Source organism: Acinonyx jubatus, chromosome A2, assembly GCF_027475565.1.
Source record: "Acinonyx jubatus isolate Ajub_Pintada_27869175 chromosome A2, VMU_Ajub_asm_v1.0, whole genome shotgun sequence".
NCBI classification, from domain to species: Eukaryota; Metazoa; Chordata; class Mammalia; order Carnivora; family Felidae; genus Acinonyx; species Acinonyx jubatus.
In genome coordinates, this window is record NC_069383.1 from 158,283,160 (window position 1) to 158,510,824 (window position 227,665).

At 46.0% G+C, this 227,665-nt stretch overlaps 4 protein-coding genes and 4 long non-coding RNA genes across 25 annotated transcripts; 4 read left to right on the forward strand and 4 right to left on the reverse strand.

Moving 5' to 3' along the window:
- The first annotated feature begins 1,212 nt into the window (after positions 1-1,212).
- Positions 1,213-60,695, forward strand: OLFM2 (olfactomedin 2). Of its 4 annotated transcripts, XM_053219928.1 has the most exons (7): positions 32,700-33,558; positions 35,041-35,193; positions 55,840-55,989; positions 57,312-57,458; positions 57,911-58,130; positions 58,463-58,569; positions 59,547-60,695. In XM_053219928.1, the coding sequence occupies exons 2-7, from the start codon at positions 35,170-35,172 to the stop codon at positions 60,222-60,224; spliced, it is 1,326 nt and encodes a 441-aa protein (XP_053075903.1). In that variant the 5' UTR covers positions 32,700-33,558; positions 35,041-35,169; the 3' UTR covers positions 60,225-60,695. The 4 variants fall into 4 exon arrangements, with proteins under 4 accessions (XP_026906031.1, XP_026906030.1, XP_053075903.1 ...); XM_027050230.2 differs by lacking the exons at positions 32,700-33,558; positions 35,041-35,193 and adding an exon at positions 1,213-1,396; XM_027050229.2 differs by lacking the exons at positions 32,700-33,558; positions 35,041-35,193 and adding an exon at positions 17,387-17,628.
- Positions 60,696-64,309: 3,614 nt separating this feature from the next.
- PIN1 (peptidylprolyl cis/trans isomerase, NIMA-interacting 1) lies at positions 64,310-76,784 on the reverse strand. Its single transcript, XM_027050233.2, has 4 exons — positions 76,634-76,784; positions 74,383-74,595; positions 65,823-65,933; positions 64,310-64,932 (listed from the first exon to the last, which is right to left on the reverse strand). Exons 1-4 carry the CDS (start codon positions 76,689-76,691, stop codon positions 64,823-64,825), a joined length of 492 nt encoding a protein of 163 aa, XP_026906034.1. The 5' UTR covers positions 76,692-76,784; the 3' UTR covers positions 64,310-64,822.
- A 6,637-nt stretch (positions 76,785-83,421) lies between these two features.
- On the reverse strand, positions 83,422-85,014 carry UBL5 (ubiquitin like 5). Of its 3 annotated transcripts, none has more exons than XM_015087800.3 (5): positions 84,922-85,014; positions 84,578-84,644; positions 84,320-84,403; positions 84,123-84,160; positions 83,422-83,588 (listed from the first exon to the last, which is right to left on the reverse strand). In XM_015087800.3, the coding sequence occupies exons 2-5, from the start codon at positions 84,631-84,633 to the stop codon at positions 83,545-83,547; spliced, it is 222 nt and encodes a 73-aa protein (XP_014943286.1). In that variant the 5' UTR covers positions 84,634-84,644; positions 84,922-85,014; the 3' UTR covers positions 83,422-83,544. The 3 variants fall into 3 exon arrangements, with proteins under 3 accessions (XP_014943286.1, XP_014943287.1, XP_014943288.1); XM_015087801.3 differs by having other exon boundaries at positions 84,910-84,993; XM_015087802.3 differs by having other exon boundaries at positions 84,902-84,981.
- A 4,644-nt stretch (positions 85,015-89,658) lies between these two features.
- Positions 89,659-95,386, forward strand: FBXL12 (F-box and leucine rich repeat protein 12). The gene is made up of 3 exons (XM_027050232.2): positions 89,659-91,393; positions 91,511-91,583; positions 93,965-95,386. Exons 1-3 carry the CDS (start codon positions 91,308-91,310, stop codon positions 94,784-94,786), a joined length of 981 nt encoding a protein of 326 aa, XP_026906033.2. The 5' UTR covers positions 89,659-91,307; the 3' UTR covers positions 94,787-95,386.
- A 9,659-nt stretch (positions 95,387-105,045) lies between these two features.
- LOC106979033 (uncharacterized) lies at positions 105,046-157,238 on the forward strand. Of its 3 annotated transcripts, XR_008297300.1 has the most exons (6): positions 105,046-105,249; positions 124,559-124,709; positions 125,754-125,832; positions 153,264-153,478; positions 154,206-155,033; positions 157,225-157,238. It is a non-coding gene; the product is annotated as an uncharacterized LOC106979033 (long non-coding RNA). The 3 variants fall into 3 exon arrangements; XR_008297299.1 differs by lacking the exon at positions 105,046-105,249 and having other exon boundaries at positions 122,164-124,709; XR_008297298.1 differs by lacking the exons at positions 105,046-105,249; positions 124,559-124,709; positions 125,754-125,832 and adding an exon at positions 150,181-151,014.
- Positions 115,475-117,430, reverse strand: LOC128314956 (uncharacterized). The gene is made up of 3 exons (XR_008297303.1): positions 116,554-117,430; positions 116,089-116,152; positions 115,475-115,946 (listed from the first exon to the last, which is right to left on the reverse strand). It is a non-coding gene; the product is annotated as an uncharacterized LOC128314956 (long non-coding RNA).
- Positions 157,239-162,455: 5,217 nt separating the features above from the next.
- Positions 162,456-202,247, forward strand: LOC128314957 (uncharacterized). The gene is made up of 2 exons (XR_008297304.1): positions 162,456-162,605; positions 201,586-202,247. It is a non-coding gene; the product is annotated as an uncharacterized LOC128314957 (long non-coding RNA).
- LOC106979035 (uncharacterized) lies at positions 173,555-216,337 on the reverse strand. 11 transcript variants are annotated; one of them, XR_008297290.1, is made up of 6 exons: positions 216,076-216,335; positions 215,911-215,990; positions 204,796-206,264; positions 203,911-204,069; positions 200,626-200,678; positions 188,008-188,299 (listed from the first exon to the last, which is right to left on the reverse strand). It is a non-coding gene; the product is annotated as an uncharacterized LOC106979035 (long non-coding RNA). The 11 variants fall into 11 exon arrangements; XR_008297293.1 differs by having other exon boundaries at positions 204,796-204,974; positions 205,069-206,264; positions 215,911-216,335; XR_003417318.2 differs by having other exon boundaries at positions 204,796-205,250; positions 206,108-206,264; positions 215,911-216,332.
- Positions 216,338-227,665: the final 11,328 nt, after the last annotated feature.

The following is a 227,665-nucleotide window of genomic DNA, read 5'->3' on the forward strand; positions in this document are numbered from 1 at the left end:
GCTTCACTGTGGTAACGTTCTCAGGGGATTGAGCACCGGTTGGGGGCTCTATCTTAAGGGTCACAGATGTCTCCCTACAACTCCATGAGGAAACAGGTCTCCTGAGAGAAGGAAAGCTCTTTGCCTAAGGTCACATGGCCAAGACGTGACAGGACCAGGGTCAAACCCCTGTCCATTGGGCACCATCCTCTTTCTTGCTTTGACAAAAGCACCCATAGCGTGTTATCTGCCTGGCATACGCTAGGGTCAGAGAAGTGCCAGGCCTCCCCACCCCTCTGTTATAGCTGATTCCTCTGTAACCTGACGGGCTTGCTCCCCAACCCCCCCCCCACCCCCACCAAAAAAGCCTCTGACAAGGAAGGGAAGGAAGACGATTGCGATTGCGACTGTGACTGTGGAGAAGAGGGGGGAGAGGCAGAGAAAGGCTGGAGCCTGGACCAGGACGCCCTTCATATGCAAATGGCTTCTCGTTGGAGGCGCGTGAATATTTTGATCCTCTGGGGATCTGGGGATGTGGTCTCCCATCTTGGGCCATGGAAAGGGGGTGACAAACTCTCAGGTGTGGCGGGGGAGGGGGACTTTGACGAAGAGGGGCCTGGAAAATGGGTGGGAGGGGGAGAGTGAAAACAAGGTACCCCGCTTTGGGGGCCAGCCCCCCCCCCCTTGGCCGTGCCCAGCGACCGCCGGTCTAACGGTCCCCCTGTTTTTGTCTCTCACTCCTCCTCCCCTCTCCGTTCCACCTCCCTTGTCCCGGCAGTGACCCCCGTCCCTCGACGTCCCATTTCACAGGCTCTGCCTCAGTTTCTCTGTTGATTCTTGAGTTCTTTAAGGAGGGGGCCTCTCACGTTGTCTTCTTGGTTGCCAGGCCTTCCTCTTACTCCCCCCGCCCCTTGACCCCCATCCCACCCCTATTTTCAACGTGGGAAATGTCCTGGGAGGGTGAAATTTACAAACACGTGACGGAGCCCCCTCCCCCATCCCCGTGACCCTCCCCCATCGGGCCTAGGGGACTGCGGGGCCTGGTCCCCAGCTCTCCTCCCCAGTGCCAGCTCCTCCCCCTTCCCCGCCCCCAGACCCACGCTGGGTCCGCGCCCGCAGACGAGCTGGGGGCGGGGCGGGGGGCGGAGCCCGCAACAAAGACTCGGAGCGCGCGAGGGGGGGGCGGGGGTGGGGCGGAATCCCGGCCGCCGGCGAGGCGGGGGAGGCGGCGGCGAGGGTCGCCCCGGCCGGGCGGGCGGGGTCGTGCGAGGTGGCGGTCCCCGCGCCCAGGCGCCGCTAGGGCGGGCGGGGGGACGGGACGCCGGGCCGGGGGCGCGTCATGTGGCCGCTCACGGTCCCGCCGCCGCCGCCGCCGCCGCTGCTGCTGCTGTTGCTGTGCTCAGGCCTCGCCGGACAGGTAGGGGCCTGGCGGGCAGGTGCAGGCGCGAGGGGCTCCAGGAGGGGAGAGGGTCCGAGCGGGTCCCGGCAGAAACGCGATTTGGGGGCTCCATAAGCCCCCCCGGGGCTGAGAGGGGCGGGGGTCGCAGCGGGGGAGGGGCTGGACGTGCGCCCCGGCTTGGGGGGGAAGAGGGGCTTCACATCCAGCCTCAGGCTGAGATGCCTTGGGGAACAGTGTGACCCCATCTTCAGGGCTCTCAACCTCTCATTGCCCCGGAGCCCACACCCGCCATCTCACTGGGGCTGAGTGGGGTTGCAAGGGCGACTTCAGGGGGCCTTGGGGTGGTGCTTACCCCACGCTTCCCCCGTTACGGCAGGAGGTGCCCGAATTCTGCAGCCGCCCCCCCCCCCCACTCCTCACCTGAACCCCCAGTGTGGGGAAGGGGGCGGGACTCACGTGTGAGTGACTGACGGGAACGTGTGTGAGGTGTTGGGGGGGGCTGCTGGGTAAACGTGTGTGTCTGTGTCACGGCTGGGTGTGACTGAGAGTTTGTGGGTTGGGCTGTGCGCGAGTTGGGGGTGTGATGGGAGAGGGTGTTTGTACGTGACGGGGGGTCTGTGTGTGACAGCGGGAGGCTGTGGCCGGAGGGTTGATGTGACCGTGGGAGGCTTGGGAGCCTGTCACCTGGAGTTGTGTGTCCGTGTGACTGGTGTATGGGAGCGAGCGAGGACTGTGTTCATCCCGGCGGTATTTGGGCAACTGAGCTGTGTGTGAAGGTCTGTGTGTGTCCCCACGATTCCGTCCATCTGCCTGGGGGTCGTACAAAATGTGCGTGAGCAGGTGTGTGGCCGTGGAAGAGTCTGGGGTGACCGTGTGCTATTCTGCGCCTTTGAGTGAATCACTGTAAAAGGGGAGCGAAGGGGCGCCTGGGGGGTTCGGTCGGTTGAGCGTCCGGCTTCGGCTCAGGTGATGATCTCGCAGTTGGTGAGTTCGAGCCCCGCGTCGGGCTCTGCGCTGACGGCTCGGAGCCTGGAACCTGCTTCGGATTCTGTGTCTCCCTCTCTCTCTGCCCCTCCCCCGCTCGTGCTCTGTCTCTCAAAAATAAAAAAAAAACATTAAATTTTTTAAAGGGGAGTGAAGAGCAGGGGCTGCGTGTGCAAACGTGTGCATCCATGCGTGTGTGCGTGTGCGCGCGCGCTGGTGCCTTGTGCACTCCATTCATGCTTTCACAGAAAGAAGCAAGCCTTCCTCTCCATAGTACCCCCATCTCTCCGGCAGGCTTGAGGGGCCTTGCAAAATGTGGGGGGGGGGGTGTCCCGGTTTTCTTCGGCTATCGGGAAACCTCGTTCCTCCTCCATCTTGGAGGTGGGAGCCCCTCAGGTTCTCAGATCTGTAGGAGCTCAGAGGGAAGCCAGAGTCTAAAATAACAATGATAATACAGCTAACGTTTATTGAGTGTTTATTATGTGCCGGGCGCTGTTTCAAGCACACAACCGGAGCGAAGGCGTTGAACCCTCCTGGCACCTCCTAGAGCACGTTAGTACTGCCTTCGTTTTACAGATGGGGAAACTGAGGCACAGAAGAGTGAAGTCATTATGTCGAGCTCAGATAGCTAGGAGTGGCAGAGCCAGGATTGAGCCAAGGCAGTCCGGTTCCTGAGCCCACACATTTACCTTCTTGTTAAATAATTCACTCCATGGGTGTAGACAGCGGCTATGTCGAAACTAGAAGAGTTTTTTTTTAGGTAGAAGCTCCGAGGAAAAATAGTGCTGTACCTTCTCTTTCCTGGTCAAGAGAAGAAGGGACTCAGACCCTTATCCCCACCCCAGGGGGCGTTGTGAGGGGTGGAGGCCGGACTCTAAATAGGATCTTCAGACAACTAGGAGAGGTTGTGGGGTCCCAGGGACCCACATCCTGGCTGGGTACGGAAGCGTGCTCAGTGCCTGGCTTCAGTCGCACACGGTAGATAATTGATATGTCAGCCAGAGAGAAGTAGAGAGAGACCAAAAGAGGCATAAGGGTGAGAGAATGCTGGTTAAAAATACACCAGGAGTGAAGGTGAATTTGGCTTCCAAGAAGGATCCTGGGGAACCACCACCTCGGGATTCTCCCGCACCCCTGCTAGCCCCTGGGGAACTTTAGATTTCTTGACCTGTCGCCAAGGTCGGCTAAGGGCGCAGGAGAGTGCAGTGAAAGGTGCTGGGGCGGGGGGGGGGGGGGGGGGGGGGGGGGGTTAAGTTTACAGACCCCAGAATGGGGAGGAACTAACATGGGGATTCTTGGAGGCGGGGCCAAAGGGGGCTGCGTGGGGGCGGGACCAGACTGGGTTAGGAAGGCGGGGCTAAACAGTGGGTGGAGCGGAGCTAGACTGAGGTTATCGGTTGGGGCGGGGGGGGGGGGGGGGGGGGGGTCCTGCAGCTGGTTGCAGTGCCTCCAGGCGGCCACCATGGGCACTACAAAGTCATATACTGGTCTCTGCCCCTCGCTGCCCACCCAGCCTGGCGCCCCAGAGAAGGAAGGGCCCTGAAGAATGAATGCTCTGTCCCCTCTCCACCTCCCCCACCATTTCTCCCCATAGCCCCCTTCTCAGTCCCTGATGGGCCCTGGGCTCCATGAATCCAGGCTAGAAATCCTTCATGTGTCCATGAACAAATATATAATACAGCGTCAACAATAAAATGAATATGGAAAATGCAACTGGCATGAAGAATAATGCATCGGATGAAGGGGATGAAAGAGTGATGGTGTGGGTGGCTATCTGAGCAGGTGTGGTCCAAGATAGTGTCTCTAAGGAGGCGGTACTTGAGGTGACCCCTGAGGGAGGTGAGAGAGGATGCCTTCTGAGTGCCCAGGGGAACAGCATTCAAGGCAGACGGAACAGCAAGTATGAAGGCCCTGATGGGAGAACACCCTGGGATGTTTGAGGAGCAGCAAGGAGGCTGGTGTGTCTGGAGAGGAGTGAGTGGAGGGGAAGGGGCAGGGGGAGGTGGTGGTGGTGGTGATGAGGCCAGGGAAGCCAGGAGGGGGCAGACCAAGTGGGAACTTGTGGGCGGTAGACAGGAGTTAAGATTTGCCTGTGAGAACAGGAGAATGGCCCCTGTCAGAGGAGCCATCCATCCATCCATCCAGGGTCTGTTCACGTGTTCTGGGTCCAGCCTGTGAATGCTCTGGAGACTACCAGATAGGTTTCTCTGTGAGAAAGAGGCCCACTTCCTAACACCTGGGAAGTCCTCCCTAAGATCTAGCTATATTCTTGGCCACTGTCTGGGTTTGAAGTCATTTCTTCCCGGGGGTCCCCATAGGATGGGAGGTGGGGAGTAGTTCAGTTTGTACTGCAGACCTCAGGGCCTTCGCACTTGCCATTTCCTCTGCCTGGGACGCCGTTCCCTCCCTCTCCTTCTGTTTAAATGACACCTCCTCCGAGAGGCCCACCCTGACCAACCATCTAAAATGACCTTCCCGTGGCCCCTCTCTGAGCTGTTACTCCTCTTTTTCTTCATAGCCTGTCACTACCTCTCCACTCATTGTCTGTCTCCCCCTCGAGCGGCAGCTCATCAGGGGCCAGTGGGCTTTGTTGCATCTCCAGTGCCTACAACAGAGCCTGGCACACAGTAGGTGCTCAACAAATATCTGTTAAAGTAGAAACTTGAGTGACTGGATGGATGAATGTCCCTCCTTCTCCCACAGGATCTCTTTCTTTCGGAAACAGTGGGACTCTTGTACCAAAGGAGGGGTGAGGGAACAACTATCCCCTCGGGCCATCCTGTACCCGTTTCAAGTCAACCACTGCTCTTGGATCGGAGGCATCAGGAAAACCCATCTTCTTTATCTGTGCCTCAAATTCCACCATTATAGGGCACCACTGTTTGGGGTTAACACGCTCTTCTCCAGGGCTCCTTTAGCAAATGGAAATGTCCGGTGCTCGCTTAGGCAGCACATATACTAGAAAATGTAAATGTCCCAGGTAGAAGGCAGCAAAAGGAGGTCTTGAGGACTCTCAGAAAGTAAGTGAATTGGACATTTTCTTCCTAGGGAAGAGTGGGGTCAAGCCTGGGCCCAAGATGAAAGAGCCGGGCTGCCACCTAGTGGTGAAATGAGGTTTGTGCAGAGATTCTGTGTCCCCGTGGCCATGGTGAAGGTGTGCAGGCAGATGTCCCGGTGTGTGTAACTGCCCTGGCCAACTGAGGTGTCAGTGCAACTGAGGCACTAGTCTTAGGTGCAGAACTGTAGGGGGTGCCCCCCAAGAAGTCAGAAACCAAGATAAATAATATCTTAAGAAAATCAAAATTGATGTAAAAAAAAAATCTGTGATACAAAAATGTCAAAGTTGTAAATAAACGTGGGAACTAACCCTGCACTTGAAGGACTCACATCTCACTTGCCTCACTCTGCCCCTGGCTCCGTAGGAGTTCATCTGGTGTGTGTGTGTCTGTTTCAGAACCACGTCCTTGGCATTGACCAAGCTGGGCATAGGGACATGCGTGTGCCATAATCACATCCGTGGGTATGTGTTCACAGTGACTCTTTTCATATGGGCTGACCATGTGCACGTGTATGGATTTCTCACGAGCCTGGCATCAGGTGTGGGCCGTGGCTTTGTGTCCCTGCAATTCAGTGTCAGGGCCTTGGAGGCAGTCACTTGCTGTTTTCACGTATTCGTGCACTCACGTGTTCGTTTAGAAAGCGTTCATTTGGAGTCTTCTGTATTTTGAGCCTCCCACTGGACACCAAGGTCTGGATGATGGTTTGAGCTCTCACGGGGTGGGATGTGGAAGATTTAGCTTCTCTGAAGCTGAGTCTAGCTGTGCTGGGGAGAAGGGAGTTATGACAGGAGCAGGAGAACTCGTTCCCGTGTTTCGGGAACTCTTGTCCGAGAACACGGATATGTCTTTGTGCTGAGTGGGAGGCTGGCGTATCGCACAAGTTCATCCATCCACAGCTCAGCTGCAAACCAACGAGAAGCCAGGAAGAACAGAGACGAGTGAGAACAGATTCCATGGAGTCTGTGTGCAGAAGCTTATTTGTGTTGCTTCTGGGAGCCCCCGGAGGCTCTCGGTGCCTGTTGACTCCTACTTTACACATAGTTCTAGCAACCCCGGCCAGCTCGCATCGAAGCCCTGCTTAGCAGACGAGGAGACAGGGAGTCACAGCGTGAGAAGAAAGAAACCAAAAGGCAAAGACAGTTGAAGCCATTGAAAGAAATGGCAAATAGCCCCTCGCCTTTTGGGCCCTGAAAAAGTTCTGGTTGTTCCCAAGAAAAATACATGATAAACCTGATTCTTTCTCTTCCTAATTTCTATATTAATTCCTGTGTGAAAGACACCAGGCGAGCCACTGGGCATGTGGAAGGGTGTGACACAGCCCATTGTGGGGTAGTTTTCGGATTAAGGAAGTGTGTGTGTGTGTGTGTGTGTGTGTGTGTGTGTGTGTGTGTCTTTCGTTTTTTTTTTTAATTATGGCAAAATACACAGAACATAAAATTTACTGTCTGAGCCATTTTTATGTTACTTAAAAAAATTTTTTTTAGCTTATTTATTTTGAGAGAGAGAGAGAGCATGAGTGGGGAAGGGGCAGAGAGAGAGGGAGAGAACGAATCCCAAGCAGGCTCCACGCTGTCAGTGCAAGGCCTGCTGTGGGCCTCGATTTCATGAACCCACGATCCATGACTCAAGCCAAAAATCAAGAGCCGGATGGATGCCTGAGCGACTGAGCCACCCAGGCGCCCCTCCGCCATTTTTAAATGTGCAGTCCCCTAGTGTTAGGTCCGCTCACATGGTTGTGCGACCGTCCCCACCATCTGTCTCCAGAACTCTTTTCATGTCGCAAGACTGAAATTCTCCATCTTAAACAACTCCTCATTCCCCTCTCCCCCAGCCCCTGTGAACCCCCTTCTGCTTCCCGTCTCTATGAATTGGATGACTCTAGGTACTTCATGTAAGTGGAACCAGGAGATATTTGTCTTTATGTGAATGGCTTCTTTCCTCGTGTCAGACCTCCCTCCTTTTCTAAGGCTGAATGCTGTTCCACTGCATGCATCTATCACATTTGGTCTTTCCGATTGTGCTTCGATAGACATTTGGATTGCTGTTGTGCATAGTGCTGCTGTGACGTCGGGTGCAAATATTTCTTCGAGACCTTGCTTCTAACTCTCGGGTGTGTACCCAGAGGTGGGATTGCTGGCTCATATGATAATAACATGTTTACTTTTCTGAGGGGCGAAAAGTGTCCCACAGCGGCTGCGCCATTTTAAATACCCACCAACAGTGCACGAGGGTTCCGGTCTGTCCACTTCCTTGCCAGCGTTGTTGTCCCCACTTGACTTTTTGACTTCAGCCCATCCTGATGGGCTGTGATGTGACCTCTCATTTTGGCTTTGATTTCCATTTCGTGAAGAGTTAGTGGGGCGCCTGGGTGGCTCAGTTGGTTGACGGTCCATCTTCGGCTCAGGTCATGATCCCATGGTTCGTGGGTTCGAGCCCCGCGTCGGGCTCTGTGCTGACAGCTCAGAGCCTGGAGCCTGCTTCGGATTCTGTGTCTCCCTTTCTCTCTCTCCGTCCCTCCCCTGCTCACGATCTGTCTCTACCTCTCAAATATAAAATGAACATTAAAAAAATTTTTTTTTAAGAGTTAGTGATGTTGGGCTTTTTCTTACGTGTTTATTTTTGTTTGTATAGCTTCCATTTGTCCATTTTTTATTAAAAACTTTTTTTTATACTTGGGAGAGAGAGCAGGGGTGGGGCAGAGAAAGAGAGAGGGAGACAGAGGGTCTGAAGCAGGCTCTGGGCTGAGAGCAGAGAGCCCGATGCCGGGATCGAACTCAGGAACTTTGAGATCATGACCCGAGCCGAAGTCGGATGCTCAACTGCTCCACCGACTGAGTCACCCAGGGACCCCTCCTTTGCCCATTTTTGAAACCAGGTTGTTTGTTTTTCTTTTGGTTCAGTAAGAGGTTTTAAAGCCAGGAATGAGACGGGGCTGGATTTGTGTGAGGGCCAGAGCCTGTGGCTATAACGCGGAAGACACTGGAGCGGGAGAGTAAAGGCATGAAGGCAGGATCACCTCAGGAGCCGACAGGGCCTGAAGCCCACTGGTGGCAGCCGGAGGCCGAGCGGAACCAACACTTGGGGAATGTTGTGCCTCTCGCTGTCTGGGGTCTGAGGTCCTTGACAGGGACAGACGTCTCCTTCCCAGCCACCTCCTGGAGAATTCTGAGCCAGGCGGGAAAGCAGAGATGACGGGAAGGGTGTGGGGCTCTGAGTCTTCCAAGGAGAAGGGGAGACATGTTTCAACACCATTTCCAAACACTTGTCACCGGACCCAACGCTGAAGGCTGGCACAGGCTAGAAGATGAACACCGTTTGTGTTCTGAGGCACGCAAAGCCGTGTATGTGTGGACGTGAATCCGTGCCTTTCTCAAGGGTGCCTGAGTACCGTGGGGGCCAGGGTGGCCTCGACAGAGGGCACGTGGCTGACTGCAAAGGACGCTTAGTTTTGCTTGGTTTGTGTTATTTGCTCTTTTGCCGGAACGTTCTATTATGTTTACCTGCTGCACCTCAAACAGGGATGGAACTTATGTTTTCATACTTGATACCTGAATTCATATATTTGAGTACGTTTTCTTTTCTTTTTTTTTTTTTAAGTTTATTTATTTTGAGAGAGACAGAGGCAGCGTGAGTGGGGGAGGGGGAGAGGGCGGGAGAGAGAGAGAATCCCAAGCAGGCTCCACGCTGCCAGCACTGAGCCTGATGTGGGGCTCGAATTCAGGAAACCGCAAGATCGTGACCTCAGCCAAAACCAAGAGTCAGACGCTGAACCGACTGAGCCACCCAGGCGCCCCTGAGTAAATTTTCTTCTTGACGGAAATCCTATCTACAGAGCAATACACAAATCACAAAGGTGCAGCTTGATAAACTGTCTTCAAGCGACATGGTGCTAACCGGCACCAGGTAAAGAAATAGAACTTTTCAAGTATCCAGAAGTCCCTTCGTGCTCCTTCTGGCTGCCACCTGTTCCCCAAGAGTTACTGCTAAGCTAACATCTCTCACAATTGCACGGGTTTGGCTAGCTTTATAACCTTTTTTTTTTTTTAATGTTATTTTATTTTTGAGAGAGAGAGAACGAGAGAGAGAGCGAGAGAGAGAGAGCGCGCACACGAGTGTGAGAGGGGACAGAGAATCCCAAGCAGGCTCCGTGCTAACAGCACAGAGTCCAGATGCGGGGCTCGAACTCACGAACCATGAGACCATGATGTGAGCTGAAGCTGGTCGCTTCACCTACTGAGCCACCCAGGCGCCCCGGCCAGCTTTATAACTTGAAGGCATGAAATATGTAGTTTTGGGGGCCCAGCTTCTTTTGCTTAACATTATGTTTGTAAGATTCCACATATTACTGTTTTGTTTTCGATGCCTATTTTCATCACTTGATGACATTCTATTATGTGACCCTCCCATGATAGATTCGTTGTACTGTTTCTGGGCATTTGGGCTGGCGAAGTTTCTGGCTGACAGGAAAGGTGTGGCTATAAATATTCTGACGCTGTCTTTGGTGAATGCTCATTCGCATTTCCATTGGGTATTAGTAAATACTGATTGACGCATTGAGTCGTTGCAGGGCTGGGTGTCTCTGAGCCTGTGGTCACACTTTTGTTGACCGAACAAGATGCCGCCTAGTTTTATGTATGTTTCTGTTTAAAAAACACCTTCTTTTTTTTTAATTTTTTTCAACGTTTTTTATTTATTTTTAAGACAGAAAGAGACAGAGAATGAAGGGGGAGGGGCAGAGAGAGAGGGAGACACAGAATCCGAAGCAGGCTCCAGGCTCTGAGCCATCAGCCCAGAGCCCGACGCGGGGCTCGAACTCACGGACTGCGAGATCGTGACCTGAGCTGAAGTGGGACGCCCAACTGACTGAGCCACCCAGGCGCCCCACACCTTGTTTCTTATATATTGTTGATTCATTACGTCTGACTTAGGCTCCCGTCACGGGAGCCTCCGGTCACGGTTCGTGAGTTTGGGCCCCGCATCAGGCTCTGCGCTCAGAGTGCAGAACCTGCTTGGGATTTTCTCTCCCTCTCTCTCTCTCTGCCCCTCCCTGCTTGTGTGCATTCTCTCTCTCAAAAATAAATATATACACTTTTTTTTTTTTTAAAACAGAGCTAAAACAAGAAGGCAGAGTATGGTCGTATTGGACTTCATTTGGGAACCTGTGTGTTGCTGACTCCATTTTTGCCGCTGTGGGCATGTCCATGAATGACCACCAAAGCCCCAGGAGTATCAATGTGGGGGTTACAAATAAGTTGTCATGAGTTGGTGAGTTTGCCAATATGGAATCTGCAAACGATGAGTCTCAACTGTATACACTGAGGAGAAGAATTGCTGAGTTGTAGGAATGTGTGTGTGTGTGTCCAGATTTTGTATCCGTGTCTGTATCTATCTATCCATATCTTATATAAATTAAAATTAAGATATGAGTGGGGTGCCTGGCTGGCTCAGTCAATAGAGCATGTGACTCTTGATCTTGGGGTTGTGGGTTTGAGCCCATGTTGGGTGTACAGATTACTTTAAAAACTCTTTAGAAGAATGGGGCACCTGGGTGGCTCAGTGGGTTAAGCATCTGACTCTTGGTTTCAGCTCAGGTCCTGATCTCATGGTTCATGGGTTTGAGCCCCACGTCGGGCTCTGTGCTGACAGCTCAGAGCCTGGAGCCTGCTTTGGATTCTGGTGTCCCTCTCTCTCTGCCCCTCTCTGCCCCTCCCCCACTCATGCTCTTGTCACTCTTTCAAAAATGAATAAAGATTCAAAAAATCTTTAAAAAAATTGAGTTTTCTGTTGTATATAAGGATTGCAAATATCTTCTCCTACTCTGTGGCTTGTTTTTTCATTCTCTTAATGGAGTTTTGATCAATGGGCTTTCTCAATTTTTAATGTTATTTTATTTTAGAGAGAGAGAGAGAGAGAGAGAGAGAGGGAGAGAACGTGCGAGTGGGGGAGGGACAGAGGGAGAGAATCCCAAGCAGGCTCCACGTTCAATGCCAACCAGATATGGGGCAATCCCATGACCCTGGGATCATGACTCAAGCCAAAATCAAGAATTGGACGCCACCCAGGTGCCCCAGAATTTCTTAATTCTAATGTAGTTCAAATAATATTTCCCCCCTTTAAAGTTAGTGCTTGCTAGTGTCCTGTTTTAGAAATCTTTGCCTACCCTCAGAGTAATGAAGATATTCTTCTACATTTTCTTCTAAAAGATTTTGTGTTTACCTTTCACATTTAGATGTACAATCTATACGGAATTGAGTTTTGCACAGGATGTGAGGTAGGGATCAGCATGTATTCTTTCCCCTGTGAATAGACCCAGTTGACCGTGCACCATGTAAACTCTGGAGCTTGACTGTCTGGTATAGTATCCTGGGGGCCTTTGGGAAATATCTTAGCATCTCAGTGCCTCTGTTTCCTCATTTTAAAAACGGGAATTATAATCCTATCTAGTCTTGTAATCCTGTCTACTTCTACTCAGTGATAGTCTGAGGGCTAAGTGAGTTATTACATGTAAATTCCTGCAAATGATACCTAGTACACGATAAGTACTCAACAAGCCTTAGCAACTACTGTTAGTGTTTCTGACCGTTGTGAACTCTTCCCCTCCTGAGAATCTTTAGGTGAAGGGAAAAAACATTTCTTTCTGTAGCTCCTGGTCCTGGTGCACTCAACTTGCTCTAATGGAATACCATGGACTGAGAGTCCTATAAACCACAGACATTTATTTCTCACAGTTCTGAAGGCTGGAAGTTCAAGACCAAAGTGCTGGCAGATTTGATGTCTTCTCGTTCTGTCCTTACACGGTGGGAGGGAGAGAGAGTTCTCCGAGTCTCTTCTATAAGGACACCAATCCATTCATGGGGGCCCCACCTCATGACCTAATCAGCTCCCAAAGGCCCCTCTCCAAATACCGTCACATTGGGCGTTAGGTTTCAACATAGGACTTTGGGGCGGGGGACATAACTATTCAACCTGTAGCACTCTCCAACACAGTGCTTAGAGTGAGAATGATGATGGAGAAGAAGGGATACTTTCTGGAGATATTTCTGCATCAAGATCAGGGGGTATTGGTGCTGGTTTGGATGGAGCAGGGAAGGAGAAGGAAGGGTAATGGGGGCACAGACTATACTTTTGGGTTGTTTTAATATTTATTTAATTTTTTTAATGTTTATTTGTTTTTGAAGGAAAAAGAGACAGAGTGTGAGTGGGGGAGGGGCAGAGAGAGACAGAGACAGAGAATCCGAAGCAGGCTCCAGGCTCCGAGCTGTCAGCACGGGGTCCGGTGCAGGGCTTGAACCCACAAACTGTGAGATCATGACCTGAGCCGAAGTCGGACGCTTAACCAACTGAGCCACTCAGGCGCCTCAATAGTTTCTAACTGTGGATGTATTTGGGCCAGGACCAGGGTGAGGCAAGCAAGGAAACTGGGGCACAAAATTTAAGGACTCATTCTGCCATCAGCACAACTGTAGGGCACCTCAGGGAGAGGGCTTGCAGGGGAAATTTAAGAATGCCCTCTTAACAGTTTACATGCCATGAAATCTACCTGTTTCAGTGTGCAATTCAGCGACTTTTTAGTAAATGTGTGGAGTTGTGCAAACGTCACCCCAAGCCAGTTTTAGGACATTTCCGTCACCCCAAAAAGATCCCTCATGCCCATTTGCAGTCCATCCCCCCTCCCACCCCCAGTACCAGACAGTCACTAATCTAATTTCTGCCTCTGTTGATTCGCCTTTTCTGGACGGTGTGTGTAGAGGGAACCATAGAAAACATGGCTTTTTGTATCTGGTTTCTTTCACTTAGCAATATTTTCTTTTTAATTTATTTTAATTAATTTTTTTAGAGAGAGAGAGAGAGAGAGAGTGCTTGCACTCATGAGCAGGGAGGGACAGAGGGAGAGAGAGAATCTCAAGCAGGCTTCACGCTCAGCACAGTGCCTCATGGAGGGAGGGAGCTCGTTCTCACAACCGTGAGATCATGACCTGAACTGAAATCAAGATTGGATGCTTAGCTGGCTGAGCCACGCAGGTGCCCCAGCAAAATATTTTTGAGGCTCATCCACGCTGTAGCGTGTATCTGTAGTTTGTTCCTTTTTATTGCTGAATAACATTCCCTTGTATGGGCGTACCACAATTTTTTAATCCATTCGCTAGTTGATGGGCATTTGGATAGCTTCATTCACGATGGAAGATACTCGCACGAATATTCACATACAAGTCTTTCCATGGACGTATGCCCTTATTTCTCTCGGGCAGATGGAATTGTTGGGTCTTATGGTAAGCTTCTGTTTAATGTGTTAAGAAACTGCTAAATCGTTTCTCAAAGTGGTCGTAACATTTTATATTCCCACTAGCAATAGGTTCCCATTTCTCCACATCGTCACCAGCACTGCCTGTCTTTCTGATTGAGTTTTTGCTGGTGGGTGTCATGTGCTGTTAGTTCTGTGAGAGACAAATGGAAATGCCCACGAAGCTGATGGGCAGAGGGGTCTGAACTCCAGTTAGAGGGCTGGGCTGTAGATATACCTTTGGGAGCCTCAGCCATGGGTTCATTTAGTCAGTCAGTCAACAACATTTTTTTGAGCACCTGCTATACACGTGCCAAGCACTATTCTAAGCCCTGGGATTTCGTTGTGAAAAATACAGGCACGTAGGTGCCCTTGTGAAGTTGAAAGTCTTATGGACAAGACAGATCATAACAAATAAAAGTAACGTCCCACGGTGATCAATGCTGTTCAAGAAAATAGAGCAGAGTAAGGGACAGAGAGTGGTGTGGACTCATATCATCAATGAGGTGGCCAGGGACAGTCTTTTCAGAGTGGCCGTGTCACTCAGAGTTCAGTGAGGGTAACGAAGCACTCTAGGTGTTTTCAAAAGAGGAAATTCAATACAGGGAATTGGTTAAGTGTAAGATGGGATGATCAGGGAATCCAGCAATAAGCCACAGCACAAGGCTGCGTAAGGGACCCGATAAATGGGTGTTGTGGTGAGGAAGGAGCTCTTGTGTGGCTGTGGGACCATGGAGGGGGTGTGGCCACTGCAAGAACACACCACAACCCCAAGCAGAAAGAGAGGGGAGAAATACCTTGGCTTCTCCCCCCCTCCCTCCCCTCCAGTCTCCTTTCAGTGCCTCCCTTTGGATGAACCTAACAGGAAACCAGTGTGCAAGGGAACCTGGGAAATGTAGTTTTCTGGAGAAAGGTAGGGCATGGCTCTGACCCACAGAATAATAAAGCAGAGATATAAATGAAGTGAAGAGGCAGCTATATGCGTATCTGTGGTAATAACGTTCTGGGTAAAGTAGATAGCAAGCAGGGCACAGCAGGTACAAAGGTCCTGAGGTGGGAGTATGCCAGATAGAACCAAGACTTTGCGAGTGGGGGTGATGATCCAGGCCCAGTATACAGAATGAGAGGAGTGGGGACCCAGGACAAGACCCCGTGAGTTGCAGACATTTAGGGAGAAGGCAGGAGACAGAGAGGTGGGGGCACAACTAGGAAATAATAAAGTGTCTCCGAAATCAAAAGAGAAACTACTTTTAAGAAAGAGGGAATGATCCGTGAAGACTAACCTGTGAGACTAAATGAGGCTGTGGGACTGGCAGATCGGAAGGCCGCCGCTGCCTTCAGTGAAAGGAGTTTGGAAACATTCAGGAGGTAGGAGGTGAGGGAGTGGAGGCAGCAGATGCAGATGGGAGTGTAGACCACTCCCTGGAGAAGCTTGACAGGAAGGAGCTAGGGTAGTTTCCCACAGTACCCATGGTGAGAGAGTGAGAGGGTATCAGTGGGTTCCAAATCCTCTAAGCTGGGAGACCTTGGAGCCCAGTGGTTTTGGAGTCTGAAATCAGACAGACCTGGGCTCAAACTCTGGGCCCCCTATTTACCTGCTGGGTCACCTTGAGCTGGTCCCCTCTCCTCTCTGAGCCCAGTTTCCTCACCTGCAAATAGGGAGGTTGCAGCCGGTGCTCAGCCAGCACATTTGCAAAGCGTTCAGCACTTTGTTCAGCGTTGAGCTGTGTTACAAGGAGGCAAGGACACATCTCATTTTTTAGAGCTTATCATCAGTCGCAAATAATAACAATGGCAGCGACTGCTTATGAAACACCATGTCCCAGACACCCTGCAAAGTACTTTACAAGCCCGTCTTCCCCCTCCGGACCCCACTTTCCTGCAGCTGGCTCTCCTCCAACCACACTGGCCTGTTCCTTGAGTACTTGTGTTCCTGCCCCGGGGCCTTTGCACTTGCTGTTCTTGTCTGGCACTCTTCCCTCCCTCACCTTCTTCAAGTCTCTGCCCAAGTGTCACTCCCCAACCCTCCTGGCTAAAGTTTACTCTCCTATTTGGTCTGGATGCCCCTTCCTCCCCATAGCCTATATGTTTTACTTTCCCCTCTCCTATCTCTTGTCAGTCTCACCCCATGTAAAGTTCAGCAGCTCCACAAAGACGGGCATTTTTTATCTGTTGTTCACAGTGCCTTGCACATAGTAGATGTTCAATAAATCTTTCACTTGACTCTCAGGACACCCTAGCCCTTTACCACCACCCACATTGCAGGTGAGGAAACTGAGGCGGAGAGGTCTTTGCTGGAGGTCACAGAGGGTCAGCACCGGCCTCTCCGTGTTAAGCTCAGAAAGAAGGGCAGTTCAAGCCCCCTACCCCCTTGCTCAGCGCTTGTCCCTCGGCGAGCCCTCGGCGAGCGGCCACGGCCGGGAAAGGCCTGAGTCATCGCCGCCTCCAGACGGCGGCGGCCGCGGGCTGCGGGCGACGGCGGCGGTGGCGGTGGCGGCGGCCGGGGCGGCGGCGCGAGGTGATGCGGGGACGCCGGGAGGGGGCGTGAGCGCAGGGAAAACAGAGGAAATTAAAACCCGCCGGGCGCTCCTCGCGGCCGCCTCGCCACCCCCGCGGCGGGCTGGTGCGTGGGCGGGTGGGGGCGGCTCTGCACGCCCCCACCGCGGAGGGGGCGCACCCCCGAGCCCCGGGGCCGCGAGGCAGGTGCGAAGTCTCAGTTCCCCGCCCCCACCCGAGTTCAAGTTGCGAGCGGAGACCCGCCGGGGACTTGCCTGCACGGGGCCGGCTCCTCGCTCTCAGCGGTGCCCCGGGTTACGATGCCGCCCCTCGGTGCGGGGGGGGGGGGGGAAATCCTCCCGCTGCCGGGGTGACCCCCACCCCCGCCACCACTGCCGCACCTCCATCCCGGCATTCGCGTCTACCGGCTCCGGACCCGCCACTCTGGGCTTCCCTGGTCCCGAAAGCCCCGAGGGGTCCCCAGAGTGGTACCGGGGGAGCCCCTTCCCCTGGAGCGAGGAGACCCTGGGCTGCCCGTTCACGGGCGCGCCCTAGTCTCGCCCCCAGGGGCCCCCGACGCCTGCACTCCCGGGTCCCAGCGAGCCGGGGTCGGCGTCCTCACCGTAGGAGGGTGGGGACTTGGGACTCCGGCCCCCTGCCAGCCTCTGGGGGGGGGGGGGGCCGCTGGTGGGGCCGCGCGCTGAGCCCCGGAGGGGTGCGTGGGGGCCAGGGGCTCGGAAAGGGGCGGTGCGCCGAGGGTGGCCCCGGAGTGCCTCGGGGGGCGGCTGGGGGGGGGGGGGGCAGCGGGGGGCGGGAACACCGCTGGGGGGCGGGGCTGGGAATGCCGCGGCGGTGGGGGTGGGGCAGGTGGGGAACGCCGCCGCGGGGGGCCCCCTCCCGCTGCCGGGCGGGAAGGGGGGGCGGGGGCGGTCCCGGCGGGGCGGCGGCGCGGCCTGGGGAGGGCGGGGGGTGGGGGGGGAAGTCTGGGCGCCCCCCGCCCCCGCCGGGCTCCGGGCAGGAGCCGTGTGACGTCACGGCGGCTGGAAGTGCCCGGCGCGGAGGCGCGGGAGGGGGTGGGGGGGGGGGGGTGGCCGAGCCGGCGCTTTATAAGCGGAGCCCGCCAGGCGCGCGGAGCCGCAGCCCGCGTCCCCGAGCCCCCCGGCCGGCCCCGGCCCCGGCCCCCCAGCTCGCGCTCGCGCCTCCGGGGCGGCTGGGCGGCGAGGGACGGAGCGCCAGACGGCGGGCCGGAGAAGGGACGCGCGGCGGGCGGCCGCGGGGCATGAGGCGGGGGCGCGATGTCGGTGCCGCTGCTCAAGATCGGGGCCGTGCTGAGCACCATGGCCATGGTCACCAACTGGATGTCGCAGACGCTGCCCTCGCTCGTGGGGCTCAACGGCACCGTGTCCCGCGCGGGCGCCTCCGAGAAAATCGTGAGTGGCCGCCGCGCGGGGGGCGCTCCCGGGGGGGGCGTGGTGCCCGCGCCGCCGCCGCCGCCGCCGCTGCCGCCGCCGCAGCCCCCGGGGGCCCCCGCCCCCCCCCCCACCCCCAGCTTCCCTGCGCGCCCGGCCAGGGGCGCCCTCCCGGGGGGGCTGGGGGCGGGACGCGGAGAAGCCCCGGGACCCCCAGCCGCCTCCGCGCCGCTTAGTCTTGTTATTATTATGACCGCTTCCCATTAGCAGTGAGCAGTGTCCGAGCGCCAACGGTGTACCGGGCTCGCTCGGCCCGGGGCGGAGGCGGCGAGGGCTGCGGAACCGAGCCCGGTCCGGCTGAGTGGGGCGGAGCGGGAGCGGAGGTTCCGGGGGCCCGGGAGGGACCTTGCCTCCGAATGCGGGAGCCGCGGGCTCTCCGGGTGTCTCCACCTTCCGGATCTCTGCCTGTCTGTGCATCTCTGAGTCGTCCCGTCTCCCTCTCTGTCTTTTTCTGTCTCTCTCCGTCCATTCTTTTGCCTCTGGTTTGCCTCCTCTGTCTCTCCCTGTCTGTGTCTGTCTCTGTTGCGCTGTCTCTGACTTTGTATCTATCTCTGTTTTTTTCTTTTTCTCTCCCCCGCACCCCCCCCCCCCACCCCGCATCTCCTTTCTGGTTACCTGCTTCACCATGTGCTGAATATTTATCCCCAGAACCCGCACTCTCCAGGAGGCAGACGGGTCTCAGACTTGGGGGGGCCGGAGCGAAGGCTGACAGTGCCCCCAGAAGCACGGGACTGCCCTTTCCCTCATCCCCTTCATCCTCCAGCTTCCCTGGCCACAGAGCTTTGGGGAGGGGTGGGTGGCAGGGGGACTCCATCGTGATCACTCCCGGTGTTCCTGGTGACCTGGGGAGAGGGGTCAGCCTCCACTACAAACTTCCCTCAGTCTCGTCCAGACTTGGTCCTCCCCTCCCATCTCTTCCCCTCTTCAGTCTGTTTGCGAGACCCCTCCCAGCAGGTGGGACTGGGATGCATGGAGCTCCCTCTCCTGCTCACTGGTTCCTTAACTTCGCCAGCTCCCCCGTTCAGCCCCCAGTGGCCTCCACACCACGTCCTTCTTTCCCCTTGCGGAAAAGAAAAGTCTTTGCTCCCAAGGGCTGAAGGCAAGTGGAGATGGGGGTGCCGTGCCCTATGCCCAGGCTGTGCCCGGCTCCTGGGGGGGGGGGGGAGGGTGCAGTGGCACCCGGCTGGGCACCGGTGAGGGCTTTCAGTCCAAATCCTCGGAACTGAAGCCAGCGTGTGAAAGTGTCTTTCTGCGTGTGTCTCACATCGAGGGATATTATGTGAGTGTGTCCTGGAGCGTCTTATCCAGGCCTGAGTTTTGGTGTGTGAACAGTGCTGTGTGCGAATTGAGGGAAGAAGTTTATGAGCTTTGCCAGCGTGAAGGTCCACGTGGATCTTCCTGTGTGTGTGGAGGTGTGTCCCAGAATGCGTGTGAGTGTGTCCCTGAGTGAGTGCGTCTGGGTGTGGATGTGCCTAAGTGTGTGTCTGCAGTCTGTGTCCCAGACTCTGGGTTGCGTGTGCCCATGCGACTTTGGACACGTGAGTCTGTGACAGCTTTCTTGCTCTTGCCTTCTGAGGGGGAAGAGAGGTGGTGTCTCATTGAAATCAGAAGCCAGATTCCCGTCCTCCACCCTCAGAGAACATGAGTCTGTGTGAACGTGTGCGTGTAACATGGGCAGCATCCGGTGTGTGGGGAATGTATGCGTAAGTGTGGAAGACTATGTCTCTAAGTTACGATTTTGTGTATTGCATGTGTCTGTGCACCTGTAAGTGTAGACATGTGTGTCTTTAGAAGTGTGTGCACATATGTGGAAGCGTGTACCTATGAACGGTGTTCGTGCCTGCCTTGTATGCCTGTGGGTGGATTCCTGTGTGAACCGTGTGTTTTCTGTAAGTGTGTGTGTGTGTGTGCACACGTGTACCCAAACAGACCTGGTCTCCATTCTGGCCCGTCTATAGCTAATGGGACCACAATCCACTGCTTCCATGAAATCACCCGCTGAAAGGTAGTGTTTCCTCCCTCCACGATCCCCTCGCATCATCCCTCAGTCTCACTAAGCCTCGCCGCAAGCACTCTGTGGAGTGAAATGCCAGGGGACTTAGGGGAGGACCGGGGAGGGCACGGTCACCCGAGAGCACTCTGGAAAGCATCCTGGGAGTCTGGTAGACTAAGGTTGGAATCCGCTCTCAGCCTTCTTGCTCTATGACTTGCTCGTGACTCTGGGCGCCCGTGACTTCACCAGTCAGAGCTGCGGTATCCCAGATACAAAATGGGAATGATGATTCCTACCTGACAGGACTATTGACAGATCTACAGTCCGGCTGTCCACCCATCCATCCCTCCATCTCTCTATCCGTGTTCCACTCATCCCTCTATCCGTCCATTATCTGTCATCCAACCATCTCTTCATCTGTCCTCTATATAGCCATCCTGCCATCCATTTTGTTTATTCAGCAAAACTGTTGATGGCCTCCTCTATGTCAAGCATGTTTATGCCTAAAAGCCCCAGGTCAGTGGCTGACATAGTAGATAATCAGTTGGTGATAGGACTCTAAGGCAAACACATCTGGGTTCGAATTCTGGCCCTGGGCTTTACTACCAGTATGCCCTTGGGGGAAATTACTTAATCTCTCTAATCTTCAATATCCTCATTAGTCAAGGAGAATCTTAGAGTCCCCATTAGACCCTAGGATCCATGAGGACCCACAGACGACATCATTAGTGAACCCTAAGGCCCGATGCGTAGTAGGCCTGCGATAAGTATTTGTCAAGTGACTGAACCAACAATCACATCTTCATTAGGATTCGTGGATTCCACCTTCAAATGGACACAAATGGCTGGGTGCATAGTAGGTGTTCAGTAAGGAGGAGTTGCTTGTCGTTGTAGCCAAGCACGTAGGAGGCACAGAATAAATATTTGTCAGGTGTCTAGATCAAGAATCCACCCTCCTAAGGATTGAGGGGAACATTTGAGATGCTCCATAAGAAGGAGTTGTAGAAAAGTGTAGACCACCAACATGGTTTAACTGAACCCAGGTAGCGAAATCCCCAGTCGTAAGGCAGAAGATTGGATGCTGATTTTGACTTAATAAAGGGCCTCAGTGGTGAGGTGGGGGTGAGCCCAGACCCTCTGGCCATTCTCATCTCGGGCTCTCCCTCCCCGATTCGTTCTGGAGAGGCAGCTTAGCATTCTTTTTAAGAATTCTAAGGGTGCTGTTCCAGGCCATTTCTGGAAGGATGCAGGGAGGAAGCCGCCGCCACCACTAGTCCCTTTGGCCATCTCTCAGCCATAAGCCATCCCCGTGGGATGGGAGCCTTCAGCGGAATGACTTCTGACCTGGGGGTTGTAAATCCAGAACCAGACTAAGAACTGTCAGCCCCTTGCCAGTGGCTGCTGTCATTACAGCACCCAAAGACAGTTACCTGGATCTTCTGTGTTATGTCCTTGCCCATCCACTCACCCCTCTTTAAGGGCTGGAAAAAGGAAGGGGCGAGAAGAGTTGTTCTGTGTGGGGAAGACCCTTTTCCCCATGGGAGGAATGGGGAGGGTCTAAGCAGCCATCCACAAGAGGCTCTTTGAGGACTTCCTGGGAAGAACCAAAGCTGGGAGTCCATGTCTTTCCTTGACAGTTTCCCCCTGGGGGTGGGGAGTGGGGGAAGGCCCCAGATACTTTGTATCAGTCAGGACAGATCAAGTTACACTGTGGTAACAAGCAGATGCAGTTCTCAGTGGTTTGATACAACATAGATGTATTTCTCCCTGGTACTATGTATCCATGGTTGGCTGGAGAACTTTGTCCATAGTAGTCATTCAGGGACCAGGGATGTTGGAGGCTCTGTGGCGACATGATCATTGAAACAGGAAAAGGTAGGCGCAGCAAGCCCCCGTAAGGTCTTCAAGCTCTACCCTGGAATGTTACTTTTGCTCACATTTCCTTGGTCAACACAGGTGACATGCCTAACTTCAAAGAGGGTGGGAAGTGTGGTCCTACCATGACCAGAACAGAGAGGAGTAGGCAGATATTTGTGAACAGCCATAGATAGTACCCCAGCCTGCTCATCCTTCCCTCCTCTTATCCTAAGTAACAAGAATTCTTAGAGGGTATCTCCATTGGTTCATTCGCCCATTTATTTAACAAATACTTACTGAGCACGTACAATGTGCTAGGCACTACTCTAGGTGCCTGGGATATAACAATGAACAAAACAGACAGATATCCTTGTCCTCAGGGCACTGGCATTCTAGAGCAGGGACAGGGAGAAATAAATAAGTATATAGAAAAATCTTTATTTTAGATGGTGATACACGTACTATGAAGAAGCATAGAGCAGTATAGGGGGAGTGGAGTGTGATTGGGGATTATTGTAGATGGAGTGACCTTTCTGAGCGGGTGGCAGTTGAGCAAAGATCTGAAGATATTGCGAGAGGGCTTGTATCCAAAGAAAGAGAGTTACAAGTAGAGGGAAGAGCAAGTGCAAAGGCCCTGGGGTGGGCATATGCCTGAAATGTTGGAGAAACTGAGGAAACCAGTGGCTGAAGCAGAGTGAGCGAAAGGGGAGATGAGGGCAGGGAGGTGGGGAGATGGAGGCGGTGTAGGGTGGGGAGGGCAGGGAAGTGGGGGAGCCTTGTAGGGATTTTACATTTCACTTGTAACTCCTCGTGCTTTCCTCTCCTCTGTTGTGCTTTTAAGTTTCTAATATACTCCACATACTTGACTTTTTTATCTTGTTGTCTGGCTCATTGCCCCCCCCCCCCCACATAATGTCAGCTCCCCAAGGGCAGGGATTTTTTTAATTAATTTTAAAAAAATTTTTATTAACTGTTGAGGCGACTGGGAGGCTCAGTTGGCTAAGCATCTGACTTCGACTCAGGTCATGATCTCACAGTTCGTGAGTTCGAGCTTCACCTCCAGTGCTGGCAGCTTAGATCCTGGAGGCTGCTTCGGATTCTCTCTCTCTCTCTCTCTCTCTCTCTTAAAAATAAATAAACATTAAAACAATTTTTAATTTTTGTTAACTGTCGTAGCCCTGGTGCCTTGCATAGAGTCTAACAGCAGTAGATATTCAATAAATGGGATCCCAGGGAGAGTTCTGAGCAGAAGAGGGACAGGCCTTGGCTCAGGTGTTCAGTTTCCCTGTGGCCCCTGGGAAGAGGGCAGACTACGGGGGATGAAGGCAGGAGCCAGAAGACTGGGGAGCAGGCCACTGTACTGGTCCAGGTGAGTGATGATGGGGACTGGACCAGGATAGGGGCCAGTGGGGTGGAGAAAAGTAGGCATATTGTGGATTTGGCCCCCACCTACCATATTTACCTTCTCCTAAACTGTGGACTTCCAATTTCTGCTCAAACACTTCAGAGTGTGAGGGAACATTTATTGAGCTCCTACTTTGCGCTGGGAAGGGTCCCAGACTATGGGATGTAGAGATGAATAACATCTCTGGCTTCAATCAGTTTGCAGCCTCCTCAGTACTTGTGACACAACATGGTCTGTGTGGTGAGAAGACTATTTCTGGAATGTTATGGGGGTTGCAGAGGAGGGCACTGAAACCAGCCAGGGTGTGCAATGGAGCTATTCTGGAGGTGGTGATACTCAAATCGAGTCTTACAGTTGAGAAGGAATTGGCCAGGTGAAGACAGAGCGAGAAGGAACAGCATGAACAAAGTCTTAGAGGTCATGGGCATCCTGGTGAGCAGGGAGAGACCAAGGAGTTCAGAGTTCCTGGAGACGAATGTGCCAGGTTGGGAGGAGTGTGGCCAGAAGGGTCCATGTCACAAAGGGATTTGGCCTGAGGCACCTTTACTTCCTTCTGAGTGTCAAAGGAAGGGATATCTGGAGGGGGTTAGAGCAGAAAAGGTGTATGAAGTTGCCTGTTTCACTTCTAAAAAGACCCGTAATCATTAGAAAATCCTTCTAGATTGTGTGTGTGAAATTTGCCTCCTCTGAACTTTTGCCCACCTCACTGGAATCAAATCTAAACCGCTTCCCCTGGTCGAACTTATTAAGCCTCAGTTTCTTCATCCATAAAATGGGGATAATGGTGGAATGTTCCATATAACGCTGTGCTCAGCAGGGTACCTGACATATGGAAGGTGCCTATAAAGGTTGGTTATTGTGATTATTATTGCTAGTATTACAAGACCACACCTTCCTGAGTCAGGTCTTGGACCACTCCTCCATCCCTCTTGTGTTCCTGCCTCTGGAACTTTGCATTTGCTGTGCCACCCTCCGGGAACCTCCTCTAGCCTGCTCAGGTCCTGGCTCAAATGTCACCTCCTCAGAGAGACCTCCTTTGACCACCCCAGCTAAAATGTCCCCACACTGCTATTTGGACCTGTTCTATTTTCTGCCCAGCACTCATAATTATCTGAAATCATCTTGGTAATTGTTTGCCACCAACAGAATAGAAGTGCCATGCAAGCACTTTGTTCCTTTTGTTTATCACTGGGATCTTCTCATTTAGGGCAGTAGGTACTTCCTGAATGGTCTCCGTTCTTTCTGCCCCCGAGGGACAGCCCCCCTTTCTGCCCCCTTCTTCCTCCTGATGACACCTCTGAACTTTGATGACTATTTCTGTGATTCCTGAGTCTTTTCCAGTGGATCGGAAGCATCTGTTTCTTAAAGCTTCTTTTCATGTGTCCTTGTTTCTCAATCCTTCTCTGTTTGGATGGATGTCCAATGAATGTGCACTTTGCCAACTTCCCACATAAAGATATGGGGTAGTCTTGCCACCAGAGAGCACAGTCATTCCCAACCAGCAATCACTGAGTCCCTCTCTATGCCAAGTCCTGTGCGGGGGTGGGGGGGGGGCTGGGAATAGAGCAGTGAACAAGGGAGACTGTCGCTTCCCTCTTAAAACTTCATAGGGAGACATCGTGAATGTGGAATTGGTGCAAATGGCTGTGTAATCACAGTTTGTTATGGGTCATGAAGGAGAAGATATGGAGCTATGAAGGCATGTAATTGGGAAGGGGTGGTCAGGGAAGGCTTCTCTGAAGAGGTGACATTTGCCCTGAGACATGAAGGATGAGTAAGAGTTGGGCAGAGACAAAGCTGGTAAGGTGGAGAGAGAGAGGCCAAGAGAACAGGGTGTGTGAAGGTGTCGGGGTGGGGACGGTAAGTGGTGTGTCTGAGGATCTGGTGACATAGGTAGAAGCCTTAGCCCACTGGGTGTTCCTGACCACCGCCCTAGACCCGGTCTACCTGGGTCTGAGGCCAACGTAAGAAATGGTTTGAGGTGCAGCCTTTGCCTATCCCGTCAGCACCATGGACAGCCACTAAGGGAGGGTGGTCTAGGCCTTGGGGCCACTTGAGTGTGGCTAAAATAGTCTTCTTCTTCCAGAGGGATGCTCTGGTTTCTGCCTCTTGGTGTCTTTCGTGCCCGCAGCATCATTCTCCCCTCTGACTCTGGGCAGCTGACGCCTTTGTGAAGCAACAGTGGGGAGCAGTCCCAAGGCTGGGCAAGAAAGTAAAGCAGCCATCTGGGGAGGCCCGGGCGCTTTAAGAGAGTTTGATGTGGGGTTGGGTCTGTCTGTGTGTGGGAGTAAAGATGCTACCACCTATGGGGGCAGGCTGGTTACCGATCTTGTTTTTTTTTTTTTTTAATTTTTTTAAACTCATTTTTAGTTTATTTATTTATTCTGAGAGAGAGAGCAAGAGCCAGGGAGAGGCAGAGAGAGAGCGCGAGAGAGGATCCCGAGCTGTCAGCATGGAGCCTGATGCAGGGCTTGATCTCACGAAGCATGAGATCGTGACCTGAGCCGAAACCAAGAGTCGGACGCTTGACCAACTGAGCCACCCAGGCACCTCTGATGCTTCATTGCTGTTAAATTCTGTCTTTTGAGTCTCTGCTTCTGCATTCTCTTTCTTGTGTCTTTGTCTTATTAACTGTATTCCCCTCTCTCTGTCTTAACTGTGTATTTACAACACATGGTTGCCATTCAGGAAATGTTTGTTGAGTGGACGTTGGCGATTACCTCTGTCTGCCTGTGTCTCTTTGTCATACTCTGTCTTCTCTCTATGTTTCTGCCGGTCTCTCAGTTCTCTCTGTGTGTCTCTGTCTTTGTCTCTGTGTGTTTCTTTGGTCTCTGATTCTGCCATCTCTGCCTCTTGGCGTCTCTGTCTCTATATCTCTTTCATCCCCATGTCTAGGTCTGTATCTCTCTGTCTGCCTCTGTTTCTCTCTCTCTGGAATCCCATTTCTATATCACCATAGTTGCTGTATCACAATCCAGGACTCTGACAGGGGGTGGGGAAGAGACCAGGATTCTCAGACCTGAGAAGGTTATTGAGACAGGACAGAACCAGAACGAGTGTTGGGTGTGTTCAGGATTCAGTGAGTGGGACAGGATGAGCCAGACCAGCACGAGCCCTTGAAGGCCCCAGAGGGGGCCCGGGGTGTCTGGACCCCTGGGGGTGGTGGTGGGGATTGGAGCCAAGCTTCAATGGGAGTCCAGGGTGGGCTGTGGGTGGGTGCCCAAGCTCCAGGTGAACCCCTTTCCTCCGCCTCCTATTCGTACTCCCCCGCTGCCACCCAGGAGGGCCTCCCTCTAGGACCCAGCCATCAGGCCCCAGCGCTGGCTCCAAGATGGAACAGCTGTCTGGGCTGCAGCTGCGGAAGCTCGTTTTGAACAAGGGAGATGATTGCAGGGGTGATTGGGGGAGGGAGAGAGAAGGGGAGGGTAGCAAGGGCCAAAGAGGAATCAGGCTTGATTGTTGCTGCTGCTGCAGCGGGTACTTTGCCCAAGAGATGGGCAGACCAGGCACGGCAGGAAAAGGCAGAGGGAGGTCTGTCTGCCCAGCCACGGTCCATCTGTCCCCACTTCTGGTCTCCCTGTCGTGAAGTTTCTCCGTCTTCCTGCATTTCAGAGCCTGCCACCCGGCCCTGAGGGTGTTGTTCAATCTCCCTTTTGCCTGTTGCCCTACCTCCTGCCTCGTGTTTCAGTTTTCTCATCTCTCTCCGCCCGTATCTCCCTGTCTCTCCGCCTGGATCTCTGTGTCTCTCTCCGAGCCTCCCCGCCCGTCCCTTGGTGCAGCTGTCATTGTCAGAAGCACGACTAGGGTTCAAGCAGCCCTGTGGATTGCTCTTTCTTTTCTTGTCGTTTCTGCAATACTCAGGGGCTGGAGACGAATAGAGACGGAAAATTCCCAGGAAATGATGGGATCGTGTCCTTCAATAAAGGGATATTTACAAAGATATCTCAATTAGGACTAATTAATTAAATGAGCCACTTCCCCTGCCCTCTCCCCCACCCTGTGGTCCCGAAGCCTCCTGGGAGAGAACCAGCCAATGACTAGATGGCAGCTTCTGGTGCTCAGGCGGTGTCTCAATGTTTAATTTATAACAGTCTTCTCCCCGCCGCCCCATCAATCCATCCGGAAGGGCAAGGTGGCCACGAATGTGTAGACTCAGGGGCAGAGGCTGGAGACCTGCCAGCTTCCCTGGAGCCTGCTGGGGCGTGTGCCTGTCAGTTGGAGACCCACATGTCGTGTGTGGCACAGTATGTTCGAACGTGACAGGGCATGTCTTCATGGCAGGTATGCCCCTTTGTATAAGGACAATCGGATGGCCGCTGGTTTTGTCTGAGCCCATGGGGCATGCTGGAGCAGGTCAGAATGTGTCTCTCACATGGGACTGTCCGAGCATAGCGCGTCTGAGCGTGTCGGGGTGCAACAGGGGCGTGTGGAGCACAACAGAGGATGTGGCCCATGACAGGACCTGCCATAACATGGCTCATGTCCTGTGCTATGAAGGTCTGCACTTACAGGTTAGACATCTATCCCCAAGGGCATGGCAAGATACATCTTGTAGGCCTCCCTGGCAGGAATAGCAGAGCAATGACAATATCTATAGCTTCCAGGAGGAGCTAGTCAGGGACCCCTTCAGCTACACACTCTGAATCTCCCCAGCCCCTTCAGCACTGGTGGATCAGAAGGGTTGAGTTCCAACTCTTATTATTATTATTTTAATGTTTATTTGTTTTTGAGAGAGAGAGAAAGAGAAGGAGGGGGAGGGGCGCACACACACACACACACACACACACACACACACACGAAATTCTAAGCAGGCTGCAGGCTCTGAGCTGTCAGCACAGAGCCTGACACGGGGCTCAAACCCACGAACCGCGAGACCATGACCTGAGCCGAAGTCAGATGCTTAACCGACCGAGCCACCCACGTGCCCCAATTTTCCCCAACTCTTGATGTACTATTTGCTCCTCTGTGGCTACCCTTCCCCAGTGCATAGCTTCAGAGTCCCCAGTTCCCCCCATTGCTGTAGTCCTACAGTTCCCTTCGGATTACTTCTCAGCCTCGCCTCCGCCTGCCCCTTCTCACCCCACACAGAGGAGTTATCAATGCGGAAGGAAAATGTCGCTTCTCAAGTTTTACTTTCTAGTTACAAAGCCCTCAGTATAATGCTCAGCCTGGGATTGGGGTCCTCAGTGTTATGACTAAAAGGATGATTGCATCTTCACATAAAGACAGGTTGGATGATGCAACCCTCAGTGTGATGCCCAACAGGGTAATGCAGCCTTCAGTGTAATGACAAGTCTGTTGATGCAGCCCTCAGTGTAGTACCCTGATGAGTGATGCGGCCTTCAGTACAATGACAGATCTGGAGATGCGGTCTTCTGTGTGAGTGATGCCAGGGTAGTGTAGGGACCATAAACATAGCTCGACAGGCGCTGGCTGGGACACTCGGTGCAGTGAGAAGGAAGAGGAGTTTGCTCATTATAGTGAGTGCATTCTCTGGCTATTCCAGGAGGCCAGGATTCCCCAAAGCTGCTGGCTGTGGCTGGCTCCATTAGCCCTTGTAAGTGGCATGTGACCTCAGCAGGACACCAGGTTTATTAGTAAAGCATAAATTCTGCAGGAATATTTCAGGACTGACTGCAATGCTAATGAGTTAGTCAGGGAGACCTAAGAGTGCAGCTGACAGAATATACACAGATGTCAGTTCCTACTGAGAGAATGTTGATGGATACAGGTAGACACAAACGGACATAGGGAATTAGGAAGAGTGTGAGTATTCTTTTAAAAAAAATTTTTCAGGGACGCCTGGGTGGCTCAGTCGGTTAAGTGTCCGACTTCGGCTGAGGTCATGATCTCGTGGTTTGTGAGTTCGAACCCCGCGTCGGGCTCTGTGCTGACAGCTCAGAACCTGGAACCTGTTTCAGATTCTGTGTCTCCCCTCTCTCTCTGCCCCTCCCCCACTCCTGCTTTGTCTTTCTCTCTCAAAAATAAATAAACATTAAAAAATTTTTTTTTAAATTTAAAGTTAATTTATTTTGAGACAGAGTGGGAGAGGGGCAGAGAGAGAATCCTTTAAAATCTTTTTAAAGTTTATTTAATTTAAAGAGAGAGAGAGACAGAGCATGAGCCGGGGAGGGGCAGAGAGAGAGGGAGACACAGAAGCTCCAAACTTTGAGCTGTCAGCATAGAGCCCAACACAAGGCTCGAACCCACAGGCTGAGAAATCATGACCTGAACCAAAGTTGGACACTGAGCCACCCAGGCACCCCTAGAATCCTTTTTTTAAAGTTTATTTATTTATTTTGAGAGAGAGAGAGTGAGAGAAAATCCCAAGCAGGCTCTGCACTCTCAACACAGAGCCCGACATGGGGCTCGAACTCACCACAAACCATGAGATCATGACCTGAGCTGAAATCAAGAGTCCAGTGCTTAACCAACTGAGCCACCCAGGCACCCCGGGAAAGAGAGAATCCTAAGCAGGCTCTGTGATGTCAGTGCGGAGCCCTACGCGGGGCTCGATCTCACGAACCATGAGATCATGACCTGAGCCGAAACCCACGATCAGGCGCTTAGCTGACTGAGCCACCCAGGTACCCCTGGTATCCTTGAATAGACACAGATGTGTAAGGTGTGTGGCTTCTGGGTTGACCTGCACATGGGGTCACACAGAAGGTCATGGGTATTTATAGGGAGGTGTTCACCTGGGTGATTTCACACGGTGGCAGAGCTGTTTGTGGGTATAAGCGATATACATTTACATATACGTCTGTAGAGCCACACGTGGCCATGAATGCTCGAGGAAAAAGCAAATAGACACAAGTATACCCGGGGTACACGTAAAAAGAGCAGCTATGCAGATTGACTTGTGGGCTCATGACTTGTTCACAGAACATATGGGAGTAGAACACTTAGGAACGTGTCAGAGTGAAGGGACTGTCCATGGCCATGGGCGACAGTTGCTGATGCACATACACTTGCACTTGTTCACTGCCGCGCACCAGCATTTGCCTGGATTTACGCTGCCGTGCACTCTGTTATGACTAGTCACAGGTGTGTCCAGATGTTCCATGTATGCCCAGAACATAGATGCTCGCAGGTGCCTGTAGACACACACAGATGCCCACACAGTCAGAGAACTCCTGTGTATCCTAATACCCACATGCTACTATTTAGGGAAGTGAAGGACCAATTCTGTCCTCCCCCTGCCAGTTCCCTGGACTCCTGGCAAAGTGAGATCTCAAAGCCAAGAGGACTGGCCTTGGAACTGCCCCCAGGCCCTTTTCGGAAGAACAAGGAGGGGAAATCCAGACAGTCACATGGGCACCAGGGTGACCCGGCAATGCCGTCCAGGACTAGAGTGCCCTGAGCCCAGCCTCACTCACCAGACGTCTCAACTGAGATTCTCCCCTGCCATCAGAGATAATTATGGAGGCCGGTGCTGACAAAGGGCTTAGAATGCCTGGGACAAGGAAGAGCTCAGTGAATGTTAGGGACCATCATTATCATTGGATAGAACCGTTATTACCATTACGAATATTCGCCTTAAAATGCAAAGAGATCCTGGTTCTTTGTGTCCAGTTCTCCAGCCTTTTTTGTCATCCCCCTGCCTGTCCTGTCCTGTCCCAGCACCCACAGCAGTGTCCCTCCGGCCTTCCAGCTTCACCTGTTTCTCTCCTGCTCTCGCTTGAGAGAGTCAGTCTTTGAAATCCATGGTTTCCTTTCTCATTGGTTGGCTCTTCCCTGACATCCTGTTTATTCTCATTTGCCTCTAAGCACCATGGTTTGATCTGTCTGCCTGGGGGTGGGTGAGTGTCAGAGAGTGTGTTTGGAATAGAAAGCCCCTTAAAATGGCCTCATTTAAGAGGACCTTTAGGTAGGGAATGCAGGGAACCTCACACAACCCACTATCTGGGGCTCCAGGGCCTTGGAAAGCCATCACTCCCTCACTCACTTATCACTTCAGTCAGCAAATATTTACTGTGCACCTACTATGTGCCGGGTAGATAAGACGGGACACTTGCTCTCATGGAGCTGGCATTTTAGTGACGAGACCAGAAGCAAGAAATTGTTATCCTGTAATCGCACTGTGCAGAGAGTTAAAACAGGACAAAGGATAGTGGCAGAAGTAGGGTTACTTTGGACTCAGGAGAGAGTCCCCACTCTCCTGTCCCCCTCCACTCTGGGACCCCCTCGCTCCAGCTCTGGGTTTCTGTAGCCCCTGATCCCCCGGGCACGTTCAGCTCCGGGCTCCACAGCATGCATGCATGCATTTATTTATTTATTTATTTATTTATTTATTTATTTATTTACCTATTTATTATTTTCATGTTTATTTTTGACAAACACAGAGCACTAGTGGGGGAGGGGCAGAGAGAGCGAGCCAGAGAGAATCCCAAGCAAGTTCCACGCTCAGTGTGGAGCCCATCCTAGAGCTCAATCCCACAACCATGAGATCATGACCTAAGCCAAAATCGAGAGTTGAACACTCACCTGACTGAGCCATCCAGGCGCCCCAGCTCCACACCTTTTGATTGCCTTGACCTCCGTGTTCCAATTCCATCTCCCTCAACTGGAGAACTTGCCTCTTTCAATGTGTATCAGGAATCTACTTGTCCAGTTGGCTGAGACTGGACGCCTCGGGCACCTGGGAACATGTGGTTGTGGCGGTGTCTTTCTCAGTAGGGATTTACAGGTAGGAGCCTTCTTTTGGAAAGAGTACTGGGAGGGGAGGCCACGATAGACACCATCACCTACGCATTCATTCATTCACTGGACAAACTGAGTGAGTGCCTGGAGTCCCGGGCACTGTTGTAGGTGCCGAGACACAGCTGTGAACAGGATAGATCTGTTTCAGTCTTGTCATGTGTATTTTCTACTGGACACACAACAAACACGTAAGCAAACAAATAAACAAGTTCGCGTTGGATAGGCAAGCGCTGTAAAGAAAACGATGAGGAGACGTGAAAGGAAGTAACCAGGGAGCCTCATTTTGTCAGGACGTCTCGGTAGGCTCTCTGGGGAGGTGACATTTTTTTCCATCTTTAATGAGATATAATTGGCACATAACATTGTGTAAGTTTAAGGTATACAACAATGTGATTTTATAGACGTGTATATTGTGAAACGATCACCACAGTAGGGTTATAATTACCTTTGTGTATGTTCGCACATGTGTGTGTGTGTGTGTGTGTGTGTGTGTGTGTGTGTGTGTGTGTTTGGTGACACTTCAAGATCTCTCTTAGCAACTTTTAAGTATATAACACATCATCATTAACTGTATTCACCATGCTGTACATTAGATCCCCAGAAGTTATTCGTATTATCACTGGAATTTGGGGGAGGTGACCTTTGAGCAGAGACTTGACGGATGAGAGGGAGTTCGGTCATGGAAAGTGTGCGAGAAGAGCGTCCTGGGAGCATGAGCTAACAAGTGCAAATGCCCTGACATGGGAACAGGTTTGGTGCCTTTCTGGAAAGACAGGGCCTGGGTGGCTTGAGAGAAGGAGGGGATGGGGTTGTACAGGTCAGCAGGGTCCCCTGCAGACAGGGCCTCACAGGCCAAAGAGAGTTATCAGTTTTTATTCTAAATGCAACGTGAAACTGTTGGACAGTGGCAGAGGGGAAGAGTGCCATCATCTGACTCATGTTGTTTAAAGATCCCTCTAACTTCCTTGTTAGGGAATGGGTTTCAGGGAGTGAGGGTGGGAGTGGGGAGATCAGGGAGGAGGTAACTGCAATAGTCCAAGCAAAAGCCAGTGGTGGCTGGGCCAGAATAGAAGCATCCAGAATGGTGAGCAGTGGGCAGATTTGGCATATGTCTTAAGTAGAGCCACCAGGATTGCTGATGGATGATATGTGAGGGATGAGAAAAAGGAACATAGGAAGGGGATGGTAGCTGGAGGGAAACATGAATCCTAAGGAGAATTTCTAAAAGAAGAAGGGACCAGATGTCCTCTGGGTCACCCTGCCCCTTAATAGCCAGGAAAAGATAATGGTCTGCACCCCGTTTTGTGCTCTATGGAAAGCCCGTGTCTTCCCAAGATTCCCTCCATCCAGGGGGGACCTGTATTCTCTTGGTCATCCCTTATCTTTGACTTCCTGCTTCTGCTGAATTATTATTCTCCATTTGGCATCTTGTGCCCTTTGGTGTCTGCTCTGACCTTTACATAGACTGAGAGTTCAGTCCTCAAGGTGATGGAGAGCCTCAAATGCCAGGGCAAGATAAGCTTGATCCTGAAAGCAGTTGGGGCCATTTTTCTATCCATGTATTTATTCAACAAGTACTTCTGAGGACCTAATATATACATCACAGGAGAGAAGATGGTGAGCCAAGCAGACAGAGTACATGGGGCTTCCTTCAAAATAAGAAGACAGGTAATGATCCAATATTCATGAATAAATATAAATGGTGGCTGTGATAGCAGCTATGAGGAAAAGATCCCTGGTGTTATAGGAGCTTCTAATAAGGGGATCTGATCTAATTTGAAAGGTTGGAGGAAGCAAGAGCTGGGATCCGAATCTGAGAGCAAGGGTGCTCTGGGCAGCGGGAACTGCTTATGCAAAGGCCCTGGGGTGAGAGAAAGTATGACAGACTAAAGAAGACCTTGGAGGGGAGAGACTGTGTGGGATGAAAGAAGAGGTAAGTAAAGAGTAGACCCACAAGGCTTCATTAGTATGTTAAGGAGTTTTGTCTGTATCCTAAGAATAAAGGGAATATACCGATGAGGTTTGGGTTGGGAGGATGTTATGATCAGATGTGCATTGTGAGAGTTCCCTGAGGTTCTCGTGTGTAGAGTGGACTTTCAAGGGAAAGGGTCCATCAAGGTAGACCAGATAAACTTTCTGAAGTGTGAGGGTGGACCATTTGGACTCAGCTGGACTATTGAGTGATAGACAATCATTCAGTCCATAAAGATGAACAACCATGCATGAACACAAAGTATTGAGGAGTTAAAGTCAACTAGACTTGGTGAGGGAATAAAAATAGGGGTGAGGCTAATGCCTGGGCATCTGACTTGGAAGCAGTGGGAGGGGGGATGCTGTGAGGATGATGAGAGTTAAGCTCAGGAGAGGAGATCTTGCATTTCATTTGAGTGTATTGGGATTGAGATGCTTTCGAGACCTCTGAGGGGGTGGGGCAGGTCAAAGAGTCAGAGGTATAAATGGGTTTGGAGTTCTGAGGACATTTATGCATGCAGGTGGTGATGGAAGCTTGGCAACGGGAAGTGGCTCTCAACTAGGAGGCAATTTCACACTCAGGAGACATTTGGCAATGTCTGGAGATGTTTCATTGTCACAACTAGGAGGAGGTACTAATGGTGTCTAGTGGGTGGAAGCTGTTAAACATCCTACAGGGCACAGAATTGTTATCCAGCCAAAATATCAACAGTGCTGAGGTTGAGAATCCCTGGTCTAGAGTAACACTCAACGGCTAGGTGGAGGAAGATAAAAAGGAGGTGCATTGAGGTAGGAAGGAACCATGTAAGCATGTGTCATGGCATCCAAGGGAAGGAAATGTATCAAGAAAGAGAGAGAAGGCAACAGAGTGAAATCCTGTGGAGAGGTCAAGAAAGATGGCGGGCTGAAAAGCATCCATTGGATTTAGAAACATGGGGGCCATTGGTGGACTTTGCAAGAGTTGTGTTGGCGGTATGATGGGGTCAGAAACGAGATAGGAATGGTGGAGGAGGGAGTTCAGAGAGGGAGGAAATAGAGGCAGTTAGTGTAGGCAACTGGGAAGAGGAGAGAAGTGGGAGACAGATGGAAGGAGGAATCGAGTGAGGCATTTTAGTTTTTTAATAAGGGAGGCTTGAGTTTATTTAAAAACTAATGAGAAAGTTCTGCCTGGGAGGGAGAAGTTGAATATGCAAGGCAAAGACAGGATATTGATTGTATAAGACTCCCAAGACAGAAGAAAAGGGCCAAAACAAGATTAGCTGCATGAACCTTACGATGAAGGACAGCTCCTCCTCTGTTACAGGAGGTAAGGACCAGGAGGGGGAAGAAGTTTGCAAATGATGGCAGGAGAAGAGGGATTCCATGTCATGGCTCTTACTTTCCCTGGGAAACCAGGGAAGGTTGGAGGAGAATAGAGAATGTGTAGTCTTTCTGCTTCACTCAGGTTGCCCTGTGATGGTGTGCCGGCCTTCCCCATGGTACACAACCATGAGGAAAGCCTTCTTCAAAGTCCCCTCTTGAACTCCTGGCCTGAGGTGTGACCTCTGAGCCTAGCGAGAGCTCATCTGGGGGAATGTCCAAGTCCAGGATTTATGAGGTAAGACTTGTGATGGGTTGTCATAAAGTCCCCCATTCTTGAAGATTAATGCTGTTTATAATAGTCCATCAAGAAAGCCTTGTAATAATCCTTGAAGAATACCCATAAAATCCACTTTGATGAATTTTAGATAATGGTTTCAGAAAAATCAAGTCCCCCTACCCTCATTGATCCTGGAGCATGACAATCAGTTGCAGTGGACATCCATCCCAGAGACCTGAGCTCCAGGGCGGGCAGCGCTCCGTGAGTGGGGAGATGCTGAGAAGAGGAACCTTCAGCTAGTAGATTTCTCACCCAATTGTGAAGGTCGAGCTCAGGCAAGGTGGACCCATATACTGAGATAGATGCGGGGGAAACTGAGTTCTGAGATAGACCAGGCTCAACTTGGGTTCCAAGACTGGGGATTAATTCAAGTCCTGGGACAGAACAGGGAGACACCCCTGAGGTCTTAAGATACTCCATGGTTGACTCTGAGACCGATGAGGGTCAGGCCCAAACCCTGGGTAGACAAAGGCTGAACTTGGGTCCAGGGATAGACCAAAGATAAACCTGGTCCCAGGAAACCAGGAACAAATGCAAGTCCTGGGTGAACCAGGGCTACAGTGGAAGCTTGAGCTAGACAAAGCCAAACCCAGGTCCTGGGATAGAGCAGAGCACAGCTAATGACAACAGAAACGGAAAATAGGCTTATCTTGGGGGAGTTGAATTACACACTCACATCAGGTTTGCCCTGTGGGGATCTCTCTAGTTGTTGAGACACTTCCCTGAAACTGTTGGGTCCCTCTGTGATTAATGCCCATTGCAAATGACACGGTGTGTCCCAGGACTAATAAGTGGAAGTGAATTATTTTCCAGTGTAAGGTCATCCTAGGACCCGAGTTTGAGCCAGTGCAGGCGCCTGAGCCCGGAAACACGCTCAGTAGAGCCGACAGCTTGGGAATGCCCAGGGTGGCCGTCCCTGCCTCCATGTTGATGGTGGCCACTCTGATGCAGACTAGAACAATACCTGCATTCCACACAGGCACGTAACACACAGGGGCTCACACATTCACACTGCGGTAGACACATACACACACACACACACAGCACCAAACCCACGCCTGTGCCTCAAACACACAGCCACATGCCTTGCACGGACATGGACAGTGACACAGCAGCCACACACAGATCCTCGGGCACACATACACGCTCTCAGCCAACCTAGGCAGCACGCTCAGACGCAGCCTCCCACAAGATGACATTTTCACATCCGGGAAGCGGCAGGATTCTAGAGGGAGTGTTGTGCTCTGAGAACAGCGCCCCCTGGAGGGTGTGTCGTTCAGTGCCTCGCCTTCCACGTTCACATTCCCCACCCCACCCCCCCCAGGTGCAGTCGAGCACACTCTGACTCATCCCTGCTTTATACACGCATTTGTGTAAGTGCATACACTTGCTCGTGCTCACACACTCAGGCTTATAAAGGGCTATGCACAGCTGTGTGTTCTTGGCCACATAGACACAGACGTGCCCCACGTCCATCACACTCATCAAATGAGCTCGTGCTGCAGGCAGTTGACGGGGGCGGGGGGGGGGGGCGTCTCTGCCTCGTGTGGTCATCTGGGGACCCCAGCTGACAGAGGCTTTTCATCAACACGCACTTCCAGGTCACGCACTGGCTCTTAACGCTGTCACCGGGAAGTCACTAACACTCACACGGCGTTGGCTAAAGGGAGTCACGGGGCCACACCGGGGAAGCACGGTTCTATCTGGGCCCGAGAGAGAAGAGGCGGGAAAGTTGTGAACAGTTGTATTGACTGCCCCAGTTTCTAACACGTCTAGAGAGTTACACACTCACATACGCACGCTTGATCTCCTCCCGTATGGACCAGTCTTTATGACCCGCCCCTCTCCTTGGGACCAGGCAGGGGGCCACACATGCCCTCCCCGTGGTTTGCCTGCAGAGCTCCCTTACCTCCTGGCACATCTGAGGGGCCTGCCCCTCCCTCCTGAGCTGGGGGTCCCAGGGTAATGAGTTTCCAAGCCAGAGCTGAGAAAACAGCGCAGACACCTTCTCTGCCCCCGGAGTGGGCGGTATTTTTCCACAGACACTGGGAAAGAATAATAATAGGCATTGGGAGATCTCTGTATTGGCTGAGAACCTTCCCCGTCTTGCCAGCTGCAGCTTGGAAGGGGAGCCCGGAGGGGAGAAGGCAAATCCAGAGAGACCCCCGTTCTCCCCACCCGCGTGTCCTCCCAATGCCACGGGAGACCCTCTCCTTCCCCTCATGGTCCACCCACTCCTCCTTTCGACTACTTAAATATTCCGAGGCAGGAAGCTCATGAATATTTATAGGGGCCTGGCAGTGAGAGAGATAAAAAAAAAAAACATTCGGAATTTATGAACCAAGATCCGTCTATAAATAACAGGCCTGTGGCTGATGGGGTTCTTCCCTCACCCACCAATTTCCTTTAAGTTCAGTTCCAACCCCAGCCAAGCCTCCCAGAGCTACCCCTCCACACACGCACGCACACCGCCTGGCTATGGGTGCACAAATCTCCATCCTCCAGGACATCCTCCAGGACACTGTCACACACACATACTCACACAGCAAGGACGCAGACGCACGTTTGCACCTGCCTGTGGTCTGGCCCACTGCCCCCCTTCCACACACAGACACTCACATGCAAAATCTGCTTGAACATGTCCGGGGCAGCCTCCTGTGTTCACATTCAGGCAGATACAGCCCCTCGGGCTCAGACCAGCACACACAGTCGCACACACCATAGAAACGCCCACGCTCCCAGCTCCTGGGCCTTCCCATGGCTTCCCTCTGGGCCTTGGTTTCCTCGTCTGCGTAAGGGGAACACTGAGAGTCACTGCCTCCTAGGGTGGCCGTGTGGAATTTAAAAAACTCACAAGCCAAATACCAAGTACCTGTTGTGTGTAAGGTGCTATTGTAGGTGCGGGCGACACAGCAGTGAACAAAAACAGATCAAAATCATCCCTGCCTGGCATTCTGGAGGGAAGAACGATGGCACACGAAATCAGCGCACAGATGAGGTAGTGTGTCAGAAGTTGGTAAGGTAGAGAGGGGGGTGGGTAATGCTGAGACACTTATAGTTTTGACTGGTGGGGGAGCCGTCCGGGAAGGGCTCTGGAAACAATGACATTTGAGTAAAGATTTGGAGGAGGCGGAAGGACATTCCAAAGGAATAGCCAGTCTTGGGACTTGAGATAGAAGAAGCGGGCTTGAGGTGTCGCAGGAACAGGGAGGAGACTCCTGTGACTGGAGCAGAGGGAGGGAGGGGGAGAGAGGGGTATGGGGACAGGGCAGGGAGGGGACGGGCCCTGTGGGCAGTGGTGAGGATTTGGGCTTTTACTCAGGGGAGGTGGGAGCCATGGAGGGTTCTGAACAGAGGAAGCATATGGCCTGACTCAGCTGCTCACAGACACCCTCTGGCTGCTGTGGAGCGAGGGGGGCTGCAGGGGGACCAAGGCAGAGGCGACTGCCCTGGGGAGATGAGATGGGGAGAAGAGAGAAGGGAGTAGATTCTGACTGTAAAGCTGTAAGAGAAAGAGGTAATTCAAGCTGTCTCTAAGTGAATGCATTCAATAATTTGTTCTTTAATTCCAGAAATGTTTATTGGGCACGTACTATGTCCCAGGCACTGTTCTGGTTGGAGAACACAGCGATAAACATCCCTGCCCTTGGGGAACTGACGGTATCATGGGGGAGACACGAAAGAAACAAGATACATTTTAATGTAGGATCAAGGGGTAGTACATTTTATGTGCAGATTGTAGCAGAGCGAGCCTTGCAGAGCGATGGGGGCTGCCCGTGGAGATTGGCTGTACTGGGCAGGATCCGGGATGCATTTCGAAGCGAGAGCCGCTCTCAGGATTGGCAGGCGGATTGCATGTGTAGGTGGCAATGACAGAACTTAGTGCCTGGGTGTGAATATGAGCTTGCAAGGGACACCCACGTAAATGCCCTCTTACGTTGAATGTTCATTGTTTGCCCCGTCTTAGGTTGGGTTCCTGAGAAGCAGAACCTGAGACGGGAGTTTGGAGCATATGATTAATTGTGAGTGGAGGGTGAGGAAAGCAGGAGCGGGCAGGGGATGGGGGTCTCAGGTACCTTCCAGGCTCGGCCTGCTCCATGGGGGTGGAGGTCCCTCTGGAATATAAATTGGACCACTGTAGCAATGGTATCCGTTCCGTTTTGGCTGCTCCTGGGGGTAGGGAACCCCTCCCGTGCCTCTCCAGGGTGTGGTGACTCCCAAAAGCCAAGGGCAGGTCTCCAGAAAAGGTCACAGGTGCTAGCTGGGAGCTCCCACTCAGCATATGCAGGGTGGGTGTGCCCAGTGAGGAGATCGGGGCAGAGGCCCAAGAACATCTCCTGTACCCCCAAGGCTCCAACGAACAGGGTCACAGGAGCACCAGCCATTTATGCCAATCATAGTGCGGATGTCTGTTCTCAGCTCTCTCAGGATGAAAATCAGGCCAACTTGGCACTGGGGCTCCCCTGATACAGCTGAGATCCTTTCTGGATTCATGAACTGCTGGAGACTCAGCCTTCTGCTTCCTGGACTTGCCTGGGAATTGCAGAAAGGAACTGAGAAGAAGAGGCACTGCCCCGAAACAGGTCGGAATAGCTCGTTTAATTCCCCCACAGTCCTCTCGAAAGACGCTGCTATTGTACTCACTTTGCAGATGTGGAAGCGGATGCACAGAGAAGTTAAGTCACTTGCCCAAGGCCACACAGCTAGCAAGCGGAGGAGCCAGGATTTGAACTCAGGCTTTTAGGCTCTGAGGTATGTGTGCTTCCAAGCTACACTCAACTGCCTTAGGCCCCGTGACTCCTTCAAAACCCAGAGCCCTCGTATCCATCCTGGGAAGGAAGGAGGAGAAGGGAGGTGAGCCCGAGAGAATGGAATAGAAGGTGTGAGCGGAGTGGAGGAGAAAGAGGTCCCATGGGAGACTTGGAGTGTGCAGGAGGCATTTGTTCGTCCGTTCGTTCATTCATTCATTCATTCACGTCCTGATGAGGCCTGCCTACTCTGTCCAGCTTGTGCTGGTATTGGGCCCACAGCAGGAAAGTAGACCAGCCCTGCCCTTACGGAGCGCACCGCCTAATAGGACACAGACACACCCACCCGGGCAAGGAAAGGTATAAAGTATAAGAACCTTGTGAGAGGGAAGGGGTAGGGAACGATGGAGGCACATACAGGAGGGGTCCCTGATCTGTCTTCAGGGACAGAGAAGCTTCCCGGAGGTGGCGATGTTTGCTCTCAGCCTTGAAAGATGCACAGAGTTGGGAGAGTCGTAGGGTCACCTGTTGGAGAGTAACAGAGTAGAAACACCAGCATCTGTATAACCCCACAGACCTGGGTTTGTGGTTCTAGCTCCACCACCTAATACATAAAGAAGCAGCATTGTCAAAAACAAAAGAAATTGTAGAAATATTTATTGAGCACTTACTCTGTGCCAAGTGCTGTTCTAGGCACTGGGGACATGGTAGTGACCAAGATACGAGGTGTTTGTGCTTGTATGTTTGCTTCCTCGTGGAAAGGAGCCATACCAGCCAACAAATTATATATAGCATGGTGTCTGCCATGAGAAGTGCCAGACAGGGAGATGAGGACCGAAAAGGGCTTCTTTAAGGAGGTAATCAGGGAGTGCTTCCCTGAGGTGGTGACTTTTAAACTTAGCTCTTAACTATGGACAAGGAGGATTCAGCATTATCACTGTTCCTTCAGACTTACTGTGGGGCATGAAATGGGACAGTTGACTTAGGCAAGTGCTCTGTAAGTTTGTAGCTTGGTAGTTAAGACAACTTTAGGGAGAGGCAGCATGGGGCCATAGTCCTGTGGGCTTGTTATTTACCTGGTGTCCCTTGGATCTGCTCCTTGCCCTTCCTTTGTTCTCTGTATTGCGGGACAGTTGACCCCTGAAAACTACATCTCCCAAGTTCCCTTGCTGACTGGCTTCCTGTTGGGTTCAGCCAATGGGAGGCTGTGGTGGCAGTTGGAGGTGGGAGGAAGAGAGAAGCCAGAGGATTTCTCCCCCTGTTTCTTTGCTTCAGGCGGTGGCTTTGTCTCGTCCCTGGGTCCAGCTCCCGGCTGCCATCCACTCAGGCAACCACAATTCCTGCTTGGTGGTCCCTGCTCCTGGGCTCTGGTAACACCCCTCCTCCTTTTGCCCCTGCTAACCCTGAAGTTTCTTGCATTTACTCTTTTTTATATTATTTCGCTTTCCCCACTTCCTCTTTCAGCCTTTCTGGCTCCTCTGTATCACACTTGCCCTATCGTATTCCCTCCGTGGAACCATCTAGCGTGGCCTCTGTTCCCCCTCTGTTCCACAGCAGTCTCTGCCACTTGACTCTTCCTCCCCAACCTTCAGTTTATAACAGCCTGACACCACACGGCTGTTGTGAGATGAATGGGGACAATACTCTCAGTAGCTGAGCCTACACGGTCCCCACTGTGTAGGGTTTGAAGCTGTGCACACGGGCACTCATTTACGTCAAAAATCCGACGAGGTGGGTGCTACTGTTAGCCCTGTTTTACAGATGGGGAAACTGAGGCACAGTGAGGTTCAAGTCACTTGCTCAGGGTCACATGGCTAGGAAGTGGCATGAGGGGGGGTTCCTCATGCAAGCATTATGCATGTAGAGTGCTTGGCACACAGGCAGTGCCTGGCAAGGCTGATGACAATAATAATCATTACATGTGGAGCTGGTCTCTGGTTAGTACCGAGGCTGGAGGTGATGCTGGAATGCTGGGATGGACACCACAATGCATGCTGATTGAAGGCTCTTCTGGGACTGGCCACCTGGCAGAACGATCTTCAAGATCCTGCTGGCTCTCATCCCAGACCTGGAAGAGAAGGGGCAAAGGGCCTCTCTCCGGCAGCTTTGGCTGGGAGCAGCTGCTCGACACTTAGCTGGGATCGATTTCCCTTCAAGTGGCCCATTCTCGCTAACAAAGGGCTCCGGTGACCCCGGTGGCTGTCACTGCCCCCTCCCCTCTGAGAGGGGGACGTGTCTCCCGGCTAGAGCTGTTTTCTGTCTTTGAGATTCATTTCTTTGAAAGCCCTGGAAAACTCACAACGATGGGCCAAATCAGCCTTCCGATGCGCTCATCTGGTGGATTTCTCTGCCTCTCTGTCTTGCTCTGGCCAGTCCATCCTCCATGATGTTCCTGACCAGATCCTTTCCCTACTCACACATGGTTATGGGCTGAACCGTGTTCCTCCCCCCAGACTCTCTCTCCTCTGCCCCCCTGTCTCCTGTGGCTGCCGTCATTGGCCAGGCTCCATTGAATGCTGGAGGGCAGGGGATTCTGGGAGGTGAGGGCTGGAGAGGTTAGCCTCCCAGAGCACAGAGAGGAAGGAGGAGTGGGGCGAGAGGATCCGGAGAGACCAGCAGAACACCCAGCTCACCTCCCGCCTCCCAACTTGAGCTTCGGCCCCTCATTGAACAAGTTTCAAGTGTGCCACGCGTCTTCCTACCAGAGTGGAACTGACACGAGGGTGGGGATCTTTGTCCCATTTGCTGCTGTGTCTCCAGTGCCTACAGCGTGCCCAGCACATAGCAGGTGCTCAGTAAATACTGGTGGGATGCACAGTTGCTCTCTCCCCTCCGGGTCTTTGCCCACACTGTTCCCTCTGCCTGGAACCCCCTCACTCACCCTGCGGAATCCTGCCCATTCATACTATTTAGCTTTGGCTTCTTCCAGAAGGCTGTCCCTGAACTCTCAAAACCGGGCTCCATAGCCAACCAGCCTCTGCTTACAGCACCCTGTACTGCCCCCAGCATGGCACTCGCCAAACTGTTTTATAATCGCCCCTTCACTTGTCTCTCAAATATTTTAGCTCACTTACCCCTCAAAACACCAACATTGTCATCACCTCCCTCCCCTTTGAGAGGTAGACAGACTGAGGCTCAGAGAGGGTAAGTAACTTGCCCAAGGTAACACAGGGCCAGGATTTAAATGCAGACTGTCTGGTCCCCAGATACTGAGCTGCCTTTTTGTGTTCCCTGTCAGCACCTATTCGCTTATTTTTATTCTCTGATCAATTTTATTGCACTCGTGTATTACATTGCCTGTGCTAAGCCATTCAAATATATTAACAACAATCTCAATAACATCACTACCATTCTTTTCTTTTAAGTTTATTTTGAGAGAGAGAGAGAGAAAGAGCAGGCAGGGGCGGGGCAGAGAGAGAGGGAGAGAATCCCAAGCAGGCTCCACACTGCCAGCACAGAGCCTGATGAGGGGCTGGAACTCACGAGCCGTGAGATCATGACCTGAGCCCAAACCAAGAGTCAGATGCTTAACCGACTGAGACGCCCAGGCGCCCACATCACTGCTATTCTTAACCCCATATTACAGATGGGGAAATGGGAGCTCGGGGTGGTTGAGTCACGTGCCCAAGGTCACGCAACAAAGCTGGAACTTCTACTCAAGTGACCGGCTCCAGAGTCAGAGCCTTCAACGACTATGTTCTGTGGCCTCACTTTGGCTGGAGGAATCGAATGCCTTTGCGACTCACTTCTTTGAAACCCCGGAATGTGTGTCAGAGATGCAACCAAATGACAAAGGGTCTGAACCCCGCATTAACTTGCCGCCTGCAGGGACATACACGGAGCCCGTGGAACTGGGTTTTCAGGCATTCCCGGCACCTGGCTGCCCCTGTGAGTTATTAGCTGGCAGGTTGGTCCCTTGTCACCTCCCGGCCACGCTCTCCAGCCTTCAAGGTTTCCTCCCTCCAGCCCCCACCTGGGAGCCTCACAGCAAACACCTCCATTTTGTGCAGGGGCGTCCCTGGCGGTGGCACGAAATGTCTCAGCCAGCCACGGAAGATAAATTTCCCCCACGACGACCTTTTCCACGCGCCGACGGATTGATTTCAGAAATCCATCCCCGGCCAATATGCCGAGCCCCAGCCCCCGCCGCGGGCGCTGATGGCTGCAAATTTATGCCCAGTCCAGAAATTGAATTCCTGTAAGTCGAGGGAAGTGTCGGAAAAGCTCACCCAGGCTCATTTTTACTTCTGACAAACTTCAGGCGAGAAGATTAAACCCCAGCCAGTGTCTTCCAGCAGCAGGGGCTGTGGTGGTGGGGAAATGACCTCGATGGGGGCATTCTTCTCCCATCCCTGCTTCCAGCTTGGCCTGCCAGGGCTGAGGAATAAAAAGCAGTCAGACCCCCAGGCCTGGGCGGTTAAAGGGAATTCCCATCTCTGCCCTGCTAATGTTAGAAGAGGGGCATGCTCTGTGTACCCAAAGGCAGGCCCCTGGGTCCCCATGGCAAATATTGAACCGTTCAGAGGGATGGGAAAGAAAGCTTCTAATTCGTCTCCATCACCAGCCAGCCTCCCGCACCAGCTCCTGAGGCTGGCTCAGTCTCGGCAACTTTGTGAGCTGTTTTTTTTTTTTTTTTTTTTTTTAATGTTTCTCCATTTACTTTTGAGAGAGAGAGACAGAGCGTGAGAGGGGGAGGGATACAGAGAGAAAGGAAGACACAGAATCTGAAGCAGGCTCCAGGCTCCGAACTGTCAGCACAGAGCCCAACGTAAAGCTCGAACTCACGGAACCGTGAGATCGTGATCTGAGCCGAAGTCAGCCGCTTAACTGACTGAGCCACCTAGCCACCTGTGAGATTCTAATTAAGCTTCCTGGGTCTGGGACCGAGAGGACATCAAAGTGTGGATGATTCGCCCCAACCCCCCACCCTGCCCCTGCCAGAGGCCCAAAAGCTGGGGAGGGAGAAGCAGAGAAATCGAGTGACAGATCTGGGAAGGAAGAAACCCATCCTGCTGTAAAGATCTCTCTCACTTGCCTTGAAAAACGAGACATCTGATGCAAATGTAGCCGCTTCTATTTGGTACAAAACCCCCTAAATATTAAAGAAATAGATCCTTGATGTCTACAAAGAAAGGATCAAAAAGGAACCCTTCTGAAGAGAGAAGAGCTTTTATTTCGCTCTGAACTTTTCTACATCTAGCCTCTGGCAGGGATGCCTACAGAACATGGGGTGTGGGAGAATAAAGAAATGATTGCCATTCATGTATTCATTCATTTAGGAAGTGTCTGTGAAGCAGCTACTGTGTGCCAGGCATCGGGCAGTGTGCCAGGAAACCACAGGGAGAAATCAGGACCCGGTTTCTGCCCTTCAAAGCACAGGGGCATGTGCAAAGTCCTTGACCACTAGTCCTCAAAACTGGCAAGGTCCTGAGAAACAGGGAAAGACCGAGAAACTATCACAGAACGGAGGAGATGAAGGAGCTGTGATAACTAAATACAACGTGAGACTCTGGGCCAGAAAAAGGACAGGAATGGAAAAACTAGGGAAATCCGATAAAGCCTGGAGTTTAGTTGTAGTGACGCACCAGGGTTGTTTCCTTCGTTGTGACAGGTGTACCGTGGGTATGTAAAAGGTTAGCATTGGGGGGAATTGGGTGGGTGGCGGGCATATGGAAGCTGTCTGTCCTATGTTCACAACTTTGCTGTCAATCTAACATTATTCCAAACTAAAAAAAAATTAAAAATAAGTCAGCAGGGGACATGGAACTATTCTAGAACATTGCTGGTTCTGTGGGTTGATATAAAAGGTCCTACCGAGTGGGCACACACTATACGCCAGGCACTGTGGTTGACTCTTGACATGTACTAACTCCTTGTCCTGATGACAACTGTGTGAGGCCTGGCTTTTATGATCACAGTGTTTAGATGAGAAAGCAGAGAGGTTAAGGAAGGCACAGAAGGATTGGGCTACTTGCCCCAAGCCACACAAAAAGGAACAGATCAGAATTTGGACTGAAGCAGCCTGTGTTGTAAAACTCTATGGCTGCCTGTATTAACATGTACTAACTGTATTACATGTATTAACTGAGCAGCTATTATTCTCTTCAGGGTCTGACTGAAGAAACAAATCTTTGAGGGATTTTATGGATTTTAATATGGGGAATTGTTTACAAACATGGTGCAAGAGATACGAAACTAAACAAGGGATGGAGATGAAACCCAGAGATTAACAACAGCAGACAGCCTCTATCCCCCAGGACTTGACGTCAAGTAGAAAAGGTGATACAAACAGAGCTTGGGAGTGGAACTGTTGGTGGAAGCTTAAGCCACAGAGGAGATGTAGCTATGGCTATAACACAGGAGGCAGCAAGGGGGAAAATACCCCTGCTTATCCCTTTGTCCCGCCCTCAGATCATCCATGAATTCCTTCCATTGGCTGCATCTTCCTGGAAGCCAGAGGGCAAGGCAGTGTGGGAAATGTAGTTCCCAACCATACAGAGCAGGGGCAGTCATCAAGCAGCTTACGCTTAAGTGTGTTTGTGTGTGTGTGTGTGTGTGTGTGTGCGCACATGCATGCACTCAAGGGTCAGAGGACATTTTTAATCTCCATTTTACAAATGACAGAGGCCAAGTGATCTGCTTAAGAACTCACAAAAACTCAGGGGAGGCTGAGAATTCATCCAGGCTTGACGGGGCAGGACTAGTGACTAGCTTTATATGGAGGGCACCTGGAGCTATGCAGGGTTCAATGTGGAGGTGACCTGTTGAAAGCCAGCTCTGGCTTCTCTGGGGAGAATGGATCAGAGGTATAAGTCTTGAGGCCAAGCTTCTATGGAGGGAGAGACTTTTCTTCCCTGAGCATAGTGACTAAGCAAGTATTTGAGAGTCTGAGAGGCCAGCATCCAGATGCGAGCTTGGATACTTACCAGCCCTGTGAGTTTGGACATCTGACTTTCCTCTCTGTGCCTCAGTTGTTCCATCTGTAAAATGGATCTGGTGTTGGTGCCCACCTCATTGCATGAGGGGAGGCTATAAGGACTTCATTTTTGTAAAGCAGCTTAGACGAATGTCTTAGTCTGTCCAGGCTGTATAACACAGGTAGTATAGATGCGGGGCTTAAGCAACGAACAGTTACTTGTCCCAGTTCTGGAGGCTGGGAAGTCCATCAAGGTGCCGGCGGATTCAGTGTCTAATGAGAGCCAGATTCCTGGCTCATAGACAGCATCTTCACGTAGTGGGAGGGATAAGGGAACTCTCTGGGGTCTCTTATCAGGGTACCAATCTCCCTCCCATAGGGCTCACCTTCCAATACCTTCACACTGGGGGTTAGGTTTCAACATATGAATTTTAGGGAGACAGAGAGACGTTCAGCCCATAGCAAAGGGCACGCTCTACAAGAGTTAAATAAACTATGAAACCTCAGTGGCTGCTCCTCTCCTTCATCCATTCCACGATATAAATCCCGTCTCTCTACAGCCAGCATCCAAATGCACATCTCAGACCAGACTCTTGATTGCCACCCCCCATCTGCCCCTCCCCCTGCCACAGACCCCCTTCTCCAGCCTTCTCCATCTCAGTAAATGACACCCCCACCACCCACCCTGTTGTTCGGCTCCCCATTTTCCTTCCACCCTCAGCAAATCCTGTGAGCTGTGACTTGTCTGTCCCCATGACATCTACCCTGGGGAAAGCTCTCATCATGGCTCACCTGAACAACTGTGCAGTGGGCAGCAAGTTCAAAGGCCCTGGGGTGATAAAGACTCAGGAGTCATTGAGGATCTGAAAGGAGGCCTGTGAAACTCAGCAGGCTTAGGAGGGAGTTGGTTCCCTCCCAGAAAGCTCTCTTCAACTACGGTGTTCTTGAGTGTTGGGGGCGGGGTGGAAGGGACTTACAGTTTCTCAAAGCAAGCTTCTCTGATGACTGGCATGACCCTTGTATGAGAATTTGTAGCCTTGATGCAAACCTCTGTCCATAAGCCCTACTTTTAGGACTGTCTGCAGGGATTCATGGTGGTTCTGGCACAGTCTGGGCCACACTCGGAGGGAAGGGGCTGAGTTTGTAAATACTTGCACAATGCAAGCCTTCCTTGGACTTGAGTGGGGGAGGTCAGTCGAACGGAGAGACCTGTGTCTCTTCCTGTATTTCCCAAGAAAGTCTATGTCATTGATCATTGGTCCACACTGGCACTATGATGGCCGAGCCCAAGACGTCCTGGAACATAAGTCCTGGCTTGACAGGGGCTCCAGGGGTGCTGAGGGCCTCCTGCCAAGGCTTGGGGGCCTTCCGAGGGTAAGAGGTTGTGCTGTGCTGCCGGCTTGGATAGCCTCTCAGGACAAGGCGGGTTAACTGCATTGAGAATGAGTGAATGAATGAATGAGCTCATAGTCACCACCAGCCACAGGCTGTCACCGGCAAAGCCCCAGCTGCTTAGGCTGCGGAGACCCAGTTGGCATAGGTGAGCTGATAATGTCCTTAACACCTGTCACGCTTATCACTCGGGGGGGCATTTGCCCAATACCTCGGGGTCTGACAGGAGCAGTCTGCTATTATCTCAAGCCCTCCAAAGGGACGTGGCCCCTGTCATGGCTCAGACGTGGCAGACAGGCATGTCCCTGATTATTCATCACGGCCCTTCTGCCATCGCGGCCGTCAGGGAGAAGCCATGCCTGCTTCTGAGCCTGCCCGGTGTCTCTCTCCAGCCTGACATCACAAGACCCCTGATCCCTCCCTAGGACAGACGGAAGCTAGTTTGGTGGCAGAAGGGGGAATGGATGGTGGACCTATCAAGAAGTTTGCTCTCTGTCCCGCTGGCCAACCACTATCCGACTATCCAACGAACATTCAGTGTGGCAGGCCCGGGGGATGCAGTTGATGACAAAGCAGACAGAATTCCCCACCCCCATGCTGGTTCCCGTGCAGGGGCAGAGGCAGGCTTTGGGTTAGTGGTCACGCCCGTGAGGTCCTAATGGCCATCGGGCTCAGGTTCTGAAGGAGGACTGAGAAGGTGCGACGTGGAGGTGTAGACCGTGGAGTCAGATGGCCTGCGTTTGAAGCCCAGGACGGTACAAGAGACTGTGATGCTCTGGGGAAGAGATTTGAACCCTCTGCCCCAGTTTCTTCCCCTTACCAAAGGCAGAGAACGGCAGTGCCTGCTGGTCACCTACTTACAAAGTCCCTAGAACGATCTTGACATAGAGTAAGAAGCAGAAATGTTAGGGAAAGCCAGCCCAGGATGCCTTGAGAGGTCGGTGACATGGGGCAGGGACAGCGAGACTGCTTTTGGAAGAGACATTTATGCAACAGTCCCAGGAACAGGAAGAGTTAGCCCGGCTGTGAGATGGGGCAAGAGTGTTGATGGCAGAGGGTCCCGCCAGGGCGAAGGCCTGGAGGCGGGAAAAGCAGGGTGTTCGGGCAAGACCAGAGGACGGGCCAGAGACAACGGCCGTGTCACCTTGTTGCTTGCTGGCGTAGGAGATGCTCCAGGACAGGGGGCCGACTGAGCCACATGGGGACGAGGACGGGGCAAGTGTCTCTGCCCATCTTCCATGAGGCTCACTCCTCTCCAACATCGGCCTTTCAACTCTTCATCATCCTGCAGCCTCCGCCCCAGCTCCACGGGACTCTCCCGAGTTCTTCCGGATCATCTCGGTTCAGTGCCTGCATCAAGGTCAGACCATTTTGACTTCAGGAAGCTAGCAAATTGGCTTTAGAGTCATGAGGGTAATAATAATAAGGGCAAACACATAGCACTTACTACGTGCCGATGACTGTTACCAGTTGCTCGCACAAAAAGCATTAATTCATTCTTGCTTCCCACGAGCCCTATGAGGTAGGTACAATTACCGTGTCCATTTTCCAGATGAGGAAACAGAGGCTGTGCATTTAACAGAGGTTAAATGACTTGCCCAGGCCAGACAACAAGCGAGTGGCCGAGTCAGGACATAGACCCAGGCAGCCTGACCCCCGGACTCTGCGGTCAACCACCGGGCTCTTCTCTACCACCCGAGTGGGAGTAAGAAACAGCCAAAGGAAATGAGCTGTTTCTGGATAAGTTTTGTTTTCTTTTGTTCTTTTTTAAGATTTTATATTTTTTTAAGTAATCTCTACACCCAACACGGGGCTCGAACTCACAACCCCGAGATCAAAAGTTGCATGCTCCATGGACTGAGCCAGCCGGGCGCCCCTGTCGTGAGGTTTTTTAACTGGAAAAATATGCAATGTGATATTAGTTTCAGGTGTGCAACAAAGCGATCTGATGATTCTATACATTATGCAGTGCTCACCCCGAGAAGTGTAGTCCCCATCTGTCCCCGTCCAACGTTGTTCCAATATATTGACTACATTCCCTGTGCTGTACTTTTCATCCCTGTGACTTATTTATTTTAAAACGGCAAGTTTGTGCCTCTTAATCCCTTCACCTATTTTGCCCCCCCCCCCCCCCGCTCCTCCCCAGTGTAAGAATGTTGTCTGGAAAGATCCTGGTGCCATCACAGGGACTCCTTTTTGGGAGGATCGTGGGAGAGATCCTTGCCTGTTCTTGAGACCGAAAATAGTTAAGCTCGCTGCTAAGCAGCTGGTGTGCTTTTGTTTCAGGACACTGGGAACCGCATAAATGACCAGCTTTCCCTTTTTGATCTGGCTGCTAAGGAACCTAGAGCCAAATTTATGGCTTGACCATATGCTGGCTGTTCGGGTTTTAAAGGGATGAGTTTTTCTTAGCCTAATTTTTGGCTCTGTCTACCTCCCCACTTTTCTCTTTCCTCCTCGTCTCCGTTGCAAAAAAAAAAGAAAAGGGGGGGTGGGGGGGAGGAGGTTGAAAAATCTTTCCAAGACCAATATGTGCTCACTGTAGGAAACTTAGAAGATAAAATCAATCTGAAGATGACGATAAAAATCCCCGCTGATCTCCTATTTTCACGGCTGCATAGTATTCCCTCCTGCGCATACACCTTACGTTTTGAAATCAAGCCCCCTGCCGTCAAAGAGCTGCAGGGAGAAGATTCTAGGTGTCCAATTTTAAACAGCGCTTTAATGAGCATCGTTGCAGCAGTCATGTGCTTGTCCACACGGTTTCCCTGGGCCACATTCTTAGACTCGGATTGGCTGGGTTACATACACAAGGAGAAACCTGGAGGCTGTCGCTCTGGATTGGCAGACGGCCCTCCAGAAACATCTAATTCCTACTCTCCTAATTGGAGCTATCGTGTGGTGGTTTACATACCCTCGTAAACCACTTGCAGCCCTCTCTGGAACAAGGCAGGGTACAAATAAATATATATGCCCCAAGCCACTTCTGCCTCCTGATTAAATTACCCAGCCTCAAATGCAATAATATCCTTGTCTTATTAAGAGGCAGCCGCTAGCTCTGTTCCTGTTGGGTAAACCCCGGTAGCCAGTGCTCCACGGATGGCTGGCCCGGGATCCTGTAAGCGATCCTTCTGCCCCTGGAAGAGCCAGGAATTGTTTTTGAACCAAGATGTAAGTGGCAGAGCCGTAGGCCGCGATGATGAGCCAGGGTGTGACAGCGAGAGGAATTTTTCCTGCGTGTCAATCCTGGACCTGTCACGGGGGACTCCTGCTTTAATTGGGGCGCAGCATCCTTGGTGAAAGTATTTGAAAAAATCGCAGCCAGAAAAGACGATTTGAGAAGCGGCTACTTGAGCGCATAGCTTACCCGCTTAGAGCCCATTAGCAGGAATATTAAACTCAGTACCAGCAGCTCGGCCAAGAGAGCAGCTGGCTTCTCCAGTACATTTGCCCCCGCAGTGGTGAGACAGGCCGCCTGACTGGAGGTTTCTGTACCTGGACGGTTCCTGGGCTCACACACCTGCTGTTATAAGCATTTTTCTTAGGGCAGGCCCTTCTCTACCCCTACGACGGTGCCCTCCACAAGTTCATGACCGAGGTTCTGAGCTAAACCCAGTCTGAGAGAGCTGGCATGCGGACTCTCAAACAAGGAGCCTTCCAGGACTCCAGTGGGTCCCGGGGACATGAACTTGACTGCGTATTTGAACTTGAACCCGCCAGGCAAAAGTCCGGGTCTCTGCTCTGCAGAGATTTGGCAGCCGAGCCTCAGGCATTTAATTACATTGCTGCAGAGAACATTTCAGCGAGGTGCGTCCAGCGCAGACAATTATTTTAGGAAAGCCGTGGAGGCCTTCCCTCCTTGCCACTTAAATCTTGCTTCTCTTTTAGAATTCAGTATTTCATATGTTGAGAGAAAATGGCTTGTTTGCTTCAAAGGACACACTAGGAATTGCAGAAAGGAGATGTTAATTATGTTGAACCGGCTGCTTTGTCTCTGCACAAATGAGAATCTTAGGAGGGGGGTGTTGTCCAAATGGCTTGGGGATCAGAGCCAGGGGAACATGGATGGGGGTGCTTAGTCTCAAGTCCGTCCTTCCTTCCTTCCTTCCTTCCTTCCTTCCTTTTCTTGTTTCATTGTAAAGAACTAGACTTGTCATGAAAGGAGACAAGGCTAGTTTCACATTCTCCTGGAACCAAGGGACAAGGTGTTCTTGGACCGCCCTTCCGGTCCTAGGTCAGGCTCCCTGCAGAAGCAGAGCTGGTGGGGAGGAGTTGAGCGTTAAGTATCCACCTGGGGGGTGATACCGGGAGGAACCAGTAGAAGTGAGCCGGGAAGTGAAGGACTCCCATGCAGGGTGAGCTAAGGAACAGGGTGTCCCCGTGGGCACCTGGGACACAGCCCTGGAAAGTTGCCTGCGGCATGCATCTCAGAGCTCTCCTACGGGACAGGCCAGAGGGCTACTGGTCTCTATCACTGGCTCCTATGTGTGGACTCGTTGGGGACTGCTGGGTGGGAGGGGCTTGCCCAGTACAAAGGCAGAGCAGGCTGGGACTTACATACAGAGGAAGCCTTTGCAGTGGGGGATTCTGGTGTTTCTGTAGTTAAGGCCTGGGAGGCTTGAGTGTTGGCTTCCCGCCCCCCCCCCCCAATCATACCTGCATGCAAGGAAGGCTGGGTGACTTCACTGCTCCATGGGGGAGGCGTGGACTGTTAAAAAGGGGGATTCCCCCCAGGGGCGCCTGGGTGGCTCAGTCGCTTAAGCATCTGACTTTGGCTCAGGTCATGATCTCGTGGTTCGTGGGTTTGAGCCCCGCATCGGGCTCTGTGCTGACAGCTCAGAGCCTGGAGCCCGCTTCGGATTCTGTGTCTCCCTCTCTCTCTGCCCCTCCCCTGCCTGCTCTCTGTCTCTCTCTTAAAAAATAAATTAACATTTAAAAAATTTTAAACTAAATAAACATTCAAAAAGGGGGACCCCCCCAACTTCAAAAAGCGTGTACATAAATAAGGCACAAAGAATATCTAATTACAATCATTTCAGATGGTGTTTATGAATGGCTTACTTTTCTTGTAAATTAGTGGGGGAGTCAGGCTCATCTGTACAATTACATCAGTCGCTCACTTTACAATAAGCTTTAAAAAAAAAAAAAAGACTTCACTGAGTGGGAGAGAAAAAGGTGGGCTATTAGCTGGTGTCTCCAAGATTGCTCGTAACTCACGGTCTGGCTTATCTCTGCTACGGCTCGTGGGAACAGCTTCTGTGGGGCGATCAGTTAACCGCTGTCCAAATGAACAATTATTGTGAGGCTTTGTTTCTCTGTAAAACACTGGGGTTTTATGAGGACTTTTTCCGGGTATGTAGGAACGCATCCTGGATAGGACCACAGTCTTTCATTTCCCACCTCTACGGCTACCACCCATCCTTGTTCGCCGGGACCGATGCAGTGTCATTTGCCCTGGTCTTCTGCCCTGGCCCCCCTGTCTGTCCCCAGCAACCAGCCCCCCCCCCCCAACCACCCGTGAACACCTGAGTCAGGTGACATCCCTCCTCGTTCAGAACCCTCTGTGGCTCCCACCTCACTCAGAGGAAAAACCAAAGTCTTCCCCACCAACCCACAGGTCCTGAAGATGCGGTCCTGCCCCCTCCCTGCTCTCACCCCCCTACTCACCACCTTTCGCACTCTGCTTCAGCCACGCCAGCCTTTTCCGTGTGCCCCGAACCTACCAGGCATGGCCGTGCCTCAGGGCCTTTGCACTTGTTCTGATCTCTGCCTGGAACCTCCTTCCTGAGATATCTGCATGGCTCATCCCTCACCGGCTTCAGGTCTTGACTCAAATGACACGTTGTTGGAGCCACCCTGACATTGCAGATTCCCTGTATGGCACTCGTCACCCTTTAAATATTTGGCATTTACTTGCCTATTTCTGTCTTTGTCTAATGTAAGCTCCTAGAAGAGCTTTTGTGTTTGGGCATTTTGTTTACTGCTGTGTTTTCAGTATCCAGAATGGAGCCTGACACACAGTAAGAGCTTAACAAGTGTTTGGTCGAACAAAGGAGACCGTACTTCCCTGATGAAAACAAAAAGATTGGGGCTTGTGACTAAGTCTGGTATGTTCTGGTGAAACTCCAGGGGGCCTGATCTGGGAGCCACCATGTTCCATCCTGTGATCACTCACTTCTTTTCGAACGCTGTTGCTCAAACACGTCCGGATATTGATTTGAATTTGTGGTGTCAAAAGTGTCCCCTGTCCTTTCGTTTTCCCCTGGCTCACTCTGAATGTCCCTTCTCTGAGGTACCTCCTCTGAAATCCCAGCCTGACAAAGACCCCCGTTACTCCCTGCACTTTCTTTGGAGCATTGACTGCAGTGAATGGTTCCAGAAGTATCCGTGGATTTTCATGTTTGATGTCTGTTTCCTCCATCCATGGACAACGGGCCAGATATGTTTTCTTTACCCCTCTTTTCCTAGCCCTATCCCAGACCCTATGCCAGGCATAAAATAGGCACTCACTAGGTATTTTCTAATAAGTGTAGAAAATTTTGTAGTTCCCTGAAGCACATTAGCATTTCAAAGGCTCTGATAAGTCCTGCACCAAAGGAACACCTTTCACGGAGCAACGCACAGATTTATTTGATCACTGAGCACGCCTGGAAAGATTGCTAGTGTTCTGAAGGAGCATGGCTCAGGAAACACAGCCGTGCCTGATCCCTGAATTATATGAGCATCATAAATTGACCTGAAATTCATTTTTTATTTTTTTTCCGTTTTTTAAAAAAATTTTTTGAACGTTTTTTTATTTTGTTTTTGAGACACAGAGAGAGAGAGAGAGACAGAGCAGGAGCGGGGGAGGGGCAAGAGAGAGAGGGAACACCAAATCCGAAGCAGGCTCCAGGCTCTGAGCAGTCAGCACAGAGCCCGACGCAGGGCTCGAACTCATGGACCGCGAGATCATGACCTGAGTGAAGTCGGACGCTTAGCCGACTGAGCCACCCAGGCGCCCCGACCTGAAGTTTAATTTAGGAGTCTGAAGTGATGCCTTCTATTCAAGGGCTTGGAAGTCTTTGTGAGGATTCTGTCACCCTCTCGCTATTACCTTATCTGGGCTTCTCAGGAGCAGGGGTGGAGGGTGGGGATGACAACAGTATATCCAGAGTCCGTGTGTCACAGTGGGCTGGGAAAGCAGAGAGGGAGCTCCAGGTTTGGGGATCAGTACAAGTGGGTCTGCGTCCCACTGACGGTTATGGAGGCAGTGCTGTGTGTATGCGAACACGTGTGCGAGGATGAATTCCTGTCTTGTGGAAGGGCTCGAATCCCACAACTCCTTGCCGCGTTCCTGAACCGCCCCCGCCCCCCCCCCATACCTGTCTCATCATCTGGCAAATGGGTTTCCTTGAGGAGGGATTGAGATCACATGCACCAGGCACTCAGCACGTGGTCCAGCACATTCCAGGGCATCTGTCGTTTCCCTGGGTCCCCTTTCTCCCCCAGCATGGGCCGGGGGAATCCCCTATCGGGCTCCTGCTCTCTGACCCCCCGACTTCCCTGCAGACCCTCTTCCAGAGCCCCGAGGAGGGCTGGCAGCTCTACACCTCGGCCCAGGCGCCCGACGGGAAATGCATCTGCACGGCTGTGATCCCCGCGCAGAGCACCTGCTCCCGCGATGGCCGGAGCCGGGAGCTGCGGCAGCTGATGGGGAAGGTAAGAGCAGACCGTGAAAAGCGCTCGGGTCCCACCCTGCCCTCGGCCCCCGTCCAGGTCAGCCGGGGCCAGATCCAGCCATCCAGATTGTTCAGAGCTGGTGGATAACCTGGCTGCCCTCCAGGTGGATATTTTCTTCTTTGGAGGCGAAGCTGAGCGTTGTGTGGGGAGGCAGCATCCGAGTCACCAGACTCGCCTGCTAAAAAGTGTCTTGTGTGTCCCTTGGGGAGGGGTCTCACCCTCCAACCCCAAGAGGTTTATGTAAGATTCCATCCCCTTGTGATTGGGGCTGATATAAAACAGTCCCCATTCAACCTCCCCCGCCCCCAGGATGCTCTGATGCCCTTTAGGGACTGACTGCTGTCCCTTGATAGTATCCAGCTGAACTGCTCACTAGTCAGCTCCGATGTCAGTGTTGAAAGGGACCAGCTACCTCTCGTCATCACCCTATAGACGAGGAAGCTGAGGGTTTCGTAGAGAACGGAAGAGACCCTGGTCAGCCCTGGAGTCTCCCGGCCACTAACCCTGCAGGATCCTGGCCCTGCCCGCGACACCGGAACTGCCCTCCCAGCCAGTTTGGGACATCCGTGTGGCATCCCCTGATTGTTGACGATGGCTCTAAAAACGTTCTGTGGCGTCGGGGTGGGCGTCAGGCCGTTAGGTTTCTGAGACCTTCCAAGTGTCATGTGAACAAGGGGTTCAGGATAGTGTGTGTTGTGACAAGCAGCCAGGATCATCTCTGAGTTCACCTTAGGCAGGGAGAAGTGGGAGCTGGGGGTCCTCACTCTGGGTTAGGAGAGGCTGGGGCAAGGGAAGCTGGAAAGTACTTGCTGAGCGTCTAGTTTAGGCCAGCACCGGGCCCCGCTGATTTAGCTGTGGACAAGCTAGACGCGGGGCCTGCCTGTGAGGACCCCACCTGAAGGAGGCAGAGGACTGGAGCTGGAGTCTGTGAGAGGAAAGGGGGCTGGTGGCCGCAGTGGGAGGACATGAAGAGGAGGCAGGTGAGGAGGGGGGACCAGCCCGCAGGGCCTGCAGGGGAGGGTGATCCCGTGTTCCTTTCGCAAAGCTCCCTCTGGCTGCCGTGTGAAGAACTGACTGCTGGGGGCCACAGTGCAAGCAGGGAGACCGGGAGGCAGGGAGGCAGGGGAGAGAGGTGGGAGCTGACAGATCGCCTGGGTGTGTCATTGGGAGGTTGCCGGTAAGAGCAGGGGAGGCGGTTGGCTGGGTGTTTGGCCTCTGGCTCCATCAGGCCCGGTCTGTGGCATCTCAGGGGGGCGGGGAGGGCAGGAGTCTGGCTCTCCCTAACCCTCCCAAGCTCCTAGGTCCAGAACGTCTCCCAGTCCATGGAGGTCCTTGAGCTGCGGACGTACCGTGACCTCCAGTACGTGCGCAGCATGGAGACCCTCATGCGAAGCCTGGACGCACGACTCCGGGCGGCCGATGGGTCCCTCTCGGCCAAGAGCTTCCAGGTGGGTCCTTCTGGGTCAGCTCAGGAGCCGAGGAAAGAATTGGGATCAGTGCCCATTACTTCTGAGAGTAGTCATGTCTGAGGAGGACCAAGGGTAGGCTGGGATCTAGGGTCTAGTAGGGACCAAATGTCAAGAGCCAGGGGTGCATCAAAGATAAGGGGTGAGGGGGCGCCTGGGTGGCTCATTTGGTTAAGTGTCCGACTCTCGGCTCAGGACATGATCTCGTTTTGTGAGTTCGAGCCCCGCATCGGGCTCTGTGCTGATGGCGTGGAGCCTTCTTGGGATTCTCTCTCTTTTCCTCTCTGTCGCTCCCCTGCTCATGCATGTGAGCTCTCTCTCTCTCTCTCAAAAAAAAAATAAATAAGGCGTGAAGCTATGGGTCAAAGGTTGGGGTCAGGCCTGGGTCAAAGGTCAGGGGCTAGGATCAGTGAGGGTTCCGTGTTGGCGGGCAGGAACTGAAGGACAGGATGTCGGAGCTGCTGCCCTTGAGCTCAGTCCTGGAGCAGTACAAGGCGGACACGCGGACCATCGTGCGCCTGCGGGAGGAAGTGCGGAATCTCTCCAGCAGCCTTGCTGCCATCCAGGAGGAGATGGGCGCCTACGGCTACGAGGACTTGCAGCGGCGGGTGATGGCCCTGGAGGCCAGGCTCCATGCCTGCGCCCAGAAGCTGGGTATGCCTTGACCCTTGACTTTGACCCCTGACTTGCACGCCCAACCCTAATGCCACCCGTGTGCCCAGAAGCTGGACACGGTTTTGACCTCCAACTTCTGAACTTTGACCTTTGACTTCCCTACCCAAGGCCCAAAATAGACCCAGAAACTGGAAATGGCCCTGACTCTTGACTTCCAGTCTCTTACCCTCAACCTGACTCCATCTTGGGACCAGATTTCTGGATCCTCCCTCAGCCCTGGTCCCAGCTCTTCCCGGTTTGATCGAACCGCACCGTCCTTGCCCTGCCTCTTCCCATTCTCCACCCTCATCGGCCCTGTTCCTGCCTCCCAGGCTGTGGGAAGCTGACTGGGGTCAGTAACCCTATCACCGTTCGGGCCATGGGATCCCGCTTCGGCTCCTGGATGACCGACACGATGGCCCCCAGTGCGGACAGCCGGGTGAGTGACTGTGCCCACCCCAGGGGTCAGAGCCTGGGGAGACAGCCTGTGACCATCCACAGGTGCCCAGCAATTCCACACCAATTCTTCTCTTGTAGCCTCAAGTGTCATAAGATCTCTGGGGCCCTTGACCCTCCCCTTGACGGTCTCGTAACCACCAGGTGACCAAGGGCCTTCCAGCCCTGAAAGTCGCCAAGTCTGTTGACCTTTGGACTTCTGGTGGCCCCCGTGGTCACGACTGCCCATCACCTCTGACCCATTAACCGGAACCATCCATTAACTGCCCTAGTGACTGATACTGGTCACGAGGTGGCCACTGAGTGTCCCGGATGAGAGGTGGTGAACAGCCAGTGCCTCACGATGATCACTGGCCTCCCAGGGATTATGAGGTCCAACCAAGGGGTTAGGAGGTTGGGATGGGGAATCACACTTGGATGTGCATCCCGCTGCCACTAATTCTTAGAGAGCCTTGGGCAGGTTCCTTAAGGTCTCTGAGCCTCGATTTCCTTATCTTCAAAATGGTCGTGATGCCGTTGGCATTAAGGGTTTTAAAGTGCTTATTAGCCCAGCAGTCTGCCCCAGGGAGGGCCATCTCATGGCTACAGGGGTTGCCCACCGGCAGTGAGCGCAACTGACCTCATCACCCGAGGGCTGTCTGGTAACCGCTCACCGTCCCGTCTCCGATGACCGGTGAATTCCTGGGCCCCGAGTGTCACCAGGGGCTGCAACTTCCCCTGATCCTTAGGTAGCAAACACCATCCACTCGGTGTCTGTCTTAAGACCGGTGGCGGGTCCCGACCGAACGATCCCGCTACTAGGGCTCTGAGGGGTCATGAAGGGTCACCGGACATCCCACGGCTGACTGATGGCCACTCGGCGACTGCTGATCCCTAATGACTGTGGGTGGTTCCCGTGTGGTTGCTGGGGCCTTCGGGTCCCTGGCGGTGGTCCCGCAGCGACCAGCGGCTCTCTCGTAGGTCTGGTACATGGATGGCTACTACAAGGGCCGGCGGGTCCTGGAGTTCCGCACTCTGGGAGACTTCATCAAAGGCCAGAACTTTATCCAGCACCTGCTGCCCCAGCCGTGGGCGGGCACGGGCCACGTGGTATACAACGGCTCCCTGTTCTACAACAAGTACCAGAGCAACGTGGTGGTCAAGTACCACTTCCGCTCGCGCTCCGTGCTGGTGCAGAGGAGCCTCCCGGGGGCCGGCTACAACAACACCTTCCCCTACTCCTGGGGCGGCTTCTCGGACATGGACTTCATGGTGGACGAGAGCGGGCTCTGGGCCGTCTACACCACCAACCAGAACGCGGGCAACATCGTGGTCAGCCGGCTGGACCCGCACACCCTCGAGGTCGTGCGGTCCTGGGACACCGGCTACCCCAAGCGCAGCGCTGGCGAGGCCTTCATGATCTGTGGCGTGCTCTACGTGACCAACTCCCACCTGGCCGGGGCCAAGGTCTACTTCGCCTACTTCACCAACACGTCCAGTTACGAGTACACGGACGTGCCCTTCCACAACCAGTACTCCCACATCTCCATGCTGGATTACAACCCCCGGGAGCGGGCCCTCTACACCTGGAACAACGGCCACCAGGTGCTCTACAACGTCACCCTCTTCCACGTCATCAGCACCGCCGGGGACCCCTAGGGGCCAGGGCGGCTCAGGCTGCCACACGAGGGCCGGGGCCCTTCTACCCCACCCGTGTCCCTTACTCTTTGTCTCCGTCCTGCCCTCGCTCTCCCCTGTCCCGTACGTTTTTTTCCTCTCCCTCCCGTTTGGCCGGGCTTTCGTTCTCTGCCTCCCCATTTCTCTTAGTGCATTCTGTCTGTGTCTTTTCTCCTTTGTTGGTCTCGAATTTTGATCCTTCACTCTTTCTGCCTTTTTATTAGTGTCCGTCTCTTTTCATTGATCTGACTCTCCGGTTCTTTCCCTGTCTGCCTCTCTGTCTCTCTCTTCCTTCTTCCCCTCCCTCCTTGTTTCCCACTCCTTCCCCACTCCCTCACTCCATGCCCCGCCTCCCTGCCCCCCACTAAGAGTTGAGTGCATGGATCCGTTTCTTTTTTTATTTACACTCGTTCTTTCCGGGTTGCTGGAATAAACGGGACCTTTGACATTTGATGCTTTCGTTGCTCTGTGTGTCCAGACGGGGCAGAGGAGGCCAGGTGGAGGGAGGCTCAGCCCGAGCCTGGAGACCCATCCCAGCTGGGCCCCCCTGTGTCCCATGCCACAAGCTGTCCCAAGCCCAGCCTCGGGGTGCGGCAGGACGGGGGCACGGCTGGGCGAGCCCTTTGGGAAGACGAGCGAAGAGACCCCCATCCAAAGTTGCTTTGTTCAAAAACAATTTGTTTCAAAGCAATTTGATTCAAACAACCGAGAATTCTATCACAAAGATGAAAACAGGCCTCAGATGAATATTCTCCATCACTGGTTTTGTATCACTGAGCCATCTGGCAACTTTTTAAGTGTGTGTGTGTGTGTGTGTGAGAGAGAGAGAGAGAGAGAGAGGGAGAGAGATTTTTTTTTTTTAACAATTTGGCTGCTTTTAAGAATTTGGGTATGAGAGAGTGGGACACAATAGTATTTTTCCTTTTCTCTTTTTGCTTTGTGATTTCAAAATCATTTTACATGAGTTGCACCTGTTCCTAGTTCACTGAAAAAAAGAAACAGCCTGAAGGCGCACTGGGTACCTTCAGCCGACACACCCACACCCTACATCTGGAGCCCATTTACCTGGAGGGGGCTGGGGTAGCGATGGGCCTAGAGCTCCTGGAGGGAAGGATGGGAAAAGCTAGGAAGTATGGGAGGCAGGAAGGGGCATGAGAGGGAGTTGAAGAGGTCGGAGAAGCAGAGGCCCATTCCTTAGGAGCCTTGGTAATGTGACTAAGGCGGGGGGGGTGCTGGGGGGGGGTGTTGGGGGGTGGCGTGCACAGAAGGGAAAGAACAGATGAGGGCTTTATTTTAGCCAGATCCCTGGTGGCCGAGGTGAAACAGACTGCAGGAGAGGGTAGAGTCACCTCTGGGGCGGGTGATAGGGGAACAAAGGTCGTGCTGACCACCACCCCACGTTCGCCCCACCACACGACCCCCACTGAAGCCAGGGAGGAATATTACGCAAAGAGCCCCCAAGGGCCTAGATCCCAGCCCACCGGGACCACGGAGGAGGCGAAACCGCTCTTCTGGGAGCTACCCCCCACCCCCATCTCTAATTAATGACCTCTGATTAAATCATCTCCGCTCCATGCTGCCATCTCCGGGAACTCGGGACACAGGGCCATGCTGCGAATGAAACCAATGAATAATAAATGGGACTGCCTAATGCACTCATTTAAAACCAATTTTTAAAGAAATCTTCAAGAAAAGCAATTAATTTCCATTTAAATTGACAAGTTTGACATTGAAAAAGAACTGATTCCCAGATAAGCCCATGGAGAGGCGCTTTGTACCTGCTTAAAAAAAAAAAAACAAAAAACAAAAACACAGGGCTGGGACACTTAGGTCCCCTGAGCCCCCGCCCCCATACATTGATTTGGAGGCAAATCCCCCAGATAGCTCACAGTGGGGGCGGGCAGAAGTTCATTGGTCTCTCCAACTCCCAAAGTAAGGTTGGGATTGAGGGCTGCTGAGTCTCTGTCCCAAACACACACAAACCTGGAACCGGGCACAGAGTACCGGGCGGGCCGTGGGTGTCCATCCCGTCGGTATGCCTGTCCTCCGAGTGATGCCCAGAGCGCCTGGCGCCCTAAGCGCCCTCTCCCCCCGTCACACACAGAGGCAGGCCCCAGCACTCCTGACGCTTGTTTGTAGCTTTTGTGCCGACCAAGGTAGGGCAGGAGAGGAATACCCCTCCTCCCCAGACCAGGCCAGGATCTGCGTGCCTTAGGCTGCTGCTGCCAACTCTGGCTTTCCCCCTCCGGACGTGTGCCTGGCCACCCTGGAGAAGCTTCGCAGCCCATCTCGTGGCAGAGCCCGCGTCACCCCGAGTTGAGGTGACCTACTCCGGCCCTGCCGCGTGGCCACAGAAGCCCGAGCTGGTGCCTGTGGCAGGAGAGTGGAAACCACCCCCGTCCCCAGGGCATTTGGGGCGGGGAAATGCCCGACTACAGGGCCAGGAGGGACGAATGCACCTTCGTAGTCCCCAGAAGGCCTGGGATTTACAGCCCCACCTCCAGGCAGGAGGCAGCGGGTGGGAATGTGCAGCAGGTGAGGGGAGCCACAGCCTGACACTGAGCCGACTCCGGGCACGTTTACTTAACAGCCATATTCTTTTGTTTGGACAAAGGGAGGAGGAGGTCCACGGAGGGGAGTGGTCACATCCAGTCAGGGGGACTCCCAGTGTCACCCAGGACACACACCTAGGGATAACTAGAGTCACATGGCCACACACACACACACACACACACACACACGCCCAAAGTGACAGAGAATGCCACAAAGACCATTTCCCTGCCAACCCCACCCAGGGAAACACAGCACACTCCCCAGCGGTGTCTCAACCCCCTCTCCACACCCTCCCCCCCGCCCCGCCCTCTTTCCTGCCCCTTCCCAGAGGCTCTGCTGTCTCAGTGGGGTGGGGGTGGGGGGGGGTGAGCCCTCCGGGACCCCACAGAATTGTTGGTGCAAACGAGGGACGGGCTGCTGCCTGCCTCGTGGCCCCCGCAGGCGATGTTAAGATTCTGCTTGGAGGTGCAGCCAGCCCGCCGGCTCCCCCCACAGCCTGCCAGAGCTGAGAGGAAACCCATTAAACCTTCCTAATGACACTCTGGCAGGCAGTGAGCAGAGAGCGATCGCTCCAGAAACCAGCCAGATGGGAGTTGGCCCAGGTGACTGTTTATGAGACACAGTCTCGGGGGCCTCCCTTGGGGTCAGTAGGGCTGGGCAGGCCTTTATTTTGCTCAGGTCCCCGAGCCCTGCTAGCCTGCCATCCCCCACCCCCCCGATCCGGAATGGTTCCCATTAACTGAGGGGGCAGAGTGGGTGAAACCCACAAACCCCCTGAATGAACTGGGCCCCCAGCCTAGGCCCTGGCACAGGGGCAGCTGTGAGGTGACGGAAACCAGGGGGGCCACACCCGCAGGCCACCAGGCAGGTGCGTCCACCTGATGTGCCACAGGGATCCCCTCTGCCCCCAAGACAGCCTTTTACCCAGGGTCCAGTCCAGGGACGCCCTCCTCCAGAGGGCCGGGCGGGATGCCCGCTCTCAGAGGTGCCTGGCAGTGGCCCTTCTCCCTTCCCGCCGGTTCCGTGTTGCTAAGGTAACAACATCTGAGGAGGAGGCAGGACCCAGGAACAACCTGCCAGAAGCATTTGTGGTAACAGGGAAGCAGGCATCAGGGTGCTGGATGTAATCTGTTCTATTTAGGAGCGGCCTGTGGAGGGTATGGGGGTGTGTGTGTGTGTGTGGAGGGCACCCGGCGCAGTGGGGGCGGGAGGCTTCAGTCTGGCTCTCCAAGGATCCCCTGCAGATCCCCAGCTCCACCTGGGTCTGCCGCATGCAGAGATGTGGGGCCAGTGCACTGCTCTTGCCTTCTAGAACATTCTTGAACACCCGAGTTCGAGGACCACTGGCGCTGACTGGTGTCTTCCCTGCTAGGAGCCCCCGGGGCCCAGGATGAAGAGGAGCTTCTCAGGGAGGAAATGCAGCTTGGACACTAGGGACGGCGGAACAGGACTGCCACTCCGACAGCTGCCCCCTCGCCTCAGTGGGGACGGAACGAGACACAAGACAGCAGAGCAGTGGTTCCAAGTTTAATGGAGGGCAAGGGGGGTGCTGCACTGATGCTCAGCGAGGCCCCAAGGCGGCTGGGCGGCCCGGGCCCCAAGTGGAGCATGTGCTTTTTGCAATTGAATAGAGGAACATAGCATAACCAGAAACAACCGGGGGCCTCCTGCCCCCATCCTGGACTTGGGTCGGGGGACGCAGGGGGCAGCTCAGCTGACTAGGCCTTCTCTTTGGGACGGGTCACCCCCACCCCTTCTGTCTGGGAGCCTCCCCATGCAGCCGCCCTTCTGAAGTCAATTCCTAAAGGGGAGAGGAGTCTGGCAGGGACAGCCCCAACTGGGGGCAGAGAGGGAGCCCCCAGTGGTGAAGAGCTCCCCCACCCCCGACCACTTTGGGAACAATAAATACTGTGACATTAGCAGGGAGGGGCACCTGGTGGCCAGCAGGGAGCAGCAGGGTCCGTGGGCCCAGCCACCCGTCTAGCCCCGCCCTACCCTGCAGGCCGGGCCTGGGCCACCCACACCCCTCACTCCGTGCGCAGGATGATGTGGATGCCGGAATCCGTGAACACGGGCCCGCTCATCTCCCCCGTCCGCAGTGCAAAGGAGGCGTCTTCAAATGGCTTCTGCATCTGACCTGGGGAAGCATGAGGGATGGGGCGTGGGGGTCAAGACACGGCCGCGGGCCACGACCGGGCAGGGCGGGCAGATGGGGCTCCCACCTGCGCAGAGCCTCCTGCTCATCCATCACGCAGTTTACGGCCCTGTCACTGTGGGGCGGCAGGGCCATTAAGAAGCCCCAGGAAGCCTGAGGACAGCATGAAGGATGGCAGGCAGAGGTGCTGCTGTGCACTTAGAGACCCATTTCAGTGATGAACTCACCTCCCTGGGCCCCCCGATCCCAGCCCCCGCCACATCATCTGTCCTGCCTGCCTCGGCTCACAGCCCCTTGCCGACACCGCCCCCCTCCCACCTCACCCCATCTCTGGCCGGGCCCTGATGCTCTGCAGACCCCAGTATGGAGGGGGAGAGGAGGAACAGGAGGGGATGGTGGCTGATCTCTCCTCTGTTCCTCCCGTTGCACTGCCTGAGCCAGACAGGCCTAAAGCCAGGGCTGCTACCCTCCCCTCACCCTCCTCCCTTCTCTCCTGCTGTCCCCACTCCTGAAAGTGGTGTTGGGAGGGGCATTCTAGGGGACAGGCCCTGGGGCGCTCAGGGGACTCAGCCTTATACCCCCAACAGGAGGAGAGTACCTACCTTACTGGGTCCCTGATGGGGACAACTGCACAGAGACACGCAGACCGACCCCCCCACCCCAGGACTGAAGGACACCAGGCAGGAGGCTCTGTGGCCCAGCCACCCCCAAGCAGGGCAACCACTGAAGCTTGAGGGATTGTGCTGCCACCTGGTGGAGCCTCAAGGCTTCTGCAGCAGGGACCGCCCCACCCAACCTCTACCTGGCTAGGGGACCCCCACTGATGGGACAGAAGCCCCCCCAGAGCTCGGCAGTGCCCATTCCTTGCGCACCTCTGCTGAAGGCACCCAGGTCTCCCCTGGCCTTGGCCGAGCTGCAGTCGCTGAACTGTGAGGCCAGAGATTCAAAGTCTTCCTCTCCTGACTTGATCTTCTGGATGTAGCCTGTAGACGTACACGAAACGGGGACACACAGGGAGACGGCGCATCAAAGGCAGGCCGGGACGAGGTGGAGGGCTCCAGATGGAGGGCGGCATGCAACCCCTGCCCTACCTTGCACACACGCACATGTGAACACTGGCCTCACACAAATCCACGAACGCCTCCCCACCCCCGACGTGTGTGCAGTCACACTGTCCAAGAAACGGTGCCTTCCACATGTGTGCACACCCTGGCCCCGCAGTGGCCTCGACAGCCATGCTGGGCTCGCCCCCATTCTTCCACCCCCGCTGTCACTTCCACCGCCTCCCCCCACAAATGGGACATGAACACAGCATGACCTCTTCCTACCCTGCACACATACATCGGGGAGGACAGCAGAAGGCTGGGCTGACATTGAAGAGAGATGCCGGGACCCAGGCTCCCCCTCCCACCCAGCCCAAGATCCCCCGGGGGCAGTGATGGGGAAACTTTCTAGAGACTTTTAGGAGAAAGGGAGGAGCCCGGGGGACCAGGCCAGCTCTGCCACAGGAGCCGGCTAACTCCTCAGCCCCTGGGCCTCAGTTGTCCAATGTATAGAAAGCGGGATGAAGGTCCAGGCTGCTCACTGGCGCATTGTGAAGAGACCACAAGGCAGCTTAGGTGAGACACGTGTTGTTCACGTCGACTATGGCCCCAGAGGTGGCTGACACAGTTCCCCCAGCTGCCCCTAAAGGACGTGTTGGTACCAGGCATTGGATTCACCCTCTATGGGGTGCGAACTGTCCCCACTGGGCGCCGATTCTCTCTGCGGGGAGAGGGAGGCCGGGGGCAGCACAGCGCACCTGGGTGACTCACGCGTGGGGCGCAGAGCGCGCGGGAGGACTGTGTGTGCACTGTGGGGAGGAGCCCCAGTCGCTCTGGAGTCCAGGCAGGAGCTCCTGCAGCCAGAAGCCATCCCTTCCTCCCCTAAATGCCTCCCTCCTGCTCCAACCAGCTGGCCTGGCACATGAGTGAGTGTTCCTGCTAGTCTTGTCCCTGCATCACCACCACCCCCCACCCCACCGCGGGTGCAGCCACTGGGCGGGGCCCCCAGGACATCCAGCCCCAGACCACCAGAATGGCCCTTCACCTTGAGCTGCTCCCACGTGGCTTCCCTGACAGCTACTCTCCTGGGGACATTCCACACACCCACCCAGCCCACACCGCAGGTGAGGATCACCCTGTCCTACCTGCCAGTGGGTTTCTGAACACCACCGTGACCCTCCCTCCACTGATCCTGTCTGAGCGCCAGAGACACTGCTGATTAATCTCTCTCTCGTGCACTGAAGCCCAGAGACCCAGGCAGGGCCATCTGCCTGACGCTGAGCTAGCGCAGACTTTGCGAGGACCACGACCAAAACACACAGCCACGACCACACACGTATCATTCCATCTTGCTGCACGTCAAGGCAGCAACCGATGTCCTGGAACCTGATCTGCCTGGCTGCTTCCACGGCTGTCCCCACCACCCTGCCTGTCCCGTGTTCCTGTCACTCTTGTCATGTCCTGACCATCCCTTTGCCTCTGAACCATTAGCCACTTTCCAGCAGGCCACAGCGACACACAGCACGGTGCCCGGCACGGAGACCTTGACAAATGTCACTTGCTGTCACAATTCTCCCTTCTGTGAGGGCTGTGCATCCCAGTGAGAACGCTACCCCTATTTCTGTCCGATCTGCCCATCCCTGGTCTCCCTCGCCCGCACGTCTCAGTCTGGTCCGGCCGTCAGTGTGGTACGCTGCCTGGTCAGAAAGGCTCGCCGATGTCACACAAGCCCCACCCCCTGTAGGCTGTGGTGGCCTCTGCCTGTACCGCCCTGGTGTGGTCGAACACGTCCCTGGGGCGGCTAGGGGGCCCCCCTGTGCCAGCTGCGTCCATCCGTGATCCAAGCTGAACCGGACATCACGAACACAGGCCTCCTTTTCCATTCCCTGGACTTCTGCTTATCGTTCCTTGCCTCACCTGGGCAGCCTCAAGATTCTGCCTCCTTTCCTTTCTGTGTGGACCCCAATACGCTGGCCGGAGAATCCTGAGCGCGGTGCTCCCCGCTGTACCTGCCTGCCTCCGGGAAGCATAACTGTCCGCACAGGCCCCGCACCTGCAGGGCCAGGCCCAGCCCCCCAGCCCAGGGCGAGCCCCTCCTTGCCACATCCTCCAGCAGCTGGGGCCGTGAGTCAGCAGGGCTCCCTGAGACTAGACGGCCTGGCCAAGGTACACATACACTGAAAGCAGCCTAAAAAGCTAATAAAAGCCAAGCTTTTACCCGCCACCATTCACAGCACCCAAATCTTTCCCTGGCCAGCCAACTCTCAGAAAACATTCTGCTTGGACAGGAGCCTTAAGTGACTTAAAAACAAAACAAAACAAAACAAAACAAAACAGGGGCGCCTGGGAGGCTCTGTCGGTTAAGTGTCCGACTTCAGCTCAGGTCATGATCTCATGGTCCGTGAGTTCGAGCCCCGCGTCGGGCTCTGTGCTGACAGCTCGGAGCCTGGTGCCTGCTTCGGATTCTGTGTCTCCCTCTCTGTCTCTGCTCCTCCCCTGCTCGTGCTCTGTCTTTCAACAATAAGTAAATGTTAAACAAAAAAATCAAAAACAAAACACTCCTTTCCAATCTCCCCTTTCTAGAAGTTGACCTTCAGGAGTCTGGCCCACAAGCCAAGATGCGAGGGAACCCTCAGAACCCTGTGCACCCCCTCAGCTCAGTATTACCCCATCCCCCATGACGCCCCTCCCAGTCCTGCCCTGCCCCAGCACCTCAAGGCCTTTGCTTAATGGTCTCCTCCTGTCTGCTGTCCTCTGGCCTCACTGAGGAGCCTTTCCTAAGACCCCCACTGCATGAGGAAGCCTCCGTGCATTTACCAATGTCCTGTCTGTGGTCTGTCAGTCACCTCATACTGAGAGGGCAGGGCTGGGTTGGCCTTGCTCACTGCTGGGTTCCCAGTTCCCAGCTCTGTGCACAGAACAGGTGCTAATGCTGAAGAAATTCATGAATAAATGAGACGGAAACAGGCCACGGGGAAGGAGGGAGAGGGATCCCCCTCAGCTCTTCAGGCAGAAATGCTGGAACCTCATGTCTTTTTTTGTGCATCTCAGATCCAAATGCTCAAGAGAGGGTGAAAAGGAAACCCTCCCCTGCCCGCCTGGCAATGCCCTGGCCTAACCTGCCCACATCAACACCCCTCACCAAGACAGCACCCATCCAAAGGGGCTCCAGTTGAGAGCGAGGCAGACCCAGGGGCAGCCTCTCAAGGACCTCCCAGTCTGGAGTGGGGAACTTCCACCTGCTTCAGGAAGGGCAGATCAGGAGCCCCGGAAACTGTGTGCACGACAGCAGGGCACCTGTCGCTGCTGACAGATCACGGGCTGGCCGGCTCAGTGCGTCTCCGAGGCTAAGGAGGGTAAACTCTGGACCCCAACTGTTGCATTCAGACCTCAGCTCTTCCCATCCTGAGCTCTATGACCCTCTGTGGGGGTGACTGCCTCTCGAAGCCTTACTTGCCTGGCCTGTAAAATGGGCTGATTATAGCAGCTCCCACCAGAAGGGCTACCAGGAGGGGTAGTTACTGCTGGAACAGTGGCTGGGGTGAAACAAGCCTGACAGTTACTACTTGTCAGTCCATATGTCAGGGACTGAATTGTGTCCCCCCAAATTCATATGTTGAAGCTTCAACCCCCAATGTGACTGTATTTGGAGATGGGCCTTCATGCAAGTAATTAAGGTTAAATGAAGTCACAGGGGAGGCCCCTGATCCCATAGGATTAGTATCCTTATAAGAAGAGACACCAGAGAGCTCCGTCTCTCTCTCCACATGTGCACACACCAAGGAAAGGCCACATGAGCACGCGGCGAGAAGGCAGTTGTCTCCAAGCCAGGAAGAGTCTTTGCCATAAACTGGATTGGTCAGAACCTTCATCTCAGGGGTGCCTGGGCGGCTCAGTCAGTTGAGTGTCTGATTTCAGCTCAGGTCATGATCTCACAGTTTGTGGGTTCAAGCCCCGCATTGGGCTCTGTGCTGACAGCTTAGAGCCCGGAGCCTGCTTCAAATTCTGTGTCTCCCTCTCTCTCTGCTAACGCTCTTTCTCAAAAATAAACAAACATTGGGGCACCTGGGTGGCTCAGTCGGTTGGGCGTCCGACTTCGGCTCAGGTCATGATCTCGCAGTCCGTGAGTTTGAGCCCCGCGTCGGGCTCTGTGCTGACAGCTCAGAGCCTGGAGCCTGTTTTGGATTCTGTGTCTCCCTCTCTCTCTGACCTTCCCCCGTTCATGCTCTCTGTCTCAAAAATGAATAAATGTTAAAAAAAATTTTTAACTAAAAAAAATAAACAAACATTAAAAAAAAAAAGAAAAAGAAAGAACCTTCGTCCCAGACTTCCAGCCCCAGAACTATGGCAAATAAATACCTAGTCTGTGGTATTCTGTTACAACACCCCGAGCTAATACACTATAATCATTTAGGTGAAAGTGAGTGAATAATGGGGTGGACTCTGACTCTAAAAAGGTTCAGGGACAAACTAGGGAAGGGGCCTGGACAGAGAAAAAGGTGACAGGATTAGGTCTGCTGTCCCAAAAGACCCAAGATCCAGGAGGAGCCCAGAGAGGCCAGAGATCCAGCCTGAAGCCAGCACCCACCTCACACCTAACTAATCCATTACCCACTCCTCCTGATTCTGCCTTCTCAACTCTCCAGAATCTGCTCCCCTTACCCCTCCCTGGCCCGTGAGGTCACACTGCTCGGAGCTGCAGGGCCCCCAGGCCATCCATGCAGGTACATGCAGCCAGCCCCTGCTAATACTCCTGAGTCACTGACCTTGTGTGGGGACACTAGGTCAAAGGTGCTCACTGACCCTCAGACCCCGGGTGTGAGTATGTTTGAGGGGACTGCTGCTCACACCGGGGCCTCCCTGGGACCCTCAGGGACGGGGAGCAGGTGGAGAGGGCTTCTCCACAGCCCGGCCTCCTTACACAAGGACACTGGCAATGACAGGCAGCTGGTCCTCAGATCCCTGACAGGGCCTGGCCGTAGCCCAGCAGCTGCAGTGGAGCCGACACTGGGAAAAGGTGCCTCAGCAGAAAATGCGGACACTGGTTTTATTGCGGGCAGCCCGTCCCCTCGGGGCAGTGGGGGAGCGCTGGATCTAAATGGGTACTGATGAGAGTCAACCCCAAATCCTGATCTCCTGATCACCTGGACCGAGCCCAGGACGCAGGGAACATCCACCTTCACGAAGAGAAAACCGGGCCCCGACACCCCAAACTTGCTGGCACGGCACACCCGAGCGTCTGGTTACGAAGCGCACCGCGGCCTGGGCCATCTCACTGCGCTCTCCTAACGACCCCCCGGGAGCCTGTCCCAGCCCTGCTCCAAGACGCCGAGTCAGCAGGCCAGGGTCACCGGAGGGTCTGCACGCTGAGCGCACCAGGCTCCCAAGCCCCTGCCTAGACCTCCGCGCCCGGCCACGCGTGCCCGAGTGATGGGGGTCGTGTGGGGACAGCAAGTGCCAGGCACTGAGCCCAGTGCTCTGCTGGGCAGTCAGCTGCCGGCCCCTGGATCTCAGGCCATCCTGTCTCCATTCTACAGATGATGCAGCTGAGGCTCAGAGAATAAAGACACTTGCTCAAGGCCTCACAGCTGGCACCAGGCTCCATCTCCGTGTGACTCCGGGACGGGCCACACTGCTTCTGACCTTACCCTACTCCCACCCAACTAATCCGTTACCCAGTCCTCCTGATTCTGCCTTCTCAACTCTCCAGAATCTGCTCCTCTCACCGCTCCCTGGCCCAGCAGGTCACACTGCTTGGAGCTGCAGGGCCCCCAGGCCATCCGCGCAGGTACGTGCAGCCAGCCCCTGCTAACACCCCCGAGTCTGCGCCAACTTAAGGTTAGGCCCCAGAGCCCGGCTACTTCCTGGGAGCACCTCCCAGTTACCCCTTCGCCAAGGCCTAAGCTGACCTCAGCACTCCGCGCCCCCCCACCCGCCCCCCCCCGCTCCCACCACAGTATCAGCCCACCAGGCACACACTCGTCCCTCCTGGAGATGGGGAGGCACCCTCACCTGCCCCTCCCAGGCAGTCCCCAGGGTGTGACAGCCTTCCTTCCAAGCTGCACTCAGATCTCCCGTGCCCACCTGCCTCAGCCTCCTGCCATCTCTCACCAGGATCGTCCCAAGGGTCTCCTTCTCTGGCCTGGGTGCTCTGCTGAACCTGGACCCTCTTGCAGTTGCCCCCAACAGCTCTTCCTCGGGCTCCTCAGATTTCAGGAGTCCCTCCCCGGACTGCGCCCCTTCCCGAGTCCCCTCCGCCAGTGGTGGCACCTCCTGTCACTCGATCTCCAAATGCCTATTACCTCCTGCCCACTCTCGTGGCTCCAAAAGCCTCAGGACAGGGACCATTTGAGCTGGGAGGACTCGAGAAGTCCCCTCGTGATTCTCTGGGCTTTCCCCACCTACCTCCTCTGCTTCCCCTGAGGTGGGCAGACCCCCCCTCGTCGCTCACTGCTAGACCCAACCAGCTGGGCTCCGGGCACCCCCGGCCTCCCCGGCCCTTCACCCTCCAGCCACACAGCTCTCTCCTGAAAGCAAAGCGTCACAGGCCCAGCCCCCAGGCACATGGAGCCGTGTGTTTCCTGCCGTCTCCAGAAAGGACCCAAACTCTTCAACTCATTCAGAGCCCTCCTCAACCTGGCTGGGACATGCCCTTGAAGGGTCTTTCCCCAGAGTCCTGGCTACAGCCTTGCCCTAGGCCTTTACTTCTGCCATTTCCTCTGCTAGGAATCCTTCTCGCTTCCCGCTGCTTCCTGAAACAATGCTATGAGCAGGGACTCTAGGCCAGGCTGTGTGTTGAACGCTGGGAATATGGTGGGAAGAAAGCCAGTCCCTGCCTTCACGGAGCTCAGTCCAGATTCTGTGCATGAACTCTGCTCCTCTCTATAATGCTGAGGTAGGAGGCTCACAGGGGCCATGCATGGATCGTGCTAGACACCGTGGGGGGGGGGGTGGTGCGTGGGTTTGGGTAAGTAATATCCTATAGGCCAAATACTGGGATGGGATAGTAAAACAGCCAATACTGACCAAGTGTGCACTTGGCCAGGCCTGGGCTAATAACAACCACCCTAATGACCGCCAGCAACTAGAGAACATTTCCTGGACACCAGGAACTGTTATTCAGGCTTTACTGCATTAGGTCAGAGTGCTTACAACTACCCTAGGAGATAGGTTCAATGGTCAAAATACTCATTTTACAAGTCAAAAGACAGGTTCAGAGATGTTAAGTAACTTTCTCAAAGTCACAGAGCCAGGGCTGGGGCAGAGCCAGATGGGAACCCGGGCTGTCTGGGTCTGGGTAAGGCACTGGTTATATGGGGTAAGAGCAGCCCAGGAGGGGTCTGGGGTCTGCGGTGGCAGAGCCTGGATGGATGATAAAACCACACGCGAGATCCAGACCGGCACCACCCAAAAGAACTTGCCATAAGGATAGAAATGTTTTCTATCTGCGCTAAGATGGCAGCCGCTGGCCACATGTGGCTACTGAACACCTGAAGTACAGCCAGTATGAGGAATAGACTCTAATATTAGTTTTAATTAATTTAAGTGAAAACAGCCTTGTGTGGGGAGTGGCGGCCATACCCAGCAGCTCTACACCAGGGTTTACAACTTATGGCCCCTAATGAGCTAAGTTCTGCTTTTGTAAATAAAGTTTTATTGGCACATACACAGCCGTTTGTTTACATATTATCTCAAGCTGCTATCAGTTACAAAGCAGAGCCGTATGCCTATAAAACCTAAACTATTTATTACCTGACCTTTTAAGAGAAAGTCTGTCTGCTCACTACTGCTTAGACCATGGAGGAACCGTGGAACAGAGACAGGAACAGCCTCTTCTCTCAGGGCAGAATTAATTAACCGAAGTCTGCTAGCAAGTTCTAAGCTGCTACCTTTCCAACCTCTCTCCTGACCCACCCACATATGTGCCCCAGAACCCTGATCGATGACATTACCAGCAACAATAACTCCCACTGGCCAAGGGCCCACCGTGCACCAAACACTCTCACCTCACTGAATCCTCACCATGGGCCTCAGAGGCAGGTGTGTGACGGTGCCCATTTTACAGAGGTGAAAACTGAGTCTCAAAGGAGGTTGCACAAGTACCCCAAGGTCACAGAGCTTATGGGGCATGGCTACCATCTGAACCTGGGTCTGCCAGCCCCCAAGGCTGGGCCCTCCCTTCCTAACCTGGCTCACCCTCCCAATGCCAGAGAGAAAGAAAAAGGAGAGACAGATGGGTGGGCGAGGCTCAGGTCGGGTACAGGCACTTCTGTGTCAGCCAACGCTGACGGCTGAATTAGCTGGGGTGATTTCCACAAGGCCAGCTCTGGCCCCCAAGGAGCGGAGACCCCTCCACAGCCCCCCCCAACCCGTTTCCAGCCCTGCTCACCATTAATCAGCTCCAGGGCCTCCTCCTTGGTCCTGGTGATCTTCTCCTGCCGCCAGGACGAGGGCCGCCGTGACTGGCTGTGCTTGACGAGCAGGTGTGAGCATCGGACCCTGGTGGGCTCGCCCTGTCCATTTTTGCCGCCGCTGCTGCTGTTGCCACTCGGCCGCTCCCACTGGCTGGCATTAGTGATGTGATTAAAGTAGTACACCCTGCCTGGAGGGGGGGGGGGGCGGGGAGGAGGAATTCAGCTGGGACCTGCTCACAGGACGCCACCCTGAGGCCAAGATAAGGGACTGGCCGATGGGATGCCTTCATGCAGCAAATCCACTGTGTCCTACACCACGTGCCACTGGCCCCTCAGGGAGCTAACATTCTAGGTGGGGGCAGAGAGGCACCAGACAAGCAAATAAGACAACATCACAACTTTAGTTATTGGTAACTTCAAGGAGGAAAATAACCCAGGGTGACAGAAGAGAGGAAGCCAGGGGGACACGGAGCGGATCAGAGCACGTACTCGGCAGCCAGACTGCCTGTCCAAATCTGGCTCTGTCACTCGCTGGATGAACTCCCCTCCCCGGGCCTCCACGTTCTCAACGCATAAAATGGAGACACCGGTACCCGCCTGTCGGGCTGTTCGAAGGGAATGAGTTCGCATCTGTAACATGCTCAGGATAGTGGCCGGTACACCTGAAGAGTGTGATAGCTATAACCTCCATTTTAGAGACGACAAAAACGAGGCCTCCCTTTCCCCATCTTTGGTAATGCTTCCTGAGTATAAACTCTGCTCCAGGAACACCGGGTTGGAGGCAGGAATTACACCCAGGGTGTCAAACACAAAAGCTCTCTTCTTAATCCGTACTTGGTGCACAGTGCTGCACAACTAGGGACCAGCACGGCTGGGGGCCAGACATTACCCAGGGCCTGAGGAGCATGAAGGAGTGAAGGCTGCAAAGAAGACTGAAGTAGGACCCAGTAGAGCCCAGGCACCATTCCGGGGGCTGACATTTTGCCTGGGCTGCGTGGACAACTTGCACCCTGCACCATGAAGAGCTGAATGTCACCCCTGAGGAAGACCATCAGGGAGGGAGGGGGCAGGCAGAAAAGGCAAGAGAGGGGGCCCAGAACTCGGCCGAGCATCAGATTCATCACGAGGTTGCAGCCACAGAGCGGGGCTGGAGCAGGCTGGGTGAGAGCGGAGCCACTGACCGACTCTAAAACCTTGGCAACGGCCGTTATCCCCCCGAACCTTGGTTTTCTCATCTGAAAAGAGGGAGTGAAGCGAAAGAATAAGGACATAACTTCATGGGGTTAATGTGGAGAACAGTGATGATACACGTGAAGCGGTCACCAGAGTGCCTGGCATTCAATTAACAGAAATAACTGTGACTGCAATTTTTATGGGTTATGGAGGCGGTGCAGTGAAATGCTGGGCCTGATCCTCAGGAGTTTGCGGTGACAAGGGCAGGGGGCTCTGCAGTCAGACTGACTGGGTTCTAATCTAGCCCCTGCCCCCCTGGAATGAATGACCTTGGGTGAGTTCCTTAAGTTCCCGACCTCAGTTTCCTCACCTGCAAAATGGGGATAGTAACTACCTACCTCCTACAATTGTGGTCATTCAGAGAGCGAGAGAGAGAACACACTTAAAACACCTGGCACAATGCTGGACGGTGAGATGAACGCGCCCTGTTATTGATATTATTATTGTGGATAAGCCTGAAATCGAGCTCCCAGCACAGGGACCATCCTGAGGCAGAACACCACCGAGAGGATATCGCAGACTCAGCATTAGGTGGGGATGGCAGGAATAGGCTGTGCACCCGAGGCCGAGCACCACCCTGGAGCCACGCCCTGAGCATGGGGTTGGGGTGTCCTTCCCCAGGAGTGTCCCCCGGGCCCAGCGGAGTGCACAGGCGTTCCCCGGGGACGTCAGGTGCATTAGGCCAAAAGGTGTCAGCCGGATGGGCAGGGCTAGGGCCATCACCCGGGGGACTGCTGCGGAATCACGGGCCCTTTACCCCCATGGCAGCGCGCAGGGTCTCTCCGGGCCCGCCCCTTGCCTCAGTTTGCTCCGGCATCCCCGCTCCAGAGGTTCGCAGCCCCCACGGGGCGGGCCCGGGCCGTTACCCTGGGAAGACGCGGAGAAGCCAAGACCCCACGGGAATCGGGCGGCGGCGCTGCGCCCGAGGGGCGAGCTCGAGCCCTGCTTCCGCGGGCCCGCGCGGCCCCGCCCCAGCCCCGACCCCCGCGGCACCTGAGCTGCGGCTCATGCGCTTCTCCCAGCCGGGCGGCAGCTTCTCTTCGTCCGCCATCTTCCCTCCTGCCGCAGCGCCCGCTCCGCCTCCGCCGCACCGCCTATGCCGCCCGCGCCCACCCACCGCCGCCGCCGATTGGCTTGGAGCTCCTCGCATCGGGGCCTGGCGACGATGCTCATTGGGCACCCCAACAGTCCGGAGAGGTGTTCTGGCCTCCTATTGGGTAGCACCAAGACTGGGCGAATCCTCCCCTCATTTTACCTGGGTCCCGCCCCCGTACGGCCTCACCCCGGTCCCGCCCCCTTCCTCACTCGGCCCCTAACTGGTAGAGAAGGGAAAGGAGCCCGTCCTTCTCAACGCCCTTTGGAGAGCTACAAAGAAGTCCCGACCCCATCTTTTGCGTCCTTCGCCACAGGCCCCATCCGATTGGTCCCTGCGTCAGTATCGCGCCTTCCGAAACCGTTCCCGCAACCCCCCATGCGGAAGTGCCTGGGTGGTTTGGGGGTGACGGCAGCCCACGAGGTATTTGAAAGAGTTGGTGCTGCCTTAGTTGTTGCCATAGCGACGTAGTCGCCTTGGTGATGAGCCGCGAAGAGCCCAGAAGCCTAAATTTGGCTCCTCCATCCTCCCTCTACCCACCTGCTTTCTCCAGATGTCCAAAGCTATCTTCCCACCTCTCTCTCTCTCTCTCTTTTTTTTTTTTGGGCAAGGCTAACCCTGTCCGATGCCACTGACCCAAACATCTTCTACTTCCTTTGGAACCTACTTTACTTAGGTCCTTGCCTCTCAGTCTGGCTCTTGCCTCTGTCCTGGGTGACTGGTGGGTGTTGGCATTACCACTTAGCTAGGGACACAAGAGGACCCGCCGATAGGAGGATGGTGAGCTCGGTTTGAATCCATTTAAAGTTGAGTGTGCACCTGTGGGACACTGAGGAGGTGCCTGAGGACGGGCTGGAGACAGATATGAGAGGCACAGACACCAACAGGGAAGAGTACGATGATAGTTCATCTGGAACTAGACCCATGTGACCATTAAAAAGAATGGGGCGCAGTGATATGAAATACAGGGAAATATGTCTACAAGGAATCTGAGACAGGATGTAGTAGGTTAAGAGCATTAAGGAGCTAGATTACTTTGGTTCAAAGCCCAGCCCTCCATTTGCTATGACCTTGAACAAATTACTTAACCTCTATGCTTCAGCTTCTCCATATCAAATGAGGATAAGAAATAATATTTATCAGGGGTGCCTGGGCGGTTCAGTCGGTTAAGCATCCAACTTGATTTTGGCTCAGGTCATGATCTCATGGCTCATGGAATTGAACCCCACGTCTGGCTCTACAATGAGCATGGAGTCTACCTAAAAATCTGTCTCTCTCAAAAAAAGAGATGATTCTCAACTTAGTGCAGAGTTGCAAAAATAGTGTAGATTTTTCATATACTCTTTACCCAGCCATCTCTTATATTAACATCTTACATAATAATACAACAGAGGTAGGGCACCTGACTGGCTTAGTCGATGGAGCATGTGACTCTTGCTCTTGGGGTCATGAATTCAAACCCCACATTGTGTGTAGAGTTTGCTTAAAAATAAAATCTTTAAAAAAGTAAATAATGAAACAGAGATCACCAGGGGTGATTTTGTTCCCCAGGGGACATTTGACAAGGTCTTAAGACATTTGGGGTTGTCACAAATGGTAGGGAGGGAGATGCTACTGGCATTTCATAGGTAGAAGCCAAGGATGTTGTTTAACATTCTACAAGGCACAGCATACTCAACAAAGAATTATCCAGCCCCAATGTCAACTGTGCCAAAGCTGAGAAACCCTACCTTAGAATAATGATCAAACATTTGTAAATACAATTGGAAATCAACATTAGTACAATACCATTAATTAAACTAAACTCTAGAAAAGAATTTCTCCAGCTTTCTCAGGATCCACATTGTCATGTCTCCTTAGTTTCCTCCAGTACATAACATGTAGGTCTTTTCTTGTCTTTCATGACCTTTGATACTTTCAAAAAGCAGAATGTCCCTCATTCTGATATTTTGTAGTAATAGGGTTTGTCTGATATTTTTCTCATGATCTGTTTGAGGCTATGTGTTCTTGGGAAGGATATCCAGGGACAATGTGCCCTTCTCAGTGCATCATACCAGGTGATCAATGATGTTGCAATGTATTACTAGTTGCATTAAGGCATCTTTTGCTGCAAAACAAATTATCCCACAATATAGTGGATTCACACTAATATTATTTCAGTTTCTATGGGTCAGGAATCCAGGCACAGTTTAGCTGATGTCAGCAGAAAAGGCTGTGGTCTCATCTGAAGGCTTGACTGGAGCAGGATCTACTCCCAAGCTCCTTCATGTGGTTGCCTGAAGGATTTAGTTACTGAGGGGATGACAGACTGAAGAAGAGTTCCTCACTAGCTATTGGCTGAGGGCCTCTCCGTAAGGCAGCTGGCTTTCATCAATGAGCAAGTAAGAAAGCAAGAGAGCAAGCAAAACAGAAACCACAGTCTCCTTGCAACTTAATCTCCGAAGTGATATCCCATCACTTTTGCCATGTTCTATTTGTCAGAAGATAGGGCTGGTCTATGCTCAAGAGGAAAGGGTTACACAAAGATGTGAATACTGGGACAAGAGGATCATTAGGGACCATCTTAAAGTCTGCCTACCATTCGTGATGTTATTAACTTTGATTGATTGGTTAAGGCAACTATTTTCCTTTTTGTAATGAATTACTTTTTGGGAGATACTTTGAGACTGTGCAAATATCCTAATTCTGCTTAAACTTTTGCCCACCAATCTTAGCATCTATTGGTATTTCTGGTCTGCAGTAGTTCTTACTATGGTGATTTATTTCCCTTTTTCCTTCTACATTTAACTGGAATCTTTTTGTAATAAAGAGTTGTTCCAGGGCACCTGGGTGGCTCAATCAGTTGAGCATCAGACTTCGGCTCAGGTCATGATCTCATGGTCTGTGAGTTCAAGCCCCGCGTCAGGCCCTGGGCTGACAGCTCAGAGCCTGGAGCCTGCTTCAGATTCTGTGTCTCCCTCTCTCTCTGCCCCGCCCCTGCTCATGCTCTGTGTCTCTCTCTGTCAAAAATAAACATTTAAAAAAATTTTTTTAAATAAAAGAGTTGTCCCTTCTCCCCATTTACATATTAAATTATTAAAAATTTTTTTTAAATGTTTATTTAGTTTTGAGACAGAATGTGAGTGGGGGAGGGGCAGAGAGAGAGGGAGACACAGAGTCTGAAGCAAGGTCCAGGCTCTACGCTGTCAGCACAGAGCCCGATGTGGGGCTCAAATCCACAAACCGTGATATCATGACCTGAGCCAAAGTCGGATGCTTAACCGACTGAGCCACCCAGGCGCCCCTGTATATTCAATTATTTATTGATACCAGCATGGGCTCAAAGATATTTGTTTTCTTCTGTTTATAGTCCGATACTATCATTATTTTGTTGTGCACGTTGTTCCAAATTTGGCCACTGGGAGCTCTTTCACAGGTTGGCTTCTGTGCCCTTTCTACATGCTCTCACCCTTTTTATTTGAGCACTTCCTACTTCCTGGCACCACAAGATATTCCAGGCTCAGCTTGTATATTCTCTGTCCCAGCTCTGGAACCAATCACTTCTGCAAGCCTTGGTTCCTTTCATTGGAGAATGGTATTTAGAAACCAAGATCTAGGTGCTGGGTATGTCCATTGCTACTGGGGTGTCACTCATTTGGGCCCAAGTGGATAAAGCAAGGAAATATATGTGTATACATAGGTATCTGTACACTAAACTACAAACATGAGTCCATACTGCCACTTCCCACTCTAATCCAGCCTCGCAGGGCTGGATTATTCTATCTCCTTCCGTCCCACCCTGTTTGTAACTTCTTTCTCCAGCAGTGAGAAATCTGGCTTTCACTATCTACAATATATTTCTTTACCCCTCTGTTCCACCCTGTGTTTACGTATGTTCAAAAGTCGTTCCAGAATTGCTCAGTCACAATGCTGTGAGGAATTTATTTAACTAGAGTACAGTGTTTGTGTGTAATTGTTTTTGTCTTTAGCCTTCCAGTATCCAGTCAAAATGCTTTTTCCGAAGTTGTTTGGGTCAGCTCCTTTCTCCTCACCCCTTTAGGTGTAGTCATGTGATTCATTTATAATACGGGCTGCATTCCATCTTTCCTCCTACATCTTGAGTGACAAATGCAAAGTCCTGCATCCACAGTTCCAGACAGGGGAGTTCCATCATCACAAATCCCTCCTACTGCCTTTTTGTGTAAAAAAAGCAAAACAAGCAAATATCAGTAAAAAAAAAAAAAAAAAAAAAACGAAGAATGAGATAATTTATATAGAAAGGTGAAAATTAAAGCATAAAAAACAAAGCTACTGGGGTGTCTAGCTGGCTCGGTCAGTGGAGCATGTGACTTGATCTCAGGGTCATGAGTCTGAATACCACGTTCGGTGTAAAGCCTACTTAACAAAAAAATAAAGCACTGAAGAGTGTATATCACAGAACACATAATTATCCCAATTGTATAAAAACTACAGGTTGTATTTCAGATTCCTGGATTCACTCAAATATGTTAACAATTGTTACTGGCGGGAGGGGTGCTGTTGAGAAATAAGAAACTTAGGGGTGCCTGGGTGACTCAGTGGGTTAAGTGTCTGACTTCGGCTCAGGTCATGATCTTGTGGTTTGTGAGTTTGAGCCCTGCGTTGGGCTCTGTGCAGATAGCCCAGAGGCTGGAGCCTGCTTCAGATTCTGTGTCTCCCCCTCTCTTTGTCCCTCCCATGCTCATGCTCTCAATAATAATATGCTAAAAAAACCAAAAAACAAAAAACAAAACACCTTAATTTTTAACAAAACATTTGGATTGCTTTTACAAGCAAATATCAGCAGTCATCTTTTAGCTATCAATTTTTTAGAAATGTTTCTTAATGTTTATTTTTTGAGAGAGAGAGACAGAGATAGCACACGTGGGAGAGGGCAGAGAGAAAGGGAGACACAGAATCTGAAGCAGGCTGCAGGCTCTGAGCTGTCAGCACAGAGCCCGATGCAGGGCTCAAACCCACGGGCCATGAGATCATGACCTGAGCTGAAGTTGGACACTTAACCAACTGAGCCACCCAGGCGTCCCTCAGCAGTCATCTTTTAAAAATAAAATTGGAATTTTCTATAAATGCATTGGAAAAGACCTGACCTCAGGAGAGAGAATGGGGCTAGAAGGGTTTTATTTTCAGCCTGTACTTTTCTATGCTGATTTGAAATGAACAAACAACAACCTTGTCAAAGGCTGATATATTTAAAAACCTTATTGGGTTTCTTTTTTTTTTTTTTAATGTTTATTTTTGAGAGAGAGAGAGAGAGTGTGTGTGTGTGTGTGAGTGGGGGAGGAGCAGAGAGAGGGAGGGAGACACAGAATCTGAAACAGGTTCTAGGCTCTGAGCTGTCAGCATGGAGCTGGAGGCTGGGCTCAAACTCAGGACTGGCAAGATAATGACCTAGGCCGAAGTCAGACGCTTAACCGACAGAGCCACCCAGGCAACTCAGGTTTGTTTCTAAATAAACAAATATGGGGAGAGACAACTCTAAGAGTAGGAAGAACAAGGTATCAGGAACCAGAAATGTGTTGTTGTTTGTTTATTTTTGAGAGTGCGTGTGGCTGGGCCGGGGGGGGGGGGGGGGCGGGGGAGGGAAAGAATCCCAACACAGGGCCAAAATCAAGGGTCAGATGCTTAATCGACTGAGCTACCCAGGAGCCCCAGGAAATAATTATTTCTGATGTCAGGAGGGAGGTGAGTCCTAAGAAGGGAAGTGTCTAATGGAGACCAAGGCGAGATCATCCTCCATGAACTACAGGCCAGCAAAACCAGGCGGCTGGCAGGTCCACCTCCCAAGAAGCTTGGTAATGAAATGAAGGGAGGAGGCAGAAGACTGGGTGGAATTTAGGGGGAGGGGAGGAGCAGTAGGCTAGACTCGGACATGTTAACGTACTGCAGAAAATCATCCAGGTCAATAAGAGTGGGGAAAAGGGACAGGGCAAGTTTCTGGGTGAAGCTCCTGAAAAAGGATCCAGAATGCAGCTCTGGGAAAGGGCCAACATCGACCTGGGATCTGTGGCCCAGGGAACACAGATGGGGTGTTTGGTGTCCTGTCTACTCATACCTGGGGGAAGGCTGGAGACAGGTGAAAACACTTTGTGCCAGACATCCCGCTATTTTAACTACACTGTCTCTGAGATGTGGGTGCCATCATGGTGCTCCTTTTTAGAGCAGGAAACCTCGAATCGAAGAGGCGGACTTCCCCAAATCCCACCACTTATGACCAAAGTTCAGCCCCTGCCACACTCTGTCCTCTGGGATTTCAAAAGTTCAGGACCTGTGGATGCTTAACCCTGCTTTAGCTCATCTACATTTCACAATGAAGTAAACACTCTCAGTTCCAGTTTGGATAAGGAAATGAAGGCTTTGAGAAGTTAACTACTCTGCTCAGGATCACTCTTGGTGGCAGAGCCAGGATTCCAACCATAGTTGGTCTCAATCCGGAACCCGTATTCCTTAGTACTACATCCAGTGTCCTTACCCAGACACTCGCTAATCTATTAGGATGACAATAATCCCACGACCTCTTTCACAGACCCATGGCAAAACCCAGAGCTGCGGGTTGGGTCACACCCAGTTGATCCTGAACTCTCACTGAGCAGCTGCGTAGAAAGTAGAGTGACAACCAGATGTCAACCCTCCCCATGTTAGATAAGGCCTCGCTCAAAGAGGACAACAATGATGCAACTTCTAATATTTTATTAACAGGAGTTTTTAAAAACAAGCATCCATACCAGTGTGGGGATGAGGGTGGGAGCAGAGAGGAAACAGGAGGGGAGGATGGTCAGCAGGAAGGAATTCTGTTCTATTGGTAATAAAGCTCCAGGTTCATCCCATCGTGGATTTCATCTGAAGTGAAGGTGTTAAGGAATTCTCACTGTGGGTTCCAGCTCCACCCCCCTTATCTTGCACACGTGGGTCAGAGTGGCCTGAGGGCCCAAGAAAGGCATTTTGAACCGGGTCATTTTGATTTGGAAAGAATCCAAACGGAAGGAAGGAAGGGAGGGAGGGAGGGAGGGAGGAAGGAAGGAAGGAAGGAAGGAAGGAAGGAAGGAAGGAAGGAAGGAAAAAAGTTGATGCTCCTTTTGCACAACAGACATGCCTGAGACTCACTCCATCCTGGCCTCCTGTCCACACTCAGGTAGAGTTCAGTAAGAAACATGTTGACCTTCAAGTGTCTTCTAAGCCAAGTCAAAATATTTCACCACCCACCCTCCTCCCCCAACAAAATAATTACATGGCTCCCATTTTCGAAATGCTTACCATGTGCTGCGCACTAAGTTAAACGTTTTATGTGCACAATCGCACATAGATTCCAGCACGGAACAAAGAGAACCAAGTCGGGTATGCAAACCCTTCCTCAAGAAGTCACACAAAGGATACAGTCCCCCAGAGACACATGGTCCTTAAAAATCGTGTACCTGTGGGATAGAAACCTTTTAGACAGAAGCCTGAGGTGGCTTTTCATACTAGAGGCAAGCCGAGGAAACCCTGCCTAAGCAAAGGGCTGCCTGCAGGGCTCTGGAACCCAAACCTCTGGACTGATCCTGTCTAGCGCCCAGCTCTACCACTGTACTTACCACTTCTTCAGGACGATCTTGTTCCAACGGGTGCCAGTTTGGGCTGCGATTAGCTTCTTAAGGTCCCCGATCGTGTCATCAGTGCTGGGCGCAGAGGAGTTAAGGAAAATGGAAGGGGGAGGTAGAACGTGGAAGAGGACATTCCAGGGCTGAATGCATTCTACCAGGACCCCATCCGCCCCTTCCCCCAGGAAAGTCCCCCTACAACACAGACTGAGGTGCCCCAGGAACCATTGCCTCTTGGCCGCCGGTGGATACTTGCACTTAACGCGGACCTTCTTCCCTAGACGGTCGTTGCAAACAACCTCGATCATCCTGTCTGGAGCTACACAGGGCGCGGGGTGGAAGGCAGCAGAGTCAGGGCTTCAGGGGGTCTCCCAGGACCCAAGACCCCGGGTTTGGGCTCTATGTTCTCCCCTCAACCTCCCAGATCCGCGTCCTCCCGGGCCTCCCAGTCTCAGGACCGCGGACCCCAGGGAGCCGCGCCTCCCCTCTTCAGGTCGCCCGAAGGCCCGGCCTCGCCTCTCGCAGGGGCACAGACCCTTGATGGCCGGGTCCCACCAGCTTTCCCCAACTGCGGACCTCTCTACCTGGCCCCTGACCTCGAAACGCTTGGAATCCGCCGACGCCACAATCTCCTCTCTCGAAGGCGGAACCCCGGTCAGAGGCGGAAGCGGAAGTGAGCAACCGGAAGCGTAGGTCCGTGCTCCCTGCTCAACATCCCTACGACTTCTTTCCGGTCCCAGGCCCAGGGTGGGTTTGCGGTTCCCAGAAGCGGTGCAGGGTCCCAAGGCTGGGTAGGGGGCGCCTGCCGTGGGTGCGTGGGGCCCCGTCGGCGTCCCGGCCCGTGCCTGGTCGGGGAAGGGGCGTGGAAAGAAAGCCAGAGGTCAGGGTCCGTCGCCCAGCTCGCTGGAAGCCGTCGGTTGGGGCCCCTTAGATGTGGGGAGACGCCGTCTTGTGTGGCTTCTGGTAGGAACATGGGGCGGGCTCGGGGGCTCGGGGGACATCCCGTGGGGGTAGTGACCTCCCGTTTTTGAGCCCGAGGAAGCCTCTTAATTGCAGCTTCGGGGCTATGGGGAGCCTGGGTCGAGTCATGCAGTCACCTCGTCTGGCCTCTTCGCTCACCCCTCCGTTTGGCTATCGCTCCTGACCGCCCCCCTCCCACCCCACCCCCCCAAGACACCTGGGCGCAGACCGCAGCCAGTAAGCAGAAACGCCGCCTGATCTCGTCCTGGACGCCAGCACTTAGAATGGAGTCCAGGTTGCACGCCAGCCTGTCAACACCGGCAAGTAAACTGAAAACGGCACAAGGGCAAAATCACCCACGTTTGTGTCTTCAAGAAAGGACGCTCCCGCCCTGCAGAGAGCACTTTGTACCAGATCTCAGCCTTGCCTTTCAGTCCCGAAGAAGCCCCTGGACTGGTCTGATTCCCCAGAGCTAGTGGGACAGGGGGTACCCTTCTCTGAGTTCGAGCAAACAGCTGCCAATGGAACTGGTCAACCGTTCTTTCTTGGCAGACAGGGTTTTCCCAGTTTGGTGACCCTGGAGGCATTCGCCCTGAAAATGAGCCACCACTTCTGATTTGCCCAATCCACCTTCTCAGACTGGGCTATGAGATTAGGTGGGAGACATGAGAGGTCATCCTGTGGAAAGGGCAGATGCTCTATGACCCTGTGTGGGGCTGACCTGGTGTAGGGAGCTGGCCCAGGAGGTGCTACCACGAACACTAGGTTCAGGGGCCTTTCTGCTCAGAACTTTGACCTGTCATTCCTCTGAGAGCCCTTCTGAGTGCGCTTGAGAGGGGAGGGACTCTGAATGGAAAACTTACTCAGATTGGAGACACAGGCTTTGGATTTAGATGAGTCAAAACCTCAACATTACCACTTTATATTACACTGTATGATCTCAAGAAATACAGTTACCCACACTTATTCTTATTTTCCTCATCTATGGAAAGGGGATAGCAATTTCCAGCCTGGGATTGTAGTAAGAATGGGTCTTGGACCAGCCTCTGACAGTCCTTTATGAATTTACACAAGGGGCACCTGGGTGGCTCAGTCGGTTAAGCTTTTGACTTAGGCTCAGGTCATGATTGTGAGGTTCCTGCATGGGGACAAACTTCAAAAATAAACTTCAAAACTTCAAAAGTAAACATTTTATTTTTTTTTAATTTTTTTAACATTTATTTATTTTTGAGACAGAGAGAGAGACCGCATGAACAAGGGAGGGTCAGAGAAAGAGGGAGACACAGAATCTGAAACAGGCTCCAGGCTCTGAGCTGTCAGCACAGAGCCCGACGCGGGGCTCAAACCCACAGACCGTGAGATCATGACCTGAGCCGAAGTCAGATGCTTAACCGACTGAGCCACCCAGGCGCCCCAAAAATAAACATTTTTTAAAAAAAGAGTGAGACACATAATAAATCATGTGTGCATTTTTTTAATTTTAATTTTTTGCTACTATGAACAATGCTGTCTAAGCATTTGTGTCCTTTTTTTAAAAAAATGTTTATTTTTGAGAGATAGAGCATGAGCAGGGGAGGGGTAGAGAGAGAAGGAGACAGAATCTGAAGCAGGCTCCAGCTCTGAGCTGTCAGCACAGAGCCCGACATGGGGCTTGAACTCATAGACTGCAAGATCATGACCTGAGCCGAAGTCGGATGCTTAACCGACTGAGCCACCCAGGCGCCCCCCCCCCCTTTTTTTAAATTAAATAAATGTTTATTTACTTAGAGAGAGAGAAAGGGCAAGCAGAGGAGGGGCAGAGAGAGAATACCCCAAGTAGGTTCTGCACTGTCAGCATAGAGCCCGGTGCAGTACTCGATCTCATGAACACGAGATATGACCTGAGCCGAAGTCAAGAGTCAGATGCTCAACTGACCGAGCTGCCTAGGTACCCCAACACCCTTTGCTTTTTAAAGCAAACAATATCGGGGCGCCTGTGTGGCTCAGTCGGTTGAGCATCTGACTTCGGCTCAGGTCATGATCTCACAGTTTGTGAGTTCGAGCCCCGCGTCAGGCTCTGCTGACAGCTCAGAGCCTGGAGCCTGCTTCAGATTCTGTGTCTCCCTTTTCCTCTGCCCCTTCCCTGCTCATGCTCTGTCTCTCTCTGTCTCAAAAATAAATAAAACATTAAAAAAAAGATTTAAAAAAAAATAAAGCAAACAATATCCTGGAGATTGTTCCAAATAGCATTGAAAGACCTGCCTCTTTTTTTTTTTTTTTTTAGCAATTTGAGATCCTAGACATGGGATCGTTGGGTCCAATAGAGGCTGCAATCTGATATTGCTAAATTGCCTTTGAGAGTTTGAATCAATTCTGCCCTTTCTGCAGGGTTGAAAGAGCCTGTTTCCTCACACCAAGGCCAGTGTGGGTATTTTCTGTCTTCATCTTTTTTAAGCTGATAGATGGAAACCATAGTGTTTTACTTTTATTATTATTATATATATATTTTTAGTGTTTGTTTATTTTTGAGAGAGGGAGAGACAGAGCATGAGTAGGGGAGGGTCAGAGAGAGAGGGAGACACAGAATCTGAAGCAGGCTCTGGGCTCCGAGCTGTCAGCACAGAGCCCGACATGGGGCTTGAACTCACAGACCACGAGATCATGACCTGAGCCGAAGTCAGATGCTCAATCGACTGAGCCACCCAGGTGCCCCATACTTTGTATTTATTTATGGATAAGTGTGAGCATACAGATGTATTATTTTTTAGCTTTACTGAAGTACAGTTGATAGGCAAAATTGCACACATTTAATATTTACATCTTAATAAGTTTTGCATGTTTTAAAAATTTTTAATGTTTATTTATTTTTTAAAGTTATTTATATTTAGGGGCACCTGGGTGGCTCAGTCAGTTAAGCGTCCAACTTTGGCTCGAGTCTTGATCTCATGGTTCATGAGTTCGAGCCCCACATAGGGCTCTCTGCTGTCAGTACAGACCCACTTAAGATTCTCTATCTCCCTCTTTCTCTGAGCCTCCCCCGCTTGTGGATGCACACGCTGCTTGTGCCCTCTCTCCCCCTTCCCCAAAATAAACATTAAAAAAGTTTATTTTTAGTAATCTCTACACCCATTTTAGGGCTCAAACTCAAGACCCTGAGATTGAGAGTCACATGCTCTTCCAACTGAACCAGCCAGGAGCCCCTATTTTGCATTAAAAAAAAAATTTTTTTTAAGTTTATTTTGAAAGCGAGAAAGCGTGAGTAGGGGAAGGGAGAAAGAGAGGAAAGATCGAGAATCCAAGCAGGCTTGGTGCCATCAGAGTGGAGCCTGACAAGGGGCTCGAACTCATGAACCGAAATATGACCTGAGCCAAAGTCAGTGCTTAACGGACTCACCACCTAAGTGCCCCATGCATTCCTTTTTAAAACAGTTTTCAATGGGGCGCCTGGGTGGCTCAGTCGGTTGAGTGACCGAGTGACCAACTGCGGCTCATATCATGATCTCATAGCTCAGGTCATCATCTCTCAGCTCAGGGGTTCAAGCCCCGCGTTGGGCTCTGTACTGACAGCTCAGAGCCTGCAGCCTGCTTAGGATTCTGTGTCTCCCTCTCTCTCTGCCCCTAACCCACTCCCATTCTGTCTCTGTTTCTCTCAAAAATAAACAAACATTAAAAAAAATTTTTTTAAACAGTTTTCAACATCTCCAATTTCTGCACCTGTGTGTATGTATTGAAAACATCTATTGCCATTATAGGCTCTTGGGGATGTGATTTAGCAAAACCTCAAAATTAAATTTCGCATGCCCCTTTGGCCCATCAAACCAGCTCCTGGTTATTTATCCAATAAAAATAAAAACATGGGATATATGTGTACACGTATATACGTATATAAAATAACACCTAGCTCCAATATTGTTTGTGGTAACAAATCTGGAACAACTTGAATACTCCTCAATACAGGAATGTTTGAATAAAATTCACTGCCCTTATGAATTGCTAATTTAAAAATGAGTGAGGGGCGCCTGGGTCGCTCAGTCAGTTAAACATCTGACTTCGGCTCAGGTCATAATCTCACGGTCTGGTCCGTGAGTTCGAGCCCCACGGTGGACTCTGCCGACAGCTCGGAGCCTGGAACCTGCTTCAGATTCTGTGTCCCCCTCTTTCTCTGCTCCTCCTCCACTCGCACTGTGTCTCTCTCTGTCTCTCAAAAATGAATAAACGTTACAAAAAAAAAAGTTTAAAAATGAGTGATGGGGTACCTGACTGGCTCAATCAGTGGAGCATGTGACCCTTGATCTCGGGGTTATGGTTTCAAGTCCCGCGTTTGGTGTAGCGATTACCTGAAAATAAAATCTTAAAAACAAAAAACAAAAAACAAAAAAACGAGTGATATGGGTCACCTGGCTGGCTCAGTCGGTAGAGCATGTGACTCGATCTCAGAGTCGTGAGTTCAAGCCCCATGTTAGGCATGGAACCTACTTAAAATTACAAAATTTAATATGTATCTCCAGGTTGTAAATTTAGGACCCACGTTGGGTGTAGCGATTGCTTAAAGTATTAAAGGGGGCACTTGGGTGGTTCAGTTGGTTACACATCAGACTCTTGGTTTCGGCTCAGCTCATGATCTCAAGGTTTGTGAGATTGAGCCCCGTGTTGGACTCTCTTCTGACAGCACAGAGCCTGCTTGGGATTCTCTCTCTCCCTTGCTCTCTGCTTCTCCCCTGCTCTTTCTTACGTGCATGCACTCTCTCTCTCAAAATAAATAAATTAAAAAAAATAATAAAACATAATCCTAGGGGCGCCTGGGGGGCTCAGTTGGTTAAACATCTGACTCTTGATTTCCACTCAGGTCATGAACTCACGTTGTGGGATGAAGCCAGGCATCCGGGCAACATGCTGGGCTTGGAGCCTGCTTGAGATTCTCTCTCTCTGCCCCGCCCCCACAGAAGCACGCTCTCAAAAACAAATTAAAAAAAAAATGTATGTTTTTATTTTTGAGAGAGAGACAGTGAGAGTGGGGGAAGGGCAGAGAGAGAGGGAGAGGAGACAATCTGAAGCAGGTTCCACGCCCTGAGCTGTCAGCGCAGAGCCCCACCCGGAGCTTGAACTCACGCACTGCGAGATCATGACCTGAGCCAAGTCAGACGCCCATTTACTGAGTCACCCAGGTGCTCCCAAAATGAATGTTTTAGAAGTGAATGATATACAGTTGGTGGGAGTGTCAACTCCCCCTCTGTGGAGAACAACTTAGCACTATCAGAACGAAAAATTGAACGCACCCTTTAACAAGCTGTTTCAGTTCTACAAATCTATTCATGTTCATAGGCATCAAAAAGCATTACTAGGTTTAAAAACAAGTTAGGGCCTCGCTCTCCTTTAGGCCAGCCGCTGGTCGTCCCGCCCCAACCCCGCGGTCAAGGCGCCCCAATGCTTGAGCGCGCCTTCCGGGCTTGGTCTTGGGGTCTGTAAGCCCGGCGCTCGCAAGACTCGCCGCGCTTCGGGCCCGTCACTGCACTTAACGCCCACCCGGGGCCGCCAGTCAACAACCGAGCCACTTTTTCCAGGCTGGATCCCAGTCCCCAGCCCTGCCTCGAGCCTTGTTCCCGCCCTTAATCCCGCTCCGTGGTTTAGTTCCAGCCCCTAGCTCATCCCCAGGTCTCCCGTCACCGCCCCAGGCTTGCCCTCGGGTCCCTAGTCACTGCCCCGTCAAGCCTCCAGGCTCTGCCCTAACCTCAGCCCCGCCCACAGCCTTGTCCCCGCCCCTGACCCCGCCTCCGGGTGCGTCACCGCCTCAGCCACGCCTTCCGGGCTCAGGCCTGGTTCCCAGCGTGTCCCCGGCGCTCCATCCAGATAGTGGGCGGGTCTGTCGCCGGGGCGGGTCTGTCGCTTGTCCCCGCGAGAGAAAAGGTGAAACTCTCCGCCGGCTGCTGGAGGCGGCGGCCTCCGCCTTGCGGGCACCCCCAGCCACCCGCCGCCTGCTGGCCCCCGGAGGGTGAGATCGTGAATCCCCTTACAGCCACAAGCGGAAGTGCGTGTCGGCGGGATCATGGCGACTTTGGCGGACCTGCCGGACTCAGTCCTGTTAGAGATCTTCTCTTACCTCCCGGTCCGGGATCGAATTCGCATCTCCAGGTGCGGCCCCGCCCCGCGGGTGGGGGGAAGAGCCGGGCGGGGGGAGCACCCGGAGATGCGAATCCGGTCCCCGGGGGGCCGCGGTTAGTTTTTTAACGGCGGGTCCCCTCCCCCCAGGGTTTGTCACCGCTGGAAGAGGCTGGTGGACGACCGGTGGCTCTGGCGACACGTCGACCTGACTCTGTACACGGTACACGGGGTCGACCGGGCGGGCATGGGCCGCGGTGGGGTCTCTGGGCCGCAAGGACCACTCCTTGCACCCTAGAGTTCGAGCTCGGCAGTCCAGGGTGCATCCCGGCAGCGTCCCTTAGCTGCCCTTCGGTGACCTCCTGGCCTGTTTCCCCATTTCCAAAATGAGGATAGCCAAGATCGTTCAGGGAGCTTAGAGCACTGTCTGGCGTACGGTGAGCCTATGACAAATGCCTCTTGATTACATTAGCTATTAATGAGGTTTTCTGGAGAAATCATTCTCCAGATTCAACTTAATTTCCAGAATTTATTTACTGAGTATTGCAACTGAACCTTTTCCACGTTTTCCCATTTGCATTGTATTTTTCTTGTTTTCTTATGAACTATTTCAAATATACAGAGAAATGTATAGAGGATAATCTGAAACAACTATGTACTTACCATCTAGATTTAACCCATTTTAACCTTTAGTCTTTTTTTTTTTTTTAAGTTTATTTAATTTGAGAGACAGAACAGAGCGAGCAGGGGAGGAGCAGAGGGAGAGAGAGGGAGAGAGAATTCCAAGCAGGCTCTGCACTCTGAGCGTGGAGCCCAACCTGGGGCTCAAACCCACCAATGTGGGATCATGACCTAAGCTGAAATCAAGAGTCCAATGCTTAAAGGACTGCGCCACACAGGTGCCCCAAACTTTTGGTCATTTTTGCTGCAGATCGTGTGAGACATACATGCAAAGACTTATGTATATGCATATGCATACATCATTTATAGATGTATTCATTGCATTTTTTGAAACCCTTCTCAGAGGTAACCACTATTATAAAATGGATTTGTAGTATTCCTTTCATGTTTTTATTTACTTCCTGTGTGACTACCCATAAGCAATATACAATTTTGTTAATGTGTTTCTAAAGTTGAAATAATGCTGTTCTGTCTAGATAATTAAATGCTATTTATTATATATCCACCGATGGCTTTATTTACACAACATTGCTTTTGACACATGTAAATCTAGCTCATTCCTTTCAACTTGTTAAGTGAATATACCACAATTTGTTTACCTGTTTTCCTGTTGACAGACCTTTAGGTTATTTCCAACTTTTTACTCTCACAAACAGTGTTATAAAATAGTGTCAAACTTCACTGTGTATATGAATCACCTAAAGATCTTGTTAAAATGCTGATTCTGGGGCACCTGGCTGGCTGATTCAGTAGAGTATGTGACTCTTGATCTCGGGATTGTGAGTTCAAGCCCCATGTTGGGTGTAGAGATTACTTAAACATAAAAATCTTAAAAAATAATTTAAGAAAATAATAAAATGCTGATTCTGATTCAGTGAGCTGGGTGGGGCCCCAGATTCTGATTTTCTAACAGCCCCTCAGGTTTTATGCTATGCACAAATTTTATACTATGCAGTTTCTTTTTTCTCTCTTCTTTCTTGTTTTGTTTTATGTTTATTTTTTGAGAGAGAGAGCGCAAGCAGGGGAGGGGCAGAGAGAGAATCCAAAGCAGGCTCCATCCTTGCTATCAGCACAGAGACTGATGTGGGGCTCAAACCGATGAACTGTGAGACCATGACCTGAGCTGAAGTGGACACTCAATGGAGCCACCCAGGCACCCCTACCGTCTTTTTAAAAAAAGGTTAAATGCACATACAACGAAATGCAAGGTGCTGCCACTTACATTTTGTTTGTTTTGCAGTAATTAACTTCCTGGGGTTAAGTTTTGCAGTTTTCACCGTTACTAGGTTGTGATTTTTGTTATTATTTTTTTATGCTTATTTATTTTTGAGAGAGAGAGAGAGAGAGAGCAGGGGAGGGGCAGAGAGAGGGAGACACAGAATCTGAATCAGGCTCTAGGCTTCAAGCTGTCAGCACAGAGCCCAATGTGGGGCTTGAACTCACAAACTGTGAGATCATGACCTGAGCTGAAGTGGGACGCTTAACCGACTGAGCCACCTAGATGCCCCTATTATTATTATTTTTAAGATGACTTTAATTTACTCTGGACAGTTGTAGCCTTTTTCAGTTGGGCTTTGTGTTGCTTATTCCTAGTGGCAGTGGCCACGAAGAAAGGGATAAATGCTGGTGACTTGTTCTGCTTTCTTACTTACAAGGACCCCACTCTGTTGCTGAAGACAGATCTGTTATGATCTTCCCTTTTCTCTCAGTGCTTTTGTTCAAACCTAGAAGTCAAAACGATGGGGTTCACTTGGCCTGTTACTCCTGGGGAGGTGCACGGTGAGGTAAGGCTGGCAGGGGTTGGGCAGAAGCCCAGGGGAGCACTAGTGCCCCAGCTGGGGCTGGTCCATCTCCAGGCAGGCAGGGGCCTTGGGATATTCTCCGTATCTCTCACCCTGTCACCCCCGCCTCTGGCTTTTACAGATGCGGCCTAAAGTCATGTGGCACCTCCTTCGCCGCTATATGGCATCCCGGCTCCGTTCCCTGCGGGTGGGCGGCTACCTGTTCTCAGGCTCCCAGGCCCCCCGGCTGTCCCCCGCCTTGATGAGGGCCCTGGGCCAGAAGTGCCCTAACCTGAAGCGTCTCTGCCTGCACGTGGCCGACCTGAGCATGGTGCCCATCACCAGCCTGCCCTGCACCCTGAGGACCCTGGAGCTGCACAGCTGCGAGATCTCCATGGCCTGGCTCCTCAAGGAGCAGGACCCCACCGTGCTGCCCTTGCTCGAGTGCATCGTGCTGGACCGGGTCCCTGCCTTCCGTGATGAGCACCTGCAGGGCCTGACGCGCTTCCGCGCCCTGCGGTCGCTGGTGCTGGGCGGTACCTACCGAGTGACCGAGACAGGGCTGGATGCGGGCCTCCAGGAGCTGGGCTACCTGCAGAGGCTGGAGGTGCTGGGCTGCACCCTCTCAGCTGACAGCACCCTCCTGGCCGTCAGTCGCCACCTCCGAGATGTGCGGAAGATCCGGCTGACCGTGAGGGGCCTCTCTGCCCCCGGCCTGTCCGTCTTGGAGGGCATGCCAGCCCTGGAGAGTCTGTGCTTGCTGGGCCCTCTCATCACCCCAGAAATGCCTTCCCCGGCTGAAATCCTCTCTTCCTGCCTCGCCATGCCCAAGCTCAGGGTCCTTGAGCTGCAGGGGCTGGGGTGGGAGGATCAGGAGGCTGAGAGGATCCTGTGTAAGGGGCTGCCCCACTGTATGGTCATCGTCAGGGCCTGCCCCAAAGAGTCCATGGACTGGTGGATGTGACTGCACCACCCATCCATGTTGGCTTTCATGGGTGAGCCCCAGACCCTCTGGACAGCACCTTGCAGAGGGCCCATAACCAGGTTGAGAGAGCCCAAAGCTACAAGGTAGAACGAAGGCCTTGGGGCCTCCGGACAGTTGGAATCCCTGTTTGCCAGTTGTTTGGCCTCTGTGACATCAGCCAGCTTCTCGGAGGGCCTATCCCCACATCTGGAAGTGGGGAAGATCATAGCTACCTCATGGTTATGTCACGAAGCCTTACTCTTTACCAGCCCCTGGGCCAAAAAGGTCCTCGACGATGGGTCATTCTCAGGAACAGAATGGATACAGCAGGGTGGGGTTAAGAGTTAGGGGGAGCTGAGGGCCAGGGCCCCTTTAGGAGGCCTGGCAAGACTATCTATGCATGTGCACCCCCACGCTGACACACCATTGATACATGAGGGATGCGATGAGAAAGCCCAGGAAGACTTCTGCTTTGACGATTGAAAGTGTCAGTGAAGGTTCTCAGTTGTACTTTCGGTATTTTGGTATTCTATATTTTCAAAATTTTCCACAATATATATTATTTTGCTATTAAAGAAAAATAATTTTTTTTTCCCAAAAGCATTTGGTTTATTCATTCAACAAACATTTCTTGCCTGCCCACTATTTTGCAAGCACTGGTCGAAGCCCTGGGGCCGCAGCAGTGAACAAAACAAGACCTGGGCAGACGGCAGGGTCGACCTCCAGGTGAACACATTGATGGGATGGTTTTAGAGACTGGGACAATTAAAAACATTTTTTTAATGTTTATTTATTTTTGAGAGAGAGAGAGAGAGAGACAGTGTGTGAGCAGATGAGGGGCAGAGAAAGAGAGAGGGAGACAGAATTTGAAGCAGGCTCCTGGAGCCTGGAGCTGAGCTGTCAGCACAACGCCCGACGCGGGGCCCGAAATCCCAGACCGCAAGATCACAACCTGAGCCAAAGTCGGACACTTCGCTGACTGAGCCACCCGGGTGCCCTGAGACTGAGACGATTTTGAAGTAGGCTCACATGATGGAGGTGCCTGTGCCTGGTGGAGTGGGTGGGGCAAGCCTCTCAAGTTTGGAGACCTGAGGGGTGAGGAGGAACCCCCTCTGGGAAGTGCGGGGGGGAAAAAGAAGGCCAAGACACTGGCTGAGATAGGGATGAGTTTGACCTCTTTCAAGATCAGGAAGAAGATCTGCGTGGCTGAGGGAGGAAGAGGTGAGCAATAGGAAGCGAAGTCGGCGGATGGGGTGAGGTTGGAGGGTCCCCACAGGTGGCACAGGCTTTAGGGGGTCAGAAAGCAGCAACTCCTTTTCCTGCCCGTTGAGTCTGAGCCACTTGAAAGATGCAGGTGGCAGGCCGATAGTGATCAGGAGATGAGTGTCGCTTCTGACCCGAGCTGGGGAGGAGGGCGTGTATGAACGCGACAGGATCACCACCTGCCCACTGGCCCAGCTTACCTGCTCTGTGGTGGGCCAGAGCCAGAAAAGAAGATGGGGTTGAACTGATACCCTTGGTTCCTTGTTCCAAGCTCACTTCTCAGAGGACCTGGCTGTCTCTCTCGTGCTTTCCCGCTAGGGGGTGGAGGAGAAATTCTCCATCTGGCCACCTGAGGACTATGGTTTGAGTGCTCCTCCAGTGTGGCCACGGTGAGTGTCTACCTATCCCATGCTGATCAAATCTGGCAGCTCCAGGCCAGGGCACCTGGGGGACTAGATTGTTCCAGGCTGGGGCACTGGTACTGAAGAGATGTCTTTCTCCCGGTCTCACCCGATTTCAGTGACCCCTTTCTGGGCTTAGCTCGGAGGGCTGGTAGGGTTATGGCAGAGCCTGACCACCGCCTTCGGGACCAGGGGCCAGGGGCTTGAGGATGCCCTCTGTTATGAAATGTACCTGAGGTCTGTTTTAATCACACATGGGGGCGCCCGGGTGGCTCAGTGAGTTGAGTGGCCAACTTCAACTCAGGTCATGATCTCACGGTTCGCGGGTTCAAACCCGGCGTCAGGCTCCGTGCTCACAGCTCAGAGCCAGGATCCTGCTTCAGATTCTGTGCCTCCCTCTCTCTCTGCACCTCCCCCACTCATGCTCTGCCTCCTCTCAAAAATAAATAAACATAAAAAAATCTTTTTTCAAAAATCACGTACGGCGATGGACACGGAGACAAGTGTCTTTGGAAGAAAACTTTATTACAGTAAAGCCTTGGTTTGCGAGCACAGTTTGTTCTGGAAACATGCTTGTAATCCGAAGCACTTGTATATCAAAGTGAATTTCCCCAGAAGAATGGAAACTCAGATGATTCATTCCACAACCCAAAAATATTTATATAAAAATGATTACAATACTGTAATATAATACAAAATAGTAAAGAAAATGCAAAATATAAATAAAAAAATAACCTGCACTTACCTTTGAAAACCTTCATGGCTGGTGTGAGGGAGACAAGAGAGAGGAGGGTGATTGTGTAGGAGACCGACTTTCACTATCACTAACGGAATCACTGCTCTTGGCTCCATGGAATCTTTTTCTTGTGCAACTTTAACAAGGAAGTTAGCCAATGACACTTGCTTTTGCCTCCTTCTGAGGATTTCGCCGAGATGTGGCATCGCATTGTCATTAAGCAGATTCCTCGCTCGCACTGCTACAGCCTTATTCGGGTGGTGCTTTTCTACAAAATCTTGCACTGTTTCCCACATTTTACACGTCTTCCCAATCTCATTTGGGGTAAGGGATTCCTCCGCCTTTTCCTCCTCCTCCTCCTCTGCAGACGAGATCTCATCCGTAACCTCTTCCTATTGCTTGCGATGCGGATCCATCAGCCATCAGTGGTCAGCTCCTGGCCATGTTCCTCCACCAGCTCTTGAATGACATCCTCATTCACCTCCAGTACCCCCTTGGTCTTCCCCAAGGATACAATTTCATCGGCCACCGGTGGCTCCTGTTCATGAGCAAGCCCCTCTAAGTCATATCTAAGAACACAAACAGGCCACAGTTTTCTCCAAGCAGAATTGAGGGTTCTCTTGGTGATCCCATCCCAGGCTCTGTCGATGATCTTGAGGCAGTTCACGATGTGGAAATGATTTTTCCAAAACTCTTGGAGGGTAAGGCTTGTTCCTTGGGCCACCTCGAAGCATCGCTGAAATAGTGCTTTAGTGTAAAGCTTTTTTAAAGTTCGCAACGACCTGCTGATCCGTGGGCTGGAGGACTGGAGTGGTGTTGGGAGGAAGGAACTTGACCTTAATGAACTTGAATTCCTCTAGTAAGTCATCCTCGAAGCCTGGAGGATGAGGAGGGGCGTTATCCATAACCAGCAAGGCTTTGAGTGGCAGATTCTTTCCTAAAAGGTACAGTACTTGTGATTCCCAAGAGGAGGGGAATGTCTCACAGAGCCATTATGGGGAAAAACCATAATGGGGTCTGTAGGAGGCAGGAGAAGTAGGAGGAAAGCACAGGCATGAGCCTTTATTATGGTTTTTGCAGGAAGAAATAGGCGACGCAGGGTAGGCAAGCTGAACAAGCTTAGAATTGGCTACTTTGAATAATTTTGGTGGGCTCTAGGCTCTAGAGGCCATTCCTAGTTGTCTGTTACTTGGCCCTGGCGTGATTTAGGGCAGAGGAAATATTGGCTTGCTGTGTTAGGGGTGAGATAACAGAGGTAGTTGGATTGGCTGGTTTGCATATGAAAGTGTGCTCAAAAGCAAGTTGTTTCCTATCTCTAGGAATTACCCATCCCTCAGAGGGGTGGTCCTGAGCCAGGTTTCCAAGGCCCTAAGGTGTCAAAGCATCACAAAATATAGAAAATTAAAAACAGGATTAAAATATAGAAAATTAAAAACAGGATTAAAAACCCTCCATTAGAAGTAAAGGGCAATCGCAAGAACTAACATTTCTCGAGTGTCTATTTTGTGTCAGGTACTATGCTCAGTCCTTCATGCATGGAATTTTACCAGCAGCCCAGTGAGGAAGGTACAGAGAAGGAAACTGAGGCACAGAGAAGTTAAGTTGCCCAAAGTCACACAACTAGAGAAGTAGCAGAACTGAGTAATCTTATCCTACCGTCCTAACCATTAGGCAAAACTGCCTAGCTGATAGGTAGCAGTTCTAAAAGCCTGGCCCAACAGTTGTGCCCCATCAGGGGACAAAGACTAGACATATAAATTTTTGCATAGCTCTACTGAGGTATAATTCATAGCAATAAACAGCACATATTTAGGTGCATAATTTGATGAATTTTGACACATGTGTATCTTGTCTTTTACTCATTATGATGATTTTAGGATTTATCCAAGCTCTTGTAGGAATCAAAACTTTGTTCCTGAGTAGTATTCCATCATGTGACTATAATAGCATAATTTGTTACCCATTCACCTTTGATGGGTATTTGTGTTAAAGCACATATATCTTGTTAAAATAATTTTTTCTGATATAAAAAATAATATATGCCTGTGAAGAATTTTAACAGTACAGAAAGGGTACCTCTTTCTAATCCCAGGCCCCAGAGGAAATCACTGTGAGAAGTTTGAGGTAGCCTTCTAGAATTTTGTCTACTATTGGGAGTTTGGAGAAAAATCAAAGACATTAAAATTTTTTTTTAATGTTTATTTTGAGAGAGAGAGAGAGAGAGAGAGAGAGAGAGACAGAATGCAAGGGAGGAGTACGAACTCATGAACTGTGAGATCATGACCTGAGCCGAAGTTGGATGCTTAACCAACTGAGCCACCCAGGCACCCCGACCTGCCTTTTCTCCCTCTTTCAATAACCCTTTTGAATGAAGTCTCTTTACCAATGTCCAGAATTATTTTTCACAATGATAAAGAAACAAAAATCCCTTGGGTCATTTTTGACCCTAAAACTACACAAATCCATCAGCAGATAGCCATTGGCTTTGCCTTAATTTTAGCACCAGAGTGGATCCCACTCCCTCCATTCTCCCCAGCCACCTTTGTCCAGACATCTCCATCTGTCACTGGGATTATTGCCTTAACTTTCTAATGGTCTTCGCTGATTCTATCTTTTCTTCCCTAGAGTCACACAAAAGACGAAGAGAATTTTATTTTATTTATTTAAAGTTTTTTAAATGTTTATTTATTTTCGAAGGAGAGAGAGACAGAGCATGAATGGGGGAGGGGCAGAGAGAGAGGGAGACACAGAATCCGAAGCAGGTTCCAAGCTCTGAGCTGTCAGCACGGAGCCCGATGCGGGGCTCGAACTCACGAACCGCGAGATCATGACCTGAGCCGAAGTCGGACACTCAACCAGCTGAGCCACCCAGGCGCCCCAAAGAGAATTTTAAAAATAGACATCAGGTCATGTTGCTCCTGGAGCTCAAAACTCTTCAGGGGCTCCTCCATTGCTCTCAAGGTAACACCCACAATTCTTAGAGTTGCTCAGATGGCCTTGTATGATCTGACTTCATTGCTTCTCTGACTTCACTTCCAATTAGTCTCCAACCTGCCCAACTCACTTCAAACATTTTAGACACTGGACTTCTGATGTTGCCTACTTTTTAAAAGTTTATTTATTTACTTTGAGGGAGAGAGAGAGAGAGAGAGAGAGAGAGAGAGAGAGACACTCCCAAGCAGGGTCTGCATTGTCAGTACAGAGCCTGATGCAGGACTCGAACTCAGAAACTGTGAGATCATGACCTAAGCCATAATCAAGAGTCAGATGCTTAACTGACTGAAATACCCAGGTGCCCCTCTGCTGTCGTTTTAAAGGCCAAACCTCTCCTACCTCAGGACCTTTGCCCTTGTTCATTCTCCAGAAACTCACACTCATTCCCTGAATTCCTCCAACCAGATGGCTGGGGGTGTACATGGCTCTGGGCCTTAGTTTTCTCATCTGTCAAACTATTCTTTCTCTTTACCTCAAACACCAGGCAGATATTATAACCAAAGGTATAGTGGGAAGGGAAAATGCTTTTCAAAGTGAGAACTGTTGGGGTGTCTGGGTGCTCCCTTGGTTAAGCGACCGACTCTTGATTTCGGCTCAGGTCACCATCTCTCTGTTGGTGGGATGGAGTCCCACGAGGGGCTCTGCACCGACAGCAAGGATCCTGCTTGGGATTCTCTCTTACTCTCTCTCTGCCCTTCCCCTGCTCTGTCTCTCTCTCAGAAATAAATAAATCAACATTTAATGTGAGAACTGTTGACCTTAAAAACAAAACTGGCGGTTATTTTATCAGCAAAAGATGGGCTTATTTAGGAACAGCAAAAATTTGCAACCCCAGGCCCAGGCAAACCATGGCAAAACCATAGGTAAGTCCCCACAATAAAGGAAGGTAGCTCTTTTTATAGGGGAAAAAGGGGGAGTGGGGAGGGGCTTTTATAAATTAAAAGTGCATTGGAATAAATTGGGAGTTTGAAGTATAGTGGCTTCTCATTGGCTGAGCTGTTGCTGGGGGAGGAAAAAGCTTCCTTCCTCTTGCTGGGATACTAAAGGAGTACTTACTTACAAGGTAGGTCCCTCTCTTCCTGTTGGACCTACAATTGACTAGTGCTGGGCATGAAAGCTCTCCCTGCTGGTCTCCCAACTCCATTCTAAATGAGGTTTCCTTTCATTCGTTTTCACAAACCTTCCCAATAGGGAAGTAAAGTTTTATAGTTCGTTTCAAGAGCTACTTGAGATAGAGTGTAATACCCTCAATAACCAGAAGATGGCAGCACGTCACCGGATTTGCCACGTAGATAATTGTACCCTCACAATATAGGAATTAGGAGACGTTGCTAGTATTTATACACCTCGTCACCCTTCATAAATAGGGAAAATGGAAGGAATGTATACTTGTCGGGCATCTACTGTATGGGCTGGATACTCTTATTTACATTTGTGACTTAAGTCAGAGCACGTCCCCCATCTCTCAGAACTCCCCCAAAACAATCAAATGGGAAATGAAACAAAAAGTTAAATGTATATATATATATATATATATATATATATATATATATATATATATAGTGTCTACGAGTGAACCTAACTGAAAGATACAACCCACTGAAGAAAATTTAAAAACTTTAAGGCCTTAAGGAAGGAACGGGATGAATGGAGGTGCGATCCACTTTGTGGACTGACAGATACTTTTGTAAACCTGGTGTTCTGTCACAGTCTTGGAAGGAATGACAAAAGAAGCAAGAAAAGCTTTTATTGGGTATCCTGAGGACGGGCCCACTGAGAGTGAGGCCCGCCCAAGCCCTGCCCTCACACCTGGTTGTCATCCGGTTTCCGCCCCCTGAGCCCGGAAGCCCCCTTAGCCCTGCCCACAACGCACTACGCTTACCCTCAAGCCCCGCCTTCTAGGATTGGTCTTCACCCCCCCCCCCGGCACGCCCCCAAGGCCTTGTCTCAGGCCAAGCCACGCCCCCAGGCACTGTCCCCGCCCCTTCCCCGCCCACTAATCCTCGTAATTCCTGGCCGGGCGGATTCAAGACCCTTGCCTGCCCGCTGGCTTCTTCAAGCTCTGCCCCCTCCGACTCCGCTGGGCGGGAGCCCGGGGGACCCGCGCCATCTCGGCTCACAAAACCGGAAGCAGAAGTGTCTGTCAGCCGGGGCGCCGCCGCAGTCTGCATCGCCTCTGGGGCATATGGGGGCGCCCAGCTCTGGCGTCGCCTGGTGGGTCTGGCTCGAAAGATCCGGGGCCAAAGGGCAGGTCCGGTCAGTCCCTTGCGGCGCGTTTTCCGAGAGACTTCGGATCCAGCGCTCTTCCCGGCAGGCGGGGGCCGGGTTGCTCTGGTGTGGTGGAAGTAATGGGTCCAGATGACTCTGGACCTCAGTTTTCTCATCTGCTGCTCCTTCCATCTCCCCGCTGCTCCTTCTCCTCCTTCTCCCCCTTCGCCCCAAGCACTAGGCTGATGTTATAACCCCAAAGTATAGTGGGAAAGGAAAAGGGCTTTTCTTTTCTTTTTAAAAGAGAACTTTTAATTTTTTATTGAAAAAAACTTAATTTTTTAAAATTTACATCCAAGTTGGTTAACATGTAGTGTAATAATGATTTCCGAAGTAGAATGGAGTGATTCATCGCTTACATATAACACCCAGAGCTCATGCCAACAAATGTCCTCCTTAGTGCCCCTTGCCCTTTAATGAGAACTTTTAAAAGGACATGAGCATGGATGATCTTAAAAACATGTTGTATGAAAAGAAGCCTTGCTCCAGTGTATATATGATTCTATTTAATGTTTAACTTTTTGAGAGAGAGAGACAGAGCGGGGGGGGGGGGGGGGGGCAGAGAGACAGGAAGACACAATTGGAAGCAGGCTCCAGGCTCTGAGCTGTCAGCACAGAGCCCAGTGCGGGGGTTTTAACCCATGAGCAGTGAGATCATGACCTAAGCTGAAGTTGGACGCTTAACCGACAGAGCCACCCTGGCACCCCAAAAGTTCTTAAAAATTTAAACTATAGGGGGCACTTGGCTGGCTCAGTTTGTGTAACATGCAACTCTTGATCTTGGGGTTGTGAGTTTGAGCCCCATGTTGGGTATAGAGATTACTTAAAAATAAAATCTTTAATGATAAATAAAATCTTAAAAAATAAAATAAAATTTAAACTATAAATGTGTTTCCTGTTGTGAAAATAAAGGGCAACCTCACTAAAATGGAGTCAGGAGGCCAGAAGGGATAGGTCTAACTCTACTACTCCATGTTAACTACAGGAAGAACTGTTATAAGCCCCATCAGGGAATGATGTACATTGTGTCTCATGCAAGAAATTGACTACCCAGGCAGCTCAGCAGATGGGAAACTCATCACTCTCAACTCTTGCTTTTATCTGTCAGTTAGACTGATTCAAAACAACCCCTCCCAACTTACTCTTTTCCATGAAATAACATTACTTTGTTGGGCTATACTATGGTTTTTGCCATTGTTTGCTTGTTCCAAATTGTAATTGTTGGCCATTCTTGAATAAACCTATATTTTGCTAGTAAAATAATTTTTAAGGTCAACTTTTTTTTTTTTGGTATTTCTTATTTAAAAAAATTTAATGTTTATTATTTTGGGGAGAGAGGGCAGGGCAAAGAGAGAGGGAGAGACAAAATCTGAAGGAGGATCCAGGCTCTGAGCTCTCAGCACAGAGCCCTACATGGGGCTTGAGCTCATGGATGGTAAGATCATGACCTGAGCCAAAGTCAGACTCTTAACAGAGCCACCCAGGAGCCCCTTTTTAAGAGGTTTAAAAAGAAATGATTGAATGAATCTCCACAGGATTGTTTGTAAACATACTATAAATAGTACATTCCAATGTGGCACCCACATAGGAAATGTTTTCTTGTATGTTTGTTTTACCATCTGTCTTCCTCCCCAGTTGAAAAAAGAGTTCTGTGAAGGCAGGACTTGAATAAATGAAAGGAAAAGCATTATTAAGGGAAGTGATGGTTGGGGCATTTGGCTGGCTCAGTCACAAGAGCATGCGACTCCTGATCTTGGGCTCCTGAGTTCAATACCCCACGTTGTGTGTAGAGATTACTTAAACACATAAAAACTTAAGTAAAAACAAAAAGTGATGGTGACCACACAAAACCCAGCAAGTGAAATATATAAAAGATCTAAACATGTTCATACTTAATGAAAGTCTAAAAATGCTTCACTATTTGCCATATAAAAACGGAAAGATTTAAAACATAAGGCCAACGGTCCCAAGACTACTACAGAAATGTACGACAAGTTCAAAGGTAATACCAAAAACTTCTGAGAAGGGGCAAAGAAGTTTTTAAAGAATAGTGAAAAGGATGTATCAGGTATCAACTGCTTCATAACAAAGCACCTCCAAGCTTAGTACATCCTTGAACCCCGCTGCAGGAACTCAGAGAACAGCATTTTTTGATTGGGAGCTGCCTGACTGGTCCGAGGTGGGCGCGAGGCTCGGTCCAACCGACTCTGTACCGTTCTGGTCCCGCGCCGAAGTCCGTGCCCTCGGCCTCGGCGCCGCTAAGTCCTGCCGGAGCCTTCCTTCCACCTTTAAGCCCCGAGACCGGAAGTGGAGTGCTTGGGACCTGAGCAGCGGCCAACTTCCCTTTACGGTTTTTCTCTGTATTTGCCTGCGGCACAGAAGAGCGACTGCAGGTGCGAGGTCGGAGCTAGAGCTGGGAGAAGGGCCTCTGGGGAGTGGGTCTGGACTACGGCGAGGATGCGAGGCTCGCGGAAGGCGGGGTCTTGGTCAGGGTGGGCAAACGGGGCCTCTCGGAGGCGGGCCTCTGTGGGGTGCGTGGCCGGCGAGGGCGTGGTCTCGGTGGGGGCCCTGGCGGGGGGCGGGGACTGAGTGGGCGGCCGCGCGCCCCGGCAGGGGCTGGGTCTCGCGAGCGTGGAGATCAACGGACGTTGGTCGCTTCTCGGGGCCTTCCGACCTTCTGAACTGGGGGTGTCGGTTGGGGCGGGAGTGAGAGGTGTTGGTGAAATCTACTTCCAGGGTGTCCCCTTCTGCCTTCGTTATACAGGAGAATTTCACTTGTGGCTTTTGTGAGAATTGTTGAGGTGAGAATATCTTAAACTTAATTTTGGTGAATTACGTTTGATAAATTCATGTGGGAAAATGCTTTCTCAGGATTCTAGCGTGAGGGTCAATAAAAAGTGTAATGAAGAAAATGAAATGAAGTAAGTGAAAATGTAAGTAACAAGCCTTACAATTAAAGTTATTCACCTCTGTACTTCGCAAATCAGCTACACCTCTCTTCCAAGGGCCTGCCCTCGCGGTCGAGTTTTATTTTTTATTTTTTTAAAGGTTTTGTATTTTTTTTTAAGTTTGTTTAGTTGAGATAGAGAGAAAGCGAGAGCGCGCGCGTCTGTGCGGACGTGGGGGGAAGCGGGCAGAGAGCCTGATGCGGGGCTTGAACTTAGGAGCCGTGAGATCGTGACCTGAGCCTAAGGCAGGAGTCCAGCGCTTAAGGGACTGAGCCATCCAGGCTCCCCTGGGAAGAGGGTAGACTCTTGATTTAAAAAGCTCTTCCCTTAGTTGGAAAGAAGGCAAAAGTGACTCTGATCCGTGAGATTAGCTGTGTGCAGAGGTGACGCCTCAGCTACGTGCATTATGTTTGCGCTTGACTTTTTCTTGATTACACAAGTGATGCGTGGGTATGTTGTTTTGTTGTTTAACATTCAAATAATTCAGAAACTATAGTAAGAATGTTAGCGGTTCCCTTCACACTCTCCCTGCCAAGTGCACCTAAAATACAATGTCCTGCTTTGTAGGCCTCCAGTGTTACTGATGGCAGTGTGGCCTTGCCCTAATTTTTTTTTTTTTATTGTGGTCGAATGTACATATAAAAATTTCCCTTTAACCTTTTTTGAGGGTACTGTTCATTGGCGTGAAATACAATCACATTATTGTGCGACCGTTAACCACCACGCATCTTCAAAATTTTTCATTTTCCCCAAATGAAACTGTTCTCATTAAAAAGAAATAACGCCCCATGGGGCGCCTGGGTGGCTCAGTCGGTTAAGCGTCAGACTTCAGCTCAGGTCATGATCTCACAGTCTGTGAGTTTAAGCCCCGCGTCGGGCTCTGTGCTGACAGCTCAGAGCCTGGAGCCTGTTTCCGATTCTGTGTCTCCCTCTCTCTCTGCCCCTTCCCCACTCACGCTCTGTCTCTCTCTGTCTCAGAAATAAATGAAAACATTTTTAAAAAATTAAAAAAAGAAACAAAAAACTTCCCGTAACCCTAACTCCCAGCCCCTGGTAATCTCTATTCTATTTTCTTTCTCTCTAAACTGGACTATTGTTGGTACCTCATATAAGTGGAATCGTGCAATATCGTTCTTTTGTGTCTAGATTATTTCACTTAAGATAATGTTCTAAAATACACGCATGTTGTAGCATGTATCAGGATTTTATTCCTTTGTAAGGTTGAATAATATTATATTTATATATTTATTATAGACATAGTTTATATATGTTTATATTTTGCATATTTTATATCTTGTTATATTTTTATATATTTCATATTGTATAGTTACATATTTTGCATATTTTACATTTTTGTATATTTACATTTTGTATATATTTTATAATTTATATTGTAAAATGAACTTATATTTAATATAGATGTAATATATAAATATATATTCTATGCCCTTACATTTATTTACACTAGAATTTTATATAATATAATATATAAATATAACTATAACATTATTCAACCTTAAGTGTATACATTTTGTTTTTCTGTTCATTTGGGTTGTCCACCTTTTGGCTTTTGTGAATCATGCCACTACGAACATTGGTTTACAAATATCTCTTCAAGTTTCTGCTTTCAGTCCTTTTGGATATATACTCAGAAGTGGAATTACTGGATCATATGGTAATTCGATGTTAAGCTTTTTGAGGAACCACAACACTATTCTCTACAGTGGCTGTACCATTTCACATTACCATCAGCAATGAGTAAGGGTTATAATTTCTCCATATCCTCACCAACACATTTTTATTTATTTATTTTTTATTGAAATTTTTTTTAGTGTGTGTTTATTTTTGAGAGAGAGAGAGAGCAAGCAGGGGAGGGGCAGAGAGAGAGGGAGACACAGAATCTGAAGCAGGCTCCAGGCTTCAAGCTGTCAACACAGAGCCTGACACAAGGCTCAAACCCACAGACCGTGAGATCATGACTTGAGCTGAAGTTGGACGCTTAACTGACTGAGCCACCCAGGTGCCCCTATTTTTATTTTTTTGGTAATAGCTATCCTAATAGATATGAAGTAGCATTTCCTTATGGGTTTGATTTGCATTTCCCTGATGATTAATGATGTTGAACATCTTGTTATGTGCTTATTGATCATATGTATGTCTTTATTTTAATGTTTATTTATTTATTTTGAGAGAGAGAGCCCAAGTGGGGTAGGGGCAGAGAGAGAGGGGAGAGAGAGAATCCCCTCTGCACTCTCAGTGCAGAGCCTGACATGGGGCTCAAATTCACAAACCATGAGATCATGACCTGAGCTGAAACCAAGAGTCCGACACTTAACTGACTGAGCCACCCAGGTGCCCCTATATGCCTTCTTTGGAGAAATATCTGTTCAAGTCCTTTGCCTGACAGTCATTTTCTTTTTTTTTATTAAAAAATTTTTTTTCAATGTTTATTTTTGAGAGAGACAGAGTGTGAGTAGGGAAGGGGCAGAGAGAGAGGGAGATACAGAATTCAAAGCAGGCTCCAGACTTTGAGCTCTGAGCTGTCAGCACAGAGCCTGACGCGGAGCTCGAACCCACGAACTGTCAGATCATGACCTGGGCTGAAGTTGGATGCCCAACCGACTGAGCCACCCAGGCGCCCCTGCCTAACAGTCATTTTTAATGCATGTATATACCTTTCTGCATATACATATTTTATAAATTATGTAAATATATTTATACTTTACCTTCAGATCTATATCAGTTTTTGTTTTAAGCACCATAATCATTTCCCACAGTATGAATATATGATAATTATTTGGGCCCTTGCTATAATGTAATGTATATTTCAATTGGTTCCAGTTTTTACCTATTATAAACAGTTTTTAATGAACAAGCTTGAACACACACACATGTATCTATCTATCTATCTGCACAGATGCCAGAGTTTCTCTTGGCTATGGTCCTACAAGTTGCTAGTTGAAGGCATAGGACTATTTAAAATTTTAGTAGACATAAATTCCAATATCCCAGCACACTCCCAACTATCAGTGGCCTCTAGTCATCCTTTGTCATCTGTGGCTAAGACAGTTTTTCTACCCAGTGCCAAGGGATTGGTGGTCTGAACTTGGAATCCAGATAAGTTATCCCCTAGAAGCCCTCCCTTGGCCTGCTGGTCTACCTAGTTTTGAAATTATTCCTGCCAACCCACATTCCCACAAACTAAACAATAGATCTTGATATACTTCTTACAAAAAGATTGCCCCCAAAGTCTCAATTCCCCCAAAAGCCTCTCTAAGGGGGAGCATACCGTGTGGGAGTTGCCCTGCCCTAGGAGGAAATTTCCCTTCCTTTCCTGAGCCCTCCAGCTGTCCATCCCTTCCTCTATTGCCATGATGTGGGAGACAGTGGTCAGATGGATAGACGTACTCCCTCTCTGTGCTCCCTAGCTCCTTAGTGTCTGGGCTCTCTGTTGCTATATTACCCCTCCCACTTCTTTTTAATAGTTTATTTATTAATTTTGAGAGAGAGAAAGAACACACAAGCAGGGGAGGAGCAGAGAGAGAGAGGGAGAGAGAGAATCTCAAGCAGGCTGTGCACTGCCAGTGCAGAGCCCAGTGTTGGGCTTGAACCCACGAACTGTGGGATCATGACTTGAGCTGAAGTCGAGTCAGCTGCTTAACCATCTGAGCCACCCCTTCTGATTTGATGGGAAAATATGCCATACGTAAAATATGTTAAATGTTCTGTGTATCTATAAGGTATATTGTATATGATATATACATATTTTCACATATTATACAAAATATATATGTTTTCCTGTAAAACTTCACCTTGAACAATTTGCCACCTTTTTTTTTGTTTCAACTTTTTACTTAAATTCTAGTTAGTTAACATATAGTGTAATATTGGTTTCAGGAGTAGAATAAATTCTACTGTAATTTATGTAATTCTAAGTAATTTATCACTTACAGGGGTGCCTGGGTGGCTCAGTTGGTTAAGCATCTGACTTTGGCTCAGGCCAATGATCTCGCGGTTTGTGAGTTCGAGCCCCGCATTGGGCTCTGTGCTGACAGCTCAGAGCCTGGAGCCTGCTTCGGATTCCGTGTCTCCCCCTCTCTCTGCCCCTCCCATGCTCATGCTCTGTCTCTGTCTCTTAATAATTAATGTTAAAAAAAGTAATTTATCACTTACAGCTAACACCCAGTGCTCATCACTAGTGCCTTCCTTAATATCCATCACCCATTTAGCCCATCCCTTGCCCAACTCCCTCACCAACCCTCAGTTTGTTCTCTATAGTTGAGCCTCTTATGGTTTGCTTCCCTCTTTTTTCCCCTTCCCTTATGTTCATCTCTTGTGTTTCTTAAATTCCACATATGAGTGAAATCACATGGTATTTGTCATTCTCTGATTGACTTCTTTCACTTAGCATAATACATTGTAGCTCCATCCATGTCACTGCAAATAGCAAGATTTCATTCAATTTGATGACTGAGTAATATTCCATTGTACATGTGTACCACATCTTCTTTATCCATTCATCAGTTGATAGACAATTGGGCTCTTTCCATAATTTGACTATTGTTGATAATGCTGGTATAAACATTGGGGTGCATGTGTCCCTTTGAATCAGTATTTTTGTATCCTTTGGGTAAATACCAAGTAATGCAATTGCCTGGTCATAGGGTAGTTCTATTTTTATTAAAAAAATTTTTTTTGAAGCTTATTTATTTATTTTGAGAGAGAAAGCATGTGAGTGGGGGGGAGGGGCAAAGGGAAACTGAGAGAATCTTAAGCAGGCTCCACACTCATTGCCAAGCCCCATGGGGGGGCTTGATCCTGCAACCCTAGGATCATGAACTGAGCCAAAATCAAGAGTCTGATGTTCAACTGCTCAACTCAGCCAACTGAGCTACCCAGACGGCCTGAGTTTGATGTTTTTTTTAAATAGATTTTGGATACTAATCCTTTTTCAGATATGTCATTTGTGGGGCACCTGGGTGGCTCAGTTGGTTAAGCGACTGACTCTTGATTTCAGCTCAGGTCATGATCTCACAATTTGTGAGATTGAGGCGCCCTGCCCAACCCCCGTTGGGCTCTGTGCTAACAGCAAGGAGTCTGTTTGGGATGTTTTCCCTGCCTCTCTCTCTCTCTCTCTCTCTCTCTCTCTCTCTCTCTCTCTGCCTTTCTCTCTCTCTCTTTTTGAGAGAGAGAGGCTACAAGTGAGCGAGGGGCAGAGTGAGGGAGGGAGGGAGGGCAGGAGGGAGGGAGGGAGAGAGAGAGGAGAGAGAGAGAGAGAGAGAGAGAGAGAGAGAGAGAGAAAAGTGTGGCTCACCCAAAGCAGGGCTCGTGCTCACTTGATGCAGGGCTCGGAATCATTAACTGTGGAATCATGACCTGAGCTGAAGTTCGATGCTTAACTGACTGAGCCACCCAGGTGCCCCTCTCTCTCTCTCAAAATTAATAAACTGAAAAAAAGATATGTCATTTGCAGATATCTTCTCCCATTTTGTAGGTTGGCTTTTAGTTTTGTTGACCATTTCCTTCACTGTGCAGAGGCTTTTTCTCTTGTTGAAGTCACAATAGTTCATGTTTGCTTTTGTTCCCCTTGCCTCCAGTGACCTATCTAGTAAGAAGTTGCTCCAGCCCAGGTCAAAGAGGTTGCTGCCGGTTTTCTCCTCTAGGAGTTTGATGGCTTCCAGTCTCACATTTAGGTCTTTCACCCATTTTGAATTTATTTTTGTGTATGGTGGAAGAAAGTGGTCCAGTTTCATTCTTCCTGCATGTCACTGTCCAGCTTTCCCAAAATCATCTGTTGAAGAGACTGTCGAATTTGCCTTTTCTTAATCTTTCCCTCTTAGGGTGATAGCACCACCACCTATCCAGTTTAGTGGTTTTGTAAGGAGAGACCATTGCTGTAGGCAGAATACTCCCATCCTAAACACTGGCACTAAAGAGCTTTTCTTTTATAGGAAAGAATTTACAAGACTGGGAAGTGGGATGAGTGGGTGGGGTGATAGGATAGTTGATCAGGGAGATCAGCTGATTGTCGGGGAGGGGCTGTAGAGGGTTGATCTGAGTCCCTGTGCTCAGGGGTGAGTTCAGGAGGAGAGAAGCTTGGCTGAAGTTTAGTGAACTCAAATTAAATTCAGAGGCATTTTATCTAAGTAGTTTAGTGGGGAACAAACAGTGGAGCTACTCATTCATGAGACAAAGGTGGGAATTTGGATGGTCTGTGCCTGGCATTGTCAAAGGTAAACAAGGGGTCATCATCCTGCCCTATCTAAGTCATGCAGGGAAGGGTGTTTCGTTGTATTCGGGCATTCCCAGAACACAAAAAGGGCTGGGGAATTTCTTGCCCATCACAGTTTTCCAGGAGCACAGGGTTTGGGTGTGAAGCTTGACATTGTGAGTATAAAAACCTTCTGTGGTTTCTCTAAGTTCTCAAAACTGGCTACACATCTCCCCCTCTTCTCACTTTTCATCCCAATCTAACTCTAGCAGATCCTTTGACATTTCCTTCAATATGTGTACAATCATCTCTTCTGCTCCCAAGGAGTCCCCATTCTCACCTGGATCCTGCTGTTGCCCCTTACCATCCACCCCCACTTTTACTGTTGCTTTCCCTGTTCTGTCCTATGAACAGCTGCCAGTATGATCTTTTTTATTTTTCACTTTAAAAAATTTAAATCCAACTTAGTTAACATATAATGTAATAATAATTTCAGGAATAGAATTTAGTAATTCATCACTTACATATAATACCGAGTGCTCATCCCAACAAGTGTCCTCCTTAATGCCCCTCACCACTGTAGCCCAGCCCCCCTCCCAACATCCCCCCCCAGAAACCCTTAGTTTGTTCTCTGTATTTAAGAGTCTCTTGGGGCGCGTGGGTGGCTCAGTTGGTTAAGCGTCCCACTTCGGCTCAGGTCATGATCTCAGTCTGTGAGTTCGAGCCCCTCATCAGGCTCTGTGCTGACCGCTCAGAGCCTGGAGCCTGCTTCGGATTCTGTGTCTCCCTCTCTCTCTGTCCCTCCCACACTCGCACTCAAAAGTAAAATAAAAACATAAAAAAACAATGCTAATATCATCCTCAATGGGGAAAAACTGAGAGCTTTCCCCCTAAGGTCAGGAACAAGACAGGGATGTCCACTCTTGCCACTGTTATCAACATAGTATTGCAAGTCTTAGCCTTAGCAATCAGACAACACAAAGAAATAAAAGACATCCAGATCGGCCAGGGGGAGGTCAAACTTTCACTCTTTGAAGGTGACATGATACTCCATATGGAAAGCCCAAAAGATTCCACCAAAAACCTGCTAGAACTGATCCATGAATTCAGCAAAGTCGCAGGACATAAAATCAATGCACAGAAATCGGTTGTGTTCCTATACACCCAATAATGAAGCAACAGAAAGAGAAATCAAGGAATCGATCCCATTTACAATTGCAGCAAAAGCCATAAAATACCTAGGAATAAATCTAACCAAAGAGGTGAAAAATGTATACACTGAAAACTATAGAAAGCTTATGACAGAAATTGAAGAAGATACACACAAAATGGAAAAATATTCCATGCTCCTGGATGGGAAGACCAAATATTGTTAAAATGCTGGTGTGACCCAAAGCAATCTACATATTCAATGCAATACCTATTAAAATAACACCAGCATTCTTCACAGAGCTAGAACAAACAATCCTAAACTTTGTAGGGAACCCATACCCATACCCTTTGTGTGGAACTTTGTAAAGACCCCCAAATAGCCAAAGCAATCCTGAAAAGGAAAACCAAAGCTGGAGGCATCACAATCCTGGACTTCAAGCTGTATTACAAAACTGTAATCATGAAGACAGTATGGTACTGGCACAAAAACAGACACTCAGATCAATGGGACAGAATAAAGAACCCAGAAATGGACCCACAAACGTATGGCCAACTAATCTCTGACAGAGCAGGAAAGAATATCCAATGGAATAAAGACAGTCTCTTCAGCAAATGGTGCTGGGAAAACTGGACAGCGACATGCAGAAGAATGAACCTGGACCACTTTCTTACACCATACACAAAAATAAACTCAAAATGGATGAAAGACCTAAATGGAAGACAGGAAGGCATCAAATCCGAGAGGAGAAAGCAGGTAAGAGCCTCTTCAACCTCGGCCGCAGCAACTTCTTACACGACACGTCTCCGGAGGCAAGGGAAACAAAAGCAAAAATGAACTATTGGGACTGCATCAAAATAAAAAGCTTCTGCACAGCAAAGGAAACAATCAGCAAAACTAAAAGGCAACCAACAGAATGGGAGAAGATATTTGCTAATGACATATCAGACAAAGGGTTAGCATCCAAAATCCATAAAGAACTTCTCAAACTCAACACCCAAAAAACAAAGAATCCAGTGAAGATATGGGCAAAAGACATGAAGAGACACTTCTCCAAAGAAGACATCTAGATGGCCAACCGACACATGAAAAGATGTTCAGCGTCACTCATCATCAGGGAAATACACGTCAAAACCACAATGAGATACCACCTCATACCTGTCAGAATGGCTAACATTAACAACTCGGGCGACAACAGATGTTGGCGAGGATGTGGAGAAAGAGGATCTCCTTTGCATTGCTGGTGGGAATGCAGGCTGGTGCAGCCACTCTGGAAAACGGTCTGGAGGTTCCTCAAAAAATGAAAAATAGAACTACCTTACGACCCAGCCATTGCACTACTAGGTATTTATCTAAGGGATACAGGTATGCTGTTTCGAAGGGGCACATGCACCCCAGTGTTTATAGCAGCACTATTCAACAATAGCCAAAGTATGGAAAGAGCCCAAATGTCCATCGGTGGATGAATGGATAAAGAAAATGTGGTATATATATACAATGGAGTATTACCCAGCAATCAAAAAGAACGAAATCTTGCCATTTGCAACTATGTGGATGGAACTAGAGGGTATTATGTTAAGCAAAATTAGAGAAAGACAAATATCATAGGACTTCACTCATGAGGACTCAAAGATACAAAACAGATGAACATAAGGGAAGGGAAGCAAGAATAACGTAAAAACAGGGAGGGGGCCAAAACATAAGAGACTTAAATATGGAGAACAAACAGAGGGTTGCTGGAGGGGTTGTGAGAGGGGGATGGGCTAAATGGGTAAGGGGCATTAAGGAATCTACTCCTGAAATCATTGTGGCACTATATGCTAACTAATTTGGATGTAAATTTAAAAATAAATAAATTATTTTTTAAAAAGTGGGGGTGGGGGGGCTCCTGGCTGGCTCAGTTGGTAGAACATGCAACTCTTGACCTCTAGGTTGTGAGTTCAAGCCCCATGCTAGGTGTAGAGATTACTTAAACTCTTAAGGGGCGTCTGGGTGGATCAGTTGGTCAAGCATCCGACTTCGGCTCAGGTCATGATCTCACTGCTTGTTGTGTTCAAGACCCTCATCAGGCCTTGTGCTGACAGCTCGAAGTCTGGAGCCTGCTTCAGATCCTATCTCTGTCTCTCTTTCCTCCCCTGCTCACTCTCTGCCCCTGTCTCTCTCTCAAATAAAAAATAATAAAACATAAAAAAAAACTCTTAAAAACAGACAAAAACAAAGAGCCAGGCCCATGTAGCTTTTTTTCATAGACTGTAGACTGACTCCAAACATAAGAAGTCAATGTGATAGGAAAGAATGCCCCAACAGTTAAAGACATACTTTTAAGGATTTCAGCAATATGAACAATTTGATAATGACAGAAACAAGGGATGGAAATGCTAAGAAATAATTTGGCAGGAAAGAGAGGGCTGCTAACAGTCGGTAGAGGGCACTATGGGGGAAGCCAAGCTTGGGGAAAGCAGACAAATGGACAAATTGGTGGGCCTGTGTTCCAGTAAAACTTTATTTACAAAAGTGGAAATGTTCTGAAGAAAGGAAGCAGGGCAGAGTTTTCTCTAGAAGCCATAGAAAGTGGAGGAGAAAAGGGAGGAGAGGAAGGGAAGCCAAAGAAAGCCTCAAGACGAAACTCATCCCAAGTGGCCTGAGATGATTTATGACAAGATAACATTAAAAAAATTTTTTTTAATGTTTAATTATTTTGGGGAGAAAGACAGAGAAAGAGCAGGGGAAGGGCAGGAGAGGGAGACACAGAATCTGAAACAGGCTCCAAGCTCTGAGCTGTCAGCACAGAGCCCAACCCGGGGCTCAAACTCACGGACTGCGAGATCATGACCTGAGCCAAAGTCGGACGCTTAACCGTCTGAGCCACCCAGGAGTCCCCAAACAAGAGAACATTTTAGATGACATTGTAATAGTGGTGCATGGTGACAGATGGTAGCTACACTTGTGGTGAACACAGTATAACATATAAACTTGCTGTCCAATAACTGTGTTGTACGCCTGAAACTAATGTAACGCTGTGTCAACTATACTTCAACAAAAAAAAATCATGACATTTTAGAAATTTCCTAAATGGAGTTCCTTTTGCCTGAGGCTCACCTGAACGGGTTTCTTGGACAATTAGAACTCTCCTCTTCTTGGTCCTCAGCTCCTTATGGGTGAGCAGGTTGGGTTTATGGAAATGATACCCTGTACACAGAGAAAGACACATCAGGCGGAACATGCAGGGTGAAAAGGCAACCTCCCCTCAGAGTGGGACCACCACTTTCAGAGGACAGGGATGTGTGGCCCCATGGGCAGTGATGATGGTACCCAGGACCCAACAAACTACCTCACGTCGTGCCCTGGAGGGACTGGGGATCCTCAGACCCGAGCTCAGAGCCACACCAAAGCTTCTAAACATGAAAAAAATAAGGTTGGCGTAAGAGATGAATCTCCATTCTCAAGGGGAAGATGCTAGAGTACGGACTAGTGACTAGACCCCAGGGGTTAGCCACCTGCTTTTGTAAAGATAGTTTCACTGGAACACGGCTCTGCCTATTTGTTTACATTCCGCGCTACACTGGCCACTACATTGGTAGCATTGCATCATGTGTGTAGCTGCAACAGAAATACTATGGCCCACTAGGCTGAAAATATTTCCTCTCTGGCCTTTTAAGGAAAGGTGTGGCCACTCCTGCTGTACCCTGTCACTCCTCAAGAGTGGGCCACATCTCCCTCTTCACTACTCTTTTACCAAGACCAAGAACAATTCCTGGAATGTAACAGGTGTTGAAGAAATATTTGCAGCAGAAACCTATGAGTGAAGAGATTAAGCTGACTGAGGCCAGGCTCCTATAGTTGTCCAACATCATGTCTCTACGCAAGATTTTCTGAGCAGGGTCCAGTGGTGCCCACTCCTCCTCGAGGAAGTCCACTGCCACTTACTCAAAGGTCGCTGAATCCTGAAACATCACACACATTTGGGCTTAGCCAAGGCCCATCTCCATCAGTGTCCCAGGAAGGTGGGGTGTGAGGAGGATGGCCCCAGAAGACCAAGGAATGGGACATTCAGATGGGGCAGGGGCGATTCCTCACCTCTCGTCTCTCTCCACTTGCACATCCTCAGCAATCTCATCTGGCCTCATTGATTTATTAGCTCTTCAACAAGGGGTTGAACTTTTCTCTGTGCAACTAGTCTGTGATCACACCCAGCCTGGGTCCCCTAGGCGAGACACCACATAGCCCTGAGCCTATGGAGGCCTGGGACAAATACTCAGTAAATGAATGAATTATGTCTCCATGAATTCCTGAGACAAAGTCAGCACATAGCCTTTTCTTGGTTTTCTGCCACAGCTCTGAAGCTCTGAAGTGACTATTGAGCTAATATGAACAGGCGCTGAAAAACATTCACAAATACTGAGCATTCTCTGGGAAGTCCCTTAGCCACCACCATTCATTAGAGGCTAATGGTCCTGAGGAGTATGGAGACAAGTCCTGGTCAGGTTGGAAGGCTCCAGGCCACAAAAGGAGACACAGCCAACCTCAGGGAGGGAGATGTCACATTGGAATGAGGGGAATTTTTTATGTTTATTTACTTATTTTGAGAGAGAGAGAGAGAGAATGTGTGTGTGCATGAGCAGGGGAAGGGCAGGGAGAGGAAGAGGGAGAATCCCAACAGGCTCTGTGCTGTCAGCGCAGAGCCTGAAGTGGGGATCAAACTCACAGACCATGAATCATGAGCCAAAATCAAGACTTGGTCTCTTAACTGACTGAGCCACCCAAGCACCCCAAGGGGGATTTTGATTTAATATGATTACCTATGACCAGGTTGTCAGCCACCCTGGAGCCATCACTTCAGCCTCCACATTTCCTTCCTGGAGACAGGTGGACTTGCATTGCTAGAGGACAAGAGGTGGATGTGAGAAGCTGGCCATGCCCTAGACTCCAGCTAGCACCTGCCTGGAGGCTGTATCACATGACCCATGACCTCACACACAAACAAAGCAAATGCCAGCAGGCACACGGATTTCCTAAAAGGCCATGGCAATCCTGTCTCTCACAACCAGGAAAGAGGCCTGGGGGCCTTGCTGTCCATGAGGAAGGCTTGCAACCTCCTGTGATGTTGAGGGTATTCAAGTTCAGAGAAGTTTCCCAAGTCAATTGCCCAAGTTAATAAAAAGAATACAAGGTATAATGTAGTTCTATACCTCAAACATCTCAAACCCTAAAGGCCCCAACCCTAATGCAGGCAGACTGGGGGCTCCTGGGGCTCCACTCCCACCTTGTCCTGGCCTTTGGAAGCCCTGGAGGAACAGGGTCTCAGGAAAATGAAAGTGGGGGGGGGGGGGCGGCGGTGGTGATCTAGCTCCACGCAGATGCTCAACAGGGAGGAAAGCCCGTGCAGGTGTGGCTGGAGCTTGTGACCTGGGTGTCTGGAGAGGAGAGTGATGGGAGAGGGTGGCAGAGGGGCCAGGAGCCTGGTCAAGATCAGGGCAAACAAGCCTAGATCCAATCTGGATTTACACCTTGTGACTGGCAGGCTAGCAGGAGTTTTGTAAGAATTTTCTATTCCTATTTATATTTTTTAAGAACATACTAGCAAGGGGGACAAACTAAGAGACTTTTTTTTAATTTAATTTATTATTATTATTATTTTTTTTTTTGTAATTTACATTCAAGTTAGTTAGCATATAGCACAACGATTTCAGGAGTAGATTCCTTAATGCCCCTTACCCATTTAGCCCATCCCCCTCTCACAACCCCTCCAGCAACCCTCTGTTTGTTCTCCATATTTAAGTCTCTTATGTTTTGGCCCCCTCCCTGTTTTTACGTTATTCTTGCTTCCCTTCCCTTATGTTCATCTGTTTTGTATCTTTGAGTCCTCATGAGTGAAGTCCTATGATATTTGTCTTTCTCTAATTTTGCTTAACATAATACCCTCTAGTTCCATCCACATAGTTGCAAATGGCAAGATTTCGTTCTTTTTGATTGCTGGGTAATACTCCATTGTATATATATACCACATTTTCTTTATCCATTCATCCACCGATGGACATTTGGGCTCTTTCCATACTTTGGCTATTGTTGAATAGTGCTGCTATAAACACTGGGGTGCATGTGCCCCTTCGAAACAGCATACCTGTATCCCTTAGATAAATACCTAGTAGTGCAATGGCTGGGTCGTAAGGTAGTTCTATTTTTCATTTTTTGAGGAACCTCCAGACCGTTTTCCAGAGTGGCTGCACCAGCCTGCATTCCCACCAGCAATGCAAAGGAGATCCTCTTTCTCCACATCCTCGCCAACATCTGTTGTCGCCCGAGTTGTTAATGTTAGCCATTCTGACAGGTATGAGGTGGTATCTCATTGTGGTTTTGACGTGTATTTCCCTGATGATGAGTGACGCTGAACATCTTTTCATGTGTCGGTTGGCCATCTAGATGTCTTCTTTGGAGAAGTGTCTCTTCATGTCTTTTGCCCATATCTTCACTGGATTCTTTGTTTTTTGGGTGTTGAGTTTGAGAAGTTCTTTATGGATTTTGGATGCTAACCCTTTGTCTGATATGTCATTAGCAAATATCTTCTCCCATTCTGTTGGTTGCCTTTTAGTTTTGCTGATTGTTTCCTTTGCTGTGCAGAAGCTTTTTATTTTGATGCAGTCCCAATAGTTCATTTTTGCTTTTGTTTCCCTTGCCTCCGGAGACGTGTCGTGTAAGAAGTTGCTGCGGCCGAGGTTGAAGAGGCTCTTACCTGCTTTCTCCTCTCGGATTTGATGCCTTCCTGTCTTCCATTTAGGTCTTTCATCCATTTTGAGTTTATTTTTGTGTATGGTGTAAGAAAGTGGTCCAGGTTCATTCTTCTGCATGTCGCTGTCCAGTTTTCCCAGCACCATTTGCTGAAGAGACTGTCTTTATTCCATTGGATATTCTTTCCTGCTCTGTCAGAGATTAGTTGGCCATACGTTTGTGGGTCCATTTCTGGGTTCTTTATTCTGTCCCATTGATCTGAGTGTCTGTTTTTGTGCCAGTACCATACTGTCTTCATGATTACAGTTTTGTAATACAGCTTGAAGTCCAGGATTGTGATGCCTCCAGCTTTGGTTTTCCTTTTCAGGATTGCTTTGGCTATTTGGGGGTCTTTACAAAGTTCCACACAAAGGGTATGGGTATGGGTTCCCTACAAAGTTTAGGATTGTTTGTTCTAGCTCTGTGAAGAATGCTGGTGTTATTTTAATAGGTATTGCATTGAATATGTAGATTGCTTTGGGTCACACCGGCATTTTAACAATATTTGGTCTTCCCATCCAGGAGCATGGAATATTTTTCCATTTTGTGTGTATCTTCTTCAATTTCTGTCATAAGCTTTCTATAGTTTTCAGTGTATACATTTTTCACCTCTTTGGTTAGATTTATTCCTAGGTATTTTATGGCTTTTGCTGCAATTGTAAATGGGATCGATTCCTTGATTTCTCTTTCTGTTGCTTCATTATTGGGTGTATAGGAACACAACCGATTTCTGTGCATTGATTTTATGTCCTGCGACTTTGCTGAATTCATGGATCAGTTCTAGCAGGTTTTTGGTGGAATCTTTTGGGCTTTCCATATGGAGTATCATGTCACCTTCAAAGAGTGAAAGTTTGACCTCCCCCTGGCCGATCTGGATGTCTTTTATTTCTTTGTGTTGTCTGATTGCTAAGGCTAAGACTTGCAATACTATGTTGATAACAGTGGCAAGAGTGGACATCCCTGTCTTGTTCCTGACCTTAGAGGTAAAGCTCTTAGATTTTCCCCATTGAGGATATTAGCTTTGGGTCTTTCATATATGGTTTATGATCTCAAGGTATGATCCTTCTATCCCTACTTTGAGGGATTTTATCAAGAAAGAATGCTGTATTTGGTCAAATGCTTTGTCTGCATCTATTGAGAGGGTCATGTGGTTCTTGTCCTTACTTTTATTGATGTGATGAATCGCATTGATTGTTTTGTGGATATTGAACCTGAATCCCAGGTATAAATCCCATTTGGTTGTGGTGAATAATTTTTTTAATGTATTGTTAGATCCAGTTGGCTAATACCTTGTTGAGGAATTTTGCATCCTGTTTATCAGGGAAATTGGTCTATAGTTCTCCTTTTTAGTGGGGTCTTTGTCTGGTTTTGGAATCAAGGTAATGCTGGCTTCATAGAAAGAGTTTGGAAGTTTTCCTTCCATTTCTATTTTTTGGAACAGCTTCAAAAGAATAGGTGTTAACTCTTCCTTAAATGTTTGGTAGAAATCCCCTGGAAAGCCATCTGGCCCTGGACTCTTGTTTTTTGGGAGATTTTTGATTACTAATTTGATTTCTTTACTATTTATGGGTCTGTTCAAATTTTCTATTTCTTCCTCTTTCAGTTTTGGTAGTTTATATGTTTCTAGGATTTCTCTATTTCTTCCAGGTTGCCCATTTTATTGGTGTATAATTGCTCATAATATTCTCTTATTATTGTTTTTATTTCTGCTGTGTTGGTTGTGATCTCTCCTCTTTCATTCTTGATTTTATTTATTTGGGCCCTTTACTTTTTCTTTTGGATCAAATTGGCTAAGGGTTTATCAATTTTGTTAATTCTTTCAAAGAACCAGCTCTGGTTTCATTGATCTATTCTACTGATTTTTGGTTTTGATAGCATTGATTTCAGCTCTAATCTTTATTATTAACTGTCTTCTTCTGGTTTTGGGTTTTATTTGCTGTTGTTTTTCCAGTTCTTTGAGGTGTAAGGTTAGGTTGTATATCTGAGGCCTTTCTTCCTTCTTTAGGAAGGCCTGGATTGCTATTTTATACTTCCCTCTTATGACTGCCTTTGTTGCGTCCCAGAGGTTTGGGGCTGTGGTGTTATCATTTTCATTGGCCTCCATGTATTTTTTAATTTCCTCTTTAATTTCCTGGTTAGCCCATTCATTCTTTAGTAGGATGTTCTTTAGTCTCCAAGTATTTATCTTTCCACATTTTTTCTTGTGGTTGATTTCAAGTTTCACAGCCTTGTGGTCTGAAAATATGCATGATATGTCTTGATCTTTTTGTACTTGTTGAGGGCTGATTTGTGTCCCAGTATGTGATCTATTCTGGAGAAAGTTCCATGTGCCCTGGAGAAGAAGGTGAATTCCGCTGCTTTAGGATGAAATGTTCTGAATATATCTGTAAGTCCATCCAGTCCAGTGTGTCATTCAAAGCCATTGTTTCCTTGTTGATTTTCTGTTTAGATATCTGTTACTGTAATTGGGGTGTTGAATTTCCCTCCTATTATGGTATTATCAATGAGTTTCTTTATGTTTGGGATTAATTGATCTATGTATTTGGGTGCTTCCAAAATGTTTACATTGTTAGATCCTCTTGTTGGATAGACCCCTTAATTATGATATAATGCCCTTCATCTCTTGTTACATCTCTTACATCTCTTTATTTTAAAGTCTGCATCGTCTGATATAAGTATGGCTACTCCAGCTTTCTTTTGGCGACCATTAGCATGATATATGGCTCTCCATCCCTTACTTTTAATCTGAAGGTGTCTTTAGGTCTAAAGTGGGTCTCTTGTAAATAGCATATAGATGGATCTTGTTTTCTTATCCAATCTGTTACCCTGTGTCTTTTGATTGGAGCATTTAGTCCATTGACGTTTAGAGTGAGTACTGAAAAATGTGAATCTATTGCTATTATGTTGTCTGTAGAGTTGGAGTTTCTGATGTTTCTGATGGTGTTCTCTGGTCCTTTCTAGTCTTTGTTGCTTTGGTCTCTTTCTCTCTCTCTCTCTCTCTCTCTTTTTTTTTTTTTTTTTTTTTTTTTTTTTTTTGGTCTTTTCTCCCCTCAGAGAGTCCCCCTTAAAATTTCTTGCAGGGCTGGTTTAGTGGTCACGAACTCCTTTAATTTTTGTTTGTCTGGGAAACTTTGTCTCCTGCTATTTTGAATGACAGCCTTGCTGGATAAAGAATTCTTGCCTGCATATTTTTCTGATTCAACACATTGAATATATCCTGCAACTCTTTTCTGGCCTGCCAAGTTTCTGTGTGTAGGTCTGCTGCAAACCTGAACTGTCTTCCCTTGTAGGTTAAGGACTTTTTTTCCCTTGCTGCTTTCATGAGTCTTTCCTTGCCTGAGTATTTTGTGAGTTTGACTAGATATGCCTTTTTGATGGTCGGTTTCTGTTGAATCTAATGGGAGTCCTCTGTGCTTCCTGGATTTTGATTTCTGTGTCTTTCCCCAGGTTAGGAAAGTTTTCTGCTATGATTTGCTCACATAACCCTTCAACCCCTTTTTCTCTCTCTTCATCTCTGGGACCCCTATGATTCTGATGTTGTTCCTTTTTAATGAGTCACTGATTTCTCTAATTTTTAAATTGTGCCGTTTTGCCTTAGTCTCGCCTTTTTTTCCTGCTTCATTTTTCTCCATAAGGTTGTCCTCTATATCTCTGATTCACTGTTCTACCTCATCCATCCTCACCACCGTGGCATCCCTTTGAGATTGCAGCTCAGTTATAGCATTTTTATTTCATCCTGACTAGCTTTTTACTTCTTTTATCTCCTCAGAAAAGGATTCTCATCTATTTTCAACCCCAGCTAGTATTCTTATTATCACTATTCTAAATTCTGGTTCAGACATCTTGCTTGTATCTGTGTTGGTTAATTCCCTGACTGTCATTTCTTCCTGTTCTTTCTTTTGGGGTGAATTCCTTTGTTTTATCATTTTGAAGGAAGAAAAAGAATTAATAAGGTAAAACAAATTAAAATTAAAAAATTAAAAGCAACACAAAAAAATCAAAGGATGCTAGATCCTAGGTGTGTTTTGGTCTGGTTGTTGAAAGGAGCTTGATAGATTAGAGAAAAAAGGGAAGAATAAGAAAAGAAAAGAAAAAAGAAGAAAATGTTTGAAAATTTGAAAAAATGAATACAATGAAATAGAATAAAATGAAATGAAATAAAATAGAATTTGAAAATTTACAAAAAAGTAAAAAATATATTAGAAAAAAATTAAAAGCATTTTTAATAAAAATGGAAAATAAAAATACATTTTTTTCTCTTTATGTATTCAAGAATAAGAAAAGAAAAATTAAAAAAAATGAATAGATGGACCAGCAAACAGACAAATAGGATTGAAATTACATTGGTTTCCCCTAGAAGTCAAACTATGAAGCCCTTTATAGTCCATAAACTAAGCAGGAGAGACTTGTGTTCCTGAAGAGCAAGGTTGGCCCAGATGGGCGGGGCTTAGTGTAATGGCTCCGTTCTCCATTAGATGGCGCTGCTTAGCTTACTGGGGTGGATTGTTGTGGTGCATGCACCACAGGAGGGGTGAAAATGGTGCATGAACAGGAGGGGGTGAAAGTAGCGTTGCCCAGCTACCCAGTCTCCACTATCAGAATTCTGTGCTTTCCCGACCGGCAGTCGCTCACCCCTTCTTTGTCTCTGGCTTCTGTCCAATTCCTGCTTTTACACTGTCCTTGACCAATCCATCAGGCTGCCAGGTGGCACCTCGTCCTGAGTTTTATCTCATGTGGGGCTGTGTTTCCCAGCCCCTCACTTCTGAGGGACTGTGGCTTTGACCTGCTCAGACCTTCTGGGGGAGGGTCTCACTGAGGAATGGCCAGTGCACAGCTGCCCCCAGGAACGTTCACAGGACCATGCTTCTGCCAATGCCCAGAGACTGCAGCTGGGTGCCAGTCTGCCCCAGAAAAAGTTCACACAATCATGTAGCAGCAGCATTTCGGGGATTATGGTAAATTACAACACACATCTGGCACCAGGTTTCCCCCTTAATGTCCTTTTTCCAACACCAGCAAATGTGGTTGTTCTCCAGGGCCTGCTAGGACCATTGCCTGTGGGGTGGCCACACAGCCTCTACTAAATGTCCTCCCACCAGGGGAACTGCCCCTCCTCATGTGGCCCAAGAATCTCCTGGACTCCACTCCACTCCTGGAGATTTGCCCTTCCTACCAGAGCACTGCCAGGTAATGAGCTGCAGAGTTTCAGACTCTTTGCTCCCCCTATTTATAGAGTGTTAATGGAATTTAAACCCTCTGCTTTCTCCTATCTCCCTTTTTTGTTCAGTCCCTTGCGTACTCTTTCTTTTCTCATCTGCTCTTTTCAGGCATGGGGGTGGGTTCCCATACTCTCTGCCCATGTCTGTCCTCTCTCCGCAAGCAAAAACAGCTCCTTGCCCTCTGTGGCTTCTCTCTCCCCCCAGTTCACCTCTCTGCTCTGTGTACCTGTCGAGTTCTGTGGTTCAGGTTGCGTTAATCCTCAAATCAGTTTTCTAGGTGTGCGGGATGGTTTTAGTGTTGACCTGGCTGCATTTCAGGGAGGAGAGATGCAAAAAAACCTTGCATGCTGTTCTGCCATCTTGGCCCCTCTTTTTTTTTTTTTTTTTAATGTATTGGTTTATTTTGTTCTTTTTTTTAAATCTATTTTGTTCTTTTTTTTTTTTTTTTTTTTTTTTTTTAGTTTAGTTATTTTGAGAGAAAGAGCTCAGGATAGGGACAGAGAGAGAGAGAGGGAGAGAGCGAGAATCCTAAGCAGATTCTGTACTGCCAGAGCAGAGCCTGGTGTGGGGCTTGAATTCATGAAGTGTGAGATCATGACCCGAGACAATGTCAGGAGTTGGATGCTTAACCGACTGAACCAACCAGGCACCCCTCTTTGTTTTTGTTTCTAAATTTTTTTTAATGTTTATTTAGTGTGTGTGTGTGTGTGTGTGTGTGTGTGTGTGTGTGTGTGTGAAAGAGAGAGAAACGGGGGAGGGGGGCATGAACAGGGGAGGAACAGAGAGAAAGGGAAACACAGAATCTGAAGCAGACTCCAGGCTCTGAGCTGTCAGCACAGAGCCCAATACAGGGCTGGAACTCGTGAACCATAATATCATGACCTGAGCTGAATTCAGATGCTTAATCGACTGAACCACCCAGGTGCCCCACGTTTTTGTTTTTAATCACTTTTACCTCACAATTTATTTCTCTAAAAAAAATATTTGTCCTCCTCTCCCCCATTAATTTCAGATCAAAAGTTTCAACTTAAAGCCAAAGAGACCACTGCAAAGCAGAATAAACTTTGGGAAAAACTTCTGTCAGGAAAAGGGTAAGGCTCCCGAATGCCTCTCTCCTGAGGGTGCATTGCTGGTTCTCTGCTGGGGTTGCTGTGACACAGAATAGCATAACCACAAGGGGAGACACTTGGGACCAATGACCTTCACCCAGAAGACTATGTTTCTGAGTCAGAGAGTCTCTGAGTATCATGAATTTGCAGAACATTCTAAACCAATTTCAGTATTTATTTGTGGAGAGTTCCCACAGGTAAACATATCCATTAATATGACTTAGTGAATGTTGACACATAATTCAGTTTTTGTTTAAAATTTTAAAAAAATGTTTATTTATGTTTGAGAGACAGAGTGTGAGAGGGGGAGAGGCAGAAAGAGAGGGAGACACAGAATCCGAAGCAGGCTCCAGGCTCCAAGCTGTCAGCACAGAGCCCGATGTGGGGCTCTAACGCACGAACTATGAGATCATGACCTGAGTGAAGTCAGATGCCCAACCAACTGAGCCACCCAGGTGCCCCAGTTTTTGTTTAAATAATTATCAGGAAAAATATACATGAGAAGCTTCCATTCTGGACCTTGTGGCAGAGCACTCACCTTACTTAAAATTCAAAAGAACTTGAACAGAGCAGAAGCCGTACATAAGCCCTGGAAATGGCAGCACTTTCTAATGTAGGAATTTGCTTTTTTTACAGTGCAGACTTTCATGGGGTGGGGGGAGTCTCCATGAGTGCATTGAGAGTGAGAAAGCCTTTAGTTACAACTTATCCCTTAACCAGTAGGCACCAACTCAACCTGGAGAGATTCCCCATGAATGTAGTCTATGTGGAAAAACCATCAGAAGGAATTTTAACCTTGTTTCACCCAAGAGAAATTACATAGGAGAGAAATGAAACGAACGTAAAGAATGTGGGAGAGTGTTTAGTTATCCTTCATCCCTTAGGACACATGTGTGATCTCAGGCTGGCAAGAAACCCTATGAATGTTTTCAGTGTGGGAAAGCTTTGGGTCCTCATTCGTCCTTTATAACACATTTGTGAACTCCCACTGGAGAGAAACTGTATGACTGCAACCAACGTGGGAATTTCTTCAGATCCAGCTTGAGTCCTTGCTGCTCTTAAGAGGATACGCAATTGGAAGAAACTGTATAAATGCAATGACTGTAGAAAGGCCTTCATCAGGAGCAATGACCTGACCATGCATAAGTGAGTGCACGCCAAGAGGGACTGTGTGATGACTATGGCAAAGCCTTTGGCAGGAAATTCCATCTGGGGGCGCACAGGAGAGTCCATAGTGGGGAGAAGCTTTACTGTTGCAGCAACTGTGGGAAAGCCTTCAATAGGAGCTCTAGCCTGACTACCCACAAGAGGGCAATACTTGGCAATACAAAGAAATGAAGTTTTGGTACATCCTACAACATGGATGGACTTTGAAAACATTATGCTCAGTGAAAGAAACCAGTCACAAAGGACTGCATATTGTATGATTCCATTTATTTGGAATATCCCGAATAGGCAAAGCCATAGAGGCAGATAGCAGGATTGTGTTTGCTTGGGCTGGGGATGGGAACCTGATTTCATAGACATGAAGGATCTTGTTGGTTTTGACAGCAATGTTCTAAAACTGGTCTGTGCTGATAGTTGCACAACTCAGTGAGTTCACTAAAAATCATTTGAATTTTAAAATGATGAGTCTTCTGATATGAAACTATATCTCACTAAACTGTATCTGTTATAAAAGGAGATGCCATTGGACGTGCATTTTGATAACTCTAGTACAGTCTCCATTGTGGTAGAGTATATCCATAATACGTAGCTTTTGAGTTATCCTTGCAATTTTGACATTGTTTGTAGGGGACAGTAATAATATCTTTTCTCAAATGATGTGGGAGTTCAATTGATGAATCCTTTTTGGAATGGATGAATGATTGAAGAGTGTGACCCTTTTTAACTCATTTACTGGGATTCAGATGGGCTTTTTATTTAGTTTGACATTGTCATCTTTTTCAGAGTCTACCTCCTTTTACTCAGTAGTTTCAGTGCTGCACTGTCTAATTTGGTTCTTTCCCTTGTGTTCTTTAGAAGTCTTTTTGGACTTTTTATGAGAACTTGAATTGTTTTCTTTCATAGGCATTGGATACTTCAAACTAAATCAGGCTGTAAGGTTTCTGGAGAAGGGCTGGCGGTGTATCTTGCTGGTCCTCATAGATAATTGTCTTTGTTATGTTGAGTTTGGCTTGTAGCAAACTTGCTCTACTCTTATTCTGATAACTGATGCGTAGATCTTTTGAGGTTTTCTGTAGATAATCTTATCTACAAATACAGGCAGAATTCTTTTGCTCCTTTTCAATCCTTATTCTTTTCTTATGATTTTGTTTCCTGACTCTCTCTGGCTGTGGCTTGAACCCTATTGACTAGAAGAAGTCCTAGGAACTCTTTTCTTCTTCTTGATCTTAAAGGGCATTTTTTTTCATATTTCATCTTTTAAGTGTGGTGTTCTCTATAACATTTTTGTAGATAACTTTACTAGGATGAGAGAGTTTCTTTTGTTATCTAAGGTGTTGGCCTTCTTTCTCATGAACAGATCTTGGATTTTATGTTTGTTCGGCTTCCCCTGAGATGGTAATATTTGTTCACTGATGTATTTCAAAACCTCTAGAACAATGGTAGGCAATGGACACATAATAGGCACTCAATAAGTATTTGTTGAATGAATGAATGAATACATGTAACATTTCTAACATGTTTGTGGAGTAAATTACTTCAGTTTATTTTTCACTGTGAAATTAACTGCATTCCTGGATAATGTATCTGTCACACATCATTGTGTGACATTGTTCCTAGTTTCCTTTTTTTTTTTTTTTTTGTTCCTAGTTTTCTAATATGATAGGATTTCTGCATCTTTGAGTGAGATTGCCTGCAGGTTTTCTTTCTCCTGTCATCCTTTTGTTATTGTTGTTACAAGGTTACAGTGATGTGGTAGCCTCATAATATTAGTTGGGAAAATTCCCCAAGTCCATTCCTTCACTTAGATTCACCAGTTGTCAACATTTTTTGACAGTTATAGCTGTGTGTGTGTGTGTGTGTGTGTGTGTGTGTATAATTTTATTTTATGGTTGAGCTTTTACAGACATAAGACTCCTTTAACATTTATCCTAAGAACAAAGACATTGTCAGGAACTCAAATTCCTACTTATAGGCTAACAAATTACCCTGCCACAGTTTCATGGATGTTGGCCAAAGACACCAGACTTCTGGATCAGAGATCAAGGACTTTGTCACAGCACAGCAGCCAGTATAAGCTTCATGTTGCCATCAATTCCTCTTGACTCTCAAGACCCACAGGGGAGACATGAAGTGGATTTGTTTTATACCTGAGGAACCCCAAGCTTTTCTAAGGAGCTGCAAACAAACCTTCTTGTTCTTTGCCCCAGAAGGAGACATTATCTTTATTACACTGAACAACAAAAAATCTGCCCCCGTCTATGGATGTTATATAAACATCCTTGAAGACATAGTACAGAACAGAGTAAGATGTGCAAACATGAGCTGCCCGTGGAGAATTGCCTTCCCACAGACATTTTCCTCTATAATCAAAATATTAATATAGTCATGAAATTTAACATTAACAAAATAATGTTACTAGCACACAAACTATAATTGAATTTCTCCCATCCTACAAATACCCTTTATTGAGGATTTGGAACATAATTTTGTTATAAAAATGGTTTTAAGAAATCTTAATTGTGAAGTTCTGGGATAAAAGACACTTAATGGAGCCATCTGGCAAAAGTCACTTTGCTCAACTCAAAAGAATCAGGGCAGGAACTGTATACCTGCACAGAAAGTCATATTTTTTTCACAGAAGAAGGTGTGAAAGCCTTCATAAGCACTCATTCTTGTATGAAACATGTGAGGGCCCAATGGAGGGAGGTCCTGTTAGGATAATGAATATGGAGGGTCTTCAAGTGTGGATCTTCACTTACTGTTCACAAGAGAACTCGTTCTGAGAGAGACTGAGGCCATATCCATTTGTGAACAGGAGATTGCCATTGTGCTGCATTCTTTTTTTTTTTTTTTTTCAACGTTTATTTATTTTTGGGACAGAGAGGGACAGAGCATGAACGGGGGAGGGGCAGAGAGAGAGGGAGACACAGAATCGGAAACAGGCTCCAGGCTCTGAGCCATCAGCCCAGAGCCCGACACGGGGTTCGAACTCACCGACCGCGAGATGGTGACCTGGCTGAAGTCAGACGCTTAACCAACTGTGCCACCCAAGCGCCCCTGTGCTGCATTCTTAAGGTGGACCCCTAGCTCATTAATTTGTTTTTTCTTTCATAATATATATACCCAAGAATACTCATATCCCTCTAAATGCCCTCTAGATTATTGAACAAGTTGTGATAGTTAATATTTTTATTTATTATGGCTCAGTTGTAAATACCGTCTCATTTCTGTTTTGACGACTTCTTGGACTCATGGGCTGCTCAGGAATATGTTTCCAAGATGCAGTGCCAGTTCTTAGTTACCTTTTCATTTCCCATCTGATGGCTTTGTGGTCAGAGTCTGTGATCTGTAGGATATGGATTCTTTGGCATTTGTTGGGACTTTCTCTCTGGTCTGGGGCGGCAGACACTGCTGGCTGCCTCTACATCCATTCTCCCCATTCTTACTCTCACAACTTGGATTTTGCTCAACTTGTTATTGTTCACTGTAAAAACAAAACCAACCAAACGAAAACAAAACCCAACAAGCACTCTCTCTTAGTCTTTCTTTTTTTAGTTTATTTTTATTTTTTTAAATGTTTGTTTATTTATTTATTCATTTTTAAATGTTTATTTTTGAGACAGACAGAGCGTGAGCAGGGGAAGGGCAGAGAGAGAGGGAGACATAGAATCTGAAGCAGGCTCCAGGCTCTGAGCTGTCAGCATAGAGCCTGATGCGGGGCTCGAACCCAGGAACCATTGAGATCATGACGTAGCCAAAGCTGGATGCTTAACCGACTGAGCCACCCAGGCGCCCCTCTCTCTTAGTCTTTTTTGAAGGAATAGTCATGTCCCAGAGCCCTGGCCCGTGGCAGGTAGGCAGTCACTGGCGCAGCTTCTAGGAGAGCTCTTAAAAAGGCGACAGTCCCATCTTGTTATTTTCACTTTTTGTTCATGGTCCTTCCTCCTCCATTCTGCCTAGAAACGAGATACAGTGCTTGGAGTTGGAAGGAGGTTACTCTGTAACCGGTAGGCAGAAACTACAGGTAGAGATGGTGCATCTAGAACGCAAGACTCCTTGCTTCCCAGGGGTTTCTTTGAGTGGCTGTAGCAGCCGTGAACTGCTTATTTCTAGACTTATGTTATGTGAGAAGAAGAAAGATTCTTTAAAAAGAAAAAGTGAGATTGTAGTTTTGTGGCAGAGGAGCTATCAGGAATATTTTATTTTATTTTATTTATTTGTTTTGGTTAATGTTTGTTTATTTTTTTAGAGAAAGAGCATGAATGGGGGAGGGGCAGAGAGAGAAGGAGACACAGAATCGGAAGCAGGCTCCAGGCTCTGAGCTGTCAGCACAGAGCCCGACGCGGGGCTCGAACCCACGGACCGTGAGATCATGACCTGAGCCGAAGTCGGACACTCAACCAGCTGAGCCACCCAGGCGCCCCAGGAACTTTTTATTACTCTTAGTTAGTTTTCATTACTCCCAGCTGAGTATGGTTATTCCTGGTGTGGCGGCCGTGAGAACCTGCCCCTTAGATAGCCTCCTAGGGGCTTAGTTGGCTGATGGCCCTGGTTGCTACCCATCCCAGGACCTACCTCTGGTGTTGTGCTAAGACTGCTCCTAGCAGTGAGTAAGCTTGGCAGGAGGAATCATGTAAGCCCTTCCTATGGGTGGTAAGTCTCTAGTCTTCTAGTGATGTCTGTGGCTCAAGAACCCCTCACTGGCTTGGCCCAAACTTGGCCAGACTGTGCTGAGGTCTGAGACCCCCTACTCAGTCCTCCTTGGCTCTTCTCCCTTTTTTTCTGACTGAATTTGACAATAAATATCAAAATATCAATGTAAGTCCTTGAGGACCTTGTCAAAGTTGATTCTTTGGTCTGCCCACAGAAGCCTGATTGAAATGGATTTGGGACAAAGTAGGAGAAAAATTGGAGACAGTAAGGAGAAAGATTTTTTAATCTTAAAAAATTATTTATTTAATTGAATTTAATATTGATTTAATATTAATAATTTAATCTCATTAATAGTTTGTTAATTAAGTATTATTAATAAAGCCATGCCAATTTCCTTTTGTTGGTATTTGTTATGTATGTCTCCATTTTTCTCATTTCAACTTCAGTGTACTTAAGTTTTAGATGTGTCTCTTGTAAATAGGATGTAGCTGGATTAAAAAAAAATCCAATCTGAAAATACCTTTTGGTTTGTCAACCAATCTCATTTTTTATTGTCATATCTAGTATGTTGGATTAATTTCTGCTACCTTAATAGTTGTAATTTCTATTCTGTATTTTTCTTTGAAAAAATTGGAAATAGAAAAGATTTGATGAAAATATATACACACTGTTAAAAAAGAGTAAATTTGTAGTCATCAACCAAGCCAAGAGAGAGAAGATTGCTGTGCCTCAGAAGTCTCATGTATGGGATCTTCATGAATTTTCTCAAGATGAAATAACTATTGTGATTCTGAATTTATTAATTTCTTACGTGACAACACATTGCCATGGGTTGGGAGAAGGATAACATGGGTTAGAAGGAAACAAAGGTCAGTGAAACCAGAAGCTGGTTCTTTGAAAGAATTAACAAAACTGATACACCACTAGCCAGTTTGACCCAAAAGAAAACGGAAAGGACCCAAATAAATAAAATCAAGAATGAAAGAGGAGAGATCACAACAAACACAGCAGAAATATAAACAATAATAAGAGATTATTATGGGCAACTATATGCCAATAAAATGGGCAATCTGGAAGAAATGGACAAATTCCTAGAAACATATTAATTACCAAAACTGAAAGAGGAAAAATAAGAAAAAATTAAAAAAAATCAGCTGAAATAGGAAGAAATAGAAAATTTGAACAGACCCATAACCAGTAAAGAAATCGAATTAGTAATCAAAAATCTCCCAAAAAACAAGAGTCCAGGGCCAGATGGCTTTCCAGGGGAATTCTACCAAACATTTAAGGAAGAGTTAACACCTATTCTCTTGAAGCTGTTCCAAAAAATAGAAATGGAAGGAAAATTTCCAAACTCTTTCTATGAAGCCAGCATTACCTTGATTCCGAAACCAGACAAAGACCCCATTAAAAAGGAGAACTATAGACCAGTTTCCCTGATGAACATGGACGCAAAATTCCTCAACAAGGTCTTAGCCAACTGGATCCAACAATACATTAAAAAAATTATTCACCACAACCAAGTGGGATTTATACCTGGGATTCAGGGATGGTTCAATATTCACAAAACAATCAATGTGATTCATCACATCAGTAAAAGTAAGGACAAGAACCACATGGCCCTCTCATTATGCAGACAAAGCATTTGACCAAATACAGCGTTCTTTCTTGATAAAATCCCTCAAAGTAGGGATAGAAGGATCATACCTTGAGATCATAAACCATATATGAAAGACCCAACGCTAATATCATCCTCAATGGGGAAAAACTGAGAGCTTTACCCTAAGGTCAGGAACCAGACAAGGATGTCCACTCTTGCCACTGTTAATCAATATAGTATTGGAAGTCTTAGCCTCAGTAATCAGACAACACAAAGAAATAAAAGGCATCCAGATCAGCCAGGAGGAGGTCAAACTTTAACTCTTTGCAGATGATGGATTCCACCAAAAACCTGCTAGAACTGATCCATGAATTCAGCAAAGTTGCAGGACATAAAATCAACGGACAGAAATCGGTTGCATTCCTATACACCAATGATGAAGCAACAGAAAGAGAAATCAAGGAATCAATCCCATTTACAATTGCAGCAAAAGCCATAAAATACCTAGGAATGAATCTAACCAAAGAGGTGAAAAATGTATACACTGAAAACTATAGAAAGCTTATGACAGAAATTGAAGAAGACACAAAAACATGGAAAAATATTCCATGCTTCTGGATAGGAAGACCAAATATTGTTAAAATGTTGATACTACCCAAAACAATCTACATATTCAATGCCATACCTATCAAAATAACACCAGCATTCTTCACAGAGCTAGAACAAACAAACCTAAAATTTGTGCGGAACCAGAAAATACCCCAAGTAGCCAAAGCAATCTTGAAAAAGAAAACCAAAGCAGGAGCCATCACAATCCCGGACTGCAAGCTGTATTACAAAGCTGTAATCATGAAGACAGTATGGTACTGGCACAAAAACAGACACTCAGATCAATGGGACAGAATAAAGAACCCAGAAATGGACCCACAAACGTATGCCCAACTAATCTTTGACAAAGCAGGAAAGAATACCCAATGGAATAAAGACCGCCTTTTCAGCAAGTGGTGCTGGGAAAACTGGACAGCAACATGCAGAAGAATGAACCTGGACCACTTTCTTACACCATACACAAAAATAAATGGATTTTAGTTTAATGTTTAATTTATCAGTAAATTAATTAAAGATATTGGCAAGGATGCAGAGAAAGAAGATCTCTTTTGCACTGCTGATGGGAATGCAAACTGGTGCAGCTACTCTGGAAAAACAGTCTGGAGATCCTCAAAAAATTAAAAATAGAACTACGCTACAATCCAGCAATTTCACTACTAGATATTTATCCAAGGGATACTGGTACGCTCTTTTGAAGGGGCAGATGCACCCCAGTGTTTATAACAGCACTATCAACAATAGCCAAAGTATGGGAAGAGCCCAAATGTCCATCGATGGATGAATGGATAAAGAAGATGTGGTGTATACATACAGTGGAATATTACTTGGCAATCAAAAGGAATGAAATCTTGCCATTTGCAACTACGTGGATGAACTAGAGGGTATTATGCTAAGCAAAATTAGTCAGAGAAAGACGAATGTATGACTTCAGTCATGAGGGCTTTAAGACACAGAACAGATGAACACAAGGGAAGGGAAACAAAAATAATGTAAAAAAAAGGAGAGGGACAAAACATAAGAGACTTAAATATGGAGAACAAACAGAGGGTTGCTGGAGGGGTTGTGAGAGGGGGATGGGCTAAGTGGGTAAGGGACATTAAGGAATCTACTCCTGAAAACATTGTTGTACTATATGCTAACTAACTTGGATGTAAAATTTTAAAAGAAAAATTAAAAAAAAAAAAAAAAGAAAGGGTTTCTTGGTGGAGATGGAATTTTTCTGTATCCTGATTGTGAGCATGGTTACTTGAAGCTATCTGTATATGTGATAAAATGTCACAGGGGCGCCTGGGTGGCTCAGTCGGTTAAGCGTCCAACTTCGGCTCAGGTCATGATCTCACGGTCCGTGAGTTCGAGCCCCGTGTCGGGCTCTGTGCTGACAGCTCAGAGCCTGGATCCTGCTTCAGATTCTGTGTCTCCCTCTCTCTCTGACCCTCTCTCGTTCATGCTCTCTCTCTGTCCCAAAAATAAATAAACATTAAAAATAAAATAAAATGTCACAGTACTTGATCACTCATATATTACCTACAGAACTGTATTGTCTCCCTGCCCCCATAAAAGAAAAGAGTACAAATAACAATAGGTAAGATGCAGATGAGGTCTGTACCTGAATTAATAGTATTGTAGCAATGCCAGTGTCCTGGTTTAAAGAATGTACTGTGGTTATGTTAAGATATTACCATTGGGGGAAGCTGGGTGAAGAGTACATGGGAACTCTGTACTATTTTTCAACTTCTTGTGGTTCTGATACTATTTCAAAATAAAGTTACTAAAAAAAAGATCAAGGAAAGAAAAACACTATGTAAGTGAATAACATCTTTATATATTTTCATGTGACCTACTTTTGCTCACACATTTTTGGCATTTATTTATGTGTCACATATAGTTGTAATTAATTTATTTAGTTGCTACGTAAGGGACTTTTTGTATGAATACACCACAGCTTATTTATCCAGTGTAGAGTGGATGGACTTCTTTGGGTTGCTTGCAGCTTTTATCCATTATGAATAATGCTGCTGTAAACATTCTTGCACATCTCCCATTGCACATACATATAAATGAGTCTAAAAGTGAACTCAGGCGCCTGGGTGGCTCAGTTGGTTAAGCATCTGTCTTCGGCTCAGCTCATGATCTCAAGGTTTGTGAGTCTGGGACCCACATAAGGTGATCTTGAGCCCTGCTTTGGGTGACCCCCCTTCTCTCTTCTCTCTACCTCTCTTTCTCTGCCCCTCGCTAACTTGTTACCTCTCTCTCTCTCTCTCTCTCTCTCTCGCTCTGTCTAAAATAAATAAATAAATAAACAAGTTCACTGGCTATAGAATCTGTATGCTAAAATTTGTTTTTATGTTTTATGTGTTTTGTTTTTTTGCATTTTATATTTTAGAGTAGTTAAGAAATGGTATCTTGGGGCGCCTAGGTGGCTCAGTCAGTTAAGCATCTGACTTCGGCTCAGGTCATGATCTCGCGGTCTGTGAGTTCGAGCCCTGTGTCGGGGTCTGTGCTGACAGCTCAGAGCCTGGAGCCTGCTTCAGATTCTGTGTCTCCCTCTCTCTCTGACCCTCCCCCGTTCATGCTCTGTCTCTCTCTGTCTCAAAAATAAATAAACGTTAAAAAAGTAAAAAAAAAATGGTATCTCATTGTTCTGATTTGTATTTGGCTGATTATTATTCATAATGGGTATTTTTTATAATACTGGCTGTTTGGAATTTCCCCTTGGGAATTACCTGTACATGTTTTTGATGATTTTTCTTTGTATCTTTGTTATTTCCCCATGATGTTTAGAACTATGATATCTTTGTTACCAATTTTTACTCTTGTTTGTAAATGTCTCTTTATCATGTCTTGATGGCAGAGATTCTGAATTTTAGTCAGATTTATTAGTCTTTTCCTTAATGGAGAAGGTTTTTTTTTTTTTAACGTTTATTTTTTTCTGAGAGACAGAGCATGAGCAGGAGAGGGACAAGAGAGAGAGGGAGACACAGAATCCGAAGCAAGCTCCAGGCTCTGAGCTGTCAGCACAGAGCCTGACACGGGGCTCGAACTCACGGACGGTGAGATCATGACCTGAGCCAAACTCAGACGCCTGACTGACTGAACCAGCCAGGCGCCCCAATGATAAAGGTTTTTGTGCTCTGTTTAAGAAGTCCTTCCCAAACAACTGATTATAAATGTATTTGGTTTCAGTGTCTTCATTTTTTGAAGTTCAGCTTCACATTTAAATTCTCAATCCATTTGTTTTTGTTTGTGACAGAGCATGACAAGTTTATTGATAGGGTTTTAGATTCCTATTGCAACTAATCTTTAAGAAGTGACCACTTTGGGGCGCCTGGTGGCTCAGTCAGTTAAGCGTCTGACTTCAGCTCAGGTCATGATCTCACGGCTTGTGGGTTTGAGCCCCACGTTGGCTTCTGTGCTGACAGCTCAGAGTCTGGAGCCTGCTTCAGATTCTGTGTCTCCCTCTGTCTCTTGCCCCTCCCCTGCTTGCACTCTGTCTCTCTCTCAAAAATAAAGAAACATTACAAAAATTAAAAATTTAAAAATGACCACTTGTTAGTTTGGGTGCAGTATCAAAGAAGACTGTCCAGTTATCTCAAGAGGCTGTAAAAATACACTTCTCTTTTCATCTGTGTGTCTTTGTGAAGCTAAATTCCTTCATATACTCAAATTAAAACAAATCACAACAGATTGATTGTAGAAGCAAATATGAGAATACAGCTGTTTATATCTGTTAAGCAGACACTAAAGACATGCAAAAATATCAAATAGTGCAATTATTCTGTCTAAATTTTCTGGTTTGGAAAATATTATTTTTTCAAAATAAAAATGTTATTTATGTTTACATGTAATGGTTTATTATTTTTTATCAGATGAGTAGTTTTACTCATTTACTCATTTTTTAAAACTCCACTTTAACATTATTATTGATGTTTAACACTGTTTATTTTTTTTTTAATTTTTTTTCAACGTTTTTATTTATTTTTGGGACAGACAGAGAAAGAGCATGAACGGGGGAGGGGCAGAGAGAGAGGGAGACACAGAATCGGAAACAGGCTCCAGGCTCCGAGCCATCAGCCCAGAGCCCGACACGGGGCTCGAACCCACGGACCGCGAGATCGTGACCTGGCTGAAGTCGGACGCTTAACCGACTGCGCCACCCAGGCGCCCCTTAACACTGTTTAAAAAGATCTGAGCAGAACCTTAAGAAACGAGAGAAACTTATTTTCTCATTTTACAGAAATGAGAGAAACTTATTTTGGAAGAATGGGTAAAGAGATCAAGACAAGATCGCAGGTCTAAGCATCAACTGAAACAATGTCAAACTTCATAAGTAAATACAATTCAGGGGTGCCTGGGTGGTTCAGTCCGTTAAGTGTCAGACTCTTAGTTTCGGCTCAGGTCATGATCTCATGGTTCGTGGGTTTGACCCCTGAATCGGGCTATGTGCTGGCAGCAGGGAGCCTGCTTGGGATTCTCTCTCCTATCTCTCTACCCCTCCCCTTCTTGCACATGCCCACTCTCCTAAAATAGATAAACATTTAAAAATAAATACGTAAAGATAATTCATTAGTAAAGTAGAATATATAAAAATACAAAATGGCTTTTGCTCAGTCGGGTGAGTGTTTGACTCTTGATTTCAGTTCAGGTCAAGATCCCAGGGTGGTGGGATTGAGCCGGGGCCTCTTGCTGAGTGTGGAGCCTGCTTGAAATTCTCCCTCTCTTGGGGCGCCTGGGTGGCTCACTTGGTTAAGCATCTGACCTTGGCTCAGGTCATGACCATCTCTCAGCTCATGAGTTCGAGCCCCTTGTTGGGCTCTGTGCTGACAGCTCAGAGCCTGGAGCCTGCTTCACATTGTGTCTCCCTCTCTCTCTTCCCCTCACCCACTCACACTCTCTCAAAAATAAACATTAAAAAAAATTTTTTTTTAAAGATTCTCCCTGTCTTTGCATCTGCCCCTCTTTCCCACTCGCACTCTCTCTCTCAAATTTAAAAATATATTTAAGATATTTAAAAATACCAAAATGGTTTTTCTATCACCTTGTTGGATATGTTAAAAATAACAGAAAAGAGAAGGTATCACATGTTGAGATATAAAATTAGACCTGAAATTAGATGAAAGAACATAATTTCTTAGGAATAATCAGGGAAAAGTATATTAATACTGAGACACTATTTTCCTCCCATCAGGATGGCAAATATTCTTATTTTTTAAAAATATTTTATTTATTTTTAAGTAAGCTCTAGGCCCATCATAGGGATTGAACTTACAGCCCTGAGATCGAGTCACATGCTCCACCAACTGAGCCACCCAGGCATCCCAGAATGGCAAATATTTTTAAAATTCAATGATAGGCAAGTATGTAAGAAAACTGATACCTTATTACACAAATAGGAGCGAGTATAAATGGTAACAACCACTTTGGAGGATAATTATATGTATTTTATTTTATATATTAATTTTTTTAGAGAGAGTGCCAGCAGGGGAGAGGGGCAGGAGGGAGAAAAAAAGAATCTTTAGCAGGCTTCATGCCCAGCATTGGAGCCCAACGCAGAGCTCAATCTCATGACTGTGAGATCATGACTTGAGCTGAAATCAAGAGTCAAATGCTTAACTGACTGAGCCACCCAGGTGCCCCTAGATGTATTTTAAAAATAAAAAACAGCATACCCAGTGACTTAGCACTTCCCCTCTTTGTTTCTATGTCTAGAAACACATACACAAGTACCACAGGGATATCTATTTATGTATCTATCTCTGTATCTGTCATCTATCATTGTATCTATCTATCTATCTATTATCTATCTCATCTATCATATTAGTTAAGGTAACTCCAGCTGCTGAAGCAGATAAGCCCTAACGTCCAGTGACGTGTAGATATATGGTGATATGTGGATTAATTATGACTATAGTTTTTGTATTCTTTATAATATTCTGAACATGGAATTGATAGGATTTTGTGGTAGATTACGTGCGGGATATGAGAAAAAGAAAAGGTTGAAAGGTGGCCCCAAGGATTTCAGCTTGAACAACTACAATAATGGAATTGTCACTTATTGAAATGAAGTAAAGCAAAAAAAAAAAAAAAAAAAGAAATGAAAAGAAATGAAGGAAAGCAGGAACAAGTATTGGGGGCAATCATGAATTCCGTGTTGGGTGTCTCAAAATTAGGATGGCCATCACACAAGGTAGTGGAGATGTTAAGTAGGCATTTTGGGCACCTGCCGAAGTTTGAACACTATCCCAACTCAATCATAATATAATTTAAAAAAAACCACTTTTTATTTTTGAACAATTTTAGACTCAATAGTGTTGCTTCAAAACCTCCTTGGGAGCTTCCTGGGTGAAATCTGAAACCAGCCCCTTTACCCTAAGGTGGAGAAAGACAAAAATAGAGGCAAACCATTCCAGACTGGTAGGTGGCAAGTTTTTTTAAGTTTATTTATTTAAGCAATCTCTACATCCAACGTGGGGCTCGAACTCATGACCCCAAGACCAAGAGTTAGGTGGCAAAGGAATTTACTTAAGAGGCTTGTTTTAGGCAGCCTCAAGACAAGTAGTTTGCAGCACCTGCCTGTCAAATCTTAAAAGTTTATATAGAGGCCTTAACGGGTTCAGACGTGTATACCTTCTTGGTAGTTTCAACACCACATTTCTGTCTCAAGGCTATATCCTTGGGGCAGCTTCTGGGAATGGGGAAAACAAGTGGAACATGCATTGCAAGGACAAGGGAAAGGGTGAGGAGCCTCCAACTGCCCAAGCCCAGCTCTTGGGTCAACCAGTGGTCACATCTTGATGACCTCACCTAACAAAGAGAAATTACAAAATTAGTACACCTAGCTTCCCTTAACAACATCTTACATAACCATGGTACAATAATCAAAACAAAGGCGTTGACATTGGCATAATATTATTAGACTATAGACCATATTCACATTTCACCAGTAGAATGATTTTTATTTAATAATTCTATTAAATGATTAATTTAATTGAAGACCTGTTACTGAAACCCATGTTAGGCTGCCTGTCGCTTGAAAAGCCAATACTCAAGAGATGAGTTTTGATTGGAAAGGAATATGAGCTTTATTCAGGAGGCTAAGCTACCTGGGGAGAAGGTGGACTCTTGTCCAAAGGCCAACTCCGAGGTTCTTGCCTGGCCCAAGGGTTTTTAAAAGCATTTAGGGCAGTTAATCAGTAAAGGGAGTACAGTGGTCCGTAATATTTTGTCATTATGTGCAGACTCAATGGTACCAGCTACAGATGTTTTCTCAGTGCTTGGAGATTGTGCCAGGGGGTCTGGTTCCTTAGTGCCCAACGATTATGCAGGGGGGTCTGGTTCCTTGGTGCCCATGCGTGGTGCAGGAGGGTCTGGCGACATTTAGAAGTACTCTGTTCTTTCTAGGAAAGAATGCATGTATTGTGTATCTATAGATACACAAAGAAAGGTTAACCAATCATGTGAGCTAAGGCTGCTTGCTAAAGCTTAAAGACTACTAAGTTGGCCAGAGGGCCCCAGGCAGCTTCAGGTACAGGGCCAAAATATTTTCAGTTCAATCCAGAACAAGGCAGGATTGCCCATATATTCCATGCTTATTCAACACTGCTTTCCAGATTCTGGTTCCTGCAAATAACCTCTATAAATAGTGGGAAAAAAGAGACCAAGATTATCTCTATCTTTAGTTATGGTTTATGTATAGAAGCACAAAATATTCTGTTTTAAAACTTAGCATCAATTTTCTCAGGAGCACTCATCACAAGACAACACCTCACATACACATCCAACCTCCTCCACACACAAGCTTCATGTAGAAATAAATATGGGGAAAACTTCCATTCTCAATAGGGAGAAGAGATTTCAAAATATTAGAAATACAACAAGAAATGGACAAGATACACATATACAGATTATCAAGTACAATGAAAAAAGATCTGAACAAGTGAAAATAATTACTGGATGAGAAGATTTATATAAAGAAAGAAAGACCAGTTCTCCTAAGACTAACATATAAATGTAAAACAATAACTAAATGATTTCAAATTTTACATGAGAAATAAATACCAGAGATCAGCCAAGAATCTATTAAATAAAGACTTGTCTTAATGGTGTTCAATAACCCAATGGTGAAGCAAGATGACTGTGAGACCAGACTGCCTAAGACTGAATCAAGTGTAAGCTCTCTGTGCATAAGTTTGTTTTTTAATTGTAACTTGAGGATGAGAGTAGCAGCATTTTGTAGAGTAGCTCTGAGGGTAAATAATTTAGTATGTGAAGCAACATTCGTCATCCCTATAACTGTTGTAAACAGATATTAAAAATTACAAAACTACTGCAACCAAAGCAACATATAAACCACCCATCTGGAGGAGCACAGAGTTCCATTTCCATGTCACACTACATACCTAAATATCTACTGTTATAAAGGTTTCAAACTATAAGAAAATTAGGAAAGTATTTTCATAACCTAGAGTTTGGACACCCTTTTGATAGCACAATAATTTATTCAGAAACTATAAAGGACAGACAAATTTCACTACTCAAATATTGAGTATTTTGTATGACTTAAGATTCTATAAAGTTAAATCAACAGAAGCCTAAAAAATCATTGGACAGAATTCAGCGCATCTTCACAATAAAGTCTCCTCCCAGTTCAAGGATAAAAATTACTTTCTTTCACCTGTTAAAGGTCATTGACATTCCCACCCCGCTACAAATATAATTAATGGAGAAACTTTAGAACCATTGCTTTACACATCAAAAGACAAGGATGCCACCTAATCACTGCTATTACTCAACCTATTATTAGAAATTCTGACCAACCCGTAAGCCAGGAAAATGAAATGAGGTACAATTATTGGCAGAAAAGAAAAATACATTAAAATAGATTATTGTTTACGGTTATTTAGGCCATTTAAAAATCCAAGAAAATCAACAAATTATTAGAACTAATGTTTGTCAAGGTGGCTAGACTCATGACAAACACATAAAAATACCATTATTGTATTAATCATATAATTAATCAATGTGAAATGCATACATACACATACATGCAAGAAGCATCCAGGAATGACTAGCCAAAACTGCAAAAAGCAAACACTTGAAGCACATTTTAAGAAAAACGAATGAAGGGAAAGGTGTAACATTTTGCGGATTGCCAAGCTTGCCACTACGAACATGGCCGGTCATGGTATAGGGCTGTAGATACAAGTGGGAAGAAAAAGAAATAACTTTGCGGGGACAAAGCCCCGCCTCCAAGTGGTTGTGAACCCCGAGTCAGGCCACGCCTCTGGCCTGGTCGCCCCACTGTGTTCAGCTAGGTTCTCAAAGGAGGAGCGTAGAATTTCCGCGCCCTAAGTTGTAGGCAGGGGGCCGCACCCCTTCTTTCCTCGGGATCGGAAGCGGAAGTGTGCTCTCCTGGGACGCAGCGCTCTACGGAAGTTCCCCCCCGCGTGCGGGGGCGGGGCCGACTAAATTGGCTTCCGGTCTGTCCCCCCCCCCCCCCCCCCCCCCCCCCCCCCCCGGCTCTTCTGGAACGGAAGTGGGGTAGGGCGTCGGGCCGACGTGGTAAGCGCGGGGTCAAAGTGCGAGTCTGGTCTCGTTGCCACGCGAGGCTTCCAGCGAATAACTGGCCTGCCTTTGGTGGGAAGGAAAACGTGCTACTTCCGCTCAGGCGCGGGAGGCGCGGTCGGTGCATCCTGGCTTCTCTGCGGATGTGGGCGGGTTCTGGTGAGAGCTGAGCGGACTGCACCCGGGCGCCCCTAATCCCTCGTTGGGTGAGGAGGTAAATCCGTGACATTTCTTTCATCCAGCGGTAGCTTCCCAGGATCACTATGAAGAGAGAGGCTGGTTTCTTGGAAACACTCATGTTTTTTTTCCAGAGTCCGGATTCGTTTTATCGTAAGACGATTTTGTTTGGGACCAAATGGATTCTCCCCTGCCTGCCCCCCGCCAACTTTTTATTTTGAAAACTTTCAAAAGTTGAAAGAATATATATACCCTTCACCTGGACCTATCAACTGTTAACCCTTTGCCACCTCCTAGTTTACATTTTTCCCTCCGCTGAATCATTTGAAACTTAAGTTGAAGACATTATGACAGACACGTAAATGCTTTCATGTGCATCTCCTAGGAATATGGGTGTTCTACTTAACCACAATATGTCTATTCCACCTAGAACATTTTTTAAAAATGGCTCAGTTGTTTAAGGGTCCGACTCCTGATTTCAACTCAGGTCATGATCTCACGGTTCGTGAGTTCAAGCCCCACATTGGGCTCCATGCTGACAGCGTGGAGCCTGCTTGGGATTCTCTCCCTCTCTCTCTCTGCCCCTCCTCTGCTTGTGCACTCTCTCTCTTTCTGTCTCTCAAAGTAAATAAACTTTATTTTAAAAAGTCTTGAATCGAAAATGAAAACACCTACCAAAACTTATGAGTTGAAGCAAATGCAGGTATAAGAAGGAATTTTATAGCAATAAAAGCCTACATTAAGAAAAAAAGGGGGGCATCTGGTGGCTCAGTTAGTTAAGTGACTGGCTCAGGTCATGATCTCACGGTTTGTGAGTTCCAGCCGCGTCAGGCTCTGTGCCGACAGTGTAGAGCTTGGAGCCTGCTTCAGATTCTGGGTCTTTGCCTCGCTCTGTCCCTTCCCCGCCACATACACACTCTTTCTCGAAACTAAATGAACATTAAAAAAATAGGTAAGTTGAACTTAATCAAAACCACAAGCTTTTTAAGACACGTTTTATTTATTTAAGCAACCTCTACACCCAACATGGGGCTCAAACTCACAAACGCAAGATCAAGAGTCGCACAGTCTACTGACTGAGCCAGCCAGGCGCCCCTGAAAATCACAAACTTCTGTGCATCAAAGGACAATAACGAGAGTGAAAAGACCACCCAAAGAATGGGAGAAATATTTGCAAATCATATATCTGATAAGGTGCTAACATCCAGAATCGATAAAGAACTACCACTCAACAACAAAAAACAGCAACCCAACTGAAATGGGGGAAAGGACTTTGTTTTTAAATTTTTTTAATGTTTATTTTTGAGAAAGAGACGCAGCGTGGGCAGGAGAGGGGCAGAGAGAGAGGGAGACACAGAATTCCAAGCAGGCTCCAGGCTCTGAGCTGTTGGCACAGAGCCTGCTGCAGGGCTCGAACGCACGAACCGGTGAGATCACAACCTGAGCTGAAGTCGGACACTTACTGAGCCTCTCAGGTGCCCCTGGGAAAGGACTCAAATAGACGTTTCTCCAGAAAAGATCCACACGTGACCAAGTACCTGAAAGTACATGAGAAGATGTCCAATATCAGTAATCATTAGGGAAATGCAAATGAAAACCACAATGAAATACCGCTTCGTTCCCCCCACCCCCTTAGGATGGCTATTATCCAAGAACCAGAAAGTAACACATGCTGGTGAGGATGTGGGGAAACTGGAACTCGTGCACGTTGCTGGTGGGAATGCGGAGTGGTGCAACCGCTGTGGAAAACGGCAAGGAGTTTCCTCAAATCATTAAACAGAGAACTAACTGTATGACCCATCAATTCCACTTCTGGGAATCCAAAGGAGCTGAAGTCAGGGACTTGAATAGATATTTGCGCGCCAGGGTTCACAGCAAGATTGTTCACAGTGCCAAATGCGAAATTCTTACACTTTCAGTTGTTTTAAACTTACTTCGAACAAGGAGATATTTTAGCCATTCAAAGCCTTCCTGCTTTGCACACACACAGCAGTTATGCCCCAAGCCCAACAGCTGCAGATAAGATAAATCCTGGGGCTATAACTCCCCCCAAGCTGCTGCTACCCTTCCGAACTTCCTGACCCAGAGACTTCCCACTAGCTGCTAAGCAACATAGCCTAGACACATAAACCCCCTCTGTGATCACCTCCTACGGTAGGAGTTGGCCCCCTCCCTTTCTGAGTAGTGGCTTTCGTGCTATAGCTTCCGTATTTTCTCATACCTGAGGGACTTTCTCCACGAGAAAACCTGCCGAAGTTCTGCCCAAAGAAAGCTTTTGTGTGGTACTGCCACCTCATGATCATTTCTTTTTCCCGAATCACCCGGAAATAACGGGAATACCCTACATATGTGTATGGCTCCTCCCTCTCGCCCCGCCACCGACACCACCACATGCGCGCGCACACATATTTAGATTCCTAATCCTTGGGAGTTTATTTTTGTGAGTGGTGTGAAGGATAGACGTAATTTTATCTTAGCACCATTCATTAAACCACTCATTTCTGTCCCAGTGATCTGAAATACCACCGTCATGAGTTACATTTCCACGTTTTGGGGTTGATTTCCAGATATTCCATTTGATTGAAACTGTTTCCTATTCAGGTGCCAGTTCCACAGTTTTAATTGTAGTGGCTTTATAGTTTGTTTTAGTGTCAGTAGGGCTTCATCACTTGTTTTCAGTGTCTTCTTAGACATCATCATGTATGTATGTTCTTCCATATAAATGTTAGTATCGACATTTGCCTAACTCCACTAAAAAAAAAAAAGCTTACTGGCATTTTTATTAGGATTATGTTACATTTCTGAATTAACCTGGGGAGAATTGATATCTTTATGATGTCAAGCCACTTTATCAAAGAATGAGGGATGTTTTTCCTTTTGTTCAAGTCCATTTATGCCTTTCTAGATTATGTTAAAAGTTCCCTATATGGGTTTTATACATGGCTTGTTTAGTTTAACCCAAAGCTTTCTGGTGTTTGGTGTTGTTGTTTTTTTTTCCTATGAGGTTTTCTCTACCATTATATCACCTTACTGGCTATTGATTAACTGGAGGCTTTTCATGTCCTGCTAACTTACTAAATTCTTTTATTGTTTACATTAGTCTTATCATTAGTTCTCTAGAGATTTCCATGAACAGTATCCTATCATCTGCAAAAAGAGATAGTTTTACTTCATTTGCAGTTCTTATGTTTATTGGTTTCTCCCCAATGTCACCAGTGCACACTCAGACACACATATACACACACATGTGCGCGCCGCACACACACACTGTTCTAAATATAGCCCATCATCTTAAGAAAGTATTCATGAGTTTCTGTTTTTTGAGTGCTTATATCAAAAATGGGTGTTGAATTTTGTTAAAAGGCTTCATCAGCATCTATGGAGATAATCATATGATTTGTTTTCTTAGATGTATTGATATGGTATATTATTTAATGACTTTCTTTTAAAAACTTTTTGAGAGAGAGAGAGCAAGCTGAGTGGGTGGTTGGGGGGGAGAAAGAGAGACAGAGAGAGAGAATATCTCAGGAAGGCTCCACACTCAGCACGGAGCCTGATGCAGGGCTCGATCGCACAACCCCACGATCATGACCTGAGCCAAAATCAAGAGTTGAACAGTCAGCTGATGGAGCTACCAGGTGCTAATGGATTTCTTAATAATTAAACTTTTAATTTCTAGAGCAAATTCCACTTGCTCAAGGTTTATTATTTTCTTAGTGGTTTTGTATTCTTTTTGCTAATATTTAACATAGCTCATTTGAACCAATATTTATAAGTGATATGGCTTTGTAATCTTCTACTTTTGTATCCTATCAGGTTTTATATGAATGTTATCTCATTAAAGGAATGAGGAAGTTTTTCTTCATTCTTATTGCTTTTAAACAACTTATGGACTACCTTGAGTATCTGAACTTTGAAGGTTTGGTATAATTCTGTATCTGAAACACCTGGGCTTGGGTGCCTGGGTGGCTCAGTAGGTTAAATGTTTAACCAACTCAGGTCATGATCTCGCAGTCCGTGAGTTTGAGCCCCGCGTCGGCTCTGTGCTGACAGCTCAGGGCCTGGAGCCTGCTTCTGATTCTGTGTCTCCCTCTCTCACTGCCCCTTCCCCACTCATGCTGTGTTTCTCTGTCTCTCTCTCAAAAGTGAATAAATGTTAAAAGAAAAAATTTAAAGTATCCAGGCTCTCATTTCCAGTCCACTGATGCTTGACGAGAGTACCAAAACAATTCAGTAGAGGAACAAATAGTCTTTTCGACAAATGGTGCTGGGACAACTGGATAGCTACACACAAAATAATGAAGCTCGTTGTCTACCTCACCCATATTTGAAAATTACTCAAAATGGATCAAAGAAATAACTGTAAGAGCTCAAATAATAAAACTCTTAAAAGGAAATATAGTAGTATATCTTTAGTGATCTTGGATTTGACAGTGGTTTGTTAAATTTTACACCCAAAGCATAAGCAACCAAAGAAAAATAGACAAGCTGGCACTTAATCAAAATTAAACTGTTTTGTACTTCAGAGGACCCCATAAATAAGTGAAAAGACAAGCTATTGAATGGGAGAAAAAATTTGAAAATTCTATATCTGCAAAGGGACCAACATCTGGAAAACATAAAGAACTCTTAGAGTTCAATAGTAAAATGATAAATAACACAATTAAAAATAGTTGAGGATTTGAATGGACATTTCTTCAAGTAAGACATACAAATGGCTAATAACAACATGCAAAGACACTCAATATCCACTAGTCATCAGGGAAATTAAAATGAAAACCACAATGAAACAGTACTTCACACCAACTAGGATGGCTACATGTTTTGAAAAACAAAACAAAACGAAACAATACTAAGTGTTGGCAAGGATGAGGAGAACTTGGGACCCTCACACACTGCAGGTGACATTGTAAATGGTGCAACCACTTTGGAAAATAGCCAGGCAGTTACCCCAAAGGTTAAACTTAGTGTTTAATATGACCCAGCAGTTCCAGTCCTAGGCATATACCCAAAAGAAATGAAAACATGTCCACATAAAAACTTGCACAACAATATTTCATAGCATTATTCAAAACGGCCAAAGAGTGAAAACAACCCCCATGTCCACTAACTGATAGGAATGTTATTCATCGGTCAAAAAGAATGAAATGCTGGGGCACCTGGGTGGCTCAGTTGGAAGAGCATGCAACTCTTGATCTGGGCGTCATGAGTTCAAGCCTCATGTTGGTGGAAAGGTTTACTTAAGTAAATAAATAAATAAACTTAATAAAATACTGATAAATGCTACAGTACAGATTAACCTTGAAAAGTTTATGCTATCTGTAAGAAATCAGTCACAAAAGACCACATAGTTTTTAAAACTTATGTGAAATCATCAAATAGGCAAATCTATAGAGACAATAAATAAATTAATAGCTGCTTAGGGATGGGATGGGATGGGGAGCTGGGGATGGTGAAATTGTTCTCAAACTGATGGTGGCAATGGTTTCACAACTCTGTGAATATAATAACCACTGAATATACACTTTGGGTGAATTGTGGGCGTCTGGGTGGCTCAGTTGGTTAAGCGTCTGACTTTGGTTCAGGTCTCCTGGTTCCTGAGTTCAAGCCCCCCATTGGGCTCTCTGCTGTCAGCTCAGAATCTGCTTTGGATCCTGTCTCCCTCTCTCTCTGCCCCTCCCCCTCTGTGCTCTCTCTCAAAAATAAATAAATATTAAAAAAAGTAAACGGATGAATTATATGTGAATTCTGTCTCAATAAAGCTGTTGTCACCCCCACTCAACCAAAAACCAATCCATCTGGGCTTGATGCTCTTTGGTAGTGTAAATTCCTATATAATTTTCTAGGTTGGGTTACACTGATATTCTATTTCTAGGTTTTGTTTGTCTTTTAGCTTGGAATTTATTTTTTATTATCTCACTTTTAAGGATACATTTAGGAATATGAATTTTCCTCTGATCACTGTTCAAAAAATATCCCATGTTATTTTTAAATGTTATTTTTTAATGTGTTTTGATTATATTTGAGAGAGACAGGGTGCGAATGGGGGAGGGGCAGAGAGAGAGGAAGACACAGAATCTGAAGGAGGCTCCAAGCTGTCAGCACAGAGCCTGATGTGGGCTTGAACCCACGTACTGTGAGATCATGACCTGATTCAAAGTCTGACACTTAACCCTTAACCGAATGAGCCACCCAGGCGCGCCCCCCACCCCGCCATGTTATTTTTAATAGCCAAAAAAAGTGGAAATAACCCAATGTCCATTAACTGTTGAGTGGATAAATTGTGACACACCCACACAGTGGAATACTACTCAGTAAGAAAAAGAAATAAAGACTGGTACACACTACAACATGGATGAACCTTGATAACATTATGGAAGTCAAAGAAGGCCAGACACAAAGACCACATGTTGTAATATCCTGTTTACATGAAATGTCAGAATAGGCAAATCCCCAGAGACAAAAAACAAAACAAAAAAAACCCCAAACTACATTGTTGCTTTGGGCTGGGGGAGTGGGGGTGGTGAGGTGGGAAGATTATGGCTAAGAGGGTACTGGGTTTCCTTTTGTGATTATGAAAATGTACTAAAATTGATTGTGGTGATGGATACACAACTCTGACTATACTATGGTACATTTTAAATGGGTTAATTATGTGCTATGAGGACTCTACCTTAAAGCTGAAGGTCAGAGAGAGGACTGATGAGCTGGGAGCTCATTTTACGGGCTAGCAGGCTCATCTTTATAAATATGCAGAGCACCGCCTGGGGCTGAACCAACAAAGAGAAAGTCTTGAAGAAGAGAGAGCATTTCAAGAGCTTCCGTGGCCCGGAACTGGGGGCAAACCCCGCCCACCGTGTCCGTGCCGCTTCAACTCGGTCCCCTGCCCTCGGACATCCCAGCGTTGCGCCTCGGACGTGGTGGGTGCGACAGCCAGCTCGGGACCCAGCTCCAGCCCGCTCCCCAGACATCCGCAAGCAGCGGCTGCCACCCGGGACCCAACCCCTCTGCTCTTGAGGCCCCGTCCCGTACGCTGACCTCGTGGCGGAAACCGGAAGCGGAAGTGCTAATCGGAAACCGACTCACTTCGACCTCCGCCCCGCTTCTAATGCGTTGGCTCCCCGGAGGTTTCGAGCTTCCGCGACTGGTGGGGAATCGCGGGTGCGCCGCGCCCGAGGGACCGAGGCCGCCCGGGTCCGTCCCAGAGCCTCGGTCGGCTTCGCCCGCGCGGGTGGGGGTCGGGGCCGCGGCTCGGGGTCCCGAGTGGAGGCAGGGCCTTCTCTCTGCCCGCTGCGAAAGCTGCCAGAACAAACCGTGTCCTTTCTCCAGAGGAGAAACGTGTACGCGGTTGTGGAAAACGGCCGCAGCGCCCCCTTCTCTCCGACGTGGCGATTGCGGTGCGTTCCGGTGGGGACTGGACGGAAATGCTCTGGCTGTGGCCACCCGTTACTGAAATGTGATGAATTGTTCAGGTGTTGCCTTGCTGTACGTTTGACCAGTTGTTAGTATTTAGCATGCATACATAGTGTACCTTCTCTACATCTCTCTCCATGTGTAGAGTTAAATGTTTGTGGTAACCTCTTTGAAAGTAAGGAGGTGGAAATAAGTTGCAGGCATATTTCATCTTTAGCATCGGGTTAATTGCCTCCCATGTAACAACAAAGGAGTTATGTAAAAACTGTAGATTAATACCCAAAGTGAGAAATGAACAAGAGGTTTGTTCATAGGCCCTTCCATTAAAACCAAAAACAAAAACAGATGGGCAACGAATATATAAAGAGGTGCTCCATGACATTAGCAACCAGGGATTTGCAAATAAAAACCACAGTGTGATACTACTGCACACACTGAATGGCTAAAAGTAAAACTGAAAAGGGAAAAACAGTGCCCGGTATTGGTTGAGATGTTCGTAGACTGCTAGTGGAAACACATTTTTAAAGTATATCAACTAAATATGATCTGGTGGTGACACACCAATGATGCACACACGTGGCCACCAATTGAACATAAACACTATATGTAACATCATTATTTGAACTATCCCTCTCTTGGAAGTAACTGAAAGTGGATCAAGGGATGAGCCGATGACTTGTGGCGTGTATTTTTTGTGGCATACTCAAAATGAGCAAAGAGAAGGAACGCAGAGGTAACCTCTTGGATGAAGCTCACAAGCAATGTCCGATGAAAGAAGCCAGACGCAAAAGATTGCAGGCTGTTAGATACCTTTTCTTTAAAATTCTCTCTCTCAAAAGTAAATAAACATTAAAAAGGTTAGAAAAAAATGGGGTGCCTGAGTGGCTCAGTCAGTCAAGCGTCTGACTCTTGATTTTGGCTCAGGTCATGGTCTCATGGTTTGTGAGATTGAGCGCCACGTTGGGCTCTGTGCTGACAGCTCAGAGCCTGCCTGGCATTCTCTGTCTCTTCTCTGCCCCTCCCTCCGTCTCTCTCTCTTTCTCAAAAGTAAATACGCATTAAAAAAATTAAATAAAAATTCAAAAATAGGCAGTACGCTGCCGAGTGTTAAATGTCAGGATAGTGGTTGCAGTTGGGAAGCGTGGAATTAGCGATTTGGAAAAGAGACAAGGAATATGTCTGAGATGCTGGATATGGAAATATTCTATTTCTCAACCTGGAATGATGTTACATGGGGCTGTTCATTTCTGAATACTTCATTGAGATTTTTATTCATGATTGCCTCCCTTAGTCATATGTATGCTGTAATTCCATAAAAGAAGTTTAAGAAATGGAACTAAGGGCGCTGCTTGATAAAGTTGAGCAAGGAATATAGAAGTAGAAGAAAATATACTGGGAGCCTGGGTGACTCCGTTGGTTAAGCATCAGACTTCAGCTCAGGTCAGGATCTCACGGTTCGTGAGTTTGCACATCCGTTGAGCTTGAGCCCCAGCAGGGTAAGCCCTGCTTCTCTCCCCTCTCTCTCTCAAAAAGGAGGAGGAGAGGGAGAAGAAGAAAATGTACTGAAAGGATGAATAAAAATAAAACCAATACTTAATGGAGAAAAGTAGAACTGAACAGCAATATGAAAAGGCAAAAAGATGCACAATATATTTGTGTACTAGCCTTTGGTTAATTGTGAGAAAATATGGAAAGCCTTCAGTTTCGACATAAAAACAACGATGTGTTTCTGACACTGTTGGAGTGGCTAACATTAGAAATGTATTTCGAGTTTTTCTAAAATCACAATATTCAGTTTCGGATGTCCATCTGTTTATTACCTCCATTGCCCCATTTAATTGTGAGATCCCCAAGAACTGTTCCCTCCTCATTGCCTCATACCTGGCCTGGCTTAAAGAAGGTCCTTACTGAATATTAGCTGACTGCATGAAGCAGTAAGAGACAGAAGGAGGTGAAGTTTCCAAATCCAGCCAAGCTCCAGCAGTGGGTACTCAGAGGGACTTCTGATTGCATAAAACCTTTTGTATTTCTCATCTCCATTATGCCCAGCAGAGGGTGTGGACGGAGTATTATTAAATGATAGTTATTTATACCCAATTTGGAGTGTTGTTCTAACAACGAAAGGAGATTATATATGTACAACTACTAATAATAGTAAATAGCAGTTGATAATATTTGTATGATAGGGTATTAGATGGTTTTTAACGGCTGTCACGTGTTTTCATCTGCACAGATATGGCGAAAGAGTGATGGTTGATGATTGAGGAAAAATGTCTGATGTTTAATGATGGATGTTGTGAACCAGTTAGCCAGATACTCCAGTGTATGAAGAGAAATTGAGATCAACGTCTTAAACTCAAAAGCTCCTCTGAAGTGGTCTGAGCAAGAGATGGAATATTCTGGAAACTCTATCAGATTCACAGGATGGCAGCCCTTGATGTGAATCAGGTGGGTGGTGAGTCCTTGCTGATGCTTCTTTCCAAATTTGTTTGCTTCATGTAGTTCCTTCACAAATGGCAGAGCCAGCACTCGGGGCTGAGTGATCATGTGGTGGACCATATAAGAGTGACTGAAATGAGCAGAGTGTGTATAAGTCAGGTTTCTGGGATTTGAGATGCAGGAAGGGGTGTGTGTGTGTGTGTGTGTGTGTGTGTGTGTGTGTGTGCGCTTTTTCAGGGGGTAATATATTCACGAATTCTATTGTGTCAAACAGCTCTGCCTCACTGTAATTTGTATAACTCAAGATGGAATTTAAAAAAATGTTTATTTATTTTGAGAGAGAGAGCACCCATGTGCACGTGCGGGGCAAGGGCAGGGAAAGAGAGAGAGAATGAGAATATCCCAAGCAGACTGTGTGGAGCCTGACCCAAGGCTCGATCTCATAACTGTGAGATCATGACCTGAGGTGAAATCAAGAGTTGGATGCTCAACTGACTGAGCCACCCAGGTGCCCGTAAGATGGAATTTTTAACCTGTATCTCGTGGGTAGCAAGATCCAGAAAACTATCGTCTTGCTCCAGGTAACTCAGTCATATGGAATTAGCGTGTTTGGTGTGTGTTCTGTGCATGGTGTGGACCGTTCGTAGGCATGTGATTATTGGAATTGGATTGGCTTCAGAGTTCATGGCCTTCTTCTCTCTGAGGTCATCTTTCTTGGGACCTTTTCTGTCTTTAGAGGAAAGGAAACTCGAAGAGGCAAGGATGGTGGCTGGGTTACTGATGGATTCTTCTCAGGTATGTAGAAAGTTGACCTTTCTTCAGAATGTCCTGTTTCTCTCTGTCAGATACAAGCCTTATCTTCTTGTAATGTCCCCAGGCTTTTTATAGCAATTAATGGCCCTGCTTAAGGAATGAGTCCCAGGTAAATGTCTCCAGGACTCATGCCATCTCAGAATACATAGGGATTATACTGGATGTGATTCTTTTATCTCCGTATTCATTAATTCTTTCTGATGCTTGATCATGCTTGTTGGCTTATCATTTCACTGAGTGTTATGATAGATACTGAGGAATGATATGAAGGTATCTAATCTCATGGAATGCATGTGTTACTGTGGAAATAATTAATCTCTTAGTAGATTTTACAGTGTTACAGTGTGCTCAGTGCTAACCGCAGCCTATAAATAGAGGAGGAAAATAAAGCAAGAAGAGCCCACAATAAAGTTGTGGTAACATAAGTTTCATCACATGTCAGACATGCTGGTAAATCCACATGACTGGCTGTGATCACCAGGCACGTCTATAGCTGGAGAGCAGACGAGGTCTGGGCCCGAGAGTACTGTAGGCTTCTGGTCTACCTTCCTCAGTCCTTCATCTTTCTGAGAACCTCAAAGAAGATGCTAGTTCGCTGAAGGCAGCATGTGTCTGATGGTTTAGCACTTAGTGACCTTTGAGTATGTAGCTGTGGACTTTACCCAGGAGGAGTGGACTTTGTTGGATCAAACACAGATTGCTCTCTACAGAGATGTGATGTTGGAGAACTACCAGAATCTCATCACACTAGGTAAGCATCGTTTCTTCACTGAACCCCTTATGAAATAAATGTTTCTTAAGTACCTTTGCTGTCAAATGGGAAGACTGTGGTAAACAAGACAGACATAATCCCTGGCCTCAGGGGCCTCACTCTCTGGAGGATTCCCTGTGCAAATGAAGATCTGTCTAGATAAATGATACTCTTTTAGGGACTGAAAACCTTAAGACTTAAAAAAAAATTTTTTTTTATTAACATTCATTTTTGAGAGACAGAGACAGAGCGTGAACGGGGGAGGAGCAGAGAGAGGGAGACCCAGACTCCAAAGAAGACTCCAGGCTCTGAGCTGTGGGCACAGAGCCTGACACGGGGCTTGAACTCACAAACCGTGAGATCATGACCTGAGCCAAAGTTGGATGCTTAATCGACTGAGCCACCCAGGCACCCCATGAAAACCTTAAGACTTTACTTTATTTTATTACTTTTTTTTCAGTTTTTATTTTAATTTCATTATAGTTAACATACAGTGTTAGTTTCAGGTATACAATATAGTGACTCAGCATTTCCGCATAGTACCCCATGCTCATTACAACTAGTGTACTCCTTAATCCCCATCACCTATTTAACCCAACCCTCCTACTCCCCTCCCCTCAGGTAATCATCAGTTTGTTCCCTATAATTAAGAGTCTGCTTCTTGATTTGCCTCTGTTTTTTTCCCCCTTGTTTGTTTTGTTTTGTTTTGTTTTTAATTTTTTTTTTAATTTACATCCAAATTAGTTAGCATATAGTGAAACAGTGATTTCAGGAGTAGATTCCTTAGTGCCCCTTACCCATTTAGCTCATCCCCCCTCCCACACCCCCTCCAGTAACCCTCTGTTCTCCATATTTATGAGTCTCTTCTGTTTCGTCCCCCTCCCTGTTTTTATATTATTTTTGTTTCCCTTCCCTTATGTTCATCTGTTTTGTCTCTTAAAGTCCTCATATGAGTGAAGTCCTATGATATTTATCTTTTTCTGACTAATTTCACTTAGCATAATACCCTCCAGTTCCATCTAAGTAGTTGCAAATAGCAAGATTTCATTCTTTTTGATTGCCGAGTAATACTCCATTATATATATATATCTCACATCTTCTTTATCCATTCATCCGTTGATGGACATTTGGGCTCTTTCCATACTTTGGGTATTGTTGATAGTGCTGCTATAAACACTGGGGTGCATGTGCCCCTTTGAAACAGCACACCTGTATCCGGTGGATAAATGCCTAGTAGTGCAATTGCTGGGTCATAGGGTAGTTCTATTTTTAGTTTTTTGAGGAACCTCCAGACTGTTTTCCAGAGTGGCTGCACCAGCTTGCATTCCCACCAGCAGTGCAAAAGAGATCCTTTCTCTTTGCATCCTCACCAACATCTGTTGTTGCCTGAGTTGTTAATGTTAGCCATTCTGATGGGTGTGAGGTGGTATCTCATTGTGGTTTTGATTTGTATTTCCCTGATGATGAGTGATGTTGAGCATTTTTTCATGTGTCGGTTGGCCATCTGGATGTCTTCTTTGGAGAAGTGTCTATTCATGTCTTTTGCCCATTTCTTCACTGGATTAGTTGTTTTTTGGGTGTTGAGTTTGAGAAGTTCTTTATAGATTTTGGATACTAACCCTTTATCTGATATGTCGTTTGCAAATATCTTCTCCCATTCTGTCGGTTGCCTTTTAGTTTTGCAAAACTTTAAGACTTAAGATGTGTATGAGGCCGGATGTGATTTTCAGGTCTTAGAGTTCTCTAGTCTTTTGAGGGCACAAAGAATGTACTTCGATTTTTTTAATGTTTTTTAATGTTTTTATTTATTTTTGAGACAGAGAGAGACAGAGCATGAGCAGGGAAGGGGCAGAGAGAGAGGGAGACACAGAATCTGAAGCAGGCTCCAGGCTCTGAGCTGTCACCACAGAGCCTGACGCGGGGCTCGAACTCATGGACTGTGAGATCATGACCTGAGCTGAAGTCGGATGCTTAACCGACTGAGCCACCCAGACATCCCTGTACTTCGATTTTTGTTCCTTTTAGAATAGTTTTATTGCATTGATTTAAAATTTCATGTGATGATTTTGCAGTTTATAAAGTGAGACTTCACTGTCTTCAGAAACCGTGAAGGCTAAAATGTTGGTTCCTATCCAAAGACCTGCATTTCGTGTCTTTCAGGGTTCTCTTTATGTATTTTTCCCTTAAGCAGGATACAAATCATGCAAACCTGATCTCAGCTCTGCATTGGAAGCAGCAGAATTGCTGAGGACAGGAGGGAGAGGAGTTCTGCAGGGTAAGTTCATGATACGGTTTTGTGCAGAGTGATGCCAGTCTAGGAAAGGTGCAGTCCATTTGGAAATGCCACTTGGTAAGCTTTCGGAGGTCTACCCTTTTTCAGAGAAGGCTGAACGAAGCCACTTCGTTTCTGAGTTTGCTCAGGAACCTTTAACTCCCTTTACCTTTAAATTTCCATTGATGTCAACCTTCTTCTGTTCTCTCAGAAAGACCTGTCTGGCTCATTTGAAAATTTCATTACTTGCAGATAGGTCTTTTTACAATACTTTCTATTTTGTTTCCTGACTGTCTCAGTGTTTTTTGTGTACCGTCAGCCTTAGTTTTCCTGAGTATTAAGCTTTGTAAATTGCCTGCAGTTTCGACCCCATACTCTTATGATTGCCAGACTTCTCTAAAACACTGCCCTCTGTGTAGTCCCAAGTTCCCTTTTTTCAACCTTTTTGTCTTGTTCCACTCATATTTAGATACAAGTATGTGCCATATGTTTTTTTTCTTTTTGGATAAAATGCACAAATGAACCATTTTGGTGAGTGTGATTTATTGGTACTGAGTACATTCACAGTGGTGTGCAACCATCAGCTCTTTTTAGTTCCGAAATACTTTCGCTTAAAAAGGAAACCCTGTAACCAATCAGCAGTCAGCCTCCGTTCAGCCCTACCCCCAGCCCCTGCAACCACTAATCTACTTTCTATTTACAGGTGTACCTATTCCGTACATATCTAGTAAAATCATACAGAATTCAATTTCATGACAATGTGCGGGGGCATATGGTCCTTTTATGTTTAACTTGTTAAGAATTACCAAACTATTTTATATAGAGGCTGTACCGTACTATATTCCCTCGGACAGTGTGGAAGTTACTCCACATTCTTGCTATCATCACTTATTTCCTTTTTTTCTTTTCTGTTTTTTAAATCTTTTTAAAAATTTTACTTATTTTGGGGCACCTGGGTGGCTCAGCCAGTTAAGCATGCGACTTCAGCTCAGGTCATGATCTCACAGCTCGTGAGTTCTAGCCCCACATCGGGCTCTGTGCTGACAGGTAGGAGACTGGAGCCTGCTTCGGATTCTGTGTCTCCCTCACTCTCTGCCCCTTCCCCACTCATACTCTATATCTCTGTCTCTCTCTCCCTCTCTCTCTCTCAAAAATAAACATTAAAAAAAATTTACTTATTTTGAGAGAGAGAGAGAGAGAGAGAGAGAGAGTGCACGTGCACGAGCTGGGGAGGGGCAGAAAGTGAGGGAGAGAGAGAATCCCAGGCAGGCTCTGCGCTGTCAGCACAGAGCCCCACCTGGGGCTCAAACTCATGAGCCGTAAGATCATGACCTGAGCTGAAGTCAAGAATCGGATGCTTAGCCGACTGAGCCACCCAGGTGCCCCATCTTCTTTTTTTGTTTTAATAGTAACCATCCTAGAGTATGCAGTGGTGTCTTACCGTGGTTTTGATGTGCATTTCCCTAAAACAAATGATGTTGAACATCTTATCCTGTGCTTGTTGACCATTTCTGTGTCTTTGGAGAAATGCTGATTCAAGTTCTTTGCCCCTTTTTTACCCTGTGTTGTTTTTTGTTGTTGACGTGCAGGAGTTCTTTCTGGCCTCTCATAGTGGGCCCAAAGCACATGTATGATTTGCATGTTTTTTCTCCCATTTTGAGGATATCGTTATGCTCTTTTTGATGGTGTTTTTTGATGCACAAACAGTTTTAATTTTGGTGGGGTCCCATTTATCTTTGTTTTCTTTGGTGCTTTTTCATATCTTACAAAGATTAGACACTGTCAGATCCAAGGTTCTAAAGATTTACCCCCTTGCTTTCTTCTAAGATTTTTTAATAGTTTTAGCCTTTACATTAGGTTTTGGTCCATTTTTACTTTATTTTTTTTTTATTAAAAATTTTTTTTTACATTTATTTATTTTTGAGAGACAGAGTGAGACAGAGCACTAGTGGGGGAGGGGCAGGGGGTGGTGAGACACAATCCAAAGCAGACGCCAGGCTCTGAGCTGTCAGCACGTTGCCCAACGTGGGGCTGGAGTTCACAGACCAAGAGATCATGACCTGAGCTGAAGTCAGACGCTAAACCAACTGAGCCACCCAGGCGCCCCAGATTTTTGATCCATTTTGAGTGAATTTGTGTATATGGTCTGAATCAGGGGTCTGCTTTGATTCTTCTGCATAGAGCTATCCAGGTATCCTAGCACTAGGTGTTGAAGAGACTATTCTTTCCCCCATTAAATTGTCCTGGCACACTGTTGAGAGTATGTTTTTTGTTTTTTTTTTCTTTTCTTTTTCTGGATTCATGTTTATGTCTATCCTTTTGCCTGTACCACCCATTTTTTTTTTTAGTTATTTATTTTGGAGAGAGAGTTTGCAAGCAAGAGCACACACAAAAGGGGGAGGGGCAGAGAGAGAGAAAGAGAGACAGAATCCAAAGCAGGCTCCAGGCTCTGAGCTGTCAGCACAGAGCCTGATGCGGGGCTCGAACTCAGGAACCATGAGATCATGACCTGGGTTGAAGCTGGGTGCTTAACCAGCTGGGCCACCCAGGTGCCCCTGTACCACCCATTTTTGATACTGTGCTTTTTAGTTCTTTTGGTTCTTTAAAAAAAAAGAATTCGTTTTTAATGTTTATTCATTTTTTTTTTAATTTTTTTTTTCAACGTTTATTTATTTTTGGGACAGAGAGAGACAGAGCATGAACGGGAGAGGGGCAGAGAGAGAGGGAGACACAGAATCGGAAACAGGCTCCAGGCTCTGAGCCATCAGCCCAGAGCCTGACGCGGGGCTCGAACTCCCGGATCGCGAGATCGTGACCTGGCTGAAGTCGGACGCTTAACCGACTGCGCCACCCAGGCGCCCCAATGTTTATTCATTTTTGACAGAGAGAGAGAAGGAGAGAGAGAGAGAGAGAGACAAAGTATGAGTGGGGGGGGGGGGGCAGAGAGAGAGGAAGACAGAATCCAAAGCAGGCTCCAGGCTCCAAGCTGTCAGCACAGAGCCCATCGTGGGGCTCGAACCCACGAACTTTGAGATCATGACCCAAGCCGAGGTCTGACACTTTATCAACTGAGTCACCCAGGTGCCTGTCTTTTGGTTCTTTTTTGTTTGTCTCTTATTGATAATTTCTTTAGCGAAACATAATTCTTCTAGTTTCCTATAGTTCTTTGTCCATGGTTTCTGTTAGCTGGGTGTGTTGAAACAAATGGATTTAAGGTTGTTACTAAGTCCAGTGCTTTGGCTTTTAGGAGCAATTTTTTTTTTTTTTAATTTTAGAGAGAGTAAATGAGCAAGGGAGAGAGGCAGAGGGGGAAAGAGAAAGAGAGAGAGAAAGAGAAAGAAAGAGAGAATCCCAAGCAGGCTCCACACTCAGCACAGAGCCCAACACGGGGCTCAATCCCACAACCCTGGGATCATGACATGAGCCGAAATCAAGAGTCAGATGCTCAGCTGACTGAGCCACCCAGGAGCCCTAGAAACATAAATTCTAGATATCATAATGCTGCTGTTTGAAAACCTGATTCACCCCTCTCCCAGGGTTTGCTGTTGCTGCTTGTTGTGTATTGTTGATGTTTGCTTAGTGGCTTTTATAAATTATTTTTGTATGTTCTGCATTTCTTTTTAGTGCTGTCCCTGAAATCTGTGTTCTGTTAATTTAGTGGTCACTAAACTAGAGTGACAGAAATTCCTTAAATGCCCGGAGCCAAGAGAAGAAAACTAAAAATGTTCTTTTGGTTTTTGTTGATGGGCTGTGTGTTGGGCCACTCCTTTGGTGTTTAGCTAGGCCGTCTACAACTCTTCCTTAGTCTTCCGTCCCTGCTGGAGTGGATCCTGACGATCAGCCAGAGGTTGATCTTTGGATCCTCTTTGGATCCTCTCACCCTTTCCCAGCATGCATCCAGCCCCAGGGGTGCTTATGGACTTCTTGATTCTCTGGTAAACACTCGAGCTTTTAAAGTCCTATTCAGGGGCAGTGGGTGGCTCAGTTGGTTAAGCATCTGACTTAACTCAGGTCATGATCTCACAGTTTGTGAGTTCAAGACCTGAATCAGGCTCTGCGCTGACAGCTTGGAGCCTGGAGCCTGCTTCAGATTCTGTGTCCCTCTCTCTCTGCCCCTCCCCTGCTGTGCTCTCTCTCCTTCAAAATAAACATTAAAAAAATAATAAAATAAAGCCCCTATTCACGCACATATCAACATTTCCGGTCTGTGCCTTCTAAGGCCTTTCAGGCTATGTTTTGTTTGTCTCAAATGCTCTCCCTTTCCTCGGGCTGCTCTAGGCAATATTTTGGCTCTAGACATCTTCATCAGAAGTTGTCTGAGCAGCACCTGAGTGGCACAGTTGGTTGAGTATCTGACCTCAGCTCAGGTCATGATCTCATGGTTCGTGGGTTCGAGCCCCGCATTGGGCTCTGTGCTGACAGCTCAGAGCCTGGAGCTTGCTTCTAATTCTGTGTCCCCCTGTCTCTCCTCCCCATCCCTGCTTGTGCTCTTTCTCTCTTTTTCAAAAATGAATAAAAATTTAAAAAAATTAAAAAAAAAAGTTGTCTGAGATGCTGCCTTGTTCCTGGAACTCTCTGAGTTGGGTGATATAATGCCACACCCTTGCGGCGGTGATACTAAAGGAAGCTGCCAGAAAGATCGAAGCACCCAGTGGTGCTTCTTTGAGAACAAGGTCCATAGCGCTCCTTTGATCCCTCGCAACTTGCTCAAGGATGCATCCTGTTGTCTACATGGCTGGAGCTGATCCGAAGAGTGGGGATGGTAGGTGGGTAATTAAAATGCCTCAGCACTCACTTGATGAATTTATTTTTTATTTTTTTAACATTTATTTATTTTTGAGAGAGAGAGAGAGAGAGAGCGCGAGCACAGGGGAAGGGCAGAGGGAGAAGGAGACACAGAATCTGAAACAGACTCCAAGCTCTGAGCTGTCAGCACAGAGCCCGATGCTGGGCTTGAACCAACAAACCATGATATGATTAGCTGAAATACAGCTGCTTCTTCCATCAGTGCTCCCTTTGTGAATGTACATTTTTTACTAGATTTCAAGCTGCTATGATAGTTTATTTTGATAGTTTTTGTAAGCTTGTTGGTTTTCTGGTGGGAAGGAGCCCTGGAATTCCCTCCTCCGCCATATTTTGTGGCATCAGTCTATGTGCTTTTAAACAATTTTATCCCAGAAATTTTCGCCAAGACTACATTGTCCCACTTTTTAACAGAAGTGGATTTGCAACTCCAAACCAAAGGTTCCACACCCCTTCATGAGATTCCTTGGGAAAAAACACCAAATGGAATACAGTTGGTAAGATCTCCAAAAGTATTTCCTTTCCCCACATCAAGGCAAGAAGTACAAAATCCGGGAGAATGATATGAAATAAATGTCGTTTACCCAAAGAAAGCAGAATCTGTGAAGATTCTTTGAATATCAGGAACTTGAGGAGCACGCCAAACCTATTTGCACCTGTTTCTCCTCAGAGATCCACATATACACAGCTCAGGTGTTCAGTTTTTGATACACAGGGATTTAGTTGGAATAATTTAGGTTTTAAATGATGTAGTATGGGTAATTACCGGAGTAACTGTGTAAGATACTGTGAAAGTAGAGGATATAGTGCAGGGTCCTAGCCTCAGAGTCTGTCTGTTCAGCTTAAAATAACTCAAAAACAGGGCAGGATCTCTGTACACTTAAATGGAAAAACAAAAAACCAAAGCCTTCAATTATGATGTTTCCAATATATAAAAGTTGTGATGAGGGGAGAAGTTCTTTCATAATGAGTGTGAAAAAGTCTTTAGTTGTCATTTAAACCCTAATCAGCAGGAGAGAAGCAGTGTTGGGCAAGACGAGACGGTTCTAACCTGTGTCGAAGAGCGTTTAGTGGACACTCACGACTCACATTAGACAGGAAACTTCTAGGGGTAATGAGAATGGAGAAGCCTTTGAAACGAACTTTATTTGTACTTTGCTCAAAGAAATCCCTGTCGGAGAGAAGACTGAGAGAGGGTTCAACACGATAAAGCTTTTGGCTAGCTCTCAGACCTTACTGGGCACACGAAAACTCAGACACAAGGGAAAGACATTGTCGGAGAACTTTTGTTAATCAGTCATCCCGTAAGGTGCATGTGAGACACCACACTGGAGAGAAGCCATATGAATGTAAAGACCGCGGGAAAGCCTTCACTCATTCCTCATACCGTACGGGTCACAGAAGAACTCACAGCAGAAAAAAGCCCTCTGTATGTGTGGAATGTGGGAAAGCCTTTACTCGATCCACAGGACTTCTTTTACACATGCGAAGTCGCACTGGAGAAAAACTACACGAATGTAAGGAATGTGGAAAAGCCTTTAATAATTCTTCACTGCTCAGTCAGCACGTAAGGCCGCACATCAGAGAGAAGCCATATGAAGGCAGGCAGTGTGGGAAAGGTTTCACTCAGTCATCGGGCCTTACCACACAGTTAAGAACTCACACTGGAGAGAAGACCTATGCTCGTAAAGAATGTGGGAAAGCTTTTGCTCGTTCCACAAATCTCAATACGCACATGTGAACACACACTGCAGGAAAGCCATACAAATGTAAAGAAGGTGGGAAAGCCTTCAGATACTCCACGTGCTTTAACATGCACGTGCGAACTCACTCTGGAGAGAAACCGTATGAATGTAGGGAATGTGGGAAAACCTCCACTCAGTCTTCAGCACTTGAGAAACACCTGCAAATGTTCCTCAGACCTTAGTATTCACATCTTTTTAAAGTTTTTTAACGTTTATTTATTTTTGAGAGACGGAGTGTGAGTGGGGGAGGGACAGAAAGAGACAGGGAGACACAGAATGTGAAACAGGCTCCAGGCTCTGAGCTGTCAGCACAGAGCCCAACGTGGGAACTCGAACTCACGAACCACAAGATCATGACCTGAGCCGAAGTGGGACGCCTAACTGACTGAGCCACCCAGGAGCCCCTTTCGTATTCACATCTAAACTCATTTGGATAAAGAACCTTATGAAATTAAAGAATGTGAGATCGCTTTACTCATTTTTCATCCTTACGTAATAGGAACTTCCCTGGGGCAGAATTCCCATTTGTATAATGTATGTGGGAGAGCAGTAATTGTTCATACCTTACAGAACATGTAAGAACTCACACTTGAGAGAACCCTACAGTTACAAGGACTGTGGGAGAGTCTTTGTTGCTGTTGTGCTAACATTAATTTTACATACCTAAAATTTCTGTAAAACTCAGGAGCGCCTGGCTGGCTCAGTTGGTAGAGCATGTGACTCTTGATCTCGGAATATGTAAAAATAAGAGGGGCGCCTGGGTGGCTCAGTTGGTTAAGCACCTGACTCTTGATTTTGGCTTAGGTCATGATCTCACAGTTGTGAGATGAGCCCACATCATCGGGCTCTGCTGTGCATGGAGCCCACTTGAGATTCTCCCTCTCCCTCTCTGCCCCTCCCATTAGCATGTGCAGTAAATAAATAAATAAATAAATAAATAAATAAATAAGAGATTACTGTAAAAGTCACGTGAAGGTAAGAATGAGATACAGCTTAAAATATGTTCACATGCTTTGATAGCACATAGCTCACTTTAGGGATCAGCCATCTGTATGTAAGAAATGTGGGGAAAACCTTAGTGCTGAGGCCTTAATATCCACCTGAGACTTCATACTGGCATCAAACCCTAAAAATGTAAAAGACAACAGGAAGACTTACAGTAATTTTAAGAACTCAACATGTAAAAACTCAACAGTGGAGAGATTTCTATACATACGAGGAATATGGGAAAACCTTCAGAAATTCTTGATTGCTTCATATGCAAGAAGAGTCATGACTGTGAGAAGTGCTGAAAATTGTTCAGGTGTCAATGAGTAAGTCATAACATGCAGTGGAGAGAAACCCTCTGATGGTAAGATGAATGCAGGAAAACTTTACTTCTGTCCCATATGCGAATCTTTGATAATCTTTGATAATCTCACAGAGGCAGCAAATGTTATGAATCTCACAGAGGCAGCAAAGGGAAATGCCTGTGTGTGTGTGTGTGTGTGTGTGTGTGTGTGTGTGTGTGGTTTTTGGCTTTTGACCTTTAGTAAAAAATGATAATCCACACTGGAGAGAAACTGTGGTTATCAGGTTCATGGGAAATGGTGTATCCATCTTATAAATCTTAATCTGTGTGTGAAAACCCACCCTGGAAAGAAGCTGAATGAATGTAAAGTTATGGGGATGATTTTTGGTAAATACACATCCCTTAAGAGACTCATGAGTGCTCGGGGCGCCCGGGTGGCTCTGTCAGTTAAGTGTCGGACTTCAGCTCAGGTCAGGATCTCACGGCTCATGGGTTCGAGCCCTGTGTCAGGCACTGTGCTGATAGTGTGGAATTGGCTTCTGATCCTCTCTTTGTCTCTCTCTCTGTCCCTCCCTGCAGTCGCGTGTGCTCTCTCTCTCAAAAAATAAACATTTAAAAAATAAAGACACTCTAGAGAATTTCTGCAATATCATACTCATTTCATATAATGGTGTTTTCATTATGGTTCACCTCTAAAGACTTCCCTATATAAGTCTTCAGTGAATTACGAGATATTTGGAAGTTTAATTGGCAATGTAAGAGCATTTTGTAAATGTTTTTAGGTAGTGCTTTCTAGTATATTTGCAAGTGGGTTATAAAATGGGCTCTTTATATATATCCTTATTTGGTTATTTATAGGAAAATTCTCTCTGGCTTTGTACGGCAAGTAGTATCTAGTCATCTCAATATTCTTTGTCCCTTGGTCCCTTATAAATAGAATCCAGATTATCTCCAGGCATATAGTTAAAAAAATATTCCTACTTCTCAGGTTTCCCTGGGTTTATGGGAAGACTTATTTCATAGTCCTGGCTAGTGAGAAGTAGGCAGAAGTCATCAGTGTGGATTCTGGGAAAGCTGTTAAAAAGGGGATAGTTTCCAATGGCTTTTTCTCTTCAATGATTGGCCTCCATTCTTTCTCTTTCCTTCCTGGAAATCAGGTACATCCCTGGAGTTTAGGTGATATGTTGTGTACTATGAGGACAAAAGCCACAGATAATGTGGAATGGCTGAAAAACACAAGAGATGCCTTCCCCTCCTGGTATCATTGCTCAGCCATTGGACCTGCTTGTGTGTAGACTTCTTGGTACATGGGAAGACAAAGCTCATCAGGCTGAGCACCTATGTTTCAGTCATCAGTGTATAGGCGGCACTTAAAACCAATTAGGTTAGATCATTTCACCTGAGGATTGGCAAGCCCTGGGACACTTTGGCAGTTGGGGTCATGGGAGGAAGTAGCAAGTGAATTGAGAAGTAGGATCCCATGGAACAGGAGTAGATTAAGATTAGTGTCTTAATCCATTAATCCAAAGCAAGGAGCAGTGACTTGCTCAACTATACCAAATGCTGATTGGGGGAGTTAAATGAGGATGGGATTTAACCATAAAAGTCATTGGGGACCTTTTCAAAAGCTGACTTTGTGGAACAGGGTGTGCCAAAGTCTTCTTGGAATAGATTTCTGAGAAATTTGTATATGCGTTGTCCATCCTGTTCTGCTCTGTCCATTCTATCCTGAATAAAGGTAAGTGCTTCTCTTTGACCTCACAATCTATACCTTAATATTCCAGCTTTACAATGTGTTATGAATTTACTATTGCTGCTGTAACCAATCACCAAATGATGTCATAAGTCAACAAAAATTTTACTAGCTTACAGTTTTGGAGATCAGAACTCTGAAAAGGGTCTCACTGAGCTAAAATCAATATGTTAACAGGACTGGAGGCTCTTGGGGTGAATCTGTTTCCTTGCTTTTTCCAGCTTCTAGATGCCTCACACTTTCCTTTCTTGGTGGATCTGTTTTTACTCCTTAAAGGCCAGCAACTTCAGTCCAAGTCTGTCTCATGCTGCCATCTCTTTGACTCTTCTGCTTTATCTCCTCCTGTTTGTTTTTTTTTTTAAAGTAAACTCTACTCTCCCCCCAACCCAGCGTTAGCTGGTGTGCCCCCTTCTCTTGGGACTGTGCATGATAAACTTTCAGTGGCATTAACCTGTGTTACCATCCAGTCACCTTTATAATTTAAGACCCCAGCACAAATCATTTGGCACAAGGTGACTCAGTGTTTTGGTGGGGTGCATGCCTCTAGGCTGCTCTTGGCTCACTGACTACACCAGACAGCAAGTTCTGCCTGAGAGTAGTACTGGCTACTGGTGAACTTGCACTTTGGCCTTTACTGCCTTGTGCTGTGTCTGCACATCCTTTCATGGTTTTCCAACCTAAATGGTGGTAAGAGATTGATCCCAGATTCTTGCTTTGTATAGTTACTATGATTGGGTGTATGAGAGGCCCCCAGTCAACATTTTATTAATGACAAAGATGTCCTACTGGATGAGAAATCACAGAAGCATCTAGGGACAATTGGCATATATTAAAAGAGGCACAGTGAAGGCCTCCTGGAGAGTGGGAAGCACAGAGTGGTTATCCTCAGGCTACTGTGACGGTGCTGAGACCGGTCCACTAGCCTGAAATCAATGCCATTAGAGCACCACCAAGGAGGCCTTAGGAGCCAGGCATTGAACCCCAGGTGGTGGCCCTTTGTGAGAAATCTACTTTGATGGACAAGTAGGTCTGATGTGAATATGTGTTCCACTGACAGGCCATTAAAAGCTGTTGATTGTCCTTGGGAATTGTGACCCTTGGGAAACACTCATCCACTTGACTTGCTGGGGTGCCTGGGTGGCTCAGTTGGTTAAGTGTCTGACTTCGGCTCAGGTCATGATCTCACTGTTCCTGAGTTTAAGACCTGCGTTGGGTTCTGTGCAGACAGCTTGGAGCCTGGAGCCTGTTTCAGATTGTGTGTCTTCCTCTCTGTCTCTTCCCCTCCTCTGCTCGTGCTCTGTCTCTCTCTCAAAAATAAATAAACATTAAAAAAATTTTTTTTGACTTGAAATTTGGCCAGACCCATCTCATTCATCAGTAGTTAGGTGGAGGGGGCCCACCCTATGGATAACCCTGGCTTTCAAAAATGTATATGCTGCTTTAAAGGCAAATCCCTTTGATGATGTTTTCTTTGCTTCTATCACAACTTTTTCTTAGTGGGAAACAGAAAAGATCCCATCCATGGAGACTGGTGGCACAATGTGTAATGAAAAAGGGGGGGGGCATTGAGGAGGTTTCTCAGCTCATATGAGGATGTCAATCTCCTGGTCAGTGTATGTGGGCACTCCCAAGTGCTGCTGCTGACCAGCATGCTAAAAAGCATTCTCCCGCAAACCAAATTATCACAAAATCTGGATTCTGCCATTATTTTTCTCTTGGATTTAGATCTCAGGCCCTCTGAAGTTGATAGGGATAGCCTAGAAAGAGAGGCTGATGGTCACAACGGGGGCCACTCAGGACCACCACAGGAGCTTATCAGGTAAATACCTTTTTGTGGTTTTTAAGTTCTTTTTTTTAATGTTTATTTATTTATTTATTTTGAGGGAGAGAGAGAGAGGGAGGGGCCAAGGGAGAGGGAGAAAGATAATCCAAAGCAGGGCTCGATCCTATGAACTGTGAGATCATTACTTGAGCTGAAATCAAGAGTCAGACGGATGCTTAACTGACTGAGCCACACAGGTGCCCCATTTTTTTTTTTTAAGGGAAACAATCATTGTCAGGAGACTAAATGGAAAAAAAAAAAGTAAAGATTGCAGCTTTTTGGGGAAGCACTCTCTGCCCCCCAAAAAGAGATCTTTAAATTTTATGTACAGAGCAAGTTCCAGGTATAGAAACCATAGTGCTCTTAGATTACTCATTGATTTTAAAAACAACAAATCCCTAGGTTTGGGGGAGAAAATAAAAGGTAAATAAATAAAAAATGTTTATACATAATATTGTAATATAGAATTGAAGTAAATTCTATAATCATTAAAACAAAGTCCCATTATTAGGTCCAATTAGAATTCCAAAATGTGTATATTAAAATTTCATATACTGGGGCGCCTGGGTGGCTCAGTTGGTTGGGTGACTGACTTTGGCTCAGGTCATGATCTTACAGTTTGTGGGTTCGAGCCCCGCGTCGGACTCTGTGCTGACAGCTCAGAGCCTGGAGCCTGTTTCGGATTCTGTGTCTCCTCCTCTCTCTGCTCCTCCCCTGCTTACGCTCTGTGTCTCTCTGTCTCTCAATAATAAACGTTAAAAAAAATTTTTTTTTTAAATTTCATATACTAAGAATTTATATAAGTTGGTTATATATGTAATAATCAAATGTATGATCACTATGTGATAGAATTTATATACTCAAAAAATATGTAAGAAAAAGATAAAAGGGACATTGATTGGCTTTTGTGCCTCTTCAACGTAATTTCTAAATTAACATTTGCTAAAATGCACTAGTTGAAAAAGCTTCATAGACTTAATCAGTACTGTGGCTCAAACATAGTTATACCTGGGGATCACACCGAATGTAAACATTGTATCCATTATAATCTTTAAAAAGTAATTAAAAATAGAGGATTAATAGGTATGCCTCACTTGAACTGTAGTCTTGCCTGAATTTCCCTAATACCTACCTATTGCCTTAAAATGTATCATCTTGGATATATCTATGACAACAATAAATAATAAATGTAAATTAAGGTAACTTTTTGGCACTTACAAGTTTTGTTGATGAGATAGGACCCTGTGAATTCTTTGTTGAAATAATATGGCCCAACGTAAGTTACAACAAGGCCACCAAGGATTAAAATTCATATAAACCCCATTACTAAAGAGGTGTTTATCTCCACTGCTTCAAAATTAAATAACCCAGTTTTGCCTTTCCTTAAAACTAAAAATAAGTGCATAAGTAGGTAAATCCATCCATCCATCCATCCATCCGTCCATCCATCCGTCCATCCATCTATCCCTTGGCTACCTGGATAGTAAACAGTAATGAGAGTTCATGGACTATATGAATTCCACTGCTAACCATCATATGTGATGGGGCACAATAGAATGTTACTGATTTCCATCTCTTAACCAGGATGTTGCTAATAAAAAATAGGACTCCATGGGGCTCCTGGAATGTTCAGTCTGTTAAGCATCCAACTCTTGGTTTCAGCTCAGGTCATGATCTCACAGTTTGTGAGTTCAAGCCCCACCTCGGGCTCTGTGAGGACAGTGCAGAGCCTGGTCGGGATTCTCTCTCCCTCTCTCTCTGCCCCTCCCCTGCTCTCTTCTCTTTCTCTCAAAATAAATAAATAAACTTAAGGATCCTGAGAAACATTGCACCTGGCCAAATTTCAGGCAGTCATCTTGGCTCTGGATATCCTGGTGAATAAATGGCCCTAGCTTCATGTTTATTATGAACTGTTGAGCCATTGCCTAAAAATTGACCTCTTCAGGGCCAAGAACTCTGGGAATCTCTTGCCTCACAGATACCTAAATTACATATCTCTGCATGTATTGGAGGCCACAACACACAGTCTTGTCGGGTCACTCTGCATTTCCTTTGACGTTATTGACATTACTAATAGTAACCAAGGCACACATCCCATTTCTCAAAATACACAGTTTGATGGGGCACCTGGGCGGCTCAGTCAGCTAAGAGTCTGACTCTAGCTCAAGGCATGATCTCACAGTTCATGGGTTTGAGCCCCGCATCAGGCTCTCACACAGAGCCTGCTTCAGATCCTCTGTCTCCCTCTCTCTCTGCCCCTCCCAGCTTGTGCTCTCTCTCACTCCCAAACATAAATAAGTAAACATTAAAGAAAATACACAATTCAAGGCTCTTCGAAAGGACATTGGTTGAAACTTTTATGTCCCTGATGGCTTACAGATAGCCAGTTTAATTGGAAGATAGAATGATCTAGTCCTTGCATTGTGCAGTTCTTTTTTATTATCAGGAAGTTGTGGGGGATCATTTATATTTGCATATCAGGTTTTGGGGTTTTGTTTGTTTTTTGGTTCTCCAAGAATACTTGGTCACTTTTTTAAAATGTTTTTTAACATTTATATATTTTTGAGAGATAGACCGTGAGTAGGGGAGGGGCAGAGGGAGGGGGAGACACAGCATCCAAAGCAGGCTCCAGGCTGTGAGCAGTCAGCACAGAGCCAGACGTGGGGCTTGAACCCAGGAACCGTAAGATCATGACCTGAACCGAAGTCGGGCACTTAACCGGCTGACCCCCCAGGCGCCCCTACTTGGTCACTTTTGATTAGACATTTGCTGAATCTAAATCATTTTTAGAATTGTAGTATTTTTTAATTAATTAAAAAAAATTTATTTTAGGGAGAGGGAGAAAGAATGCAAGGAGGGGAGAGGGGCAGAGGGAGAGTGAGAGAATCTTAAGCAGGCTCCATGCACAATGCAGAGCCTGACTTGGGGCTTGATCCCACAACCCTGGGATCATGACCTGAGCCAAACTCAAGAGTTAGGTGCTCAACTGAGCTACTCAGGTGCCCAAGAATTGCAGTATTTTTTGTATCGGGCTTTCCAATCCAAGACCAAGATGATTCTCCCTATTTAAGTTTTCTTCAAAGGGGTTCAATATTTTGTAATTTTCTCCCCACAAAAGCTGTGCATGGTTTTAGATCTAGTGTTAAGCATTTAAAATTTTTTCTTTGTATGATTTTATCACACAGGTATTTCATACATTTTAATTTAGATTTTCTGATTGTCAGTATACAAAATGCAGGTGGTCTTTATATATTGAAATATATCTAGCAGCCTTGCTAAATTTTCTTTAAAATTCTTATTTTTGGGACGCCTGGGTGGCTCAGTCGGTTAAGTGTCCAACTTCGGCTCAGGTCATGATCTCTCGGTCCGTGAGTTCGGGCCCCGTGTCAGGCTCTGTGCTGACAGCTCAGCCTGGAGCCTGTTTCGGATTCTGTGTCTCCCTCTCTCTGACCCTCCCCTGTTCATGCTCTGTCTCTCCCTGTCTCAAAAATAAATAAAACATTAAAAGAACCAATTTTTTAATAAAAAAATTATTATTTTTATGTATTCTTTTGGGTTTCCCACTTAGGCAATTGCATCATTTTAAATAACGACAGTTTTAATTTTCCACTTCAATCCTTAGATCATTTGTATTTTTTCTTGTTTTACTGACTAAATAAAATCTCCAGGAAAATAATGACTGGAAGTCATTAAATCGGCATACCTCTTGTTAATATCAATGGGATATACATTCCATCTTTACCGTTTGCTTTAATGTTGTTATAAATTTTATCTTTCATAGTTTAGGGAGGCTTTCTCATGAATGATCACTGAGCTAATTATGTGCATTCCTCTGATTCCTCTGAAATGATGAAATTTGTTCCCTGATCTAATTCAAGTCCTTAGAACTGTGCCTCCCTATGATAGATACCCAGTATTTGAATGAATAAATGCGTAAAAGGACTCTTTAAAAAACAAATATGGTGAATTGATTGAATTTCCAATGTTAGAGTAACCTTGTAATTCTAGGGAAACACAACTTGGACATAAAGAATTACAATTTTTAAAGTTTATTTATTTTGAGAGAGAGAGTGCACACACACACACACACACACACACACACACACACATATGCATGAGTGGGGGAAGGGCAGAGAGAGGGAGGGAGAGAGAGAATCCCAACCAGGTTCTGCGCCACGAGCTCAGACCCCAGTTTAGGGCTTGAACTCATGAACTGTGAGGTCATGACCTGAGGTGAAACCAAGAACTGGTCGCTCAACCAACTGAGCCACCCAGGCACCCCCGAAGAATTATATTTTTAAATTTTCTTTAGAACAATTTTTTAATGTTTATTTTTGAGAGCGAGAGAGTATGAGAGAGTGGGGGAGGGGCAGAGAGAGAAGAAGACATAGAATCTGAGGCAGGGTCCAGGCTCCAAGCTTGGAGGGGAGGTGTCAGCACAGAGGCTGACACGGGGCTTGAACCCACGAACTGTGAGATCATGACCTGAGCCAAAGTTGAACGTTTAATGACTGAGCCACCCAGATGTCCCATATTTTTAAATTTTTGGAAGTACTCTATGTACTGGTATTTTAGAGATTTTTGTATGTTTGATTAACATTAGCATGTAATATTCTTTTCTTACTCCATCTGTTTTTTACGTGAACATAGGAGTATTCCCCTACCCTTAAAAAAAAATTTTTTTAACGTTTATTTATTTTTGAGACAGAGAGAGAGCATGAATGGGGGAGGGTAAGATAGAAGGAGACACAGAATCTGAAACAGGCTCCAGGCTCCGAGCTGTCAGCACAGAGCCTGATGAGCGGCTCGAACTCACGGACTGCGAGCTCATCACCTGAGCCAAAGTCGGCCGCTTAACCGACTGAGCCACCCAGGCGCCCCACCCCTTTTTAAAATTTGTATTAATTTAAGTAATCTCTATGCCCAACATGGAGCTCAAACTCACCACCAGAGATCAAGTGTCACATGATCCTCTGACAGCTAGCCAGGTGCCTTCCCCCTTTTTATAAACTTTAAAAGTATTTCCATATGATCAGAATGGTTTCTTTCATATAAGAGAAAATTCACTGGCTAGATTATCTGCATCTGGAGTAGCTGTCACCAGTTATTGTGGTTTTCTTGGAATGATTTTGAAGCAAGCATCAGATGCTGTTATGTTTTTGAGGACTGCTGTGGTTTCCAGTTTCATCTTAAGTCAGTGTGCGCGAGTTGTGTTTTTACAGGAAGTTTCCTATTTCAAAGTTAGACTCAAGATTCAGAATATTTTCTTATAATGTAGTATTTGTGGATTTTGTAAATATTGACTATCTGTTTCCACATTCTGTCTAGTTTATCCATTAGAGACCATAGCATCTTAGTAACAGTCGTTTTAAATTCCCGGGTTGACCATTCCAACATGCCTGCCATTTCTGAGTCTAGTTCTGATGTTTGTACCATCTCTTCAAAATGTATTTTTTTCCCTTTTAGTGTGTTTTACATTTTTTTCATAGTTGATTATAAACAACTAGGTAAACAAAACTGCCATAAGTAAGACTTTAGCTATCTGATAGTAGTAAGGTTTGGTGGAAAGGGAAGCACTGTATAGACCTATGAGTAGATCTCATTCTCTGGTGACGTTTTGCCTCTGAATTGTGAATTTCACACGTGGTCCTGTTTTTCTCCCTCTTTGGTGGGATGGGATTGCTGGAGTTGGCTGGAGGTGTTTTCCCTCTCCCACGTGGAGGTTATCTGGGGGTGGAGTTGTGTCTATCCCTTCCTGCAGGTGAGTTAGGCTCCCATAAATCCCCAGCAGGTCAGACTCCGGTTAAATAGTTTCTCGTGAGGGCCGACCTCGTTAAGAAGGTTAGGATGCTCTGGCGTTTAACAACATGATTCCTTTTACCTTCACCCTTCCAGAAGTTTGAGGGAATTTTTCTCCAATATTTGTGGTGAGAAGCTGCTTGAGCTCCTACAGGTAAAATCCACAAATGCGGGGGGGGGGGGGGTGGGATGTGCTGTCAATAACTGGAATTTTTACCTGTCAGATTTGCCCTTGCTGGCCTCCACCAATTTGTCTGTTACATTTCAGCGTTCTCTATTTTGGTACTTGTTGCCACAGAGGTTTGTGGTCATTGGTTTCTATCTAGAATGCTGTGATTCAGTTGCTTGTAATTCTCCAATTTGGGAGGCACTGTTTGCCCTGAAACCCCCATTTCTCTTCTGGGTGTAGAAGAATTTTTGAGGGGCACCTGGGTGGTCCTGTTGGTTAAGCGTCCAAAATTGGAGAGACCTTGTTAAAGTCTCATGAACCATGAGGTTGTGACCTGAGCTGAAGTCAGATGCTTAACCCACTGAGCCACTCGGGTGCCCCTTTTATCCCCCTTTTCTTGCAGGGCAAAGCACAGACCAAGGAGCAAGCCCAGAGTGATTCACAAATTCAAGCACTTACATTACAATGAAAAAAATCCTTACTGTCACGTACTTATACTACACTCTTGTCATACACAAGCCCAAGCTCTGTTGCTCATATAATTGATTGGTTTGGGATTATATTCTGGACATTTTTAATACTTTGACACTCTGGGCCTTTAAATCCTATAGAGAATGCGGTCTCTTTCTTTTACCGGGCAACTGACCAGGTAGAATCAGCTCAAGAGTTTCAGTCTGCATTCTGCGGGTTGTGGTTTCAATGCGAAGTTTCACAACCTATGCAGCTTTCTTTATGTCTCTACCTAGAAGCCGTTCTACCTAGAGGGTCCTCTAGCTTATGGTCCAGTTCTCAAGGTCTTGGTCCAGTTCTCAAGGTCTTTGGTGTGTCTCACGGCTGCCACAAGATCTCTTGAAGGCTGCAGTATAAAAAAATGCAGAAAACAAAAAACTGGTATTTCTCTCTCTCACTTAAGACTGAGAGCCTGACTACCTACTGCTCGTGCCAAGATCTGAGGGCATCTTTGGGAACAAGGTCTGTTGTTGCTGATACCTACTTGTGGATTTTCAACTGCAATGAGTCCAGGCCAGGTTATACCAGAGGGGGAAAAACTGGTAAATTTGCTGCCTGTTTGGTGGTACTTTGAAATCTGAGGCTTTTCATCAGTCTACCTGCAATTATTTATTTATTTTTGGATTCCTCAAATAGCTGTTCCAGGCATTGTGTCCAAGCTTTTTATACCTTCCTTCACTCGGTGGGACAGATGAGCCAAATTGTGTTTATTTCATCTTTTCCAAAACTAGAACTAATTTTTCCTGGTTTTGATTTTTCTCTCTCCCTTAATATTTTTTTTAAATTTTTAAATGTTTATTCATTTTTTGAGAGAGAGGACAAGCAGGGGAGGGACAGAGAGAGAGGGAGACACAGAATCCGAAGCAGGCTCCAAGCTCCAAGCTGTCAGCACAGGGCCCGAGGCGGGACTTGAACTTATGAACTGTGAGATCATGACCTGAGCCAAAGTCAGGTGCTTAACCGACTGAGCCACCCAAGTGCCCCTTAACCTTTTTTTTTTTTTAAGTGATTATTTATATTTGAGAGAGACAGAGACGGCATGAGTAGGGGAGGGGCAGAGAGAGAGGGAGACACAGCATTAGAAGCAGGCTCCAGGCTCCAAGCTGTCAGCATACAGTCCGACATGGGGTTTGAACCCATGAACTGCAAGATCATGACCTGAGCTGAAGTTGGATGCTTAACCGACTGAGCCGCCCAGGTGCCCCTAAACTCAAGTCTTTAATCCATTAAAAAAAATTTTTTTTAACATTTTTTAAAACATTTTTAACATGAATTTTTTTATTCATTCTTGAGAGACAGAGTATGAGTGGGGGAGGGGCAGAGAGAGAGAGAGAGAGAGAGAGAGAGAGAGAGAGAGAAGGAGACCCAGAATCAGAAATCAGAAGCAGGCTCCAGGCTGTCAGCACACAGCTTGACACAAGGCTTGAGCCATGAACCGTGAGATCATGACCTGAGCCAAAGTCGGACGCTTAACTGACTGAGCCATCCAGGCGCCCCAAGACTTTAATCCATTTTGAGTTAATTTTTGTATATGGTGTAAGATAGTGATCCGTTTTCACTTCTTTTTTTTTTTCTCCGTTTTCACTTCTTCACCCATGCCTGTCCAGTTTTCCCAACACCATCTATAGAAGAGACTGTTCTTTCCCTGTTGTGTGTTCTTAATTCCATTGTCATAAATTAATTCACCAAAAATACATGAGTTTATTTCTGGGCTCTCTATTATGTGCCACTGATGCATGTGTCTATACCATACTTTTTTTTTTTTTTTTTTTTAAGGTTTATTTATTTCTGAGACAGAGACAGAGCATGAGTGGGGGAGGGGCAGAGAGACAGGGAGACACAGAATCTGAAACAGGCTCCAGGCTCTGAGCTGTCAGCACAGAGCCCGATGTGAGGCTTGAACTCACAGACTGTGAGATCATGACCTGAGCTGAAGTCGGTCACTCAACCAACTGAGCCACCCAGGTGCCCCTACCATACGTATTTTTTTTTTATTACTCTGGCTCTGTATAATTTTGATAACAGTTTGAAATCAGAAAGTGTGATACCTCCAGCTTTGTTCTTTTGCCTCATGACTGCTTTGGTTATTCAAGGTCTTCTGTGGTTCCATTCAAATTTTAGGAATGTTTATTCTATTTCTGTGAGAAATGCCATTGGAATTTTGGTAGGGATTGCATTGAATCTGTAGATTGCTTTGGATAGTATGGATATTTTCCAATCCGTGAGCATGTAATATCTTTCCATTTCTTTGTCTTCAGTGCCTTTCATCACTGTCTTATAGTTTTCACCATACAGGTCTTTCACCTCCCTCATTAAATTTATTCCTAGGTATTTTATTCTTTTTTAAAAAATATTTTATTTTTGGGGCACCTAGGTGGCTCAGTCGGTTGAGCATCCAACTTTGGCCAGGTCATGATCTCACAGTCTGTGAGTTCAAGCCCCACATCAGGCTCTGTGCTGACAGCTCGGAGCCTGGAGCCCGTTTCAGATTCTGTGTCTCCCTCCCTCTCTGCTCCTCCCCTGTTCATGCTCTGTCTCTCTCTGTCTCAAAGATAAATTTAAAAACATTAAAAAAATTTTTTTAAAGTATTTTATTTTTAAGTAATCTCTACACCCAGTGTGGGGCTCAAACTCACAATGCCAAGATCAAGAGTTGCATGCTCTACTGACTGAGCCAGCCAGGCGCCCCTAAGTAATTTATTCTTTTTGATGCAATTGTGCATGTGACTGTTTTCTTAATTTCTCTAACAATTCATTATTAGTGTATAGAACACAATAGATTTTTGTATATGGATTTTGCATCCTGCAACTTTACTTAATTCATTAGTTCTAATAGTTTTTTGGTGGAGTCTGTAGGGTTTTCTATACATCCTATCATGTCATCTGCAAATAGTGACATTTTTACTTCTTCTGTTCCAATTTTGATGCATTATTTTTTCTTGCTCTAGCTAGGACTTCCAATACTATGTTGAATAAAAGTGAGGAGAGTGGGAGTTGCTGCTTTTTTCCTGATCTTACAGGAAAAACTTTCAGCTTTTCCCCAGAGTATGATGGTATTTATGGGCTTGTCATAAATTGCCTTTATTATGTTGAGGTACATTCCCTGTATACCCACTTTGTTGACAGTTTTTATCATGAATCAGTGTTGGGTTTTATTAAGTGCTTTTTTTTGCATCTATTAAAATGATCATATGGGTTTTTTGTGATTTTTAAATTGATTTTCTTATTTTTTTAATGTTTCTTTATTTTTTTATTATTTTTTTAACGTTTATTTATTTTTGAGACAGAGAGAGACAGAGCATGAACAGGGGAGGGGCAGAGGGGGAGACACAGAATCTGAAACGGGCTCCAGGCTCTGAGCTGTCAGCACAGAGCCCGACGTGGGGCTCAAACCCACGGACCGTGAGATCATGACCTGAGCCGAAGTCAGACGCTTAACCGACTGAGCCACCCAGGCGCCCCTTTAATGTTTATTTTTGAGAGAGAGCATGAGTGGGCGAGGGGCAGAGAGAGAGAGGGAGAGGATCTGAAGCGGGCTCTGTGCTGACAGCAGAGAGCCTGATGTGGGGCTTGAACTCATGAACGGTGAGGTCATGACCTCAGCCAAAGTCACACTTTAGGTGACTGAGCCACCCAGGTGCCCTTTTTTGTGATTTTTTAAACGTTTTTAATTTCAGTTACTGTAGTGCTATATTATTTTCAGGTGCACAAGATAGTAATTCATATGTTTTTTACCCTTCATTTTGCTAATGTGGTGTATTATATTGATTTGCAATGTTGAACCATCCTTGCATCCCTAAGAATAAATTCCACTTCATTGTGTAGTAAGATCCTTTGACTATATTGTCAATTTGCTGAAATTTTATTGAAGGATTTTTCATCTTTATTCATCAGGAATATAGGCTTGGAATTTTCTTTTCTTGTGGCACCCTTGTTTGGTTTTGGTATCAAGATAATGTCAGTCTTATAAAGTGAACTTAGAAGTGTTCCCTCCTCTTCTGTCTTGTGTAGGCTTAAGAAGAATTGGAATTCATTCTCCTTTAAGTGTTAGAATTCACTAGTGAAGCCAGCTGATCCTGGACTCTTGTTTGTCGGGATGCTTTTGATTCTTGATTCAATCTTGATCTGTTAGATTTTTAAATTCTTTATGACTCAGTCTTGGTAGGTTGTATATTTCTAGGAATTCAACCTTTTTTTTTTTTTTCCAGGTTGTCTAATTTGTTGGCATATAATTGTTTATGGTAGTCTCTTAAGAATCTTTGTATTTCTGTGGTATATGTGGTATATTTTGTGGTATATTTTTGTTTCCTCGTCATTTCTTTTTTGTTTTTTTGTTTTTTAAGTTTATTTATTTTGAGAGAGGAGAAAGAGGGAGAGAGAGAATCCCAGGCGCTGCCCTATCGGCATGAGCAGGATGCAGGGTTTGATCTCATGAACCTGTAAGATCATGACCTGAGCCAAAACCTAGAGACACTTAACCAACTGAGCCACCCAGGTGCCCCTCCTCTTCATTTCTCATTTGAGTCTTTTCTTTTTCTTGATGGGTCTAGCTGAAGGTTTGTCAGTTTTGTTTATCTTTCAAAAGAGAGAGCTCTGGGTCTCACTGATCATTTGTATTGTCTTTTTAGTCATTATTTCATGTCTTTCTGCTCTGTTATTTCCTTCCTTATATCACTCAGCCTTCATTTTTTTCTTTTTTATTGAGTATAACTATCATACAATATTATACCAGTTGCAAGCATACAACATATTGATTTGACAATTCTGCATATTACTTGATGTGCACCACAATAATTGCAGCTACCATGTGTCATCATACAGTGTTATTACAAATTCTTGACTGTATTCTTCATACTATATATCTCTGTGACTTATTTATTTTATAAGTAGAAGGTTGTATCTCTTAATCTCTTTTATCTGCTTCACCCATCTCCCTTCAAACTCCCCTTCAGCAAACACCTGTTCTCTGTATTTCAGTTTGTTTCTTATTTTGTTTTTGTTTTTGTATTCCACGTGTAAGTTAGGTCATATGGTATTTCTCTTTCTCTATCTGACTTATTTCACTTAGCATAATGCCTTTATGTCCATCCATGTTATCACAAATGGCATGATCTCATTTTTTTTTTTACTGACTTACATTCCATTGTGTGTGTATACAGTTTGTTTTCTGTATTTATGATTCTGATTTTGCTTTTCATTTTTTAAAAGATTCTATTTATGAGAGAATCATATGATAATTGTCTTTATCAGTATGAGTTATTTTACTTAGCATAATACGATCTGCGTCCATCTATGTGTCTGAAATGGCACAATCCCATCCTTTTTTATGGCTGCATAATATTCCATTGTGTATGTATACCTCATTTTTTTATCCATTGGTCTATAGATGGGACACTTAGGTTGCTTCCATGTCTTCGCCATTGTAAATAATGCTGCAATAAACATAGGGGTGCACACATCTTTTCAAATTAGTGTTTTAGTTTTCCCTGTGTGGGGAATTCTACCCACTAGTAGAATTATTGGATCATACGGTATTTCTGTTTTTAATTTTTTGAGGAACCTCCATACTGTTTTCCACAATGGCTGTACCAATTTACATTCCTACCAACTATGCACAAGGGTTCCTTTTTCTCCACATTCTCACCAACACTTGTTGTTTCTTGCATTAAAACAATTTTTTTGATGTTTATTTTTTTGAGAGAGAGAGAGTGTGTGAGCAAGGGAGGGGCAGAGAGAGAGGGAGACACAGAATCTGAAGCAGGATTCAGGCTCTGAGCTGTCGGCACAGAGCCGCATGTGGTGCTCGAACTCATCTACCATGAGATCATGACCTGAGCCGAAGTTGGCCGCTTAACTGACTAAGCCACCCAAGTGCCCGTTTCTTGCATTTTTTATTTTAGCCATTCTAACAGGTGTGAGGTGGTATTTCATTGTGACTTTGATTTGCATTTCTTTTTTTTTAATGTTTATCTATTTTTGAGAGAGAGAGAGCAAGTGCAAAAGCAGGGGAGGGGCAGAGAGAGAGAGAGAGAGGGAGAGAGAGAGGGAGACACAGAATCTGAAGCAAGCTCCAGGCTCTGAGCTGTCAGCACAAAGCCTGAAGTGGGGCTCAAACTCACAAACTCTGAGATCATGACCAAAATCAGATGCTTAACCAAGTGAGACACCCAGGCATTCTTGATTCACATTTCTTTGATGATTAGTGATATTGAACATCTTTTCATGTCTCTGTTGGCCATCTATATATCTTCTTTGGAAACATGTCTATGTCCACTTTTTAAACTTTTTTTTTTTTTTGAGAGAGCATGAGTTGGGTTCCATGCTCAGTGCAGAGCCTGACGTGGGTGCAATCCCACGACCCTAGGATCATGATGTGAACCAAAATCAAGAGTCTGATGCTCAACCAGCTGAGCCATCCAGGCACCTCTACTCATTTTTAAATCAGATTGTTTGGAGTTTTTTGGTGTTGAGTTGTATAAGCTCTTTTTATATTTTTATATTTTTCAATGTTACCTCCTTATCAGATATATCATTTGCAAATATCTTCTCCCATTCCCTAGGTTGCCTTTTATTTTGTTTATCATTCCTTTTGCTGTGCAAAACCTTTTTATTTCATTGTAGTCCCACTAGTTTATTTTTGCTTTTGCTTTCTTTATCCTAAGAGACCTATCCACATGACTCTTGATTTTGGCTCAGGTCATGATCTCATGGTTCATGAGATTGAGCCCCACTAACAGCTTGGACTTGGGGTTCTCTCTCTCCCTCTCTGCCCTTACCCCGTTTGCACACACTCTCTCCCAAATAAACATTTAAAAAAAGCCTCCAGTCTTTAAGCTCCACTAGTTGCAGAAACACAAAAATCAGCCCCTCTCATTTTTCTTTCTTTTTAAAAAAAAAAAATTTTTTTTAACGTTTATTTACTTTTGAGACAGAGAGAGACAGAGCATGAATGGGGGAGGGTCAGAGAGAGAGGGAGACACAGAATCTGAAACAGGCTCCAGGCTCTCTGAGCTGTCAGCACAGAGACCGACGCGGGGCTCGAACTCACAGACCGCGAGATCATGACCTGAGCCGAAGTCAGATGCTTAACCGACTGAGCCACCCAGGCGCCCCTCATTTTTCTAGCCAATGGCTCTGGGGAAATGTTCTCCCTTGTGTTCCCTTATGTGCTCCTCCTCTCTTGCCCTCTCCGCCTTCTGTGTGATCACAGCATCTGTGATCCATTTCCCCAAACCATGTCTCCCCCCTTCCTACCCTCTTCCATGTGGCTTCTTCTCTCCCTTCAGTTGTGGAGTTTATTCTGTCAGTCTTCAGGTTGATATGTGGGGTATTCAGAATGATTTGGTAGCTACCTAGTTGTGTTTGAAGGACAAAATGAGCTGAGCATCCTCCTACTATGCTGCCATCTTCTACTAAGGTATACCTTGTTGATTTTTTAAAATGCTTTCTTGGGGTGCCTGGGTGGTTCAGTTGGTTGGGCATCTGCTTCAGCTCAGGTTGAGATCTCACTGTTCATGGGTTCAATCCCCACATTGGGCTCTGTGCTGACAGCCCAGAGCCTGGAGCCTGCTTCAGATTCTGTGTCTCACTCTCCCTCTCTGACTCCCGCCCCTGCTGGCACTCTCTCTCTCTCTCAAAAATAAATAAACATAAAATAATTTTTTTAAATGCTTCCATTAATTCATTTATTCATTCAAATAATAGGCACCTAACGCAGGTACAGTTCTACATACTTGAATAATTTCAGTGAACAAATATCTTAGAGGAATAAAGGGAATGCATTTAAGAAGTTCAGAAGGCATTCAGGAGAAAGCCTACCCAAACTATGAGAAGTAGGGTAATAGGATTACTAAAAGCCTTTACAACAACCTACAAAATAAATGGTAAAGATGGAAAGCACATCCCATTAGGATGAATAAAAACACAAATATGCTGTTTTTACTACTTTCTAGTCATCAATGTACTGGAAGTATTGTTCTATTGGTATCAGGAAAAATATATAAAGTAGGAATTAGTATGAAAAAAAACCCCTGTAATTAGTTATAGATAATATGATTGCCTATGTGTCAAACCAAAACAACACCTAAAAATTAGAATTTTAAAGTTTACTAAGGTAGCTGGATAAAATACAATACACAATCAGAAAAATTAAAAGGTGTAACATTTAAAAGTAAGATAACTACACTACTCACAATATACAAGATATGGAAAAAACTCATGTCCATCTATAGATGAATACATAAGATGTGATATGTATGTATTGTAGAATATTATTCAGCCATAAAAAGAAGGAAATCCTGTTATTTGTAACCACATGGATACACCTGAAGGACATTCTGCTAAGTGAAATAATCCTTACAAAAGGCTAGGTGGGGTGGGGGTGGGGTGGAAGTAACAGGAAATGTAGATCAAGGGCACAAAATCTCAGTTATGTAGGATGAATAGATTCTGGAGACCTAATGTATAGCAAGGTGAATATAAAAGTTTATTAAATGTTAAGAACAAATTGTAAGAAATTGGGCTAGCTTTATCTTTTTTTTCCTTTTGTTTCTTTAAAAAAAAAAAAAGAATTGTAAAATACTGAACTCCACTGAAGAAGACATAAATATATAGGAAGAAACACCATGGTTTTTGTAAAGTCCAATACCAGAAACTCAAATTCTCCTTACAATGATTTAGAGATTCAGAGATTCAGCTAACAGCTCATCAAAAGTAGACTAAGCATTAGATGAAATTAACAAACTGACATAAAACTATATATGAATCTCCCACAACTAATTATAAATGGGAAAATAAGACTTGTACAAGTAAAAACCAGACACTTACCGTATTTTACCAAAGTAATCAAAACTAACATTAACAATGTTGGAATAAATGACTTCATTGGCTTCTGTCTAGGTGCTATCTTTGATATATATGTCTCTTTTTTGATATTCAGCCAAAAATATAAAACATGAATTTTTTTTTTATATAAAACATGAAGGTTAAAAAAGAAACAGCAGTTGAAAGATATTCAACAAAGGAAACTGCTGTGTTCTTAAAAATTGTCTATATCATAAAAGACAAAGTTAAGGAAAATATTTGAAGTTGGTTAAAGTACCATGGCCATTGAAATCAATACATGGCTTTGAACTGAAGGATAAATTTTACCATAAGAACATGAAACAGCTGATAAAAGCAATATGGACTATAAATCAGATAACACTCTTGTGCTTCAGAAACACCTACTGAAAATAATACGGGGTTAAAGAGGCATGGTGAATGCAACTTACCCTTGAACATTTCAGGAGGAAAATACACATGTATGAGAAGAAATAGGAGAGCAAGAATGAATGAGAAAGAAGTAGCAAAACTTTAAGAATTAGTGAATCTGAGTTATATTGGAGTCCTTTGTGCTAGTCTACGAACTTTTTCTCTAACTCTGCTGTAATTTCCAAATTCTAGCAAAGAACCAAGGAAAGACAGCATTCCTTAAGAATAATGGCACTCTGGAAACCAATTTGACAATAAATTATATTTAATATTAAAAAAAGTAAAAACCAAAACTGCAAAAAAAAAAAAAAGGAATAATGCCACAAAAAATAGCACTCTCCAGCATTAAGAGACACAGTAAAGTTAGTATAATGAAGGCAAGAGGTAGTCATGCAGAGATGAGTCCCAACTGACCAAAGGAATAAAATACAGTGTTCAGAACAGATCCAAATTGATATGGATTTTTCTCCCGATGGCTGATGTTACACTCCAAATCAGTAGAGAAAAGCAAACTTTTAAAAAAATGGGTTTTTTTAAACTCACTATATTTATTATTTTTTAATAATTTAAGGGGAGCCTGGGTGGCTCAGTCAGTTGAACCTCCAATTTCAACTCAGGTCATGATCTCACAGTTCATGACTTTGAGCCCCACACTAGGCTCGCTGCTGTCAGTGCAGAGCCTGGTTCCATCCTCTACCCGGCTCTCTCTGCCCCTCCCTGCTCATGCTCTCCCCCTCCAAATAAATAAACATTAAAAAATAAAGTTTTCATTTAAATTCCGATTAATATACAGTGTAATTGTAGTTTCAGGTGTACAAATAGTGATTCAACAATTCCATACACCACCTGGTGCTCATCGCAAGTGCATTACTTAATCCCCATCACCTGTTTCATCCATCCCCCCCTACCCATTTCCCCTCTAGTAACCATCAGTTTGTTCTCTATAGTTAAGAGTCTGTTTATGGGGTGCCTGGGTGGCTCAGTCAGTTCAGCATCCGACTTCAGCTCAAGTCGTGATCTCTCAATTTGTGGGTTCCAGCCCCACATCGGGCACTGTGCTGACAGATCAGGGCCTGGAGCCTGCTTCAGATTCTCTGTCTCCCTCTCTCTCTGCCCTTCCTCCACTTGCACTGTCCCTCTCAAAAATAAACACTAAAAAAAAGTCTTGCTTTGCCACTCCCTTTTCCCCCCCTTGCTCGTTTGTTTTCTTAAATTATACAGAGAAGTGAAATCTGATATTTGGCTGACTTATTTCGCTTAGCATAACACTCTCCAGCTCCATCCATATTGTTGCAAATGGCAAGATTTCATTCCTTTTTATGAATAGTATTCCTTTGTTACAGATACCACATCTTCTTTATCCATTCATCAATGTACACTTGGGCTGTTTCCATAATTTGACTATTACAGATAGTGCTGCTATAAAGAGGTGCATTTGAAATAATACTTTTGTATTCTTTGGGTAAATACCAAGTAGTGCGATCACTGGATCACAGGGTGGTTCTACTTTTAACATTCTGAGGACCCTCCATACTGCATTCCCACCAAAGTATACAAGAATTCTCCTTTCTCTGTGTTCTCAGAGAAAGGCAAAATTTTCAATACACAGTCTTGTGACAATTTTATGTTCATGGTGGATGAGACAAAATTAGACATATTGGTAACAAAAAGAAAAGCCAATTCTAAATGGATTAAGCACATGAATGAGAAAAAGTATAAAAATTTGGGAATTCAAGACAGGTGAACATATTTATGACCACAGAGTAAAAGAAAATTTTGGAAACAAAATTAGCTATGCCCAAATTAAGAAATCTTTCTTTGGGGTGTCTGGGTGGCTCAGTCCATTAAACATCCAACTCTTGATTTCGGCTCAGGGTCGTGAGATCAAGGCACACACAGGGCTCCTCATTGGGTGTGGAGCCTGCTTAAGATTCTCTTCTCCTTCTCCCCAACTCCCCAGTTCGTGCTCTCTCTTAAAAAAAAAAAAAAGATATTTTTCTTAAGATACTATATCAAAACTGAAAACACATTACGTGGAAACTAATGCAATCTTGTTATTCATGAATGAGGAGTACCACATTGTTTAACAAAAGACTTCAAAATTATTTTAAAAGAACTATTAGAAAAATTAGCCAAAGCCATGACTGGTATTCCAACAAGGAGGAAAACAAATAGCCATAGTACTTGACAAGATGTTCATACCATCAGTAATAGGGAAAGGCAAATTAAACCACAGAGATATTGCACAAACACTTTGGAAAAACATTGTAATTACCTAATAAGTTTGAACATTAATACACAGTGAGTTAATAAAATAACAAAGGAATGACTCAGTAACAAAAGCTTTTATATATAGTTCAAAAATCAACTAAGGAGGGAAATACTTTGCTTTGGGATCTATACATAGGTAGTAAAACTTATGAAAAAAGCAAAGAAATGGTAGATTGGTGCCTTGATCTCAATTTCTGAAAGTAACTGAATAAAGACACAGGGAGATTAAAAACACTGAAAGAAAAGTTTACCACAGCTCAAAGGGTAGACAGCATGACTCCCCTTGAGGGTTCAGAATTGGTCTGAAGAAAGGAGAAAACACAGGCCACAGTCTTCATTGGGTTTCCACTGAAAGAGCAAGGTAGGGCTGAACAGAATTGGCGTTTGACTGATGCCACCAGATTTTGGGTCATAGGCAATGTATCTAGTTTTCTGGTATCTGGCCCTGGGTTGACTTAGGTAGGAGAAATACTGGCTTTGCATGTAAGAGTTAAAGGAGGTTGGGGATATTGGATACTGGATGATTTGGTGTCCACAAGAAAGAAGTGTTCCTGATCAAGTTGTTTACTATCTTTTGGGATTAACCAGACCTGAAGGAGCAGTATCTTCCTGGACAGATTGATCCCTAAAGTGTCAAAGCATCATAAACACAGAGCAAAAGAGAACATGATTAAGGCAATTGATCTTTTGATGGTTTGATAGTAAGGAAACTTTGGGGTGATGGTAGTGGTGATTATCCGAGAGTATGGCTTAAGTTGCCATGGAATACATGGAAAACATTACGGGAGTATAAGAAGTCCTTGTAGGCTAGCCCATAACCAAGGTCTCTACTAAATCTGGTAGGTACTATGTAAAGATATGAAATTATTTTGTGGACTCTAACAATATCTTTGTGGACTTATAAAGTGTGCATTTGACAATATTCAAGGCGGCAAGCTTGGCAGTTACACTGTTGGAGGCCATGAGCTAATGATAATAAAACAGATGTAAAGATTAGTATTTTGTGGTTGGTGATGCAGGGCAGGAGGTCATGGTGGAAAGGTGGAGGGCTGCTGTAGAAGGTGCTGGAGAGTGGTCTTCTTCCCACAGGGTTAAGAGGCAGACAAATAGGAGTGAGGTTATCTCCTGAAAAAAGTTATTTTTGGAATGACACAAATAGTTTTCTGTCAGATTCCTCTACAAGCATGGCAGTGTGGGGGTATGTTTTGGCAGAATGCAGGTATGACTGGACAATGGGCTAAGCAGACTGCAAGCAGCTCAGAAACAAAACAGAATATCAAAAGAAGATCAGCAAAATTGTCCTTTGTCTACTTTCTGCATTAGGAGGGTCAGCCACGGATATTGTTGGTGCAGAAGCTCATGAACTGGGTGAAGTCATTTCTATTCAGGAGATCTTTGGAGGGACTGATGTCATCTTAGGCCAGTATCCCTGCCAGCAATGAGATTCTGTGCATGGGTGATGCCATTTGGGATGTGGGCCTGGGGTATCCTTTCCCAGCAGATAACTACTTGGATATGGGTCTCAGCATTTGCTCTTTGGTTGAAACAATAAACTACCTCCAGGGTTTGGGCCTCCAGCCTGTAAAATGAAAGCACCCAGAACAGAAGTAATGAGAACAGTGAACAGAAGTATAGCTATCTTGAAAGATTGTTTTTTATGGAAGTTTAGGCTTAAATATTATATTATCAGTGCTGCCTTGCTTATGAGAGAAGTTATGGTTAATGGGTCCTAAGAGGGTATACACCTTGGATGTGACCTCCAGGCCTTATGTGGTGGGAACAAGATAGAACATTTACAAAGACAGTTTAAAGATCAGGGCAAGACAGAGATCAATTTAGGGGTCCACTTGTCAGACTGCAGTGTTATATCTGTTAAACTCAGTGTGATCTATCCGGGACATGAACGTTTTCTTGGATAGCTTTTCCAGGAGGTTAGTGTTGTGGATTTTGAGAAGTAAGATGTGATCAAACCTATTCCAGTTCTGAATAGGTTCTACAGCATGGTGACTGCAATTAATACTATTGTACTACACACTTGAAAGTTGTTGATAGAGACTCTTCAATAGTCTCACGACGAAAAAAGAAATAATTATGTGAAGTCATGTGGGTGTTAACTAACACTGTAAGTAATCATTTTGCAACATAGAAGTCTATCAAATCAACATGTGCTCATTAAGCTTACACATTATTACATATATTAATAAAGCTGGAAGAAAAGTGAAATTACCATATTTGTTAGAAAGTAAACTCCTGTATTAATTCATTCAAATATTTATTATGTACCTATCATGAGCAAGGTGCAGTTTTAAGTATCTGAATTTTATCAGTGAACAAATAAGGCCATTTCAGATGATACAGGAAGAATATTTAAATTCATAGGCATACAGTCTCAAACTATGAAATACAGGAATATAATGGCTATTAAAAACAGTGAGAAACCTACAGCAAACAACTGTGAATGACGAAGTGGTAGAGTGTCCTAGTAGAATTGTCAAGACTGTGTCTGTGTGTGTGTATTTAATTGAAGCACAGTTGACATACCATGTTATATTAGTTTTCGGGGTAGAATATAGCAATTCAGCAATTCTGTACTGCATACGATGCCAAAGATAACTATACTTACCATCTGTCCCCCAAATTATGACCATATTATTGACTATATTCTCTGTATTTTTCATTCCCATTGACTTATTTGTAACTATAAATTTAAAGTAGGCTCCACACCCAGTGTGGGGTTTGAACTCATGACCCTGAGATCAAGAGTCAGATGCTCTACTGAGCCAGCCAGGTGCCCTGTAACTAAAAATTTTAATCTTAATCCCCCCCCCCCCCCCATGTATCATGCCCATCTCCCAACATCCTCTGTTCTGGCAACCAATCTGTATTGCGTGTTTATGAAACTCTGTTTTGTGTTCACTGATTCCACATGTAAGTGAAATCACTTAATATTTGCCATTCTCTGACTTATCCCACTTAGCAATATCCTTTAGGTCCATCTGTGCTGTCATGAATGACAAGATTTCATTTTTTATGGCCAACTAATATTTCATTGTGTGTATGTGTGTGTAACACATATACCAAATCTTTTTCCATTCATCTACTGATGGACAGTAAGGTTACATCCATACTTTAGTTACTATAAATAATGCTGCAGTGAACATAGTGGTGCAGATACATTTTAAAATTTTGATCACTTTCCCTGAGTAAATACCCAGCAGTGGAATTACTGGATCATATTAGTTCTGTTTTTATTGAATTTTTTGAGAAACCACTATACAATTTTCCACACCAATTTATATTCTTACCAACAGTGCACAAGGGCGCTCTTCTTGCCACATCCTTGTCACCACTTAGTATTTCCAGTCTTTTTGAGGACAGCTATTCTGACTGGTGTGAGGTGATATCTCATTGTGGTTTGGGTCTGCATTTCCCTGATGATTATTGATGTTGAACATTTTTTTGTGTCTGTTGGCCATCTGTAAGTCTTTAGAAAAATGTCTGTTCAGGGACTCTGCCCATGTTTAAATTAGATTTTTTGTTGTTGTTGAGTTTTAGGAGTTCCTTATACATTTTAAATATTAACCCTGTATGAAATGTCACTTGCAAGTATCTTCTCCCATGCACTAGATTCTCCTTGCATTTTATTGATGGTTTCCTTTACTGTGCGATAGATTTTTAGTTAGATGTAGTCCCAATAATTCATTTTCACTTAATGTTTTTCTTGCCTGGGAGATATATCCAGAAAATAGTTGCTAAGGCCTGTGTTCAAGAGATTACTGCCTCTGTTTTCTTTCAGGAGTTTTATGGTTTCAAGTCTCACATTTAGGTCATTAATCCATTTTGAGTTTATGTTTGTGTGTGGTGTAAGAACATGGTCATTTCATTCGTTTGCATGTAGCTGTACAGTTTTCCAAACACCATTTTGAAGAGACTGTATTTTCCTCTCTGTATATTCTTGTTATCTTTATTGTACATTAATTGACCACTGAAGTGTGTGTGGGTTTGTTTCTGGCCTCTACATTTTGTTCCTTTGATCTATGTTTCTCGTTTTGTGCCAGTATTATACTGTTTTGATGAGTACAGCTTTGTAGAATAGTTTATAGCCTGGGATTGTGATACTCCAGCTCTGTTCTTTCTCAAGGTTGCTTTGACAATCTTCATGGGATCTTTGTGGTTCCATACAAATTTTAGTATTATTTGTTCCAATTCTGTGAAAAAACACTGTTGGTATTTTCATAGGGATTACAATGAATCTGTAGATTGCTCTGGGTAGTATGGACATTTTAACAATATGAATTCTTCCATGCCATGAGCATGGTCGATCATTCCATTTCTTTGCTTTACCTTCAATTTCTTTCATCAATGTCTTATAGTTTTCAGAGTATAGGTCTTTATCCTTCTTGGTTTAACTTATTCCTAGGTATTTTACACTTTTCAAACAAGTTTTTATTAAAATTTCAGTTAACATAGTGATTTATTAGTTCCAATTGCTCAATATAGTGATTCCACAATTCCATATATCACCTGGTGCTCATCACAAGTATACTAATCTCCACTACCTATTTAAACCCATCCCTCCAACCCCATCCCCTCCTCTGGTAACCATCAGTTTGTTCTCTATAGTTAAGAGTCTATTTCTTCATTTGCCTCTCTTTTTCCCTTTGCTTGTTTTATTTCTCAAATCTCACGAGTTAAATCATATGGTACTAAATGATCTTATTTTGCAGATTTCATTTTTAATGGCTGAGAAATATTCCACTGTATATACATATATCACATCTTTTTTTTTTTAAGTTTAAAAAACTGGGGTGCCTGGGGTGGCTTAGTCAGTTAAGCATCTGACTCTTGGTTTCAGCTCAGGTCATGATCTCACAGTTTGGGAGTTCGAGCCCTGCATTGGGCTCTGTGCTGACAGTGTAGAACCTGCTTGGGATTCTCTCTCTCTCTCCCCCTCACTGCCCCTCTGCTCACACTGACTGACTGTTTTTCTCTCCCTCCTTCCCTCCCTCCTTCTCACTGCCCCTCTGCTTGCACGGTCTGTCTCAAAAAAAAAAAAAAAAGTTTAAAAAATTTTAACATAATCTCTACACCCAACATCGGGCTCAAACTCACAACCCTGAGACCAAGAATCACATGCTGTACTACTAAGCCAGCCAGGTACCCCTACACCATGTCTTCTTTATTCATTCATCAGTCGGTGTACATTTGGGCTGTTGCTCTAATTTAGCTACTGTAGATAATGCTGCTATAAACACTGAGGTGCATGAATACCTTTGAATGAGTATTTTTCTATTCTTTGAGTAAATACCTAGTAATGCCAATTGCTGGATTGTAGGGTAATTCTATTTTTAAGTTTTTTGAGTACTCTCCATGCTGTTTTCCAGAGTGGCTGCACTAGTTTGCATTCCCATCAAGAATGCAAGAGGGTTCCCCTCTCTCTGCATCCTTGCCAACATCTGTTGTTTCTTGTATTGTTTTTAGCCATTCTGACAGGTGTGAGGTAATATCTCATTGTAGTTTTGATTTGTATTTCCCTTATGATTAGTGATGTTGAGCATCTTTTCATGTGTGTCTTGGCCATCTGTATGTCTCCTTTGGTATTTTATACTTTTGACTCAATTGTAAATGGAATTGGTTTACTTCATTTCTTTTTCTGCTACTTCATTATGAGCATATATAAATGCAAACATATTTCTGTATACTAATTTTGTACCCTGAAACTTGAATGAACTCATTTATTCTAATAGGTTTGGGTGGAACCTTTACAGTTTCCTATATATAGTATATCATCTGTAAATAGTTAATTTTACTCTTCTCTAACAATTTGAATGCCTTTTATTTATGTTTCCTGTCGGACTGCTGTGGATAGGACTTCCAGGTAGTACTATGTTGATGAAACAGTGAGGACGATATACTTGTCTTATTCCTGATCTCAGAACTTTGTTTTTCACCATTTAATATGTGACCTGTGGGTTTTTCATATATATAGCCTTTATTACATTATGTTTTCTCTAAACCCACTTTGAGTCTTTAACATGAGCAAATGTTCAGTTTTGTCAGATACTTCTTTTTGCATCTATTGAGATGACCATATTGCTTTTATCTTTTAAATTTTATTTATAATTTATATCAAACTTAGCATATAGTGCAATAATGATTTCAGGAGCAGAATCCAGCGATTCATCCTCTACATGTAACACCTAGTGTGCTCATCCCAACAAGTGTCCTCCTTAAAGCCCCCTGCCCATTTATCCCTTCCCCACACCCCCCAACCCCTCCAGCAACCCTTTGTTTTCTGCATTTAAGAATCTCTTATGTTTTGTCCCCCTCCCCATTTTTATATTTTTGTTTCCCTTCCCTTATGTTCATCTGTTTTGTATCTTAAATTCCACATATGAGTGAAGTCATATATTTGTATTTCTTTAATTTTGCTTAGCATAATACACGCTGGTTCCATGTTGTTGCAAATGGCAAGATTTCATTATTTTTGATTGCTGGGTAATATTTCATTGTGTATATGTGTGTGTGTGGAGATATATATATATATATCACATCTTTATCCATTCATCAGTTGGACATTTGGGCTCTTGCCATACTTTGGCTATGGTTGACAGTGCTTCCTTCTATAAACCTTGGGGTACATGTGCCCCTATGAATCAGCACTCCTGTATCCTATGGATAAATACTTAGTAGTGCAATTGCTGGGTCATAGGGTAGTTCTATTTTTAATTTTTTGAGGAACCTCCACACTGTTCTCCAGAGTGGCTGCACCAGTTTGCATTCCCACCAGCAGTGCAAAAGAGATCCTCTTTCTCTGCATCCTTGCCAACACCTGTTGTTGCCTGAGTTGTTCATTTTAGCCATTCTGACAGGTGTGAGGTGGTATCTCATTGTGGTTTTGCTTTGTATTTCCCTGATGATGAGTGATGTTGAGCATCTTTACATGTGTTAGCCATGTGGATGTCTTCTTTGGAAAAGTGTCGATTCATGCCTTTTGCACATTTCTTCGCTAGATTATTTGTTTTTTGGGTGCTGAGATTGATAAATTCTTTATAGATTTTGGATACTAATCCTTTATCGATATGTCATTTACAAACATCTTCTCCCATTCTGTCGATTGCCTTTTAGTTTTGCTGATTGTTTCCTTTGCCATGCAGAAGCTTTTCATCTTGATGAGGTCCCAAAAGTTCATTTTTGCTTTTGTCTCCCTTGCCTCCTGAGACATTTGAGTAGGAAGTTGGTGCGGCCACAGTCAAAGAGGTTTTTGCCTCCTTTCTACTCCAAGATTTTGATAGCTTCCTATTTGCATTTAGGTCTTTCATCCATTTTGAGTTTATTTTTGTGTATGTGTAAGAAAGCGGTCCAGGTTCATTCTGCATGTCGCTATTCAGTTTTCCCAACACCATTTGCTGAAGAGACAGTCTTTATTCCATTGGATATTTATTCCATTGGATATTCCAAAGATTAGTTGGCCATATGTTTGTGGGCCCACTTCTGGGTTCTCTATTCTGTTGCATTGATCTATGTGTGTTTTTGTGCCATGATCATATTGCTTTTAGCCTTAATTTTGTTTATTCTTGCATACCTGGAATTTTTAATCACACTTGACCTTGGCAAATTATACTTTTAATGTATTACTTAATTCTGTTTGTTAATAATGAGGATTTTGCATCTATATTCATCAAGGATAATGGCCTTATGGTTCACGGGTTTGTTTTGTTAGTGTCTTTGGTTTTCATATCCAGGTAATGCTGGCTGCCGCCATCATCATCATCAATCCTGACCTTTTATTTATTTTTTTAATGTTTATTTATTCTTGAGAGACAGACAGAGACAGCATGTGAGTGGGGGAGGTTCAGGGAGAAAGAGAGACGCAGAATCTGAAGCAGGCTCCAGGCTCTGAGCTGTCAGCACAGAGCCTGACGTGGGGCTCGAACTCACAAACTGTGAGATCATGACCTGAACTGAAGTCAGACGCTTAAATGAGCCACCCAGGTGCCCCATTAATGCTGGCCTTTTAGAATGAATTTGGAACTTTTCTTTTTTCCTTACTTTTTGGAAGAGTTTTGGAAGGATAGGTATTAACTCTTCTTTATTTTTAAAAAATGGTTATTTATTGTGGTGCCTGGGTGACTCAGTCAGTTAAGCATCCGACATTAGCTCAGGTCATGATTTCGCAGTTCATGAGTTCAAAACCCCATGTCGGGCTCTGTGCTGACAACTCAGAGCATGGAACCTGCTTCAGTTTCTGTGTTTCCTTCTCTCTCTGCCCCTCCCCTGCTTGCACTCTGTTTATTCATTCTTGAGAGAAACATTAAAAAAAATTTTTTTAATGGTTATTTATTTAGAGAATATGTATGTGAATGCGAGAATCCCATGCAGGCTCCCACTCAGCGCAGAGGCTGGCATAGGGCTTGATGTCACAACTGTGAGATCATGACCTGAGCTGATACCAAGTCAGTTGCCCAACTGACTGAGTCACCCAAGTGCCCTGAACTGCTCTTCAAATGTTTGGTAGAATTCCCTTGTAAAGCATTCTGGTCCTGGATTTTTGTTTGTTGGGAGTTTTCTGATTACCAATACAATTCTGTTAGTGTTAATCTCTTCAGATTTCCTATTTCTTCCTGACTCAGTCTTGGAAGACGTATGTTTCCAGAATTCTATACATGTTTTCTAGGTTATAAAATTTGTTGGCATATAGTATTTCCGGTCTCTTAATGATCTTTTCTATTTCTGTGGGGCCAGCTGTTACTTCTCCCATTCAATTTCTGATTTTAAGTCCTTTTTCTTGATGAGTCTGGCTAAAGGTTCTTCATTTTTAATTTTTCAAAGAAACAGCTCTTGGTTGTATTGATATTTTCTATTTTTTTAGTCCCTGTTCATTTGTTTCTGCTCTGGTCCTTATTATTCCCTTCCTTCTACCAGCTCTGGGCTTTGTGTTCTTCTTTTCCTAATTGCTTTAGATGTGTGATTAGATTTATTTGAAATTTTCATTTCTTGAGGTAGGCCTGTATCATTATAAACTTCCCTCTTAGCACTACTCTTACTATGTCCCAAAGATTTTGAAGCATTGTTTCCATTTTTATTTTCTTTGGGTACTTTTAAATTTTCTTCTTTCATTTCTTTTTTTTTTTTTTAATTTTTAATTTTTTTTTTTAACGTTTATTTATTTTTTGAGACAGAGAGAGACAGAGCATGAACGGGGGAGGGTCAGAGAGAGAGGGAGACACAGAATCTGAAACAGGCTCCAGGCTCTGAGCTGTCAGCACAGAGCCCGATGCGGGGCTCGAACTCACGGACCGCGAGATCGTGACCTGAGCCGATGTCGGACGCTTAACCGACTGAGCCACCCAGGCGCCCCTTCTTTCATTTCTTAATTGACCCAATGCTTGCTTAGTAGCATTGTCAGCCACCACATTTGTGTTTTTGTACAGTTGCTTTCTTGTAACTAATTACTAATTTTATACCATTGTGGTCAGAAAAGATGTTTGATAGGATTCCAATCTTCTGAAACTTACTGAGACTTGTTTTGTGGCCTAACAGGTGATGTATCTTGGAGAATGTTCCATGTGCATTTGAAAAGAATGTATAGTCTGTTTTTGGATGGACTATTCTGTATACATCTGGCCTAATGTATTATTCAAAGCCACCATTTCCTTAATAATTTTGTCTGGATGATCTATCCATTGATATGTGAGGTGGCAAAGTCCCCTACTGCTATCATATTACTGTCAATTTCTTTGTTTACGTCTGTTAATATTTATATATTTAGGTGCTCCTATGCCAGGTGCATAGATATTTACAACTGCTATATCCTCTTGCTGAATTGGTATCTTTGCCATTATGTAACGTCCTCCTTTGTCTCATTATAGTGCTTGTTTTAAAGTCTATTTTGTAATGCTACCCCAGCATGTTTCTTTACTTAACATTTGCATGGAACATATTTTTTTTTCAAAGTAAGCTCTATGTGCAACATATGGCTCAAAGGCATGACCCCAAGATCCAGAATCACACACTCCACTAACTGAGCCAGCCAGGAGCCTCTGGAACATATTTTTCCACTTCATTTTCAGTCTGAATGTATGTCTAGGTCTGAAGCCTCTTATATGCAATATACAGATGGGTCTTATTCATTCATTCCATTCCATTCCATTCAGTTTAGTCACACTATGTCTTCTGATTGGAGCACTTAGATCATTTGCATTTAAAGTTAATTATTGGTAGCTATGTGCTTACTCCCATTTTGTTGTTTTCTGATTGTTTTTGTAGTTCTTTTACTCTCTTCCCTTGTGATTTTTATCTTTCTACTTAGTGTTACGTTTGGATTCCTTCTTGTTTTTTTGTGTATCTATAAGTTTTTCCTTTTGATTACCATGAGATTAATATATAGCGTCCTACATATATAGTGGTCTATATTGATGATTAGTTAAGTCCAAACACATTCTAAAAGCAGTAAATTTTTACTCCCCCTTCCCTCATTTTATGTATATGATGTATATATGTACATATACATATGTAAACATATGTATATATTTATGTATGTATATGACATCTTTTGAGTCCTTTGGCTAATGTTTATAGATATAATTGGTATTTTCTGTTTTAACCTCTATACTGGCTTTACAAGTGATAATCAATTATGTTTATTGTATGTTTACTTTTACTTGTTAAAAGTTTTCCCTTTTACTTCTCATTAGGTCCTTTTCTTTCCACTCAGAGTTCCCTTTAACATTTCTTCTAAGTACATTTAACTTTTATTTTTGTTGGAAACTCTCTCCTATTCTGAATGATAACCTTGCTGGGTATAGTATTCTTGGTTGTAGGGGTTTTCCTTTCAGCACCTTGAATGTATTATGCCATTCCTTTCTGGCCTGTAGTTTCTGCTGAAAATCAGCTGATAGCCTCATGGGGTTTCCCTCATATATAATGGTTTTCTCATCTCTTTCTTTAAAAATTCTCTTTAGGGTCACCTGGGTGGCTCAGTTGGTTAAGTGGCCGACTTCGGCTCAGGTCATGATCTCTCGGTCCGTGAGTTCGAGCCCCGAGTTGGGCTCTGTGCTGACAGCTCAGAACCTGGAGCCTGTTTCGGATTCTGTGTCTTCCTCTCTCTGACCCTGCCCCGTTCATGCTCTCTCTCTGTCTCAAAAATAAATAAACGTTAAAAAAAATTTAAAAAAATAATAAAAATTCTCTTTATCCTTACTTTTTGCCATGGTAAGTACTACATGTCTTGGTGTGGGCGTTGCTGGGTTCATCTTTTTTGGGGCTCTCTGTCCTTCCTAGACCTTGATGTCTGTTTCATTCCCCAGGTTAGGGAACTTTTCATTCATAATTTCTCCAAATAAGCTTTCTACCTCTGTGTTTCCTTTGGGACCTCTATAATGCAAATGTCTGTACAACTGATGCTGTCTCAGAGCTGTCCTCGTATCGTCTTTTTTTTTTTTTTTTTTAGTTTTTTAAAAAAAGTTTATTTAAGGGGCGCCTGGATGGCTCAATTGGTTGAGCAGCCGACTTCAACTCAGGTCATGATCTCACAGTTCATGAATTCAAGCCCCATATCGGGCTCTGTGCTTAGAGCTCATAGCCTAGAGCTTGCTTTGGATTCTGTGTGTGTCTCTCTCTCTGCCCCTCTCCTGCTTGTGCCGTCTCTCTCTCAAAAATAAACATTAAAAATAAATAAAATTAAAAGGTTTGATGGCCAAGGCATCCATTTCAAAGAGGCATCCACTGCAAAGATGGCTACCAGAGTAAACATATTAACAGCTATATGACTGAAGAGCCAGGCCACCTCTTCTGACTGAAGCCCCTTTATTTTAGAAACACGGTTGATTTCTCCATACTTCAAAATTCCTACTCTTATGTCTGAAATCCACCAATAAAGAATAAGCCTGTGAAACACAGGCCCCCGCCCTCAAGTCTGATAAAAGGAGAATGCCAGGCCATTGCATTTTCTCTCTTCTACCTGAGACCTTGCTGTGTGGCCTCAGGTGAGCTGTATAATTTCTAGGTCTTCTTTCTTGATGGTTATTGCTGAAGGGTGCCTTGCAACCCCAAGGGCCAGTCCAACTAGAATATTGGTTATTGAAAGGCTGAGACCAGCACAAAACAACTGGCATAGCCAGCAGGACTGCAGTATTGCCCTTGCAATTAACCGAGGAATATCCTTTACCTTCAGCTTGCTTACTAACCACCTCACTCAGGAGGGTAACAGCATCTGGGAGTGGAGTACCACTTGCCAGAGGTCTGCTGCCCTGCTATGTGATTTTGCATCCTGCTTCGCCACTGTCCTGCCAGCGGGTTCTGGCCCAAAGGTTGCAGTCATCCAACAATCTCCCCAGGGCAGGTGTTCAAGGCCATATGATTTAAAGAAACTACCAGACCATAAGGGCCTTCATGGACTAATACTGTGCATAAGGGTCCTCCCTCCACACCTTAAGGCCAAAGAGAGTTAAGAAGGGTGAACTGGACTACAAGGCTACTGTCCCTGCCCAAGGAGAAGCTCTGAGCTAAAGGCACAAGGAAAGAATTCCTGTAGGTGAGGAGAATGGTACACCTCCATCTGTGACCACAGAACCAGCGGGTCATGCCAGGAGTGTGTATCCTAACACAGAAGAGTGAAATAGCCTTGTAACAGGAAACCAATGGCACCACCAGAAAGAAAATACAACAGGCATATGGTTTCTGTGTCACCCCTTCACTCTTTGTCTTCTGACCTGTTCCAACTCTGAAAAGGCCTTATTCAAAACTGAGTCTGGACAAGGACAGACTGGTTTTCTAAAAATGTTTACTTATTTATTTGAGAGACAGAAGGAGACAGAGAATCCCAAGCAGGCTCCGCACTGTCAGCCCAGAGCCTGATGTGGGGCTCAAGACTCATGAACTGTGAGATCATGACCTGAGCTGAAATCAAGAGTCGAACACTCAACTGACTGAGCCACCCAGGTGCCCCTGGAGAATTTCTTTTTATGGGCCTAATTACAGGTGTTGCACTACTATACTTTATTTGGAGCACTAAACCAACAATCAAGAGGGACTAAAACTCCTAGAAGAAAACTTACATTTTCTATCCTTGCCCCTTAACGATGTAAATCTTACCATGCCTTTGAAATGTAAACACCACAGGAGGTAACAGGGTCTCTGTGTCTGTGTGTTTATGTATGTCTATGGATATATAGGTTTTTTTTTTTCCTTTCTCTACCTCTTGATAGAATAGCCAAAATTAATTTGTAAAAGAGCTCTATTTAATTAGTTTAAAATTAAGTGCTTATAGGGCGCCTGGGTGGCTCAGTTGGTTAAGTGTCTGACTTCGGCTCAGGTCATGATCTCACAGTCCGTGAGTTTGAGCCCTGTGTCGGGCTCTGTGCTGACAGCCCAGAGCCTGGAGCCTGCTTCCGATTCTGTGGCTCCCTCTCTCTCTGCCCCTCCCCCGTTCATGCTCTGTCTCTCTCTGTCCCAAAAATAAATAAACGTTGAAAAAAAAAATTTTTTTAAAGAATTTACCTTTTGAAAAAGCATAATTCTATGTTACAAAATAACTTATTGTGCTTCATGTTATCTTTGTCCTTAGGCCTTTGCTTAAGTAAACCTAGTCTTCTCAAGAGCTGAGTTTTGCTCATAGGTAACTTTCTATATTTAGCTCTAAAATCTTTTATTGTCATTTTGGTTAAATGGATAATTAAGTATTGCTTCATAGTGAATTACCTTATTTGACCAACTGTTTTAAAACCTTGTTTTTAAGATTTTATTTTTAATCTCTACACCCAATGTAGGGCTAGAACTCACAACCCTGAATCAAGAGTCATATGCTCTAATAATTGAGCCAGCCAGGCATCCCAAAACCTTTTGATATTTTTGACAAACTTTCCAAAATTCAAATTCTAAGTGAAGTCTTAATGTTGAACTCACCTCGCATTTTTCCAGAGGGCTCCTGGAACACCCCAAAAGATTTGTTCTGTTTCCTTATAAGAGAGAGATTAAACTAATTAGGTTAAATGGTATGTTAACCATATCAAATACATAATAAACCTTCTTAGGTTATACTGTGGGTAAATGTAATTAATACAAGTTATAACAAATACATTATTAATATAAGAAATTGTAAGAAATTCTTAAAAACCTGACATAAACTTGTATGCTATCACTTATAATTCTAGTTATTATCTTAAAATGTGTCAGAGAAATAACCAAATTTCCTGATAAATTTAATCACCTTTCATCTGACCTTAAAAATGGCAATGGTTAAAGTCTTCTTTCATTTATACATAGTTACTGTTTTACTGCACTGCTTTGCAAGTGTCTATAAAAGTGGTCATTTTCAAGGAGATTCATGAAAAGGAATTTTTGACAAGTACAGATTTCTAATAACTGTAAGATCCTAAAACTGAACTGGGTAAAAATTTATAGAATTAATGGAAAAAGTGGATTCAAGCCAAACAATAAAAACATCTGACTCTTGATTTCAGCTCAGGTCATGATCTCATGGCTTGTGGATTCGAACCCTACACAGAGCTCTGTGCTGACAGTGTGGAGCCTGCTTGGGATGTTCTCTCTCCCTCTCTCTCTGCCCCTCCCCTGCTCTCTCAAAAGTTCCATCAAAGCAGACTTAAAGGAACCTATATGGTCAATCAGTATTCTTGCTGCACTTAAATAACCAAGCCAAATTTAATGAGACAAAACTTATTTCACAAATAAATTAGTGTTGTTTTAATTATCTGATACAAATGGGGTAACTGTTTATAGAGAAAAAATTGCATTTCAGTAATACACCTCTGTGGGTATCAAATTCTAGTGTTGTTAATTGTCTTTAAGGCTTTGTTTCCTGTCTGTAAACTAGATTGGATACTAAATTCTTTTTGTTTCCTCCAGAATCTGGCTACAACTCTCCAAACGAACATTTCCAACTTTTCCCCCTACCCTTATAACTTGGAATCATTGAGAAATAAAACTGCCCTTGGCACAAAGCCACATCAGCTAAGGTGAGATAACCTGATAAAAAAGAGAAATCACCACAGCAGCTGGACCATCTTCATACCTGCTGCCATGTGGGCCACTCCGATCACCAGAGACCCTCAAATTGCAAACAAGTAAAATCCATCAGCTTAAATACTGCCTGCCCTCAGTGCATCTGAACGTGCGTCAAGTCTGGCATCTAGAAATCTTGACGGGCTACCTTCAGCACTCAAAAACTGGGATTACAATCTACTCCAACCATTAACCTTTTTTATTTTCTTTTGTTTCCACAGAAATGTTTCTTATTAAATACCCAACTGCTTGTACCATATAGGCCTAACTTGGGTAACCCACCTGTATCACTGCCTCCTGAAATAAGACACAAATCTTTAACTGAACTAACCTATTCTCAGGACGAAGAGACTGGTTCAATGAGATATGGAGCATCCATCAACTCAGGACAGGTTTAAACCTACTTAAACCATATGGCCTCGAACAATTTAAATAGAACTATCATTCCATTTGTAACTAAGTGGATGGAACTAGAGGGTATTATGCTAAGTGAAATTAGAGAAAGACAAAAATCATATGACTTCACTCATATGAGGACTTTAAGATACAAAACAGATGAACATAAGAGAAGGGAAGCAAAAAGAATATAAAAACAGGGAGGGAGGATGGGCTAAATGGGTAAGGGGCATTAAGGAATCTACTCCTGAAATCATTATTGCACCATATGCTAACTAACTTGGATGTAAAGTAAATAATAAAGGAAACTACAAAAACTCTTAAATGTATACCATGATTAATTTTCATAAAGTGAACAGACTTGTGTGATGATTCTACATGTAGATAGATAGATAGATAGAAAGAAAGAACGAACGGTCGAACGATCATTGGGGCAACTGGGTGGCTCAGTGGGTTGAGCAGCTGACTTCAACTCAGGTCATGATCTCGTGGTTTGTGATTTCGAGCCCCATGTTGGGTTCACCACTGCCAGTGTAGAGCCCGCTCCAGATTCTCTGTCCCCTTCTCTCTCTCTCTCTCTCTCTCTCTCTGCCCCTCCCGTGCTTGTATTCTCTCTCTCAAAAATAAACATTAAAAAAAAAAAAAGAATTCTCATATGACCCAACAATTCAACTTCTGGGAATTTATCCAAATAAATCAAAAACACTAACTGATAAAGATACATGCACCCTCAAGTTCATTGCAGCATTATTTACAACAGCCAAGATATGGGGACAACTTAAGTATTCACTAACAGATGAAGAAATAAGGAAAATGTGGTATATATACACAATGGAATACTATTCACTCATAAAAAGAAAGAAATCTTGCCATTTACAATATGAATGGTCTTTGAGGTTTTATGCTAAGTGAAATAAGTAAAAAAAACACAAATATCTCACTGGTATGTGGAATCAAAAAAATCGAAACAAAAAACCACAACAAAGTTCAAACATCCAGAGAACAGATTGGTGGTTGCCAGAGGAGGGGGTGGGGGTTGAGTGAAATGGGTGGAAGGGTCAAAAGGTATAAACTTCTAGTTATAAAATGTCATGGGAATGGACTATACAGCATGGTGATGATAGTTAATAATACTGTATTTTATATTTCTTTTTTTTAAGTTTATTTACTTTTGAGAGAGTGAGTGGGGGAGAGGGAGAGAGAGAGGGAATCCCAAGCGGGCTCTGTGCCGTCAGCGCAGAGTCTGATGCGGGGCTTGAACCCACAAACTGTGAGACCGTGACCCAAGCCGAAATGAAGAGTCAGATGCTTAACTGACTGAGCCACCCCGGCGCCTCTGTACTTTATATTTCAAAGTTGCTAAGAGTAAATCTTAAAAGTTCTCATCACGGGGCGCCTGGGTGGCTCAGTCGGTTAAGCGGCTGACTTTGGCTCAGGTCATGATCTCGTGGTCTGTGAGTTCGAGCCCCGCATCGGGCTCTGTGCTGACAGCTCAGAGCCTGGAGCCTGTTTCAGATTCTGTGTCTCCCTCTCTCTGACCCTCCCCCGTTCATGCTCTCTCTCTGTCTCAAAAATAAAAATAAATAAACGTTAAAAAAATTTTTTTTAAACTTAAAAAAAAAAAGTTCTCATCACAAAAAAAAAACCACAACTTTGTAGCTATATATGGTGATAGATTTTAACTAAACTTAGTGTGTTAGTCATTTCAAAATATATACAAATATTGGATCATTATGTCGTATCTGGAACTAATATGTCATATGTCAACTATACCTCGTAAGAAGCCTCTTGTTACATTTCCAAACATACTGACTGAACTTCTCATTGATGAGGGATGTTCTTCACACTCACCCTGAGGAATACCTCTCTCCATTGTCCTCAACTCTTCTTGTTCCAACCATGAGATAAAAGTGTGTTTAAAGAGTTGATAACCTATTCATGGAGAAAGAGATCTTAATGGAAGAGAGACTCATGCAAGAGATAACCAACCTTCCTATGAATTAGGTGTTTTATTACCCATGACAGCAATAAAATTATTTCAAATGAGATAAAAATGCAAATACAGGGGCACCTGGCTGGCTCAGTTGGAAGAATGTGTTAACTCTTGAGTTCTGGATCATAGGTCCGAGCCCCACGTTGGGTGTAAAGATTACTTAAATAAACTTAAAACAATTTTAATTAAAAAAATGCAAATATACTCTGTACCCTGAAAAGACTGGTTCCCTCTGAGCCTGGAAACCCACATTCAGGCTTATACACACATTTACAATGCACTAACACTTTTATTGAGATAGGAAATAGAGTAAGGGCAACAAAGAGATTTTCACTTTCATAGAGAAACCATTAACCAGTGGTTCCCAAATTTTAGTGTGCATCAGAATCACGTGGACTATTTGTTAAAAACAGATGACTGGGTCCCACTTGCCACCACTGTAACAGATGCCAGTGGAATGTGAGAATGTCCATTTCTAACAGAGACGGTGATGCCGTCTGTCCAAAGACCACATTTTGACAGCACTCACACTGGATCAGGACACATCAGTGAAGCAACTGTGTGTCACCTGTGTTCAGATCTGATCACCCATCCTGCAACACAATGAGGAAATAATATGTATCTGTTCAACAGCAGGCTATAGGAGTAACGGCAGCCTTACCCACCATACTCAGGTTCTGGGAGTTCTCCATCCAGTACTGCATCTCTGCATAAGGTTCTCTAAGAGGGGTCCAGAAGAGTCCATTCCTCCAAGGTGAAGTCCACAGGCACATCACCAAAGGTCACTGAATCCTAAATAACCGCACATGTAATGGCTTGGATCAAGGAACATCATCAATATTCACTGGAACAAGGATGAGAGAAACAGTAATAGAGTTTCAAGGTCTCTCAGACTCCAAGGGTCAATGGTTCTAAATATTTTAAATACCTATACTCACTCCAGTCACATGGCTTCAATGGAAACTCTTAAACATGACCTTGTCTCACCACCCCTGGACTCGGAGCTCTTTTCTTATTTCCCTCTAATGCAGCACATGCCCGAACACACTGTAGACACCTGATAAATGGTCGTGAATGGATCAATTCTTTGAGAAAAGCACACCTCCATCTTCCATATCATCTGTGAGAGCACACGATAGATAAAAAAGGTCACCATCATGAGAGTCAAGTTTAGTTAGTACTTACTGAAACGCTCAAATTATTTTCAGAGTATTCCCGTACCACCAATATGAAAGGTTCTATTCTGTGGGGAAATTCAATAGACACTCAGTCTTTGAGTGACTTTAAGAAGCTCTGGAGATCGGTCCACCTGGGAGGAAATGTGTCCATCTGGTGAATATAGATATGTCCTTTTGTACAAGGACATACTTTTTGCCTAGCCAAGAACAATCTCTCAGCCAGTCAGCCACCATCCTTCCTACTGTTATCTTTTCCTCAGGAAGGCAGAAAGAAAACATAGAAGAAAACAAAGAAGCCACGTATACCCAGAGAGGACCATAATTCTCGCATTCACCTGCCTAGAAGTCTTTCTATTCTAGTGTGAAATTCCCAAAACTCTCAAGAAATCTCCCGCAAACACAGACTACTGCTATAGGATGCCAGCATGGTCTCATCTCACCTAGAACTGAAAAGGGGATAGTGATCCATGCTGCCCGTGAGGAAAAGAGTAAGTCAATTTGACAGGGAAGGAAATTTAAGCCCCGAGAAATGGGACTCATTTTCTGCCCAAAGCAATATAATAAAAAAGTTATGTAGTACCTCTTCCCAACGTACACATATCAGTAAGACGACTTAGAAAACACAGTCGTTGGCCCATTTTGACTCCTCCTTAAAGGGCCAGCAGCATAACTGCTCAGGCCCAGACCACTGTGCAAGGGTGATCTAAAGCTGAGTCTATTAAAAACAAGGGGTATCAACAGGACTTACCAGAGGACAAATCAATGGCTGCCATCCTGTAACGGTGACAGAATAAATTACCCAACATTCCTTTCTCTGACACCAAGACCATTTCAGGGTATCTTATGAATACAAGTACAGACAGCCATCCCCATGGACACCAGGTAATCTGGAGTTGTGTTTTGTATTTACCATTAATCAGTAAATGTTATCAGTCATCAATCGTCATACGTTGGCTCTGTGTAGATGATATATGAGAAACACACTAAAAATGGTATGCCCTATAGCAGTATCAGTAACATCAACTGAGAGAGAGAAAGAGAGAGCAAGCGTGAGCAGGGGAGGGGCAGAGAGAGAGGGAGTGAGAGAGTACCAAGCAGGCTCTTTGCTGTCAGCTCAGAGCCCGATGCAGGGCTCGATCTCACAAACCATGAGATCCTGACCTGAGTGGAAATGGAGTCAGACGGTTAACCAACTGAGCCACCCAGGCAACCCTGAGATAACTTGGATTTTTAATTCAGTCTTTCAGTGGTAAATTTTGTAAGATATAAAGAGAAGTATATCTGACCAAATTTAGTGTCCAATGAATTTTGAAGACTGAATTTGAAGGAAAGAATGTCAAATACCTCAAATTCTAAATATTGGTTACATGCTGAAATGATATTTAGGATATATCTGGTAAACGGACACCTGGATAGCTCAGTTGGTTAAGCATCAGACTACAGCTCAGGGCACGATCTCATGGTTTGTGAGTTTGAGCCCCGTATTAGGCTCTCTGCTGTCAGCACACAGCCTGCTTTGGATCCTCTGTCCCCCTTCCCCTCTGCTCTGTCCCTCCCCTGCTTGCACTGTCTCTCAAAATAAATACAACTTAAAAAAAAAAAAGAATAGATCTGGTAAAATAACATATATTCTTAGAAATAATGACACTTTTGGGGTGCCTGGGTGGCTCAGTTGGTTAAGCAACTGACTTCGGCTCAGGTCACAATCTCACAGTTTGTGGGTTCGAGCCCCACATCGGGCTCTGTGCTGACAGCTCAGAGCCTGGAGCCTGCTTCTGATTCTGTGTCTCCCTCTCTCTCTCTGCTCCTCCCCAACTTGTGCTCTGTCGCTCTCTCTCTCAAAAATAAACAAACATTAAAAAAAAAAAAGACACTTCTTTCACTTTGTTTATCGTGGGCACTGAAAACATTTTAATTATATATGATCTACACATTACACTTGCATTAGCCCTGGTCTAGACTGTTGTTAGGCATATGAAGAAAAGAAAAAAATGAAATATTTTATTTGGTTGACACACTTAAACTTTTTTCTTAATGGATGCTGCAGAACCTTGAAGCTCTGGGCTTCCTTTTAAGCTCTCATCTCTCAGAACTTATTCCTTTACTCTTTCTATGAATAAGAAATCACATCCCAGTACCCGGCAATGAGCACAAATGAGCACCGTACACAGAAAGTATACTAGACCTTAAAGATCCAACACTCCCTTGGGAAAAGACTAATAATTGATATATCACCTCATAAGTGATATGGGAAATCAATCAAGCATGCAAGAAAAAAGGGTTATAACACACACACATACACTACATTGTTGGTTTCTGGGTAAGGTAAAGACAGAAAAGAGAACCATTGGTTGGTCTACCTTTGATACAAAAAGGTAAGAAGAAGAATGCCAAGGTTTTGACCAAAAACCCCTCAGAATACATTTCAAATACTGTGTACTCTCAACAGTGTCTTGGTGGGAAACACTCAAGTCCATCAGGTCTGTTCCCTCCTTCTTGCCTTGGCAGAGGAGCAATTCCAAATCACACTGTGCCTAACGTGTCTGTTTTATGAATCTTTTCAGAGAACCCATGTTTTGTATTATTTATCAAATGTATTTGTACAACAGCAGCTAAGGTCAGTCTCATCTAGTTTTTGATGTGAAAATGAAGGTATTAGTCAGGAAAAAAAAATGACAGGTGAACTTTGAAATGGGGACACCTACTTGGACCCAGATCAAACGCATGACTAGGAAGCCACAAGACACTGAACCTCTCTTGTCAAGAAGGTAGCTTGTCCCTTAGTTTCTGAGGAGACTAGCCTTCTTCTACTTGACAAAGCTTTGATAATCTCACTTGGTGCAGATACTCGGCAATGAAATGCTTGTTCTTAAGATCCACCACAACCACTTGCTATGTCTCTAGATTCACAATTAATACAAAATCCCGTGGGACAGGTATAAACTATAAGGTAGAAGACAATAGCTGCAAAAACAACTCCACTAACATGTATCATAAAAATCTTGAGGAACATGTGTGAAAATGGATTTTAGGGTGTTAGACCAAGGAGGATAGAGTATCATGTAAGACAGAGCTGTTTCAAAGACATGGGTGTACATACTAGAAAATTTGGATTCGACATATTAGCTCATGAATTTGGGGATGGCTCTAACAGCTTATTTTGGTAGGATGGTTGAAATTTGGACTCCATGCTGACCTATGGTTAATGATGACGATAAGGCAAAGTTTCCCTGGCGTAACATGAAGGAGCCAATCCTAGAGAGAGCAATGTTGCCTGTATATATCATGTGTGGCCTGCACAGACCTCCTTTGTCAATCTATGCTGAAGGCCCAGAAGCCACCCTTTCCTCAAAGGTATTGGGAAACAAGATTAGCAATGCTGATTCTAAATATAGTATCATTACTGGTACAAACGAGCACCAACTCTCAATCTGGAATGCAGCTACTGATGTAGGTAACACCCTTTTCTCCATACAAATTTCATAAAATAACTGGAAGCATCTGGTTTTTACCTGGCAAGACCGAGAGTGTACCTCCACAGCACTGGCCTAGGGCTGTGTCCATTCTACTGTACCCTGCCAAAACACAGTCCTCAAAGGTCTTGACTTTCCACAACACAACACATGGTCCACCATGTGGACATTACGGGGATTGGACCCAAAGAAAAGTAGCAGATACTTTACACATCTTTATAAAACATGCACAAAGGAGTGGTATACCAACTCAACCAAGTTCAGGGGCAGGTATGTCAAGACAGCCCCATGAGGAATTGGTCCAAGTTACTGTATGTAATGCCTTCTGCTCCCCCCACCAAAAGGCATACCATTTGACAGAGAACTTATTTTTATTTATTTTGAGAGACAGAGAAAGCATGAGTTGGGGAGGGGCAGAGAGAGGGAGAGAGAGAGAATCTCAAGCAGGCTCCACACTGTCAGTGTGGAGCCCAAGGTGGGGCTCGAATGCACAAACTGAGATCATAATCTGAGCCGAAATCAGACGCTTAACCGACTGAGCCACCCAGGTGCCCCTGACACAACTTCTTGATTAGAGGTAACATATACCACATTTGAATGTACTTTAATACATCTACAGAGTCACCTATAAGGCCTCCAGATTTAAGTGTGACCAGAGTAAGAGCATTCTGCAGCAAGTTCTGGCAGCAGTACAAACTTCTCAAGCACTTAATCCCAGTGAGCCATCATTTCCCAAGGCACTTGAATTGTCCACAGTAAACAGGAAGTTGTTGGTAGTCTCTAGCAACCACGAGAAGGAGATTCGTGGCATAGTCTTGTAGGTTGGAGCAAATCTATGACCTCTTCTACATATACCTACTCTTTTCAGGAACAACTTATGGCTTACCACTAATAAATACATGGTAGAGACTAAATAAGTAACCATGAGACATCAAGTGACCAAGTGGATTTAGTGTCCCATCACGAACTGGGTATTGTCTGGCGTGCCTATCTTATGAGATTGGGCACAGGCAGTAGCATTCTATCATCAAATGGAAATGACACATAATGAGAGATCTTAGTATGCCAAAGCATTCGGATTATTGCTTTGTACCTACTGCCCTTAAAAGTTGATGCACCCAAATTCTCAAGGAGAAAGCAGGCAAAAACCTCTTTGATCTTGGCCACAGCAACTTCTTAGTCAACACGTCTCTGGAGGCAAGGGCAACAAAAGCAAAAATGAACTACTGGGACCTCATCAAAATCAAAAGCTTCTGCACAGTGAAGGAAACAGTCAGCAAAACTAAAAGGCAACCGACAGAATGGGAGAAGATATTTGCAAATGATATATCAGATAAAGGGTCAGTATCCAAAATCCATAAAGAACTTATCAAACTCAACACCCAAAAAGCAAATAATCCAGTGAAGAAATGGGCGAAAGACATGAAGAGACACTTCTCCAAAGACGACATCCAGATGGCCAACCGACACATTGGTTGAAAAAATGCTCAACATCAATCATCATCAGGGAAATACAGATCAAAACCACAATGAGATACCACCTCACACCTGTCAGAATGGCTAACATTAACAACTCGGGCAACAAAAGATGTTGGCAAGATGCGGAGAAAGAGGATCTCTTTTGCACTGCTGGTGGGAATGCAAACTGGTGCAGCCACTCTGGAAAACAGTCTGGAGGTTCCTCAAAAAACTAAAAATAGAACTACCCTATGACCCAGCAATTGCACTACTAGGCATTTACCCAAGGGATACAGGTGTGCTGTTTCAAAGGGGCACATGCACCCCCATGTTTATAGCAGCACTATCAACCATAGCCAAAGTATGGAAAGAGCCCAAATGTCCATCGATGGATGAATGGATAAAGAAGATGTGGTATATATACACAACGGAGCATTACTCGGCAATCAAAAAGAATGAAATCTTGCCATTTGCAATTATGTGGACGGAACTGGAGGGGATTATGCTAAGTGAAATTAGTCAGTCAGAGAAAGACAAATATCATATGACCTCACTCATATGAGGACTTTAAGACACAGAACAGATGAACCTAAGGGAAGGGAAACAAAAATAATATAAAAACAGGGACGGGAACAAAACATAAGAGATTCTTAAATATGGAGAACAGAAGGTTCCTGGAGGGGTTGTGGGAGGGGGCATGGGCTAAATGGGTAAGGGGCATTAAGGAATCTACTTGTGAAATCATTAATGCACCATATGCTAACTACTTGGATGTAAATTGAAAAAAAAAAAGAAAGAAAACCAAACATTCCAAACACGAAAGATAAGAAAAAAGAAGAAAGTTCCCTGGTTCCTATAAGATTAAAGTCAGATGGCCCTGCGTATACTAGAGTCATACAGTAAGGTCTGCAGCTTTCTGAAATGTCCTTTGTCTAATAATTTGTAACCTTTTATGTAAAAGATTTATACAACCCTACACTAAATGTTCCTTTACTGGAGCTACCATGCTTTGGTGAAGACTGTGTATCCCAGGCATTGGGAATAAAACTCTCTTCCTTTTTAAAAAAAATTTTTTTTATTTAGAAATTCTAGAAGCTTTGTTCATTTTTGCATCAACAAGTAATTAAAAAAACTCCCAAAAATCAGAAGAGCAGGATCAACTGGCTCCCTGGTGAATTCTAACAAACATTTCGAGAAGAATCAATAACAATCTTTAAATTTTTTTTCTAATGTTTATTTATTTTTGAGACAGAGAGAGACAGAGCATGAGCGGGGGAGGGGCAGAGAGAGAGGGAGACACAGAATCTGAAGCGGGCTCCAGGCTCTGAGCTGTCCGCACACAGCGCGACGTGGGGCTCAAACTCGTCGACTGCAAGATCATGACCTGAACCGAAGTCAGATGCTCAACCGACTGAACCACTCAGGTGCCCCTTGAACCCTTTAAACTAGATCTCTCTGCTCCTCCCTCCCTCTCTCTCAAAATAAACATTAAAAAAAGTATTTCTTTAATAATAAATAAAGATAAAACTTATGCATCCTAAAATTCTATCCTGACTCCATACCCTCACTCTTATCCATGCCCAAAGTGGGAGTTAGTGAATTCTATGTTGTAAATGGATTCAAATCATTCCCCTGCTTAGGCACTTCAGAAGTGTCGATGGCCTTAGAATACTGGCTAGACTGCCTTACTCTTTCCCCTGGTCCTGCCCTGGTCCTCTACTCCATCTCTCACCACTCGCTATCTGTTCACCTTCTCCCAACACTCTTCCATCAGTTCAAGAAATACACTAAGCTCTATTTTGCTCATGAAGTTCCCTTCACCTGACATCCTTCTTACCCACCCTACAAACCCTCACCCCCGTTCAAAATCTGCCTAGGTAAATCCTGCTCATGCTTCCCTTCAGAAGTTAAATATCAATCCCTCCCAGGACGCCTCGGTGGCTCAGTCGGTTAAGCGTCCAACTTTGGCTCAGGTCATGATCCCAAGGTTCATGAGTTTGGGGCTCACTGCTGTCGGTGCAGACACTGCTTCAGATCCTCTGTCCTCTTCTCTCTCTGCCCCTGCCCCCACTCGTGGTGTCTTTCTCAAAAATAAACGTTAAAAAATATATAAATATATCCACACACACATATATAATCTGTATCAATCCCTCCCAATAGGTATTACCACCTCATATTGTGCCATTCTTACGTTCCTGTCACAAACTTGCCAGTATTCACTTGAAGTCTGTACTCTCAGATAGACTAGAAGCCGTATGGTGGCAGTACTATGTTATGGACTTCCCTGTCCCAAGAACACAGTCTAGTTTATTAAAGGAACTCAATGACCCCTTGTGGGATGTGAGACAATTTCTATAACTACCAAAGATGTTACAGTACAGTACAAAGGAAGACAAAAATAGAGTTACACCATAAAAACCACTTCAGTCTCACATAAAATGTTTGCACACACTGTAACATAAAGCAAAACATTGTACTTCTGCAAAGGCATTTGAGTACTCAGATAAAAACGGACACAATATTCTTTTTGAAACAAGTGCCCAGACAATATAAATTTCTTCCTTATGTTTCTCCTTAATTTTTAGAAGTTTTAAAAAGGTGACTCACAAACTGACACATGCCACAATAACTTTCTAACAGAATTTATAGTATCCATCTAAAAGTATGTACATTTGTCCTTTTTTCTTTTTTTAAGTAGTCTCTGGGCCCAGCATGGAGCCCAACATGGGGCTTAAATTCATGATCCTGAAATCAAGACCTGAGTAGATAACAGGAGGTGGCTGCTGAACCAACTGAACCATCCAGGGGGCCCTGTATACTTGCCCTTTGACCAAGAAAACCAACCTGAACAGCTTACCCTTACCTTGAAACACACCCCCACAAACGTGAAACACTATACACAAAAATTTACTCACATATGTATTAACAGAACTAAAGCAATTGTTAGTGAGTGTCTGGATGACTCATCCTTTGAGCATCTGACTCTTGATTTTGGCTCAGGTTAGGATCTCTGGGTCATGGGACGGAGCCCTGTGTCAGGCTCTGTGATGAGTATGGAGCCTACTTAAGATTCTTTCTCGGGGCGCCTGGGTGGCTCAGTCGGTTAAGCGTCCGACTTCAGCTCAGGTCACGATCTTGCGGTCCGTGAGTTCGAGCCCCGGGGCTCTGGGCTGACGGCTCGGAGCCTGGAGCCTGCTTCCGATTCTGTGTCTCTCTCTCTCTCTGCCCCTCCCCCGTTCATGCTCTCTGTCTCAAAAATAAATAAAACGTTAAAAAAAAATTTAAAAAAAAAAGATTATTTATCTCCCTCTCCCCCCACGCCACCATGTGCCCTCTCTCTCTCTCTCAAAAAAAAAAAAAGTACTTAGAATACTCAAAAATACTCAAAATCTTATGAGTATCAAAATAAACCCAGGATGCCTGGTTGGCTCAGTTGGTTAAACATCTTTTTTAAAGCATATATACATTAAGTGTAATAATAATTATTTAACTTTAGAGTATGATTATGTAATATTACATATATAATATATATTATATTGTATTATTTTAGAAAGAGTGTGATCCAGCCTGGGCATGGAGCCTGATTAAGATTCTCTCCCTCTCAGGGGCGCCTGGGTGGCTCAGTCGGTTGGGCGGCCGACTTCGGCTCAGGTCAAGATCTCGCGGTCTGTGAGTTCGAGCCCCGCGTCGGGCTCTGTGCTGACAGCTCGGAGCCTGGAGCCTGTTTCAGATTCTGTGTCTCCCTCTCTCTGACCCTCCCCCGTTCATGCTCTGTCTCTGTCTCAAAAATGAATAAACGTTAAAAAAAATTAATAAAAAAAAAAAAAAGATTCTCTCCCTCTCTGCCTGGGTGGCTCAGTCAGTTGGTCATCTGTCTTCAGCTCAGGTCATGATCTCACAGTCTGCGGTCTACTATTTCAAGCCCCGCATTGGGCTCTTGTGCTGACAGCTCAGAGCCTGGAGCCTACTTCAGATTCTGTCTCCCTCTCTCTCTGCCCCTCCCCCCTCACACTCTGTCTCTCTCACTCAAAAATAAATAGACATTAAAAAAAAATTTTTTTTAAAAAAAGATTCTCTCTCTCTTCCTCTGCCCCTCTCCCAAGTGGGCGTGCTTGCGCATTCTCTCAAAAAAAAAAAAAAAAAAGTCACCCCATATGTGACTTTTGTTATTCCAAAGGAAACGTCTATCTTGAAAACAGAGAGCTCTGGTGATCACTAACTTAAGCAGGCAATCAAACTGGGCATCTGAGGAATGGTATAAATTCAAGTCTTCCTGATGGAATGCAATTTGATGTACACAACATCACCTATAGGATATTTGGAAACGATGTTTGAAGCCTCTTCATCAGGAACTGGCACACGTTGGTCACAAGGCTGATTGCTAAATAGTTTTCTTGGAACACCTATCCCCATTTGTTGACTCAGATCTATTACTGCCTGAAAACTACAAAGGCAGAGCTGAGTAATTCTGATACCTTATGGCCTGCAGACCATCAAGTAATTACTTTCTGGACCTTTCCAGACAAAAAGTTTGCCACCCTCTGTTCTGGACCCAATTACCAGTTGACAGAAAATACAAGAAATGGAGGAAACATCTAAAAATATTGTGAAAAATAAAATCAGAATTTTCAAAATGTGTGACTTTCTAAAAGAACACATAAGACTCATAAAAAGCCAATGTAATGCACAAACAAAAAGGAATACAGTAGGTTAAAAAAGATTAAAAGGGGGGCCTGGGTGGCTCAGTCGGTTAAGCCTCTCCAACTTTGGCTCAGGTCATGATCTCACGGTTTGTGAGTTCACGCCCCACACTGGGCTTTCTACAATCGGCACGGAGCCCACTTAGGATCCTCTGTCCCCCACTCTCTCTGCCCCTACCCTACTTGTTCTCTCTCAAAATAAACACACTTAAAAAAAAAAAGACTAAAAGACTGAAATAATCATCATATATAAACTGACTGGCTCTTAGATCCAGGGGAAGTTCAGCTTTTACACGGAGCAGATTTAAGAGGCATTTTCATTTTCAATCTTCCTGGGTCAAAGAAAGAACTGTGGTTTTAGCAGGATAACGTCTTTTACAAGATAACAGTACCAAGTAGTTAAAGGTCAAGTATCATGTATGCATTTCATTTTCAACTTACACTCTCAAACAGTCCCCGTAAAATGTATTGTTATGCAGAGAGCAAACATGCAAAATGGTCAAAATGGGTGAAACTACTACAACCAACAGTCACTGTGCTGGATGATCAAATTCTGTTGAAAGCTTCAGATTTTACAGCACAAAAACTGAGGGCAAAGACCACACTTAGTCCACACATCTTGTTAAGGGTAAACTCGGTCATTCTGGAACCAGCGCTTTAAAGCCCATAACGTCTTTTTCTCCTGGAGGCCCTTCTTCTGATAGTTTGTGGGAGAGGCAGGGCCCCAGGACGACCAGAGGACAAGACAGCTGAGCATTCCTACTTTCACCTGGAAGGATGACTTGTGGCTTACACATGTTCGTATTTATCTAGAGAAATATGCACACCCTCGAACCTAACAAGTCCCTTTTCTTTCTACCTGTAGGGGACGCTCAACAAGAACCGGCAAACACATTCCAAATGCTCGCAAGAAACGTCTTTCTGCATTCTAGAGGAAGGGCCCTTTGAACCAACGCTTCCCCAGGGCTCACCGGGACAGCCAGGAGCGACAGGGCGGTGACCACCGCAGGGCCGGGCCAACCTGACTTGCCCAGCGGAAATTCTCATCCTCCTGGAGAAGAGTCACAACGGTTACTTGGGAGGAGTTTGAACAAGGAGGCACCGTGGCCGAAAACACTTCGCAGGTGCGCCCTCACCGCTCCTCTCGGCCGGCCCAACGCGGGCGCCAGCGGCCGCGAAGGGGGCGAGCGGAGGGGACCCGGCCTCTTTAAGGAGGCCCCTCGGAGGCCGGGCCACACCTGTCCTTTAACGCCCTCCTTGCATCCGAACCTTCCTGGCACGCGGCCTCACCGACGACACCAAGCACCGCAAGACGACCAAGAGGAGAGGCTCGGAAAGGCGCTAGGCCACGGGACAAAGACCGCCGCGGGCCAGTGACGCCACTTCCGCTTCCTGCCTCTCGCTGCAAGGGGCGGGGCTCCAGGGCTTGGGCTGCGGCCACGCCCGACACTTTGAAGGCCGGAAGTGGTAGTGTCGTCACCCGTGGGTGCTGAGGGCCCAGGAGTTGGCCCAGCGCGAAGGCAGGGGGCGGGTTCTGGCCCGAGGGAGTCGAATGGGGCTAGAGCCAGGCCCGTTCTGTGTTTAGAAGCCGGAAAGGCAAGGCTGGGGGTGGGGGTGGGGGTGGGGGTGGGGGCGGAGGAGTCGTCCCAGAGGACGCTTTTTTAACAAGTGATTTCTGGGTTTCCCGCCTTGCCTTAAAAATTCTCTTCAAACTCTAGATTACTTACAGATTTTATAATTTTCTTCAAAATGTTTTACGTTCGGTGATATTTTATGAATGTATTTTCGTAGGATAGTAGTGTGGGATAGTGGATCCATTTCTCCCTTCTCTTGAGAAATACAGCCAACTGTAGTATGATCTATTGATAAACTATCCTTGACCTACTGATTCGAAATTCCCCTCTTGTTATGTAGTAAATTGCTCTATATACAGCTGTATTTTTATTTCGATTTTTTATTTTTCAAATCATGCCATAATACGAGCCAGGGTTTCCATACTAAGTTGTGGGACAGCACCAATACCAGGCATGTTTAGTTATTCAGCAACAGTTCTAAAGTGTCTACCATTGTCCTGCGTGATGTGGATTTCAGTGGGTGGTCGTTACGAAGTTAATAAAGGTCCTTTTAAATCCTGATTTATTAGTACATTTACCAAGAATTGCTTATGTGCGTTATCAAGTGTGTTTTACGCATCTCTTCAATGCATAACTGTTTGGCTTTCTTTAATTTTTTTCTATAAAATACTTCATTTCTGTGTAGCCAAAGGAGTCTTTTTGAAGAAATAATCTGGCTTTTTTGCCTTGCCTTAAAAAATTCTCTTCAAACCCTAGACGACATGCAGATTTTCCATTGTCTTCTGAGGTGTATTAGTTTTAATGACATTTTAATGTTTATTCCTCCAAGAATCTATCTTAGTATGTGGTATGGGATAGTGGGTCCCAAAGATAGCTTACTGTAGTATGATCTATTGCTAAACTATCCTTGACATACAATTTGAAATTTCACTTTTATTAAACAGTGAATTGCTCTATTTACACCTGTTTTGGTTTCTAGACTTCTGTGACAGCAATATATACTTAGAGTCATATCATACTCTTTTTTAACAATGATTTTATACTATGCTTTAGCACTGAATGGTAAAAATATAACGGCAGCTAATGGTTATTACATCTTCCTTCTCAAGGTTCTTCAGAGACATGAAATTTTTGATGCTTTTACTGATGTAGCTATTATCTCGAGTTTATCTTTTGTGTTTTGCAACAGCTGTATTGAGATATGATTCACATGTCAACAATTTACTCTTGTTCATCTTTTTTTAGACAGTATTTCTTTACTTATTTATTTATTTAAAGGGGGCAAGTGAGTGAGGAGCAGAGAGAGAGAGAGAGAGAATCCCACAAGGGACAGGGAGAGGGAGCCAGAGAAACAGGGCTCACCCAAAATGGGGCTTGTGTTCACCTGAAGCAGGGCTTGTGCTCACCAATTTACTCTTTTAAAACTACTCAATTCCATGTTTTTTAATATGTTCACACAGTGGTGCAATCATTACATTTTAGAACCTTTGCATCGTTCTGCAAGTACCTTGGCTGTCCAAACCTTATTTTCCTCCTGCCTCAACATCTAAGCATCCACAAATCTTTCTTTCTCTATCAATTTGTGTTTCATAGTCATTTTACAGAAATGAAACCATACATCTTTTGTCAATAATTTCTTTGTATGTTTTTCTTTTTTTAACATTTAAAAAAAGTATTTATTTTGAGAGAGAGAGAGAGAGAGGAAATGTGAGTGGGGGAGGGGCAGAGAGAGGGAGAGACAGAATCCTCTGGGTCCATGCTGTCGGTAGTGCAAAGCCCAATGTGAGGCTCAAATCCACGGCAGTGAGATCACAACCTGACCTGAAATCAATCAAAAGTCAGAGTTTAACCGACTGAGCCACCCAGGTACCCCTCTTAGCATGTTTTTCAAGGTTGATATGTTTTGTAGCATATATCATTTCTTTTTATTGGCAAATGATACTCTATTGTATGGGTATATTACATTTTATTCATCAGTTAGTGAACATTTGGGTTGTTCACACTTTGTGGGTATCAGGAGGAATGCTGCTATGAAAATTCATGTATGTTTTTCTGTGCAGATGTCTTTTTATTTCTCTTGGGTATTAATGCTTGCTGGGAAACAATACAAATATATATATTTACATATATATTTATTTACATATATATTTACAAATATATATTTACATATATATTTACATATATATATTACACACATTATCAGGATTTAGAACATCAACATCACCTCCCCCTCAAAAAAACCTATTGTGTTATCCTTTGTAATTACACCCTCACTTATCTCTAACAAGTAGTGGCCTGTTCTCCATCACTGTACTTTCATCTTACTATGTCATATAAATGGAATCCTACAGTATGTAGCCATTTTGTTACTGACATCTTTCACTCAGCATCATGTCTCTGACTGAGGTCTATCAGATGTTTCATCATGAATAGTTTTTTTAGTTTTCATTGATGACTCCTGTTCCATTGTACGGGTATGCCAACTTGTTTAATCCATGTATCCACTTAAGGACATTTGAGTTATTCCTTATGGGCAATTTTGAATACAGCCACTATAAATATTCTTGTAAAAGTGTTTGTGTGCACACAAATTCTTCTATTCCCTCGAGAAAACAGCTAGGGGTGGGAGAAATGCTTCATATGGTAAGTGTGTATGTAACTAATGAGGAAACTACCAATCACCACTAGAGTAGTTGTGCAATTTTCCATTCCCACCATCATTGTGTGAGAGTTCCAGTTGCTCTGCATTCTCACCAACACTTAGTATTGTTTTTCACTGTAGCTGTTCTAATAGGTGTTTAGTGTTATCTCATCAGCGTTTCATTAGGTCTTCTGTAATTTTTTCACCACATTTTTCTAGTTTTCTATATACAAATCTTTTACCTCTGTCGTTAAATGTATCCTTAGGTGTTTTATTCTTCTTGATGCTGTTGTAACTATAGTTATGAACATTTCATTTTCAGATTGTTTGTTGTGTATAGAAACACAGGTGATTTTTCTGTGTTGATATTGTACACTGCAACTTGGCTCAATTTTTTAATTTACTGTTGTGGCTTATTGTAGATAAACCATACATCTTGCTTTTTTTTTTTTATTGTACACATTGTGTACATGTGCCCTCTTTTATCAAAATAGTTCCCTAGCGACTGGTAGGTTGTTCCCAATGTTTTCAGATAACAAACAATCATGCAATAAACAACCTTGTGCATAGAACATTTTGCATGAATATGAGTGTAATTAAGTGGTGAATTCTCATCACTGGAATGGCTGAATCAACTATAAAATCAGAAACAGCATACACAAGGGCACTGAGGTATAAAACAATGAGTCATGTTAATATAGTTGCTAATAGTTTAGTATTATATCATTAACATTAACAAATTTATTAGTATTTCCTAAGCAAAATGCTATGTGGCTACCCTTCTTTCATCTTGTGATGTGTTTTTTGAAAACTGGTCCTCATCAAAAAGTCTCTGTGCCGGTAGGCTTTTGGGGAGAATTTGATTCTAGGGAGCAGGAATACAGAACAATGGGAGTAAATCAGGGAAGGAAGGAAAGGCAATGAAAGGAATCATTATCATTTTGATCCCTCTACGGATGACTGGTGCCCCATCTCACCAAACCCTTCTGATATAAATTATGAAGTGTGTCTCAGAACTTGCCACTTGGTAGATAAAAAGACAGGAGTTCTATTGGCCAAGGGTGGTCCTGGATAGATTTAATGCCCCCTGTGGTTCTGGGTTGCACATCAATGAATACAGAGTAGATTCCCTCAGGTGTACCATATTGTGGTGTCACAGAAGATTCAGGGCAGGAAGCAGGAGGTATGGGATTTGGGCCTGAGGCAAAGTGCTGACCAGCTGCAGCTGTGCAAAACTTTCCATGGCTTCCATTGACTTAATTACAGCAGACATGGCTGAAGCCTAACATGTGACAAGAAAGTATGGATTGGTGCCTGTATGTGTTTGCTGGAGCTGCCATAATACAATTACTATAGTGAGTGAACATAATCAACAGAATTAATTTCCTTGTCATTGTGGATGCTGGGAGTCCACGATCAGGGTACCAGTAGGGTTGGTACCTCCAGGAACCCTGTCACTTGCTTGCAGATGCCTGTCCTGCTGCTGCCTCTTCAGATAATTTCTCTGTGCACGCATGCCCCTGGTGTGTTTCTGTGTGTCCAAATCTCTTATAAAGACCTACAGTGAGATTGGCTAAAGGCTCACCCTAATGTACCCATTTTAATTTACCTCTTTTAAGGGGTTTCTTCAAATACAGTCACATCGTTAGGTGCTGGGGATCACAATCTCAACATGAATTCTGGGAGAACTCAGTTCAGCCCACAACACTGTCCAAGATGTGTGTTATATGCCCTTCTGTAATTATTCCTTTTTATTAACCATGCGGGAAACTTGCCATCTTGACCAGAGTTCTTGTTTCTTATTATATTCCACTACTTACACTACTTTTAAATATCGAGTTTTGCTTTAAGGAGGCAAATAACCTAAATGTACCATGTCAGTAAAATGTATGAGAGAAACAAGGCATTCTGAAATTAACAGAAGGATTATTGAAAGAAACAAAGGGTGTTAGGGTGGCCAGTGATGGGGGTAGCAAACAATTGCACAAAGAGTAGAGCAACAGCAAGACAGAGCTTATTCCCTCCCCAAGGGAGGAGAGGGGCCAGACATCTAGAGAAATGTTGACCCAAATTTCTGTCAGGCTGGGCCTTTTAAGGGGTTTTGAAAGATGTGGGAAGGTTGCAGCTGTGCCCGTTGCAGGGCGGGATGGGTATGGGGAGGGGGTCAGCTCTTGGCCACATAGAGCAGGGGGGGTGGCAGGTTTTCCAGGGGCTCTGTCCACGGCTCATCTGGGATGTGGGTTGTGGTCAGGCTAGAGAAGAATATGTTTTGTAGTTGGGATCTACTTTCCAAGAATGTAGGGCACCTGACCAAGAAAAGCAGAGTTAGGGCCAAGTGCAGACACCTGTGAGTTTTGTCTATAAGCTTGGCTGGCTGGGGGTGGGGGTGGAGCTCTTGAATAGATTTCTTTCAAAGGGTAACGCACTGTGCACATTTCATCCAGTGACAAATATTCAGTTTGTGTATGTGATGTCTAGTATCAGGCAGAGACTGGGAGAGTGAATGTGACACGGGTCTGCACTCCCCAAATCATTTCTCATTCTACTCTTAGCATTGTTGTGATTGACTGATTTGTGGGTTCAAACATTTATTAACTGCTGGATTCTATGAACTTGTATGACGTTTGAAACAAAACAAAGGCCCACTATTCACAGAACTTACCTTTAATTGGGAGAAAGAAAATAAACTAATATATAAAGAGTAATAACAGAGTTTCTGCTAAGTGCTAATAAAAATATTTAGGAATCCTATTTTAACATCATGTTATTGTTCCTTAACCATCCAGGATGCTCCATGTGGGGATTTGTTGATGTTGTTGATGATGTTGCTCTCTCTGGTATCACATGTTAAAAGGAAAGGAGGGAAGGAAGGAAAGGAGGAGAAAAGGAAGGAAAGAAGGAGGGTGGGAAAAAAAAAGAAAGACCTTGAGTTTTTTGGTGGAAAGGTTCAGTCCGATGTGCCTGTGAAACACCCCACAGATAATTTCCATTGGCAGTGGCATGGGTTGATCTCATGTTCGGTCTAATGGCAGTAGTGGGAGAGAGAATTAGGTTACAGAGAAGCAGATCAGAAAGACAAGATTATGCATGGCTCGGATGGCCAACAGGCACATGAAAAGATGCTCAACGTCGCTCCTTATCAGGGAAATACAAATCAAAACCACACTCAGATATCACCTCACGCCAGTCAGAGTGGCCAAAATGAACAAATCAGGAGACTATAGATGCTGGCGAGGATGTGGAGAAACGGGAACCCTCTTGCACTGTTGGTGGGAATGCAAATTGGTGCAGCCACTCTGGAAAGCAGTGTGGAGGTTCCTCAGAAAATTAAAAATAGACCTACCCTATGACCCAGCAATAGCACTGCTAGGAATTTACCCAAGGGATACAGGAGTACTGATGCATAGGGGCACTTGGACCCCAATGTTTATAGCAGCACTCTCAACAATAGCCAAATTATGGAAAGAGCCTAAATGTCCATCAACTGATGAATGGATAAAGAAATTGTGCTTTATATACACAATGGAGTACTACATGGCAATGAGAAAGAACGAAATATGGCCCTTTGTAGCAACGTGGATGGAACTGGAGAGTGTGATGCTAAGTGAAATAAGCCATACAGAGAAAGACAGATACCATATGTTTTCACTCTTATGTGGATCCTGAGAAACTTAACAGAAACCCATGGAGGAGGGGAAGGAAAAAAAAAAAAGAGGTTAGAGTGGGAGAGAGCCAAAGCATAAGAGACTGTTAAAAACTGAGAACAATCTGAGGGTTGATGGGGGGTGGGAGGGAGGGGAGGGTGGGTGATGGGTATTGAGGAGGGCACCTTTTGGGATGAGCACTGGGTGTTGTATGGAAACCAATTTGACAATAAATTTCATATATTGAAAAAAGAAAAGATTATGCGTGGCTCAGCATTACTCATGCTCCTTGTTTCAAAGTGGGGGAGGAGGAGTGTCTCTTCACTGAGAAGGCACTTTGAGACCCAAAAACAAAGCTGGTGACTCCATACAACTTATACAGTTTTATTCAGGGAAATTTACAAACGGGGGGACAGGTCGGGTGACAATCCAGGTCCTGCACAGCTATTCTCTGCAAAGTCCCGACCCTACTCCACAAATTTTATAGGGCAACGGGATGCTATTTGTGTGTGTGGGGGGGGAGGGAATTGTTTCAGAGGTTTCACAAGCACCTGACAGCTAACATTAATTAGATTTTGCGGTGCCAGCTATGTGTCAGAAAGGGGAGAAGGGTGCCTGGGTGGCTCAATCGGTTAAGCATCCGACTTTGGCTCAGGTCACGATCTCATGGTTCACGGGTTCGAGCCCTGCATCGGACTCTGCACTGACAGTGCAGAGCCTGCTTGGGGTCTCTCTCTATCCCTCTCTCTCTACCCCTCTTCCAGTCACTCTCTCTCTCTCAAAATAAATAAAAATAAACTTAATAAAATAAAATTATTTTTAAAAAGGGTAGGGGGAGAGACTGTTATCTTTAACAAATTTACAGAGGGTCAAAGCAAGCCTCCCCCTATCTGGGCCTTGGCTATATTAGTCTCCAAGGGACCCAAAACAGGTATTCCCAAAAGAGGCCATGGCCAGAACATAGCAAGATGAAGCATCAAAGCTGGAGTAGGTATTATCAGTAACCCTATAGTCCTCCAGTTCTCAGCATGGCTCCCACTTTCTAAGGACAGTCCTTCCCAACTACTTACCCTCATGCATCACAAATAAACTCTCATGGACACTGTACATGTTGTTGCAGGCCATGATCCAAATGCCGATGGGGTGGACTGTAGTAAACCCTGTTGTGTCACTCACTTTTCCATTCAGAATGAAAGGCTTCTTCCCCAGGTTCAGAGAGTGCAGCCTTCTAACAGCCCTCAGTCTTCAGCCCTCTTAGAGAATTGCCCTCGGCTAAAGGAAGCAGCCTCACTCACCCACTCATGTCTCTTGCTGTGAAAGCACAGCTGCCTGGCAGCCATCTGTATCCACCACTGTGTTTGCTCTGAGGATGTTGCTGGACTGCTCCCATCCGCCCACTGAATACAGTAGGGTACCAGAGCATTCCCAATGCCATGCTCACACAGTGACACTGATGACCAGGGTCAATTCACCCTGCCAAAATGATGTCCCCTCTTTCTGACATGAGGGACCTCAAGTGCCAGGTAGCTGGATAGCTTCAGGTTTAATAGGGCATTGGCCATGTCGCTGGAAGTGCTACCTTTTAGGATTCAAGACATCTTAACCTGCTAAGGGTTGAGTTGAGGAGACCTGAAGCAAATACTGCCCAAGTGGCTCACTGGGAGTGACATTACACAGGGCTGTTTCTACTAACAAGCTTGATTTCTGAACCCATGTATCCCATATATTGGAGATACTGCACGTTATGATTGTCATTGACTATTGAGTGTATATGCATCCTGTGAATTGTGTAGCTTGAATGTCTGCTGAATGCAAATGCCTGCTCTAAATGTGATCATACTCTTTGGGGGCACCTGGGTGTCTCAATAGTTTGGGTGTCCAACTTCAGCTCAGGTGTTGATCTCATGTTTTGTGGGTTCAAGCCCCCCGAAGGGCTCTGTGCTGGCAGCTCAGAGACTCGAGCCTGCTTTGGATTCTGTGTCTCCTTCTCTCTCTGCCCCTCCCCTGCTCATGTTCTCTCTCTCTCTCTTTCTTTCTCAAAAATAAACATTAAAAAATGTGACCATACTCTTTGAAATTAAACCTGTTGCAAATTTTCATTAAACAAAAAATTTTAAACTAGCCATACTCCACAATTTCTTTTCTGCGTTATTTTACCTCTATCCTCACCTTCCCTGACAAATTTCATAGGTGATTTATACTGGCTCCTCTATTTCCTCAATACTCACTTGCCAACACACTCTACTGGATTGTTTACAGCCTTACTCTTCACTTTAGAGGTAAAAAATGAAGCCCTATCTAATATCAGCAAAGGCCTCCATGTCTCTGGCAAATGTCAAGGGATGTTTTCAGTCATTTTGTTAGTCCTTTAAAGAGAACAAAAAACTATTAGCTACTCTGCTTTTGTTCAGAAAGGACCTCTTTTGCTTCCATGACACTGTGGACTAAGTGACCTTTGAAATCTCCAAAGATTCTTCAACAATGAGCATCCCATAAAGTTGATTCCTGGTTTTCGTTCTGGTAGGAATTAAATGTTTCTTAGGAGATATTTTCTCATTTTAAGTCAAACCATAGAAAGAAGAAATTTCTTTTTCTGAGAAAATACCTTCATCTTGGCCCCCTGTTGCCTACACAGACATGACTGTCTGGAAATTTTCCATTCTTTCATCTCTGTATCCCAAGGGACCTGAATTGTTTGGAAAGAGGAAAGTCAGTAGAGCAATTTCCTCAGTGAGGACCTTTGAGAATTCAGACACTGAGGCGATAATAACATGTCCTGTTGCCCCTTTCCTATAATTCTCTGATGGCAGCCTAGAGGAAAACCCAAATGGGCTCTTCCGGGACACACTGCAAGAAAAGAAAGCTTCAGTGGTAACAATCAGAGAGGGTAAGATCACTGTTTCCCAGTAAGGGCTGGAGGAGTATGAGGAAAAGGGATGAGAAAGTGAGTATTGGGTTTACCTCTAGAATAATGGGACTGGAACAATCCCATCACAAAGCTGAAGCCTCTGTAATTTGAAGGTGATTTACTTGCTACTTAAACCAGTCTTTCCAGCTCTTGCTATGCTTCCTTCACTCTTCCAGAAACTAGAGCCTCTCTCCAATAGGAGTTATTTTCCAGTGAGTGTCCTCTTCTCTATGCTTTTCCATGAATTCTAGGTTCCTGTTTGATTTCCTGTCCCATCATTTATTCATTACCCACTCATTCGATGTGTGTTATGCATGATTTGCCTTCTTTGTCCCTCAAGTGATTGGATTTTTCTATTATATTCCCTGTTTTTCCTGGCAGATTTGACTTACTGATAGCACTTACTAGTTCTGTGTTGTTGTTGTTTTCCTTTAGTGTCCACAATATACCTACAAATAATGTAATTATTTCTGGCATTCGGTATTCAGGCTAATATCCATTCCCCAACTTCCTTACTAATCTATATAAATATTCAAGAGAATATTGACTGATTGAAGTCGGAGTAAACTGTCTTGGCTTGCTCACAAATTTAACAGAAATAATTTAGTGTCTTAATGTAGAATACCCTGTTGGCTGCAATTTTAAACAACTATTCTTTATCTGGTTAAGAAATTGACCGAAGTTTCTTCATGTAGCAAGAGGCTTTTTCCAGGCAGCTAACCACAGTAATGGCTGTTACATTTTCTCAAATACTTTTTCCATTGTGATTATGCTTACGATTCCTCTTCATTTCTCTATTTTTGAGATGCATACTTTTAGCAAACACCCTAGCATTAAGGAACTTTCCATTCCTGAAATACTTGTGTTACTTGTTTATGATATATTACTCTTTTTAAAGAGGTATGACTGTGTTGTATTTAACCTCATTATTCTATTTTTTTTGGTCTACATTTAATCATATGTTGAGCTTAAAGATTCCTTTGTAGTGTTATAGTGGACACTTTTGGTTTCAGTCATTATTATACATCTAACATTTCATGTGTTGAACACCTAGTAAGTGTAGGCACCAAGTATATCTCTAGAAAGACAATGGAGAGCAAAAATAGTCATGACCTCTGACCCACAAATAAACATAAAATCACCAACATGAGAGGCACATTTAGGCATAGTATAGGATGCTCCACTTGTGCTCCTCACGTGCTCTGTCTGTCCTGAACCTCACTGTCTGCTCTCCTTCTCACTGGCCTCTCAAAAATGTTCCATTACTAAGCTCATCCAACCATGAGGAAAGTGCACATTCTGTTCTCTCCACCCCAAATGAGTGCCCTTTCCTTATTTCCCTTGATAAACAATTGCCCATCCTTACTCTTGCAGTTCAAGAATACAATTTCAGAAAAGACTTTTCTATGCAACTCCCCAGACAAAATTGGTCCTCAATAATTGTTTCTCTCTTTAATTAACTGCACTCTCTAGGCATTAGTAATAACAAGGACCTCTTTCAATCATGCATAAAGTAAACATTTACTGTTATGTTAACTTTGCCTTTTAAATTTTTTGCCTTTTAAGTTTTTTTTTTTAATGTTTATTTTTGAGAAAGAATGAGCAGGGGAGGAGCACAGAGAGAGAGAGAGAGAGAGACAGAGAATCCAAAGCATGCTCTGTGCTGTCCGTGTAAAGCCCAATGTGGGTCTTGAACCCACCAACTGTGAGATCATGACCTGAGCCAAAGTCGGACACTCAACTAACTGACGGAGCCACCCAGGCACCCCTTTGCCTTTTAAGCTAAAAAAATTTTTTTTAATGTTTATTTATTTTTGAGAGAGAGAGGGAAAGAGAGAGAGAGAGAGAGAGAGAGAGAGAGAGAACATGAGCAGGGGAGGGGCAGAGAGAGAGAGAGACAGAGACAGAGAATCCAAAGCATGCTCTGTGCTGTCCGTGTAAAGCCCAATGTGAGTCTTG

Bases quoted from the DNA above. Each gene is read 5' to 3' on its own strand.
- OLFM2 (XM_027050229.2), top strand. From the start codon at position 17,494: ATGTCGGTGCCGCTGCTCAAGATCGGGGCCGTGCTGAGCACCATGGCC. The intron at 55,990-57,311 runs GTAAGAGCAGAC...CCAAGCTCCTAG, and splicing joins TGCGGCAGCTGATGGGGAAG to GTCCAGAACGTCTCCCAGTC. The intron at 58,131-58,462 runs GTATGCCTTGAC...CCTGCCTCCCAG, and splicing joins TGCCTGCGCCCAGAAGCTGG to GCTGTGGGAAGCTGACTGGG.
- PIN1 (XM_027050233.2), bottom strand. From the start codon at position 76,691: ATGGCGGACGAAGAGAAGCTGCCGCCCGGCTGGGAGAAGCGCATGAGC. The intron at 74,596-76,633 runs GTGCCGCGGGGG...CCCCCCCTCCAG, and splicing joins GCGCATGAGCCGCAGCTCAG to GCAGGGTGTACTACTTTAAT. The intron at 64,933-65,822 runs GTGCGCAAGGAA...ATGCTTCCCCAG, and splicing joins CCTGGGTGCCTTCAGCAGAG to GTCAGATGCAGAAGCCATTT.
- UBL5 (XM_015087800.3), bottom strand. From the start codon at position 84,633: ATGATCGAGGTTGTTTGCAACGACCGTCTAGGGAAGAAGGTCCGCGTT. The intron at 84,404-84,577 runs GTATCCACCGGC...CTCTGCGCCCAG, and splicing joins AAGGTCCGCGTTAAGTGCAA to CACTGATGACACGATCGGGG. The intron at 83,589-84,122 runs GTATCCTTTGTG...CCTTCACTTCAG, and splicing joins CCATGTGTCTCTGGGGGACT to ATGAAATCCACGATGGGATG.
- FBXL12 (XM_027050232.2), top strand. From the start codon at position 91,308: ATGGCGACTTTGGCGGACCTGCCGGACTCAGTCCTGTTAGAGATCTTC. The intron at 91,394-91,510 runs GTGCGGCCCCGC...CCCTCCCCCCAG, and splicing joins GATCGAATTCGCATCTCCAG to GGTTTGTCACCGCTGGAAGA. The intron at 91,584-93,964 runs GTACACGGGGTC...TGGCTTTTACAG, and splicing joins TCGACCTGACTCTGTACACG to ATGCGGCCTAAAGTCATGTG.